The sequence below is a fragment of the Natrix helvetica genome, assembly GCF_964273705.1.
Source record: "Natrix helvetica genome assembly, chromosome: 1".
Lineage (NCBI taxonomy): Eukaryota > Metazoa > Chordata > Lepidosauria > Squamata > Natricidae > Natrix > Natrix helvetica.
In genome coordinates, this window is record NC_138548.1 from 231,791,884 (window position 1) to 232,080,241 (window position 288,358).

Consider the following 288,358-nt stretch of genomic DNA (forward strand, 5'->3'; position numbering starts at 1 on the left):
CATCCAAAATTAAATCAGAGTCCAAAGCATTGCTCAAAGTTCCAATTTATTAAGAGAGTCATGTTGGCACATCTGTGAAAACCCGAATCTGAAAGCATCCCTGTTTTCCCCACCCAGTTGAAAGTTCATAATCTTGCCCCCACACCCACAAGTCCATCACATGGTCCAATCTTCCACTGCCATGCTGGCAGTTCCACCCATCCATTTCCGGTCAGGTGTAGAGGTGCAAAGACAAAGGATGACCTTGAATCCTAGAAAGGAATTTTATTTTGACAACATCACATTCTACTCCTTACTGTTCCCCCTCCCAATTCCCCACTAATGAAACAGCAGAGTAAAATAAGAGAGTGTGCGGCAGGCCAAAGATCCAGAAAGGAATATGATTGCAGGCCTGACACCTATACCATTTCAAAGAAGTGACTGTCTTAATCTCTTCTTAAAAACCTCCAGTGATGAAGCACCCACAAAGTCTGAAGGCAAGCTGGTTAATTGTCCTCACTGTTAGGAAGTTTCTCCTTAATTCCAAGTTGCTTCTCTCCTTGATTAGTTTCCATCCATTGTTTCCTGCCCTGCCCTCTGGTCCTTTGGAGAATAAGTTGACCCCTTCTTTTTTGTGGCAGCCTCTCCAATACTGGAATACTGCTATCATGTCCCCCCCCTCATCCTTCTTTTCTCTAGACTAGCCATACCCAATTCCTGAAACCGTTCTTCATATGGTTTTAGTCTCCAGGCCTTTAATCATCGTTTGAGCCTACCAACCATCTTGCCTTCCTTCCACCCTCTCCCTTTTCATCCCCAACTGCTTGGGGGCGCAAACCACCCGCTCTCCCGCCGCCTTCCCACCCCCCTCTTTCGCCAGAGAGATCCCATCCGCCCGCCACTTTTCCTCCCTCTTAAGTTTTCCCTTCGCTCCCATCTCCGGGCGCACGCGAGGGAAGGGGGGGAGGGAGGGAGGAGGAAAGGGGCGGCGAAGGTGGGGGGAAGAGGGAGGGGGGAAAGAAGGGGAGGAAAAGAAGACACTTTTTTACCCACAATGCTTTGGGAGGACGTTGACAAGTGGATCCAAGATGGCGTAGAAAGTAATGACAGGTAAGTCAGGACTTCCCTATTCGCTGGCTGGGAAAAAAAATAACCACGAAGGGACGAAAGGGGGAAAATCTCCGCCGGGGCTGGGAACCGGGGGAGAAGCCTTCCGAAGCCGCCTGGGAAGCGCGGAAGATAGGGGGTGGGGGTGGGGGTCCCCCGGGATTAAGGGGGAAAGGCTTCTCCGTCCCCGGCGGAGCGAGACCGGGGCTGGCCGGAGAGGGCCCTGCGCCTGCGGAGGGGCCTGCAGAAGTCGCAGCCCGGGGAGGAGGCGGCGGGTGGCGGCTGGGCTGTTTACGCGGAGGCGCCGCCGGGGTCCTGGGCACGAAACTGTTTCGGGGTGTGTGTGTGTGTGTGTTTGTGTGTCTGTGTGTGTGTGTTTAGACGGGGTCGGTCGGTTGCGATGGAAGGCGGATATTCGGGTCCTTCACTACTAAAAGCAGGCGAGCGATACCTTCAAGGCTTTGGAGGCAAGAGGCGCAAAAACCCACCCTTGGAAGGCTGGTGTGTGTGTGTGTATTTTTGATTCCCCCCCCCCTCCCTTTCTCTCTCTCTCTTTGAAGCCAAGTCTGAGACTTGCCTCTTACGAGGCTGGCGAAGGAGGAAGCTTTTTACAGGGCGGGCGGTAGGAAAAGCGAAATTCCTCGAGAATCGTCTCTGGGCTTTTGTGAGGCTTAGCAACAAACCACTCTTTTAACCTTTATAAATGGAAAGATCCCCTCCCTTCTCGCCACCAAGAAGCGGTCACGTAGGTATTTATTACAACAACACCACCCCCAACCCATTCTGTGAAGCAGCAACTTCTTGGTTCTTGAAGTTGGAATTAAATTATGAGTAGGGAATTTTTTTAATTTATGTTTTTGGGGTGGGTGGGGGAATCGAACATTTTGGAGAGATTGCTTGAGTTGGGAAGGAAATGCTGGGATTGGTGACCACAGTTTTAGAATTTCTTTTTAGGGTCCTCAACAAGATAATCTGGAAAAGTTAATGTTTAAAAGCAGTTTCAAAAACAGCATTGGATTGTGGTTAATTGCAGAGGGAATCAGAAAAGAATGTATCCCTCCGTACGTTAAAGTTCCTGTGTTTATATTTCGTGTATATAATACCAAATCCATAACTTTTAATATACTTTTATATCTGTGTTTTGATTGAAATATCAATGTGCATATTTATACAGGTATGTGCTTTAATATCAATATATTAAATACGCTGACGAAAATACAAGTGCAAAGAAAATGTCTTAAAAATCAGTTTTCTTACTGGAATTTGTCTTTTTGACATGGTTTTAAAATCTTATATTTTCACAATATGTAGAGGGTTTTTTTTTTGTACAAGCTTAACTTTTTGTGCAAAGCAATTTATAACTAGTAATTAAGTTTCATTAAGATGATATTACAACTTGTAGAGCCAAAGCCTGAAAGAATAGGCATCCATATTAAATAAGAGGAAATGGCCTTAATATTTGAAACTCAACATCTTTAGTGATATGGTTGATATCGTTTAACTTTTCACAGCAAATATATTGTGTAAACTTTCATGGATCTTAACCTAAGTCATCAGATTCATGGATTGATTGAAACCTGCACTACAGAAACTAAGGACTTAAGCATTATCTTTTCAACTTGTTCAATTATGATTTAAATCAGAAGATTTTTGCAGATTTTTTTACAGCATAAATAAAATAAAAAATGCAGATTTATTGAGGCTGTTGTTCACACTTAACTGAAAATACATAACAATCAATTTAATATTTTGAGTAAAAGTTTTTAGTATGGTGTAATTATTGTTTTGGAAACAATAGCTTATTTAATTAAAAGGAAATGTAAAGACAGCAAAAAGTATATGTTACATTATTCCATAAGTACAACTTAAAATTATAAGAAATCTATGGGGAGTATTGTATGTGTGTGTGCACATAATTCTTAAAATAAGTATCTTGTATTAGAAGAGGCTTAAAACCTTGGTTATTTTGATTTTTTTCATAATAGGTATAGAATTTTAAGAAGATGTAGGCTTAAAAAAGTTTGCAAAAGTTCCAGATTTAAAACTGAGGAGACTAGTAGTGAGTTTATGTTGTGGTGGTAAATGATCTGTTTTCAGATCATTTAGTGCAATACAGCTTTTTTTCTTTGATATTTATAGCTGGTTACCAACCCAAATATCTTCCATAACCTAACATTTGATAATGATTGTACTACTGCTAATATATTTTATAAATCTAAAGCCTTTAACATTTCCAAATCTGGTTGTATAAACAAGATCTTATTTGACATTTTTCTAGACACAAATTTGTTAAATTTATGGAGAAAACATGCAATAATGCAACAAATTCATATACAGTGAAAGATCTGTCATATAGGTGTGGAACTCAAAAGTATCTGGAAGATTATCTGGAAGACGGTATCAGATTGTGGCTACATATATAATATTGATCTAATTCAGATGATTGGTGTAAGGATTTTGAGATAATATGTATCATCCATCCATCCATTCATTCATCCATTCATTTATGAGATTTTTGAACATACACAGAAGAACTTTGCAGGTGCTAAATATTTTATTACCTGTTCTTTTCTTCAGCATAAGGAAATGCAGCATAAGAAAATACAGGACCATTTTAAGAGATGCCACTTCTGCTATTTATTTAGAGATTTATATCCTGCTTTAGGACCTCGCTCTTCCTTCTCACTCACCCACCTCTGTCATTGCAATAAGAAGGTGAGGTAGATTCGGTGAGAGTAATCCAACTGCAGTTACTCAATAAACTTACCAGGAAGATCTCTTGTTTGCTTTGCGATAACAATAAGTTCTAAATACATCTCAGAAAAAAAGAAAATGAGGCCCAGACATTTTATAGTTCAAATATGTTTACTTTGAAAGAAATAAAAAAGTGCTAAATGCCCAGCTTCTTTTAACTTGTGAATTCCCACAGAGATAATGTGTTTTGTTTACTACAAAGAACAGTTTATAAAGAATAATATTTTTTAAGCTCTTTAGTTAGTAATTTCATGGGATTTCTGAGTAAACAAAAGCTATAGTTTTAAATTCACTTACTGCTATGCTCACATGGTTAGATTCATACATGCCTAAGTAATATATCACAATTGAGTAACCATAGTATCTAGGCCAAAATCAAGTCATAGCTGAGATCCTCATTGGTAAGAAATAAATCCCAGTATATATATAGCAAGGAATATTTCTATTTAAGTGTTTCTAGGAATTCTCTTTTTAAAGAAAGGAGTATCTAATGTGACTGGGGAAGATTTCCAATTAAAAACAGGCATATGATGGTCATCACTCAGCTTGAATAAAACTTGCCTACCAAATCCCTGTTTGAGATTTAGTAATTAATATGTAATATGAAAGATAAGCATTTCTAATGTATAAATTTTTTTAAAGTTCATATTTTTCTAGTTTTAGAAATGTTAAAATGGAATCTAAGTAGAGCTATTTTGTTTTCATCAGTCATGGGAATGATGAATCTATTTTTAAGATTACATATAATATTCCTTAATTCAAGTGATTGTGGTAGAATCACAGACACATCCGTCCATGGCAAATATTTTACCTGGAAATATTACTAGTGTACGAGTGTATGGTACTTAACTAATCAGGGTCAATTGGGTTATTACTTTTATGAGTTCAGTGAAAAATGCATTGAGCGGAGTGTTGTAAAACCCACATATTTTATATCATTTTTAGCATCTATGTTTCTTCAGTTCCTTTCTTACATAAAAATTTGCATGCTGTTGGTGTATGTACTCATTTTTTACTTATAGGTTTGCACATCCTATAGAATTTTTCAGCCAGTGTTTCATTACTGGACATTTTTAAGAATTGTAGTTACATACTTTTGCCATGTCTTGTTGTAAACCTATGGAGGAATCTGATTGTGTACCATAAATCAGGGTTCCCCAACCTTCGGTCTATTCCCCAGTGTTGGGCTGCAACCTGTTCGGAACCAGACTGTAGAATTGGTAGGTGAATGTGCGCAACCATCCCCTTTCCCCCCCTACTGGCTACCACCAATCCGCCAAGCCGGAAAGAAGACCACTGCCATAAAGTTCTTTTGCTTATATTGCCTTTAATTGGGTTGCTATGATATTCTTCCTAATATATCATTCTTAATCAGCATCCCAAAATAACAAATTCCTCTAATATTTTTGGTTGGAAAATATAGCTGTCTTATCATCAGTGTATTTCTTTTCTCCCATATCATTTCAGTGACCATAATAATAATAATAAGGGAATAAGAAGAGAAAATACAGTGTTTTTTTAAAAAAAATATTTACAGTTGCTCACTTTTGTATTTCCAGAGTAACACATAGAAAGTTTTGTTGTAAAATAAAGAGTCAGTAATTCACTTCACCTACATTTGATTAGTGAGTCATGGTATGTCTGCACTTGAAATAATCTTTTAAGAAAAGTCTCAGAAGTGGTATTCCAATTTTAATGTTTTCTTCTAGGATGTTATTACTTGCTGTTTTTTAAGGAAACGATATGTCTAATTGCTGTGCTTCAGTGTTGTTGCTTTAATCACAATTTAAAAGCGTGGATTGTTCAGTGGTTATTTTGCCCAGCTCATGGTCCAGATGTTGGTTCCAATAGCCTGGACTGATGGTTAATGTACCTTTAGGCAGCAGCTATTTTTTAGGAGTAAAAGCTAAGGATCAGAAGTGGCAGGGAAGAGGTGGTCATATATCATCATCATCACCATCATGTCTGCTCCTTTCTGGAGTTTTGTACTGAAAAGAAACAGCCATGGGAAAAGATTGTTCTCCGTTTTATATTGTGTGGATTTGACACTCTCAGCCATTTTTAAAAAGAAAATGCTGTTTGAAAATAATAATTCAGTTCAGTTCAATTTTATTGCAGCTATAAGTCCAGATACAAACAAAATATTGAATAAAAAAGGTACTGCATCCTTCTAGATACATGTATATGTGCTATAAAAGAAAAACTAAGTATAATGGAGTGTGAAATAGTTAAAAACATAATTACTAAAATAAATCCAAATAAAATACTATTATAGCAAGTAATGATACGGCATACAAATAGTCTTCAACTTACAACCACAATTGAGCCCAAAATTTCTGTTGCTATGCAAGAGAGTTGTTAAGTGAGTTTTGCCCTATTTTACGATCTTTCTTGTCACAGCTGTTAAGTGAACTCCCTGTTTACTTTGCTTGTCAGAAGGTCGCAAAAGGTGATCACTTGACCCTGGGACACTGGAACGGTCATAAATGCATGCCAGTTGCCAAGCATCCAAATTTTGGTCATGTAACCATGGGGGTACTAACAATGGTTGTGAGCATGAAAAATGGTCATAAGTCACTTTTTTCAGTGTTGTTACTTCAAACGGTCACTAAATCAATAGTTATAAATCAAGGACTATCTGTATCATACAAAAGATAAAATAGATCTGAGTGGCTTGAGAGATTATTTTCAAGTCCTTGTCTGAGAGTAGTGGCATTTCATAATAGTCATACTTTCTACCTGGACCTTTCTTCAAGATGCCTGACTCTACCTTGTCATTTTTAAAAACAAAACTCTTAAAAAAAAGTAATAATTCTAAAAATCCAAGAATTGTTCAGTTGCAGCAGTGGATTTCACATTTTGTTACCGCCGGTTTGCCTCGCATGCGCTTGGCCTTCCACGCATGTGCTTTTACTCTCTCGCGCGCCTTCCACGCATGCACCCAGCCTCAAAAACGTGTTTGTTTTATGTTTTGTTTTATAGGATTTATATGCCGCCCTTCTCCCAAAGGACTCAGGGCGGTGTACAGCATTAAAAAACACATATTACAAAACTTAAAAGAAAATTAGAAACAATCCAAGAAACAAACCAAATTAATATAACACTAAAAATGTGCCTAAATAGGATGGCATAGAGCCAGGGTGGGTTGCCCACCTGCGATTTCCGCTACCGGTTTGGGTGAACCAGTTTGAACTGGCTAAATACCACGTTTGCTCAGTCTTGATTTGCTGTTATATAAGACATGTTTGTTCATTTACTCCCTTAACTATAGTTAATGTGAAACCATATAAAAGAGATCTTAGAATGGTAGGAACATGAGCTTTACTAATCAAGGAATGACAGAGTATGTTCTGAGTTTCTTATACTGTATACCTAATAACTGTTTTTCTTTTTAAAAATGGGAAAAAATCCATCTTTTACTACTTAGGTAAATAGAAATCTATCAAATAAAATTTTCGGTTTCAAAACTAGCAATGCACTTTGTTTTAGAATAACATTATCACTTATATTTACTCCCACGATAAGCATTTACCTTTGACCAGGTCCTACTGACAGAAATTCTGGAGTTGTGGAGAGGTTTTTTGCCTAATGTTTAGACTAAAATTTAATGTCTTGTCTCTGTCCGATAATTGTTTGGTTATTCAAGGCTGAAGTTTCTTGTTGATCATGGAAGGACATGAATTGTAGTATTTTCTCTGAGAATTAATATCCGCAAAAAAACCCAGCAGGTTTTTAAGTACTATTGGAGAAGAAAAATATTTGTGAACAAATGGATGGCCTCATGGACAATATGACAAAAAGAATATCTAAGATACTTGTTGCTTTGTTCTGGAAAATCCTCCTGAATCAAGTCAAAAGCCATTTATGTCCTACAAATGACTTAACTATGATGAATTCCTCTTCCATTGTTTTCCAATAGTATTTAAGGTATGAGGCCTCTGATCAAAGAGGTATCAAGACTAGCTTCAATTATCACTGAGAAATACCAGTAAATATGCATGATCACAAATTGCAACTTTTCTGTTTGAAATGTCACGCTTCCACTTTGCAGGTAGTGCAGCTATACAGTTATTCTCTATCATACATTGTTGTTGAACAGAATTTTGTCCATATCTTTGTTTTAATTATCACTATGGGCATCGATTTTGGTGGGTACTACTACTTCTCCTGTTACCTTAAAGAAGTAACAGTAAAGGCAGAAGGAAAAAGAGAGCATTGCATTAAAAAAAAAAACATTGGTAAAATTAATATGATTCTGTTGGCCAAAGTAAGCAGATAATAGAGGATTCTACAGAATAAAAAGTTTCCCTGTCAGTTGTGTCTAACTCTAGGGCACATTGTTCATTCCTTTTCCTAGCCAAGGGAGCAAGCATTATCTGAAGATGCTTCTGTGGTCATATGACATGACTATATGCCGAACACTTATGAAATGCTGTTACCTTCCCACCAAAGTGATATCCATTAATCTACCATATTTTTCAGACTATAAGATGCACTGGAGTATAAGATGCACCAAGATTTCGAAGAGGAAAACAAGAAAAAAAAATAGTTTTGGGCCTCCACGTGTCTGATTTTTGCTCTCTCCAGCCCCCAGGAGCACTCTGCAAGCCTCCCAAGCCGCCTTTGTGCTCTGTTTTTTGAGAAAAATGGGTAAAAAGCAGGCCCATTTTTGGTCTCCCAAACCCCCTAGGAGTGCCATTTTTGCGCTCTCCAGCCCCCAGGAGCACTTTGCAGGTCTCCCAAACCCTCTACGTACCCTGGTTTTTTGTGAAAAATGGGTAAAAATGGCCCCTTTTTTGGCCTCCCAAACCCCCCAGGTGTGCTGTCAGTGCTGCCACTTGGGCTGTCAGTTCTCCAGCTGTCTTTAACCACTGAGCCATGGTGCCTCATTCTACAGAAGAAAGCCTACACACAAACCAATAATTACTTAAGTGGAATTTGTATGTGGATGCACTACAGTAGGTTTAAACCTATTGTTAGAAAAAGAAAAGCTATATATTTAGTAAATAAATACATTTACAGGTAACAAAAAAATTACAATTGAACACTTATGCTTTAATGGCATTTGGTTGATTAAAAAACAAAACACAAATGCATTATTTCATTTCACAAATAAGGGAGAGAGGCTTAGCTCAAAATTTCCCTAAGTAATACAAGTAAAAATAGTTATCACACTGTTTAAGTAATTGGTTCATATCACTCAAATCTGGTGTATCTTATGTCTGAGCTTTACTGTAAGTTACTACCCCCTGCAGTAGAGTTTTTCAGAATTCATGATGACTGTAATAGAATATTTATCCACAAGATTTGTAGATGTAGTTTTAACACTGAGAATGGACAGTATCTGAAATCACTATTGTGGGTTTGTACTCTTGTCCCTGGAAATTCTTTCCTTGGGTGAGAAAGAATGGAGATGCTCTCCTATTTTTGGAGTCCAGACCTTAAATTTTATGTGAAAAATAATCAAAGTAACAGACAACAAAAATCAATTTGGCAGCCAGTAACACGCAACAAAAACCATAGAAAACAGATATTACTTTCCACAATGGAATCTTTTTGCTTCTCTTGGAATTTCAGATTGCATTGTAACTTTATGAAGCATCTATATTCCTGAAGACCTGTTTAAACAGTTCTTAATATAATTAATTAAATGGGATGCAATTAAAATAATTAAATCAATGTGATGCAATCACTTAATAAAAATATTTTGATTTCAGAATTAATGAATGACACTTTATGTAAAACCTGGGCAGGCAACCATACTGATAAATCTTTGATGTTATCTACATAATTCCAGTTCTACACATTGGATGCTCCCTGAACATGTGGGTCCCCCCCCTTTTTTTTGCAGATGTTTCATTACCAAACTCAGTACTGATAATATTACCTAGTTTGGTAATGAAACATATGCAAAAAAAACCACCAAGCTGATAGACCATCAAGGACCTCACATCTCAACCCTGAGCTACAAATATCAATGAAATGGTATATATTGATTAATATTAAATGGAGGTAACTTTCTGGATTAATACTTGCTCTTTTATTAATATAAGAGTGCTTTCTGGTTGCGGAAGAGTCTTTGATTAAGCAGAGTCACCTTGAAGGTGACTCAAATTTTTCAGCACCACCTTTGCGCTGCTCAGAGGGCCTTCAGCCTTGCGAATAGATTTTCAGGGGATTACTAAGGGCTCACGTACTGCAGAGTGTTTGTTCTGTAAGTCTTATTAGCTCCAAGAGTACTCTTTTCTGTTTTAGTACAGAAGCCCCTTGATTAATCATCTAACAAATGTATCCTAAAGCGATCAAAATCAAACCCTGCTACATATGTTTCCAATGACGCTATCAGGAACACTTCTCCTATTAAAAATAAATTGAATTGGCTGTTACATAATGCTGATTTTAGGTGGTCTTGCCTGTTTATGTAGGTATAATGATTTCTAGCAGGTAAAGTTTAACTGAAAGGAATAATTACAGATGTTCCCATGTCCAAAGATGCTAAGCCAGAAATTTGCTCCAGATATATGAAAATAGGAGTTACTCAGTAATTGGTGTGCCTACCATATTTTGTATGCTGTTGAGATGAAATAGAATAATCCCAAGTCTTTTAGGTACTGGTGGTTTTATGATAAGATATTAGCTTGCAAGCTTCCCAGCTAAATGTATAATCATGGAATGAAAGGGGCTTATATGCTTCAACCTTCATATCCATTAATTCTTGGGTTTGTGGCTGATTACTGCTACTTTCTGTGATTTGATGATTCTTCTGCATTGTTTCTTGATGGAACATCCATATTTGGCCCTTTTTATATTGTGCCTTCCAATCATTTTGTTGCTGATTTTGCTTCCAAAGTAGTCAGAGGCTCTTCCACCTTAGTGGGATCTTGCGATTAAAACACCCCTCCCCCGTGGTACACTTATTAATTTTTAAAAAAATGGATAAAAATGAAATAGTATATAATAACTGATTAAATAAAAAAATTAAGAGGAGCTCAGTAGCAATAGCATTTAGACTTATATACCGCTCTACAGTGCTTTACAGCACACTCTAAGCAGTTTATAGAGCCAGCCTATTGCCCCCCCTCATTTTACCCAACTTGGAAGAAAGGTTGGCTGAGTCAACCTTGAGCCTGGTGAGATATGACCTGCCAAATTGCAGTCAGCTGGCAGTCAGCAGAAATAACCTGCAGTACTACACTCTAACCACTGTGCCACCTCTGCTCATAAACTGCTGCTTCTCCTTTGCAGTCTTGGTACCTCCCCTAAAATAGTGATGCATGAGTTTATATATGAAGGCTCATTAAACCTTATATGGGAAACTATAATTGTGGACGTTATGCACTCATTAGGACTGAATTTATGTGGAAATTATTGATTTCTTCAGTTGTATAAAAAATGGACAGCCCTTCCCCCATTCCATAGAAAGTTTTATTATGGAAGTAGAAGATTTCTATGATTACAGATCTCTACAGGAATACACTTTCAGATGTGTCGGGATCACAACAAAAATACTGGTGACATATGTTGGATTGCATTTTTATTTTGTTTGTACCATAACAGATTGAATTGCTTTTCTCGGAATAAAAGTCTTCCCAATGTTTTATTAGCTCAGACTGTGCTATACAAATTAAAGCTTGTAATTCTGTTATAGAGCATTCCATGACAAAATAATCTATTTGAAATTTTTCACCAGCCAGAGAAAATACCTCCCAGTTATGTCTACACAGAGGTGGGTTGCTCCCGGTTTGGCCTGTATTGGGCGAACCGATAGTAGCAGTGGTGGGAGGCTCCGCCCACCCGCCTGGATGCGTGAGGGTGAACTGGTATTAAAAAATTTGGAAACCTACCACTGCTGTACAGCATTATGAATAGTTATACTTTTGGCCAGCAATCCTGATGAATCAGGCGGATTATATAGGTTTAACATTATTTGTGTTCTGTTATGGCACTGTTTTAAAACCTGCTTTCGGGGCAAAGATAGCTTTCAGAGTCGGTAAAGCAATTAAACACTATCTCTTTTTGTGGTCCCAAGTATACACAAGAAGTTTGGCGGTATAGCTTTCCTGCAGGGTAAATTATGAAGTCACATACATCAAGAAATATATTCTGTCTAACAATATAGTGAAATCATGCTGTCTGTGTATGCTAGTCTCCAGGTTTCATTCTAGAGCTCTTCTTCTCGCCTTTTTGAATCAACTGCTGCGTAACTGCTACGTTTTGAGGGTTTCTGCCTTCTGTCCCTTGTTTACAATATGGCTGTTTCAAGCATGAGAATCAGAGATTCCTGCCTCACTGGCTTCAATTCTTACACTATCTCTCCTTTTCTCTTTATCCTTTTCTTGACTGAGCAATCATATAGTAGCAAGTTGCAACTAGTTTAATAATGGGATTGTAATTCAGACAATGAGCACGACAGTCAAAAACTCAGCTTAAACACTCAGGTCCAAACTGCAGGGAAGATGAGATCTTGTCTGGTAGCCAGGGTACTGTACCAGCCATGCCAATGCAGCTTAAAGCAGAGAGTCCAGGGGGAAAAAAATCCCCAGAGATTTACAGTCCAGAATTGTAGCCACAACAATCACGAGTTAAAAGATTGGCAGTTAATGGGAAGCAGGTGCCGATAAAAGGGGTGAGGTGGGGCAGAGAAACAAGACTGTTCTGTATCAGCCAAAGATTCAAACACAAAGGAATTCCACAAGCCAGTTTGAGTCATAAACCTTGACAAGAGAGTAAAGATTCAGGAATGTAGGTCTAATTTGGGGGACTTGTTAACAGTGGACACTGAGGTCCTGGTAACTACTGCTAAGTAGCTCCAGCTACAAAAATCTTCAAAAGTCAGCATTGCTGGAAGTTATTGAGCTGGGAGATCAGTCAGAAAATGTATGGAAGTGTTTCAAATAGGATTGCTGAAGGATCTCCCACATTTTTTTCATTTCTGAACAGCTCTTGCCAAAGAATCAGATGCTCCAGAAGGCTCTTTCTGTGTTGGTAATTCAAAATGAACCAGTTGATCCTTGAGAAAGTGTAAATTGTTCCATATAGTAGAAGACAATATGGCTGTCAATCATTTTTCCTGGCCTACTGATTACTGGTAATGATTTTCCCCAGCTCTTTAAGCCATGTTGGTATAGTGTAAGAATCTAAGATAATCCCATCAGAATGACTTGCTTTTACCGTGTATTAATTTTGCAGTGGAGAACATATTTGAGAATATTCTTCAATATTTAAAAGTTCCTCTGGAGGCAAGCTCATTGGAAAGGTTCCATGAAGGTAGAATTCATTTAAAAATGTTACATGTTCTTGTAATTTTAAAGTTGATTGAATACAGTAATTTCATAACACGATATAATTTGTTTAAGCATTTCTTTTGTATTATCTGGTTACTGAATGAAGTGGCACTGCCCATTTCACAGTTTTACAATTTAATATTTATATTACCGTATGTCCCTTCCCTTCAGAAGCAGACCTGGTTTTTTTTTTTTAAAAAAAAACACCCTGTAGGTGTTTCTTTTTTTACTTGAAATGCTTTTCTAAATTAATTTTTAGAGTTTGGGATTTTAAATCAAAGAATAAATTTGTTGAAAACAAATATTTTGGCTTTAGAATGTGCCTTTTAAATATTAATCCAATTTGAAAACATTTGTATCCAGCCTTATCTTGAAGAACTTCTTTTAGGCAGCTTGTAGGATAATAAAATCATTTGTCATAGGAATGTCATGACATAAATATACAAAGAGAAAATCTCTATCTCTGTAGGAGGAGGAGTGGCAGAACCTGAAGTGTAGTCAAAAGAGGGATCAGCCTAGAATCTCTATGTAGCCTTAAGCCAGGGGTGTCCAAACTTGGCAACTTTAAGACTTGAGGACTTCAACTCCCAGAATTCCCCAGCCAGCAGAGCTGGCTGGGGAATTCTGGAAGTTGAAGTCCACAAGTCTTAAAGTTGCCAAGTTTGGACTGCCCTGCCTTAAGCAAACTAAGTCCAACCTCCCTTGAATTAAATCGACGCTTATCTAACTCCAAGCTGATGCTAACGATTAGTTGAGAAGATTCCTGTGCATAGGCAGGATTAGCAATAAAACAATTTTAACTGGACCTTTATGTGCGGAGCTTGGCAATCCCCCCCCCCCCCCAAAAAAACCAGCAATTATAAGATTCAGAGAGTGATATACTTTCTTTTAAAATATGGTACTTTTCAGGATAATGAAGAGTAAAACTGGCCTTCTTTGAATGGGAGCTCTAGAAGAAATGACCTATTTGTCCTGCTCTCCCAGGCCAACCTGAATCATTTTGTAAAGCCGTGCCAAAATTATGTGTGTGCGTGCGTGCCACAGTTCAGTGCTCCCCATGCACCTGCGCATACAACACCTACCCTGTGCGTATGCGCACAACCCCCCACATGCAGGGGGAGGGAGTTTTCACCCTCCCCAGGCTCCGGAGGCTTTCCTGAAGTCTGGAGAGAGTGAAAAATGGGCCCATTGGGCCAACCGTAAGTTCAGAAATAAACTTCTGGTTGGCTCGTGGGCCCGTTTTCCCCCTCCCCAGGCTTCAGGAAAGCCTCTGGAGCCTGGGGAGGGTGAAAACGGCTTCTCCCGGAAGGCCGAAAATCATGCGTGTGCCGGAGCTGATGGCGTGCCATAGATTCGCCATCACAGTGCTAGGGAGACATATGAAAAGAATTGACATCAAACACTAGGCTGGTTGATACAGAAGGCTGCACTTGCTCAAATATCTTGATCTCAGAGGCATCTGCAGAAAGGAAAGAAACAGGACGTTGGAGGTCATCATAGGACCATCTAGGCCCCTCCCTTTTGGTATATGTATCAATAGCAACACATATACAAATGTCATCTTGACTGGGTTTTTTTATCTTTCCCTTCAGAGTGTTTACGCCTTTACATATTTTCAGCAGGACTTTCTTTGTGCCCAATAGCAAATTGGAAACTTATAATTGTTTCAAGAATAAAATGCTCTTAAAAACCAGTCTATCCAGTGCATCCTGTACTGTGTCCTGTATTCAATGTTCTGGAGGTCATCCATAATTAATCAAAGTTGTCTTGATCCTTTAATGCTGGTTTGAAATGAAAAAAAAATCAGAATAATAATAATAATAATAATAATAATAATAATAATAATAATAATAATAATAATAATAATAATAATAATAATAATAATAATAATTATTATTATTATTATTATTATTATTATTATTATTATTATTATTATTATTATTATTATTATTATTATTATTATTATTAATGCTTCTAGACCGCCCCCTCTCCCGAAAGCGACTCGGGGCGGTGTACAGTTCATACAAAATATAACAAGATACAATAAAATTAAATATGTACAGTTGACAATTGACATGGAGGAGGTTAAAATGTAGTTAAAAGAACTGTACAAAGCAGATATAGAATAAATTCAAACCCCTAAAAACAAATACAGTAAATTAAAAAACCCCTAAAATAACCAGATATAATACATTTGCCAGGAGGGACAGTTGAATTATGCCAACAATAACTTGTTAAAGAGCTTCAAAAAGTTTAGAGATTAGACAGAAATGCTATAGTGTGATGACAACTGTTTAATATTTTGATCAGAGTTCCCAATGTCTTTGGGGCAATGGAATTATTTGAAATTTTAAAAGAATTTTATGGAAATGCAAAACACTGACATTTTTGTATAATAAGCAAACACCTTCCATGTATTTTTTTAAGCTGTGTCAGAGGAACCGATGGAAATGCAAGCTATGCTTGAGGCTAATGCTTTGCAGCATGTTAGAATCCCATTCTGTGAATGGGATGGGTGGGTGTATTAAATGACTATAAAATCTTTTACAACTTTTTGCATCTGTGTTGTACCTTCTTTGAACAAAGCATATAGATCCTTCCACATGCTACCTTGTATGACATGTAGCTGGCTATTAGTAGTAGAATTGCTTCCATCACATACACTCCCCCCCCCCCCCGTTTTGCGAGAGAGTTGAAGGGATTTCTTAAAGCAAGCTATAGGAGGAGATGGCAAATGTAGTGGAGGAGAACTTCCATGACAGTATACCATTGGACAAGAAGTGTTGAATATACTAGCATGAGGTTTTTCATATCATGCTCTTTTTGTGCAAGAACCTTGATAATTTAAAAAAAAAGCAAACAATGTCTTTGCCAGCAAATATTGTGTCTTCATGGGAGAGATCATGCAATAGAGAGAAATGTATCTGTTCTTCTTTTATGTCAGTGATAACATACTTGTTTACCAGTTGAATACACTGTTGGAAGGTGGAAATCAGAAGACTTCCAGGACATTTCCCTTTTTATCTAAAGTTACAGAGTGCAGCAAAAACTGAAATGAAATTGTGAAAGCAAAGAAGGCAGGCTAATTTGTTCAATGGGTTTTGGGGTGATATTCGTAGAATCCAGTCGAAGCCTGGAGTGTATGGCTAAGTCAAGTTACATTACTCTGTTATCCAGAAAAGCATTATTAATGTTAGTTACACTAATGAAATCAAGTGCTCGAAGGCTGAGAGATAATAACTAACTTTACTTTTTTGTTTCCCTGGTGGTGCCTAAATAGCTGGTTTTTCTGCTCATTTCATTCATTCTTCCAGTACATTCTAATTTGTCTCTGATAAATGGAAATTTTCATTTTTATTATATGCTTAAACAGATTGGCTTAGGGAGTAATTAATTTGATAATTAGTACAGACCCACCTTTATTATTTTTATGAACAACTCAAATACGTATCTAATCCTGCTTCCTCCTCCTGTTTTCCTCATAACCACCCTGCGAGGTGAGTTGGGCTGACAGTGACCATCTGTAGCTCAAAGTCACCCAGCTGGCTTTCATGGCTAAAGTGGGATTAGAACTGGTTTCTAATCTGGTGCCTTAACCACTAAATCATATAACATATATGACAAATAAATACTGTGCAGGTTATATGACATTATGTATGCAGTGGCATGTGAAAAAGACCTTGAGAATCAGGACAAAAAATGCTGTCTAGGTCAGATAGAAGAGGACATTGCTCACAGCTGCAAAATGGGCAGTGGAAGAGACTCCGAATGGACCTTCCATAGCTCCTCAGGCTGTTATGGAGATCCTGGGAGACTTGTACTTTCAAACTTGTAAGATTCTGTTAATATACTGTAGCTTTACAATAAAGAAGAGTTAGCCCCTCTGGTCGTGCTTCCTGTCTGTTTTACCTGGGAAATATATGACAATATGTGTCTTATTTGGACAATATATGTCTAAATAAGATTACATTCTTATTCTTAATATTGTATTATCTTAAAACATTGTAGTACTTTATTAAGGTCCATACCAGTGTTTCCATTAAATCTCAAAGGTGTGTGTGACATAATAAGTATTTGAATTTCTAGTATTTTATTTCCCGCCCTCCCCCAGTTTTTACGATTATATATGAATTATGTGGGTAGTGCATTATGTTTCAAAACCATAAAGCCTTCAACCATGAAATACTGAGATTTGTAAAATAACTAACAAAATCACTGGGTTGTGCTCCTTCTAAGCATTTTTTGTAGGATAAATATTGTACTCTTGAAAGACATATTATTTTCTTAGACATTGCAGTAGAAAATTGCCCTTGCATTTTAAATAAAAGATAAATATATTGTAGAGATGGTGACAAAAGTATCAGGGACTCCCTTTTTTCCTATTCATTATTTTATTCATCAATTTTATTGCTTGAGTCTGCATAAACACTCTTAACTCCTAACTCCTTTCAAAGAAAGGGGTAAAAATGTTAATTAGATTTATCACACTTTGCATGTAATGTGCTGCTATCTGGCCCACAATTAAATTACAAATCTATTTTTATTTCTGTTCTGCATTGTATGCGTTCTAGTGAAATAATTTAGATGTTTAAGTATACTTTGAAACAGTCTCTGTCATTCCCCCCCCCCCCCTTTAGAATGTTTGTGCACTAAAACAAGGTGGGGTGAGGAATGTTAATAGACCATTGATATCAATTTTCCAGAAGTACCCTAATATAAATTCTGTAGTTTTCAGTTAATTAATTTGCATTAAAGAGACTAAAGAGGCAATTCTTGAATTATTTTTAAAATGCTCTTGATAGTATGCCTAAAATTGCCTAGAAGGAGCAAATAATTTTTCTGTAGAATAGCCAGAAACCATACCATATAAAACAAAATTGGTGCAATGTACCAAAGCCCTGTCTTTGCAGGGAACAATAGGTGTGCACGTAAAAATGCAAGTAGAAAAATAGGAACCACCTTGGTGGGAAAGTAACAGCGTTCTGTGTGCCTTTGGCGTTTAGTCATGCCAGACACATGACCACGGAGAATGTTTTCAGACAGCGCTGACTCTTCGGCTTTGAAAAGGAGATGAGTACCGTCCCCTAGAGTTTGGAACGACTAGCACATGTATGAGGGGAAGCTTTACCTTTACTTTTATAGGTGTGAGAGTAAGCAGTCCTGCTAGTGACTTTGGCTTAAGCTCAGTAAAACTTTGCATATCAAAGTAAGTATATTTCGGATTCAAAAAACTATAGCAACTGGTACAGTGGTGTCAGTACAAGATTGATACAGTACTTCCAAATGGTACCACTCGCTATCAATATCACTTAGACTTATATACGCTTCACAGTGCTTTACTGCCCTTTCTAAGCGGTTTACAGAGTTGGCCTGCTGCTGCTAAAATCTAGCTCCTCATTTTACTGACCTCGGAAGAATGGAAGGCTGAGTCAACCTTGAGCCAGTGAGAATCAAACTGCTGGCAGTCAGCAGAAGTAGCCTGCAATACCGCATTCTAACCACTGCGCCACCATGGCTCACCACACCACCTAGGCTGCCATATTGTGGGCTAGTTGCAGTTTTCAGTATGTCATTCACGACTGTCTCACAAGGAGCACCTTGCAAAAATTGAACCTTGAGATTATCAGTTCATCAATAACTAGTACCAGGTTCTTTGGGGATAGACACAGCTGGTTAGATGCTGAAGGTAGTTTTTTTTAAAAAAAACTCCCTGCAACAGATCTTATGAAGCTGTTTAGTCTTAATGCTAGTCCCAGGAGAACCCTCAGACTGCAAATCAGTTACTTAATGGAGAGTCTGGGCCCATTTTTTAGACTATAATTCTGACTTCAAAACAGAATTTGAGTTGCAAGAAAGTGTAGCTGAATATCATTAGCATTTGGGCAACTGGCTTCAAAACAATATGATCCTTCTCAGCAGCTTCGTGTTAGTATTAAGCAATACAAACTCGTGGGACCCGTATGGATCTTTTTGATTGGCAGATGCAAATCCAATAAAGAAATTAGCAAAACCCCAAGGGGCCAAGCAGGTATCTCCCAGTCAAGAAATTTAGGAATATTAACACAATTGCCTTCTTCCTCTCTGTCTTCCAATATAGACCATCCATCTAACTATACTTTCATGGCCATCTCTGTACCAAGTCTGGATCTAAACCCTAACTGCAAATGATGCATGTTGGTGCAATTTGAAAGGAAGCACATCATTTATTCTGTGATGGCCAAAGTTGTTCAAACTCCTACACACACACACACACACACACACACACACTTCATTGCTTGTGTCAAGACTCTGACCTAGAAAACAAGCTGAGTATACAAGTAGTCCTTAACAATTGAGCCAAATTTCCATCGCTCAGCAAGACAGTTGTTAAGTGAGTCATGTCCCATTTTACTACCCTTTTTGCCATGAGACAAAGTTTGATTGTGTGGCTGTGGGGAAGCCATAGTGGTCTTAAGATGAAAACTGGTCATAGGTCACTTTTTTTCAGTGTCATTGTAACTGAACGGTCATTAAATGGATGCTTGTAAGGCGAGGACTACCTGTATATATTTTCAAGTTATACGTTTGCGAGCGTGTTGTACATAAGTAAACGTAATTATGAGAAGACCAACAAAATTTCTTCAGTGATTAATTGCGTCATTATTAAAGAGAAAATATGTTTCCAATTAAACATTGCTTTAGAGAAATACAAAATAGGAAATACTAAGAGATGAAAATATGTCCTGATAAATCTTAATTAACCGCAGGGCATAGCAGGCGGCCAAACAGATTGCAGGGTACATAAATATTAAATGATATTTATTATTTCTGTAGCATGGTAGATTGCTCTGCACAGTTAACACTAGAATCTAAAATATCTACAAAAAGGTAAACTATTTTTGATGGTTTTATGACTTTTCTTTGCTTTTGCTCAATTTTAAATTTAGTTAAGCGTCTCAAGCTTGGGTATAAATTATAAAAACAATATTAGTTACTATTTAGACAGTATCATCATTCTAATATACACGTAGGGCAGAGACTGAAAACTCAAATAATGCCAAGCCTGTGGGCTGGCAGAGTTTTGAATACAAACCACTTGGATTTCTGGAAAGACTTTTATTTCTAACAGGGAGATGTAACAGAATCTTGAGGACCTGCCAAAGCAATTCTGCTCAACTTATACCTGCAGTAATTAGGGTGGAATTGTTCTGAATCTCTTTCTCATGTTCGCTCATTCTTCCCTTGTGCTGAGGCATTCTTTTGCAATGGTCCTATATCCTGATTTACTTTCTCAGGGTGTGTTTGACATTTCCATCATAAATTGTCACAAGTATTGTGTGAGTTCATTATAGCTCAAGAATTGCAGTATTGAATGTTTTAATGCATTAATGCAATGAAGAATACAATGCTATTCAGTTAAACGTAAATATTTAAGTAAACTATTGCAAAAGGGTTAATTTTCATGACATTGATTTGATTTGATTTTTATGGCTTTTTATTTAGTTTGAGACCAAGAGACTCTTAGTGTTGCTTGCAAATATTCCTCAGCAGGTCTTGACTTCAATATAGATTTGTTAACATTCATAAAAAAGAAAAACTATGTGTGCATGTATGTATGTATCTACAAAGAAATGTGCAAAAATATTAAACTCTAGCATTTATATTCTTCAGAATACTGAAGCTCAACTAACTCCTTTTGTATTTCCTTGGCAGCATTGTGAATTTCTATAGTAAAAAGGTACAAGAAAGTTGAATTTGTGGTTTAAGTGCTATAAAAGCATTAAACTGTGAACCAAACTGTGTTTTACTAATTTAAGAGTTATATCTGAAAACTCTTTTTTAAAGATTAGGATTTAGTTTTAATTAAGGAAGCCCAAGTCTCAAGGTCTTGTCAACAAAAAACAAGACTCACACAAAAACTTTAATTGGATTTTTTGAAAGGTAAAGTGCAATAACTTATAGAAATCTTGGTAATTAGATATTTCCATTTTAGTGCAATATTTGCTATGGCAGGGCCTTTCTAATTTCTTGTTTGCAAGTGTTTCATGGATGGGGAAGTGACTTACCTTTTTTCTGATAATGCAGGCCTTCTGAGAAGTAATGATTTGCAAATTGTTATCTATTTACTTTGGCTCTGAGAAAGACATAGCAGAGTTGGAAGATGGATCAAATTGCTGGCTATTTCTCAACCCCCCCCCCCCCCCATTTATTAACTCTTAATGTTTTGTTGTTAGTTGCGAAGTCATGTCCAACCCATTGCTACCCTATGGACAAGGTTCCTCCAGGCCTTCCTGTCCTTAATACATCTATGCAATTCACCTCTAAAATTCTAAGTTCAGTGCATTCAGATGATAAGATACATCTACTAGAAAAGCAAGTTTTCCCATAGAGGTAGTTATGGATGGTTGCCTAATCAGCCAGATGTTTAGAATGGATTTGGCTTTTTTGTCTACCTATCAAGTCCATTGTTGTTTAATTAAATATTACAGGTATTGTCACTGGATATAAGCTATTGAGAGTAAAGCTGCCTTTTGCAGTTGACTGATGGTGATTTTGTTAATGCTGATGGCTTTCAAGTGATGCTCCAGATACCTTTGCTTTCTTCCGCTATAGTCATTCTCTTTGCAGTCTTGTCATATATTTTATGATTTTCTTTATTTTTTCCTTTTCTTATTCTTTAACATAGAGACCCACTCCAGTAGATATCGACAAGTTTAGGAACCTCCTTGTTTTTCATTTTCATGAAGGAATTACTTTTCTTTCTAAGGCAAATAACTTCAGCGCTCATGCATCTATGAAATGAATACAGATAGTCATCGACTTACATCAGTTCACTTAGTGACCATTGGAAGTTATAATGGCACTGAAAAAAGTGACTTACGATCATTTTTCACACTTATGACCATCACAGCATCCCCATGGTCGGGTGATTTATATTTGAATGCTTGCCAAGTGGTTCCTATGTACAACGGTTGCAGTATCCCAGGGTCATGTTATCCCCTTTTGCAACCTTCTGCCAAGCAAAGTCAGTGGTGAAGCCAGATTCGCTTAACCGGCTTACTAATTTAACCACTGCAGTGACTGATTTACCAAATGTGGTAAGAAAAGTCATAAAATGGGGCAAAACTCACATAACAAATTTCTCACTTAGCAACATAACATTTGGGCTCAATTGTGGTTGTAAGTTGAGGACGACCTGTAGTTCAATAACTGTGTCTGGAATGTAAAAAGAGCAGGTGGCACTTCAGTGGCTATCCCCACTCTTCTTCCCAGACATAAAGAAGCTGGCCTGGAAACTTTATTTCTGGGTAGGGGAAGAAAGGCTGATGTAGAGAGACAGAAGGTGGGAAGGTGGTTGTTTTGCAGGCTTGTTTTCCCCAGTCAAACTGATTTTCCCTGCTCAGGACTCAAGAAAGAGAGAAGTAGTGAAGATTGCCATCAAAACACTTGATGGAACTGTGCAGTTGTGCTATCAGGATGTAAATACAGAGAGACAGGGCAATGGCCTTGAAGCAGATATTCAGAAAGCTTTTCATAAACAACAAGGACAGAAACATTCCTTCAGTCCAGAGAAGGAAAATATTATTACAAAGAGATTCAAGCTGAGTCCGCTCTGCTCACTGGGGAATAAGAGAGAAAGGCCACAAATAAAGGCACAATCAGATATGAAAGATTCTGTCATTTTAGCCTGACTTGATAAAGTACGGGTAATCCTTGACTTACAACCATTCATTTAGTGACTGTTTGAAGTCACTACGGCACTGAAAAAAGTGATTTATGACAACTTCATGCAGTTTGGACCATTGCAGCCTTCCCCTTGATCATATGATCGAAATTTGGCTGCTTGAGAACTGGCATATATTTACGTCTGTTGCAGTGGTCTACAGGTCATGTCAAGCTTTCCCAGCCAGCTTCCAACAAGCAAAGTTGGAAGCCAGATTTGCTTAATAATGATTTGCTTAAGCCTGATTCACTTAACAACGCAGTGATTCACTTGATAATCGTGACAAGAAAAGTCATAAAATTGACAACAACTACTTGCTTAGCAACAGAAACCCTGGTCTCAGTTGTGTTTGTAAGTTGAGGACTACCTCTATATTCTAGTCTTCCAGTGGAGATAGTTTCCTAATCATGTCTGCCTCCTAGGGCTGACAGTAAAAGATGAATCTGGTAAGGAGAAACCTGCTTTGCTCAGGCCAGGCAGAGCCATTATGTAAATGTGGTCAGGGGCATTTCACTCTCAAAGCTGGAGACAATATTTAAGGTTTAAGCATGCTGTGGAGGAAGAAAGTGGGAGCTAGATTGATTTCTGTATTCTACATCATATTTTCTGCGTGCATGTTCCTTTGTTCTTGTTTGCAATAAAGCATCTTATCTAATAATTGTATCAAGTATTGAACTGTCTTCTGTTATCCAGTCTCGAATGTGGGTTGGAATTTCTGGAAGAAGACAGATTTATACCCTGTTTCCCTGAAAATAAGACCTCCCCGGGTAATAAGCCCAAATGGGCTTTTGAGCGCATGCGCTAAAATAAGCACTCCCCTGAAAATAAGCACTCCCCTAAAATATTGCAACACAGCAGAAGCCATGAGATGAACCGGTAGTAAACCAGTTAGGGACCCACCACTGATCCCTATGGTCATGTGATTTACATTCGGATGCTTGACAACTGGTTCATATTTATGACGGTTGTGGGGCTCCGGGTCATGTGATCCCATTTTGCAACATTTTAACAAGCGAAGTCAATGGAGAAGCTAGGTTCTCTTAACACCCGTGTTCCTAATTTAATAACTGTAGTGATTTACTTAGCAAATGTGGCAAGAAAAACCATAAAATGAGGCAAACTCACAACAAATGTCTAACTCAGCAACATAAATTTTGGGCTCAGTTGTGGTTGTAAGTTGAGGACTACCTGTATATTTAATGGCCGCCCCTTCCCTGGATGGTGAAGGGGTGGCCATTCAAGTGGTGACTCTAATTCATTGGGGATGCTTTAATTTGGATTCTTCATTTAACAGGGGTTGGTTTGAAAGGTCTCTTCCAAACCTGTAGTTCAGTGAATTGGTAGGGCTTCTTGAAGCCAGACTAATTACACTTTCTCAAAAAATAAGAGTGAAATTACCGTATTTTTCAGAGTATAAGAAGCTCTGGGGTATAAGATACACCTTAGTTTTTGGGGAGGAAAATAAGAAAAAAAAATCTGTGTCTGCCGACCAGCATCCATGGTATTCAGATAGCTAGCTTCCTGTCAGTGTGTGAGAGTTCATGACTTGGAACACATAGTAACAAGGTCAGCCAATAAATAGGCAGGGTAAATTGGGGAAACAGGGTAGCAACTACCCTGTTTTCCCAATAATAAGACCTCCCCGGATAATAAGGCCAATTGGGCTTTTGAGTGCATGCGCTAAAATAAGTCCTCCCCCCAAAATAAGCCTACCCTAAAATATTTAAACCCATGTAAAGTCGGTCTTCGCCATTTCCTGGGGGGAGGAGAGAATATGCCCCACGCGCCCCAGATGCACTTGCCATCCATGCGGAATGGCCTTGGGGAGGCCGCTCCCGCATTCCCTAACTCCCACACCCCTTACCTTAGTGGCGGCTGCAAAAGAGCGGCAGGCCCACTACTAGGGCTGGCAAGAGTGTGCCAAGACAGAATTTCTGGCCCTCTCTGGATCAGCTGATCTGCGGACCAAGGTTAAGAAGCCTCCTGCACCTCAAAATAATAAGACCTCCCCGAAAATAAGGCCAAACACTTATTTTGGGGGTCCAAAGACCCTGCCTTATTTTTGGGGAAACACGATAAGTCAGCCAATGAGGGCTATTTGGACTCTGAAACAGTATTTGCTGTGTGAGCAACAAGGAGACAGGAAGGAGCCTGGCTTAGCTGAGAACTGAAAGTGAAACTGCTTGTGTTTTGCTTGTTTTTACTGCTACTTTGGAAAACCTGCTTTTGATATTGTATTGTATATTATTATTATTTTGAATCCTGCTGAATCAGTTGTGTGTGCTTTCTGAATGTGATTGCTGCTGCAAACTCTGACCAGCCAGGTCAGCTCAGCACTTATTGCAGCCTGATTCAGCACAGCTGATTGGCGGGTGGATCTGACTGCTGGAATACCCCCAATCAGTTGTTCCAGGCTGCAGGGATTGCCACAGACCATCGCTGCCTCCATGCCTCGCATTTTTGGCCTCTGGTGGGCGTAGGTGGGGCTACATTCAGTGTATAAGACGCACCCAAATTTTCACCCTCTTTTGGGGAGTGGAAGTGCATCTTATACTCCGAAAAATACAATATACTTTATTAAGTTGAACTAACTTTTTCTCTAAGTGTACCCCAAATGATGATTATCTTCAGAACTCCTGAACTGTACATCTATGGAGATTCTCCGTCATCCAGGTTATGGTTGTCCCAAAGGTGTTTTTTTTCCAAAAAGTAGTTACTAACTTCCCAATAAAATGCCTTCTCACGGTACACTCCATCTCAACTGTTGTGTCTCATCGTTATTTAAACATAGCTTAGTATTAGATAAACTTTATTATATTCAGTTTATTAAGTTTATTTATTAAGACCACAAAGGACAAAAAAATATAATCCCCCCCCCACCATACATTCCTTTCTTTTGAAATGTGAAATAGGAATATAAACATTGTGTATAATGCCAGCTTAAATCTGCTGAGTTTAATTTACAGTGGTTTTTTTTTAACATGACATATAGTTTGTACAAAGATTGCAGTGGACCTTGGGGATATTTTTATTCCTTATCTATCGTGGCAAATACACAACTTCAGTTGAAAGGCCATATCTGTTTTTATGTATGACATGTTGGCTGTGACACTTCCGATCTAAGTGTGGCCAAAGTCCATTTTGAGATAGGAGTTCCAGAGTTTTCAAAGATAAAAATCCACTGATAAAAAAGTCATTTTTTATTAGACCACCGTCTAAGAGAGCATACATTTTTAACTCCAAACATGTTAGGATGTTCTGGAACTACAAAAAAGCACTGCACATTTTTTTCTCATTGTGCTATATATCTGTTTGTAATTTTTACACATTCTTCTTCCTGTTCATATGAAACAGACAAGCAGAGTGAATAATGAGTTCATTAGGCAGTTGGACACCAAGATCTATGACTGAAGTTTCTATTTGTGAGAAAGTATTTCATGGAAATACTTGACAAAAAGGCTGCTACCATTAACAACACTTACTTGCCAAAAGAGAAATTGTGAGATTGCTCCCCACCTCCACTCTGTACCTCCATCATGCTCTGTACTCTTTAGCTGGCCATTGTTTTTTCTCAGCATAATTGAGCATACTTTTAAATAAAGCAGTTTTTATTTTCTAAGAGTACTATGAAGCCTCTATTTTAAAATGAAGATGATGTTAGAAGGTACTTCATTTTCAAGTATGCTTGTGTTTAATTTTGGAAGAAAAATAACCAATGGTTTATAGAGTCCAGCAGACACCAAAGATCTATCCCTTGGCACAATGGGCATCCAGTATCAGTTTGCAGAGTTCTGTCCCCTATTAGGAACAAATACATCAAAGAGTCAAGAGCTTTAGAGAAAGTGATCAAAGGAGAGGAAGAGTGTTTGAAACTACAAAATAATGAGCAGATGTGAATGCTTTTCTTTTAGTTCAAGTGGCTTAACATATGGCATTTAAATGGGAATCCTTCAGAACATTAATTGCCAATCTCATTGTGGTTCTTACAAAGACATCTCTAATTTACTGTGGAAACACTGGTATTGCTTTTAAGTACAGTATATAGTTAAAACTGTTCAGGGGCACTGTTTGAATGGACCAAACATTTCAGTGAAAGTCATGCTTTTTTCACCAGACCCTCTGTCATGAATTATGGATCAGTCAAAGAGGCAGTAAGTTGCCAGATATTATTGAATATGGAATAGGCAATCGTATGCAAGAAATAAGCCCAAAAAATTAAGAGTGTGAGATAAGAAAATAAAAATAGTTTATACAACACCTTTCATTATATCTGTCATTCCTTTTCTGTCCTTAACATTTGTCCTTGCTTCTATTACAGGGCTTAATATATTAACTTATGTTGCTTAAATTATATTATATTAAATCACAATATTTCAGTCTTTCCCTTTCTTTTGTTCCATCATATAATCTGTCTAGCATATGTTGCAGAGTATTTATTCTCAGAGAACAATACATCATTGGTATACAGAATTATGCATACATCCACGTCCCCAAACAACCCACCTCTGACATCACCACAAGAATTCTTTATAAATTTATCTATTAAAAACATTATAGGTACCATAAAACAAAACCTTAATTTCTGGTTGAATATTGAACAATTAACTAAACCTTCCAGTTATTCCCAAGCATGCTCCTTTTATCACATCCAGCAATCAAATTTTAACTCCTTATTAATTTAAAATATTCCATAATTCAAGCATGTCCATTTTATCATAAGCTTTATCTAACCTAGTAAATGTACAGTATACAATACTCCCTTTCTTACATCCATACATTTTTCAATGACTTGCTGAAGAACATTTTTGTTTGCATGCTTGGTGTCCAGCATAAATCCAAACTGCTCTTTCAAAATATGGTTGATTTTCACATTGTGTTCCATTTCAGTCAGCTCTGCTGCCATTCCCAGAAAAAACTTAATGTTAGTTTTTGCAGTTCTTCTTGGTACTTTTTTCTTTGTATAGGAGAACAGTAATGGCATTCATCCAATCAGACTCAGATACTGCTTTCTTATATATACTAAACAAGGTGCACATTTGTTCCATAAATAAGATCCAGTTTTAACATTAGTTTCATTACATCATGTATTTCTTCAGCATCCTCATAGCATTTATGATTTTTTTTTCTGCATAGTAAGATTTATAGTTTATTTCAGTTTTGCTCTTTGGTATATCACTGTCACACCCCCCCCCCCCCCCCGGATATACAGGTGAAACTTGAAAAATTAGAATATCGTGCAAAAGTTCATTTATTTCAGTAATGCAACTTAAAAGGTGAAACTAATATATGAGATAGACTTATTACATGGAAAGCAAGATAGTTCAAGCTGTGATTTGTCATAATTGTGATGATTATGACTTACAGCTCATGAAAACCCCAAATCCACAATCTCAGAAAATTAGAATATTGTGAAAAGGTGCAATATTCTAGGCTAAAAGTGCCCCACTCTAATCAGCTTATTAAGCCGTAACACCTGCAAATGGTTCCTGAGCCTTTAAATGGTCTCTCAGTCTGGTTCAGAAGGAATCACAATCATGGGAAAGACTGCTGACCTGACAGTTGTGCAGAAAACCATCATTGACACCCTCCATAAGGAGGGAAAGCCTCAAAAGGTAATTGCAAAAGAAGTTGGATGTTCCCCAAGTGCTGTATCAAAGCACATTAATAGAAAGCTATGTGGAAGGGAAAATTGTGGAAGAAAAAGATGCACAAGCAGCAAGGATGACCGCAGCCTGGAGAGGATTGTCAGGAAAAGGCCTTTCAAAAGTGTTGGGGACTTTCACAAGGAATTGACTGAGGCTGGAGTCAGTGCATCAAGAGTCACCACACACAGACGGATCCTGGACATGGGCTTCAAATGTTGTATTCTTCTTGTCAAGCTGCTCCTGAACAACAAACGTCAGAAGCGTCTTACCTGGGCTAAAGAAAAACAGACCTGATCTGTTGCTCAGTGGTCCAAAGTCTTCTTTTCTGATGAGAGCAACTTTTGCATCTCATTTGGAAACCAAGGATCCAGAGTATGGAGGAAGAATGGAGAGGTACACACTGCAAGATGCTTGAAATCCAGTGTGAAGTTTCCACAGTCTGTGTTGATTTGGGGAGCCATGTCATCTGCTGGTGTTGGTCCACTGTGCTTCATTAAATCCAGGGTCAACGCAGCCATCTACCAGGAGATTTTGGAGCACTTCATGCTTCCTTCCGCAGACAAGCTTTATGGGGATGCTGACTTCATTTTCCAGCAGGACTTGGCACCTGCCCACACTGTCAAAAGCACCAAAACCTGGTTCAATGACCGTGGGATTACTGTGCTTCATTGGCCAGCAAACTCGCCTGACCTGAACCCCATAGAGAATCTATGGGGCATTGCCAAGAGAAAGATGAGAGACATGAGACTGAACAATGCAGAAGAGCTGAAGGCCTCTATTGAAGCATCCTGGTCTTCCATAACACCTCAGCAGTGCCACAGGCTTATAGCTTCCATGCCACGCCACATTGAGGCAGTAATTGCTGCAAAAGGGGCCCAAACCAAGTACTGAGTACATATGCATGTTTATACTTTACAGAGGTCTGATATTGTTTTTTGTACAATCCTTGTTTTATTGATTGCATGTAATATTCTAATTTTCTGAGATGGTGGATTTGGGGTTTTCATGAGCTGTATGCCATAATCATCACAATTATGACAAATCACGGCTTGAATTATCTTGCTTTGCATGTCATGAGTCTTATCACATATATTAGTTTCACCTTTAAGTTGCATTACTGAAATAAATGAACTTTTGCACGATATTCTAATTTTTTGAGTTTTATCTGTAGGTTTGTAAGATACTTCTTCTAGCATTCCTTCAGTTTCATCCAAAATCATTTCATTACTAATAATATAATTCTGTCCACTCTGTTGAAAGATCCTTGTTTAACTCTATATTTCCATTATGCTTTAATTCCTTTAAATAAATCCTTTGCAATAATGCTTTATACATATTATAAAATATATTTCTTTGATTCTCGTGTTTACACCATTCTCTTACATGCATTCTTCTCATCCATAGTCCTTCTCACTTTTTCATTTCACCAAGCATCCTTTTTCATATTTTTGACAAGTACAAAGAATCAAGATCCCATGTTAACCTGATTTATTACTCATGCCTATGCACAAGAATCTAGTCAATTAACAATCAGTGCTAGATAAGAATCAACATAATTTAAGGGAGGACTGGACTTGGATCGCTTGTGGGAACGTAACAACTCCAGACTTATTTCTCTCTTGAGTCTGCCCCTAACTTTGCCTCTTCTCCTACACCTTTCAATTTATGATGTTTCACTTATTTCTGTGACACTCCATCATAATAAATATTTTTGTTCTGTTCCAGTTTCCTCTTTTCTTACATCCACTTTCCATTCATTCTGCTGAGTGTATCTATCTTGAATTTTTTTTTAACTAAAAAAATCATAGCATTTTTTCCTGAAGTTGTACCATTTTAAATCTAGTTTCTTTCATTGCTTTCTTCCAGGTCCATATTTAGATGAGGTTTTCTCTTCATATTGCCCAAAAGCTGTCTTTCCCACATTTGGAACTTTATACCTCCCTTATTTCTTTGAAGAATTCTTTCATATTTCTTCATAAACAGAGAAATCTATGCTACCCTACATTAATTCCCTATATGTGTGAATGGCTAGAGACTATAATGCTTAGAGCACCACTCTTTGATGTGAAAGGCTTGGATTTGAATCTGGGCTGGCACCTACCTTACCAGTAGGGGTCTTTGGGCTCCTAATACTTAATTAATGCTTCATGTGTCTAAAGAGTGACACCAACTGTGCCGTTTGGATGTCTCCCAGATTAACAAAGTCATGTGAGATAAGCATGGATAAGTAGGCTACTGGAAGAAACCATACATGTAAGACAAGATAACCTGAAATTAATTGAACATTACTACAATGGCTACTGGAAGAAACCATACATGTAAGACAAGATAACCTGAAATTAATTGAACATTATTACTAATGAGAGGGAATATATGAAAAGAATGAAAGAACTATGGATAGACAGAAGACCTCCCGCCCTGCTGAGAAAGCTAATGTAACATAGGGAAGAAGCTGTTTTCACAACTGGAGATAGACCAACTACACATTCATCCTAGACCCAAGATCTGAAGGAACAACTAGAAGTGCAGCCAATACCTGAAGCTGGAAGGTCACTGCCATCCCTTCCATTATAGAACGGGCAGCTGATATGAGGCATAAAACTGTAGATAAACTAGCTACAGTCAAGCCTTGAGACCAGTTACCAAAGTTTAATGGGAATATTATCAGATAGTGTGGTAGGAGATTCCAATTGAGCCCTCAGGACAATCCCTATTACCACAATAACTCAAACCAATGAATTAGTATACCCCGTAGTCTCTGTACTCCTGAAGATTCTTGGGCACACAATAAAAAAAAATCAGTACATACTACCCACTCACCCACCCCCACCTATGGAAAATGAAATTGAAGGCTAAGATCAAGATGATTCAGAAGGTAATCAGATGAAGCCCTTGAGAATGCTAAACAAAGACTTGGGACACTGGCTACTAGGCTAAGATGATACACTAGAGAAGTAGAGGTCAAGAAGATAAATGCCCTGTTCACTGAAGAACCCAGCTGCAATGCAACAACACAGTGACAGCAGAGCCACCAACAGCAGAACAATACTAGAAGAACATATGGGAGAAAAAGAAGACACATAACACCCAAAGTGGCTGCAGGAACTGAGAGCAGAGAGCTTCCTATTCTGAGGAGACAGCAGTCTCCCAGAATAGGAAGCAGTCACCATCACAGTAACGGATATCCAACAGCAAGTCAAGAACATGAAGATCTGGAAAGCACTTAGCCTGGACATGATCCACTCCTATTGACTAAAGAAATTAGCCGCAGTGAATGAACTCCTAGCAGAGCAGACGAATTAGCTTCTAGCAGCAGGCTCCCACCCAGACTGGCTAACAAAGAAAAACAGTGCTGATCATGAAAGATCCATATCAGGTAACAGCACCATCAAACTACAGGCCAGTAACCTGACTCCCAACAACATGGAAAGTCCTGCCAGGCATCATAGCTGCCAATCTACATAGCTATATGGGCTAGTACATGAGCAATTGTTCAGAAGGGCATTGGGAACAACATTAAAGGCTCAAAACACCAGTTGCTCATAGATAGAGCAGTTGCCTAAGAATCAAGGTCTGGACAGTGATGACAAACCTATAACATACGTGCCAAAGGTGACATTTTGGGTGACATGCCAGCATTCACTAACACCCAACAACTATTCTTGAAAGTACTCCCTGTTCTTACGCAAGTTTAATGGCTAGATTAATGTATTATTTTTCAAAAAATTATAATAATAATTCAAAACCAGCTTTTAAAGATGACTGAATGAAAAGCATACATGGTTTCTTTCTTGTGTGTCTATTTCAATTTCTGATGTGTTGCTAGAACGGAGGATGAAATATTTCTGATATTTATTGCACTACCTTTTCAGAATAGCCAAAAGGAGCTATATTCAGTGGATAAGCTTAACATTTATTTAATTAAATTGTTTAATAATCACATCAACAGAAGTATTTAACTTCACCAACAATGTATTTTGAAAGTATAAGATTTTGCTTGTTCAGAGAATGATAATATGTTTAAAAGATGTGAAACTCCCTGGCTTTATTGACATTGCTTACTAATATCAAGCAGTTTCTCAGATGTATTAATTCATTTCTGTGCCCCAGTTCTTTTTTGTTCAAGTCCAGATGACTTTCCCCCCACTTCTACTATCAGCTATCACTGCAGGGTGTCTGTTTCAAAATTCCCAGAAGCCCTAATTAGTAATGAAGATGTTAGTGACATGAATGCTCCTAGCAACAATTCTTCAGCTCTCCTTGGTGAGCAATATGTAGGATTTCACTGAATCAAAGCTGGCATATAACATATTAGGCCATTAAGGATATTTTTATTAGCACAACTTGTGGATTGTCTTTAACAGATTTCGCAATCTGATCATGGCAGAGTGGTGGATTACAGTGTGTGCCCAGTCACATTTCACAATGGTGTGAGGAGGGTGGAGAAAACAATTGCATAAAAGTGATCGTGATTTTCAATTTCTAATTGCCTGGGGATTCCAACAGCTTCTTCTGTTGTAGTAAAAGAAAAAGAAGAAGGTAATTCACTTTCCCTAAATCGAGTCTCCGTGCAGTGGATTGAGGAAATATTGGGAGACGATTTTGTTGAAGATGAAAGCAGAGAATTACTTAACATGCAAAACTGTAGGGCGAGATATGTGTGTATGCAGGAGTGTGGGTGTTAAAGCTATCCTGCATTTCATATTACGATTTCTGTGGCTGAGTCACGGCAGACAGAAGATCAGAGAAGTCATGTGACCAAGCATGTGAATCACCCAAACAGCAGGAATACAAAGTGACAGTGAAGCACTGTTCAGAAGCCCGGGTTTTCTCTCTGCCAATATCCTCTCACTCACTCCTTGGAAGCATGTCAGGCTGAAATCGACTGCATCAAAATTGAAAGTCTTCTCCGTGGAACTGCTTCTTCTTTACAAGTCGTGAGTGCGTTGCTTCCAACCGAATCAAGTAGGGTAGTTTGGTGTGGTTGTGCAAGCAGGAATTGAAATTAAAGCATCGCTTGACACTACACTCTTACTTAGGCTGCTTGCAGCAAACATTTCTTTGTGGATTCATGTGTTTGATCTGCTTGGCTGTATAACGGTGATGGTTGCCAGTCTTGTTTCCTATGTTTGTAGGTTTCCTAAGTGTTTGCTCCCATATATATTGCTTTCTTCCATATGAGATAAAATGTAACATGTGAACTTCTAAAGATAGAAAAATGACATTGACAGAGGAAGTTGGTCTGGGAGGAAATAAATGAACGATTCAGTCACTGTAGGGTAATTCTTTAAGGAGTGATGAAGATGAAACCAAACAGCAGGGGTACCCAGTGGAAGCCTTGGAAGTTGCTGGATTGGGGTAATAAATCTGATACACAGTGAATTTTTAAACGTGGCTTGCCCTGAATAGTTTTTTGAGATTTGATCTGCCATCAATGAGGTAATATGCTTCAGAAAAGCGTGGGAAGATTTTAAGAGTATGAAAGTTACTCAACAACTTTTAAACAAAATAACATTTAAATTATTATTTAAAATAAGAGACATTTTATAAATTAGCTTCTGACCAATATGAATGTAAAATAGCTTTCAAATACCAATTGTACAGGTTTTATTTGTCCCAGTGATTATCTGCCTGGTGTGGCTTCTGAGTAGAAAGACACAAACTACAAATCAAATAATGTGGATTTTTTATTTGTGATTTTTCACGCTACTTACTTTTATTGGTGGTACCTATAAGTATTTAAATTGAAAAGATGAAGAGAGTTTAGAAAAAATACATTCTTAGGAAAATGCATTTAAAATGTAACATTCATGGTGTACATTTTATGTATCAATTTTGATGCCAGATATCTGGCTACACCTAAATTTGGGCACTTCCATGCGATGCCTTTGTGTCACTCCTAGAACCTCTTTGCCTTTGAGTGTTTTCTTGTTGGTGTCCTCTTGGTAGCTGAATTGTCTTACTTTTGTCTATGGAGATTCTTAGTCATCCAGGTCATGGTTGTCCCTAAAGGTGCTTTTTCAAGAGGCAACTGGACTTTCTGGTTTTTCTTCGAAAATGTTTTGCTTCTTGTCCAAGAAGTTTCTTCAAATTACTGTTTTACTTTTGGTTCACCTGCAATTTCAACTGTCCTGCTCTGTCCTGCTCATCTTCAGCTGGAGATCTCAAGAATTAGAAAATATGCAATTTTTTCATTAAGGAGAACTCTTTGGTCTTATCCTTCCTCACTTTAATGTGTGAGTTAGAGTCATCCAAGGCTTATAAAGAAAATGCTGGCCTTTTCATATCTTCTTTTTGGCAACCAAGGCAAAATGAGGTGGCAGATTGACAAGATATAGTTAGTTTTTAACCTTCTCTTCACATCTGTAAAGAAAGAAGCTGCTTGGATTATTTTTCTCGCTTTGAGTGAATTTTGGTTGCTATAGGAGATGTCACAGCTTGGTTTCCTGATTATGTTTATAGATTGTGAAATTCTGAATAAATAAAAAATTCTGATGAAAATAATTTTAATTATTTAAAGAACACACATCTACTGGTTATACATTTATGGTTCACCCTTCTTTTTCCTTTTTTACAGAAAAACTATGGAAAGGCAGATGAAGACTGTAGGCATGGTATGCAAATTAAATTATTTCTTCAAATATCTAAACACTAAGAAATGATTTTTCATTTAATCTGCAAGTGAAATAGAACTGTCCAATTATGGGTCTTGTCTGAAATGCTTGCTTGGATTACAGTTCTGCCCCGGGCTCAGATTTCTTTTATCTGACCATTGTTTTCATAGTAGCTCTTCCTCCTGTTCCTCAAACTTATTCTTTCTACCAATTACAATAATTGACATTTGCACAGATGGAGGTAATCTGTTACAAATAATATTGTTAAGAGAATGAAATAGAAATGGATGTTAAATGCAAGACTAAGCCTGACTATTAAAGATCATTCTTGCTTTAATGTGCTATTTCCTATACATTTAAATATCATTAATTCCCCCCAAAATATTATTGTAAAATAATTAATGGGTGTTACTATGCAAGATTGTCCCTTTCTTCTGAGATTTATAAAAGGTGCAATTTAAATTATTTTTTTGTTATTTGCTACTAGAAAGGAAACAAATAGATATAATCTATTATTTGTATTCAAATCTCTGTTTTTAGACTGGGGAAATTAGTCTTCGTTTCTTACTTCATTTAATCCTAGGTGTAGTTGATATCTGTAGCACCTATAATTGCTTGTTCTTTACAAATTATGGATAGTTTTTCCAAGATAGAGATATACGGATGCACTTTGTTTAAACTGTATAGTTTTTTCTATACTAAAGGGATGCAATATTTCTGAATTTTTCTGGAAATAAGAATTGAGAAAGGTCAGATTGAATGACAGATGACCAAATTAGCTGTTTTTGAGAAGAATGTTGATGGATGATGGAAGGAAGTCTGTGGAGCCATTGGAGGCACAAGGCTCAGGAGAGAACCAGGCCATGGTTTTAGCTTAGATGTCTGTAGGCAGAAGAAAGAGTGCATATGCAGGTGATTTATGACCGCAATTGAGTCCAAATCTTCCATTCCTAAGCAAGATAGTTGAGTGAGTTTTGTCCCATTTTACGAATCTTTCTAGCCATAGTTGTTAAGTGAATCACTGTAGTTGCTAAATTAGTAACAAGGTTGTTAAGTGAATCTGGCTTCCCCATTGACTTTGTTTGTCAAAAGGTCACAAAAATGATCACATGACCCTGCGACACACAGCAATGATCATAAATACATGCCAGTTGCCAAATATCTGATGTTGCAATGATTGTAAGTGTCAAAAATGGTCGTAAGTCGCTTTTTCAGTGCCATTGTATCTTTGAACAGTCACTAAACAAATGATTGTAAGTTGAGGACTACCTGTACACATCTGTGGTTAATACATGCATTTCAGCACATTCTTTACATTCATTTAAAGGTTATTAACATTATTAATTATCTCCGTCTTATGCCATTACATGTAAAAGTGCCTCAATTAGACTAGGAAAAAAAATCTATTAGATTCAGTACAAGTTCCCTCTCCAAAACTTAATTGTAGTAGGAAAAAGAGCTCTAAGCCAGTCCTTTTCAAAAGCGACTCTGATAATATTCCCCTTCCAGCTTCAGATTTTTAAAGTCTTTATTCTAGTAAATGAACACTAGCAGTCAAGTCTCTGCATGTAGAGGCCACAGGCCATATTAAGTGCTGCATTGAATTTAAGCGCTTATATTTGTGGATATCACTTGTTCTAAAATGCATTCTAATGTAAGAGTATTCTCATTCTAAATTGGTTATCTTCTTTAATTTGAATGAATAATGGATAGTGAATTACGTGAATACAGCCAAAGTGTCATGGCCTCAAAAGGCCACCCAATTAATATAATCCAGGATCCATATTTCCAGACATTGTAAACATTGGGCTTTCGTGTTTAGTAACTCTTCAAACATATCATTAGCTTAGCTATGAAAAGGTGTGCGTGAATATTTGGATCATTTCTTATTTTTCCAAAATGTATCACTGGGAACAGCTCAATAGTCTCCATGCACTCAGTGGTCAATAGTGACCTCAGATGCACCATAGCATTTGTGGCCATCGAGATACTTATTTGGAGATAAGCAAATTCATAAGAGTCGGGTGAAGTCAACTGCCTCATATATTCTCAAAATATACAGAGAGCTGCCCATCAGGAAAATTAAATTTTACATTATTAAAAGTGCTATAGTTCACTTCATATTGTGACTTCTGTTGGCTGTTGTGGCAGAGGAGTGTCTCTCTTTAGTACATCAAATAATATAGTCTACCATATTATGTATTCTGTAATAGCTTTGTTTCCTATGCCATCTGGCTGGTAAATTCACAAGATTCATTTTTCTTGCCATGTACATGTATACATCCGGACTAGACTATGTTGTTTTTCTGTCTCATATATGTAGATATATGCACAATTATGTATGTATGTATGTATGTATGTATGTACCATATTTTTCGGAGTATAAGACGCACCTTTTTCCCTCAAAAAAGAGGCTTCCAGAGTGCTGCTGGGGGCTGAGGGGAGGCAAAAATGAGCGAAAAACAGGCCGTTTTTTTGCTTGTCCCCCCCCCCCCCCCAGTCCCCAGGAGCACTCTATAAGCCTCCTAAAAGCTATGCATGCCTTTTTTTAAAAACAAAAAACGGGCCTGATTTTGTGAAAAATTGGCATTTTTTGCTCCTTTTGGGGGGCGGGGGCAGCCCCCATGAGCACTCTACAAGCCTCCTAAAGGTTATGCATGCCCCCTTTTTTTGACAAAAAATGCAAAAAACAGGCCGTTTTTGGGAAGTCTGCAGAGTGCCAAAACTTTTTTTTTTTATTTGACTCTTCAAAATTTTGGTGTGTCTTATACTTCAGTGTGTCTTATACTCTGAAAAAATATGGTATGTTTATATAGTGTATATTGAAGGTGGTGACCCTTGAGAGCTGTATGTAATGAAATTTCATTTTAATATATGCCTATTGGTGTACATTCAAAGTGACAGTAAAGTTATTCTAAGTGTATGGTATCTGCTTTTGATTGCAGTATTGGGAGAAGGACTGGACAGGGAAGGGGATACTTTCCGTGCAGTGCTTGGCTGCGTGCATCTTAAAGGGAAGCTGCAGGCTGTTTCTAACGCTCTTTCTAACTCACTGATGGGTGAATCACTGGTAAGTGGCAATTGGTTCTCATTACAGTTTTCGAAATACTAGACTTTAGAGACATAGCAAGAAGACTTGAGTCAACCTTCTACTGCTTTGTATTAAAATATTAACATTTTTACACCTTTATAGATGAAGAAACAGGAACCTCAGTTTTGTCCATGAGTTTGTGCTAGCAGACTGGCAGTTGTTTCATGTGATACAGGCATGGACTTTAAATACTCTCAAGTAATTTTCTCCATATGCTAATTAGTGGAACAGAGACATATGCTTTTCCATTTTTATTGCTGTATTTTTGTCTTTTGAGGTGGAAATAGGTTGCAAGTTTTTTCTTGAGTTTATTTTCAGAAAGAAACAGATGATTGATGACAACTTGCTTTTATTGTGACCTCTATAGTAGGGCAGCCATAATTAGACTGATAAAGCTGACTGATTGCTAGATGCCCGCAAAGACATATAGTGTATGTAGACCTTTGCTGCCATCTCATGGTTGGCCAGAGTTTTGCAACCCAGACAAAGGAGATGTAGGTTTTAATATGATTAATTTATACCAGGGGTGTCAAACTGGCAGCCCGCAGGCCAGCTGCATCACACACAGGCCATGCCTACCCCGGCTCCACAAAGACAAAAAAATGATGTGATACGCCATGGGACGCGACCGAGTTTGACACACGTGATTTATAGCATCAATCCCTACCCTAACCCACCCTATCCCTACCTACCCTATCCTATAAAAACTTTGGAAGTCTGACTTGCTGCAATTTAATGTGCTAAAATTAAACATATTTTCAAAAATACTTCTTAACTCCTTGTAAATTTCAGAATCTTCTTATAAAACAAGACCGATCAGTAGTTGAAGCCACCACTTTGTTCTGAAGGAGGCCAGCAAAGTAGGGCAATGGTAGGGAATATTTTGGAGTTGGGGGAGGCAAAGAGAGGGCTGTTAACTCTTTCAGAGTTTTGAGTTTTTGAGTTTTATTAAATTTATATACCGCCCCCCTCTCCCCACAGGGACTCGGGGTGGTGTACAGACAGTACATATAAAACAACAAAGCAAGAACAACAAAACATTAGACAACCAACATAAACATACAGTCTATAAAATACCCGAACTCATTTCAAGTTAAAAACAGTCTAAAACCAAATTAAAACCCCAAAATTTACAATATTGAAAAGCCATCCAGGAAGGTCAGTAATAGATTGTGCTTATGATTACGATTAGGCTAGGCCGGCTAGCCGGAACAGGTGGGTCTTGAGTTTCTTACGGAAGGAGTGGAGATCAACAGTAGTTCTAATGTCAGGGGGGAGTTCGTTACAGAGGGTTGGGCCCATCACAGAGAAGGCCCTACTCCTGGGCACCGCCCGCCCGCATTGTCTAACGGAGGGTACCCGGAGGAGACCCTCCCTGTGTGAGCGGATTGGTCGTAGGGATGTATGGGGTAGAATGCGATCTCGCAAATAACTAGGTCCCGAGCCATGAAGCGCTTTGAAGATGACAATCAACACCTTGAAACGCACTCGAAAAGCCACAGGCAGCCAGTGCAGCTCGCGCAGAAGTGGTGTTACATGGGAGTACCTGGTACTCCCCAAGATTGTCCGCGCGGCTGCATTCTGAACCAACTGGAGCCTTCGGGTGCATCTCAAGGGGAGCCCCATGTAGAGAGCATTACAGTAATCAAGACGGGAAGTCACCAGGGCCTGAGTGACTGTGCGAAGGGTGTCCCGCTCAAGTAGGGGGCGCAATTGGCGCACCAGGCGCACCTGGTGGAACGCCCTCCCAGCCACGGCCGTCATATGATCATCCAGCGACAGCCGGGAGTCTAGGAGGACGCCCAAATTGCGTGCCCTATCCACCGGGGGTAGTTGTTCCCCCCCGATGGCCAGAGATGGAGCAAACTGGCTAAAGCGGGGCGCCGGTAGCCACAGCCACTCAGTCTTGGAAGGGTTGAGCTTGAGTCTGTTGTCCCCCATCCAGACCCGCACGGCTTCCAGACACCGGGACATCACCTCGACGGCTTCGTTGGGGTGGTTCGGGGTAGAGTGTAAGCTTCTATTCTTTTGATGTGTATGGTTTGTCTGAGTTCTCTTTTTTGGTTTGCTATTGGCTTTTCTCTCCATGTGTGTCTACTCCTGAAAAGCATTAGTTTACTTTGTGTGAAATTGCAAATATGGGCCTCATACATATTCTCGTGTGTAGTTTCTTGGCCACATTCCTTTTAATTTGCATCTCTGAAGGCAAGCAGAAATATACTTTCTCTTGTATAGTGTAGTTAATTTCTCTTAATTTGCTCCAAATTTCTTTTAATCCATTCTAAAGAGTTCTTCAATCTTCCAAAACAATTTTGTATGTGAAGGAGGTAAAATATCTTAAAATGGAAGAGAAAATATGAGATGACGAGATAAAGTGATGTACTACTTTACTCTCTCTAGATTCTAACTGCAATTCAGGATTCAAATAAAATTGTTTATGCATTTTATCTTATTCAATTGGGCCCATTTATGTAAAAAACTTAAGGAAGTATATCCAAAGGTGATATTAAGTATGTTTGAATTTCTTTTTATATAATCAGAATTTTAAATTTGAACAATTATATCTGTTTGTACATTAGGCTTAAGGAAAGAAAACATTTGCTAACAGAAAAAACCATGGTTAAAATGAATTTTATAAATAAGAATCACATTAATCTTACTATAATTGAACGTAGTTGTATAGATTGTATTAATATCAACAAATAATGCAGAATTGTGGTGCAATTACAAAGGTATTAGCCTGAGAGTGTGTTAAAATGCCAGCTGAATGGTTGTATGTTGGATTGATTGGAAAGTTTATCGCTTGTATTGATCTCACTGTTTTATTTTGTTGTTTTCCATTTAATAAATGGAATACTACCTGATTCTAGTCACTTTCAAAGATAGAAGAAACTTTGATTTTTTCTGAAAGAAATGAACCGGGCACTAGCAGACCATGTTTGTCACTTAGCTGTTTTGTAAAGCATTAGGACTATAAATCATCCAGTCTCCAAATCAAGTCAGTGATTTGATTCAACAAGTTGATTTCATTTGAATTGTTAATTCAGTAAGTAAAATGGATTTGATTTGGAAAAAATGTATATTCAGCAAATGGTGAATCTCCAGGGTGATTTAGACTTATGATTCAGTCATATTACTCTTTAATCAAATCCCCATGCATCTCTATTAATCATGTTACATTGGCTGGGCTGATTAAAATCGAAGGCCAAATTTGGCAAGTGATATTATTAGTATGGCTCGAGATCCATCTAATTTCAGCTGAACTGCTTTCGTTTTTAATAACAGATCATTATAGGTTTCATAGAAGAGCATCATCAATAAATTTATAATTGTGTGGTTTCTCCCCAAATGTCAATTATTTTCAGGGTTAGATAATGTTGGAAAGTTCATCAAGTGAACTTAACACATAAAGTGATAAAATATAAGACAAACAATGGGGATTTATTGATCTCTTAAGGAAAACCAGATAATTTCCCTTGCAAATTACTTGTCTTCAGTTATCTACTTAAAATAATCTATGGGCATTTTCTGGGAACTTACATTAAAGCCCTCCCCTTTGGTATTTATAGAGTGTAAATAAAATATATCCCAGTATCCCAGAGATTTTGTCTCTGAAACTAATAAGACACAAATAAACATATCCTTTAATGCTACAAATTTTTTGCTGATTCTCTGTTAAGGCTTATCCATCCTTTATTAACTAGCTTTCCAGGTGATACAGATGATTTTCTATGAATTGTTTGATAAGAACTAGAGAGCAACTCAATTGCAAAATTTTGCCTTTTTTGCATCTAGAACATTGTGTTCTTCAGTGTCTCTCAGAGAATCAGATTGCTAATTATATTACCTGGGATATAGGAACTGATATTTACTAAGCTTATTAATGGTACTGTGTTTTTGCTGTTTGTAACATAGTTGTGGTTTAAGGCTGTAATAAAATTACTTTGTATTGAATTAGCCATAGATAGTTGATCTTATTTATATCATGAGAGCATGCTTATTCTTGGTTTAATATATATAAATTCACGGACTCCCGATTTGTCAACTTTGCGTGTGTGGTTTTGGCCAGTTTTTGCAACAGATTCAGTAAAATCAGATTATGGGATAGTAATGAATTGATACAGACTATAATAACAGAATGTCGGAAGCTTGACATTATACAGCATCCCTTGCATACCCCAGAGGGTTGGGATGGAGCCAGTCTGAGTTGTACACGTTGCTGAAACTATCTCTGTGTAGCTAAGATCTTCTCCATTAGATATTGGAAGCAGATATAGAACAGAAAATGTATTCTGCCCCATATGAGATATCAAAGTCCTTAATCCCTAATATCTCTAATATACATTATAAATCAGTTCTCAAGCAAGAGATTTTTTTTAAAAAAGTGGATAGTGGCTCAATTTCAGTTAGTACCATCATGCACGGAATGGGAAATACCTGTTTAATTACCAATTTCTTAATTATGGAGTCAAATTTTCTATATGGGGGTAAAACTACTTTGGAGCAATGCACAGGTTGCTACAGCAGGATTCTACTATTGGGGGAGTAGTTTAGGTCAAAAGGGCTACCAGAAGAAGTAACCATACCTTTACCTGTTTTTTTTTTAAATAGTACAGAACCAAGGCCGAGACAGATTAATTTAATGGAAGCTTCTGGTTCAAATTTTAACAAAGGTTCTCTACCTTTACCCAAATTGTATTTGTGGTTCATATTTGTACGTGCACCACAGCTTTCTTCAGCAGTAAATATTTGGATTGATATTTATTTGTATTAGAAATTATGAAAAATTGCAGAAGGCTTAACCATGGTGCAAAGTGTATACGACATGGCAAATCACAGTTGGCAGTGATTTGTAAGCCTTTGCTTCCTTCCCAGTGGGCATTGAAGTGAAATCATTGCACAATAAGCAAAAACGGACTACAGAAAGCAAAGTTAACTTGCATAATTTATCCTTGCAATCTTATCCACTGAGATGGCCCATGCAGACTTCTGATTTGAAATATTCATGTGCCATAATGTTATTGGTAGTTTTTTTTTTAGGTTTGCGACTGCCATTTCATGTTTGAAAGGCGGATTTTATGAAACAAAGCGGAGAAGTACTTTCAGCATAGTAATAATAATAATAATAATAAATAAATTTGGATTTATTAGCCGCTCCCTTTCCAAGTAGGACTCGGGGCGGCGTACAATGGAGCATAAAACATAAAAAATATATAACAACACCAAATGTACATACATATACAACACACATACATACACACATACATACACGGAGGAGGAAACAAATTACATCAATAGACAGTTAAAAATCAGCTTTAAAATACCCCAATTGTAGAAACCCAAAAAATTAATATTTACAGACAGTTTAAAAACAGTTTGGAGGAATGGGAAGATTACGATTGCGATTGAGCCAGGCCGGATAATTGAAAGAGGTGGGTCTTCAGCTGTACACGGAAGGAGCGGAGGTCGGAAATAATCCTGATATCACGGGGGAGGTCATTCCACAGGGCTGGGCCCATCACAGAGAAGGCTCTGCTCCTGGGTGTCGCCCCCCGACACTGTTTGGCGGACGGCACCCGGAGAAGTCCCTCTCTGTGTGCGCGAATTGGTCGTAGGGATGTGTGGGGCAGGATGCGATCCTGCATATAACTAGGCCCTGTGCCATGGAGCGCTTTAAAGATCATAATCAAAACCTTGAAACGCACTCGGTAGATCACAGGCAGCCAGTGCAGCTCGCGCAGGAGAGGTGTTACAAAACTGCCCTCTTTAATTAAATTGATAGGTTATATTTCAAACTGGTCTGTAGTCATTCCAAAGCATTCAGCCAAAAAGAGCCATAGAAAAAACACTAAAAAATTGTCTGCATCTCCTAAAACTAAACTTCTTACATGTGACCATGAAAAAAATCTGATAGGAAAAATGTTTCAGTTTTATTTTTGTAATAGATAACAAATAAGCAGAATGTGATTATATTATTTCTTAGCAGAATGGGATGGTAACTAAAGATCTGACGAGGCTGAAAAACCTTCTTGTTCAAACAGAGGTAAGAATATCTCTCTTCCTGAAATAAAGGATTTTTTTTTGTATCAGACACAGTTTTTGTTTTCCCAATTTGAAGATGACTGCCATAAGAAGTATTTTTAATATCCTCTTTCATCTGTGGTTTTATAGCAGTTATTCATCTACCTTACATTTTATAGTGCAGTTATCTTGAGTAACGATGTTGTTGATTTGGGTTTACATTTTAAATGTTAACAAAACAAGCCTACATTGGCCTTAGTCTCATCTGCCCAATTCTTGTCTACCTTTATAGCAATAAGGATGTCAGAAACATGTGATATCTGCAACTAAGAGCTGCTTGTAATGTTTTAATGGAGAATTTAAAGTGTTAGAATTAAGCTGGCATCATAAAATATGATACAAACAATACTTGTTGGAAGTCACCATAGTTGAAATTAAAAGAAGGTTATAAGATAGTGGAGAATAATGCTTGCAATTTCTAAAGGCACATCTCCTACTAACGATTTTCTGTGGAGAATTTTATTCTGATATCTGCCTTCTGTGATTAAATAGGTAATAACTAAGACAATGTCATTATAAAACGCGAGGTGAGTTCTTCAGAGTAATCTAGTTTAGTGTTCCTTCATGGACGTCTAGTTCACCATAGAAGTCTGATATTTTACTTATTTTTATACACATGGTAAATAGAAGCATATTTGAAATTGATTTTGATCTTTATGATTGCAGGCAGCAGCTTGTAAAATACCCTCGGTACATCATGTGGAAGAGGTGGAAGAAGGTACACTTCAAAATATTTACTTAATATTAAGTAAACTTTGGAATTGCTAATTAGTTGGTAGAAAAAGCATGTTTGTCTTATATTCTATGTCAGACAAATTAAAAAAAGATTAATCGGGTTAAGTGAGAAATAGTCACAATCGAACACTTTCCTTACTTGTTGGTGTATTTATATTTACAGGTAGTCCTCAACATACAACCATTCATTTAGTGACCTTTCAAAGTTACGACGGCACTGACAAAAGTGACATATGATGGTTTTTCACTCTTAATGACCATTACAAGATCTCCATGGTCACATGATCAAAGTTTGAAAGCTTGGCAACTGGTTTATATTTATGATGGCTGCAGTATGCTGGAGTCATGTGATCACCCTTTGCAGTCTTCTGATAAGCAGTCACTGGGGAAGCCAGATTCAATTTACAATCATTTTAATAACTTAACAATTGCAGTGATTCACTTTTCAACCCTGGCAAGAAAGGTCATCACATGGGGCAAAACTCATTTAACAACTGTCTCGCTTAGCAATAGAAACCTGGGGCTCAATTGCTGTCACAAGTCGAGGACTACCCGTATTTAAAACTGCATGCTTCTCTTTTTTTCTATGAAATGAGTTCAAATATGTTTATTTTAAAACGAATCAAATGCATAATGTATCAATGTTTAATAGATATTCAGAATATATGAAGCAAAATAATTTTCTTCCCTGCTTCTGGAATTGGGTTCTGTATTCTGTAAAATGTGTGGAAATTGTACTCTCTTCTGAAGTGCAACTCACCTTTTGAATATATGCTTCAGGAAATGTAATGGCGATCAAACTAATTTGACAGGGTCTTTTTGGTGTAAGTGATTTCTGATTTATATAAGAAAATGATGGACAAATATTAATCGAAAAGAATAGCTCCTAATTTTGGAAACTCCCTCTGAATCACTTTCCTTTAGGTAACACTTGGTGGATATTATTTCTAGTGAGGATCAATGGTTTCCCTTTGCTTGGAATACAGTGATAAGTTGTCTGTAATTAATTATATGGTTTCAATCTGGATATACTATGTACCAGGAATTAAAAGAATAGTAGGAACCAAAAAAAAAAAAAATAACTTGCATTTTATCATCATGTGGCAGGATGTCATGATGGCTGGCAATTTCGCCCCCCACCCCGGGGAGTCACAAGTAGTGAAGAATACACATTATGCAAAAGGTAAAATGATGCATGTTTTCAATATTTCTCAGCTTGAAAGCATTAGTCATGGAGAGAGATGAAACTGAAATTGGTAAACAAAATTCTGTTTGATATTTGGGAATCTTTAAAATAAATCAGATATTATTTGATATTGTATTCATTTTCTCATGTAGGCATCATCTAGGAAGTAAGAAAGGTATTTGTGAATGAATTAAAAAAGAACAAAATCACAGAGGGATATTCCCATTCAAGGATAGGATGTAATTTTGGATGAACTTAATGTATTGTTAATATATCTTAAATCAAAAACAAAATGTCTGGTCTGCAGGCAAGGGAATAAGGAGTGATGGATACCACTTATGTCAGTTTCTCAACCTATTTCAAAGCAAATTGGGGTTCTTTGTGGAAAAGTGAAGGAGAACTGATCCTTTTGACTGCATCTGTACTGATTTTTTTGTGGATGGCAGTATATTCTCAAAATATTTCCTGGAAAAGGAGGGGAGAAAGAATGTATGATGATTCTTCTCCTTCTGCATCTGAAAAATCTATTCAGCAGAGTTTTGGGGAGTAAATGATGGTTATCAAAGTTCTGCCCCAATGCCCAAAGGCTGTGCGAATTTGGATGGAGAAGAACCATTTCGGACTCAATCCTAAAAAGACACTACTGTAAGATGTTACTATTTTGGGGCTATTTTGATCTTTGGTTTTTCCATCTTTACATTTGGATAGGGTAGCACTTTCCCATTCAAAGTTCATGAACAATGAAAAAGTTTTCCTGGTCTCACAGCTCCTGCTTGATAAGATGGTGGCAGCTGTGCCAGGAAATCCTTTGTACAGCTTCACCTCATGTGCCTGTTGTACCTTTTCCTACGTAGAGACCTTTCAGGCAGGCAGTTTTGCCCTAGTCATCTCACAGCTCGATTATTGCTACATACTTTACATGGGGCTGCCCTTGAAGGACACACAGAACATTGACTTATGCAGAGTACAGTGGCACAGACAATGATAGGCATTCTTCAGTATGCCCATATGCCAATCCTGTTTTATGAACTGCATTGGTTGCCAGTTTGCTTCTGGTGTGATTAAGATGTTGGTTATGACCAGAGGTGGGATTCACTTACCTTCCCTACCGGTTCACAAATGGGAGCGCACACTTGCACATGCTTCTCTTGCACGTGCCTCATCTGCGCATGCACAGTGCTCGAGCATTATGTCGGGGCAGGTGGGCGGAGCCTCCCACAGCTGCTGCTACCAGTTCACCCGAACTGGAGAGAACTGGCAAGAACCGGCTGAATACCACTGGCTGAATACCACCTCTATAAAAGCCTATATAACATAGGGCCTGGTTCCTTGATGGTAATACAGATGAGTGGTCCCAGAAATTGGACAATGCATGTGCGCACCACCCCTGTTTTGGTGCTAGGAGGCCTCCCTGCAGCCTCCTGCCCCCCACCCCCCATTTTTGGTCCCAGGATGTTTCAGGGAGGCCTACTAGCACCAAAATGGGGGTGGGACACACTTCACCCCACACCCCTCTGTTTTGGTCCCAGGAGGCTTCAGGGAGGCCTGCTGGCACCAAAATGGGGTGTGGGCCTCCTGGAACCAAAAATGGGCTGGGGGACGCATGTGATTCCCCCCCCCCACGCAGGCACACACAACCCCCCCCCTCGCACTTGCTCACCCTTCTCCCAGCAGAGACCCGAAAATCAGCTGGCTGGCAGGAGGCGCATGCACAGTGGACTTGACGTGGGCGATGGCTCGTGTGCCCGCAGAGATGGCTCTGTGTGCCACCTGTGGCACACATGCCATAGGTTTGCCATCACAGCTGTATAGCAAGTTGAGAGAATTGGTTTACATCTTAGAAAACCAGATCATGAACTAAAATGACTTGAATGTGGGGCAAAATCCAGTAGGATTATGTGAGGATCCCACAATCGGATAGGAAAATGAAATGTACTGTATAGGAAGGGGAGGCATGATTTGGCAGAAGAGCATTTGGGAAATATTTAGGTTCTATGAATCATCAGCTGCATAATGGGAGCATAATGTGGGATACCTTAACAGAAACATTGAGTTTCAGTAACAGGAGGAAATATTTCTGTTTACTCTGATGGGGGGACACTCTACATTAAGGCTTGGACCTGCATTTTAAAAATTCCATTGAAAAATTGGAGCAGGTTCAGAGGAGGCCCACCAGCTTGAGAGGTTTGAAAAGCAAGCCCTATAAAGGATGATTGAAAGAGCTGGGCGTATTTGCTGGACAGAAAAGGAGACTGATGGGAATTCTGATGGTCTGTAAATGTATTAAAAACTATTATGTCCAAGTGGGATGCACCTGACTCCTGTTAAATCTGAGAGCAGGACAATGATCAATAGGTTGAATTAAAAAAAAATCCTCTGAAAATTAGGAGGAATTTTTATATAATAAAAACTCTGAAGCACTAAAATAGTCTGCCTAGAACAGTGATCATTTCTCATTGAAGATTTTCAAAGACACTAAAAAGCCACGTGACAAGGTTAGGTTATTAGATTTCTTTATGGAAGAAAGTAGAGTAGATAAAGACCCATTTCTACTCATACATCTTAAGCATGTGTAAAATCTTACTCTTCTAGGGTTAAAACGTCCAAGATGAAATTTTTTTGATTACTCTGTTTTTCCGGTAGACTCCTGGGATATTCTCACAGCCTGATTGGTCCAGAAGACTGAGGGAAGTCTCTTTTAATCTCCTTCTTTCCCTGTGGTTCCCAGTTCCTCTCAGTCTTTGGTCCAAGCACTGTATGAGATCCCAGAGTGAGTAAAAATTGAAATTAATTAGATATATATTGGCTATTCTAAATTCCAAATTGTCTGAGCTGCCACCTGCAGGGACAGGGTCCTCCGTCTCGCAGCAAGCTGGGGGGAGAGCAAATTGGCTCCGCTTTCCTCCTGTGGTCTTCGGGAGCTCTGACCGATGCCTGGAACTGCGGGGTGTGTGTGTGTGTGTCAGGCTCTCCTTTTCGCAGCTCCACGGGAAGGGCTGCTGGTCAGAGGCTACGATCAGGCTGTGGGCTATTAATTCAGCTCTGCAAACCGCGCCTGGTTGCAACAAGCCGTGGCAAGTCTTTTTAAGCCGCGGCTGAAGAAAAAAAGCCATTTGCAGCGCACAGAGTCTTCCGATGGCCATTTTGGCTGCACGCACGTGGGGCGGCCATTTTGGAGGCACTCACGTGGAAGAGGCCATTTGTAAGCCCCGAAAATTACCACTTGCATCGCGGCCAGTGTCGGGCTGGCAAGCTTAGCCTCAGCAGCGCAATCCTTCCTCCCGCAAGGCCCTTGCACCGGCTGGTGACTTTGGGCAGCAGCACCCTCAGGGCACATGAGTGGCTCCAATGGCGGAAAGCAGGCAGACCACTTTGATGGCCCAGGGGGGTGCCCAGAACATGCCTGAGGAGAGGGAAGGGGCCAGAACCAGGGCAGCAGCAGTTTAACCTACAGCAGCCCAGCGGCCCTCCAGAGCAACCCAGAGGGATGAGACCAGGCGCCAAAAGGCTCTGGAAAAAGTAATTGCTAGGGCAGAACACCAGGCCCAAGCCAACAAGCCCTCTTCTCCTTCCAGATCTAGGTTTCCGTTAAGGCCGGTATCTGCTCATTCAGCTTCTTCCCCCACGGGATTCAGTCCTTCTTCCCCTTCTATCTCTCCCGTTGGGGCACGCAGGCAACCAGGCCTGGAAATTTCTCCCTCCCCTCCTGTCTCACATCATGGTTCAAGGGAGGTGGTTGAGGATCCATTGGAGAGTTCATCTAGGGGATTCCTTCCTCCCTGCACTCTAGCTCCACAGGGCCCCAATCCGGGACACCCTGAGGATGAGTTTGAGGATCTGGAATTGCTCCCTGAGAGCATTAAGAGGCTTATTTCCTCTGCCATTTCAAAAGGAGTTGCCTCTGCAGTTTTCTTGAGGGATCAGCAATCCTATAGAGAGCCTAGGCCCCAGGGGCCTCCTCAGGCCAGAAATTTATCTGATCTTAGACTTCAGTCTGCGAGGCCTCCTTCTCCCTCGGTAGTTAGTGAGGGTTCACTACTAGGGGAGGATCCGCGCCAGGACATGCGGTTCTCAGAGGATGTGGAGACTGTTCTCCCGGATCCTCTGGCCTTCCCCAATCTCTTTGCTCCCTCCATGTTTAAACCTTTATTGCACAAAGCAAAGAAGACCACAAAGGTCTGTACAGGGGATCCTGCCATTCCCCCTCCCAGAGACCCCAACTTGGTCATGTTCTCTAATATAGCGGCCAATAAAGAGGAGGTGCCTGCTCCTCTCCTTTTTCTAGAGGTGGTAAAGAATCAGTGGGCTCACCCCTCTACCTTTCCCAATCCCAGGAGCAATGACTGCCGCTGCTACAATATGGAAAAGGCCTTTTCTCAGGCTCTCCAGTTGCCTAACGTCGACCCTCCTATAGTCTCCTTTGCTAATGCTTCCTCAGTAGTGATGGGGGATGTGGCTGATAAGTTGAAACCGGAGGACAAGCGGGCGGAACTTACACTTCGTAAAAATTTCGACACCTCCTCATGGGCAATAAAGTCCGCTGCAGTTGCCTCCTATTTCAACCGATCAGCCGTCATATGGCTTTGTCAGTTACAGGATCGCATTCCGATCCAGGATGAGAGACTTCATCAGGATATTACAAAAATCATTGCTACCATGCAGTTCTCTGCGGATGCCACCCTAGACGCTGTAAAGTACTCATCCCGAGCCCTGGCCACCTCGGTGACTTCTAGGTGGCTATTATGGTTGTGCAATTGGCAGTTGAACAATGTCCAAGTGGGGCCTGGCGGCTGCGCCCTACTCTGGACCCAATCTTTTTGGTGAAAGTTTGGATCCCCTTCTCATAGAGAATAGGGACAAGAAGAAGGTCTTGCCAACCAATACCAAGAAGACGGCAATCGTCCATCCTCATACCGCAGGCAGTCTTTCAGGGCCCCTGAACCAGAGAATCAACATCAGAGGTATGCCCCTTATAGATCGAATAGGTTTTTCCAGAGACCCTATTACCAGGACAGAGGCAGGTTCCAGGGCCAGTCTAGACGGCCCTTTCGAGGGGGGGGGGGGCGGCCGCCCCTTCCGCAAAGGGAAATAACTCTAATCCGAGCATTCCCATAGGAGGCCGCCTGGAACTGTTTGCGGATCTGTGGGATCACGTGACTTCAGATGCCTGGGTTTGGTCCACTATCCAAAACAGACTCTGCCTGGAGTTCCTTTCCATACCCCCAACCTTGTTCAGAACCTTTCCGCCATCCTGGGATCCGGAACGCCGTTGTCAGATGTCCCTAGTCATCCAACATCTGCTGGACATCCGGGCAGTGGAACCGGTCCCAGAAAGGGAACATGGGCTGGGTCACTACTCCAACCTTTTTCTTGTTCCGAAGAGCTCGGGGGGCTGGAGAGCTATACTGGACCTCAAGCGCCTCAAACGTTTTCTGGTGTACAGGCACTTCAAGATGTCCTCCCTCAGCTCCATTCTGCAGGGCATCAGGCGGGGGGACATCCTAGCATCAGTGGACCTGACAGAAGCCTATCTCCACATACCTATCCTTCCCACTCATCGCAGGTTCCTTCGCTTCTCCCACAACGGGCTCCATTTCCAATACAGGGTCCTCCCCTTCAGGTTGTCCTGTGCTCGGTTCCGGTGAGACTACAATATTACCTTGACAACGTGCTTGTGCAAGCCTCCTCTTACGCTCGGGCCGTTCTAGACCTAAAGCTAACCATCTGAACCCTGCAGACCCTGGGGTTTTCCGTCAAGAAGATTTGCCAGAGGTTTGGCGATCCGTTGGTGGACTTGTTCGCGACCCTGTTGAATGCCCAGCTCCCGAGATTCTTCACCCATTTTCCAGCCCGGGCCGCAAAAGGGACGGACGGTCTCCGGAGCAGATGGCCTCCGGGCCTGTTGCATGACTTCCCCCCACTCCCTCTGATCCCGGGGATCCTGAAGAAGGTAGTGGTAGAGAGGGCAGACATCATTCTGATCGCCCCTTACTGGCCCAGGTGGCATTGGTTTGCAGACCTCGTCCAGCTCTCCATCTCTCCCCCGTGGAGGATTCCCCAGGAGGAGCTTTCCCTACGCCAGGGTTTTTTAATCCATCCAGAGCCCCAGTCGCTCCACTTGACCACCTGGCACTTGAGCAGGGCCTCCTGAGAAGTGCCAACTTGTCCTCCCGAGTTATAGCAACTATCGAGGCGTCAAGACGCCCCTCCACCACTCAGATATACAACTCCACATGGGCTGCGTTTGTTAAGTGGTGCGGCCCATTCAGCATTTGTCCGATGGAGGCCTCAGTCGCTTAAATTCTGGATTTCCTACAAAAAGGCCTGGATGGTGGGCTCTCCCATAACACCTGCCAGGGGAAGATCGTTCATCTTTGCCTCAACACCCCGTTCGAAGACATTTGCCAGGCGGCCACTTGGGCCTCCCCGACTCCGTTTATCCGCCACTACCGGCTGGATGTCTTTGCATTGGCGGAGGCGTCCTTCAGACGTAAGGTCCTACAGCAGGTAGCGGCAGCCCCTCCTCCTGAGTATTAATTTCCCTCCCAGGGGCTGAGCTTGGGTACATCCCAGGAGTCGCCCCTCCCTCGAGTCTACCGGAAAAAGAACGTTGGTCCTTACCTGAAAGTTTCTTTTAGGTAGACGAGAGGGAGGGGTGACATCCCGCCCCTATTAAGACATAGTTGGTAGTCAATCGGGGTGAGGAGCTGGGGGGAGGTTGTCCCCTGTCTGTTGTCTGTTTGACAGTATGCTTCTACTCATGCGCTTCGAGGAACTGGGAACCACAGGGAAAGAAGGAGGTTAAAAGAAATTTCCCTCAGTCTTCTGGACCAATCAGGCTGTGAGAATATCCCAGGAGTCGCCCCTCCCTCTCGTCTACTGAAAAGAAACGTTCAGGTAAGGACCAACGTTTTTCTCTTCTGACCCAGAATTCTGTGTTAGAATTCATCTCTGAAAGTTAGTGACTTGCTAGAATTGCAGGCACCGACCATCCATATATATTTTTACTTACTGTTCTTCATCCTTGAGAGAAAGTTTTAACTAGACATAGTGGGAGAATTGTTTAATGTTTTTCACTGACCTTGTGTTGGAGTCTCTTCACTATCTTTTGACATTTTGGCAAATGTTATGACTATGAACCAGCCATTGATTTCAACAATTAACGTGTAGATATGTTTTAAACTCTTCTTTTGAGATCACTGTGACATAAAAGACCTCTGGCTGGTCTCATGACACTGTTTATCACATCAGTTTTCTTTTTTAATGTTAAGGAGCTGCAAAGTCAAATATCTGCTGCCGCCAGAAGGATGAAAGGCAGCGAGGAATTAGTTGAAATAGCTCCCTTTTTTTGGGGGGGGGGGGTGGTTGTCTTCTAAGTGAAGTTTCTTTTAATCTGTGTTTGAGATAATAAAAGGATTTTCTTTTATCCTCTTAACTAGTAAGCTTGGAGGCATATTGGATGGTGATGGTATTTGGCCCTTCAATTAACGCCTAGTGGCTTTGTGTGTGGTAATACATGTTTTTTTTATGCTTGTACCATACTGATTTGGTTTCCCTGCAGATGGTATCTTTCTCCTAGAATAAGCTGCAACCATCAAAAAACCCTTTAGTGAAGAAAGTAGCTCAGAGGCATGCATGTGTGCAATTATGGACACCCTACATGATCTCTCACTCTGATTGCTAGCCTTTGAGGGTTGCTGGATTTCTTTTTAAAGACACTCCTGCACCTTTAATAGCAGCCCAGTATGCAGAAACTAAACAGGGGAATCATTTCCTTGCATGGTAATAAAATGCCAGGATAATCTCTTACTTAGTGTTTTTGTGTCATAGTTTGCATTCCCCAACAAGGAATTGAATGATGGTCCATCCCTCCTCCCCCCCCTCCTCCATCTCAAAGTGCTCCAGCTAGGCAAATGTGACAGTTTGCCCCTTTTCCTGTAATAAGTAATTCTAAAAGGCTTGGTTGTAACCTCATAAAGTTGTTAATGAAATGCTAAATATTGCTACCTGGTGTTAATTAAAGTATAACTATTGCTTCCCCATTTTTATATTCACAAGCTAATGTTTAAACTTGCTTCCAGTTTACTAATCATTTACGTCTTACAATTTGAGAGTTCTCAACTGTAATATCCACAATTAACCACACATCTCGATGAAGTATGAGCAGAGTATATATATTCATTTAACCATATATATTCATTTGCAGTATAACACAATCTGAATTCTTACCTGCAATTGCTTTGTTTGTAAGATCAATAGACTTTCATTTGTAACTATCCGATTGATAAGCCTGTTTGATAGATGATAGATTAGCATAAGTATCCTGAAGTTTTAAAATGTTATTGTGGCTTGAGTTTAGAAGTCTGTATGAAGATGTTTTGTGATGATGCTTTCTAGAGAAATTAAGTTGACTTGAAAGCAACACATATTTGAGCCTTTTTAAAATGTATATTAAAAATGTTATGTAGTCATCTTGAAAAAATCTGCATTTTCTCATTATTAACAATTTTATCTTGCCTTTCCACTTAGACTACCTAATTATATCATTTAGAATTATACTTAAAACATATACCGGTAAATACACAAAAGCAAAAAGTACAGCAATATTCTTATTAATAAATTAACCCAATTAAGTGAATCACTTTTACTCGGTGACAGGTGTATTATAACTCCCATATAAGGCATAAAGAAATGGCAATATAGCAGTGCCTGAAAACCTAGCAATTCACTCCTGGGTTCTTAGAATCACAGGGTTGGAAAGGACAAAGACCCCAACTCCTGTTCAGTGCAGAAATCCCAAGAACAGATGGACAGATGCCTGTGTAGGAGTGCATGCGCACGCCTTGGTGATTGGTTCCACTGTTGAACTGCTCTTCTTGCTGTCTGTGCCAAAACAAAACATATTGCAGACTGTAAATAGTTTATAAATTACACTTCCAGGTGGTAAGCTTTTATGAAGCACTTCCTATACTGGCAACAGAATTGGTGGGAAAATTAGTTTAATTACACAAATAAATCCAAATATAACCTTGGATGCATAAAGTAGTGGGGGGAAAATGCAGCCATTTGAATTATTTACTGACTCTGCCAATATGAATCTGAAATAAGCAGAAAAGGCCACAAGGTGTCACTAAGAATCTAGAAAACTGGGAAGATCATATACTGATTTCTTTCTCTGTTTTCCTCCCTCTCTCCTTCCCCCCCGCCCCCCACCATATCCATTTGAAAAACACCCCCCTTCTACTAGCCCTGTGACTTTAGGATGTATGCTTTTGATATGAAAATGTGCTTTTGGACAACTCTATATATTTTTATGATTAGGATAAAAGAAATGCACTTATTTCCTGAATAAACTAACATTTGAGGGTAGGGAGGTTTGTTCTCCCAGCTTGTGGGTTGGTTTCCGAATGTTTCATTACCAGGCTAGGAAAGAACTTCAGTGGAGTTAGGGGATATTTGCCACCATTGCAAACTAACATTTGTCAGTTTAGGCCTTTCCTTAAATATTCTGGGATAAATTATACTGTAGCCAGGCTCTAAATGTTTAGTTTGACCGGCATATCCAGATTATTTCTGCATATCCAGATTATTTCTGCAACCTCTTACTTTGCAACAGCTTTGCAACAGGTGCAATTGTAAGCGGATTGATTGAGCTGCACCTTTTGCAAATCGGGTTATGGTTAACAGTTTTAGTTAGGTGTGGTTGGGAAATTCAGAACTCAAGACTCAAAAAATTATGCCTTTGGAGGCTATTTCAAATGGGGAATTTAAGGAATGTTTTTCTTCCCTGTTTAATGCAGATTTTTAGAGCAAGGAATTTGCAGATACGGTGCACAGTGTACTTCAGCACATTCCCAGGACGAGCTGACCGAATGGCAGAAACGATACGCTTCCCGCTTGATAAAGTTAAAACAACAGAAAGAAAACAAGCAATGTTTGGGAAGTTACATGGAATCCTTAATTGAAAAATGGATGAATTCATTATCTCCTGAGAAAGTGGTAAGAATAAATGCATCCCTCAGTGCTCATACTTAAAATTAGCAGCTTGATTTTGACACTGTCTGCTAGATTATTAACACCCTCAAAATATTATTTATATTATGCAGTTGCCTATTTCTGTTAATAAAAAAAATGATAAATTGATTCTGATTCTTGCATATGAAATTGAAAACTTCACGTTTTTGTGAAATATTTGTAATATTTCACTCTTAGTTTTAGATGTTTTCAGATGGGTGTTTTTTTTTGAAAAAAAAAGTTGATATAGGGCTACAGAATAAGTCTATATGATGTTATCTTCCATTTGTAACCCATTCTTATTTTGACACTGCTGCTTCTGTATTTTCTATTTTTTCTTACCATCGAAAAATCCATTATGAATTTTGAGAGTGCTAGGAGCCTTACATCTGGAAACATAGATTCCTGTCAAGAGTGTAATGACTCAGTGTATTGTACAATATTAACCTGCTTTTACACTAGGTCAGGAATGTATCTAAAAAATGAGGAGAAAATGATGTATAATTTTTGCTACCAAGATTTTATTGATTTTCACCTTCAGAGGTGAATCCAGCCCCCAAATAAATATATGTATGAATCATGCAGAGACTTGCATTAATGGAAGTTTACATAAAATATTTCATCTTGATGTTTTCAAGATTTTTTTGCAAAATGTCCCATTCCAATTTTCTAAGTTATTTCAAGTGCAAAACACTTGAAGTTTTTCTAATTGAAAACACTTCCAAAAATGCTTCAAAATTTTTTTTTTTGCACTGAGCTTAGATTATAATATAGTATAACTATAATAAAATGTTAACTGATAAACTGACCATTCACTTATATTGGTCTTATTAACATGTAGGTCTTCAGTTAAACCCAGAATTATTTTTCTAGCATTGTTAATACCTGTAAAATTTCTAATACTGCTTTTCTCTAGCTCAGTGAATGTCTTGATGGAGTAAGAGTTGAACATAGCCCTGAACTCTCAATTACTGTCACCACCAAAAAATCACATCAGATGTGGACATTTGCTCTTACTTGTAAGGTAGGATTCTATCTTTTTTTTAAAAAAAAACAGCCAGTTCATTGCTGGAACATAAATATAGGTACTTAATCGTAAGATTTCAAACAACTTCTCTTTTGAAATTTTCTTGGACTATACTATGCCAAATTTAGTTTGTGAGATAAAAACTTGCAATGGAAAAAACTTAACCCATGCCATAAATTTACCTGAATATCTACATTTTCCAGTGGAAGAGAGGGAGGGGTCACGTGTGGGTATTCTCAAAGCCTGATTGGTCCAAAGACTGAGAGAAAACTTCTTAAATACTCCTTCCTTCTCCTTATCTCCCACTTTCCTCTCAGTCTTTTGGTCCAAGCACTGTTGAGATAGTAGGTAGGATTTGAATTATCGACTATTTATTAATTGGAAAATGTAATTTCGAACCTATTGGACACTCTAAAAAAAAAACTATAAATTTCCAAATTTACTGCTGTGGCCCAAGGGACATTAATTCTGCCCCGTGCGGTCGGGGAGAGCCCTGTGGGGCATTGCCACTCCCTCTCTGCGGGCCTGGAGCTCTTCTCCCTATCCCCGGGCCAGCTTGGGTGACGGGCTCCGAAGCACAGCTTCGGGAGCTTTTCTTTCGGACAGCGCTGTTTGCCGCCGCTTGCAGGAGCGCGCAAAGAGCCTGCCGCCGGTTTTTTTCCGCTCTGCGGAGCCGCAGAGATTTTTTTTTTTGATTTGGGCTTGCTTTACTTGACTTCACCTTTGCCTCCTGTTTATAAAGCTGAACCTTGCTAAATGGTTTCAGCTGAATGCTGAGATAGATTTCATTAGGCCATAGAGACATCAGCGGAACCAAGAATCATGAACTAATGTAGTATGCCACTGAAGACAGTGGTTTTGAAGGTGGTTTGGGGTAAACTTGGCTTCTCATGTTTCTGATGTGGGCCATTTTACAGATCAGTATAAAATTCCTTCATTTATGTAAAGCACGTTGAACTCTAACCTATTATTTGAATGCAAATTATTATTGAGAGAATTTTCTCACTTCCCCCTTTCCAAACCATTTATAATGTAACGGTTCATTTTTTTTTTGATTAAATAAGAAAACTTGCAGTTTTACAAATAAAGTGTTTTTGAAGTTGCAGGAAATGGTTGTATTCTGTGTAGAGATATAGAAACAATCACCACTGCATTGCAATATGTATTGGTAGCCTTCCGGAAGTCCTTCAAACGTGGCTATGTCAAAACGCTTAGGGAGCTAATGGAAATGGAGAATTATTGATATAATATATGGTCCATGGTCCATAACATCAGATATAATGTCTTTTAGTCTTTTAAATTTTATATAGATAGATATATAGATGGATATATAGATAGGCATATATGGTTCATTTATTTTTATTGTATGCTGAGTCACAGCTTGTCAGATGAGTGGCTGCATAAATGTGAAGAAGGGAGGGAGGGAGGAAGGAAGGAAGGAAGGAATATGAGGATGCAGGAAACATGTTCCACAATTATTTAGAAGCTTTTTCCTTCACAGCCTGCAAGAATGCTGTATCGAGTGGCACTCCTTTATGATGCGCATCGTCCTCATTTTAGTATCATGGCAATATCGGCTGGAGACAGCACCACCCAAATAAAACAAGAAGTCCCAGAGACCTGTCAGGAATGGGTTGGAGGAAAGATGACCCAGAATGGAACAGATCATTCAGTGTACAAAATCAGTGTAGCTTTTAGTACAGAAATCTTTGGGACCTTTCGTCAAACTGTGGTATTTGATTTTGGGGCTGAACCAGTTTTGATGCAACGAGTGATGATTGATGCTGCTTCAACAGAAGGTATGATTTGCAGTTTCATTAAAAAAAAATGTACGTTTGTGAATCTTTTTCAGCCCCAAATTTACTTATAAAATGTATCGCTTTGGGAAGTTTGCCTACAATACTAGTAAGTATCTGGGCAAGTTGCATATAAACAATTACTTGGAGTACTGGATGCAAAGTGCATTAGTCAGGGGAAGTAATATATATAATCTTAAATATAATTTGAATACTGGAAGGTTCTTTTAAACTTCACATTAAAAGTATTTTGAATCATTGTTAAATGGTGTATGTGAGGGTTTTTCTTTGTCAGAGGCATTTGAGTTACATATTAAACTATCAGGTACAAAACACCGGGTCCACAGGCGAAGGTCCAGTTAAACTGATTGATTGCTGAATAGCCTGTGCACAGGAATCTTCTCAACTCACGATCATCAGCAGCTGCTTGGAGTTAGATAAAGGTCCATTTAATTCAAGGAAGGCTGCACTTACTCTGCTTGTGGCTATGCAGGGATTCCAAACTGATCCCTCTTTTAACTCCGCCTCCAGGTTCTGGCACTTTTGTATTATTTATAAATAAGTATAATAATAAAGTATTGTGTCTTGTACAATGTCTGTAATAGCTCAGATATCCAGGTTAGTTATATAGTTAAGACAATAGGCTAGAGACCAGGAAACTATGAGTTCCAGTTCCACCTTAGCCATGAAAGCCAGTTGGGCCAATCACTTACTCTCAGCCCAACTCATATCATGGGATAAAATAGGAGAGGAAAGGAATATTAGATATATTTGCTGGCTTGCGATTTTTTAATAAAAGTAATAAAAACAGAATATAATACATACACATACACCAGTGGTGGATTGCTAACTGGTTTATTACTGGTTTGCTCATGTGTGCAATGCTTCTGCGCATGCACTGAAGCATCCAGACGGGTGGGCAGAGCCTCCCACCACCACCACTACCGGTTCGGCTAAACTGGGCCGAACTGGCAGCATCCCACCTCTGATATATACATACGTTCATACCAGATATCTAGGTTCATTGTAATCTGTCCCTCAAGCATAGGATAAATTTAGTACTTTCTAGATGTTTTGGGCCACGTCTCTGTAATTGACATCTGGCTGAATCTTTAGAGTAAAAAAGTTCAAAATTGTACTAACAGACTGTACCAACTTCTCTACCCCTCCTGTAGATAAAGCAAGTGATTTATATAGTCACATAATGCTTTACAAGTGGAAAGGGAATTGGATGGTGAGAAAGAGGAACTATAATTGGGCTGGCTTTAAAATAGATAAAGTTGCATTTTGCCACTGAATTTTCTTGGTTGAAAATGGATTTGAAACTGAGTTTGTCTTGTCTTAGTCTAACATAGTTAATCAAACTGATAAAGATGGGTATCGTTCCATGTCAGTGCCAGTGTTTTTGTTGAAAAAGAAGTTCCTGTACTGAGAAATTCGCAATCTTGACTTTTGATTGCTGCTTTGTGTGCCTAACTTGCTTCTAAATTATATATGAAGGATTAGCCTTATCTCCTTCAGCATTCAGGATGGAAGGGAGTGTATTACTGAAGGACTCTGAGATTCGTTTTATTTATTTTACTTATCAACCAATTTATATGGAGATTCTCATTAGCATTTTTGCAATTCTGCTCATGGCTTATCTAAAAGGGATTCCAAAATTTCATGAAAATACAGGTAGTCCTTGACATACAACCATTTGTTTAGTGATCTTTCAAAGTCACAACGCTATGGGAAAAAGTGACTTATGACCATTTTTCACAATTATGAGAGTTGCAGCATCCCTTGGTCACATGATCAAAATTTGGCTGTTTGGCAACTTTCCCATATTTACAACGGTTGCAGTGCCCTGAAGTCATGTGATCACCTTTTGCAACTTTCTGACAAGCAAAATCAAGGGGGAAGCCAGATTCAATTAACAACCTTGTTACTAACTTAACAACTGCAGTGATTCAAGAAACCATGGCAAGAAAGATAATAAAATGGGCAAAACTCACTTAACAACTGTCTCACTTAGCAACAGAAATTCTGAGCTCGATTGTGATAAGTCACGGGTTACCTGTATATACTGTATATGGCTACCCAGGACTGGTTGTTAATTGGAAACTAAAAACAATGTTAAGCATATGATGATTTGGTTTCTGATACGGCAGTGCCATGTTTGTGAATCTAGTAGAATAAAAACTACAGTATGAACACTGTAAGACATTCTAAGTATGTCTTTTGAGGTTAAAAATTCCTGTCAAACTGCCAATCCTTTCAGTTACCATTATCAAAGAAGTATGGATAGAGTTTACTGTAAGTTTTAAAGTGAGCAATTATAGGGTTGCAAAGATTCCAAGAATTAGAAATCATACTTCTGTTGTATTTATATGTTGCTTCCCCAGCATAATCTAAAAACAATTCAAGTATCATTATGCTAATATGTTTTTAGACACAGAAAAAGAGCATGCAAGCAATTAGTGTTCATAACTTTACTAGATTAAATCAGAGTGCAATAAAATAATAAGCATTAAAACCAACTGTTAGTAGCTTAATAACAAAAACTTTTGTTTCCATAGGCCTTCAGACACTATGAAATAATTTAATGCATACCAGTAATAAAATTGCTTTTTGATATCCAAAGTTCTATACTCGAATGTTTTAAAATTATTTTAATTTGATCGTTAATCCATCTATTGAGATGGTGTTAATTGTTGAGTTTTTTTTAAAACAAATCTATTATCATATGCAGGTTGATTATTTAAATATAACTTAGTAAGCATATCTGTTTATTTTCTTTATCTGCTGCAAATAGATCTTGAATACCGGATGAATGCACGGCAGCAACTGTTAACCACAGCCAAGCGTTGGGATTCCACTTCCAAGACAATTGTAGAATTTGAGCCAAACGAGACTACTGAATTGGATAAGAGCCTTCTGATCAGATATCAGATCCCTCTGTCTGCTGACCAGCTATTTACACAGTCTGTCTTGGATAAATCATTGACCAAGAGTAATTATCAGTCACGACTACACGATCTCCTTTATATTGAGGAAATAGCACAGTATAAAGAAGTCAGCAAGTAAGTGGTGGCTTTGCTTAATGTCTGTTTAGCCAATTGATGCATCTTTTGCAAATGAAATTAGCGTATCCTACCTTCTGTTTTCTCTGTGAACAAAATTCACTCCTCGGGAATTCTCCTGGAAAGCAAAATTTTAACAGCTTCCTTAAAAATGTATTTGAATCCACGTTTCCAAGCCTCTCTTGCTGTCACTCCTGACAAGCAAGGATTTTCAGCAACATCTTCCTGGTACAGAGTTTTTAGGTAATGATCAACACTTTTGAATTTGCACTCCAAATGGTAGTTAATGTTATTCTTGAGGTAGGTATGGTAGATAGCTCTCACACATTTTTAATGCATTTTGCACCAATTGCAGCCACCTGTAGAATATATGACAGTAGTCCAGTTCTGTGCTTACAAAGGATGAGCATGAGTATTGCTGCTTAATTGTTCTGTTCCAGTTTTTGAAATGATGCAAAGTTTACTTAACAAAGAACATTCAGTTTGGTTTTAGGAATGGGTGCATGAGCAGAAGTGACTTTTCACAGTTGGACTGCTCTGTCTCCTTCGCTGCAGTTTACAGATAATCCTTGATTTATGGTCACAGCTGAGCCCAAAAGATAATCATTAAGTGATTATTTTGCCCCATTTTATGACCTTTCTTGCCACTGTGGTCAAATGAATCACTGGAGTTGCTACGTTAGTAAAATGGTGGTTAAGTAAATCATTAAGCTTCCCCATTGACTTTGCTTGTCAGAAGGTCGCAAAAGGTGACCACATGACTCTGGGACACAACAGCTGTCATAAACATGAACTAGTTGCCAAGTGTCTGAAATGTGATCATGTGGCTACGGAGATGCTGCAACAGTCGTAAGTGTGAGAAATGATCATAAGTCACTTTTTCAGTGCCAATGTAACTTCAAAGGATCACTGAACGAATAGTTGTAAGTCAAGGACTACCAATAGTTCCTTGGTCTCCCTGAGCCCTTAAGTCAGTTCTGTTTAGGATAAATAATATATTATTTTATTTTTAAGAGTCCTGGTGATACAGTGGTTAGAATGCAGTATTGCAGGCTAACTCTGCCCACTGTCTGGAGTTCGATCCTAACGGGCTCAAGGTTGACTCAGCCTTCCCTCCATCCGAGGTTGGTAAAATGAAGAGCCAGATTATTGGGGACAATATGCTGACATTGTAAACCATCCAGAGAGTACTGTAAAGTACTTTGGAGTGGTACATAGGTCTAAGTGCTGTTGCTATTTCTATTTATCCTAGTATTACACCCTTTGCCATTCCAAAAGATGATTGGGGAAGACACAGTGAGAAAAAAGAATTGGAAAGCTTTATTCAATACGAGATAGTCCCTATTCTCCTTTTTGTTATTGGAGCTTGGATACATTGATTAATATTACTCTTTTGTCCCAATCAGCATTGCAAAGAATTACATGCACTTAAAATGTATCAGACTTTTTTGTTTTATTTTAATCCAATATACTTTTTGGCCATTGAGTATTTTAACATTTTTTCTGTTTGTGAAATCAGGCTTTATAGTTAGGATTTAGTAGTCTTACAGCTCCATCCTCTGTTTGGACTGTGTCCTGGTTCTGCTTCTACTTTTTTAATCTCTTGATTGACATTTTGCTTGAGGGATCCTTGGTGCTCTCTGAGCTTACTTGTTTTCTTGCAGATGTTTCATTACCCAAATTAGGTAACATCATCACTGCAAACTCAGAGACCACCAAGGACCCCTCAGGCCAACCCTGAGCTACAAATATTCTTCTTTATTAGTGACATTTTACTGCCAACACAATATAATCTACGGAAAGTTCCTTGATTTTTATCTGTGCCTTTGCCACCCTGAGCCATTATAGATCAGGAAATACAGAACACCTAGAAATTTCATTTACTCAGGAACAATGGCAGAAAAGAACCTTCACTTTTTGTTTGTGGGTTTCTGCAAGGCATGTAGTTGCTCATTTTTGAAAATAGGATGCAGACTAGATAGGCCTTTAGTCTTTTTTTTAAAAAATTGGATTTATATGCCGCCCTTCTCCCAAAGGACTCAAAGCAACACATACTTAAACAAACTGTGTTAAACATGTAAACTACTGAATCACTCCAATGTGATGTATCTAAACTCAACCTCCCATTTATTTCACAGAATTGCCTCTAGCCATTGATTTCACCACATATTATTTGTAATGGCTAGGAAAACAATTGTATTTCACTTTCTAAGTAAATTAAAAGCTTTAAATATATAAGGACTTCATCATATTCCTACCTCTGTTTAGCTATTGACATGGAAAATCTATGATACCTTAGAAGCTATTGAACTGTACTCACAACAGCCAAATGGATAACAATGAGTGATGGTATAGTTACATTTTATCACTATGTAAAGATCTATAGCTACTCAGCCCTTTCAGGAATAAAACTTCAGCTTCTAAATGTACATTGTCAAAATAAATTATAGCTTTTTATAATATGATTAGTGAGGCATGATAAAGATTCTGATTTGGACTCTGTCTGATTCTAAGTATTGGCAGCAGATCCCTAAATATTAGATTGAAACCAATTGTTCTCCTGTACGGTGAAATTATTCTAAATAACAGAGGGGTGCATATTTCAGAGTTCTAATTATACATTTTGAGGATCCTGTAGATTGGCACCTCCCATATTTTGAGTGATATTACAGTATCTGTCATTTAAAAGAGCTAGCTTCTAAAATCTACTTTTGCAGTAAGCATGATATTGAATTGAGATTTAGGAGAAGAAGGGGGGGAGATTGTGAATCTATTGATTTATGGCAATAGACTTACAACAAGATCTTAAGAAAGTAAGCTTCAATAACAGTTGTTTTTAGTATTAACATTTATTATTTAAATTGTAGCTGATGACAGAAATGAACAAGTTAATGGACATTAGTGGAACCTCATATTTTAAAATTATGCCTTTCAGTTGAATAGAGAGATTGTTATTAAATCTAAAATGAAAGGTTTTTTTATACCATTTTATTAAGACAATAGAATCTGTAGTACATAAAAACTGTTTTAAAAGTCTTGGCCTTAACTTTAAACAGTACATTTCCACAAGCTTTTGCATGAAACAAATAATAGAAGTGTGGTCTGTTATATCGAAATTCAGCTGCCCATATTTCTTCCAAGAAAATATTATTTACTTGACAAATTAGATTTCTTAAGTTTATTATTCTTTTAATTTTAGGTATGAATTATATTCATCATCTATAATTTTGAAGGGAAGGTGTAAACAGCATCAAAATACTGTATATGCTCAGTTTTTGTGTGATTAAACCCTAGAAAGTTGTAGTAGTCAGCAGTTTGCTCAGTTGACAGCAAGTGAATGGATTATAATAATTAATTAAGAACAAGTATAGCTGTTTAAGAAACACTAAATATACTTTGGAACTTAGACAATCGAAAGAGATTTGCATTAACAATTTATAAATCTAATCACATGTTGAAATAAAAAAAATCAATATCTTGTAACAGTTAAAGACTAACATATTTACAGTGTTAAGCTTTTGTGCACACTATGTGCTTCATTTAAAGCAGGGTATCAAACTCAATTTCATTGAGGGCTGCATCAGAGTTGTGTTTGACCTTGGAGGTGTGTCTGTGTGTGTGTGTGTGAGATGGTCAGATGGCGTGGCCGGGATGGGTGTGTAATATGGGAATGTCATGGTGGGCATTCATTACTTATTCTTCATGCTCCACTAATTTTTTTATTTCTAAATTTATACCTCATTCTTTAATAGTAAATTGATTTTTCCAGGCAGGAAAGCTATTTATACTATTGCATTTTTATTATTCAACTAATAATAAAACTACAATAACACAAATAACATGATAATACAAGATCTAACAGCAGAGGTAAATTTCCAGGATACTAAATAGAAATGACTGTCAATTATAGACAGGTGATTGTAGATGAAATGGACCTACAGTATGTAAAACATGGCATTAAACTGTACTATTAACATAGGATGTTGCTTGTTTTCTATCCAGATCAGGCACTTATTTGAGGCCACATAATTGTAATCCAGTCCAATCCAGTACTCCAGCAGCACTCTGCTGGCCAAAAACGGGCCGTGCAGAGTGTCAGGGGAAAAAAAACGCCTGATATCTGAGATCAATGGACCGTGGCTGATTCCCTTCCGCATATCTTTTGAGATATTGAGAAAAATAAAAGTCTTCAAAAGTATTCTAATTAATAAACAAACTTTAATAATAAAATAATAAAAGTAAATGAAACAGAAATAACTAATTGGTTACATTTTGATAAAGAAAGCTCCGTCAGCCAAAGTTGGCTGCCGAACAAAGAAGAGAGGAATTTTTGGAATGTGTAACGCGTGCGCAATAAATCACTTTCAGATAACATTTTGTTTTATGACCTGCGCAATAAAGCTTTCTTAGTTTAACTCTTGAATGTCAGTTTAGGCAGTTCAGGCTTAGCAAACTTTTTAACATCGTGACACCCCTTCTTTTGCTAGTCTGGGCTGACGTCATCAAATCATCAATTAAGGCACATCTTCTTTCGCAGATACTCGTGTTGATTTGCGGCGAGTGGTTAAGCATGTCTGCGATCTGATCATGTGTAGAAACATATTGCAATTTAACAAAACCTTGCTTAACTAATTGCTTTGTGTTTTGATAACGAATGTCAAGACTAGCAAAAGAAGGGGTGTCACGATGTTAAAAAGTTTGCTAAGCCTGAACTGCCTAAACTGACATTCAAGAGTTAAACTAAGAAAGCTTTATTGCGTTTAACTCTTGAATGTCAGTTTAGGCAGTTCAGGCCTAGCAAACTTTTTAACATCGTGACACAGAGGACCCATGAGGCCTCCATGCAGCCCTTTTTTGGCCAGCAGAGTGCTGCTAGAGGCCAGAAACGAGCTGCCGGAGGGGGGGCGCACATGCCCCCTGTGGCCCATTTTGGCCAGCAGAGGCACCGCACGCTGGTCCTTTGATATTTCTGGGCTGGCCCTGCAGGCACCCTCTATCTAAGCATTGAGCATTTTACTGATTTACCGACAGTGCATACTGTTTTCTTGTTATAACTAATAGATATAACACATAAATTATTACAGAGCATAATGTTTTCAATCTAACATATTGAGGGCACATTGCTTGGGCTCTGTGGAAATGTTTTTCAGTAATTGCTCCCATGGCCTTATTTTAGTTTATAATTCAATTAATTTTATAACTTAATGTTGTATTCCAAGATTGCAACACGAAGGCCAAAAGAAATAGCAAGCTATTTTCAGTAAATAATGTAATTAAATATCCTTAATAAAATCAATAAAACTGTCAGGCATGAACAATCAGATCCACGTGTGAAGATCTCAATTGGCTGTTTAATTGCTCAAGCCTATAACACAGGAATCGTTTTAGACTGATGGCTTGTGCCTGGGTCAGAATAGATAGGGTTTAACAGCTTTCAATTCACCCTCTTATTCCCCTGTGGGGATTCCAGACTAATTCCCCATTTGACTCCTCCCCCGGCTCAGTCAGTCTTTCTCCAATAAAAACTAATAAAATATAGAAACAAACTTCACTCATACAGTACATAAATAACCTGTAGAAGAAGAGCTGGCAGAGGTTGAGGGTGTAGTTAAATGCATCATCAGTTTAGAGTCTGTGGGTTGCCATAAAAGATCTAAGTTCAGCCGCCCCCTTGAAATCCGTTGGCTCTTACCCGGCACCAATTTAGTGCCGACCTTTAGTTGATCAGATTCTTGTGCATCGGCTTCAATAAATCATTTAAGCTGCACCCTTACAAATGGTCCTGATTCTTTGCACCTGACAATACCTGGTACAAGGGAGCTAACATGTAAATACAATAGTGTTGATGTTAGTTGCCTTTTAAGAGACACTATTATTAGAACCCTGCACAGAGAAAACTGTACCTTATGTCATGACTTCATAATCCTCCACTGAAGGTGGAATGAACCTCCTTTCCTGCTCCTAAGGATACAGACAGCATGGTACAAGGAAAGACTTTCCTTGATTGCATCTGGAAAGAAACAGTCAGCGGACTTATTTCAGTCTGGGTTACATGATTCCAGTCTGGGTTACATGCTTGTCCCTTCAAGGCTCTGAGGGTCATGTTTTGTACTGTTTGGCTTCTCTGGATCATTATGGGCATCCATATATAAAGCCTCTAAGAATAACCCAAACAAAAAGTAACCAGAACAAGAGCCACAAAAGTTGACCTGTCCCTGTCTAAAAGCAGTCATGCCTTTTGTATCTTTGGATTTGGGATTCCATATCTCGGGGATCTCCTGGGTCTACAGTAGCAGAGCTGGAATAACAATAGCAACAATACTTAGACTTATATACCGCTTCCCAGTGCTTTGCAGCCCTCTCTAAGCAGTTTACAGAGTCAGCCTATTGCCCCCAACAATCTGGGTCCTCATTTTACCCACCTCAGAAGGATGGAAGGCTGAGTTAACCTTGAGCCTGGTGAGATTTGAACTGCCAAATTGCAGGCAGCAGAAGTAGCCTGCAGTACTCCAATATCTGCGCCACCATGGTTCAATGGAGACAATACAAGTCTTACAAAATTTTTAAAAGAAAAAAATTATAACATATTAACATTTATATATTGTCTACAAAAAACATAATAGTCTTTATCTATATACATCTCCAATTTTATGGAAAAATAATTGTAACAAGTCATGTCAGTGGAGCAAATAGTGATTGGAAAAAAATACCCATCATACCTTTCCTATTTCCTAAGTCATCACAACAGCCCACAATTTATTCTGAAGTGATTGTTTAGACCACTAAAAAATAACAGGAGATGCCGAGCATACAGTTGAAAGAGATTCTGAATACAGATTTTTCAAAACTCTGTTTTGCCATTTTGTTTTTAATTTGTTTGTTACAAGGATCATTTTTTTTGGAATTAACTCTGTGCTTTCTGTTTTAGATTTAACATCAAAGTGCAGTTGCAGATTGTAGCCAGTTTCATGCTTACTGGTGTTTCTGGAGGTGCAAAATATGCCCAAAATGGACAACTTTTTGGACGGTTCAAACTCACTGAAACCCTTTCTGAAGATACTTTGGCAGGGCGACTGGTGATGACCAAAGTCAATGCTGTTTATTTATTACCAATCACTAAAGAGAAGTCAGGGCTGTCCCAAGGAACCAAAGAGAAAGTATATGAAGCAATTATTGAAGAAAAAACAAAGGAATATATCTTTCTGAGAATATCCAGGGACTGCTGTGAAGAGCTTAACCTTCGAGCAGATTGTGAAATGCAGGTATGTTGGGGTGAAATCTTTATATACTCTGTGTGTGTGTGTGTGTGCGTGCACGCGTGCGTGCGCGTGCGTGCTGGTCTTGTATTTGGGTCTTTTCCCATGTAAGATTGAGATTGTCTTGGCAACGTTTCGGTGAGGTCCCACTCACCATCTTCAGGCTGGTGTTTTCGGCTTCGTGCTTGTGCGAGTAAGGCGTGGTCAGAGCTGTCGTCTTTCTATAAATCTTGGTGGGGGTGTGTGGAGTGCTGGCTTTGTTGCTGTAAGTGGGTTGATTGGGTGTGTAGTTGCATCCTGATTGGTAGATGGAGTTGATGTTTGTAGATTGGTCGGCTGTTTTGTATCATCCTGTGTGGGTGAGGTGCTGGCTGTGTGTCCGTTGTTCTTTTGTGTTGTAACAACCTGGGTGGTGGGTGGGGTTCGTTTGTTGACTAGGGCTGGTTTCCAGATGTCTGGTAGGCGGGCCTGTTAGTTGTTGTAATCGGGAGTAAAAGCAGGGCAGAATGGCCAATGTGGGATTCAAGGAAAGCATCACATTTTTTTTAGATTTAAATAAAAGTGTCTAGTTTTGAGCATGCCTGCATGGTGTCATCTTCAATCTTCATTAATTTTTCTTATGGTCATGGGCCAGTACCAATATGGTTTTCTTATTTAGCATTTTTATTTAATGTATACTTATTATTAAGTGTAGCATGAGACATATTTTCCCCAGAACAACAGCCCTATGAAGAGGGGTCAACCTATTCTCCAAAGCACCTGAAGGCAGGACAAGAAGCAATGGATGGAAACCAATCAAGGAGTGAAGCAATCTAGAACTAAATAGACATTTTCTGACAGTTAGAACAATTAATCAGTGGAATGACTTGCCTCCAGAAGTTGTGTGTGCTCCAACACTGGAGGTTGTAAAGAAGAGATTGGACAACCATTTGTCTAAAATGAACAGGAAGTTGGATTTCCAATTCTGTTATTCTGAGGCTGTGGAAGCCCTGGCGCTCTCTGGGCTTGGTTGTCTGCTTGCAAAAGTTTCATTATTCAATAAGGTAAACTAAGCTCAGAGAATATCAAGGATTCCACAATGCAGCTTGAATACACATATTCTCTTCTATTGGAACCTATGATGTTGTGTTGCTCTGGGAGAAAATAACAGACCCAAAGTCCAAGTGAGCTTCCATGATTGAGGATGGACTAAAATCTCTCGACCCCTAGCCTGACATCTTAACTCTTCCACAAAATTTGTCTTATTAACTTGAATAAGCGAATATCATCAAAACTACAACATCTTTTTTAGTTTTTTTTCTAATTGGACTGTAAGAAATATATGGAGCTTTGAAATTATCTCATCATATTAGACATAAATAAGTATCTAGTTTAATTTTTATGTTTGTTTTTATAGGTAATAAAATTTAATGGTCCAAATTAATCATTGGCATTTAAAAATGAAAATATGCCTTTTATTTCTCTGCTAAAAATCTGTTCTGATACAGAAAATTCATAGGATTGACTCACGTGAATCTGTTATTCTCAAGGCTCAAAGTCAGCACCAGTGCAGATTATTGATTACAGGACCATTCATGATTTCACTTTTTGCCTGAAAATCCAAACTTTTGAAACTAATTCTGTCTATAACCATGCTGTTTGTTCCTTTATCTGTCACCTATGCTCCCCAACACCTTTTGCTCCACATACCTAGCATGCGTCATTGAAACTGCTTTAAGTGGTGTGTTTTATCAACCTCTTCATTGTACTTAAGAGTGAACAACTTCCACCACCCCTCTGAAAAGGTAGATATTATTGTGTATTATCAAAGCAAGAGTGTGACAAATTGCAATGCTCTCTAGACAGACCCTCTCAAGGTGTGCTTGTGTATGTGTGCTTTTAATGGCTCTATTGTTATGGCTTCAGATCTTTTACTCCACACGCTAAAGAATTGTAAAAGCTTATTTTTATTTTGGTGATCAAAAGTGAAATACTTTTACTTAGCATTTTCCATGCTTTCTTTCAACAAAAATTATTTGACACCTTTCTTAAATAAAATGAAATGAAACTGTAAACTATAAAAATAATAAGAAGAAAAAACTAAAATTGTTGGAAGAGCGTCAAAATAAAATTAGTGTGAGAATCAAAATAAAACTAGTATGAGAAAAGCAAAGAGCTTAAACTTGGAAATTTAGAAAAATTAAAATGTCTTCATCCATGGCATCATTCCTTCTGTGGGAAGATGATTCCCAATTGAAGTACAATCATAGAAGATGCTTTTTCTTTAATAAGATTTCCTTATGCAGGAGCACCAGGAGATGATTAATTAATTATGGCCCTCTGGTTCATTTGTGCTATATCACATATTTTGCTCTACAACATAACTTTTAAAGAATTGAAAATAGTATTAAAAATTCAAAAATGCAGACATCCTTCTGAAGGAGTTTTTGTATAAATGCCTAATTATAATATCTAAACTAATACATAATAATGGTTTCATTATTCAGTATAATAAAAGAAAAAAAAAACCCAGATAGACAATGTACTCAGTAACTGTCCATTTTGCTAAATGTGATAACACTAATTGCATTTCAGGGCAAGTGATGGAACACTATGGCAGAAATAGTTTTGCAGAAAACTGAAAATACTTCGGAAGAAATTTGTATAGACAATAATGGCAACTATGTCTTATTTCATTATCATGATTGAAGCAGCTCAGTTCTCTCTTCAGTTCTCAGTTCAATAAAAGCTGTTGCAACCTGTGATAATCAAATTAAACATTGGGCAACTCCAATTTGAATACAATTAAATGTAATGTAATTCTGATGGAGGAGATAGCTGCAGCCATCTTCATTTTACAGGGTACATTTCAACTTATTTCATTAGAGGAGGTAGCTTAGTGCCTAAAAGCAGTTGATCAATACAGTCCTGATTTGATCCTATATGAGATCAGTCCCATTCTTGATCTCAGACTCAATAACGCATTTGCCAGACCTTTATTAAAAATGAATCCATAGGTCTCCTAAAATAAATAATAAATTATTAAGATCAAGCCTAATAATTTCATAACTGATAAATGATGATGTTAATGATGTTTGGAAATATTTGAAAAGGTAATTTTTGAGTATTAAGAATCATAGGCCCATTTTTGATAGATGAGATGAATGAGAAAAATGTGACCTTGCTGATTCTTCATGATCTTTCAGTGCCATGAGTATTCATGAGTATTTATTCATAGAATAAAATAAAATAACAGAGTTGAAAAGGACCTTGGAGGTCTTCTAGTCCAACCCCCTGCTCAGTCAGAAAACCCTATACTAGGGGTGTCAAACTCGCGTTGTCATGGCGTCATCATGTGACGTTTTTCCCACTTTGCTAAACCAGGCATGGGCGTGGCCAGCATCTGAAACATCCAGCCTGCAGGCTGTGAATTTAACAGCCCTGCCCTATACCATTTCAGACAAATGGTTCTCCAATCTCTTCCTAAACTCTTCCTGTGTTGGAGCATTCACAACTTCTGGAGGCACTGATTAATTGTTCTAATTATCCGGAAATTTCTCCTTAGTTCTAGGTTGCTTCTCACCATGATTAGTTTCAATCCATTGCTTCTTTTCCTGCCCTCAGGTGCTTTGGAGAATAGCTTACTCCCTCTTCTTTGTGGCAACCCTGAGATATCAGAACACTGCTATTATGTCAACCCTAGTCCATGTTTAGGTTGGTAGTGAAACACATTACATAGAAGTGATTCTTCACTTATTCTGTTAGAAAATCGTATGTGCTGTATTTATTTTTGCCTTCCATGGACTATCTAGGGCCGGGATGGCGGACCTATGGCACTCGTGCCACAGGTGGCATGCAGAGCCATTTGTTAGGGCATGTGAGGCGTTGCCCTGTCAGCTGGCCAGTGCGCGCTGGCCAGCTGAGTTCAGCCCTTTTTAAAGCCATTTTTCGTCCTCCCCAGGCTCCAGAGGCCTGAGGAGGGCAAAAACAGCCTCCTTCCCCCCTTTTGTACATTTTACCAAAAACTATCACTCAGTTTGTTTGTTCTTTTATAAAAATTCCATCAACTGTTAAATTAGAAAGCCCATTTTTTGTATTATAAAAATAGCGTATTAAAATTATTTATTTAGACATTTCATATAAAATATAAAAAGCTATGAACTAATTCCAGGATATGGTAATACTGTGTTGATTTACATCATTAATAGTAGATATTTAACTGTCACCTGATTTTGGAGGATGTAATGGAAAACGTGTCATGTCATATTTTCTGAACAAAATTTACTTCCATTAAACACATTTAATATATTTTTCTATACACCATGAAATGATTTCTCTATCTCCTTCCTGTAGGCATGTATTGGTTGATTGGCTATCGAATAGAATAACTTTCAAATACAATTTTCATGTGCAGATTGTAATAAATGAATTTTCATTATGGAAACTGACAGTGTCACTTTCTAATTGATTGAAAAATTATGTGAGAATCTTAATGTATTCATTTAACCTGCATAATTAGTTGACATGCTGCTTACATCAGTGGTACTCAAGCTGTATATTTTCTAACAAACAATAATCAAAAGGCTAATTGGCTCTATCTGAAAATAGCACTTTAGTACAGAATGAAATGGTTAATTAGAGGTGGTGACTAGATTACTTTCAGAGGTTACTTGAAGTTGAACTTGTTAATGTCATTCCTACATTTCGCTAAACAGCATTGATGTGTTATGGAGCGCATTTAGCTTTACATAATAATAAAATATTATTATCCATCCACTCCATTAATAGGTTTCTATATTTTAGAGAGGGAGTGGGTAGTTTGTGACCTCACGTTCATGTGGCTCCCAAATCCCCTCAGATCATAACCAGGGAAAACCAAGACAGTTTGCTCTCATCTTGGGGTGGAAAACATATGGAAACTACGATATATCCTCAACATATTCTAGTTTAAAAACCAGTTAAATCCTCCAAATTCCTCTCTGATCTCATCCACATATGCATTATAGCTACACTATAGCTCACCACTTCCAAATGTTGTTTTTGCCCACCAAAATATTTTCTGTACCTGTTTTACTCAGTCTAAGGTATTATATTATTTATTTATTTCACATATTTATAAGCTCACACAACTCAAGCAATGTGACTCTGGAACATGTGACTCATGTTTAGTGACAAAGGCTCCCACTGAAATAATTTGGAAAATGAAGGGAATCACACTGTAGGATTGGCTGGAGAGTGCTTTGGTAAGAGGGAAGGTGGAAGACAAAGGTGTTTATCTAACCTTTCTGTAAGTCATGTGCATGCCTGCCAGGTTTCTGTAGTTGGCTGCCCAATCATTGCCCTTCTTGTTGACCAAATTGGCCTTGGGGGGGGGGGAGGAATTAATGAAACATTATGAGAGCCGTGTGAAACTGGTACTGTCAGATTTGCTTTTTTTCTCATGTTTCTACTAGTTTGCTACTTGGGTTTTGCCTAAGACTATTGCTTATATTTGCTTTAGTTTTTTAACTTTGTGGTTGTGCAAAGCATTTGGAAGAATGCCACAGGTAGGGCACCACAATTGAAACACCACTTCTGGAAGTATTAAAGCAGCCACATTTGTTGGATGGCTCATGGCTCTGTTTTGAAGAATGTCCTCAGCTAGGTGCATGTAGGTGTGCGTGTACCCATGTTACAAGCACTGCGGCTTTGTTTCACTAGTGGTCCCAGGTTGATTGTCTTTTGTTCTTTGTGTCCTAAAGCTGGAAACAAGTTTGACTTCAAAAGCTGGAATTTTCATAGGGTTTCTTTTTTCCAGCAAGCTTTAGATCAATGTAATCCTATTTCTTTACATGAGGGGATATAACTCACATGTCTGTAAGCTATTCCAGAACTCCATCTAAGTCTGTAAGCTTCAGTCTACCCTTCCCTTTTTGTCCAATGAAGAATTCTCAGAATTTCAAAAATGTGAATGCTAGTTTGAACATGTTAGGATATTGAGGTTCCCTCTCCCCATTTATAGTCAAAACAGGTCCTTTTTGTTGTTTCATACCCTGTTTCCCTGAAAATAAGACCTCCGTGGAAAATAAGCCCAATCGGGCTTTTGAGCGCATGCGCTAAAATAAGCCTTCCCTCGAAAATAAGCCCTCCCCGAAAATATTGCAACATAGCAGCAGCCATGAGGTGACCACACTCACTGCCTCCTGCAGCTCAAAAATAATAAGATCTCCCCAAAAATAGAACCAAGTGTTTATTTCAGGGGTCAAAAAAAAATAAGACCTTCTCTTATTTTCAGGGAAACACGCTACATAAATAGTATAAGAAATAACTTTTATGTTATTTAGGAAAATTGGTTTGACAACATAACATTTCAATATATTTTTAATGTAGTGCTCTGGCTGTATTTCTAGTGAAAATTGTGGTGGATAACAATCTGTTTGGCTCCTATTAAATTGTGTTGTTTTAAATTTTATATTTTGTCTTTTTGAATATGCATGTTTGTGTATGTACATATATATAAATAAACGTCCCAATATTGTAGAATTGTTTGAGCAGTCAAAATGATGGTAAATGAAGTCATATTGCCTTATAATGGCTGATTTTAAAACAGTCAAATAAATAGATTTTATTGATTTTAGAAATATTTCTAATTTTTTTAATGGGTTAATAAAATAAAGTTTTTAATGCCTTGCTCTTTCAAAATAATGTTTGTTTTTATCTTAATTAAAAATACGTGTTAGCATTATATCAGTTTACAATATTAACATGTGGTCAAGTAGGAATGTGTTAATTATTAATTATTCAAGTTTCAAAAAGTTTATTCACAAATTATGTAGTTTTATGTTGACAATATAGGGATTAATTATTTGTACTAGTGTAACTAATCTTTTTAATTTCCTGTTTTCTGGCATGTTATTCATTTATTCATTCCTTCATTCCTTCATTCATTTTGTATGCACTTAGGTCGAGCTTCAGTTTCAGTTAAACCGCTTACCCCTCTGTGAAATGCATTATGCCTTGGATAGGATCAAGGACAACGGTGTCCTGTTTCCAGATGTCAGCATGACCCCCACAATACCTTGGAGTCCCAACAGGTAGAAAAACTTTAATCCAGGGAACTAGTATATTAAAATTACAGAATTTGCATTCCTTGTATTTAGATGATTCATATAACCTTGTCCACTAGAATGTTTTAGGTAAAGTGATGAAAACAAATGACAAATTTTTCCTATGAATGTCAGGATTAGGCAATGGACTATTTTTATTCTTTATATCAAAGGCCAGTTTTAATCAATCACATCCTTTATGGAAGAAACTGCTTTAAAAACGAACTGTTCTTTCAAATGTGATGTACTTAATGCAGATTAAAGCTCAGTTGGAAGCATTTGTGTTGGTTTATATAAAAAGCTATGGAGAAAAGCTGGATCTGAATGGAGCAATCTAAAAGAATCGGGTATGAGAGGATTTTAATCTGCCTGATGATGTGATGTTGCATCTTTTGGCTAGGGGTGTGGTGAGAATCAATAACTTTTCTAACCTCTGGTTTGTAGTATTTGTAGAATATTAAGCTAGTTTGTTTTTTAATCTTACTATTATACATTACAGACAGCAAATTAATTAAATTGCTGTGTTTTTGTGACTTTTATATATTGCTCATGTATCTATTTCTTGTAGATCAATACATGCCAATGTTTCTGAGATATGAATCTACCGTAATATAAACAGTACATTCAGTGGTGGGTTCCGGCAGCCGCTACTACCAGTTTGCTCAGAGACGTGCCGCGTGCGCATGTGCAGTACAGTGAAAATTGCTCTGCACATGCTTAGAACCCAAAAACAAGATGGCGGCACCAGGAGAACCGATTCAGGGGTGTGGCAGGCCTGGGTCACTGCTGGCTCCAGCGACCCACATCTCCAAGCTACTACTGGTTCGGCCGAACTGGGCAAAACCAGTAGGAACCCACCACTGAGTACATTTTACAAAAAGGTAGCAAAAAAGTATAAAAGAATCAAAAGGTATTTTACCATTTGAGGAAACAATGCGGCATACAAAGCCTTTTGAGCTTGAATTGAAACTGATTTCATTGTTTGAAAGTAAGGTACGTTGTAATCTAGGCAAGGAGTAGACAATCTTTTTATCCCAACAGCTCTTCTTTTTATTTCTATTTCTTTGTGTGCAAGATAATGAGATCACTGGAGAAGACAGGATTATGTTTTTGAGCCTGATATTTCTCTCTCTAGGGTTTTTAAAAAAGGTTGTATAGGTTTTACCTTTATCTCCCAGTGGCAATACTAAGCCAGCATTACCAAGCCAGTCTTAACTTGGAAAAGTTAAGTGGGTTTTTAGATATGGGAAGAAGGCAGTAGCAAACTACTTCCATATTGTTGTTGTGGAAACCTGCAGTACTTGTAGTCAGTCCTCAGAAGCCAAATTCAGTTGAGGGAGTCTTAATATTTTATCACAAAAGACAAAGAGAAAGCAATTATTCTTGAATACAGGTAGTCCTTGCTTAATCTAATTGGAACTGGAATTCTCATTGCTAAGTGAGGCAGTTGTTAGGTGAAACGCCACAGGACCTCACTGCTTAGCAATAATAGTTCCATTAGTTAAGCCAGGATTGTGCTCTTGTTAAATAAATACTTCACGCTCCTCCTGTCCTGACACATTTGCCTCTGTTTCAGTCGTCGTCGTCCCCCCCATCTCTTTTGGCCTTTTGACCATTATGTATTCTGCCACCACCCATTGTCACCACCCCCGAAAATTGCTGGCCCTTTGCAAAGCTTTGGAAGAGGAATGCTCTGCTGAGAATGAGCAGAGGATCTGCAGGTTGTTTCTGTTGGTGCTGGAATCGCCTCCAGTCCACACAGAAGGCCACAAGCCATTTCTCTAGGAACACTTCCAGTGTGAACTACAGAGCCTATGCCGCAAACAATCCTGGAGAACCTGTCTGTGGGCTTCAACACATTGGAAGCTGCTGGTGCTTTGCAAAGTTTTGCCGGAGGAAGGCTGGACTGAGAGTAAGAGGTGCTGGTGCTGGACTCGCCTCCATACCTCATTGAAGCCTGAAGGCTGGGTCTCCCTAAGTGCTTCTGACACAAGCTGCAGAGAAGTGGAAGCCCTCATCCCCCTGCTGCCTCCAGTTCTGCCACTACCCTGGGCAACACCTGCCATACATTCTCCACCTTTACCTGGGAAGGCCCCGCCTCCTCTCCTGCCTCGCCCAGTAACAAAGAGCACTACACCATGCTGCCCAGTGGTGGGTTCCTGCCGGATCGCACCGGATCGCGCGCTCCCTTTCGGCGCTAAACCCGGAAGTACGGTGTTGCCCTGCCCCTGGCGACGCGACAACGCTTGCCTGCGCTCCACCAGCTCGGCTGGGAACGGAGATGTTTCCTCAGCGGAGCGGAGCGCCTGAAAGGGACGCAGGCTCAGCCTGCCAGGCTGCCACCGCTCCACTGAAGACATTGCTGAGCAGAGAAACGTCTCCGTTCCCAGCCGAGCTGGTGGAGCGCAGGCAAGCGTCGTCGCGTCGCCAGGGGCGGGGCAACACCGTACTTCCGGGTTTAGCGCCAAAAGGGAGCGCGCGATCCGGTGCGATCCGGCAGGAACCCACCACTGATGCTGCCACACTGTCTTCTCCCTGGCTGGACCCATCAAGCTTTGGCTGATGAGGTTCTGCTGCCCTGCGATGAGCACTTGGATTCTGGGCCAGCAGTATGAACAAGTCAGTCAGATGGTAGTGATGGGATAAAGGGGAGCAGGGCTCTGCGGTAGAATCCAGAGCAGCAAAAAGGACAGAAATAGGGGAAAAAATAGGCATGTGGGAGATGAAGCTTCCCTGCAGTCTTCTGCATGCCTACTTCTAAATCTCCCACTGCCCATGCTAAAGCTGCTGTTTAAAACAATCATTAATCTAATCTATAAGTGGTCTCAAGCATTTACTGCCCCAATTTCATTCTTTCCAATTCTATAGTGTTAGTGCTTCTCAGTGTCAGAGGTAGGATTTTATATTCTTTCCCCAATTATTTAAAAACATCCACCCAATTGATCACATTTTAAATTATATGGTTCATTTCTGTTTTGTTAATGCCACTTGTATTAATTAACCAAAAATAATCTGTGGTGTTAAATAAACTGAACAAGTATTATGGTGATGTAATCACAGTGGAAAGTTTATTAGATCTTTTAAAACTTAGCTTTGATTATGAAAGCAATGGGAAGAAGGGTCACAAGGCCTGTTTCAAACCAAGTTGGAGTGTTTTAGGCCTTTGGACAGAATGAAACAGGGCTATTTTGTTCCAAGCAGAAGAGGTGTGGGAGGAGCGGGCAAAATGCCAAGGATGTTATCTGCTGAGTTGGTAAGGCAGTGAAAAGAAGGCGTGTCAGATCCATGGCAAGTGAAGTGGTGGGAGATGCTGGGATGGGTGTCTGAAGGGATGGAAGGAGAAAAGATGCTGGGAAATCAGAGGTAGGCAGGATGGCCCACTGGCTAGTGAGACATGCTGCGCTGGGACATCAATGGCAATAACTGAGAGGAGGGGGAAGTTGCAGGGAAGATTGAGGGCAGATGGACCAATGGTATATCAGGCATTGATGAGAGATGAAAGAAGGAAGAGGAGGTGATAAGATTTGGAACAGGCAGGTTAGTGGAATATGTCCCACTGGGAATACTGAAAGAAAGAAGAGAGGGGACAAAGCGCAATAGCCTTGACCTACTCAGCCCATCCAGATTTCATTTCATATGAAACAAAGTGTTCTGGGTTTTGCTTCAGTCCGGTCTGAAAGATTCAACAGAACCTCTAGAGCAGGGGTGGGGAACTATGACCCTTTTATGACTTGTGGACTTCAACTCCCAGAATTCCTGAGCCAGCCATGTTCCTAGTTAATCAATCAGATGATATGACCAAATATTAAACAGTTTTAATTTTTTTTAAAGAAGTGGATATTTTTATCCTATTGGTTTGGAGATTATAAAAACAGTGTAAGAATTTATTAATACAAGCTTTGTTTCCGATGTGTCTTTGATTATATCCTGCTTTCTATTGTGCAGGCAGTGGGATGAGCAGTTGGATCCTAGGCTCAATGCAAAGCAGAAGGAGGCTGTTCTGGCCATCACAACGCCACTGTCAATTCAATTGCCTCCAGTCCTTATTATCGGTCCTTATGGGACGGGCAAAACCTTCACTTTGGCTCAGGCAGTCAAACAAATTCTCCAACAGCAGGACACTAGGTGAGATGGGATGATCTACAGATTTTTAATTAGGAGGCAAATACCTCTCTTTATTTAAAGGTTAGCAGAGTAGAGTTTTCATCTGGCTTTACCCCTCCCCCCCCTTCCCACCATCCCTCATTGTCTTATATAGATATTTAGCGGAGTATTTGTGAGTCTAATCTCTCCCTTTGAATTAAAAGTGGCGCCCTGTGAATAAAAGCACAGCATTTCATTTAGAAATCAGTGATTTGTATAGCATTGTGTTAGTGATCTTTGTTTATAAAACCTTATTACTTTTTATTTATTTATTTACCCACATTTGTACGCCACTAATTCATGTGATTCTAGGTGGCTTAAATATATATAAAACTAAAACATGGATCAAAATAGAATAAAAGCAATTAATCATAAATAAATAAATAAATAAAACTTAAATACGCTAAAGGACATGAAGATAGGGACACATAGAATCTTGGGGCCATACTGTTCCAGGCAGAGGGGGCTGCGCCATGGCCTAGCAAGAATGTCTTCTTGCTAGGCCATGATAAAGGCAGGCAGGCAGGCAGGCAGATTCTGTCTGGAGAAGATGGCCCTGAAGTAATGGAAAGCAATTGGAAAATTTTTATTGAAAGTGAGTACATTCTCACAGAAGTTAGGAACATCATACAAATCATAAAATTTTCAGATTAATTTCATTGAAAGAAGTATGTAGAAAAGATGATCACTATTTTTTTGTAATTTTACTGCTTTGAATGATTTTCTGTTTCTTCATTGCTTTTTTATTTGCACCATTTATTCCAGCAGGATTCTCATTTGCACCCATTCTAATAGTGCTGCTGATCTCTACATAAAGGATTATTTACATCCATATGTAGAAGCAGGCAATCCCCAGGCGAGACCTCTCAGGTATTTTTTAAGGTTTATTACGTATCTATACAATATCTTAAGAAAAGGTGTCTGTTCCAAACAGTTTTGTAAAAAACCATAGAGCTTTCACGTTTATTGGCATTTTAAAACGATGCTTTTGCATAACCTAGAGACTCTGACGTGCATAATGAAAGAATGTCATTTGTGAGCTCATTTCATGCATTAAAGATAAAGACATCCTTTTTTAAGTTGTTCTTATGTGTTTATTTGTGCTTTCCTAACTGAACAAATTTTGATATGGTCCTCTAAAAAGCTGCTAAAATATTTTAACAAAATATTGGTTGAATTTTGTTGGGGGGTAAATAATGCTTCTTTAATTCAGAGCCAATTTAGAGTGAACAATTGTTTAAAAAGCTACATATCTGGAAAATCATAAAAAATTAGTTCAGTATCAATCTCTTTGTGTATTTAAATGAACTTGCTTCATGTATTCTTTCTAGAGTTAGCAAAAGAAAATTAATTGGGAAATAAAATATACGTGGTTTTTGTGAGAAATGTGTATATACTTACCTATCTGCAATATGTAGTTTTTTCTTAAAATGGATATGTGTATAATTTAGAGTTCATTTAAGTCCTAAACCTGCTATGAAAACTTCATCACTGCATTCTATTGTCCTGATGTCAGGACAGCAGTGGAGCTTGGATAGAATATTTCAGCAAACAAATGTTTTATATTTAAAATGATACTAATGGGCATGTGAAGTGGCAGCTTTGCTGTAGTGTCACTTGTAACAAAGATTACACCATTCATAGCAACCTGCAGTCTATAAGATAGCTCCATTTTGAACTGTCTCAAATTAAAAACACTCCAAAAGTGAGATATTTTGAATTTAAAACGTTTTTCATATCACCATGAGCTGTCCTGATTTCTCCTAGAATATTTCCTTTCTTACTCTGAGATAGAATTAGAATTTCTATCTTCTACCCTTAAAAATAGAAAAGGATTGCATATATCAAAGATACTTTTCTGCAAGGAAAAATCCTAGAAGAGTGTTTGTTTTCAGAAGATTGGATAAATGGAATGGACTTTTAAGAGACTTCATGTTCAGAACAGGAAATGTTTGAGTATAAAAGAACATATCTCATTATTTTCACCTTCATTTGCAAACAAGATACTGGGTTGTATGAATAGGTATCACTAGGGGAATTGATTCTGTTCATTGCTGATCATATTTGGATATAATTGCATTTGGAAATAGGATTTATTACTTGTTAGTGTAATATAAGGGTTAAGCTATTTGGCTGCAATGGAGTGGATCCAAATACATCCCCTTTCACACAACCTCTGGGAGATTCTGGATCAGGTATCATGTTTTCCTGAAAATAAGACCCAACCAGAAAATAAGCCCTACCCAAAAATAAGCCCCAGTTAGGATTGTCAGACACATTTAGTATCATATTCCCCCTAAAATAAGACCTAACCAGAAAATACGTTCTAATGCGTCTTTTGGAGCAAAAATTAATATAAGACACAGTCTTATTTTCGAGGAAACACAAGTATTTTTCTTGACCAGTCCTGCTAACTCTGCCATGGTCATTAGTTGTGCGGATAAAGTCAGGAAGATTTCTATAGAAGTCTGAATCAACATAAAGATGGAAAATAAATGCAAAGACTGAAATGAAAAGAGATTAAGAAGAAGTCTTCCATAAAAACCACATATTCTTACAATCTTTTAATTCCTCTGCAACATCGGCTTGGCTCACTGAAATAAACTATTTGTTACTGTTTGATGAACATTTAGCCTTTGGTGGCAAGAACTCAATATTACAGCTTTGCATGCAGTGGGTCGTAAATTCAGTCTCTGACAATTCTATTTGAAAAGGAAATCACAAAGTGGACTGTAAAACTAAGTTTCTGCTAATACAGAAAGACAGTTCATCTAGATTAGGGGTATCCAACTTTGGCAACTTTAAGACCTGTGACTTCAACTCCCAGAATTCCCTAGCCAGCCCCTAACCATGTTGAAGAGTTGCCATTTAAAAAAAACATTTTTGATTTTGATAGAGATTTTATAGATTTTATTTCTGTAATGGATTCTATTCCTTGGAAAGGCAAGGAAGCAACACAAACGCCTTTGTGTAAGCCAAAATATCTGGTTCATATTGATTTCTTAGAACCGTGATGGCAATCCTATGGCACACATGCCCGAAGTGACACTCAGAGCCATGTCGCCTGGCATGCACAGTGTTGCCCGTTCCTATTCTGGGTTTCTGGTGTGCATGCGCGCATGACAATCAGCTGGCCTTCGTAAGTGCGGCAGTGCAGGAAATTGGAAGAGCTGGTCTTCTGGTTTCTGGCACGAGCGTGCACGGCGTCCCGCTGATAGTCGCCCGTGCATGCCCGCCAATAACCGGAAGACTAGCTGGTTGGTGTGTATGCACATGCCGGAAACCAGAAGTTAATTTCCTGGCACGTGCATGACCCTTGGGCAGCTCCTCTTCCGGGTTGCATCCCCAGCAAGTGTGCACGTGCTCACTTTTAGGCACTTGGTGCTGAAAAAGTTCACCATCACTGTCTTAGAACATGCTTACGATGAAAAAGCTCAACTGTTGCAAATGGGAAAGACTAAATTCATCATGAAGTTGAGAAATCATTTATAGAGTTTATTTGTAATTTAAGTGTGGAGAACTTACTGAGGAGTATATAACAATTTGGTAGAGTCCATTGAAACCCAAGCTTCCATTTAATAATTTCAGATATAACGCGGGTGATTGTTTAAAAGCCATGCAGTTAGGAATTCTCAGAGATTAAGTACTGAAAAATCTTCCATTTTAGTCTTTTGAAATTTAATTGATTTCAGAAACCTATTTAACACATTCAATAAGAAACTGTTTAGGCTTCCTGTTTAACAGAGAAATGGCCTCTGTTTGGAAAAGCAATAGCAAACGAGGTAGTATTTCTATTTTTAGAGATACTACGATTGCTTAAATATTAATTTTTACGCTTGCCATGGTCAAAGATTCACTGACATTCAGAAACGTTCAAGATTTTTGTTTTACTTTATATATTTCTACCTTATTATTTTGATTCCAAATAGAGAAACAAAATTTATGTTCCTCATTTGTTCCAGATAATTTGCCAAACAGAATTAGAATTAATAGTTTTAAGAATGAATCACAACAGAATTGTTTTCTTTTTTCATGTGCAAGAGAACAAGAAAGCTAATGATTTTCCAGGGCCCTGCTCTGGAGAGTCCAAGCAAGGGTTAAATACAGCCAATCTGCCCGGAACTGAATTGAAACTTTAAACCATGCCTCTGGTGCTGATTATCTTCATTTTTTTTCAATTCAGCTAGCCCAATGGACGCGCTTCGAGTTTCTCTTCAATTCTTGATAGATTGCTGGGACTCTCAATTATATTACTGAAAGGAAAAGATCGTGTTATTTACTTTGGAGCAGGCTTGGTGAGAGAAATTTACTTTAAATCCCAATTTGGCTTCTCTCTCACCCCTTGGTCCTCCCGGTGTCCCGATCTTGCACAGGCCCCGCAGCAGTGGTGGGTTTCAAAATTTTTTGGAACCTACTCTGTGGGTGTGGCCTCCTTTGTGGGAGTGGCTTGCCGGCCATGTGACCGAGTGGGGGTGGCTTGTCGGCCATGTGACCGGGCGGGAGTGGCTTGCTGGCCATGTGACTGGGTGGGAGTGGCTTGCCGGCCATGTGACCGGGTGGGAGTGGCCAAGATGATGTCACTGAATTCTTTGCCCCAATGGATGATCTACAAAAAGAAGATATAAAAAAGGAAATTTATTATTTTGTGCACTTACTACTTAAATAAGATTAAAATAAGTACACAAAACAATAAAAGAGCTACTTACAGAAGATAAGTAGCTTACTACTTACTACTTGTATTTCAAAGGGAATAAATACATATTTAATTTTACACATGTTAACAGCTGTTGGAATTGTGTTTGCACAACAGTGGAAAAAACAAATATATGAAAATGAATAAATATTAGAATATGCAGGAATGAATAAATTGACAATTAAAATCAAGAAGGCTTCGAATACTTTTTCACGTGGGATTTGTTTTATCAATTCCTAACTAACAGAAACATCAATTAGAAATCTAAAAGTATGAAAGAAAACACCAATTATGTAAGGAAAGGTCACTAAAATGTATAAGGAAATATTATTAGTACTTGATCATTATTAATGTGTAGATAACTGCGGGACATTACATGCCCACACACACAAACTATGACAGTGCTAGGAAAACACCAAAAAATAACAATTTCCCCCCAAAAGACTGCAGATGAAACCAGTTTTTTTCCCTAACCCTAAGAACAGGAAAGACAAAGCCACTGGAATAAAAACCATCAAGGCATTGTGGGAAATTATAAAGGACAGTGCCAGGAAGCTCACAGAACCAGCAACCACCTCACAATTACCTAAACAACCAGGTATCACACAGAAACACACAAAATCTGGCAAAGCTGCCTTGCACCAACCTGGCCTGCCAATAGAAAAGCAGCCACCTTGAGACACATAAACCATGCACCAACCTGTACACTTAAAAGCAACATATTGCATCACAAATAAAACATTTGCAAAAAGGAATAACATTTCTTGTAATAAACATTTTATAAACAATAAATAAATAAAAATTCCCTAAAAATAATTAAAAACCACCAAACTCAGGGAACACAAAGGACCCCGCTGTCATCTCCCCCCCCTCCTCTTCCTCCTCTCAATATATCCCACTCTTTCTAGCACTGATGATGATGATAATACCTGGTTTGGGTAATGAAACATCTGCAAGAAAACAAGCAAGCTCAAAGAGCACCAAGGACCACCACACAGTCATCGCCCTCCTCCTCCACCTCCTCCTCTCTGTATACCCCATTTTTTCTAACACTGATGATGACACCTGGCTGGGTAATGAGATGCCTGCAAGAAAACCACCAAGTTCAGAGAACACCAAAGGACCCCACAGTCCTCTCCCTCTTTATCTTTTTCCTTTTTGTCCTTCGACTTCTCTCCTCCACCTTTCTCCACAACCCCATTCCCTTCTAGCACTGATGATGTTTCCTAGTTTGGTAATGAAATGTCTGTAAGAAAACCACCAAGCTCAGAAAGCAGCAAGGATCCCACTATCCCCCACTTCCTCTTTCTTCCTCTCTTTCTCCTTTTTGTCCTTTCTCCTCCTCCCCCCCCCCCCCCCCACTCCCTTCTAGCACTGATGATGTTACCTACATTAGGGTTACTGGGCAACGTGTGTGTGTGTGAGGCTGGAGTTAAGCCCCAAGACCCAGATGATCTATCTGGAGACCTTTTTGAAGAACCTGTGTCGGCCCAGGAGATAGTCCCAGTTCCCAAACTATTCCTCAACATGGTTCAAAAGCAATGGGCTCAGCCTGCTACCATGGCTACCCCCAGCAACAATGATAAGAAGCTTTATACAGTAGATGTCAGCCTGGAGGATTTGCTTAAGCTACCTCCAATTGATCCTCCCATGGCGGCACTCACCTCTACGTCTGTTCTTCCCCCTGACTTATTAGAGGGTCTCAAAGCTGAGGACAAGAGGACCGAGACTGCTTGCCACAAAATGCACCAGGCGGCAGCATGGGCGATTAAGTTATCCGCCTCAGCCTCCTTCCTTTCCAGGGCAGCCCTGCTTTGGTTGAGGCAGTTGCTGATAAAAATTCCGGCCAAGGACACCAAGTTGAGGCAGGATATCAACAAGATCGTGGCAGCCACGGAGTATACCGCCGATGCCACCCTGAGCGCTGCCAAGTTTGCCTCTCGAGCACTAGCGTCTAATGTCACCACCAGATGCCTCTTGTGGCTGAAACACTGGAACGTGGATATGCGTTCCAAGTGGAAGCTTGTCACAGCCCCCTTGAAAGGGGACAAGCTCTTCGGGGAGGTCCTGGATCCTGTCCTAGTAGAAAACAAGGACAAGAAGAAGGTGATGCCATTGGTCACTAAGAAGTCCGAACGGAAGGGTCCCAACTCCTACAGGAGGCAGCCCTTTCGGAACACTGAGCCTTCCACTAGCTCCGCCCCATTTCATCAGGCGTATCCCCAGCAAACCGATCGGTCCCAGGACCGTCAGTCCTTTTGCGACAGAGGTCGCCAGCAACACTACAAACGCCCCTTTCGGGGGGGGGGTCTGGTTCAAGCCCCTTCAGGAGATACAAATGACCATCAAGGATTAGCTCCCATAGGAGGGCATCTCCAGTTATTTCACACCAAGTGGGAGCAGATCACGTCGGACCAGTGGGTCCTACAAACGATCCGCATGGGCCTTACCTTGGAGTTCCTCTCCCTCCCCCCTGCCACTTCATCAGGTGCCCCGTCCCTTCATGCCCAAACGGTCCCTCATGGAGCAGGAGATCAGGCATCTCAGGGATATCGGGGCCATAGAGGCTGTTCCGGCGGGTCAGGAGGGGACAGGATTTTACTCAATCCTGTTCCTGGGTCCCAAAAATTCCGGGGGGTGGAGGGGAATATTGGACCTAAAAAGATTAAACTATCGTGTCACCTATCGGAGGTTCAAAATGCAATCCCTCCAGTCGATCCTGGGATGCATCAGGCCGGGGGATATATTAACATCCATAGACCTCAAAGAGGCCTACCTCCACGTACCCATCCGCAAAGCCCACCGCCGATACCTGAGATTCACTTACGCAGGCCGCCACTACCAGTATCGAGCCTTGCCGTTCGGCCTATCATCGGCCCCCAGGACATTTACGAAGATCCTCGCGGCGGTGGCGGCCTTCCTCAGATCCCATCCAATAAGACTGCACTGCTACCTGGACGATGTCCTCATCCAGTCGTCATCCCACCAACAGGTAACCAGAGACCTGGAGTACACCATCCAGGTGCTTCAAGACCACGGGTTCTCCATAAACTTGGAGAAAAGTCATCTTCTTCCAACAACCAGACTACAACATCTAGGGGCCATCATCGACACCGTCTCCTGCTGGGTCTTCCTTTCTCCGGAGAGGGTGACCAGCCTCAGGGAGAGGTTCGCACAAGTGCAGCGGTCGCCCCTGGCCAAGGTGGTTCAGCTGTCTCAGCTTCTAGGAAAAATGATCTCGTGCCTGTCCATCGTGCCTTGGGCAAGACTCCACTCCCGTCCGCTCCAGTGGCTCCTGCTCCCTTACCAAAGGGCCAACGAAAGCAGCTCGATGAGGCTAATCCCGGTCTCCTTAGAGGTACGGCGTTCCCTCAGGTGGTGGTTGTCCCCTGCCCTGACAAAGGGGTCCCCCTTCAAAGAACCCATCCGTCTCACCATCACGACGGACGCCAGCCTTTATGGCTGGGGAGCTCATTGCCACAGTCAACTGGCACATGGCAGGTGATCTCCTTCCGAGGCTGCTCACAGCATCAACTGGCTGGAGCTGAGGGCAGTCAGGTTGGCCCTCCGCCAGTTCCAGACCAGCATACAAGGGCGCCACGTGCGGATACTGACGGACAATGTTGCGACAAAGGCGTACATCAACCGCCAAGGGGGCACTCGCTGCAGATCCTTGATGTCAGAGGCCGAAGTAATAGGATGGTGGGCGGAGAAACACCTCCTGTCCCTACAGGCGGAACACATCTCGGGCACGACCAACACCCAGGCGGACTGGCTGAGCAGGGCCACGGTTAACCACTCGGAGTGGCGCCTGCATCCGCACCTGTTCCAGCAATTGTCCCAGAGGTTCGCCCATCCACAGGTAGACCTGTTCGCCACCGCATCCAACATGCACCTCCCAAGGTTTTTCACGAGGTTCCATGACCCGCGTGCCGAGGGAGTCAGCGCCTTGCACTGCCCTTGGCCGCGGGGACTACTGTACGCCTTCCCTCCGTTACCTCTACTTCCCAGAGTCATCCGGAAGATCCTGTCGGAGGCGGCGGAGGTACTGCTGGTGGCACCGTTCTGGCCCAGGAGAACCTGGTTTGTGGACCTGGTGAGCCTATCTGTCGAACCGCCATGGCGGATCCCTCCGCAGGAGATCTCTCTCAGCCAGGGGGCTCTTCAACATCCGGAGCCCCAGTGGCTGCAACTAGCTGTCTGGCACTTGAGAGGGATCTCCTGAGCAGAGGCAGTTTCTCGGCCAAAGTGATCTGCACCATCCAAGCGTCCAGGCGACCGTCTACCACCTGGATCTATGACGCTACCTGGAGAGCCTTCACCAGCTGGTGCACTGCTCGTGGATCTTCAGCCTCCTCAGCCTCGGTCCCTGTCATCCTGGACTTCCTGCAAGATGGTTTGGACAAGGGCCTGGCGCCCAACACTACGGCATCAGGTGGCAGCAATTTCAACCATTCTGGCTCCCGATGGACATTCCTCGCTCGGCTGGCATCCTACCATTCGCAGTTTTCTCAGGGGCGCAACCCCCAGTGGTTCACAGACATCCATCCTGGGACCTCAATGTAGTTCTACGTGCCCTTATCGGCCCCCCGTTTGAACCACTCAGAACTGCAAGTCTCAAACATCTGATATTTAAGACAGCATTTTTGGTCGCCATCACCTCACCTCGACGTATTTCGGAGTTGGCTGCCCTGTTCGTCAGAGAGGACTTATGCTTGATTCAACAAGACAGGGTAATTCTCAGGCTGGACCCGTCGTTCATCCCCAAAATCAACTCCTGGTTCCACCGAGCCCAGGAGGTAGTTCTCCCGGACTTTTGTCCGCATCCTAGACATCCGAGGGAGAAACGCTGGCACTTGCTAGATGTGCGCAGGACGCTTCGCAGGTACATCAAGCGCACGGCAGGGTTTCAATGATCTGAATCACTCTTCATATCATTCCAGCCGGCTTCCCAGGGCAGGAAAGTGTCCTCCTCTACGATCGGAGGGTGGCTGAGGGCCTGCATCGCCCTTGCTCATGTTCTACAGTCCAAACCTGTGCATCACCACATTACAGCACATTCGACTAGGAGCGCCGCCACCACGGCAGCCTGGGCGACCCAGGCACCGATTGAGGAAATTTGCAAGTCAGCTACCTGGACTTCGCTGTCTCCATTTGTCCGAAATTATAAGTTGGACAGCTTTGCATCAGCGGAAGGGGCATTCGGGAGGCGTGTTCTTCAAGGCATTCACACCAGCGGAGAGACTCTGAATGCTGCTGCTTCCCGCCCTAGTGACAATTAGCTTGGGCATGTCCCTTGCTTGGACTCTCCAGATCAGCGCCCTGGAAAATGACCATTGTCTTACCTAAAGAGTCCACCCCACCCTGGGGTCTGGCTCCACTGGTGACAGTTCGAACGTTTACGGTTCCAGTTGGTTTGGTTTTCTTATTGTCTTGTTTACATTGTTGGACTTCTCAGCGCGCAACAGTTCCACGTCTTCATTGAAAAAATCTGAAGATAATCAGCACCAGAGGCGTGGTTTAAAGTTTCAATTCAGTTCTGGGCAGATTGGCTGTATTTAACCCTTGCTTGGACTCTCCTTCGCAGCGCCCTGAAAACGACCCTTCAGGTAAGACAATGGTCAATCTAATCCAGCTCCTTAGTTTTCATTTTTGCACTATTGACTAGACTATGCTTATCATGAAACATGCTTTAGGTGGAAACAGTACATATAGAGTACATATCACCCCAGGGACTTTTCCCATAATCTATAGGACACAGTTCATCTGCTGCTGCCTTCTCATGTTTGCTATCTTGTCAGATAACAGAAGCATCTTTTCATAGAGGGCTCTAGTGCTTGTGCTAGAAACTGGAAACTCATGGCGAGGCATTTATAAAATAAATGTAATATTTTTCATTAGTGAAATTCTCTATCTCAATTTTTTAGCATTTTTGCAGCAAATATATTTTAGGTTTTGGAAAGTTGATTGCTCAGGACTTTATAAAAGTCTAATCCAGTCTAGCTTGCTTTTTATTATTTTATCTTCCACAAGTAGCTAAACAAATTTAATCATGATTAAAGATTATTAAATAGGTTAAAACAAATGTAGATGAGTGAGACTTCAAGAACTCCTATTGATCTGGGATTAGCATAATTCTTCCCCCTATTTTTAAATAATTGCCTTGAATTACATACATAGATAGTTTTTATTTTTGATCTGTTTTTCACATGTATCTAGTTGTATGTGTATAAGGCATTTTACTTTAACTAGATCAAAGCCCCAGTTTCTTTGAAGTACATTTATTTCGAAGTTTTGAAATGTTTGCAAATGCTTTCAAAATAGCTGTGAGAAATAGCAAGGCAATACAGTGGGAAGTGTTGCATAACTGCCAGTTGCAAGACATTTGTTATGATAAACGTGAAGTATAAAATCACCTTGCTTAAATCACTGTTGTCTCCCAAAGGGTTTGATTTTTCTTCACCATAAACCCAATTCAACTAAATTAAAGACAAGCAGTTTGAAAAGTTTTCTTATTTTCTTAAAATTTAAATTATAATGGTCCTGTGATTGGTCATTATTTTAAAATAAAGTTTTACCTAAAACTACAGTCTGGAGAAAAAACAAATGTTATGGGAAGTTTGTGAATAAATCAAGGATATTACATGGCAGGGCACTTTCGCTGTGTTTGATATTAAATTATTGATTCAGTTCTGAGATGAGAAAATTCCTTTTACTTATCAAACATAAATAATAAACATACATACATATCTGTGAATCTGTACAGTTCTCCCCCCCCGCCTTCCTTCCGTTACTTTATGAAATTTGTTCTGGATCCCCATCCTGCATCAGTTTAGGAAAATCCCATTGCTGTATTAACAATGTCTGGTCTGCTGAAGTACAGATAATAATAGGTATTAAATATCCATAAAATGTAGTTGATAGTTTAATTTCTGAATAAGATTGCAACCATCCACAGTCAAATTACAATGCATTTAATAGGAATGTTTTGTAATACTTTTTTTGGAAATTGAGTCATACTGTGCATAGCTGTTAAATGCTTTGTGGACGTATTGATTGCTTACTTTCGTATATGAATGTGCTACTCTATGTTACTGGTGTTTCCTTGGAGTGGGGCAATCTGAGTATTACAGATGTCCTTGACTTACAATCATTCATTTAGTGACCATTCAAAGTTATAATGGGGCTAAAAAGTGACTAATGACTGTTTTCACACAACCTTTGCAGCATCCCCATAGTCACGTGATCAAAATTTGGATACTTGGCAACTGACTCATATTCATGACCGTTGCAATGTCCCAGATTCAAGTGATCCCCTTTTGCAACCTGACAAGCAAACGGGGAAGCCAGATGCATTTAACAACCGTGTTACTAACTTAACAACTGCAGTGATTCATTTCACAGCTGTGGCAAGAGTGGTGGTAAAATGAGGCAAAACTCACTTAACAGCTGCCTCACCGACCAACATAAATTTTGGACTCAGTTGTGATCGTAAGTTGAGAACTACCTGTACAGGAGCAAAGACACCCAAATTTAAAGACAGGTAGCAATGTACCTGTCACAAGCTAGCCTGTCTTAAGCTGCTGAAATAAAAGGAAGCAAATTTAAGGCGTGTGGTGGTTTTTTCTGCGTGTTTGTCTTTTGCTTTCCATTTTGTGTCTTGCACTTCGTGTATCTGTCATGCAACCCTGTTCCTTCCTTCTTGTTCTATATATCTGTGGACGACGAGACTTCTGCTCATTGTCCTGCAAGCTGTATGGGTCTCCTACATGGACTCTCTGCTTTGTTTTTTAATTATTGTCTCCCTTTTTTTTGAAGCACATTTTGCATGGCATGTACATATGTACTACTGATCCTTGAAATTATAGTTGTAGCCCGCAGCTTGATTTCACCCACATTGATTTATTTGTTTAGTTTGGGTTGAGTGTTCTCTGCTGTGGATTTATTTATTGCTTTGGGGACTATTCTCGCTCTGTATTCCTTACTCAGATGCATTTTCTTTCTATGAGTAAAAAATACAGAGTGAGAATAATCCCCCCAAAGCAATAAATAAGATTTTTTTCTTGAATGCTTCATTTATGTAAAATAGTTCTACATGTGTATGTGGTGTATTAGTGATTGTATACACCAGGGGCGTCAACTCAAGACCCACGGGCTGGATCCAGCCTGCAGGGTGCTTAGATCTTGCCCACAGAGCCACCCTGGAAACAGTAAAGGACTGGCCCATGGTGCCTCTGCCACAAAAACGGAACTGGGAAAGCCACATACTGTTTTGCTGGCAGAGGGTTGCAGGAAGCCGTACCAGCCGAAAATGGAGCTCGCAAGGCCACACGTGGTACCCTCGAGCTCTGTTTTCGTGGGCAGAGGGTTGCAGGAGACTGTCCCAGCCAAAAATGGAGCTCAGGAGCCCGTTTTCGCTGGCAGAGTGCTCAGGCCGCCACAGGCGCCCCCGACACGAGTGATGTCAAGCTGGCCACGTCCAGCCTGGCCACACACACCCCAGCCCCCCCCACCCCCGAGGTCAAACACAACCCTGATGAAATTGAGTTTGACACCCCTGGTATACACTGTGGTTGGTCTTCACTTGTAAGCTTCCTGCTCTATATGGATTACAGCAACAATCTGAATTACAATGAATTGACTTGTAGTTATCTCATATGAAGTGTGATATTACTCGGCAGCAAACAATGCAATTGTTACATGCAGCCCATCAGCCTTCTCCATTTGGGTGCTTTCATAGCTTGGAAGACACTTCTTAGTACATATCTGTGTGGCGGCCCGAGATTGCTCGTCCAGGTAGTAGATCAAAAGTTAACAAACCTTTGGTGTTTGGGTGCAGTTTCCAGTGTCAAAACAATAATACAAAACAGGCACATTGGGGCTTTCTGCTTTTTCATGGATCTGGGGAACAGATATTTATTTTGTTTTTTAAAGAAATTATATTTAGCTACAGGTTTTGTATATTCAAGTTTAAATATAATTGTCAGAAAATTGTGAGAGTAATTTTCAGTGGTTGAAATTGGAGGGGTTCCAGAGCCTATATACCAAAAGAATTTCAGGCTAGCCTGGGAATGTGAGCTGCCTAATCTTCTAGTAGATGAACAAAAAACCTTCTGGGGAGTCGTCACTTGATTATCCAAATATCTACCAAGTTCACATGCCATTTTGTGGGTACTTAGCGGTAAAATATGGGAGGTTAACATTGAGTAGCCGAACTGTTACTTGGTGATGCAACTGATTTATGTTAATGATTGAGTCCAGCTTGAGTAAAAGAAGAAACAGCAGCATATTGTGAAACTTAGTACATGCTTGTAATCATATAAAATTCCTTGTTTCTTCATTGGATGAGCAACTGAAAGTGGTTGTTAGGATTGGTTATGCAAATATAGGTAAGGCTCGGTTAACGACCACTCATTCAATGATCATTCCAAGTTACAGTGGTGCTGAAGAAGTGATCCTTAAGTCTCCTGTGCCTGGCAACAACCACCTCACAGTGCACATCTTGCCCCATATGACCATTTGTACACCTAACATGCCCTCCTTCTGGCAGGAACTATCCCACAGCTCTTGCGCTAGTGCCGCGCCACGCCAGGCCCTTGTACCCCCACTCCTGTCCTGCAGTAGCCACCCTGAGCCTTGATGTCCTTGTGCTGTGTGCTACACCGGATCCCCACATGCTGTCCTCTGTGTGTTCCTGGCCATCTGTACACGCCCCGTCCCACAAGACACCAGTCACTTGCGACTTCCTCCTGGCTGCCCCACTGCTTTGATTATTGGAAGCCAGAAGGAAGTTCTCGCTTAATGACCACAAACTTCACCTAATGATGGCAATAGGGATTGCTCTTGCTAAGCAATGCAGTCGCATCATATAGCATTTTACGACCACCTTGCTTAGTGATAGAAATCCCAGTCCAATTACCATCATTAACCTGTAAAATAAGATTTGCTTAGCTTGGCTGTCATCCTCTTAAATCCAGAAGCCTTATTTCTCACATAAAATGATAGAAATACTGGTTTTAATTCTATGTCTTGCACAGGAAGTAAATTACAAAGGTAAAGAGTGGGACCTGGCTGTTTAGAGCAGGGTTGGGTTTTCCCACTGATATAGGCAGATTAAGCAAAAGAGCAAAGTATAAATATTTTGCAAGTTTAAGGTAATTTGTAAAAAAAAAGGCATATAGATGACTAAGGCAATTGCAGTGAGTAAGAAGAGCTGAACCCCTAAAGAAAGGGTTTCATTAAAAACCACAGTGATTAGTAGCTATAAAAATAACAAAAAGCTTGCACTATTACTTGGTTCACAGGAATTCTGTTTTACCTGGAAATATAGCAGCTCAAGGAGCAGAATCCAGAGCAGTTCCTTGAAGACCTCAATGTCCAGATCTGCTCATGGACAATGATAGTAACACTGTGGAATTTTCCAGATAAAATTGAATGTAGTTTATAAGCTTTGGTCTTTTCAAAAATGATGATGATGATGATGATGAAGAAGAAGAACACAAATAATCATCAATTGCCTTTATCAGTTATTAGATCTTCAGATTCTATCTCTAAAAATTGCTTGAGAGTACTTTTTCTCAAAAAAGGCAGGGCTGCTTTATGTTTCAGATAGGTGCTGTGTTTCAGCTTCCGTGTGCTCTGAAGCCCTCGTTGGAGATGGAATCTGAGCCTTTGCACAATCCTAGCCATTACTTCCCCTACTAATAACTTGAGTCCAGTAACCTTCTGGTGGAAATAAAATGTATTGTAATTGAAGCCAATTAAGGCTAGGTAAATGATATGTTTGCATAAGTATAATCTGCTGGACTCTGATGACCTGTGACAGTTGTATCAGGGAGAGGGCTAATTAGTTTTACACTGCAAAATAATGCATACAATGTTAAGAAATTCCGTGTATAGTACATTACTTTATAGTTTACCTTGCTTAATAAATAGTGTTCAAAAATCAGGAGAAAAGTTAAGAATTCACTGCTGCAATATTTTGTCCAAAAATAAGATCTTTTCCTCTTTTCCAGGGTTTATTTCAGAAATCGCTGGGTAAAAACTGTCCACCCAGTTGTGCATCAATACTGTTTGATTTCAAGCACACATTCCACCTTTCAGATGCCCCAGAAAGAAGACATTCTTAAACAACGAGTAGTAGTGGTTACTTTGAATACTTCACAATATCTGTGTCAGCTAGATCTCGAGCCTGGTGAGATAATGTTTTATAAGAAATGATTATTGCTCCTTCTTTTTCAATACGAAGTTCTCGTGATCTTTTTCTACAAAAAGTGAAAGCTATAACAGCTTTATTTTGTTTGACATTCTGTGTGAATTGAAAGCAGTGAGAAAGCAAGAGATATATTAACTCATTTTTTATCTACATAAAGTTATATACATATACAAGCATTATGAAGAAAGTGGACAGATTTGCTGTGGATTTTCATCACTTCTCTATAGATTTTTATTAAATCTTTTAACCAGTTTTGTTTTTAATTAGTTTTTGTCTGAAGAGACCCAAATATTAACTAATTAGAATTATTCTGCATGTCAGCTTCTCAAACTTAGTTGTTTGAAGGAACATAAAAGCAGTTGTACTAAATAATAAAATAATGAATGTGTTCATGGGAAATAATCCATAGCTGTAAATATATTTATATAGGGGTTTATTTCTGTTCAATCTTTCTTTGCTGTAAAATCAACACGAATCTCTAATATATTCAATCTTACATATTTCTTGCCATATATTAAGAATTTAAAAATGGCTTTCATACGTTTATACATTCCCATTTGATCAAGAAAGAACTTCAGTGTTATCAGATTTGCTCTAATATTTTCATAGTTGCCCTACCTTCTTCACTTTTCCTTACATGAGTAATATTATTTTTCATTTTAAAAAATCATTCAGATCTAATTAGCTTTTCAAAAGGACCTTGTTCATAATAATCGTTGAAGTGCAAAAAGAGTTGAAAATTTAATTATAATATCTTTTAAGCTATTTTTCATTTGTTATGAATATCAGAGGCAGTCTCTTCCAAACTGAGATTATCCATTTTCTGAATGAATCTTTTGTATACTTTAGTTATATATTTTCTCTTTCTCATCAAAAATCTTCAAATTTTTAAATTTGAAAAGTTTTATTTTTCCCCCTAACTGGATTTTTATTATTTATCTTATATAAATGAATCTGAGCTTTTTCAAACTCATTTTTTGCATTCTGCTTTGGCCTAGATTATTTCTACCAAGTATTCTATTGATAAAAAAAATAACACACACACACACACACACACACACACACAAACACACACGAAAATAAAACTTGTCTGAAAAGTTAACAATTAAACATTAAAAAGGCAACATGCTATATATTTCATTTTAAACCAGATAGCATCAGATTACAAAATCTGGAAAGATATCTGCTTCACATCAGCAGGACTGAGAGATTAAGAGGCAACATTTCAAAATATTCCAGGGCATCCATCAGTAAATGCAAACACTTCAGCAGCCAAATAATCTGAAAGCCTAGAGCAGTGGTAGTCAACCTGGTCCCTACCGCCCACTAGTGGGCGTTCCAGCTTTCATGGTGGGCGTTAGGGGTTTGCTGTAACTCTGCTTTATAAATTTTATAAAGTAAAGTTACTTCCCTACTTTATAAATCACCATTACTGTGGAACCGTTGGGCGGTTAGAAAATTGTTCTACTAACAGAGATGCAAAAGTGGGCGGTAGGTATAAAAAGGTTGACTACCACTGGCCTAGAGTGAAATATGGAATCTCTATAGATCACTGTAACTCTTTATCCTCTACTTCCAATATTAACGCACACCAGGTTTTTAAAGGAGCATAGTTGGGATAGAGGACCATCTATTTATGGGAAGATATTCTTAAATATATATCTGTCTTTTTCCAAAGATGGTCTTTTAATTTCTAATGCTATACTCTCCCCTCTCCTGGGGCACTAAAAAGGACAGTCACTTCCTTCCCAGAATAACGTCAAGATCTCCAATTGAAAACATTAAAAAAGAAAGTGGATGATAAGAGAGTTCAGACAGAGATGACAGACATTTTTCCATATTCAATCAGCTTCTATCTCTCTAATACGTCAAGATCAGGGAAACCAGGAACCAGTTCTCGTATAAATAGTGTTTCGCACATCTTGCTTTACTTCTTTGAGGCTTGCATGTGGATGAGAAAAAGGAGTTGTGAGGGGATACATTTTGCTCATCTAAAGATTTTAAATTTTTAGCTTGTTATTGCCTCACCTTTCATAAAATAACAAGAAAGAGATATATTGATTTGAAATAATTTATCAAAATTAACGTATCAGAGACTTTGTGTTGATTAGAGCCAAGACTGAATCTCGATGACAGGACCGAACTGAAATGTTTTCATAAGATTGTCACAGCTTTCATTGCTTGCTATTTAATATTTTATCCGTCTGCTTTGTAGGGTTTTTTACACATATTCTGTTGGATGAAGCTGCACAGGCAATGGAGTGTGAGACTATTATGCCTTTAGCACTAGCAAATAAAAGTACAAGAATTGTCTTGGCTGGAGACCATATGCAGGTAATGATGTCTATTTCTGAATGTATCCCAATTTTTTTAAGAACATCTAGCTCTGTTTGCAAATTATAAAGTGTAGAAGAATGATTATTTCAAGAATTATTTTGGTGTAGGATTTAAGAGAATGAAACATAAATCAAGAAGCGCTTAGCTTAAAATCTGCCATAGGTTTTTAGTTCAAAACTCTATTAAAAGCAATTGATAGGAATATAGTGATTTGTTAGATTCACTAAAACCTGCATCTGTCTTCAGGTAAGGTAGGATAATTTGAAGACATTTCGCTTTTCATCCAAGAAGCTTTTTCAATTCTTCAGAAGCTTCTTATATGAAAAGTGAAATATCTTAAAGGAAAAAACAAAGTCCAGTTGTCTTTTGAAAAAAAAAAATCTTTGGGATTACTTACATGGCGGTGAATATCTTATCCAGATTCTAAGAGTTGCTGGATCCATTCTGGGTTGATCACTGGGGCCTGAGGTTTAGTCTTCTTAGTCTCCCATGGGCCCAGCACGAGTCCAAAAGCTTAGAAGACTAAATCTCTGGTCCCAGTGACCGATCCAGATTGGATCCTGCAATATTATACTGGGATACGTATATTTGCCTGAGAGACTGTAAGAATCTTTTTTTCATCCTAATCAATTCCATAGAAATAAATCTTTATAAAATAAAATATTTGTTGCTTAACATTAGTAATAAACGATGGAGATAGATGATAGATAGATAGATGATGGATGGATAGATAGATAGGTAGGTAGGTAGGTAGGTAGATAGATAGATAGATAGATAGATGTAAATATTAAAACATCCCTTAAAATTACCCTTAAAAAGGAACAAAAACTACTCTTTTACCACGACTAGTGTGTCAGTGGCTATTGGAGGAAGGTTGGCCCAATGAAGGAGATTATATAAAATAATAAAAAGGTTTTATTCAAAGCAAAAGGTATAAATGCAGGTGTGAATTCTGCATTTTATGTCCCCTTTGTTAATTAATAACTTAACAGTGGATTTGGAGGTAGGCAGTGGTCTGGTGGGAAATGGGCAGATTGCATTTTAAATACAGGCTTTTTCTGACTTTCCAATGATTTCCTTATAAACTATTTTCCTCCTTGACTCTCTTCACAATCTGAATAATACTTGTTTTGCCACTGCTTCTGTTACCCAACTTCTGCTATTGTGGCAAATGGCAATCAGTTCAGGTCTTTCAGAACCACATTACATAATCCCTTTTATTAGCATAGGTTAGTAATCCCACGAACATTTTGCATCAACTGCAAATTCCAGAAGCATTTCAAGGATGACCCCAGACACACCATGTTGCATTAGTCAACATGGCATGTAATTAACATGTGGATAATCACCCTGAGTCCAGTCATTCAGGAAGAGGCATAGCTGACACACTAGATATAATTGTGGAAAAGGCAGGCATTTTACCCATTTACCAACTGAATTAATGACAGTTGAGAATTAATAACCACTTCCTGACATCAAGCCTTCTCTAGCATGGTAAAATACATATCTCACGTAATATGCCATTGATCTATCTCCCAATGGAACAGTCCTACATGCACAATGTCATTAGCCCTGCTTACTACATGCTCAGCCTTCCTGGCTGATAAAATTAGTATCCTTGGGATATGCAAGTTGAAATTTTTATGGACCGTAATGTGAAAAATATCTCGGCCCATAGCAAAATATCTCCATTTAATGCAAGAGATAGCCTCCATTAACTGATTTGGTCTCAGAACCACATAGAAAAACTACTGTAAAACAGTTATAAGCGAACAAGTGATAATCAAAAGTGAAATCGCTATCTAAATTCGGTAAGATTCAGGAAGATTTAAATAGAAAAGAGGATTTGGTATCAAAGACTTGATCTGCAAAAAGTAGCAGAAGTGAAAATATGGATAATAATCTTTAAAAACAGGAAAAGCAATATATGTAAACAAGAGCAAAAGCTTAGAATCATTCCCTTTTTGTGATCTTGAATGGAGCAAGAAACAGTTTAGCTACCATGAAAAAAAAAGTGTCAGAGAAGAATAGATCATAATTATTTCGGTGAAAGTTAGGGAGAAAGTACTGGGGATAAGACCTTTATCACATTTAGAATGACAGTAATATAAAACACAATAGAAATTTTTTAAAAGAAAAGGCTTTTAGAGCTGTTAAAGCATTTATTTCAGACTGGGAAAAGTTCAGAGAAATAATTTGAGCTAAAAAGCATACAGATCAGTACTAGAGGAAAAGCAAAAGAGAAAAAGGCAGAAAGAAATTTTTAAGTGTCTGCATGGGGAAAAAATAATTCTAGGTTAAGAGGAGGCAATTATATCTCAAAAATGATATACTCTGATTTATTATTTATATATCCAATCAATGACATCTAAGTTGACTAGAAATTCTTTATTATATTCATTTGATTATCAGTTTGTGCATATATGAAGTTTGTACAATAATTAAGATGTTGGTCTCAGAGCCACCTTCAACCATGAAAGTTTATTTGATTAATTTCGACCATTACTTCCTGTCAGTCCAACCTACTTCAGTCCAACCTACTTACTTCCAACTACTCTCATGTTGTGGGAGGAGTAAAAACTATGTTTGCTACCTTGAGCACCTGAAAAAAGCTATCATGTCATTTTGATGAATAAATAAATAAATAAATACATACAAGCTTATAGAAGTTTATGACATCCTTCCCCCATAGGTACTATAGAATTCTTTGATTTGGCGTTTTTTGTTTTTTTTAGCAATGTCGGTTTCAGAAAAATATTGCTTGGTTTCAACAGAGCTTTCCCACACAATACTTAACAAACTATCCTATCCTATCCTATCCTATCCTATCCTATCCTATCCTATCCTATCCATCTACCTACCTACCTACCTACCTACCTACCTACCTACCTACCTACACACACACACACACACACACACACACTGTGTGTGTGTGTGTGTGTGTTATAGTGCCTATAGTGTATGTAGTTAAATATATATGAAAATAGAACTCTAGGGTGAATCTCATGTAAGTTGGTTTCCTTATGTATGCATATAGCAGTAAAGGCAATCCAGAAAGTTTAGATGTGCCCTTTCTCTCTTGAAACTCTCTTTAGGGTTCATCATGGAGTGTTCTCCTCCTTTTCACTTTCCTGAAATAGAAAAAAACCAGCCTACTTAAGAAACCTAGAATTTCAAAGGAATATCTCCATTTGTTTGTTGCCAATAAATTGAAGTGAAATTCAAACAACTGAATGGAGATTACTTAATATAATGTTATTCTTTTTCTTCCTCGCTGTACATAAATTTAATACCAATTCTTGCAGGTTGGTCATTAGTTTCTCTGTTGAGATAATGTTCTACACAAATACTCAGTTATAAAATAATTGCTTTCTTTTGATTTTTTTTTCTCGGTTACAGCTTAGTCCTTTTGTGTACAGTGAATTTGCCAGAGAGAGAAATCTTCATGTTTCATTACTTGATCGTCTTTATGAACATTGCCCTGCAGAATTTCCTTGCAGGATCTTGCTGTGTGAGAACTATCGCTCCCATGAAGCTATCATCAAGTAGGTGTGAACTTTTTCACTGTATCACACTCTGCTTGGCTGGTGCAAGTGTCTAACAGAAGCTTTTGCCATTACACTCCAAATTAGTTGAAAAGAGACGTGTAATAACCTACCACTATTATTAGCATAATAAGGCTACTGGGGTTTTTTTATATTGGAAATAAGTAAGAATACTGCATTATTTTGAGATTTAGTAGAATGGCCTACTTGGATTTTTTAATTATGGTTTATGCCACCTTAGCCTGTAATTTGTTGTAATACTAGAGCCAATCTTTCTCCAATATTACACAAGCAGACCTTTATTTTTACAGTGAAACTTGGCTATGTTGTCCTTACACAAAAAATATTGAATAGAGTTTGTGTGACATTGCATGGACCAAATGCAAGACAATAGTCTGCAGTATGTAAGCTGAAAATGCATAAAATTTGTACTTCCACTTATACTTCAAGTTCTTTTGCAATGTTAAAATTTTAATTTTGGGTAGAACGATTACAGTAGAACCACCTGATTACGTGTAACAGCAGAATAGCCAAAGTGGTTAGATAATTTTCGGGTTGAAGGCTGCTGTTGCATGCTGACCTCAGTACTTGTTCGGATTGATGTGGGGCAGTTGAGAAGCAGAATCTTTACTGTGCTCTTTGTATAGCCTGGTAAAACAAGGCAATGTGAAAGCTGTTTATCTAGCAAGTCCATTCTTGGGGTTTTGACTCTAAACTGACGTTTGAAATGATGCTCATGGTTTAGGAATAGAGACATTGACACAGGAAATAGGCAGATGAGAGAAAATAAAGATGGTGGTGAATATCTGTAGCTCAGATGTTGGATATGGGTGAAGGTTCATTCTCCGAGCTTGGGGGTTGGTTTCCGAACGTTTCGTTACCAGGCTAGGTAACATCTTCAGTGGAGTTTAATCTCTACCCACTCCATCATCAGTTCGATTGGAGCAAGACAAAAATTGGCCACGCTATCACCTGCCATGCTTGTGAGTTCAGCGAAACCTGGCACTCCACAAGCAATTCCATCAACAGACACATTGACCTACAACCAGCCTACAAACTCCTCAGAATCCAAATCAATCGCTCAGTCAACCAGAGACAGCACCGACCCTCAACCAACCCATTCAACCCCCCCCCCCAGCAGTTCACCTTATCTCCTTATCACAAGATCTACTGATGTCTCACAGCTGACCCATCACTAGATCCTCACTTGACACCCCCACACCTGAAGCCCTTATAAACAGAGGAACACTGACATCCCCTAAAGTCCGCTGAAGATGTTACTTAGCCTGGTAACAAAACGTTTGGAAATCAATCCACAAGCTCGGAGAGCGAACTTTCACTCTCAAAATACAGATGCTCAGACAAAATGGCAAAAATAATTGGTTAATTATCTGTGCAAAATTGGCAGAGAAATGCTACATAAATTGCATCAAAACATCATGGATGCATTTTAAAAATAGGATCTTTGTACCTATGCAGGTTCTCCACCTGTAACTTCCGAAAGTTGCTACTGCTGATGTTGCACCATCATTACTGTTAAATAACAGCATGTAAAATAAGAATTTTTATATCCTGATGGCTAAATTAGAGGAGGATTTCTCTTCCCATTCATAGGAAAGTAGAATTTCATATTTCATCTTGTACGTCTGTAAAAGATTTTTAGGAATATCTCTATTAACATAAAATTTCATAAATGGTCTGAGAAATATAACTAGGCATATTATAGTATACTATCCTGAATAAATAACAATCTTTTTTTCTTAAAATTGATTTTTAAAACAAATGCTTGGGTTTCAAAGATTTATTATTTGAGCAAGCACAGAGAATGTGAGAAACAAAAAAAATGCATATATATTATTTTCTATCAGATTTTGTTTTTTAACATATGCAAGTTATCATTTGCATTGTAACAAATACAGTAGTTGCTTATAAAATGTTACCCCTTCCTATTCTCATCTTGGTATTTTCCAGAAATGTTCGAGCTATACTCCTTAGCTATTGAGCATTGTGATGGGGAATTCTAGGAGCGGTGATCTCAACACCTCTGTAGAGTATCAGATTGAAGAAGATAGAATTAATCAAAACATAACTAAATATCAGAATGTTGCTAAAATCGGCATACGTGCTGAGGCATTCATTCACAGCTTCTGGGCATTGCTATATATAAAAATATACTGAAGTTGTAAAACTATGTCTGATTCACAGGTCAAAGCAATAACAAGCAGAATGTTTACATAATGGTTCTCTTTGGCCTGAATATTGCTGGTTCCTGCTTATACAGCTTCAGCCCTTATACAATATTTCTACCTTTTTTCTTTTTTCTTTTTGTTCTTCTCCATTGCAGTTATACTTCTGAGCTTTTCTATGAGGGCAAATTGATGGCCAGTGGAAAACAGCCTGCACACAAAGATTTTTATCCTCTGACATTCTTCACAGCACGAGGAGAAGATGTACAAGAAAAGAACAGCACTGCTTTTTACAACAATGCAGAGGTAGTTGATTTGACTTCTATTTAATGCTGTTGTGATTATATATATATATATTTTGGCCTCCACGTGTCGCGTTTTAGACCTGTTCCAGGCTGCCACAAACCATTGCCCCATCCATGACTTGCATTTTAGCCTATGTTTCTCATGTTTTCAGCCTCTGAATGCTCCATTTCAGACCCATTCAAGGCTGCAGGGATCGCCAGAAGACATTGCCATCGATAGCCGCCTCTGTGCATCACATTTTAGGCCTCCAGATGCCCCATTTTTTGCCTCTGTGCGTTGCATATTCGGGTGGCGATCAGCGATGTGATTTGGCAATCCCTACAGCCTTGAACGGGTCTCAAAGGGAGCGTTCGGAGGCTGAAAATGTGAGGCACAGAAGCCAAAATGGCAACCCGGAACAGCTGCTGCCTTGTCTGACCGGGTCCACACTTCACCCGCTGTACTCATTGAAACGCCTTGCAACAATCAGCTGTGTTTTTGAACCTGTGTATCAGCCCCAACATGAGAGCTCACAACCAGTGAACCTGTTGCTAAAGTTCACCTCTGGGAACAGCTTTGGGGGTATTCTGGGAGGCTGATCCACCTGCCAATCAGCTGCTCGTGCTGAATCAGGCTAATGTGCTGAAGCTGACCAGGCTGTTTGTTAAGAATGCTAGTCAGATGAATACCGATGGATGCTGGTAGGCAGAGGCAGAATTATTTTTTTTCTTATTTTCCTCCCCCCAAAATGCGTCTTATACTCCGAAAAATACATTCCTGACTCATCGCTTTCTGATTGCCTTCTCCAACTGAGTATTTGGCTGTTGTATGCTAATGTAGAAGTCAATGGCAATGACATGATCCCAAGATTGACCCATTTAAAGTATATATGTAAATAAGCCATATCTGCTTTTTGATATCAACTTTTTTTTAAAGCCAAGACACATAAATTATCCATGTCTTAAATGCAATTACCGTGTTTGGTTCCTCAAAGTATTTTGTGATAAAATACCTCTGCAAGTCTGAAGATTTCATTCACAATTGCTATTTGCTGTTCCTAGTTTATGGCAAAACTAAACCAAAAAAATATGTTTTTCTTTTTAAATGATTCCATTGTGCAACTAGAACAGTGTTGGCCATTTTTTTAAAAATGATTGTGCATTATAAAGTAAGGAAGATTATATTCCCTTGAAAGTAATATGTTAGAGTCAGAGATGATGTAATTTACCAAGCAGTAGATTCCCCTTTATTTATAGTCAGAAATACCTTGCAAAAAGTGTAAATACTTTGTTTTAGAAGGCTTTTGACATTAATCCAAAAATTGCATGAAATTAGTACAGGGACCATAGGTTACTGGCCTATGAGCTAGAATGGCTTTATCAAAAGACAAAAAGGTTATTTCTAGAATACCACACCCATTAATTCTTTCTTTCTCCATCTTTCATTTAATCTGAAACAGCCTCTCTTCTTTTTAAATACTTCTTAATTATACAATTTGAAATATGGGGAGCGTTAGGCTGTTTCAAGTAAAAATGAACGGGAGATTAATTCTCTCCCAAATGAGTTCTGGTTTTGGGAACAGCTTGCCTAATGCAGTGGTTCTCAACCTTAATATTTGCACCAATTTTCCTATTTATAGTCTCTTAACTGCTTTGCAAGCTGCCTCATGAGCTCTCTTACCATAAATATGCCTAAGAGCAATTCAGGAATTACAGAGAGAGAGAGAGAAGAAGAAGAAGAGATAAAAAAAGATGATTTCCTCGTAAGGTCATTTCAGCAGCTATATCAACCCACCCAATATGGGCATCTTCCAGATAGGTAGACAAAGTTCAGGAATTCAGCAGTGGTCCTTCTCACAGAAGTCTACATATTTGGAAAGTGTACAGGTTGTGAATCTGAGGAATAGTATGGAAAAGGGGACTCATTTGATCGATATTTAAATTTCCAGTATAACTGCAATGCTAGTAGCTATGTTTCAAAGTAGGCTTTTATGAAATGATTTGAGAATGTAATATTTAGTGTCCTGTCTTCCAGAAAAAGACAGGCGTTTCCTTCCCATAGATTTTGCAATATTGGCTATAAAATCTTTTTTCTATTACTATTCTAGGTATTCCAGAAAGACATAATGGAAAATTCATGATTAGATCTAAAGCATCTTAGCAAATGTTTAGGTTCTGGACATTCCATATCTAGTTCCTCTATTTGTAGATAGAACTGATTCACCAAGGCTCTTATATGGCTTTAAAAGATATATTCATCTATAATAAGACAGTCTGAAAGATATTTATATTCAATACTTCGGCTTCTTTATTATTATTTCTTGCTATAGTCCTAGAATATTTGTACCAGTGTCATACTAGCTTGTCCATAGAGTAAGCAAGCCTCATTTCCATTTAATTTAGTCAGTTTGTATTATTAGAATAAATCTTGGGGAAGTGTTTAGTGAGCTGCTATAACATCAGTACCATTACATCTTCTCTCATTCTTCATTAAAATTATTCCTTTTTTGAGTCTGAAAAAGAGATTACAAACCTCAGTCCACATGATCTTGGATTCAGTAGCCCTCAAGGTGTTCTTAGAAAAATGGCATAATGGGTTTCTCCATAAAACAAGAGAAACAAAACAGTTGATTTTCTATTCTCCTTTGTTTAACTCTTGATTATGTGCTGTGAACTAGACTATGAAGTTGGGAAAAGTCCTGGGAGAAATGAGGGATGAACCACTTACAGAGTGGTGTCAAGAAAACTGCATGATGCAGTCATCAGGAATTATATTTGCTTTGAGGATGTCTGCAACTTAGTTCTCCTTGTGCCTCTTCTTGTTCATTATCACATACTAGTCACAACAGATGATTATAGAAATGTGTGGTTATCACAGGTTAAATAGCTCTGCTCTGAACACTTCCTTCATTCAGAGCGGAGCTATTTAACTTGTGATAAAACAATCCAGTAATAAAATGATTTGCTCTGATTTAATGAACCTGATTTTTTTTTGGGGGGGGGGGAGGTTACACAAAAATTGGAATAAATTTTTTATGTATTTTGAAATTGGTTTTCATCAAAAGAGTAGGCTTCAACCAAAAGGCTGGCAATATCAGACAAAATCAACCCATTTTTCCATTATTATTGTTGTTGTTGTTATTGTTGTTGTGTAGCTTGTCACACAGCTAATCAGATGTTTAGATTGGATTTGGCATTTTTATCTAACTAAGACAGAGGTAGTCTTTGACTTACAATTCATTTGGTGACCGTTGAAAGTTACAAAAGCACTGAAAAAAATGACTTATGACTGTTTTTCACACTTATGATTGTTACCACCTGCAACCACTGTCGCAGCCCCCTAACATTAGTGTTGCACAAATTCTTAAAGTGGAAAGTAATTTATCTGCTTCTCTAAATATACATTTATTTCCCTGATGGAACAGTAAGCTCATTTTATCATGCATGCGATTTAATATTTCATATAATAATGTTGAATAAATAAAATTCTGTCATGAAATATATAAAGTGATTGTTATTGATGTTCATTAAGGTTTCCGCTCAGAGTTAGGTTTTTGTTCCTTATTGATTGTATGAGTTTTTTTGATTGCATATGTAAGGCAATTATGCATGCAGTGAAAATATGAATAAGTGAAGTGACATGCTTATAGATTATAAAAGTCATGCCAGTGTCATACAGAGGATGCTGCAGTTAAATAACTATTTTTGAAAAGACTTAGACAATACTGTATGCTGGTGCTAAAACTGGTTTCTGCTAAAACCTACATTGCTTTTCATCCAAGAATATAATGCAAAACATATACCAACAAAACTAGCAATTTCCTAAGCATGATTTTCCCCTTTTAAGGTCTTTGAAGTAGTTGAACGTGTTGAAGAATTAAGGAGGAAGTGGCCGGTAGCCTGGGGAAAGTTGGATGATGGCAGCATAGGTGTTGTAACACCATATGCTGATCAAGTGTTCCGAATTCGGGCAGAACTTCGGAAAAAAAGATTGTCGGATGTCAGTGTTGAAAGAGTGTTAAATGTTCAGGGTAAGTAATACATGATTTGATTTGATTTGTGTATATATGTAAAAATATGGCACTGCATGAATGTTTTTAATGCAAAAGAAATTAACAGCACTGAAGATTTTAATGATTAAGCATAATTAATATTAATATCAAAGCAAATATTCTAGAATATTTATTTTCTAATTATTGTAGCACAGATATTTTCAAGCGAACACTAATTATTCATTTGCCAGACATTGATGTAAAAAGTCAATACATGTAGTCATGTGGTAGTGTTGCTAGCCAAAAAAAAAAAAAAAGAACAGGCTAACAATATCCCATATTCTTCCTTCCTCAGGAAAGCAGTTTCGAGTGTTGTTTCTCAGCACAGTACGAACCCGACATACTTGCAAACATAAGCAAACAGCGATGAAACGGAAGGAACATTTATTGGAAGATTCAACAGAGGACTTAGATTATGGTTTTCTGTCCAATTACAAACTTCTCAACACAGCCATTACAAGAGCACAGTCCCTAGTAGCTGTGGTGGGCGACCCAATTGCTTTATGTTCCATTGGAAGATGCAGGTACAACCAATATGTGGTATGACCAAATAATAAATCATAATGATGAAAGGCTTACTGTGTTTTGAATAATTGATTCTCATTCCTGCTCTGCTTCACCTAGGTCAGTGATGGCGAACCTATGGCACGCGTGCCACAGGTGGCGCGCGGAGCCATTTGTCAGGGCACACGAGGCGCTGCCTTGTCAGCTGGCCAGCGTGCATGCGCGCGCTGGCCAGCTGAGTTCACCCTTTTTAAAGCCATTTTTCGCCCTCCCCAGGCTCCAGAGGCTTTATAGGAGCCTGGGGAGGGCGAAAAGAGCCTCCCCTGCCCCCTCCCCGGAGGCCGTCTGGAGGCTTCATGAGCTTCCGTGAACCCTCCGGAGCATAAAAAACCGGCCCTACGAGCAAACCGGAAGTTCGGGAACGGACTTCTGGTTTGCTCAAAGGGTCGTTTTGAGCACTCCGAAGGCTTCAGGGACCGTCCAGAGGCCTCCCAGACACCTTCGGAGTGCTCAAAACGACCCTCCGAGCAAACCGGAAGTCACTTCCAGTTTGCTCAGAGGGTCATTTTGACTGCTCCGAAGGCTTCAGCGAAGCCTCCCGAAGGTCCCTGAAACCTCTGGAGGGCGTCTGGGGGGGCCAGGGGGGGCTGTTTTCGCTCTCACCAGGCTCCTATAAAACCTCTGGAGCCTGGGGAGGGTGAAAAAAGCATGTAAAAATGGGGGGAGCGCCTGTAGTGCGCACATGCGCACTGGGGGGGGTCACACATTGTATTATGGGTGTGGCACGCCTGCAAACGACCCCCCTGCGCTCCCCCCACTTATGGCACGCGAGCCAAAAAAGGTTTGCCATCGCTGACCTAGGTGAACCTTTTAGATGGGGGGTGGGGTAGGGTCTCCAACTGTGGCAACTTTAAGACTCATGGACATCAATTCCTAGAATTCTGGGAGTTGAAGTCCACAAATTTTAAGGTTGCCACAGTTGGACATGCCTATTTTAGGCTTTTTCTCTTAATGTGAGATAGACGTGAGCTTTAAGGGGAAATACTATCCACGTCTCCCTACACACTATTTGTAACTCATGTCTTGTGTTTAATCTCGCCATCATTTATCATTTCATTTTGTTTAAATCTGCAGTGTATTATATTAACAGAATCTAAAGCTGATAGTAGATTATGAAGATTTTTTGTAATAGGCTCAAATTAGCAACGTTGTTGTTGGACGTTTGTTGATTATATTTCATTTGCAGTGTAAAGGGGGAAACAAGGCCGATCTATAAAGGATTCATATTGTCAAATTTTCTCTTAATGCCATAGGTAAAAATGGAAATGTTGTATTGTAATGCTCACTTACAAAGAGGTTATCATGCTCATAAACATAGTGCAAAGAATCATTTAATGCTTTCCAGGATACTAGTTTTATCTATTAATAGTGTAGTCCTTTAAATCCATATTTATGTCAGTTTTATTGTTTTTTGAAATTATATTTATAATAAATGGAGAAAGGAAGAAATCTTTAGAAATTTTGCTAGAGGAAAACAAAGTTTTACGGAAAACAGAATAAGCCAGGCTAGTTCTCGGATTAAAAATTGAAATAGATTAGGATTCACTGAAAGCAAGAACAGGGCTCAGTTAGATACAATCTGCTGTATTTTTGTCACTGGTGAAAGTATGTGCTGTTTATATTTATATACTTGTTATAATAGCAAAGGCAAAACCAGGTACTTGAATCTTTTCTACTTTCCTTGTTGATAATCTAAACTTGGAAGTTTGAAGTGGATAATTTTGTAACCTATTTTCAATCTATATTTTTTAATATTTTAAATATATGATAGTATGATTATTTGGTTTTTAGCAGAAATTTTATATTGTCACCTTGAAGAAGTTGCAGAGAGAATATGGTGTGTGTGTGTGTATATATATGTATGTGTATAGATAGATAGATAGATAGATAGATAGATAGATAGATAGATAGATAGATAGATGATAGATAGATAGATAGATAGATAGATAGATAGATAGATAGATAGATAGATAGATAGATAGATAGATGATAGATAGATAGAAAGAAAGAAAGAAAGAAAGAATTTAGCAATATTCAGCATGATAGCAATAGCAATAGCACTTAGACTTTTATACCGCTACATAATGCTTTACAGCCTTCTCTTAAGCAGTTTTACAGAGTCAGCATGTTACCCACAACAATCTGGGTCCTCATTTTAACAACCTCGGAAGGTTGGAAGGCTGAGTCAACCTTGAGCCGGTGAGGATCGAACCCCTGGCAGTCAGCAGAATTAGCCTCCAATCCTGCATTCTAACCACTCTGCTACCACAGCTCTTTGTTTGTACTAGATCTTGTAGAAGATAAAAACTTTGGGTTTATTTTAATTTCATAGCAACTGCATATGTACAGGTTAGATAAAAGAACTGGATTATATTTGTTATGTATGACAGCCTATGATCCATAGGCTGTCATACATAAGTGGAGTATTTTATTTGTATGTAAACATGGACATTTTTGCACAGCATATCTCATGGTTAACATGCTAGCGCTGAAAGTAAAATTATGTGGGAAGCTACTATGGAGAATCTTGCTGGTCCCATTTTATTTTAAATCCCCTTTGAATTCTGGGGATGTTATTTATTTTAATATTAAGGCTGTTCAGAAGAATTATATGCGCTGTGGTGATCTTGATCTGGATGTGACGACCATCTGCTTGAAATTTATTACAAGAACTTTGTTAATTTTGCTCTCACGTTATGCTTTTTTTAGCCATTGGAAAAGTACTTGTGGTATGTCCCTGAGCAAGCAGATGTGCAAGACATTCATAAATTGCTGCTGTAGAATGCAAGCACAGACTTTGCTAACAGTTTGGGGTGTGTTCTGTGAGTAATCTGGGTGTAGTTAAAGCTAAGCTCCAACCAGTAGTTGTAGAATTTAGAGATATGCTTCTTGTCCAGGTTTCATGTTAGGTAAAGCAATACATCTCTCTCTAGGAATTCAAATGCATAGGCATCAGTTCAGCAATAGGAAGATTGAAGGACAAGACTCAGAAAAACAAGTTGCTTTTATTGCAAATGTGAAAGAAAGGTCTTATGATGAAAATAATATAGAAAGTAGGGATTTAATAGTTGTATGGCAACTTCATGGTATAACCCCCACATTTCTTTCTGCCATCTATACACAATAGTGGCCTTTTTGTTGACTTGTTCTCATCCTTTGAGGTTGAGGGCATCTGCATAGTTTTTTTAAATATATATATAATGTTCTTGGCTGATCTTGAATACTTCATTTTCAACCTTGCCAACTTCATCCTTCCTACTTCTTGTCTAAGCAGAAATAATATCTGCCACAAAACACTCCAGCCTTAATTGTTGATGAGAAAAACAAACAAAAATTGCAATACCTGCGGACAGCAGAAGGGAAGAGAAGAGAAGAGAAAGAACTGGAAAAAATCACACAATACAAAGACCTTCTAATAGAAGTAGAATGATATAACAATGAAATCAATAAAAGATAAAGATAAAAGATAACATACTCAATGAAGCAAGAGGTCTCACTGCCTCTCCCCAGAGGCCTGCTGGTTAAAGATCCAAGTTTTCATGACTCTTCTAAACAACAGTTTGATTGTAAAACTCTTTGTTCTTCCAACATTTTGAGAACTCTTGGCATTGTCTGACTTTAAAACAGTTAATCAAGTCTACAGAAATATGCGACATTTTCATTGATAATGCAAAATTCTAAAATGTAAATATAATTTGAAGGTTGTTAAACTGAGTCAAGAATATATTGCAATAACTATCAAGACCTTTTGAAATATGACTACAATACATATTTGTAAAATCGTAGCTATATCAGACAGAGCGGTGGCAATTTTTTATTTTAAATTCAACAGCATGTTATGTATCAGAGCTGGCAGGACTTGATTCATTTTTCTTGCAGCCACATTGTAAATGTGCCCTGTGTGAACAATCCGCCTGAGTATTTTAAAAACAAAAAAGGCACTTTGCAGACGTTCTAACACTAAGACAGATGTTTGTATGTGAAGTAGAGAACTTGGCTAATAAATCTTGCTATTGCTCAAATGTTAACACTAAGTAGTTTTAGAAGGTTTCAAATGATGTTGCCTCATAATTAAATAATATTGGAAACAAAGGGATTGAGTTCAAGATTTACTTTATATATATATTTTTAATCAGGAAAAACAACCTTTTTTGTGTTGTTCTTGTATTGACTTTTAGGAAATTTTGGGAAAGATTTATTGCCCTATGTCATGATAATGAAAGTCTTCACGGTATCACATTTGATCAGATCAAGGCTCAATTGGAAGCTCTGGAATTAAAGAAAACCTATGTATTGAATCCGCTGGCTCCCGAGTTTATTCCACGGGCTCTGCGACAGCAGCATTCATCAAACACCAATAAACCACAGCAATCGCCACCAAAGGTAACTTCTGAGAAAATGATTAAAAGGTTGCAAGAATGTGCTAAGAAATATCAGAAAAGCATATTAGCTGTTGGGCTTCCTTCCTAAGAACATAGAATGGAAAAATACTAGGCTGAAAAGATAACACAGTTTTACAAATACTAAGATGGAGCTTTTCGTAAGCTATAATTTTTTGGTTCCAGGAAGACAATATGTGTTCAAAAGAGATCATGATATTCATGCCAGAAGCTCCTAGAATGTCTGGAAAAACACAATATCTATAAATTGTCTTTCTTTTTTCTCCCCTTAAAATTATACAGTCATATTAAGAGTGAGTGTAGGACAGGGGTGAGTTCCTGCCAGTTCTAACCTCTTCTACAGAAGAGGTTCCACAAATCTACAGTGCCGTTTAGAACTGGTTCCAGCTCCCTCCCCCCGCCCATCCGCACATCATCAAGATGAAGAGCGAGAGGAGGAATTCTGAGAGTTGAAGTCCACAAGTCTTAAAGCTGTCAATTTTGAACACCCCTGGGTTTTTTTCCCCTAAAGGGTTAGGGGTGCAAGGGTCTTGTAACTTGACAGCTTTAAGACTTGCGTGCTTCAAATGCTAGAGTTTCTGAGCCAACATTTTGGTTGCTAAGCAAGAGCATTGTCAAGTGAGTTTCAACACATTTTGCAAGTTGGCCACATGGCTGGCAAGCCACTCCCACCCGGTCATATGGCCAGCAAGCCACTCCCACAAAGCAGGCCACACCTACAGAAGAGGTTCTAAAAAAAATTGAAACCCACCACTGGTGTAGGAAGAGGCCAGCAGGTGAGATACGTAGGCAGGTAGGTGAGAACTGAAAGCTGGCACTACAGGGGGTGAATGAGCCTGCAGGGGTTGTGAATGAATGCTATGGAGCATGCGTAAGCCAGCATGGGCCGCAGTTGGGTGCTATCAAGCACAAAATCCCTGGGATCTCATACGCCAATGTGGGGATCTTTGGGAGCAAAACAGCAGGAGCAACTTATGATCATAACGGTTGACTTGTGATCTTCCCTGCCAGTTTCCCTATTAACTTTGCTAATGGGAAGCAGGCTGGGAAGGTTGCAATTGGAGATCGTATGACCATGGCTCACTGTGGTGTTCTAATTGTGAGCCAAGCACCTGAGCGCTCAAATTGCAGTCATGTCCCCACAGGGATGCTGTGACAACCACAACTTCACAGACTACAGTGGAACCTTGGGTCACGAATGCTTCTGACTACAACCAAATCGGGTGCCGACCAAAAAATCCGCTAAATGTTTCACTCTGTTCACAAACACCTCCTCAGGTGGTGATCAATCACAGCCACAGCAATTTTCCCTCCTGCAATGATTTCCACTTCCGCATCATTTTTTGTGTGCGCGCGCATGTACAGCCAGTCTTGCTTCCAGTCACAACCAAATCAGGTGCCGACTAAAGTCCTGGAATGGATTACGATCGTGACCCAAGGTTCCACTGTGTTCGGAAATTGCCCTTGTTCAGAGCCATCATAACAAGCAAATCTGAGGAATATCTGTAAAGTGATATTGTTATCGTGGTTGTTGGTTGTTTTTTTTACCAGTTGTATTTTATGGATTTTATTAGTTTATGATGTAAACTACCTCTTATGTTCATTTGGACGGAAAGCTGGGAATTTGTATATATAAAATTACTTAGTACTTACTAGCAAATTAAATGAGTGTCAAGCACTTGGTTTGGTGGGGTTGGAGATAAAAACAATAGCTATATAACTCCTTTAAAGTGCCATATTCTATTGGGGAGTGTGTACGTATGGGTGTGTGAATTATTGTAATCAATAGTGATAGCTCTTGTAGAAAGATTAAGAAAACATTTATCTAACCCTAAATGTGCGAAGAAGCTGAAATAACTCCCAGCATTTTAAAATACAATTTTTCTTTTGCAATGCAGAGACTCTTATCTTTATAGAGTAACTAGTGAACCAGTTTGTCATTCTTTTTCATCCGTGTTATTCATAGGTCAATATTTATTCAGGCTTTCTAAACAGACTGATTAATGTGTTCAGACTGCTGGAAAACGACGTAGACCTTTCCCCTGAGGAAGTAATGTTCTTAAGCATCAGTGAGTTTTAAAACTTGGTGCTCGACAGCATATTGAAAAAGAGGCATTGGGAAAAATCACCATCTTTTGGTTTTCTCTTGTCTTCCTATTAGAGCTGTATGGTAAACCTAGTAGATGGAGAATAAGAAACAGTGGATCTTTGGAGAAAGAATGCAAGATGTCCTAGGAGTATCTGTGGGCTCTAAGTAGGCAGGCCACAGTGATGCCTTCTACTGAACATTGGGAGAGAGAACTGTAACGGCTTCGGATGAAACTGTAACTGGCCAGAGTGAAATAGTGTTTTGACCTAAACAAGTTAGCCAGTTAGTTGTCCCCTGGGATCAGTGGTGGGCAACAATCTTCTTTACGGCCTGTGGACTTCAACTCCCAGAATTCCTGAACCCGCCAGGCTGGCTCAGGAATTCTTGGAGTTGAAGTCCAACTCTACGCTGTAAAGGGGACATAACTGCTCATCCCTGCCTTGGATCAATATATGTCTCACTATATTTTTCTGTTTCCTTTTTCCACTGTATATTTCCCCTCCACTATATTGCTGTATTGCACTTTGCTCCTCTGAAGGCCCTTCCATTCTAGATTGTATAGTTGGGAGCCTTGCCATCATGGCAAGGTTAACTTCATCTCGAAATTAGTACAAGTTATCTCCTGCATCTTGTGTTGGCCTACTCCAATGGTTTTGTGGTTAGCAGTATTGTCTGGGTTAAGAAGCCAGAGCTTTAGTTAGCTGCCTCTTAGTCAGATAAATAACCCTCAGAAGATAGTCTTTATCTTGTGGGACACATGCTTATATTTCTTGGGGCAGATTCTTTCTCCAATGTTATTTACAGTACTGATAGATTCATAGCAGTATCGCAGTTTAAAGGTACAGTAAACTGAGATACTGACTTCTACTGTGAATCTACCATTATTAGTTTCCATTTTTCCAAGTTCCATAGGACTTTTCCTTCTTTCTTGCAAAGTATTTATTCCTCTTACAAAAGGGGGAGGACAAGTTTGCTGATGGCAGTGCAACAGACACTGACTCTTTAAAACAGGATATTGACAGTGATATTCTAACAATTGTCCTTTAACGGTGGTTATAGTTATATATTTTCAACAGTAAAGTAGCTATGCTGTTAATTATGGTACTAGATAAGTATACATTTGCAAGTTTGCAATTTTATCTTGATTTTAAAATGACCTAGTATACGTGAGGGTATTATTCAGACTGCCTGCAGATTCTTCACCCCAAATATCGTATTTTTTTGAATCAACCTAAAAAGGAGTGGCATACTTGCAGCTTGCTGTTTCTAAAAATTAAAATAACAAATTTTGTGGATGCCTTTTGTTTTAATCTTGATTTGCTCAAGACAAGATGATTAGATAGACAGATAGACAGACAGACATAATCTTCTTTTTTCAGTTTTCTATATGGCAGATTGGTGTATTGGTTGAGGCGCTGGACCAAATACCAGGAGGAAACCTAATTTACAAGATGTATTATATGATCAAAGTTGATTTGCCATGTGTACATTTTCAGCTATAGAGTGTAAAACACTCAGAATTGTAAAAATAACCAATATAACAAGGATAGTATTTTCAGTGCAACTGTTCAATTATATAGTTTTTTCATTTATTATTACAAGGATTAGGTTAAGTTTGTTCCCTGCTGTCTCTGAAATTGATCATATGGTATTTTCTACTGCATGTCTAAAATTATTGTAAGAATTGGGGTTTTTTAATTTACTTTTTATTTATTCCCTTTTATTTATGCCACTTTGTTTCTGCATGGCGCTGTACAAGGTCCCCTCATTTCCATTTAATATTCCCAACAATCCCATTAATCAGAGGGCCAGTCTTACCTTACAAGTATTCGAACATAATATGCATTTATATTATACTGCAACATCTGATGTAATTAAACAAAAGCAGTATATGTGTAGCATTGCAATTAATAAGATGTAAACCTGACTGAGGCAGAGAAATCTTGGTTTGTGAAAGCTCACAAATTACTCTACATCTCACGCCACAGGAATATCTTTTGGTCATTTAAAATAATATTATTATCTTCTATAATTTTCTGGAAATGTATAGGCATTCTATAATATTGATAGTTCTGAAAACTTTCTTAACTTTCTTTGATGTTTATATCAGCTTTAAAGGTAGAATAATTTAACTCCTGGCCAATCTTTTTTTAATAGGTAAAAAGCCATCATCACAACCATGGTGACCATTTTCACACTGATGGAATTGGTAAGTATTTGGAAGAGGGTGAGTGTTTGTTTGTTTGTTTTGAGAAAATGCGAAATAAGCTTGTTTTTAGAATGAAACTAAATGTTTTCTAGGTAAAAATCATAGGCTATCAGAATCCATAGTCCTGTTTGGAGTCTGGACTTTCTTTCTCTAAAATTATTGAGGGAAGCATAAGGGAAAGAATCAAGAATGACCAAAAGAATGATCCTATACTATTGAAATTTAGGAGCTCCTCTGATTTAGGGAAATAAAGTATTTTAAAACATATAGGCATGATTTGATCCAAAGTTCAAGAGAATTCTGAATGTAGACAACAGACAAATATATCTATTGTAGCCTTTGATCAGTCTTCACAGTAGGAAAAAAAATAATTTAGTACAGCAATTCATTATTATTATGGGAAAAAAGCAACACAACTATAAAACCACAGATTAGTTAGACATTTTGTGAAATTGTATGACATGATGAACATATTTGGCTACCTGGCATGCGAATGCAAAGTAGCATCACTTAAAAAAATAATGAACATAAAAGTTATCAGAATAGAACACCCCCCAAAAATTTTTTTAGAGATAATTGGGGAGATAAAGTACGTCTTGTGGCATCATAAAGAGGACACTGTATGAGGAGAGGGGCAAGCGATTCTACCTCTCTGAAGCCACAAGGACAAAGTTTCTGTAAGTAAGGAGTTCCGTGAAATCTTCCCACCAGCTGTACTGAAGGGAGGGCATCAAAGCAGGCCCTTTTATATTTGCTTCGGCTTAGATTGTATAGATCAGTGGTCACCAGTAGTGGTCCGCGAGAAAATTTTGGTGGTCCACAGAAAAATTGTTTGCTTTTTTTATATTGCACTAAATACTATTTACCCTTTTTAAAAATTCATATTAGTGGTTCGCGGGATTTAAAATAATGAATGTAGTGGTCCCTGAGGTCCGAAAGGCTGGTGACCCCTGATATAGATAACCTGCAGTAGTGCTCATAGCTGTCTAACATTTGAGAATAGAATTCAAGAGCACTGGTGATAGCATTTTGGTGATCAATGTCCCAGTTCTTTCTTTTACGATTAATTTGCCCTTCTCAAGGGTTAATTGGCCTAAATATGAACCAGAGAATCCTAGACTGCAAAGTTCTATACAGGTTAGAGATTGCCAATGAGATTGGTAGCTGCCTGACAACAGCAGAGGCACCAGACCTGTAGGGTCTATCAAAGAAGACTGTGTGTAATTGAGGCACTCAATGAATCAGGCCAGGCTATCGTATGTTCCTGGCCACAGCTGCCTTGAAACAAATGTCCCTTGAAGGCTGAGGAAAAAGTGAATGCTCGTAAGTGAATGCTCGTAACTTTCACATTCATATTTTTTATGTAGTTCAGCCAACGGCTTCTGTCTTAATTGGAAATCCTGTCAGAGTGTATACCCCACCACCGCCACCCCCTCCACCTCCTCCTGGGCCTCATCCTAACCTGGGGAAGTCTCCCAGTCCTGTACAGCGGATAGATCCTCACACTGGGACAAGCATTCTTTATGTACCTGCTGTTTACGGAGGAAATATGGTCATGTCTGTGCCTTTACCTGTAAGTATCCATCGTTGCATTAACAAAGCACCCTCTCTCCATCCCCCACTTACTCAAAGAAAGTAGAAGGTACTATTTTGCTTTTATCAGAAGAGCTATTTGCTAATAAAAGAAAAAAGCCACTGAAATGAGTCTCCCAACTATTTAAATGTTTCAGCTGTATCAATCTAGATAATGCCCAATGAACTTTGTATGCTGAAATTCCAACCTGCAAAGCATGCCCTGTTTTCATTTGTGGCAAACTTACACAGAGAGGGTCCGCTCACACAGAGAGGGACTCCTCAGGGTGCCGTCCACTAGGCTGTGCCAGCGGGCGACGCCCAGGGGAAGGGCCTTCTCTGTGATGGGCCCGACCCTCTGGAATGACCTCCCCCCTGATATTAGAATAACCACGGACCTCCGCTCCTTCCGTAAAAAGCTTAAAACCCACCTGTTCAATTTAGCTGGCCTGGCCTAATCCCAGCTCTCCCACCTCAGTCGGTATTTTAAATTTTACGGGTTGGTTTTAGGCCGAGTTTTAATTTTTATAATTTGTACAGGGGTTAAGGTTTAATTTGATTTTAATGGTATTTATTCTTATGTTTATGGTTTTTTAATCTGGTGCCTGTACACAGCCCCGAGTCCCTTTGGGGAGAGGGGGCAGTCTAGAAATCAAATAAATTGAATTGAATTGAATTGAATCTGATATACCAGTAACTTTAAATATTTTAAAGTCATTTTAGAAGACTATACTGTCTTGAAATGTTTCAAAATGTGCACGGATGATAAAATGGAAGGGGGTAACGTTTTGTGATCAGGAAATACTTTTTTTTCCCCATTTCCTGAACTGGAAAGCCATATTATCTATAGCATTTCTTAAAGAAGAGCACAGGTGGTATTCAGCAGGTTCACCAGTTCTGGAGAACCAGTAGCGGAAATGTTGAGTAGTTCAGAGAACCGATAAATACCACCTCTGACTGGCCCCATCCCCAACTCTTCTCTGTCTCCTTCCCTTGGAGTGGGGTGGGAATGGAGATTTTATAGTATCCTTCCCCTGCTACACCCACCAAGCCACACCCCGCCCACCAAGCCCCGCCCAGAGAACCGGTAGTAAAAAAATTTGAATCCCACCACTGAAGAAGAGGAATTGGGATAATTTTTAATCAATTTTAAGCATCGTTAAGGAGTTGTGGCTGTTTGCCCATTTTGTAGGGATAGGGTTAAGCGTAATGGAAGACCTCAGAAGGGGACTAGCAGTAGTGTTTTGTAACTATTTCTTATAGCTTACAAAGAGGCTCTGCAATATTTCTTCCAGATTCTCCTCTCTCCTGTATTTGCAAGGAGAGTGTAGTGGAATATGACCTAGCTGATACCGTGCTTTGAATTCAAATATTCCACTCCATTTCTTTTGCATGAATTTCTCCTTTGTTCTCATGTGAAAGTTAACCATCGTTTGATCTTTGGCAGGCAGTTTTCTTTCCTTTTTTTAAAAAACTCATGCTTACAATTGGTTTCAAACACTAATTAGCATAGTGGTTCATTTTAATAAAAAGCGGTAACATTTTTGTGCAGTCTACACTAAATCTATATCCATTTGTTTTGGGCTTCTTCAGGATCCACTGTAGCTTTTTTTAAAAACAGGAAAATAATAGTTCAACAATTGTACTTTTTCTAGTCTTCAAAATGTGACTTGTTTCTCTGAAAGATAAATAGATTTCAGTCAAAAGGATTTGCAGTTACTAAAATGAAATCTTTATCACAGTCACATAAAGCAGGTGTAACGAAAGCACTGGCACCTTAAAAAAGATGACTCTGTTATCATCAGTAGAAATTCTCAAAGATTGAATGTCAAGGATCTTTTGGAGTCCGTAATGTTTGATTTATCCTCAGACTTTAGTTTTTAACTCAGGAAGTTGTCATAGAATTGAGTCATCAAAAGCTATGAAAACTTAACATTTTTATTGTTGACACTTTATATATTTTTTTCCCTTTTCCTTTTTATTCATTTCTTTTGTAAAAAAATACACCCTATGTCTATATTTGCATTTTTTTAAAAAAGCCCATCTATTCTGAATTTTTGTGTTGATATAAACAGTTCGTGTTCTTTTTCCAGACTAGGTTTTTCCTACTCTCCTATCACAATTTATCTGAGGGATTTTAGGTAGTGTCCCATATTTATATTCAATGTTATTTGTATATTTTTTTACCCTGTGTCATGCCCTTATTCTCACACCTTGATTCCCAAGAGATTTCTTCAATTTGAAACTTACAACTGTACTGGTTCTTACTCAGAAAACGGCATAAACATTCTAATTTCATTAGTACTCTAGACATCTTTTCACTGTTCAGATTAAAAAATGTAAATGATACTAGGTTTTACATCTTTGTTGCATAGGTACCATGGACAGGGTATCAGAGTAGATTTGCAGTTGATCCTCGAATCATTACTCATCAAACAGCCATGGCATATAATGTGAATCTTTTACAAGCACATGGACGTGGGTCCCCCATTCCCTATGGTCTTGGACATCATTCACCAGTTAGTATAGGACAACAGCAGCTTCATCATTCAGAGAAAGAACAACTTGAACTAAATCGAAACAGTGAGTTCAGTCTTTCTTTTTTCTTAAGAGAACAAAAGTGTGGTGTTTTGTTTTAAGTTAAAACCTAACGTTGATATGTCTGTTCTAAATAGTATTGAGAAATGTGTTTGTGAAAACTGGCTTCTTTTTATAAGGAATCAGTACATTTACCCGGTTTTTCCAAAAATAAGACCTCCTCGGATAATAAGCCCAATCGGGCTTTTGAGTGCATGTGCTAAAATAATCCCTCCCCAAAAATACTGTAACACAGCAGCAGCCATGAGGTGACCACGCTCGACGCCTCCTGCACCCAAAAGATAATAAGACCTCCCCCAAAATAAGGCCGAGTGCTTATTTCGGGAGTCAAAAGAAAATAAGACAGGGTCGAAGAAACATGGTCCTACCTAGTCAGTGGGATGTGGATAAGAGTTTATTGGTTGGTACAATAACCTCTAGAAGAAGAGTCATTAAATGGTAGGAGCATGCTTGGAGTAAAATTGGATTTTGGATGTTCTATTGGCATACTTTCTAAAACATGCCAAAATTGGCCTTGCTTGTAGGAGAGAGTGCTACATGTGGCACAAGTGCAACTCAGACTAAAAACAGCAGTAATAATTTATTAAAATTGTGGGCCACTCAACTCTCAATGATTCTGCCTTACAACAATCAGAGAAATTACAATAAAGTCAATAAAAGATAAATATAAAAGATGGCAAATGTAAAACAGATCAGATATTTCAAATCATATGTGATTTTTTTAGTTTGTAAATGTCTTATCTTTCTCTTTTTGGAGACACTCAACTCCATCTAATGTCTGATTCCCCAGACTTTCTCTTAGACTCTTCTCTGTTTATCAGTTCTTGGTAGACGGCCAAACTACCTCGGTGTTCTGGTTGAAGGTCACTTGTTTAAACAGTGATTCTCCTCTTTTGTTCCTTTGTTATGCTGCTTGGATTCTCCATTGTTATTTTCTTCATGGAAATGGAGTGCAGTGGTTATAATATGCTGCTATTCTTCTATTATTTAGTCAAGGAAATATTAAACTAGGTTTTTGGGAAGAAGGCATGCAATATAGTTTACCAGACAAAAGTCCTGGAATCTACAATACCGTATGGATATTTCAGAGTTCTCCAGACACAGCTGCCACCTTTTTCTTGTTGGAAAGCACATCAAGTGAGCAATAAGTGAACGCAGAATATTGCCTGGTATTTTAAGAGAGCAGAATGGATTTTGCTATTACAGACATCCTTTGGGGCACCAGAAGCTCCTATATATCCAGCGCTATCTCTATTATAGTACATAATGCATTGTTCTGAAAAATATATAAATTATCTTAAATAGAAATGAAAAATTGGACTCTATGCTTATGCTTGTAGCTTTATTACCTTTCAATCAGCAGGTTTCAGCTGAAATTGGAAAACAAATCCGACAGATCCATTAGGAAACAATAAGCATAGAATAAGCATAATCTCATTAGCATAAAATCTATTTCAGAGCAAGGCAGCTTTTTAATGCTGAAGGACTGACGACTGTATCAACACTGAAATTGCTCTGATTTCATTTGTGCTGTTTGAGTGACTTTCCTTAAAGCTGTGCTGTTCAAAATCTGCCTCATTAACTGCTTGAAAAGCAGAGTAATTACTGTGTACAGTATTGAGTGCCAAGATGAATTTCCCAATATTGTAGATGTATGAGCTGTCACCTTGCTATGCCAGACGATGATGTCCTTCAAAAGTTAATTGGATGCAAACTAGTTCATGGATATAGCCCCGAAAGAAACCTACTTATTATATTCATGAAGGTTTGGGTAATTCCAAAAACAAATATGGCATCCCATCCTTAATTTCTGCCAAAGCCCTGAAAGGTGGGAGAGCATGGAACATGCTAGAAATTCAATTTGTAGGATTTTTAATAATGTAACTGAAGGAGAACAAAGAAAATGCTGTGAAATTCACTTAACACAATGTTCTGTCTCTGAAGAAAAATAGGATGACTGGAGTTGCCTGTGAAAGGTGCTGATACTTTCAATTTATTATAAAATAACCTATTTTCACAAGAGCCAAATTCAATCATGTATTAACTTAATGTGTCATTAAGAAGGAAGACGAGCAATTAAACATTAAAGCTAGCTGTTCTTGTTGGTAGAAGATTACAGTGTGAAGTCATTATTGAATGAAAGATAATTGGTCACGGCAAAAAGGAAAAGAAAACCCTCAAAGAAAAGACTTTTGAGGAGCTTTTGTCTTTTAAACAGTCTCTGACTTTTATCCTGAGAAGTATATTGTGCTGCAACCTGCCTATCTTCAGTTGTTTAATAGCTGTGCTTGGTCTTTAACAGAAGGGATCCAAGATATATGGAGTTTTTGGCCTTCACCATGAGGAATTTAGAAGCGTTTTGCCATTTTTGGTAAAACTGGCTCATATTAGCTGAGCCAAGATGGACAGTTAATCTTAACTAAAAGCACAACATATGGCAAGCAGTTGCCTTGTTTCAAATAAGCTAAAGCTGAGGTTAACTCTAGCTGGTTGAGTTAATGAATAACATAAAGGAGAACCCCAAAATCTGGGTGGCCCCAGCAAGAGGGATAGACAGGTGGCAGCTATGATGATTCCGTCTACAATAAGCAATGTTTTATCATTTTACATAAAGGTAGTGGTTTTAGCTATTCCAAGGGATACCCAGGGCCAAGAAACTAACCCTTAGACAGATAGAATTCCTAAACACGCAAATTGATTCAACAATAGGGAAAAAACATATTGGACTTTTCTTTGCAGAAATTGGCTTGAAGAAATTGCCAATTGAGTTTTCTTTAAAAAAGTGATGTTCATCCAAGTTCTGTTTTCTGAATTAGCTTTTTCTCAGGCAATGCTAATTCTAGGCCTAAAGCCAAGCTATATAACAGAACTGCCCCAGACCTCCACATCAGTTACTACACTAATTATATTTCCTTTTGGTAGATGCAGCATTACCCAGTCATTTGACAAAAAATGGGCCATCGTTTGTATTGTGCAGGGCACCCAAATTTTAAGAGTCCTGCCCTAACCTAATCAAGGTTAAAAATCCTTTCAGAGTAAATCCTAATAAAAAACATGGAACAATGAAAATCGGCAAGTATGTCATAGGATTAAAAAAAACAACCCTGAAAGTTGGATGGTTTGATATTTGTGTTAGCTTTGTTCTGTTAGAAAACTATTGCATTTTAGGTCCTGTGCCTATTTTGAGAAGATGTAGGGCAGACTTCTAATTTACATCTCTACATCAGATAGTTAGGACTGCATTTCTAATGAGAGACTTTTTCAGATGATTACATGAGATTTGTCATTTGGAAAAGCAAGATGAGTGTTAGGCCTGGACTGAGTTTAGGAACAGAAGCGTTTAAAGTTTCCTATGAGAGGCATTCTGAAGTCTTTGGGCAACAGTTTGATATGAAGCTATTTAGCAATAGCAATAGCACTTATATATCACTTCATGGTGTTTTACAGCACTCTCTGAAGGGTTTACAGAGTCAGCATATTACCTTATTGCTAAGTTATTGGTCAGAAGATATGGGATATAATCATGTCAGAGTTGGTCTGCCGAAGTTTATTTGTGTTTGCATAATATATTTTCTTCGGTGTGGAGTAGTTATCTGATCAGCCACTCAACCGCAATCTCAGTATAGATGTTTTGTTAGAAAAGCACAGAATTTGCTTGCCATACATGTGGCTGTTGCAAGTATGCAATTGAAAATTAGTAGTCTTCTACTTACAAGGATTCATTTATTGACCGTTCAAAGTTATAATAACCCTGAAAAAAGTGACTGATGAGCATTTTTCATATTTATGACCATTGCAGCATTTCTGTGGTCATGTGGTCAAAATTCAGATGTTTGGCAGCGGACTCGTGTTTATGAGGGTTGCAGTGTCCCAGGATCATGTGACCACTTTCTGCAATTTTCTGACGAGCAAAATCAACAAGGAAGCCAGATTTACTTAACGACCATGTTACTAACTCAAATCAATCAATCAAACCTTTATTGTCAATGCACAACATGTGTACAATGAAATTGAATGAGCCTCCCTTGGTGCAGTCTACCCAAGAACACAGATACATCTCAATAAATCAATAAGTAAAAAGAAACCCCTAAACCCAATAAGTAATAAACTAACACACACACACATACACACACACACACACACACACACACACACACACACACACCGTATTTCTCCGAAAATAAGACAGGGTCTTATTTTCTTTTGACCCCCCTGAAATAAGCCCTTGGTCTTATTTTCTGGGAGGTCTTATTATTTTGAGGTGCAGGAGGCAGCAAGTGGGGTCACCTCATGGCTGCAAGTGTATCACATTAGCTTGATTGTGGTGTTATGTTGCATTTAAAAATCTGACAGTCCATGGATAAAAGATATTTTTCAGCCTATTTGTTCGGCTGGCTATGCTTCTACATCTCTTGACCAATGGTAGGAGAATAAAGAAATGCTGTCCATGGTGTGACTCATCCCTGAGGATTTCCTTCTCTCTGCTGAGACAGCGGAACCTGGCGATTTCATCCAATGGGGTTAGGGGGCAGCCCATGATTTTTTGTCACCCTCTGTAATGCCTTTCATCACCCTCTGTAATGCCTTTCTGTCTGCGGCTGTTAAATCAGCATACCATACTGTGACACATATGTGAGGGCGCTTTCTATCGTGGACCAGTAGAAGGAAGTCATCAGCCATTGTTCCACCTGATTTTTCCACAAGACCATGAGGACCCTACAACTTAGTAGCTGTAGTGAATCACTTAACTGGAAAGAAAGGTTGGAAAATGGGACAAATTTCATTTGCTTGGTAACTGGCAGGTTTTTATGATGGTTGCAATGTCCCTGGGTCATGTGATCACCTTTTGCAACCTTCTGACAAGCAACGTCAATGGGGGAAAACAGAATCACTTAATTTAACAAATGTCTCACTTAGCAACAAAAATGTGGGGCTCAATTGTGGTCATAAGTCAAGTAGCATAAAATACCTGTATAGCTTTTTATTCTTTTAAAAGAAAGGCTGAGAGAATTGTGCTATATAATTACCTTAAACCTGTGAGTTCTGTAAGTTTTAATACAGAGTTAGGTAAAGCAAAATATTTTCATATTCGTTCACTGCTGAACTTTTCCATGTTCTATAACATATTGCACAAATGCATTCATTTGTGAAGATAATTCTCTTAGCTTGACATTTTGAAGATGAACGAATTTATCATCATTCATTATCAATATCACATAATGTATGCTGACTGAAGAATAAGGGACAAATGTCATTTGTATGAAATTTTCATAGCTGCTTATTATTTCAGAGGTTAAGTTTTAAAATACCCTTTTATGGGTAAGCCATAAATTATACCTTCCTATTCTGGCAGCATTTTAAATTTATCTTTATCCGCTGGGGAATGTTTCTGGTTTTATCATTCCATAGTTTTCTTTGGAGATGACTAGAAAATGAATAAAGATATTTATCTTCAAGACGATGGTCAGAAAATATCTTGAGTAGTGAATCTGATGAAGTATCCAGTTCACTGGGTCTCTTTGCTTTATGGTAGATCTGGATCATTGATGATTTTCTAGTTATCTTCCTAAGTTCAAGATTTAAATCTGGAGCTATATTTCCCTCTTTTATTTTCCTATGTAGGTAACAGGACCCAAATGACTTTGCACTCTTTGGATTATCTAAGAGTAGAATATAAATGAGTAATTGGTAATTACCAAAAATTGCTTTGGTCATCTTCAGTCAAGTAATTCAGGAGCAGGAAGTAGATTAAACTTATTTGATCATCTCTTTCATAGTATGTTAAATGTTCTGTACTTGATCTAAGGAAAGAACATTGCATGCTTGAATCAGCAGTGGTATTTGATTGATCGAATTGCAGTGTAATAAATTGAGACATGAAATGCTTATTTTCTACTCCTTTCTTGTGATCGTATCACAATTGGCTATAATATTACAACTGAATGAACAACCGTGTTAATGACTTCCCAGGAAGCTATTGCATAGAAACCCATTTTAAATCATGGCTCCATTCTCTGGGTTTTGCCCATGGTTTCTTAGTTTATAAGTAACCAAAAGATCACATCTAATCTCCTATTGAGCAAAGATTGTTGTCCTTTAAAAAGCTCTTGTCTATTTTTAATTGTTGAGTACAAATTTGGTTATTTAGTCTGGATAAACTGTAAAAAGTGAATATTATTATTTATATGGACATGTCTGAGAATAACAATAAATTATTGCTTCTAATTTGTATGTTTCTTTTATTGTTGATTGCATCTGATAGATAGACAAATGTGTTTTTTAGATTCACATTTACTCTTTTAATTTTTTATTAACTTATTACCCTAATTTGGTTTCTTGCACTATTTTTTAACCTGTATACTATTTTATGCATAGGTATTCTTGTTTTATACAGTAATTTTGTCAATGTCAATGTGGAATTGTTTTTTAGAAGCTGAAAATATGATTAGTAAAATAATTATTTAAATTAAGTAAAAAATATTAGTAAAGTAATATCATAAAAATATTTTCTTTTCCTTAACCATCTAATATTTCTTTATATTTTAAACAATAATATTTTAAATAGGATCATCAAAGTAAGATTGAAAACACTGATATTTCACTCTTCTAGGTTTAATAACTTTCAACTGTGATTATGGCGGGGTATAATTTAAGCTGAATATTAAAAATGAATTTTATATGAGGTTTCTATATTATTTAGGCAAAAATGAGCCTGGTGCTGGACCTGAAATCAGTAAAATTCGGACACCTGAGAAAAACTCTTTAGAAGCCAAACAGGTACGCACATTATTATTTTTTTCTTCTGTGTGATGCCCATGGAACATGTATAATGTAGGTATTTAAAAATATGGATAACCCCCCAAAAATCAAGATGCACAATAACTAAGCGCACAGTGATAAATACCTAAATAAAAATAAGTAAAGATCACTCTGTCACTACATAATACAATTCAAATTGTAACACAAAAAAGAAAATGTATTTGTCAAGACACCATTCAGAGTATAACAAGCTCGCTTCAGTTGGATCCCAGAGCAGTAACAGCAATTCCTCCCATTTACCTTGGTGATACCTGATGGGTGTCGTCCTCGTCCCCCCCACATTTCATTTTCCTTCCAATAACCTTGAAGTCCCATTATATTATTATTTTGGAACGTTTTGGAGATCAGATATATTAGAGGGAAAATACAATTATTTGTGCAGACTCACCTAAACAATAGTATTAGGAGAAATAATATGGTGAGGTGATCAACATTTTGGGTTGTTTACAGTAGATAAAAGACTACGCCTAGTAACCAAAGAGAGTACAGGTAATTCTCAACTTGAAATCATTCATTTAGTGACCAAAGTTACAATGGCACTAAGAAAAGTGACTTATAATCATTTTTCACACTTATAACCATTGCAACATCCCCATGGTCACATGATTAAAATTCGGATGCTTGGCAACTGGCTCATATTTATGACGGTTGCAGTATCCCGAAGTCATGTGATCAGCTTTTGTGACCTTTTGACAAGCAAAGTCAATAGAGAAGCCAGATTCACTTAACAATTGCAGTCTTACTAACTTAAAAGCTGCAGTAATTTGTTTTAAGAACTGTGGCAAGAAACATCGTAAAATGGGGCGAAATTCAGTTAGCAAACATCTCACTTAGCAATGGAAATGTTAGGCTCAATCAAGGACAACCTATAATGTCAGTACTACAAGTAATCTATTTCAGGAAATTTTGATAATTTATTTCAGTAATATTGAATTCAGTAGGGTTTAATACTATTAATAAAAAAAGCTTGATAGACAATGCTTTAGCAAAAGCGCAATAGCACTTAGTATTCTTTTGAGATATATTTTTTTAAAAGGGAGTACGATCGTCAAAGCAAAATGTGGTTTACTGGAGAGTCTGGACTCATCAGCCTATCAGTGCTTATTCATTTAATGAATCTGATCTGTTGACTGGTGATCAAAGTCTATGCAAGTTTGGGCTTTTAGGATCATGGTATAGTACATTGTTGTGGCAAAGTATTTGCATGGTTTTGTGTTATTAAACTTGAAAACTATGAATCATGTGGGAGGTACACATGGGTGCATGCATATTAGATAATCAATTTCAACATTTTAATTTAATTTAATTTTAAAATCTGCATTTGGATGAAAATTTAAAATTAGCTCCTGGTCGTTGCTCCCTTCCCAGTGCTTTCACCCCTTTAAGGAGGAATATTAAGAGGAGTTAATAGGTCAACAAGTCATCAGTAAGAGGGTGATGGAGGCAAAGTGAAATAAGGAGTGGCATTTGCATTACATTGCTAGTTTTATTTAGAAGTGAAATTTTTTTAAAGTTTTGTATGGTTCTCTCCTTTTACTAAAATTACTATGGTAATTAGGAAGAAGTGAGTAATTAATTTCTTCTGTAATATTTTCTTAAATTGGAATTCAGGAATGAGATCTTAATATTCAGTTTAACAATAGAAATATAAGACCATGAAACTTAGTGCTTCTGTAGCTTGTAATAATAGCAATAGCACTTAGACTTATATACCGCTTCACAGTGCTTTTAAAGCCACTCTAAGTGGTTTTTGGGTCAGCATATTGCCCCCCACAATCTGGGTCCTCATAAAATAGTTTTAAATTTCTATTTTGTATAGAACATGTAAAAGTTAAAAATACAAATGACATATTTTATAGTAGATTTATATTCCTTGGTAAACTATGTTTTCGGTTAAGCTTATGTTAAAGGAGAATATGCATCTAAGCTTTACAATAGTTTTTCTTCATTCTGGATCTTGTTTTTCCCACCTTCTTTATAAATCACATGCTTGAGTTGGTGTTAAAATAATTTGCTGTGTGCTTTCATTGCTTAGGGAGGATTTCGTTGTGTTCTTAAATGACTTTTAACTCAAATAATTTGTGTAATTTCCTCCAGGTTGACTTAGAAGCAAATCCCCAAAATAGAAGCCCTGAATCGCGTTCCAGTTCTTCTTATCCTAATTCTAAATTTCACCGCAAAGATAATCTTAACCCTAGGCAGCTGAACATTCACCTCACTCCTCCCCAAGCCCAGTACGCTGTTCCTAGCCGCCCCTTCCAGCACCTAGCCCAAATTTCAAGGCATCCATATCCTGGGCCACCGCAACCGAACCTCTTAAGTCAACCACAGAATCATTTGCCTGAACAACATAACCAAATGCCTCCTCCGCAGAGCCAGATAGTCCAGCAACACAATCATTTAAATCAGCAGCCGCAACCACCGTCTTCACAGCTCTCTCCTGCCTTTCCAACTGGCCCCAACCAGTCTTTCTTTAAAAACCCTGTTCCGCATAGACCTCATTCCCCTGGTACAGACACTTCAGTTTTAGAACAGCTTCCCCCATCTGTGCTGCAAGATGTCAGCAGCCCCCTGAGACCCATTGCACAGCCTAACCTCATGATGCCATCCCATTTGAACCACTTCATTGAAGAGAGTCCTCCAGGAGTGTCTGTGGGAGAACCATTAGGTAGGTAACCATGGCTACAGCCTAGGGGTTTAAATTGGGGGCCATCTGCTTAGGTGAAAAGGAGGTGTGTAAGGCAAAGAATCATTTTTGGCATATTGTATGATTGGGTATTTTACAGCCATTGTATAATGTTGAAATCCTACCAGTTTAGGTTTTGCTGATTGAACAAAAATCACTGTTTATTTTTCATTATTCACAGAACTGAAGGTCATTTAGTCCACAGCCTTCAACCATGTAACTTCTGCAAGCATTCTTCCTTAATTATCCCATTCTCAGACTATGTGCTATTTCGGGTGTAATGATCTCGGTATCCTAAACTTCAATAAAAGTTAGGCATTGTGTTCATGTCCTACTCCTAACCCTGCTGTGCCTTCTTATGCAAGCTTTAGTGGCTTGATTTTGGCTACATTATTTCCTTATTATGTCTTAAAATGGAGCTGCAATCGAATATCAGCTTACTAACCAGGATCTTAAACAAAGATGAAATCATTGCAGCTCATCTTCCTTAGATGTAATAAGGAATAAAAATCAAGCAACCAAAGCTGATACATGACAGGAGGATTTGAGGAAGAGGATCTCTTCAAGACTAACATTCATATCAGGATTTTAAAAAAGAGGCAATAAAGGACGCGGCGGCTCAGTGGCTAAGACGCTGAGTTTGTTAATCAGAAAGGTCGGCAGTTCAGTGGTTTGAATCCCTAGCGCTGCATAACGGAGTGAGCTCCTGTTATTTGTCCCAGCTTCTGCCAACCTAGCAGTTCAAAAACACCTAAAATTGCAAGTAGAAAAAATAGGAACCACCTTTGGTGGGAAAGTAAGAGCGTTCTGTGGACCTTCAGCATTTAGTCATGATGACCACCGAGACCTCTTTGGACAGCACTGGGCCTTCGACTTTGAAATGGAGATGAGCACTGCCCTCTAGAGCGAGAAATGACTAACACATATGTGCAAGGGGAAACCTTTACCTTTACCTAAAGTATAATGGTGTGTTCATTTCAAGTTATTTATGAATCTGACATTAAATACAGTAAGTTTTCATTTAGATATATGGGTCCTAGCTGCTGAAACATTTTTTGGGAAGATAGCGCAATTTTAGCAAGGAACACTAATGTTTGATAGTCTCACTATGCATGTACAGATGTAAAAACAAAAAGAGTTTTTAAGCACAAAGCTGTTAAATATGGAAGCTGGGTAATTATTTTCCCCCTCCTCTTCTCCCCTCTCCCCCCATTTTACAGATCGTATTCATGGAAATTTAGCTTTGGAAACCTTAAGGCAACAGCAAGCAAGACTACAGCAATGGAATGAGCATAACGCCTATCTCAGTCAGGGGAATATTCCTTATTCTCACCATCCCCACCCTCACTTATCCCACCTTTCTCAGCAGTCCATGGGACTGCATCAGCAGCCAGTTAGGGCAAATTGGAAACTTGCCAACAATATTGAAGATGAAACGGAGGCAACATATTCAAGGTAATTATCATTTGGTAGAAATTACACAACTACAGTGATGGAATATTTTTACTCCCCTTAAAATGCTGGGTTTTGAGGGTTGGTTTTTTTTTTTTTGCCATCATGTGTATATCTCACATGTAAAGTGAAAACTTTGATCTAATGGAACCTCATTTATTGGATTCAGCAGATCAGACTTCTCCCTGGATTCCCCTTCCCAAATAAGTCTGGGTTAGGGAGTTAAATTTATGTTAATTTTAATTGTTCACATTCATTTATGTTATTGGCAAAATGCCATCATTACACAAATGATGTAAATAGCCTCAAATGACATTTTGTGATTGAATGGGCATTTAGGACTAATATCCCATTTGGATTGTTAAATCCAGGTTTCGCTATCTGTTGATTTGTTTTGTTTTCTTGATTACATTTCTGGTTGATCATTTAGTATATTTACAGGTGCTAATAATTTTTTTAATGAGTACAGACACACACATCCCTCTTTCTTGACATTTATCATTTAAAAACCCATTGATAATTTTACTCTGGCGCTATCTACCTTTGCTGAAGCTTCTGCACAGCCTGGATAACTGCACTTTAAAAGAATGTGTGTTGTCTTTCCTGCAATATTGCTCGTTAATTGGAGGGCATTTTATCTCACTTGAGCAATCATTATCTCATTAATCCAGATTCCAGGATTTGCTTCGAGAGCTCTCCCACCGTGATCAAACTGAAAACAGGGACCTCATTGAAATGCCGCCACCTCAATCAAGACTTTTGCAATATAGACAAGTGCAGCCCAGAAGTCCACCAGCACTCCTCTCTCCTACATGCAACTCAAACCATAGTGGCCACTTTCCTAATTTCTCTGAGAGTAGAGACCTTGAGATCTCTAACAATCCAGCATTTCAGCAGCATTTGCCTCAAATGTACAATCCCCCTTTCTCAGTGCCATCTGAACACCTGACCCCACCTCCCTTGAAATACCTGCAGCCAGATGGATCATGGACCTACGCTAATTTACACCAGAGTCATCTCATGGGGCAAGGCTTTCATTATGGTATACCTCCATTGCCTCATAGATCGCAACCGAACCCTTTTATACAAATACAAAATCATCAGCACGCAGTTGGTCAGGAACCATTTCACCCCCTCACTTCCCGAGCAGTATCTGCTTCTTCTCTGCATAGCTTGGAAGAGGTAGGTAGTCTGTGGGGTTTGCATACTTGTGTCTTTTGCCCTGGCACCCTGTTAAATTTAATTGTGTTGGGGGGAAAAGCTAAGTGGGGTTGGACCTGTTTGATACTTGGAAGGGCACCACCAGGACATTCCAAGGCTACAGCCTAGACTGGGAAGTTACAACGTTTCAAAAGAAGACGGCGGCAAATCATTTTTGTAGTGGTGCCCCCCCAAAAATTGCAAAGAAGTGTCCACATGAATTGAGCTTCATTTGGAAAAATCATTACATTTATTTTGGCCTATATAGGTAGTCCTTGACATTCATTTAGTGACTGTTCAAAGTTACAAGGGGACTGAAAAAAGTAACATCATCATTTTTCTCACTTAATGACAATTACAGCCCCCCCCCCAAATGGTCACACGATCAAAATTCAGACGCGTGGCAACTGGCATGTATTTTTGACGGTTGCCCTGGGGTCACGTGATCACCTTTTGCGACGTGACGGCGAGCAAAGTCAATAGGGAAGCCAAACTCACTTCACAACTTACGTTGCTAACTTAGCAGCTGCAGTGTTTCACTTAACAACTGTGGCAAGAAAGGTCGTAAAATGGGGCAAAATTCACTTAAAATTCACTTAAGTCTTGCTTAGCAATGAAAATTTTAGGCTCAGTTGTGGTCATAAGTTGAGGAATACCGGTAATGAGGAGTTTTGCTTAATGATAGCATATAAAAGCTGGGGGAAATGGAGCTGGTCATTCTGGTAGTGACTTTGGGCAACGTTCCATATGCCGTTGTTGTTGTTGTTACTGTTGCTTCACTGGAGCTGGTTGAGTATCAGGTGGTACTACTTTTTATGCCAGTTATTTTGAGATACTGAAAAATCCAACTTTAGCAACCTATTTTTTTTTAAAGTGGATTTTGGATATGCTTCTGAATGATAAATTGGGTGCCCAGTCTTTTCAAGGGAGCCAGTTTGATATTATAAGTTAAAGCAGTTGAAACTGGGAAATTGTAAGTTCTAGTCCCCCTGTCTTAGGCATTAAAACTAACGGCATGATTTAGGGCCAGTCACCCCTTTTCAGTCTTAGGAAGACACAACAATTCTGAAAATATGGCCAAGAAAACTGTGGGGACAAAACTTGTCCACATAGTCATCAGGAGTCAAAACTGAATTATAGTTGCTTATATATGAACCTTAGATCTCTGGTTTTTTCACCCCTCTGTGGGGTATCTAGCATTTGCCAAAAATGGGAAAGAAAAGTTGGTAGTAAACTGGTAGTAGTAAAAAAAGTTGGTAGTAAAAAGAGCAATGCAATACAATACAATACAATAGTAGAGTTGGAAGGGACCTTGAACCCCCTGCCTAGGCAGGAAACCCTATACCGTTTCAGACAGATGGCTATCCAGCAAAATAATTACTGTAAACCCTATTAATTTTATGTTTTTCAAAAACATAGTCAGGGACCAGGAATTATTATTTGACAGACATTGGAATGAGCATCCAGTAAAATCTTTGATTTATGTTTAGTGGGACTCTGAAAATAGTAATGGAAATGTTACATATCTTTTATAAAAAAGTTTTCATTTCTTCTAAAATATAAAATTCTTTGGGTTTGTTTTTTTAGAAGAATCAGTTGAAAGGTCACTTTTTAAAGGGAAAGACAAAGCTTTGTTGTTTTATTCATCTAGACCACAAAGATGAAAGGTTTTGAATAAATGTATTATTTAAATGGGTAATTGAGAAAAGAATAGGCTTAATTAGCTTTTACTCATATTCCACTCTAGAACTATAAATATTAGAAAATAGCATGGCTTAACTAATCTGAATATTTGTCCCAATACCTATTTTATAATACCTGCTAACCCTTAACACATTTGCTGTGCTAATTTGTTTCATTCAATAACAGTTATAACAATCCATCTTATATCAAGGAACCAGTCAGTTATTTCTCCTTCTCTACTTTTGGAAGCCATGTCTTTAGTGTAGGACAGACTTTGGCGGTAGAAGGCCATCTTAAAATGTAGATGACATTTTTCTTTTGTATTTTAAAATATGATATTAAAATGGAAGAACAAAAGGAAGGAGATAGGTAAGAAAAAGCAGATTGTTGGGAAAGAGCCAGCTAGGCTGGAAGGAGGGCTCAAGCGAGGGCCTAGTTTGGAGTCATTGCACAGCTGCAAACAGCATAGGTTTGACTCCTCCTTCCAGCTGGCAATTTCCCAACACAGATACACATAGATATCATTGGGAGCCTCTCGCTCCCAGTTTCTGAAGATACCATGATTGATGGAATAGAATAGAACAATGAAGTTGGAAAGGACCTTGGAGGACTTCTAATCCAACCCCCTGCTCAGGCAGGAAACCCTGTACCATTTCAGACAAATAGTTGTCCAATCTCTTCTTTAAAACTTCCAGTGTTCCAGTTCACAACTTCTGGAGGCAGGTTGTTCCACAGATTAATTGTTCTAATTAATTAGAATTGTAATTCTAATTAATTGGTGTTGAAGACAGCTGAAAGATCAAGAAAGGACCAAGAGAGTTGCATTCCTCCAGCTTGGCCCAGGATCATGTCACCTATAAGAATGATCACTGGCCTCAGTTCCAGGTTCCTGGCTCAAAGGTGATCTGAAAGGAATAATCTAAACAGATTTTGATGGGAGGGAAAGTGATCCAAACATATTTGCCTTCCATTCTGAAAACACCTATTCTGTTAAGAAAATTAGCAGCACTTGCAGGCAGGGCAAAAGACGATTTTTAAAATTCCAAGATTAGCAGACGCTTAGCACTGTTTACCTTGCTATGTCCTTACTGCTTTTCATTATTTTAATATAAGCTTTGAATGCATTTTTTTTGTTCACAGGTATGCTTTAATCATAGTGGGACTTCGCAAACAGAGGAGAGGAAGGTATAGCAACTGTAGCCGAGGGAGCATCTTGATGAGCTTTCGTAGTTGGGAGATCTATTAGCAGTAATTCAGAACAGGGCTTTATATAAAGATGCAAGATCTTTAGTGAGTTATAGGCAATTGATAAAAGCCTTGAGAAATGTACACAATTTCCAACAGGGTACATTTGTGATCAGGTTAAAGGACAATTTTATTTAAACATCATCTCAGAGAATCTCTTCAATAGCAGGAGAAACGCGTCCGGTAGGGATGCATTTGATTAATAGTGGGAAAACAGGGAATTCAAGAGTAGAGGAATAAAAGGGAGAAAAACATGAAGAAAGCTTTCTCTTTTCCCCCCTTAAATCCAAGAATACATTCAAGCAGTGCTTCTTTTTCAAATTACAATAGCATGAATAAAATCTAACATAATTTAACAGAGAAAGTTTATATTTCTGTATATAATATAATATTTTACCTATCATTTTCTTCTATTTGGGTAGTTCCTTCCCAAGGCTTTTAATAGTATTCACAAGGGAGATAGTTGCCATGAGCTGAAAGATAGAAAAGAATTACAAATAACACAACATTCTTTTTCTTGATGAAGAAGTTTGCCCTTCTATCAGCAAATCTCTTTGATTTTTCTGTTCAACCATGAACCTGGCAGATTCACTGCTGTTATTATCTCAAGGTTAGCTTCCTTGCTTTCTCATTTATCAACTCCTCATTGAAACTCTGGGCAAGCGTAGAAATAGACCCTTACCAGCCAAGATGGATGGGTTTTCTGTTCCTGAGTAACAGATATACAGGCTTCCTCTTTCAGGGTTGCTGGTATCAACCAGGCACAGCTAGGTTGCATTTTCACTGACTTGGGGGCATATGAGCCCCTTCTGAAGCTGACAGTAATTGGTAGATGGAGGGGGCATTTTTCATACAAGGGAAACCACGTGAAAACTAAGGCTAATCAGGAAGAGAAAGTTTTCTCGTCTTTATTTGGGAATATCTAAATATTCTCTCAACATGCCATTAGACCAATTACTGTTCTAAATTAGACAAGGCTTGGCATTTAAGTAGAAATATTTTTTTTTAGAAATTAGAATCTTGCGTTTGCTGTATATCTTTAAGTTGTCAGGTTGGGTGTTCTCTACTCCAGGAATCCTATGCAAGGGACTTGTAAAAAGGGGGACACGGAGACAAAGAAAGTAATTTTATAAATGGAAATCCGTTGGTTGGGAAACACTTTACTCTGGGAAGTCTTAACTCTGTCATGCTGAGATAAGCCAAATCCTCTAGAGAAAAATAGAGAGAGTAAGAGTTTTTTAAAACAGTTCCAACTGTGTTTAACATGGGAATTTGGTTTAAAATGGGAATTTAGTGAACTGGAACCCTTAGAGTGGTGTGAAATTAGAAAAGCAAGTCGTGTCAAAGTAGTTTCCTGAACTTCTGCCACAAACTTTACAATCCCAGGAAAGGAAGAACTGGACAGCCTAAATAGCAAGCAACTGCTATATTACGGGTGATTCAGTCAGGAGCCATTACCAATCAGATTGGCACAAAGAAAGAACCAATCAGAGATCAGACCCCACTAACCTGTACCAATCAGAAGACAAAATCCCTGGCTATAAAAGCACTCAGTCAGTCCCTGCTTAGGTGCCTGTCGTCTATGTAGCGGATCTCTTTGCCTCTGAGAAGGCCAGCCACAATTTCTCAAAAAATGTCAGAAAATCTGTTCACTAGATTTTGGCCACTCAACTCTGAAGCCCCAACAGTCTTGCTCTTTCAGTGCAACCTACCTTGGAGGGTTGTTTTTCTGGAGAAAATAGGAGGAGGAAGGATATATGAAGCATGTTTGCCACCTTGAGTTATTTGTTTTAAAAAAGGGAGGAGGAATATAAATAAATAAGATGCCTCCTTTCCAAATGGATCCAATGAAAATACTCACAATAGGCTTATTCTAATTTTAGTACCATCAGTGCTTGAATAGGCTGTAGATACTTGGTGCTTAACGAATAAGACAGAATGCTGAGAAACGCACTAGGAATAAGCTTTCTATATTAGAAGCAGGGCTACATATTAGAACTATTGGCTGTTTCCTAAAATACTGTAATATGTTTCCCTTGAATCTACTAATTTAAGTCTAGTACAAGAGTACTTTAAATTTTGGAATTCTAAACCCAGCAAGGGAGTGAAGTTCCATGCTCACACCACAATCTTGGATACACCACACTTCCTTCCTTTCAGTCATATAATTTGGTGATTATGATGGGGAATTGTTTTGTTTACTACTATTGTTAAATAATAGGAGAAATTCTAATTTGCTGTAAAGTACCAAAATACTTATTTATCCAGGTAAATCCCCTTTTTGTTGCTGGTTCCATCTATTTCAACACCATTCTGTTAATAGTATATTTTCCCTATGAGATATCCACCAGTGTTTTGAAAAAATGATTAGTGAAATGGAGAACCATATTGGTTTGTCTTTCTAAATAGTAATAAACATGTGTTCTCGCTTCTTACCTCATCCACAGAGGGGGAAAAATACCCAGCATCAATTGAGCTTCTTCTTTAACTAATAATATTGGTCTTTGTTTTTGTGTTATATTCCATTCAACATCTTTGCAGTTTTGATAGTCTTCTTAAAATAATGAATTATGAGTTGTTGCTCTTTTAAGTGAAACTTGCACAATGATGGCATTTCTTAGTTATACAATACAATAGCAGAGTTGGAAGGGACCTTGGAGGTCTTCTAGTCCAACCCCCTGCCTAGGCAGGAAACCCTATACCGTTTCAGACAAATGGCTATCCAACATCATCTTAAAGACTTCCAGTGTTGGGGCATTCACAACTTCTGGAGGCAAGCTGTTCCCTGATTAATTGTTCTAACTGTCAAGTTCCTGGTTGTATTCATTAATATTGACCTGTATAAACCGTTAAAATATTCAGGGTAACCCACAAGTACCTAAAGTTAAAAATAACATTTTGCATATTATGATATCCTGGTTCTAAACACATGCAGAGAGCTTTTTGTGATCCTAGATTACATCTGCAGTTTCTGAATCCAATATATTTTCCTCAGACTTGCTTCTCCTCCTTTCTTTATTTTGTTAGCTTTATGTCTGGTAGAACAGAGGAATGGTTCAAAATGAAAAAAAGAGAAAAAGCTTGTTGTAAACATAACTTGTATCGCAAAACAGGTTTATATAGACTGTGTATTATGGACAACCTAAACGTTATTTTCAGGGGATGAATTACACCAACATAATGATTCAGTGGTACCAGAGAAGGACAAATTACAACTGGCAAATATTTCATATAATTGCCCTGTAGAGGAAATTTTGTAGAAGACAAGCTTAGATGTAAACAAAATACAATAACTAAAAGTTCAAAGCAGGGGTGAAATTCAGCAAGTTCTGACAGGTTCTGGGGAATCAGTAGTGGAAATTTTGAGTAGTTCAGAGAACCGGCAAATACCACCTCTGGCTAGCCCCAGAGTGGGGTGGGAATGGGGATTTTGCAATAGCCTTCCCCTGGAGTGGGTTGGGAATGGGGATTTTGCAGTATCCTTCCCCTGCCACGCCCACCAAACCATGCCCACAGAACCAGTAGTAAAAAAAAACTGAATTTCACCACTGGTTCAAAGTGAAAAATAAGGAATCAAAAGGGACTTCTAAAGAGAAGAAGTCAGTAGTGCCATGTAATGCAATTAACTATTCTGAAAGAAGGCTGGATCTGAAATTACTTTAAAAAGTGATTTAATCCTATAAATAATAATATATATCTGTAATTATACAGATATATAAAAATGAGAGAGTTTTGAGTGTAATGTTTATCTCCCTATTCTCATAACAGGATGGTGAATGTGAAGAATAGGATGTATTTGTGTCAGTGAATAAAATCACACCAAGTAAAATATACATGTTTATTTTGAGGGCAGTTTCAGAATATGCGTATTGATACTCAAATGGGACATTTAATGCAGACATGTCTGCAAGTAACTGTCTTCTTTTATGCAGTATGAACCAAGAGGACCTGGCAGGCCATTGTACCAAAGAAGAATGTCATCTAGTTCAACCCAGGCTTGTTCTGAAGGTTTAAATACTCCTCCAGATAATGTTGGACAGTGTCAAGAGCTTCAGGACCAGAGTAACCCATCCTCTTTCAATTATTCACCCCCCGAATGGTGGGTCAATTCTTCTTCATCAGCCCCCTATCAGAACATTCCATGCAACGGATCCAACAGAGCAATCCCACCAAGAGAACAGTTAGGTGAGTGAGTGTTACTTTCTTTAAACCAGGGGTGGCCCCTTTAATCATGATGCTGACTCAGGAATTCTGGGAGTTGAAGTCACAAAATCTTGATGTGTACATGCTGTGTATCTTTGTTTGCTCGTCTACTTATTCTGATTGTGCATGGTTAGAGTACACCAATGATGAGTTTTTAATCCTGGCCTTAAAAGTGCAATATATTTTTTTTAACTATTTTGGCTATCTTTATGAAACCAAGAACAATTTTAATAGGCTTTGTAAAGATCGCCCCAATTCTTTCAAATTGAAATGTCTTACAGGACTGGAAGCATTTGACAAAATCCTGCGGACATTATTTAGCTTTTAAGTAATGCTCTTTGTATATCTTTGGGAAAGGAAACCTGGGAAGTAGCTTTCCAATCTGTGATCTTTATTAAGTTGAAATGGTGGTGGTGGTGATGATGATGATGATGATGATGTTGTTCTTTTCTTTCTAGTTCCTCCGAAGACTATCAAATCCCCCGAGGAACAGATGAAGGTTGAAAACATCCCGTTGCCCAGTTCTTTTAACTACAATGTACTCCAGCATCTGGGCCAGTTCCCACCCCTCATGCCCAACAAGCAGATTGTGGAATCCAACAGCAATAGCCAGCCCAGTGCTGGGTTGAACAAACCTGCCATGTCCTACGCAAGTGCTCTGAGGGCTCCTCCCAAGCCCAGACCCCCTCCTGAGCAGGCAAAAAAGAATAGCGACCCCTTGTCTCTGTTTCAGGAACTTAGCCTAGGTAGTTCATCAGGTAGCAATGGCTTCTACTCCTATTTTAAATAATCAGACTATTTTTGTAGAGACATTTTAATTTTTATTTCTGTGAGTAGATTTAAGATAGCTGGGGCTGCAGCTGCAGGCACCATCGTTTCTCTCTGTTTATATTAGTAAATATATTTTGGTTTAATGGCTTTGCCGCTAGACCTGAAGCTAATTCTTTTTAAATTATATTCCACTATTTTACTTTCTTTTTGATGTGGGTCAGAAGTTTGAGAAAAAAAAATCCCTAGGGAAAAAAAAAACTTTTAAAAATTATGTAACTTTATCTATGTGTTGCATTAAAGCTAGCAGCTGAAAAGTTAACTGTGCAACTTTAAAAATATATATATAAACATTTAAAAAAAAAGTTGTCTAAATTGTATTTAAAAATGTAAGTAGCATTTACATTTATTCAATAACATTTAGCATACTGTGCTGGGTTTCTGTACCAGAAATGGCCAGTTAATGTACAAAATGTATGTTATGTCTGCTTAAATTGTTTATTTTTTTTTTAAATAAAGATGCAGCATCTTATATTTACATTCAGTTTTATCAGATTTCTGTGAAGGGATGCTGCATTCTAAGACTTTTATAGTTTTAGAATCTGTAGGATGTGGTTATAGAAATTTCCTTTCTAGGATAAAGTGCAGGTCTTTGCTGCAAACCCAGATACTACTCTTTTGCAATTAAACAAAAATTAGTGGTCAACCTAAAGGTGAAAAATTCATGTGGTTGTTTTTTGGACAAGCTATTCATTCAGTTTGTTGGAGGGATTAATTTAATAGTTTTTTAAACAGAAATCATGAAATGACACAAAAAAAATGCTATATTGGGTGCTTGGTAGTTGAATAGCTATTTTTTAAAAAAATCCAATTGCGTGAACTTAGGAAAAATAATTGAATCCCCCTCCCAACTATGCACGTTAAATGTTTGTAATTTAGTTTCTTCCCCTCTGATTTCTCCAGTGGTATGAGAATTGTACCACTTTAAGGATTTTTCTTCTTTTTTCCCATCAAAAGATTTTGGTACATGATTTGATGTTTACCTTAAATGTGACATTATCCACAAATATTCAAATATTTTGCTAACTGTTTTCTTTGAGGAACTTCATTAAAGAAGATTTGTATGTTTGCCAAAGCTGTATCCAAATTAATCCCAGCCTTGGGGGAGAAGAGTTGTGGGGAAGGTTTGGGGAAGCAGTATGAATGACGTGGTTATTTATATTCTTGTATCTTCTGTCAAGGCCTTTTGCCACTATATATTGAAAGAAAAATCTATAAAAGACTGTACAGCAGGGGTGTCCAAACTTGGGAACTTTAAGACTTGTGGACTTCAACTCCCAGAATTCCCCAGCCAGCTGGCTGGGGAATTCTGGGAGTTGAAGTCCACAAGTCTTAAAGTTCCCAAGTTTGGACACCCCTGCTGTACAGCAATATGTTGCAAAATTTGGGGGAAGAATTAGAGTAATCTTTACCTTTACGATTTTGGTCTTGTACACTGTTCATACTTTTGAAAGAAATCTTTTTTAACTTCAACGGAGGTACGGCCTCCTTTACACTTGAAAAGATCTCTTTGATCAGGGACAATTAATTTTTATCAACTATTTATTTTAATTTCCCATTATAAGTGATATTTTCAAAAATATGATAGTTTTTAAAAGTTTCTTCCCACGACTGTTTAAAACTGGGCTTCATTTACAGGGATGTTTGTTTTTGCTTTGTCGAGCTACTGTATTTACTGCTGTATCAAATCTAATATTTGCTTTGGTTTCAGTCCCTTCATACCTGTTGGATTTTATACGTTGTGATGGTGACATCTCGGTTTGACTGAAATCTGTGTCACTTTTTTTCTTATTGATTTCAGATAACTAAGGAACTTTCTATAAAAAATATGCATACTAACTTAATGTGCTGCAATATTTTAATGGCTGCTGGGCTCAGAAATGGGTGAAGCTAAATAAAGCTGTTATAAAACCAAACAAAATGAAAGCAGAAGATTCTGCTCAATTTTATTTAGTACCCCAGGACACATTCAGAATGTAAGCATCAAGTTAGTCAGATAATTCTGTCCTCTGTTGACATAAACCAGGATTTAATTAGTCCTACTTAAATATCTGAAGTTATTTCTGTTGATTCCGTGCCCTGCCCTGCCTATCACTGATAAACGTTGAGGACAATTGACCTAGCGAAGACTAAATAGGAACACCTAGAAAGATACAATAGTTGGTTGCTTTAGCACAAATACACTTTCAATTTAGCACTCTGAAATCACAGAGTTCAAATTCACACACTTAATAGTCTTACTATTCCCTTCACCTGGACTGAATCTAAATAAATACTGCTTGGTCAATTATTTTCATCTGTGAGTTAGTGAAATTAGGAAGAAGGTGCAGTCTTCAGACTATTTAATCTATATCAGTGTTTCTCAAACTTGGCGACTTTAAGTCCTGTGGACTTCAACTCCCAGAATTCCCTAGCCAGCTATGCTGGCTGGGGGATTCTGGGAGTTGAAGTCCACAGGACTTAAAGTCGCCAAGTTTGAGAAACACTGATCTATATCATAACTTTTCTCAAGAGTTAATATGGAATTAATAAGCTGTGGAGTGCAACACGTTATGGCATCTCCGTGGATCTGCAGTAAGGTTCTTTCTGAGTTTTCACTCAGTATTTTTGTGTTAGCAGTTTCAAAAAAAAAATGTGCATGAAAGCTCCACATTTTTGCAATTTGGTCCCCATTTGTATTGGGTCATAGACATTTTTTCATAGTCTGTGTTCAGACTGCTAGTTTGCCATGCTAATATTGGAGACATTTTACTTTTAAGATCAGATCAGCACATTTTTTGATTTGAGCCATGATGGATCTTGATTTTTTCAGATTAGTGGATTATACCATTACCATAATAAAAGGCATACATGTAATCAATTATTGTAACATCTGATTATCCTGGTTATTAAGAACACATTGTTGGAGCTATTCTATATTTACGTCTCTGATTCTTATTATTCAAATTATATAATTTTTATAAAAACCCTTTTTTTCCTGCCTCAAAGAAGGTTTTCTTCATTATTTCATTTCACAATTACTTTATCATTGTGGGAACAAATTTACTTTAGGAGCATGTCATATATCACACAGAAGTTTATTCCATTAGCAAAAAAGTTTACATTTGAAAAATGTAACTCTTAAAGTCGATACTATCTAAAGAAAAGAGCTGATAGACTTTGACACATGAACAATGTTGAATCACATTACAACTGAACAGCTAGTTAGAATAATAAATGAATTTCTTTTACATGAAGGATTCATTTTGCAGGATGTATCCAGTCTTGTAAATTCAAAAATACAAAACTGAAAATTGCCTACTATGACTTGACACTTAAAAATTAGATGGTCCTTGAAGACAATTTGTCAACATATATTTGTAACTCTGAATTCTGTGTGTGTGTTTGTGTGCGTATAGATTCCATGTTCAGAAGTTACGTTATTAGCAGTTGATGTTATAAACCCTGACTGTATCTAAGGATGCATCTAAGATCCATTCCAGTCAATGTACTCTCAGTGTCTATTTTCTAACATAAAACAACACATACATTTTTCCCTATAAAATTTAAGTAAAGTAGAAAAAGTAGTGGTTCAAAAGTCCACTGACTGAGTGTCCCAGCAGATGGCAGTTCTCTATGGCTCCCCCACCCCCCGTGAAAGGACAGCCCCCCCCCCCAAATGCACAGCAGACTTGGGAGAATCCCTGCCTATTCTACAGAGGATCCCAACCTCAGCTCCTAAAATGCTTATGTGTCTATTCAGCCTGAAGTCTGGCGATCAGTACTTGTTGGAGGTGACAGTGCGGAAGTGTGCAAGGATTCCCAGGATAATCATTTTGCCATTTTAATTTTAGTTGTTTTGCTCTCCAGTGTCCTTTGAGGCTAAACAGTCTTTTCAGAACTTGTGAAAAGTGACCCTGAATTATAAAACTTCAAAATTCAAGGTAAAAGAGTATTTAGAACATCAAAGGGCAAAGAAGAATAAAAGGTTATAGGTTTGGGAATGTATTTATCACATATTCTCCATTTAGACGCCAAAATACACTCAAAGATTCAGTTCTGCTCATCCACAGATGGGCTTATCTGCAAGGATGCACGGTAACAAGGCTTTTTAAAGTGCCCCTATATCCCATATATGGTATACTTGAGGATAACTCCATCTGTGGTCCTCAAATTTTTCACCAATTGCCATGAAAAATTGATAATCTCTATATATTCAAATATATGAAATTTTCCAGGGTTGCTTGATCCACAGCTGGCATATTTTTAATGGTATTCTTTTTTTTTTTTAAAGGGTTGGCTTTTTTGCAGATGGGTTTATACACAAGTATATATGGTGTTTGGGGAATTCATTTGGGAACAATACTGATCCAAGCCAGCTTATGTTAAAAAGCAAAAACCTGATTTTTAAGGGCACAGCGATAGGCAACAGTTTTGTAAAATAGAATTGCCCTTGGTTTTGCCCAATGAGAACCATACATTTTAAAGTGGAAATGTCGCTGGAGGCAGTTTTATCATTTTCCTTTCCTGTTTTGGTGTGTGTGTGTGTGTGTGTGTGTGTGTTTCAAAGTACATTAAGTTTATTAATTCCTTACTACATTCTTTTTTATTTCCGGTGGAAATCATTCCATCATTTAGCTGCTGGGGGGGGGGGGGCAGGAAGCTACAAGGGAAGTGCCTAGGATTTGCACATCTGCAGATTGCCCACCTCTCTTCTAAGGAGATGATCAATGTCACTGCATCAGCCAAACTAAGTTTATTGCACCCTAAGCTTGCAGGAGCCAATGTGGCTTGACGCATTCGTCAGTACATGGAATTGCAATATTTGCATAAGAAATCTATTCTCTCTGTAGATTTGCAGCTCGAGCATTTGTACTGCACGATCCCGATCTTGAAGACCCCAGAAATATTTTAATTAAATAAAATGTGAATTGGTTACAATTTGTGTTAACTCTTTTAATCCTAATAGCAAATGCATAAGAAAGTGTGTCTGCATTAGAAACCTGGTGGGGGTGAGGAAAAGGTTATCTGACACAATGCTGCAGGTTTAGTAGAGTTACTCTACACATTGAACCAAGTGACAATGAATTAGGAAGGAAAAATGAGTATGAGCAGATACATAAAGACAATATTAGACTTGCCTCATATCCCATTCAATCCCAATGGAAGTACTCATCCTGTCCAAATAGACCTTTTGTTTATTACCCATGCAAGTCTGAGGTCTGTTTTTATTTTATTCAGCTTTGCTGCAGATACTTATTTATCCTCCTTTACATTATATTAAGTATATTATGTAGGCGATGCAGTGGCTAAGAGGCTGAGCTTGTCGATCAGAAAGGTCGTCAGTTTGGCGGTTCAAATCCCTAGCGCCGCGTAATGGAGTGAGCTCCTGTTACTTGTCCCAGCTTCTGCCAACCTAGCAGTTCGAAAGCATCTAAAAATGCCTGTAGAAAAATAGGGACCACTTTGGTGGGAAGGTAACAGTGTTCCATGCGCCTTCGGCATTTAGTCATACCAGCCACATGGGCACAGAGACCTCTTCGGACAGCGCTGGCTCTTCGGCTTTGAAATGGAGATGAGCACCATCCCCTAGAGTCGGGAACAACTAGCACATATGTGCGAGGGGAAGCTTTACTTTTTACACTATATTTACTATCCATATTTATGAAGAAAAGTGCTACTTCTAGTCCAAGATACAATCACATAATATTTGCTCCCATTGAGAGACACTGATGTAACACCACATGGTATAATAACAGACATCTATTTGCATGTTTTTAAAGCAACGTTTTTCCCCTTCCCAAAATCTCCCTGCTCTTTTCTCCCTTGCAGCCTGCCACTGCTGAGTGCCCAGAGACATTCTTATCTAAGGTTAAAGATAGGTGGGTGTTAATGAATCCCACAAAATGATCCCTTTGTATTCGAATACACAGTGTTTAAAGTGATATTTCTGTGAAAAATGTGGTAATTGATTCCAGCTTGACGAAAATAGGTAATGTGTATTAATGAAACACTATGGCAAAGGATAAAAAGCATATACTTACTATTTAAATTTATGGTTAACAGAATCCCAGATTAGTTTTAGAAAGCAAAATAGAAGCAAAAGAAAATAAAAATCTGCCATTCAAGAAATCCAACATCCTATTTTAGCCTTGCCAATGCCACATTCAAGTTGCTCAATTGTATCATTTTTTGCTGTAATGTAATACTAAGCCTCTTTTCAAAACTTGTGCTATTTTCACTTATGGAATCTTATTTTTCTCCATTTTGCACACATGAAGATTAGCAGAGTCTAAAACTGCAACTGTGCATGCCCTTGCTCATTTGCACATGTGCTAGCCTTGTATTAACTGAATTTTAGGGCACGTTAAATGCAATTTGGTATCATCATACAATTTTCACCAAATCTAATATTTCATTAGTCGAACTCACATTAATTGCAACTTTCAATAATAACAATAAACCCTTAGTCACATGTGCAGAATCTTCCGTTCTCCATAGTGGTGGAGGTAGCATCCAGACTGGGGTTGACCTCATCTGCTCACTGATTGGACTGAGTCTGATAAGACTGTTAAGCCACACCCCTGTCACTAGGCAGACCCAGCTTTCGACTCAGTCCTTCAATGAGGACAGATGTGTCATAGCAGTGCTCCACAGAGATATTTGATATATACGACATTCTCTTATTAAATTGGATTTGATCGAATTGTGAGTAGATTTGGGCTGACTAGCTGAATCCCCAGCCTGGGGTGGAGGTAGCCACACCTATAGTCTCTTGGGGGTGGCGACAAACTCAATTTGGCCTCACAGTCTATCTGTCACTCGGACAGGACTCCTACCATTTGGCCAGTATTCAATGATTCCGCTCCGCTATATTTGACTTCGCTGGTAATTATTGATACTTGTGCCCGGATCTCGGAGCATTCGTTCTTTAAGCATCAAAGCTTGTTGTGCCACCGGCAGTAATTAGCGCAGGAGCGCTCCGCCGCTCCTCTCAGAGTCGAGCAGCGACCGCAGCTGTCAAAATAGCCACGGAGCGCCTATGCTTCTTATTTAAACGTAAAGATGCTTGCTGGATCGGAGGCTGCGATCGGCAGAGCCTAAAATCACCCACGCCACTTCCAACACTGCAGTTAATCGACGCTGCAAGCCTGTTAAGGAGTGAATCTGTTGAGGAATTTTGGCGTGAAATGCCATTTTGTAGCATTTTACACAGACCAGATTTGCTCATTTCTCTTAAAGTACAAATATTGTGTTTGTTAAACATCCCATGGAAGTTTGGCTCTACATTTTGTGCTAAGCCATGATGGGTGGGCTCCCACTTCACAAAAAGTCAAGAGCAAGTAATGGTTAAACAGCATGAATAATAATAGTTATTTTGCCCAAGTCATCAATCACTATGAAGTTGCCACAAAAGAACTATCTGAAAATTAAAACTTTAAATCATTTAAAACCTGTGTATACATCTGGCAAAATTTAAGCAACCAATAAGCTTTAAAGTAATAATTTGGGCTTACGCAGGTTCCAAAAGATTTAAACTTTCATAATTATAAATCAAAAAGAGATCTTGTACCATATGAGGCTAACTCAAGACATTGTGGTTGAATCTATACAGAAACAATATTTTACATAAAACTTACAGATAAATAGGGAAAGAGCCAAGCACAGAAATTAGAATGGAACACCTTGGGAATATGAATCTCATCCTTGTACACCCAAGTCATTGGAGAAAAGCTGACACAAATTTTGTCATGTCTCGCAGTACCCATCCAGAGAGTATTGGTACTGCTCAATGTCTCAGTACAGAAGTGAAAGTAGAGAAATTGCCATAGGAGTGAGCTACCAACTAGCTCTGTAGGACAGGTGCTGGTTGGTTGGTTGGTTGTGCATTATATACTAAGTTGTAGGTTGGGATGTGCCATTCATGCAAATCTTTACAAGTTTCTGCTCAATTTCTAACCCTAACTCTTTGTCTAAACCACCCTTCCATAACTTTGGTGTCCTTCAATTTCCCATCCAGATTCCCCCTACTTTGGCCCAGATCTTTCTCCCTTTCCCTCTTAGACTAATCCACCGATCACAGCTAGGTAACCCAGATGATCCATTGGTGTGGTTGGCCCTAAATGTCTTTGCTCTTGCATGGATGGCCAAGTTGTTAGGTTTATGCAAATAGGCACCCAAGCCATTGTAATAAGACAAAAGTTTGCATAAGTGTGCACATTGGGGGAAAGGAAGAAATGGACTTTGAGCAAGACACAAATGTTGAATGATGAAAACAAAAACAAAAAAAACCCTTCCATGTGTACACATGCATTGCACACAGAGACAAAGAAACATCCTGAAGAACATAGCCAAAATCATTATGTTTCAAATAAGACCCACATATCTTTCTTTAAAATAGCAGATCAGAGCAAAGCAGAGCAGAACAGAGCAGAGCAGAGAATAGCATAGCATAGCATAGAATAGAATAGAATAGAATAGAATAGAATAGAATAGAATTCTTTATTGACCAAGTATGATTGGACACACAAGGAATTTGTCTTTGGTGCAGATGCTCTCAGTGTACATAAAAAGAGAAGATACATAGAATGATATAGGGTCTTCTATGCAATTAAGAAGAGAAGAAAAATACCCTTCTAGGAGTAGAGAAAAATCTCCAATTTTGTTGCTCAAAAAAAGTTATGCAAAGATCAAGAATCGTTTCTTTGCATTTCAATTGCATCTGCTGTCTCCTAGTGGTCACTGCTGCAAAACCCAAAAGGTGCTTTATGCTTCAACAACTTTTGTGATTGTAAACTGCATTGAGGACTGGGCCTCACAGAATCTACCTTCAAGTGTAATGATGGTCTCGGTGCGCTTTTCCTTTTCAAATGGTAGCACCAAAACGTTATCTTACCGCTACATTTAAAATGTATTCATAATTAAAATAGCTTTTTAATAAATCATATTGAAATCTCTCACTGCATCGTGTTTCCAGTTCAAATATCTCATGTCCATGGCGGTGAACTGATCTGGCTTGATTCAAAGCCTCCGTATTTTTAAAGAAATCATTTTTGTGCTTTCCTTTTGCTATAGGGAAGGCTAAGCTACGTCTTAGAGCAGTCAACTCGGTTATATTTAGTCATAATGACTTCCTGGGGCTCTTCAGGTGTGTTGGCCAATTGTAGCTGGCAGAACTAGGGCAGGAATTCCTGAAATGGCAGCTCTGTCATGCATACAGTGTGACCGATGGCAGAGAAAGCCCCATCCATAAACCACTTGCCACGGTTGGGTTGGTTTCTTGTAAAATATGAATACACACACCCGTTGTAAAATATGAAAACAACCCCACCCCCACCCCCAGTTTTCATGCCTGCCTTTTGATCTTCAAGGCATCAAACATACTTATCTTTCGTTCTCTGACTTTACTCTGTTAAGGAAACATTGTGTTAGAAATATTAAATCAGTAATCAGTAATCAGTATTAAAATACTGATTTCGAGGTCCCTGAAATATGTCATCATTTTTACTTAGTAGCGGATAACTTGGTGTTGCCCAGGTATTTATTTTTCCTAATCCTGTATTAGACAGGAAAAGGAATGAATGATATCTATAGCATCCTGTGAAGTTGGCTTAGGACAAGCAAAGTCAATGGGGGAAGCCAGATTAGCTTTAAAACATGGTCAAAATAAATAAAAAAAATAAGTCATGATTTTTTTCAGATTAACATATTAACAGGGAAGGGACCTTATAGGTCATCTAGTCCAAACCCCCACTCAAGCAGGAGACCCTACACCATTTCTGACAAATGGCAGTCCCATCTGTTCTTGAAAGTCTCCAGTGATGAAGCTCCCACAACTTCTGAAGGCAACTTCTGTTCCATGGGTTGATTGTTCTCACTGTCAGAAAGTTCCTCCTTATTTCTAGGTTGAATCTCTCCTTGGTCAGTTTCCATCCATTGTTCCTTATCTGGCCTTCAGGTGCTTTGGAGAAATAGCTTGACCCCCTCCTCTCTGTGGCAGCCCTTCAAATATTGGAACACTGTTATCATGTCTCCTCTGGTCCTTGTCTTCACTAGACTAGCCATGCCCAGTTCCTACAACCGTTCTTCCTATGTTTTAGTCTCCAGTCCCCTAATCGTCTTGGTTGCTCTCCTCTGCACTTCTTCTAGAGTTTCAACATCTTTTTTATAGTGCAGTTACCAATTGCTTAGCAGCAAAAATTTCAGTCCCAACTGTGGTCATAAATCAAGGACTAACCTGCATGGTATTTGTCAATAGTTAAATTCTTCTCTCAGCTTCTCTTCATGTTTTGACATGACCCAGCATCTCTAAAGGGAGATGGAATTCCATGGCAAAAGATCAAAAATGACTCCTTTAAAAAGCCAAACTGTTGTAGCATATGAGATGTGTATGTGTGAAATCCACTGCTAAAATTTTTGTTTCCCATGAAAATTTCCTCCATTATCAACAACGCTAAAGATCGGAATAGACCTCCTGAGGCTTGGGGAAAGGTTATCTGGCGAAATATGTGTATTTCTTGTCCCATTAAGGGCAACCAGATGTTATATTTACTGTCTAAAGGTAAAGTAAATCAGGATTAGCTCAATGCAGGGAGCAGGAAGGAGTGGTTATGTTAGGGAGATGAACTTGACAGTATAGAAAAAATTAGACCTCTTTAATAAATCATACCTGAAACACTTAGACAGATGTGTACATTCAGCTCAGTTTACCGATAGAACAGAATATTTGTAGCTCAGAATTAAAACCGGGGTGTCCTTAGTCCTTTCTCAGCTTGGTTACAGACGTTTCATTACCAAACTAGGTAACATCATCAGTGCTAGCTGTAAAGATGACATTACCTAGTAAAGATTATATTAGCTACTTTGGTAATGTAACATCTGCAAGAGAACAATCAAGCTCAGAGAGCACCAAGGACTCTACAGCTCAGTTGTGTTTCATTCAGTGGTGGGTTCCTGCTGGATCGCACCGGATCGCGCGCGCTCCCTTTCAGCGCTCCACCTGGCTTGCGCGCTCCCTTTCAGCGCTCCACCTGGCTTGCGCGCTCCCTTTCAGCGCTCCAGCTGGCTCTCACGCTCCCTTCCGGCGCTGAAACCGGAAGTACAGTCTTGCCCCGCCCCTGGCGAAGCAACGACGCCTGCCTGCGCTCCACCAGCTCGGCTGGGAACGGAGATGTTTCCTCAGTGGAGCGGAGCGCCTGCGTCGTTGCTTCGCCAGGGGCGGGCAAAACTGTACTTCCGGTTTCAGCGCCGGAAGGGAGCGCGAGAGCCAGCTGGAGCGCTGAAAGGGAGCGCGCAAGCCAGCTGGAGCGCTGAAAGGGAGCGCGCAAGCCAGGTGGAGCGCTGAAAGGGAGCGCGCAAGCCAGGTGGAGCGCTGAAAGGGAGCGCGCGCGATCCGGTGCGATCCGGAGGAACCCACCACTGGTTTCATTGTGTTCTATATTTTTGCCACACTGGATTTCCTTTGGTCTCATGTTTACGTTACCACATACATTCTCTTTAAAGGCCTTATATTTAAAGAAATATAATGAACTTTGTTCCACTCTCCTCAAATGTGCCTTTTTGTATGGTTTTCGCCTGCTGTATTGTTTTGACAAGAGAATTCTCTAAAAGCATTTTCTATGCTATTAGCAGTAATTGACACATTCACCCATTTTGGGGGGGGGGGGGAGAGTTTGAGCTGATGACATAATTGCAATAGGCAGAAAACTGTAAATATTGAAATATCTGCCTTCTGAGAGATGAATCAAGATAGGTTGCTAATATATAGTCCTTCTGAGTTATATTGGCAGAAATTTTGGAAGCTGTAATTGTGACTGGCAAAGATTGGGAGTCCCTAAGATGACCCCGGGGGTCAACCTGTCGGCTAATTTGTTCCTTGGTACACACCAAATTCACTCCATCTCAATTTTGTCTTAATTTTTTAAAAAGCCACAATAAAGAGCGAGAAAAGGTATCTCAAAGAATGTCAACAAACAGTGAAAACAGCAAAGGAAATTACGGGTTTTTAAAGCCACCAGAGAAATCACAGACAATGGTGGGACTACCCGAATACAGGTAGTCCTGAACTTACAACTGTTCACTTAGTGACCATCTAGGATTACAACGGCAGTGAAAAAAGGGACCTGACTGTTTTTCACACGTATGATGGTTGTGTGTGATCATACCTCGATGATCATGTGATCAAATTTCATTTGCTTGGTAACTGGCAGGTTTTTATGATGGTTGCAATGCCCCTGGGTCATGTGATCACCTTTTACAACCTTCTGACAAGCAACGTCAATGGGGGAAACCAGATTCACTTAATTTAACAAATGTCTCACTTAACAACATAAATTTGGGGCTCAATTGTGGTTGTAAGTCGAGGACTGCCTGAAGAAGTAGGGTTAACAGGAATTTGCCACAGGAGATGAAGAGGAGAGTGATCAGAGTGTGTTCCAAGTGTGAGATTAGGACGGAGGGACGAAAACAGTGGTGGGATTCAAATAATTTAACAACCGGTTCTCTGCCCTAATGACCAGCTGGGTAGGCGGGGCTCGGTGGTCATGTGACTGAGTGGGCGTGGCCAACTCAACATCACTCAGGTCGATGGGAGCTTCGCCTTAGCTGTTATAATGTAATAAGGGTTAACCAGAGAGGCAGTTTCTCTAAGCAGGGCAGTAGAAATTAGGTTAGAAACAACGCTAGGATGTTTCCTTCCTGCCTTCCTAACAGGATTAGCCCTGTAAAGCGAAAAAAACCAAAATGAGATTTCTTCCAGCAACCGGTTCTCCTGAATAGATGCGAACTGGCTGAATCCCACCACTGGATGAAAAGATCATCTCCTATAGGAGCTACCGATCGTCCATAGTGGGTGATCGAGGGACTGAATTTGCTTATTCTGCTGAATAAGCAAAGACCATGAGAATCATAAGGCAGCTTCATTCCTGGAACAAGCTCAGTGAATGAGTGAATAATGAAAAGAATTTGCTTTTAAGATTTCATGTGAACTGGGAGGAATCCCTAACAACGTTTTTGTTTCTGCGTCAGGCATTTATACATGGCTAATCTAAGATCCTGGGAAGGGAACAAGAAGAAATAAAAGCTTTTCAACAGATTACGCTCTAAGAGGCAAAAGTGAAAAAGGCAGTCTGCAATTGTGAGTTGCAATGCTTATGGGTATGGCCCTTTGCCAGAATAAACTGGCAGATTTTTTTTTTTGCAACAGATGCAAGCCTGTAGCAGTCTAAAGAAATGTCAAAGGATTGGAAGGATGAATGGCCACATGCCAAATGATGAGAAAAGGTGGGGCTTTATGAATTCAAAGAAAGAAGGAGCTACTTCCAGAGTAAGCTATTAGTAGAAGCTGCTCGCTGTAAGGAAAACAATTCTTAGCTTAATAACAAAAAACACACACCCACAACTATTGGATGGGGGATACTCGTGTTGTTAATGATGTCTGTGAAAAAGTTCGCAAAATAATAATTGATTTCAATGGGAATACGAGCCAGCCGTGTGATGTAGCTGCAATAATGCCAAATGCACTTTTAAGCTGCATCAACAGAAGTATAGTTTCCAAATCACAGGAAGTAATTGCTCATTTTGGTCAGATCCCTGCTGTGTCCAATTGACGCTTTTTATATACTGCTCTATACGTTGATATTAAAAATGCGGCGGAATATTATAATGACACTATCTGCTTTATTATACTTTGTTTAGTGATTTTTAAATTGCAGACTGAATCCGCATTACCCAGGCTGGCTGTTGAATTATTCAGTTCTAACTTGTTACAAAAGCAACCACCATATTATCTTTGAGACTAAGAAAGTTTATTTCCCTGCCCTTGCTTTCTAAGACAGGGGTCTATAATTTTAGTCCTTGTCTTCTTTGGGTTTGTGGACATCCAGGTGTTTTTGGAGTGAGGCATCTTGGGCAGGTATTCTTCTGTCACATGATCTGAAGCATTTAGCAATAGCAATAGCATTTAGACTTATATGCAGCTTCCCAGTCCCTTGCAGCCCTCTCTAAGCAGTTTACAGTCAGCATATTGCCCCCAACAATCCCCCTCAGAAGGATGGAAGGCTGAGTCAACCTTTATCGCTTCTTACCTCCTGCGCTCAATCAGTTTAATAAACTCTACAAATGCTAACTAGGCTGCAAATGCTATGAAATACTCAAATGTACATATGGTGACTTTTGTTTCTTTCCTCTGCTAAAATCATGTTAGCTGTTCGTGGAATGTGATTGCCACTGTTCTAGAACCGTTGAAGATGTCAAATAGTGTCCCCCAATTTGCCACCACTTGTAATTCATCACCAGCAAAGCCAGCTGGTGGGGTCAGCTGGGAATTGCTGTCAAAAACATCTGGACCTTGGCAGGTGCGGGAAGACTGTAGTTAAAAATATTAGCTGATGAGTGGAGCAGATCCCTTGCTGGCTTCCCTCTGTATAATTTGATTTGGTTTTCAAAATCATTATTATTATTCAATTTCCTTGTCTCTGTCATTCCCCAATCATACCAACTCAACAAATTACTAGCTGACATGTAAGAAGTATAATAAAAATCATCACTGTTGACTCTAAGCATATGCCTTAGAGATTCATCTGTCTTCATGTTATCCAACATCTTTTTTTAGAATCTATTTTTGTAGTGTGCTTAATAACATTACGAGTGCCTCCAAATTGGTGGTAAGATTATTTACAGATAGAGAAAAAAATTATACACTGACAAATTATGATTTTGGGTTGGTTTTTGTCATTCCTAGGGTTAATCAAATGGGGAAGGAGTCCCCCAGATGTTTTGGATTACATATCCCATAAGCCTCTGTTAACAGGGCCAATTATGAAGGATTAATTGAGCTATAACCCAAAAACATCAGGTGGGCATCAGGTTGCTTGTCCCTAAAAGAGTGACCAAACTCCTATTTAGAATTAAAAAAGCTCTCTTTCTTAAGTCTGAATTTCTATTCAGTGACATTTTATACCAACTTTTTCAGACTGTGTTAACAAACAGTGCGATCAAGCCAAGTCCTTGTACATCTTGTCAAAAGAGGTCATCTTCATCACTCCTTTTAGCTCAGGATTTTGCACTCAGCTCCTATCTGATTCTCTCAGTAGGCATGATCCAAAGATATTCCCACACCAACTCCTGGAGGTCATCTCTCTCTCTATAAATATATAGCTGACCATTGAGGGACAGGAGGGATATGATATGGATGAAGTGACAACATGAGCTGGCGACACTTAATGCTCTGGCTCGGCATCCATGCAAGTCTCCCATGGGTTCTGTGGCATGCGAGGCAAGGAGATGAGCAGAAGCGCCACTCCACAGAGGAACAGCAGGACGAAAGAGGCACAGGCACAGGCAAAGGACCAGGAGTAGTGGTACTCTATCCAGTCTGTGTCATCACTGGCAACCATCTTTTTGACCGATTGCCTCATAACTTCCACAGATATGATGATACACAGGCCTGGGGAGAGGGGAAAAGAAAGCAGTGAGCATGGAACAGAAGTCAAGGCCACTGACATGTTCTTTCTCAGTTTTACGCTGAACTGAATTCCAGGTTAAGTACTACATATTTCTAGACTTCCGGATTAGACTGGCCAAGCTCTTTGCACCATCATCACCTTCCTTTCAGTCATGTTGGTCTTCCACCAGCTCCCTTTTTCCCGTCCTACCTAACTGTGACCCATGCAGTAAAGTTGATGTCCCCATTTCTTCCTTCCCACCTGCAAAGGTGTAGAACATGGCAGCTGGCCTCAAGAGGTAATCCATCTTCTTCCGGAAGGATAAGAGGACAAAAATGGTTCCGATGATGGAAAATCCCATGCTGAAGATGGCAATGGCAGCTGCAGAAATGCTGTATTCTGAAGAGGCAAAGAAAAGGGAAAAGCACTGATGATGTTATCTAGCTTGGTAATGAAATGTTTGCAAGAAAACCACCAAGTTCAGAGAGCACCAAGCACCCCACATCAAAAGGAAATGGTCATCAACAAATCTAATCCCAGTGGGGAGCAACGCGAAAGCAAGAACCTACCACCAGGTTGTTCACAGAGGACAGTCTGAAAAGTCAAGATGGCGGTTACAACAATCAAAGCTCTGCCTTGTTTTTATCTGTGCCACACCGTTCCGGCTGCCATCTATATATGGGTGGACACCCTTGTCGACTTCTGACATAAGAACAATGTTTCCTTCTGGGCAATCAGAAGGGAAGGGCTTCAAAAATAGGAGAAAGGTAGCTAACTGTGCGATGCATGATGGGGCCAAGGCCAGGGGTGGGATTCTATTGGTTTGGATCAGCTTGGGCTAGCCGGTAGCTCTGACTATCAGCTAGGAGCAAACCCGGGTGGGATTCAACCAGTTTGCACCTATTCGGGAGAACTGGTTGTTAACTTTCTAACCAGTTCGGCGAACCGGTTGTTGGAAGAAATTTCATTTTGGTTTTTTCCACTTTACAGGGCTAATCCTGTAAGGAAGGCAGGGAGGAAACATTCTGGTGTTGTTTCTAGGCTAATCTTTGTTGCCCTGCTTACAGAAACTGCCTCCCCGGTTAACCCTTATTACATTGTAACAGCTAAGGCGAAGGACCCATTGACCTAAGTGACATTGAGTTGGCCACACCCACTCGGTCACATGACCACCGAGCCCCACCTACCCAGCTGGTCATTAGGGCAGAGAACTGGTTGTTAAATTATTTGAATCCCACCACTGGAGCAAACCAGTTCGCTCCGACTTATAGCTGGGCCCACCTGCCAGCCCCTGCACTATACCCACCTATATTCCCTTTTCTGAAGCCCAGCTAATAGGCACGGCAGAGTGGATTGCTGCACCCCAGCTGTTTTCCTCCCCAGCAGTATGTCAGGGTTCTGACGGATGCTACCACTGACACAGTAATGCGGAAGGGGATTTCTTTGTAAAGAACGCATGCGTGTGAAGCGCGTGCAAAGCGAACCGGTTGTTAAACCTGTAGGATCCCATCCCTGGCCAAGGTAAACAATTCAGCATTAAATATGTAGACGGTGAGATAGTGAATCTATGAATGGCATTGTAGTGTTCCTGGTTCAATAGATAACAGACCTCCCTTCTTCCTTCTCCGATTCTCTAGGAAAAATCATAATCGGCTCCAGAAGACACAATAATTTCTGCTCGGAGAAACTAATATGATATGACAGGGACAACTTTCTGGGTTCTGAAATAGAACACAACTTGCAAATTGACAAGGAAAAGAGAGGCAATAAAGCCCACCGTTTTCTTAATAGCAAAATGAGCAAAAATACAACAACCCACCCAATTGTCTAATGGTTGCCTTTTCACCTTTCTTTTTCGAAGTTTTTACTCAGTTGAACTTGGATATTAGGCATAATCAGAGTTGGGAGAAATGAATTTGGGGACAGCTGCAGGAGAACAGGAGAAAGATTTCTGAGCATCCTTTTTACAGTCCACATTTGCACTGATCCAGCAGTTTTATCTGTTTTGTAGGATTTAAACAGGAAGAAGGCACCTGGGGCTTATGACATATATTAAAAATATTTTAAATTTTATTTTTTAAAAATAAATGCTAATTTTAAAAAAATGATTTTGAGATGCTTTGTGCATTTTCTTCTTTCTTTCCTTTTATGCATTCACGGGATTTTCTTTGAAGTGAATAATAGCAGATCGTTATGATCAAATAGATCACTTGGACAGAGGTTGTCTGTGTCTTCTCTGGAAGATTCCCAGAGCAAATCCCTGATATTATTATTAACAATGTAAGATACAAAAATGAAAAAAAGAAAATAATAGAAAAGATAGGGGAGGGAAAAGGGGAGGGAAAAGTGTAGGAAAAATGGGAAAAAGAAAAAAAAAGCATTCACTTCTGACTCCCTTTGGTGCAGTAGAATAATAATATCAAACCTTAATGTTGAACTTTTAGATAATAGTATGAACTAGCCATTTCTATAACAACAAACCTATTTAATTGCTAAAGTTCAAAATCAGTTTCATTTTTCCCTTCACCTCGAGCACAAAGTCCAGAAGCGGTTTCCAAGTAGGAACAAAAGTGTTTTTGTCTTTGATCAAAGCAGTCACTTTAGCCATCTCTGCTAACTCCATCAACTTCTACAGCCATTCTTTCATTGTGGGGATCGAAGTGTCTTTCCATTTTTGTGTATAAAATAATCCTGCTGCCATCAACATATATAACGTCAAAGTTCCCAATTTTTCCCCAAGCTTTTTTCCATTAAATTCAAAAGAAAAGTTTCCACTAAATCCAAAAGAAAGGTTTTATCTTTATATTCACTTTGAGAACCTTCTGTATTAAGATGTGAATCCAATATTTCTTTCCTTTGTCACATGTCCACCATAAGTGATAAAAGGTTCCTTCTTTATTTTTGTATTTCCAATATTCATTTGAAATATCTTTATACATTCTTGACAATGTATCGGATGTTAAATACCAACGATACATCATCTTATAACAATTTTCTTTTAAATTATAATTTAGTGTAACTTTTAAAACCTCCGTCCACAGATTCTCCCAATGTTCAAGCATGAACATTATATCCAAAGTTCCTTGCCTACTGAATCATGCAGTGCTTTATATATTCATTTTCCAAATTCAAATTCAATAACAGTTTATAGACCTTGGCAATAATATATTCATCACTACCGCACAGTAGGATTTCCAATTCATTTTTCACAAAATGAAACCCATAACTCTTTTTGTCTGTTTTAAATCTTTCTTTCAATTGTAAATATGTAAACCAATGGCAGACACATCCTTCTGATTCACCTCTTTAGACTTAAGGATAGGATCACAAAAGTTAAAAGATACTGTTTGACCATAAGTTGGCCAGTCTGTGCCACCATTTCTTTTCTACTGTATCCCTGCAATTTTCTTGTCAAGGTTTTTGGGGAAGTGGTTTCCTCTTGCCTGCTTCCTGGGGCAGAGAGAGAATGATTGGCCCAAAATTACCCAAAGTGGCTTCATGCCTAACATGGGACTACAAGTCCCAATCTTCTGGTTTCTAGCCTCGTGTCTTAATTGCTGAGCCAAACTGGGTCTCATTTCAATAGAGATAGTCCTTGACTTATAACAGCTCATTTAGTGGCTGTTCAAAGTTACAATGGCACTTTAAAAAATGACTTATCACCATTTTCAGGGGTGGGCTTCAAATATTTTAGCAAGAGATTCTCTGCCCAGTTGCTTGGTGGGCATGGCCATGGTGGCCTCCTGCACCACGGCGGCGGGGGGGTGGTTGCCCTCCCTGGGCTCTAGAGGCTTTCCTCAAGCCTCCGGGAGGGCTAAAATGGCCTCCCTGGGTTCTGGAGGCTACCTGGAGGCCTGAAACAAGTCCATTTCTGGCCCGTTTTTACCTCCCGTGAGCCTCTGCAGGCGCCTTGCAGTTAGGGACATCCAAAAGGCATGTGGGGCATGTGGGGACTCCTGGGAGGGACGAGGTGAGGTGGACAGGGCCAGCCATGAGTTGGATCAGTAACGTGCGGTGAGCTTTACGGCTGGTGAGGCTGGTGACGTCATCAGCATGAGCCGCGGTCCCCTTCATGTTGACTCAGGAAGGAGGGGAATGGGACCACGTCAGCCTCCCTCCTGCGCATGTCCCATTCCCCGCCTTCCTAAGTCAACATGAAGGGGACTGCGGAGCGCGCTCCGCAATTCCTTTCATGTTGACTCAGGAGTCAGGAAGGAGGGGAATTCCCCTCCTTCCTGACTCCTGAGTCAACATGAAGGGGACCATGGAGCGCGTTACGTGGGACCGCGGCTCACGCTCCGCGATCCCTCCTCCGCGATCCTCCAGCCTCCCTCCTGCGCACGTCCCATTCCCCGCCTTCCTAAGTCAACATGAAGAGGACCGCGGAGCGCACTCCGCGGGACTGCAGCTCACGCTCCACGATTCCCTTCATGTTGACTCAGGAGTCAGGAAGGAGGGAAATTCCCCTCCTTCCTGACTCCTGAGTCAACATGAAGGGGGCCACAGAGCGTGCTCCGCGGGACCATGGCTCACGCTCCGCGATCCCTCCTCTGCGATCCCTCCAGCCTCCCTCCTGCGCATGTCCCATTCCCCACCTTCCTAAGTCAACATGAAGGGGACCACGTAGCGTGCTCCGCGGGACCGCGGCTCACGCTCCTCAGTCCCCTTCATGTTGACTTAGGAAGGCGGGGAATGGGACGTGCGCAGGAGGGAGGTTGAGGCTAGAGGAGCCTCCTGCACACATGGTCCCATTCCCCTCCTTCCTGACTCCTGAGTCAACATGAAGGGGACCACGGAGCGCTCCCATTCCCGACCACGTGTGCAGAAGGCTCCTCAGCGCCTTTTCCCTTTTCCCTTTTTGTTTTAATTTTCATGATGAGAGCGGTGCGGCTCTGCCTCCCCTGACCGCACGTCCCTGAGTTGGATTTGGGGGTTCTCCAAACTCCACAGAATCTTAGCTAGAGGTTCTCCTGAACCCCTGCGAAGCCCCATCAGCCCACCCCTGCGGCCTTTTTCACACTTATGAGCTTTGTAGTATCTCCATTATCATACGATCAAAATTCAGGTACTTGACAGCTGGCTCATACTTATGACCATTGCTGGCTCATACTTATGACCAAGGTCATGTGATCACTTTTTGCAACCTTCTGACGTTGACAAGCAAAGTCAATGGGGATGCCAGTTTCACTTAACAACCGTGTTACTAACTTATCAACTCTGGTGATTCCAGACATGGGTTCCTACTGGTTCGACCTAAGACGTCTCTGTGGTCATGTGGCCGGCATGACTAAACCCCAAAGGTGCACGGAGTTACCTTCCCACCAAAGGTGGTTCCTATTTTTCTACTTGCATTTTTACATGCTTTTGAACTGCTAGGTTGGCAGAAGCTGGAACAAGTAACATGAGCTCACTCTGTTAAAGCGGCGCTAGGGATTCGAACTGCTGAACTGCTGACCTTCTGATCGACAAGCTCAGCGTCTTAGTCACTGAGCCACCGCATCCCTTTTGAATACCAAATTAAATTGGATAATAGTTTGCTTTTTCCTCATGTAGAGGAATCGGATGTAAACGATCCTGTCATCGTCTGTTTCATTTCTAGAATCATCTCCTACACACACTAGTTAAAATAGGAAGGAGAAAAAGCTAGTAGAAATCCAGCCGACCTAATTTTTCTGCCTCCTTATTAGAGAGGTTTGTGGATCCAGCAGAAAGGTTTCAAAGACATTTAGAAAACACGCTACATCATTCTAGAATAAAATGTGCTTGCAAAGCTCTCTGTATCTCCCCTTCTGTCCCAGCAGGGTTTCAGTTCCAGATAAGGTTGGAACTGCCTCCTGCCCGTCACATTAATCAACACTCTGCTCTTTAATGTCAGCCAGGTACATGGGGACGCTGAGAGCAGGGCTTGGATACATCTTCTCAATTTCATCAATTCATGAGTCAGCCCTCCATTGCAAAATAACTGTCAAGAGCAGGAAATCAGAAGTCCAGGCAGCTCAAAATGACTATTAAAAAAAAAAAAGAATTATTGCAAGCTTAATTTCTCTACAAGAATCTGAACTAGTAATGGTCAAAACAAATTGATGGTAGATAAGAGTCAATGGAATTCAAGGTGGGCTGGATTTAAATCTTCAGGCGGTACGAAGGGGCTCGAGATTGATGACACGTTTGACCTCTCCCTCAGGCTCAGTCTGATCACCTCCTACATCAACACTTACAAGAAGCTGGTTTATTAATACAGGGATCTCCGGTCTTGGTAACTTTCACTTGTGGACTTCAACATCCAGAATTCCCCAGTCAACATAGGAATGCCGGGAGTTGATGTCCACAAGTCTTAAAGTTGCCAACTTTGGGGCTGCATTAATAAATTCCACCTAGACTGTTGCCATAGGAGTCATCTGTTAAATCATTCTTAAGATTAAGAAGAAGGGTGTGTGACATGCATACCTTTTTTCACAGACACAGCAAGTGAATCTGTTTAAAAATATCACTCCAGAAATAAATGATTAGCCCAGAGGGAGAGTTAAAGCACATTCACTGCACAATTGCGATAAAGCTATTTCAACTTCGCAATGCTGTAAGGAAGCATTGGATCGTCCGGAGGTACTGTTGAAAGAGATCACTTACAAATATGAGTCTAGGAAAAGTTTTCCTAATGAGAGAAACCTAAAGGCTCTTCTCCAATGCTGAAAGCAGCAAAGGCTGGCTGTCACTCATTTGTTCTGCAAAAAGAAGAAGAACTTGGGTGCATTGTTTAAGTGTCATCTTCTCTTAGAACAAACGGAAATGCTTCTCATTATATTTAGGAATTTCAGGTCTGATATTTTCACCCCCTAAAAAGCCTGTCAAGCAAGAAATTCTTATGTGGGTGTAACCCAAAGGTGCTTTTTTAAAAGCCGGTTGGGCTTTGTTTTTCCTTGAAGTTGTTTTGCTTCTCATCCAAGAAGCTTCTTCAGTTCTTCCCACCCAAGAAGCTTCTTGGATGAGAAGCAAAAACGTCTTCAAGGAAAAAAAAAACTCCAGTTGCCTTTTGAAAAAGCACCTTTAGAACATCCATGACCTGCATGACTGAGAATCTCCATAGACATATATGGGTGTAAGTTTTCCCTCTGCTCCCTCTGATATATTTAGGTTACCTCAATGGTGAAATTCAAATTTGTTTACTCTTGGTTCTGTGGGCGTGGCTTGGTGGGCTTGGCTTGGTTTGGGGGGGGTCGTGACAGGGGAAGGATACTGCAAAATCCCCATTTCCTCCCTACTCCTGGGGGAAGGATATTGCAAAATCTCCATTCCTGCCCCACTCTGGGGCCAGCCAGAGGTGGTATTTGCTGGTTCTTTGAACTACTGAAAATTTCTGCTGTCAGAACCTGCTGAATTTCACCCCTGGGTTGCCATTCTCAGAATTGAACGCTGAAAACAATCATTGGAACAGCTTGCCTCCAGATTTTGAGGGTGCTATATCACTGGAGGTTTTAAGAAGAGACTGCAGTGGGCAGCTATTTGTCCAGAATGCCCTAGGCCCGTGATGGAGAACCTATGGCACCATCTGTGGCACGAGGAGCCATATTTGCCGGCAAGCAAGCTGTCAGCTCTGGTGTGCATGTGTGTGCTGGCCAACTAATTTTTGGTCTTCTGGAGCCCTGGGGGAGGCCGTTTTCGCCCTCCCTAGGCTTCAGGAAAGCCTGGGGAGGGCAAAAAACAGGCCCAACAGGCCAACTGAAAGTTCATCCCCAAACTTCCAGTTGGCCCATTTGGCCCAATTTTCACCCCTCCAGGATTCAGGAAAGCCTCCGGAACCTGGGGAGGGCAAAAAACAGGCCCAACGGGCCAACCGGAAGTTTGGAAATGATCCGTTTCTGGCTCCCAGAGGGCCTCTGGGGGGCCCAGAAGAGGATATTTTTGCCCTTCCCAGGCTTCAGGAAAGCCCTCGGAGCCTCGAGAGGACAACCCCCCCCCATGCGCAGGGGTGTGTGTGTCCTGGCACATGGCATGTGGGCAGGGCACATTGAATTGTGCGTGCGGGCACACACAAATTTGGCACACCTTTACAAAAGGGTTCGCAACCAGTGGCTTAAGGTCTCCTGATTGAGCAGGGGATTGGACTAGAAGACCTCCAAGATCCCTTCCAACTTTGTTACTCTGTATTCTGTCCTGTATTCCATCAGAATTCTCAGTGTTGGTGCCAGCATAAGGAAGACTACTCAAAATATTCCTCCAAAGCTGATGGGGCTGACTTCACGTTCATCTTTCCGTAAGTGTGTAATATGACTCCTCATCTCTTTCATTTGTACCCTTAGACATCTTCCTCCATTGCCAATTTAACTAACCGATATGTCAGGCCTGGAAGCCATCTTTTGCATTGGGCCTTCAGACCTGCCACATTTAATGCTGTGGGAAATTGGGAGGGGGGATTATATAGAGTGGGATAAATATAGTCAAAATAACATTTGTTTCTCGGAGAGTCAAGGACGTCTTGCCCTGCACCTGGAGCGGTGTGACTGGGAGGCATCTCAATGGGATGGTGCCTGATTGGACCATGTGACAGACATGTGGATGCTGGGCAGGGACCTGATCTTTTGTTTGGGTGGGGGAAACCTGGAAACTTTCAGATTTGGGTTTTCCCAGATGTGCCAATATGACATCTCTAATAAAATGGAACTTCGAGGAACCTCAAGCCTCAGAGTCTTCTTTCATTGGGGGTGTTAGTTGGAAACCTGGTGCCATATTTATTCGGAGCTAGATCCCAATTTGATGAACTGGGTACATTTTGGCATAAGGTATATTACTGTTGCAATGCAGAGGTTGCCTGCTTAGCAATTCTTCTTACCTCGTTGTGTTGATACTTGAAAGATCTCAGTGCTTTCTCCCGAGACAAAGTGTGTGAAATAGGAACAGTTGTACTCTGAAAGGAAGGAGGGGAGAGGAAGAAAACAAAAAAAATAAAATTAATACTTTTTGTCCAAATCAATTCTTTTCATTTTTATTGAATCCCGAAACAGACGGGGAATACAGAAAATATACAGGGTAGCATCCCACATATTTTTGTTTAGAATTCAGTCCCATTGGGACTAATGATACACATGGCAGAAAATCACATATGGTAGTGCAATTTCAAAGAGATTTATCTTGTTTGCTGCTTTTATCTTAAATTCTGGTTTTTTTAAAATTAATGGAATATGTTTATTCCTTCAAATAAACACTGTGACAGGCAGCTACTCTGCACATCCCTTCTCAAATGTTCAAATATGTCAGTGAGGTGGGTGCAATCTGAGGCCTTACCAGTGGTGGGTTCCTATCGGTTTGGACCAGTTCGGCCGAACCGGTAGTGGTTTGGTGGACCCAGGCCTGCCATGCCCCTGAACTGGTACTCTGGGTGGCGCCATAGGCAGCACCATCTTGTTTTTTGCTACTGCGCATGCGCAGAACAATTTTTATTGCACTGCGCATGTGCGCATGGCGTGCCCACGAGCAAACCAACAGTAGTGACTGCTGGAACCCACCCTTGGGCCTTACGCATTCCACCTGTACATTCAGACCTAGAGCAGTGAAATCCTCCATTTCTTTAAATGTATCAAAAATCGATTTCTTTTATTTGGAACCTTTATTTTTGACGTAGATTTCTCACTTCTTCTGTCTTTCAGCCACGTCTACAAGATTGCAGCATGTAATCCATGGCTAGTACTAACCTATGCATTCTAGGCAATTACAGGTAGTCACTGAGTTACAACCATCCGTTTAGTGATGGTTCAAAGTTACGACGAGACTGAAAAAAAAGTGACTTATCATGATTTTTCACACTGGCAACAATGGCAGCATTCCTGTGGTCATGTGATCCAAGTTTGACGCTTGGCAACTGGCATGTATTTATGATCCCAGTTGCAGTGTCCCGGGATCATGCGATCACTTTTTGCGACCTCCTCACAAGCAAAATCAATGGGGAAGCCAGATTCATTTAACAACCATGTTACTAAACTAACTATAGCAACAATGGAGGCAAGAAAGGTTGTAAAATGGGGCAAAACTCACTTAACAACTGTCTTACCTAGCAACATATATTTTGTGTTTATCTTTGGGTTCATCTTTTAGTACCATGATGGCAAACCTATGGCGCACGGAGCCATTTCTGAGGGCATGCAATGTCACATGCGTGCCAGCTGATTTTTGGCCATTTTTCACCAAAAATCCCTGAAGCCTCCGGAGGGTGAAAAACAGCCCAACGTACAAACCTCCGGAGGGTGGCAGGGGAGGCCATTTTTGCCCTCCCCAGGCTCAAAAGAAAGCCATGTGCACATGCACGGGGCAGGGGGGAAATCACACGTGCATGTGCAGGGGGCATGGTACAGGGAGGCATTACATTATGGGAGTGGGCACGCGAGCACGCGCCATAGCACATGCGTGTATGCTTTTGGCACCCGAGGAGAAAAAGGTTCGCCATCACTGTTCTAGTATATGGAACAAATAAACATTTTGGAAAAGTGGGGTTTTTAACAGTGTCACTGAGTGAGACACTGTTGACCTCACGTACTCTCAAAGCTTCAGGCAATCTTAGAAAATCCCAACAAGCATAATGGGTTTTAACAGATCACATTTATTATTTGATCAGGCCCCTGTAACCGCATGATACCTGAATCTGCATAACCAACCTATTCCCCCGCTCCCCTCCCCACCTCAATCCAATTTAAAGCCTACATCAAATCAGTCAAGTCACCGCCCTGGGCATCTAATGCAATGAGTTGCAACTCATGAAAGCTTCTGCCTTTTAATTAAATGTGTTTTCACCAGAAATGGTGTTACCAGACTCCTCCTGATTTGTTTTGCCAGTGTGTTAATAAAACTACAAGAAAGTAGTTTACAACTGCAGGTCAGGAAGCGATTTCTGACTGCCAGCCAATGGAACAGGCGGTTACATATACTGTAAGTTGCCCAACGGCTGAAGATAATATCCAGAAAGTTGTTGGTCATCCATTACCAATGTCCTGGTGGAAGTTGGAAGAGAAAACCTCCAACCTTTTGAAGTGCTGTGGCTGAGCATAGAGGTGAACCTGGACTCCACATGTTGCCATTCCGACACCTTCCCATGACATCCCCCAGCTAACACATTGCCCTCAGGTTTTCATTTCGGCTAATTTCATTAGTTTGCCTGAATTGCCTTTATTGTGTAACACGAGCAGTATGATCGCTGATGAGCTTTTCTAGGGTAATCCCTTGGAGCACGGGTGTCAAAGTCACCATGTCATGTTGCCACCACATGACATTTCATGATGTTTTTCCCATTCGCGGAGCTGGGGTGGGTGTGGCTTACGTGTGACGCATCTGGTCCACGGGGCCGCCAGTTTGACATCCATGCTGGTGAAGTAGGAAAAGGGAAGGACACAGGCCAAGCACTTCAGTGTAGGAAACAGTTTATTATGCATAGGTTCAAACGTCACAAAATAGGACAATGTGTTTGAACCCCGAAAGGTTGACAAAAGCAGGGTTATATACCCCAAATTACGTGTACATTAACTGGGTGTTACATTTGACATATATGGTCCTAAGAGGAACTGGAAAATGCTTCATACAGATATTTGGTTACAGTTAATGATAGAAAAGAGAGTTACACACATCTCAAGAATTGTGCAGACCTTATCACATTCTAACTATTGCATTTGGGGAGGAAAGCAGAAGTGAACAACAGGATACATCCGTCTGGGTCTGCTCGGCTATAGATAAAAATACCATATGTCATCTCAGCAAACCCCTTCCCGGCAGAAGGAGGAACTATAGCCTTGACCAGGATTTCACCGGCCTTTAGTATTGCAGCTTGGCTTTTATGCCTGAACCAAAGTTATAGCCCATCTCACTGGAGTAAGTTAGCAATGAAGTTGTCTCGTATCTTTCTCTTGCCTGTGTCATCTCCATCTCCTTCCTTCCTTGTACCAGAACATTTATTTCTTGTTGAAATAGGGGTGTCCTCTTTCATCCGGGATAGACCTATTCCAACAACAGTGTACAGGGGATGAAAATTGGCAGATTCTCCTTGCACTATTGGTCTGTACCTGATGCCTATAGCAAGTCTATGATCTTGTTAAATAATGTATTTTTCTTTTGGCCACACAAGATTTGAAGTCACCTGGATGCCCTCAGCTTAATGCCCGGTCTTTGCAGGATATTTAGCAGCAATGCTGAGTGTCACAAGGGCACCACAAGGTCTTAAAAAGAAGATGCGCTGATTTAGGAAGCGGAAGTTAAAGACAAAGGCAGGTATAAAAAAAATGATGTTTTAATCCTATGAATTGAAACTTTCTTTAAAATGCCATTTATATTTCTAATATTCCCAAGTTCTTTTTACATGTTACATGTACATTACTTAGATTAATATCTGCTTTGGGCAGGAATTGGTCAGTTAGCTTCCTGTTCATCCAGCATGCCAAATCATGGTTTGATTATTTACAGATTACTGAATAAACTGTAATTAGCTGGAATCCACTTTTTCATCCTGGGAGATGTATTTCCTCCCTTTCCTCTGCTTGGGGACTAGGTTAATGCAGTTAATAATATCGCATAATGAATTATGACATGTATGCCCATGGAGATTCTCAAACATCCAGGTCACGGTTGTCCCAAAGATGCTTTTTCTAAAGAGCAAATGGATTTGCTTGTTTTTTTTCTTTGAAAACGTTTCACTTCACATCCAAAACCCAAATTGTTTCCCCCCCAAAAAAATTTTGCCTTTTGGAAAAAATGCATCTTTGGGAGACCTATGACATGGTCAACTAACTTTTTCAGAATCATGTTTCTAAATACTTTCAAAGCAGCTAAAGAGTAAAATTGGGGCTTAATGGTTTGCAGATATTTAAGACAACTAATTTGCCCTTAAAGCATCCAAGAGAGTCTGGCAGGAATAGGGGTCATGAAGGAACACTCTGCAAAGTTTTAAGTTTCTGTTTTGCCTTTCAACTTCCTCTCCAGAATAAAGTAGAAAACATATGCCCAAGATATTTTTGATTCTGTTGGCTCTGTTTTAAATTCTGTTGATTTGATCCTGTTGATTCTATTAATGTAACCTTGGAATAAACACAGAGCTAGTCCTTTCTCTTCTTGTCTAGTCCTATCTCAAAGGGTTAATATCCACTCCTGCAAGTCTGAAAGTATCTCTCACAGCCCTTGCTTTCACTCTTCCCAAATCTAGGAAGGGTTCTTTCTGAGGCTTCTCCACCTCATTTCTTTGGGCTCAGATGTCATTGATCAGATGTTTGTCTAGAGCCTGCAGCTGTTCCGTCTGTCTCCCAAGGCCATTCCACATACCAGTAGAGGAAGTCCTCACTTAGCAACTGCCTTGTACAGTGAGTGCAGTTGCAGTGGTGATGAAAAAAACAATTCGCATTTATGACCTTTGCAGATCTCTAAAACAAAGGAAAACCGTAGTAAGGTTCTAAGCACAGTTCCGGTTTCATTTAGCAACAACGTGACTTAACCACCGAGTTGATGGTCCCAACTATGGTCACTAAGCAAGGTCCATCCTTACACGCTCATGATGGAGGCAGCCCAGTTTTCCTGCCCAATGAGTTCAGGCAAAACTGTTGACGGAGAATTGAGCCCCATCTCAGATTGCAGACAAACAGCCACTCCTCAGTTTTACTCAGAGCGAAAGCTACAATGAGCAACCAAACATCTTCATAAACTTACATGACCTTCCCACCTCCCAGGCAGAGAGAGGGAGGTTGACCACCTCAGCTTTAGAGAAGTATCCACTAGTAGGGCAGATTGAGGTTTATCCTTGTTACTGTGCCTCTGCTTTCTTAGAAAGCTTCATGACCATGAAGTCCTCACTTCTGTCGTCCATTGTAAGAGAGCTCAGGGGTCTTGGCACTGGGCAGCAAAAGACTTAGTTCTTCAAACCCCCATAATCTGCTTAGAGCAGAAGTCAGAGCCTTTGGCTTCTGCCCACAGAGGACCCTATAGTTGTCAGGTATTAGGCAAGGGTGGGCTTCAAAAATTTCAGCAACGGGTTCACTGCCCCATTGCTGGGTGGGCATGGTCATGGTGGGTGTGGCTTACTCAGCCTCCTGCACCACAGGGAGAGGGCTTTTCACCCTCCCCAGGCTCTGGAGGTTTTCTTCGAGCCTCTGGGAGGGAGAATATTGCTTCCCCCGGGCTCTGGAGACTCTCCAGAGGCCCTCCAGAGACACCCCCCCCAAGAGGCCAGAAACAGCCCATTTCTTTCTACTTCCGGTAGGGCCATTTTTCCCCTAAGCTCCAGAGGCTTTTCTTGATTCTCTGGGAGGGCGGAAATTGCTTCCTCCAGGCTCCGGAGGCCCTCTGGAGGCTGGAAACAGGGCCGTTTCCAGACTTCCAGAACCTCTGGTAGGCATATTTCCCCCCCTCCCTGAGCCTCCTCGCGGGCCCTGGGAGGGGACAGGAGGGGTGGGGTGGGCAGGGCCAGCCAGGAGTGGGATTTGGGAGTTCGCCGAACAATGGAGACTCTTCACTAGAAGATCGCCCAAACCCATGCGAACCCCCAACAGCCCATCCCCGGTATTAGGCCATCAGGGATTTTTATGGAACTAGCTGGGCTAACAACTTCATTAAATCAGGAGGAACCATGGAAGAGGTAACACTGTCACCCCAGAAGACCGTATTAATGGCCCTGCTCTGTCCCCCCCCCCCTTATTTTGGTGCAAGGATGAGAAAACAGGGGAGGGGGAAAAAGGAAAATTAAGCTATTCATATTGTTCAGCTGAAGCATTTGGCAGCGGGGAAAACATTAAAACATGATCCATGTGGCTGCAGCTAGGAAAACAGCTTCCTGTTTAATATCAGAACAATTGGAACTGGGCAATCTCGTTTAAGAGACCTCGGCACTTTCCATCCCCTCGCCGGAAAATGTGTGACTGAGCCGAGAAATCAAAGGAGATTTGTGTCTACTGTTCTACCGCTCCCTGAAGCTCTTCTTTATGAAATTACATCGCAAAACAAAGGAGAGTGAGTTTGTACTGATATCATCTGTGGAAATTGGGCTCTTCAGTGTTGTTGTTTTTTCTCAGCACGCAGTAGTGATGATCATTTTATTTTGCTGTGGGCCAAAGGAAATGATCACCGATCATTGCAAATCTATCGGGGGAGGGGGCGAGTTAAACACTTAAGAGGGTGTGCTTGCGACCAACTGCACAGTTTGCAGGAATATTTGGGTGACTCTCCTAATGGGGAGATGAGCTGGCTTTGTGGAGGAAGTGAGATTACTTTTCATAAAATATCTCCTCTGGCAAAAGGACGAGAAGCAGTCGAGTGGCAGGTTGTCATCCACGATGCCTTTGCTGAAAATACAAACGCAACTGGCGTTTTATCTTATAAATTTTATTCCCATTCTCCCCATCAGGCTTTATTTCCCCCCCCCCCACAAAAATCAAAAGTGACCATATTCAAGTCTGTGATCATAAAGCACATTCGTTTCATTTATTGGATGAATTGCCCATCCTGCCATGATGCGATTACAGGACTGAACCAGTGGTGGGGTTCATTTTTTTTTACTACTGGTTCTGTGGGCGTGGCTTGGTGGGTGTGGCTTGATGGGTGTGGCAAAGGAAGGTTACTGCAAAATCCCCATTCCCTCCCATATAAGCTGGGACTCGGGAGGCAGAGAATAGATGGGGGCGGGGTCAGTCAGAGGTGGCGTTTGCCGGTTCTCCAAACTACTCAAAATTTCTGCTACCGGTTCTCCAGAACTGGTCAGAACCTGCTGAATACCACCTCTGGATTGGACTGATTCATAGAATCAAATGGCTGGAAGGGCCTTGGAGGTCCTCTAATCCAAAACCCTGCTCATGTCAGGAGATCTTATATTATCCCAGACAAATGGTTTTCCAACCCTTTCTTGAAAAACCTCTAGCGATGGAACACCCAAATTCTGGGAGGCAAGTGATTATCAATTAGTCCATTGATTAATTGCTCTCACTGTCAGGAAGTTTCTCCTTAGTTCCAAGTTTGACCTCCCTCTGATGAGCTTCCACCCATTGCTTCTTGTCCTGTTCTTGGGAATTATGAGGAATAAGTCAACCCCTTCATTTTTGTGATTACCGCTCAAGTATTGGAAGACAGCAATCATGTTACCCCTAATTATTCTCTTCATTAGGATAGACATACCTAGTTCCTTTAACTCAGGGCTCACAAACTTTAACTCAGGGGTGCTTAGATCTGGCCAGCGGGGTCACTCTGGATACGATGAAGGAACGGCCTGTGGTGTCTCTGCAAGCGAAAATGGAACTTGGGAGGGCTGCGTACAGCCCTCCCAAGCTCCGTTTTCAACTGTGATGGCCTCCTGCAACCCTCTGCCTGTGAAACCATAGCATGGGAGGGTCACATGTGGGCCGCCACAGGCACCCCCGACATGAGTGACATTGAGCTGGCCATGCCCATCCTGACCACGCCCCATCACACCCCCCTCCTAGGTCAAACACAACCCTGATGGGGCCCTCAATGAAATCTAAATTTGACACCCCTGCTTTAACTGTTCCTCACATAGTTTCTCCTGCAGCCCCCTTGTCATCTCAGTTGTTCTTTTCTGCCCTCTTTCTAGGATCTTAGCATCTTCTTTTTCATTGTGGTGACCAGAATTGGATGCAGTATTCCAAGTGTGGCCTCACCAGTACAGTATAAAGCGGTACTATCACTTCTCATGCTCTTGATGCTATTCTCTGTTGATGCAGCCTAGGTTTGCATTGACTTTTTTTTTTGGCAACTGCAGCACACTGCTGGCTCATACTTAAATGGTGGTTCACTAGGAAACCCAGATCCCTCCCACAGTTGCTACTGTTTAGCCAGGTACTGCCAATTCTATACCTTGCATTTGGTTTTTCCTGCCCAGGTGCAGAACCTTACCTTTCTAACCATTAAACTGCATCTGGTTAGCTAGGACCTAATGTTAAACTGACCAGATTTGAACCTAAAGAGCTGTGCAAACCTAGTTTTTTATTTACTACTGGCCAAGATTTCTTACTTGTAGGATTGTCAACTCTTGATAGGGTATGATTGGGCTATCAGAATTAGAGCATTTCTTAAGTAAACAATTATTGCTCTATAGACAATCAACAGAATAATGTATGCACAGAAGCTTATGCACAGATGCCAGGGGGAAAATACAATAAAATAGCACAACAACCATAATCATAATAAAAGAAGAACCACCCGTGATTTACACTACTGGTTCGGGTGAAGAGGTCCGAACCGACTGAATACCACCTCTGTTTTGTAGCATAGGGGTGAAATGAGGGGTCCTCAGTGTTCTCTTGCAGACGTTCCATTACCCAAATTAGGTAACCTAGATATCTAGTTTGTTTCATGAAAAGTCTGCAAGAAAACAACCAAGCTCAGAGAGCACCAAGGACCCCTCGCAAGGAGTTGTTTTGCCTTTCCCAATATACTAGATCAGTGGTTCTCAACCTTCCCAATGCCGCGACCCTTTAATACCGTTCTACATGTTGTGGTGACCCCCAACCATAAAATTGGTGTCTTGGTTCCTAAGACCATTGAAAATATGTGTTTGCCGATGGTCTTAGGCGACCCCTGTGAAAGGGTCATTCAATCCCCAGAGGGGTCCCGACCCACAGGTTGAGAACCACTGTACTAGATCCAAAGGAAATTGAATCTTGGCGAAATCAGGACAGATGGAAGGAATTTTTCCCCCTTACACTACACATACAGTATTTACATTTAGAATATTCTGCCATGAGATGTGGTGCTGGCTACCAGCTTCTCTGGTTTCAAAAAAGGGTTGGACCAATTCACAGATGACAAAGAGGATCAATTGCTATTTGCTTGGATGGCATTGCCTTTGAAGGGCATTTTCTGGGAGGCCAGAGGGGTTTCTTCTGTGGTTGGTTGGCCACCGAGAGAACAGATCACTGGACTATATGGGCCAATGGTATGATCTGCAGCACTCTGCTTATATTCAAACATAAAATTGCAAATATTTACACAATTAATATTAATGTATCTCTAATGGATGACTACCTCAATGAATCACTCCATAAATCACCAGGGGGATGGATATTCTCAGCTTCACTATTAATAAAAACCAGAACTTTGAATCCTATTAAAGCTATCCACCTTAAAAGTAAAGGTAAAGTTTCCCCTCGCACATAGTCATTCCCGACTCTAGGGGGCGGTGCTCATCTCCATTTCAAAGCCAAAGAGACAGCGCTGTCCTAAGATGTCTCTGTGGTCATGTGGCCTGCATGACTAAACGCTGAAGGTGCACAGAACGCTGTTACCTTCCCACCAAAGTTGACTCCTGTTTTTCTATTTGCATTTTTATATGCTTTTGAACTGCTAGGTTGGCAGAAGCTGGGACAAGTAATGAGAGCTGACGCTGTTACACGGCGCTAGGGATTCGAACTGCCGAGCTGCCGATCTTTCTGATCAACAAGCTCAGCGTCTTAGCCACTGAACCACCACATCCCTCCTTACCCCTGCCTTAATTATTTAAAAGTTGTGCCCCATCATACTAGTTAAGTCTTGCTCAGCCCAGCTTAGCCCAGTCCAGTCCAGTCTATTTCACATTGCCCATCGTTTTGATGGGGACAACAATGAAACTCTCTCATTTAGTTCTGATAGGTCTTTCAACAAACAGCTGTTGTATAGAATTAACACGTGATCCTCTATGACTGTATAAACCTGTTTATTCCAGACTGGCATCCTGCCAGGTTAGCATTCTACACAGGTGTTGATTAGGCAAATGCAACTGGAGTTTTAATTTGAAAGAAACACCATAAAGAAAAGCTGAAGCACCAACAGCTACCACCTCAAACCCAACACACAGGCACTGGGGATATCTTGCCTCCCAAATAGCCTGTCAAATGAATTTAATGGATGGAATACAAATTTATGCTCCTGAAGACAACTCCAGTTTGAAATTTGGAAAGATGCTGAAAAGCATTTTGCTAATGCAATATTAAGCAGAGTTATGATGGTTTAATCTCCAGGGGTTCAGCTGATCTATAAATGGCTGAAGAAGCACCCTGGTTTGCCAAACAGCCTGGGGATTTGAGTTTGTGAATATAAAGCATATTGTTCCACCTTAGGCAGCCGACTTCATCCACAGGAGGAGACGACACCAGGGAAGAGCCCTCCTGCGGTTCCCTCTGTCTGGCCCATCTGTTAGAGAAGATAGCACTCCTTGAACTTGCCTGCAACCTGAGGAGCTTTTTCTCCCCATTGTAGGGCTGATGTTTGATCCAGCTGTGGCTGCAGCTGTATTCAAATTGGGAAGAGGAGCAGTTTGGCATTTGCCACAGGAAGGCAACAGAAAGTCTTGGGAGGGCTCTCTTGGGTGGAAGCATGCCTGTGCTCTGCTATGAGGAAGAGGCAGCATCTGTGTCTTCCAAGTTTCATCGGATGACAAAGCTAATGATGATGTAATAGTGGAACATGGCTTATCAGGCATGTGGAGGGGGGTGGGTTAGAAGTGTTACAGATGGGATTCAAAGAATGTTACTTAGATCTGTGATGCTAGGGGCTGCCCAGAGAGGATGGATTAGATAGATACGAGATAATAAATGATTAGATAGATAGATAGATATAGATAGATAATAGATTATTATAAATAGATGATGATGATGATGATGATGATGATGATGATGATGATGATGATGATGATAGATTCGATAGATTAGATAGATAGATGTATAGATAGATAGATGATAGATAGATAGATAGATAGATAGATAGATAGATAGATAGATAGATAGATAGACAGATAATAGATTAGATAAATAGAAGATAGATGGTTATAAATAGGTGATGATGATGATGATAGATTAGATAGATAAATAGATAGATAGATAGATAGATAGATAGATAGATAGATGATAGATAGATAGATTAGACAGATAGATAGAAGATAGATGATTGTAAATTGGTGATGATTATGATGATGATAGATTAGATAGATGAGAGATAAATAGATAAAAGATAGATAGAAGATAGATATATTATGATAGTCAGAGATAGATGGATAGATAGATAGATAGATAGATAGATAGATAGATAGACAGACAGACAGACAGACATAAAGAGATGATAGATAATACATTAACATAGAATGTGTGCACACACAGAGGCTTGGATGGATGGATGGATGGATGGATGGATATAACACAGTGATTGATAAATAGGAAAGGAGACAGAATAGAAAGAGATAATTGTTATAGATAGATAGATAGATAGATAGATAGATAGATAGATAGATAGATAGATAGATAGATAGATAGATAGATAGAGGATATGTATATATATTCATATACATACATACATACATCATACATACATACATACATACATACATACATACATACATACATACATACATACATAAGATAGATATTGATAAACAGATTCAATCAGTAGTGTCCTGCATCTCCTAATAAGCTGCTTTTGAATTTGATTTGTGATATGGTAGGACAGTGTCAGTGGTAGGTTTGTGTATGTGGATGAGGCAGAGTAAACAGAGGCCTGGCCTTGTGTAAGCCTAAGGCTGCAGCATACTTTTTTCTTTGTAAGCTCCACTGAACACAGGGTGGTTTATTGCCAAGTGAGGGTAGACGTATCAAGGCTGGAAATAGCTATTTGGATTTCATCCCTTGCTTTCCTGCAGAAATCAAGGCAAATCAGAACATGACCTTATACTTTGCTTATCTTATTAAAAGAATATAATGATTGGCAAAGGAATGTCATCTCTACTTTATGCAAATATATACATAAGCTTAAGGGCAGGGAAATTCATTTAATGAATGTGTATCTGAAGCTATATTTTTTTGAAGAGCTGAGCTTCAGGAAAAATAATACATTCAGCTGGGAAAAATCATAACCGGCTACTCCAGGGGTGCCCAAACTTGGCTGGAGAATTCTGGGAGTTGAAGTTCACAAGTCTTAAAGTTGCCAAGTTTGGGCACCCCTGGGCTAGTCCATTTCCTTTGCCCAAGTCAGTACTCTGGCTCCAGTACAAACCTGAAACACAACCCCTCTTCTCATGAAATACCAGTTTATGTTCTAATTTTTAAATTAACATAATTTTTCTTGTAATGCTATAAGTTAAGCAATTCTGCTCTCTAAGGGAGAATGAAGGCCTGTGATCCTGGACAGTGTAAACATGTTCAAATCAATGAAATTTAATCCCTTTTTTGTTATGTGGATTTAGGGACAATGAAACTTTTTTTTCCAGGCTAAGATTTCTATTTGGAAAGCACCATCCCTCTTTCCTTATGTAGGGATAATATCTGTGTAAGTTCACAACAAAGAATGTCTCTGTGTCAAGGAGATTTTTTTTTTTTAATAAATATGGATTGATTGAAAAGGAAATAAAGTAGGGATATTTGTTATCTGGTTGACCTGGAAAAAGATAAGATAACACACTGCACAATAAGTATCCATTGCATTGCCCCTTAATGATTATTTAATAGTTACTGTAAGAACCTCGGTGGCATGGTGGTTAGAGGGCAGTACCGCAGGCTTCTTCTGCTTCCTGCAATTTGGCAGTTCGAATCTCACCAGACTCAAGGTTGACTCAGCCTTCCATCCTTCCGAGGTTGGTAAAATGAGGACCCAGATTGTTGGGGACAATAGGCTGACTCTGTAAACTGCTTAGAGAGGGCTGGAAACCACTGTAAAGCAGAATATAAGTCTAAGTGCTATTGCTATTTTTGAAAAGCTTATATTTTTCTTATAGGATAGTCTACTTCCTGTTCTAATGAATACAGGTAATCCTTGACTTGTGACCACAATTCAGCCCCAAAATTTCCATTGCCAAGTGAGACAGTTGTCAAGTGAGTTTTGCCCCATTCAACGACCTTTCTTGCCACAATTGTTAAGTAACTCGTTTACTGTTGTTAAATTAGTAACACGGTTGTTAAGTGAATCTGGCTTTCCCATTGACTTTGCTTGCCAAAAGCTTGCAAAAGGTGATCGTATACGGCACTGCAACCGCCATAAATATGAACCAGATGCCAAGCAGTTGGATTTTAACCACATGGCCATGGGACTACTGCAAGTGAGAAAAACGGCCATAAGTCCCTTTTTTCAGTGCCACTGTACTTTCAAACAGTCACTAAATGAATAGTTGCAAGTCAAGGACTACCTACATTGATGTGCTACTAAAACACGTATTATTGTATCTACCTGCCTTTGGCTTGGTCACTGGTTGCTATGTTATTGTACACTATACACTATAAAATACTTATATACATTAGAATATACATTAGCTGGAAGACGTGGCTGTCATTCTAAGTCCTGCAATCAGGCTTCTCACTCACTCATCTTCTGTCCTTTGCAGAGCACTGGGATTCCCCATTGGAGAGGATTAAGGTGGGAACAGGCATGGCCTCTTCCTGGTGTTCATAGATAGGGTGGATTAATTGTCTATCTATGTCAGGGGTGTCCAAACTTGGGAACTTTTAGACTTGTGGACTTCAAAGTCCACAAGTCTTAAAGTTCCCAAGTTTGGACACCCCTGAACAATGTAGAGCAGGGGTCCTCAAACTTTTTAAACAGGAGGCCAATTCATGGTCCCTCAGACTGTTGGGAGAGAAGACCGGCTAGGTGGGCATGGCTAAGAGGTCATGTGACTGGGTGGGCGTGGTCAATTTAACAGTCCATTAAACAATGCACACAAATTAAACTTTAATTTGTTTTGCTCCTGGGGGTGTTTTATTTGCTTTTGTTTGCATGCTGCTCTTTTGGTTGACTTTTCTTTTTACTAGATCGTTTTTTCAGTTGTTTAGGAGTCTAGCAGTTCACTTCAGCAAACTCAGTTTTGCAGCAATTCTTCTCAGTCCCAAGGAACTTACAATTGACAAGTCTCTCTCTGTCTCTCTCTTTCGGTCTTTCTCTGTCTCTGTCTCTCTCTGTCTCTTTGTCTCTCTCTCTCTCTACCTCTTTCTGTCTGTCTGTCTCTCTGTCTCTTTCTTTCTCTCTCTCTCTCTCTCTTTCTGTCTCTCTCTCTTTCTCTATCTATCTTCGCGAGGTGGGGGAGGCAAAAAGCGGGCCATCTCTGTGCCCCATTTTCACCTCCCCCACCTCCAGAATGTCTCTGCAGGCCAAAATTCTTTGCCTTACCTTTCCGTTCCAGCCCTCGGGGCTTGCAAAGGTAAGTCCAGTGCTCGGCCGAAGGGTGAGTAGGGGGGATGTGGGTGGGGCAGCCTCATGCGGCCCGTGGGCCATAGTTTGAGGGCCCATGGTGCAGAGGATGGCTGAGATGAAAGGAATGCTGTTAAGCAAATTGTTAAGAAAGACTAAAAGAGTCTAAATAACACCTCAGCCCTGAGAAAGGAGAAACTCTGAAAAAAGAGACTCCACATTGGCCCTGTATGATGTAAGAGGAGAGAGAGGGACACTCTGTCAAACTTTCAAAATTCTGTTATTATATCTGATACCAGTATGTATCTATCTCTCCCTCCCCCCCTCTCTCTGTCTCTCTCTGTCTCTCTCTGTCTCTCTATATGTCTGTCTGTCTGTCTGTCTGTCTGTCTGTCTGTCTGTCTGTCTGTCTTCCTAGATTTTCATGGGTGTAGGTATGCTGTTCTTGTTGTACTCAGGTCTTTTCCCGTGCAAGATTGAGATTGTCTTGGCAACGCTTCAGGATGGTGTTTTTGCTTAAAGTGTGGTCGGAGCTGCCATCTTTCTATAAATCTTGGTGGTGGTGGGAGTGCTGGCTTTGTTTCAGTAAGTGGATTGATTGGCTGTGTGGTTATATCATGATTGGTAGATTGGTGCTGATTGGTGCTGGCTGTGTGTCCGTTGTTGTTTTGTGTTGTAACGACCTGGATGGTGGGTGGGGCTCGTTTGTTGACTAGGGCAGGTTTCCAGATGCCTGGTAGGCGGGAGGTATCGTCACATTTATTCATGTTGTTGTGGTGTTTCTCTATTTTGATAGCTTCCATAATTATTCTCTTATTGAAGTGTTCAGTTTTGGAGATTAATTTGGTTCCTTCAAAATTAATTTCATGTCCCGTAGCTTTAAGGTGCTGGAAAAGGGAGGAAGTTTTTTTTTCTTACTGCAGTCTTGTGTTCTGCGATGCGTGCATTTATTCTCCTGTTCGTTTGTTTATATATATACATATACATACCGTATACACGTGTGTGTGTAATCTCTCTCTCTCTGTCCATCTATCTGTCTATCTATCCGTATCTATCCGTATCTATCCGTATCTATCTATCTATCTATCTATCTATCTATCTATCTATCTATCATCTATCTATCATCTCTCTGTCTCTGTCTCTGTCTCTCTGTCTCTCTGTCTCTCTCTCTCTATATGTGTGTGTGTGTGTGTGTGTCTGTCTGTCTGTCTATCTATCTATCTTGTATCTATCATTTATCTATATCTATCATCCATCTATTACCTGTCTATCTACCTTCTGATTAACCAATCTATTTATTTCATGCATCATCCATCCATCCATCCATCCATCCATCCATCCATCCATCCATCCATAAATCCATCCATCTTCTGTGTGTGCACACATTCCATGCTAAGCATCCTCACTGTGTGATCACATTAATCTACTTTAATGTTACAGGATGAATCTAAAGCTCATAAACTGCAGAGGTCTTAATAAAGCAGATTCCTAACAGTGCAGCTGGAGTGTATTTGGTGCCTCTGATGTATGTCAGCCATGTACCTGCACGGGGGAGGGTGGGAGAGTCAAGAAAAGCAATTCACAGCCCTCCGTTGCCTTTCAAATCTGCTCAGTAAACAAAGAGGCAATTATAGAGATGGTGAATTAACTATGAGCCGCGTGACTGGAATTGATGGCGCCTAACAAACATTGGTCTGCTGGGGAGGGAGGGGATTCTTAGAGACCGATTTGATGCGTTTTCCTGGAATTTTAGTACAAGGGATTGTAAATAACAACACTGCTTTTTTTGGATTTTCCTGTCATCCAAGACTCTTTGGAAACTCACATTTCTTCAGATTGGCAGATCCCGCCATTTGTTACTCGCCACAATTATCTTTTATTATTTTTATAGTGCTCTCAAGACACTTAGTGCTTTGCAAAATTAAATTAAAGGGCTGAAAGCTTTGCAATCATCTGCTTGCTTCCCTGCTAACAAATGGCAAGCATTCAATTTGTCTTTAGACTCGCTTTCTCTTGATAATCACAGGCGCTCGGGATGGGAAAAGGCAATGCTCTGGAAGATAAATAGGAACTCCTGTGGTTCTCTCCAAGCTGTGTTGGGAAACAATTAAAATGTTCCAGCCTCCGGCCATACAGGCTGTCACAGAATCCCAGGTACCCAGGTGTTTGTTGTGAAAACTCTTCAGCGGTTTTCTTTGTAGTTCTCGTTACAAGAGGATGGGGCCACTGTGAACGAGCCATATCCACCTTGATTTATAGAGTCATTCAGCTCCAGTCATTGCTGCTCAATTTATTTGCTCGGCTTTGACAAAACACCTTTTCTTGCAGCCACCTTTCCCTTTCTGTGCAATTAATAATTACCATATCGTGGCGAGCGCTTTCAACCGCTTGACATGTTATGTGTTTCAACTCCATGTTAATATTAAGAATCATAATAAATAACCAAAGCATCGTTCAGTGCGGTACAAATAATTCTTGACATGTGACGGAATGATTGATTCATAGACTGGTACCATGTTTCCCAGAAAATAAGACCGTGTCTTATTTTCTTTTGATCCTCCCAAAATAAGCACTTGACCTTACTTTTGGGAAGGTCTTATTACTTTCGAGGTGCAGGAGGCGGCGAGCGTGGTCACCTCATGGCTGCTGCTGAGTTGCAATATTTTCAGGGAGGGCTTATTTTTGGGGGAGGGAGTATTTTAGCGCATGCGCTCAAAAGCCCGATTGGGCTTATTATCCAGGGAGGTCTTATTTTCAGGGAAACAGGGTAGATTCTCAGGCAAGTGTGTAGATTGGAGAGTGGGGGCCACAAGCAACAGGTCCTAGATTTGCACTGATAGTTTCCGTTCTGAGCTATGAGAATATACAGTGATTTTCCTTGGGACTTCCTTGGTACCATTTCCCAGGCCCTGGGAAATAGTACCTTAGTTTAGCAGCCCACAATTTTTGAGGGCCAGGGACCAGTTCTGTGAAAAGCGGTTTTTCAGCAAACCAAGGGTATGTGGTTTCGTGTGCTGCCTGCATGCCATGCGTATGTGGATGGGGCTTCACTCACTTCCGTGGCCCAGTTTCTGGCTATTGTGGCTTGTTGGCTGCTGACCCCTCCAGGAGTCGAATCAGAGGTGTGGGAGTCAGGGTCAGCATCAAATCAATCTTCGAGCTCTGAGGGGGAAGAGGGAATGGAGCTGGCACAGAGAGAGAGAGACAGAGGCAGAGCCTGGGCCATCTGTCAGCCCTCAGTTGGAGAGTCAACAGCCCCCAGGTCTGGAGGTGGCTGATGAGGAAGAGGAGGAACAGCTGGTTCCAGTGCTTGACTTGCAAATATGCAGAAGGCAGAGGAGAGGAGAACAGTGGAAATCTGTGGGCTGATCCTTGAGAAGGAAGAGCCCCTGCTGTTAGCAAAGCCCCACCCTAGCTCTGGAGATAAAAGGCAGGAGGCAGAGATGAATAGATATGGCAGACAATTTGTTACCCTGAGCTGAGAGAGAAACTTTTTGCTGGGGCTTCTGGCACTCCTAATAAAGGGATCATTGATTTAACTTCAGAGGTCTTGTCGTATTTGGGGAGCTGGGTCAGAACACTGGCGGGCTGTGGACAGTGCCGGTCACTAACCATGGGGTCGGGGGATCCTTGCCTTAGTTACTTTCTTGGGTTCTTTCTCAGGGATGCTTGTTACTCCCTTAAGGTTTATAGAGGAGGGAGAAAGAAGTATGAGAGGATCTCTTCAGGTTGGACATTTGGCTACTGCTAGGAGCACTAGCAAAGCAGGACTCATCAGTTCAACTTCAAGCAAGGCTGGAGAAATCCCCCCACAGACCACTATTGTAGGGTCAGTACAGGTAATCCTCGACTTACAATAGTTCATTTAGCGACTGTTGAAAGTTACAGTGACACTGAAAAAAGTTATTTATGACTGTTTTTCACACTTACGATCATTGTAGCATCCCCATGGTCATGTGATCAAAATTGGAATGCTTGGCAATTGGCATTGGTTGCACTATTTGTAACCTTCCTAGAAGGCTTCTGACAAGCAAAGTCAATTGGGAAAGCCATATTTGCTTAATGACCACATTATTCACTTAACAACTACAGTGAGTCGCTTAACGACTATGACAAAAAAGATGGGAAAATGGGAGGGGGAATTCACTTAACAACTGCCTTCCTTAGCAACAGAAATTTTGGGTTCAATTGTGGTTGTAAATTGAGGACTACCTGTAAAGACAATAAGAGAGATGGACCAACTTTTGTTGGACTAAGACCATTTTCTCACTTGTCCCTCACTAAAAACCAGCTTATAACTCCTATTTTTTGCCATAAACTGATGATGATGACTTTCTCAATCTATGTTTATGACAGTTTAAATTATCCACAGCCGGTTTGGTCTAGTGGTTAAGGCACCAGATCAGAAACCAGGAGACGGTGAATTTTTCGTCCTGCCTTAAACAGTAATGCTATTCTATTTTCTTCGCTACCGGTTCGGTATAAGATTTTTTTTATTTTTGAATAAACACAGACAAACAAAACACAAAAAATACCACAAAACCATCTTCCATTACAGGTTGTAGAAAGTGTGCCAATTGGTTACAATTTTTTTTTCGTGTATTCCTTCCACAGTCATCACCTATAATTCATATCATGTTATATATTTTAAATCAAATATATTTATATATATTACTATCATCATACATCAATCTTCATTTGACTATAATTGTTTTAACGTCCTTTTATAGAAAATATTCCAAAATTTAAAGAAAAACCACATAATGGCAGTCCGTTAACTGTTTCCATTATCATCCGGTAACATTACATCTATATGACATGTTCTAAATAAAAAAATGATTATATTTAATAACAAAGTTTCTAGACCTCCTTTCTTAATCACTGTTTACAATTTATATCCAATTTCCTTTTATCAAACCAGTACACATATATACGTTATTTTAACTAACTTTGACTTTTTAATTATAAACTTTCACACTTAACAGAATTTCTAAACTTCTTTTAGTAGTCACCATTTGCAATTTATATCACATTTCCTCTTATCAAACCAATACATATGTATACATTGTTATCATTATCAATTATTTATCTAACTATATCAATTATTACTTCATTTTTTACATAATGCTCTAAATTTAACTAAATTTGACTATTTTTTTATTATAAGCTTTCATATATCAACCTGTGTCTTTCCAGTAATAGTGCAGTCTTATGTCTTTTGCCATTTGTGGGAATAGTCTTCTGGATGTTTCCTTAATAAGATTTGTATGGACTTCTCTTCGCAACTTGTTGCTTGTTGCATACCTTATATAATCTCGAAACCCTCCATTTGCTTCTTTAATCAGCTTATCTTTGGTTATCAATAATGCTTCTGACAAAATTTCTCTCCTTAGATCCATCAATTCTTCTCTTTCTTCTTCTTCTATACCTTGAAATCTGAGGTAGAGCTCCTGTCCATCTATCTCCCCTTTCCATGTTCCACTCTTTCCATTTCCAACCACGCTCAGTTCACTGTTGGTATCAACAATTATCTTGTCTCTTTGTTCATTTTTCCCTTCAATTTGTAGGACTCTAGCCTCCACTTTTTCCATTTGATGAACATCTTCAATTTTTCCATCAAATTTTAGTGTTTTACAATCTATGTTTTCCAATCTCTTCTCAATTCTCTCTGTTACTGCTAATAATTTTTGAATTTCAAACATAATCTTTTGCAATGTTAAGGTATCTTTTTGATACTGTGCCATTCTTCCAACTGGTAAACACTGCCACTCTAGCTTTCAAAACTTTTTATTAGATTTGACACAAGTTCATTTATAATCTTTCAAAACAAGGCTTTGTTTTCACTTCTCTCCAGCTGCCAATGAAGCTCCCAAAGTGTACCTTTATAAACAACCCATGCTTATCACTCTCTATAAATAAGCTGAAGAACCTTGAAGTGCAAAGTCAAAATGATCAAAGCAGAAAAAAAGGGCAATCTTTCCAGGACTCAAGGCTCCATCCTCCAAGTGGCAGTGTTACTTCCTTTCCCTCTGATATTATAACCCTCTTTGTATTCCTTTTATATCTTCTTTATATTCCAGACTTAAAAGAAACAAATTCTTAAGTGAAGCAAAATAGGGGAAAAAAACCAATCCAAACCAGTATTATAAAAATAAAGAAAAAGATTTTAAGCCATAGATAAAAAAAGAAGTAGTAGAAGAAAAACTAATCCGTTAACTTTAAAAAATAGGAAATATTTGCAAAAATTCCATCCATAAAAGAAAATTTAAAAAGGATAACACACTGTCCAATGTAGCTTAATTTCGTCGCTTATTTTCTTCTGTTTCTAAATTTAATTTAGCTTTAATTTTGTTTTTGGGCAGTCTCTTTTATAACAATAAGATTTCCTCAACAGATGGACACACTTTCTCTTTCTGCTTTCCTCCCATTCCGGAGCTGTCCCAACTTCAGCAGCTTTTGGCTGCGCTTTTGTCGCCAGCAAGAAGAGATTCTTTTGGATCAATCAGGGACTTTGCGATGTCCCTGAGATCAGCAAGACGTACTCTTCACTGTCACCATCTCTTCGGGACGGTTTAGGTCCAGAAGGACCACCCAGTGGCAAAAGTATCGACTGCGATCTCGGAGTTCCGAGATCGCACGTTGTGTCGTTTTGACGTCAGCTCCTGTCTAACGCGCAGACGTGCCTTGATGACATCTGGGTGGGTGGGTGGAGCCTCACACTGCTGCCACTACCGGTTTACTAGAACCGGTGCGAACCGGCAGTATACCACCTCTGGCCTTTGGTATGAAAACCGGCGGGGTGACTTTGAGCCAGTCGCTTTCTCAGCCCAGGCCACCTCCCAGTGTTGTTGTTGTGTAGGGAAAATAGGAGGAGGAAGGTCATCTTGGATATGTTTGGTACTTTGAGTTGTTTATCAAAATAATAAAAGCGAGATACAAATAAATAAAAACAACCCTGGCGTTTCCAATTCTTAAGCAGAATTTTGCCTCTTGCCTGCTTCACTGTCCAGTTGAAGTAGTCAGGGCTTGAGTTCTTCTTGGCAACTCTTAGCCCCCTTAGACTCCTTTGACTGCTGAGCATCACCCTCCAGGTCCAAAGAAACTGAACACCGACTTCTGCAAAGGCACCTGCACTTCAGGCTCCTTGTCAACATATATTTATAGTCTGGGCTTATTAAGAAAGTTACTCAAGGTTCTGCCAGTTTTGTTTATTACTAGGTCAAATTGGGATTGCAGCTGCTGTGAGTGTTCTAGTCAGGGGTGGGTTCCTGCCAGTGCTGATACCGGTTCGGTGCCTGAAAAATTTTGTGTGTGTGCGCTTGCTTTGCTCATATGCGCGCTGGATACATGCTCTGCTCGTGTACGCATTTGCACTTAAAAAGGTCTGTGCATGTGCACCCCATTAAAAAAGGGTGGAAATTACATTTTTTCAATGAAAATTGTTTGGCGCATGTGCAGAACAGAAAATAAAGATGGCAGTGGCCAGGTTAGAACCGGTACGGTCATGTGTCTGCCTGAGTTACTACCTATTCAGAAGAACCGGGCCAAACCAGCAGAAACTCACCTCTGGTTCTGGTCCTCCGGCCCTCCAGAAGCTTTGTACATACTACTTACTGTTTTTATTATGTTTATGTTCTGTGAGGCTTCCTAGAGGAGCGCTATAGCTATTGCCTTGCCTGGGCAAAGTGTGGACCAGACTTGTTTCCCCAGGCCAGTAATCGGCAAATCGTGGCTCGCAAGCCACATGCGGCTCTTTGGCCCCTCTCCTGCGGCTCCCTGCTGACCCAATCGCGCAATCTGCTCTTCCCCCCCCCCCCGAGAAGGCATGAGCCTCTCGCCTGCTTTTGTGATTCCGCATCCTTCACAGGCAACTCAGTGTCGGGAAGAGCTCCAACCCTTGTGCTGATTTCTTGCCCACGCATGCGCGCAAGCAAAATACCCTCCTGGGCCAGGATCAAGGCGGAGGGTACAACGACTCTCCTCCCGCTGTTGCCACTGCACAATTAGGTGAGTAACTGGGTATGCAGTGCAGGGGAGCCACGCTGCGCAGGAGACTCCTCAGCACCAGACTCAGGTCAGCACCAGCCGTGGTCCCGTTCGTGTTGGCTCAGGAAGGAGGGGAATGGGGAGCAGCAGCAGCAGCTGGTTGGGTGTAGGGAGGGAAGAGCTCCAGCTCTCCTGCACTGCACAGGGCTCTCCTTGCACAGGGCTCTGGAACTCTTCCCTCTCTGCATCCAGAGACGGTTGCTGCAGCTCCTTCCTGAGCCAACATGAAGGGGATCGTGGCTGGTGCTGACCTGAGTCTGGCGCTGAGGAGTCTTCTGCACAGCGTGGCTCTCCTGCGCAGCGTAGCCAGCTGCTCACTTCTCAGTGGCGGCAGTGGAAGAAGTTGCTGTCCCCCTCGCCGTGATCCCGGCCCAGGAGGGTATTTTGCTTGCACACGCAAGAAAGAGATGAAAGAGAAAAGGAGAGAATGAGAGAGAGAGAGAGAGAGAAAGAGAAATGAAAGAGAGCTGGAAGGAGAGAATGGGAGAGAGGGAAAAGAGAGGGAAACAAATCAGGGGAAGGAAAGGAAGAGGAAGAAGAAGAAAGAAAGAAAGAAAGAAAGAAAGAAAGAAAGAAAGAAAGAAAGAAAGAAAGAAAGACTAACTTTCTCAGACCTATGATGAAAGCAATGACAAGCTAGATCTCTTGCCAAGGAAACTGGAAGCAATTCTGATTTAAAAAAAAAAGAAAATAACAAAGATGGCAAAAAATGTATCTGAAAATAAGATTATTTATAATATTGGATAACGTATTATATTGTCAAACTCAAAAGAAATCAAAATATATATCCTATTGCTGTTAGTACAATCTTGCCAGCTTCTATCAACTTCACTATGAAAAGATTACAAATTACAGAGAAGCAATTTCCTACAATTAATAAATTTATTTTGGATTTGCTATCGTATTCAATAAGAAAGAAAGAAAAAGAAAGAGGGAAAGGGAAGGAAAGAAAGAAGGAAGGAAGAAGAGAAAGGGAGAGGAAAAATAGAGAAAAAGAGAAAAGAGAGGGAGGGGAGAGAAGAGAGAGAGACCCTATTCCCAAAGAAAACACTGAGCCATGAAACCTGGGTAAGCATGAATGGGGGGGGGATGTCATGTGACTGGGTGGGAATGATATTGAGTTGGCCACACCCACCCAGGTTTTGTGGCTCCCGGTGTTTTTTCTTTCTTTGGGAAACGGATCCAAATGGCTCTTTGAGTGTTTAAGATTGCCGACCCCTGCCCCAGGCGATCTGTGCAATGCAATGCAGTGGTCCAGACTTACTTAGCTGCCCCTTCATACAAAGCTGCCCCCTGAATGAAGGTTGCAGCATCTTGCAATCATATGAGTGTGATTTGTGACTTCTCCAGCTGGTTTCCAACAATAGCAAGAGCAAGAGCAGACTTATATACCGCTTCACAGTGCTTTACAGCCCTCTCCAAGCACTTTACAGAATCAGCATATTGCCCCAACAATCTAGGTCCTCATTTTACCAACCTTGGCAGGATGGGACGCTGAGTCAACCTTGAGCCGGGTGAGATTCGAACTGCCGAATTGCAAGCAGTTAGCAGTCAACAGAAGTAGCCTGCAGTACTGCACTCTAACCATTGCACCATCACACTTCTTCAAGGACAATTGGGAGATTGCTTAATGACTGTGTCTGGTCATAGGATAACTCACTTTATGGCCTTCCTGACTTAGGATGGAAATTCCAATCCCAATTCTGGTCATAAGAGGAGGACTCCCTGTAGATATTAGTGAGCTCCACCAACAGAGAGAGCGAGAAGGAAGAGGTTTTCATTGCAAAAGTATTAGTTGATGAGGGTGTGATACTGAAAAAACTTGAGTGTGGACCAGAGGTGGTATTCTACCAATTCGGACCGGTTCGCCTGAACTGGTAGCAGAAATCGCATGTGCCCCCCCTCCTTTGCGGCTCTATGGCATCCCATTTAGGCCCCCTTTTTAGCCAAAAGCGCATGCGAGGAATGTGAGCATGTGTGCTCGAATTTGCAAACCGGTAGGGAAGGTAAGTGAATACCACCTCTGATGTGGACCTAAATGTTTTGGCCAAGACAAAGATAAGCATGTTAAGAAAAGGCAATTTCCCTTGATGGAAAATTGGGCTATGCCATGGAGTGATACATAAAGCCATACATGAAGCGATCACTGAATGGTAGAATTCTAGTTTCAAAGGAAGAGAACATGACATATGAAGGTAGGTGAAGAAGTTGCACAATGCAAGAATTTTTTCTTGAAAATAATTAAGAATGCATAATATATGTAGTCCTTCAATTACAACCATTCACTTTACGACTGTTCGAAGTTTCAACGGCGGCACTTATGACTGTTTTTCACACTTATTGTAGCATCCCTATTGTAACATGATCAAAATTCATTTGCTTGGCAATTGGCATGTACTTATGACAGTTGCAGTGTCCTGGGGTGATGGGATCAGCTTTTGCAACTTTCTGACAAGCAAAGACAATGGGGGGGGGGGAAGGCAGATTCACTTAACAACTGTGTTACTCACTTAACAACTGTGGTGAATCCTTTAAAAACGGTGGCAAGAAAGATCGTAAAATGGGGCAACACTTGCTAACTTTTTCATTTAGCAACAGAAATTTTGGCTCTAGTTGTGGTTGTAAGTCAAGGATATTTGTTAAAATCTGCACCCACATTGAGTAGAATGTTGAATAAACCCAAATGCAAATAAATAAATAAACCCCACCCCAGTAATTTTTTACTTGAAGTAGTTTGACAGGGGCAGCAAATTGTAGTGAATGAAAATGCACTTGTTAACTATTATTTTAAACGTATTGGCTGCCCAATTCCAATGGACTCTGGGCTACGGAAAATATCAAAACAGCTAAAAAATTGAATCATGCAGAACGCCCAGATTTAAATAATTGATTGGACAACAAAAGCGACAAAACAAAACAAGTGCCAGGGCAGAAACAACATCAACCCACCAGGCCTAGGCCCAAAGTCATGTTTTTCGAGGCCTTCTGGCCCTCCAGGTGAGAGGGTGTCCTCTTTATCTCTAGGGGAACGCTGTTCCAGAGGGTGGGGGCTGCATCTCCTCAGTTGGCGCCAGGGGATAAGGTTCAATGGAAGGGACTTGGAGTACATTCACTCTGCTGGAACGTCCTGGGCAGGCTGCACCGGTTGGAGATAAGTGGTCTCTCAGCTATCAGGTTTTCTCCACAACCATTGAAAGAACCAGAAATAGCACGAGATGTCTAATGGCTTCTTCCCTCCCTCTCCCTTCCCTTCCCTTGGCAAAAATGTGAAAGCAATCTGGCAGTGATCTCACCCATCGCTATCTCCCTCCGAGATGTCTCCTCTCAAGATAGAACATGGCAGCAGGAGTGGCCTCCTGGGAGGCTGGAGCCTCTTAGTTTTGGGCCCCCTGGCAGAGGCTGCTCCTTGGGAAGTTCTTCCAAATTCATTCTACCTTCCTAGCAAGTTGCTGATCCTGCTGAAAGCTTTAGTGAGTCACCGGGACTCTTTCCCCCCCTCTCATGTTCGTGATAGCGAAAAATGAATGGTAGGAGTCCTCTGGCAGGGGCACAGATTGACAGAGGGCTGCAGCTGCCCTCAGCTATTGCAAGCAAAGCAAAAAAGCTGGCTGGAGGTAGGGGTTTCACCCTGCATAGTGGGAGGCTGAAAGGAATAGGAATTCCATTCCTTGTCATCAGATTCCACTTGTAAATAGCAATAGCACTTAGACTTATATACCGCTTCCTTGTGCTTTTACAGCCCTCTCTAAGCGGTTTACAGAGTCAGCAATTGCCCCCAACAATCTGGGTCCTCATTTTACCCACCTTGGAAGGATGGAAGGCTGAGTCAACCGTGAGCCTGGTAAGATTCGATCTGCCAAATTGCAGGCAGCCGGCAGTCAGCAGAAGTAGCCTGCAGTAATGCACTCTAACCACTGCACCATCATGGCTCATGCCCCCTTGCTGCCTCGTTGTTGTTTTTTAAAATGATTTTATTGCTTTTAACTTTGCAAGGTACCTGATGTTTAACGATGGTTCAAAGTTACGGCACTTCTGGGAAAAGCGACTTATGACCTGTACTTGCACTTACGAGAGTCAGAACGCGCTCCCCCCTCAGGGTCACATGATCAATGATTCAAGTGCTTGGCAACCAGCTCGCATTTATGACTGACTGATCGCAGCATCCTGTGGTCAGTTGATCGTGATTTCTGACCTAGTTTGCTGATTCTCAACAAAAACAAAAACAAAAAAACCCTGCGCTGATTCATAAAAATTGTCATAAAATCAGGTCCGATTGATTTTACGACGGCAATGACTTATAACCAAAAATAAAGAAATCCCTGTCTCAGCTGTGATTTTAATTCTAGCACTACCTGCATGGTGACTCCATCTAATTAGCCTACTGTATCATGTTCCCAATGCAGAATTCATACTCAAGTAGCCTTTATTTTCTCTGCCTTGAAACCACACTTCCAGTTTAGCAGAATGGAAAAGACCCCCCTCCTCCCAATCCCATTTCTTTCTGAAACCAAACCAGCAATACAAATACCCAAAGGAGTAGCTGGAGAGTGAGCTCTCTTCCTGGCATCCAAACCCTTGCAAATAATAATCAAAACCAAATCTATGTATCAGCCACGCACAATATGATTCAAATCCAATCCTGGAGCCTCTAGGCTTTGAAGTGTGCAGAATCTATTGAAATCTCGATCAATTACGTGAGAAACATGGAGGTAATTTTTCCAGAACTTTTCTTTTCAACTCACAATCACATCCTGAGGTGGAACGCCAATAATCTATTAGGTCTGGGACTGCCCATTCTCTCTGGGGGTTTTTTAAACGCATTTTCCCTCCTGGATAAAACCAGCAGGAAATAGCAGGGAAAAAATCATGCCTGTAGTAGGAAGTAGCCCTATAATTTATGCCAAGAGAGACAGAACCTCAAAGAAGGGAGAACCATCAGCTCAGGGGGTTAACCTGAAAGCAAAACTCATGTCCAAACCACACACCTGTCACGGGGCTGAGGGATCAGCGCAACCAACGTACCTCCTGGCAGGCTTATGGGCCCACAGCCGTGTTCCTTCTCCATCTTGTTTTCCTCAATGTAGATCCGTTTGATACAGAGCCTCCATAACCCAAAGTGAGCCGTCTCACAGGTAGTGTTGTATTCCTCCACCTTAGGATTCAGCACAGCCCAATAGTCGGTCACCACTGCCGTGAACATCAAGGCAACCCCTATCAGAATAATAGCAAAGGTCACCCGGACTTTGAGAGCCTTGCCTTCGGTCATGGCTGGAAAACGTAGGGTAGAAAGAGGGGCTAGGCGCTGCTTTTGCCCCTCTGGCAAGGAGCACCAAGAGTTGCCGGAGGCGTCTCCCAAAAGGCTTGGCGTAGCTAAGCATGTTCAAATGTCATTCCTGCTATCTCAGAGGGGAGGGGGTTGTGGGCTGGGGAAAGACGGGTAATCGGCTACTGGTACACCTGTTGGGATCCATCAGATGACGGGACTGGCTTGGACTGAGGAAGTGCTATTAATGTATAGAAGGGCTGTTCAAATTACAGGGTAGGTAGGGAATTCCAAAGTCAGATGTGAAGCACAACTGTGTGCAGAGAAATTATTCCCTTCACCATGCTCCTTCTGCCCCAGTTTGCATGAGGCTGTGGTTGTGTGCATACTCTTCAAGAATAGTTATGAATGCTATCTGCTTGTTACAGCAGAACTGGAAATGTCTCTCCTATTCTCCAGCTAAGTCAAATCAAGAAAAGCTGGGTTGTCTTTCTAGACTTAAATGTTGGCTTGTGTGTGTGGTCGCTTTCGGATATAAGCAGTCTGTTTTGGCTGCTCACACAGAGTGGTGAGAAGCTGGAATGAACATTAGGAATTCACCAGTTACTGCTTAGTTTTTTGTCTCGTCCCAGTACATTGTGTCCTCAAAAGAAGCTTTTGATTTTTCTTACTGAATAATAGTTTGCCAACGGGAACTGGGAAGGGATGAGAGAATGAATGGCTTTCACTCACTGGCTTTCATGCCCAAGCGAGGTCTAGAACTCCCAATCTCCTGTTTTCTAAGTCAGCACCTAGAATAGTTTTTTCTAAGACCACACATCTTTAAATGGCTAAGGTTGGAAACCACTGATCTAGAATGTTGTTATTGTTCCGGTACACAAAAGAAAATGCAGCAAGACTGCAGAAACTATTCTGCAGAATGTATAGATGCATTAAATGTGCCTGTGAAAATGTTTTTTAGAATTCTGGGGGGGAAAAGGGTACAAGATGAGCAACATTTGACCAGCACAGTGTGACTTCATGCTGAGTAGGAAGTATGTAGGCCAGTAAGTATGTTTTCTCTTCAGCAAATCACTGAGGAACAGATGAATGTGAGGAACGCTACGGCACGATTTTTGACCCAGTAAAATATATATATATATAAAGAAATGAATAGGCTTATTTATATGTTATCTTTATTGCTTTATTAGATAGATCCGTGATGGTGAACCTATGGCAAGTGTGCCACAGGTGGCACACAGAGCCATTTGTTAGGGCACGAGAGGCATTGCCCTGTCAGCTCCAGCACGCATGCACGCACTGGTCAGCTGACTTCGGCCTTCTTTTGAGGCCGCTTTTCGCCCTCTGGAGGTTTCCTTGAAGTCTCTGGAGCACTAAAAACCGGCCCTATGGGCAAACCGGACATTCGGGAACTGACTTCCAGTTTGCTCGTAGGGCCATTTTTCGCCCTCCAGAGCCTTCAGGAGGCATCCCTGAAGGCTCCGGAGGGCAAAAAATGACCCTACGAGCAAACTGGAATAATGATCTATGACTTATCATTTTGTTTTCTGTACACTGAGCGCTTATGCACTGGAGACAAATTCCTTGTGTGTTCAATCACACTTGGCCAATAAAGTCTTCTCTTCTCTTCCCTTCCCTTCCCTTCCCTTCCCTTCCCTTCTCTTCTCTTCTCTTCTCTTCTCTTCTCTTCTCTTCTCTTCTCTTCTCTTCTCTTCTCTTCTCGTCGTTCCACTCCACTCCATTTCATTCCATTGTACTTGACATTCAACCTTTACTCTAATCCTCAAGGTTTTAATGCATGGTGAATATGTTGAATTTTGGAACAGTTTGGCCTATACTGAAGGTTGCTGAATATAAGAGAAATTAATCCACGGCAGCTCTTGAAGAAGTTAATTGGGGAGAAAGAGATATTAATACAACTCATGAAAAGTTCACTCACCTCTGATTTGCCAATGACACTGAGATGATCAATCACAACATCAAAGAAGATGAAAACTGTTTAAACAAGCTCAATGAAGCGAGTAATGCAGTTAGCTTTAAGATCAATAGAAACAAAACTCAATACTTGCGCAACTGATTTTGCCAATATCCGAAAATGAAGCTTGGAAAAGAGCCAATAGAAGATGTGAATTCTTCCATCTAGCTTGGTCAGGAAATCAATATTTCATACACAATTGACCAAGAAGTATCACAAAGGAGAACAGTAGTTCAGCTCAGCTCCACTTTAATGACATAAAAACATTTCCCCGGCAGATGGGAAACCCCAAGACAAGAGCAAATCCTTTCCACACCTTGACCTTTGCAGCAAGAACCCATGGATGTGACATGCGGAACTGACAGAAATCAGATGTGGAAACGTTTGGAATCACATCGTGCACAACGGAAAGATAAATGCTAAAGATCTCTCTTGGAAATAGAACAGGAAATGAAGAAATTCAACAACCATTTCAAAGATGTCATAAAAAACAGCATTAAAAATGAGAATACTGTGTAAAAGGGCAAGGCACACTGTATATTTATCTGACAATAAGCGGACACCAAAAATGACAGGGTAGTGCATTGATCCTCAAACTATGGTCCCGGGCTGGATACGGCCCGCCAATGCAAAGTATCCGGCCTGCAGAGTGGTGGGATTCAGCCCCGCCCCTCGCCCTGCCCCTCACCATCGGCCTTATCTTCCAGCAAGTATCCACTCCAGCTGCACTTCTGGTTAGTTATTTCACCAGTTAAGCTGCACTTCTGACCACACCGCTGCTGCTGAAGGTAAGGCCAAAGGGTGCTGGGATGACCAACTGACTGAGGGGTGATCTCGCCAGTGCAGCCACGTGATCCAGGGCTGGTGGGTGAGTAGGGGAGGGGCTGCTGCTGGCTTGAAAAGCAGCTCTGCTGCCAGCTTGTAAAATGGTGCTTTAAAAGTCTTTAAAAATGCTTTAAAAACACTTTAAAAACAGCCTCTCAGGGTGTTTTTCAGAGCCATGTGATGCAGGGCCGGTGGGTGAGTAGGGGAGGGGCAAGTACAGCAAGGACAAAGGCAAAATGAACTGCTAAATTGGCCATGCCCACCCAGTCACATGCCCACCTAGCCACGCCCACTCAGTCACATGACCACCTAGCAACATCCACACAGCCAGTCTGGGTCCCTAACAGTTTGAGGGACCATGAATCACCCCACTGTTTAAAAAGTTTGAGGACCCATGGGATAGTGGATTTATAATTACACAGGCCTGTTTGGAAGACCTCATACAAGATGGAGAAATAGATGCTCCCCAAAAGATCTTCATTCCAGTTGGTCAACATAGTGAAAGACTGAATTAAATATAGGTGTTTGTTGAAGTTGTCAATGTGGAAGCAACTTTGTCCGGATCCATTGTCAAGTGATAGAAACGGAAAGTAAAATGCTGTGCATGGGTCTGAAAATCTAAACCTAATTTTATTTTTTTTGCAAGGAATGTTAGAGTGTCCGTATGATGCAACAAGGAGAATGGGCTATGGAGCTTACATTAATGCATCAACCAAAGCGGTTGTTTTTGACAGCAAAAATTGAGCAAACAATTACAAATTATTGCAAATTGGGCTAGGGGGAGTAGGCAAATTCTTGGCAGAATGTTTACTGAAGTTGAGAAAATGGCTGGAGAAATTTGAAGTTGTAGAATGCTGGTGGAAAGATAATGGATAATAGCTATTCCATCGAAAGAAGCCATAATTATTGTGTGCAGAAGTGTCCTTCTAACCAATTGGTTAAAAGGAAATAAATGTTGGTTATGTCTGGAGAAACATAGACATAAATTGGATGAACGTGGGAATCAAGTACTCCAGAAGTGTTTACGGTAAAGCAAGAAAAGATAATCAAAAATGAATGGATGATGAGCCCCCCCCCCCCCCCCCCAAGAGTCCCTATGGATTTTACTCCACTAGTTGTTGCTGACTATCGGGGCAGAGCTCATCTCCATTTCAAGGCCAGTGAACCAATGCTGTCTGAAGACATTTCCATCGTCATGTGGCCATCATGATGTTGCGAAGAATTCTTACCTTCCCACTGAAGTGGTACATGTTTATCTACTTGCATTTGCATGCTCTCAAACTGCTAGGTGGACAGGAGCTGAGGTGAGGATGGGAGGTCACCCCATCACGTGTCATTCAAGTCTGGAATGTGGGCTGCTGGATTTCCAGCTGACAAGCCCAGCATCTTAACTACTATGACCGATTCCAAAAACGTTTGTTGAATTGGTTGGGTCATATGGAGAGCCTGATGGAGGCTCAGAGTGCAAAATGAATGAAGGGGAAAAAAGGGTAAATGAGTCAAGAAGGAGAAGACTGAAAAAGTCGTAGTTGGGTGAAATTGATGAGATTCTGCAAAAGAGAGAGGCGAGATGTTCAGTACACAAAAGAGGAAGAGTGAAGAAGATGATGGACATGGTGGCTGTTTTTCAAAAATTGAAAGGGGTGGAGAGCAGAGGTGGTATTCAGCCAGTAGCAGAAATTTTGAGTAGTTCTGAGAACCGGCAAATAGGCTGCCCCTGCTGCCTCCCAGCTGATCTCCTTTTGTTGCCCTGAACAGGAGAAATGGAGCTGGAAAGCAGGTTAGTGGGGTGGGGAAGGAATGGGAATTTTGCAAAATTCTTCCCTGCCACACCCACAAAGCCACAGCCGCACCCACACCCACAAAGCCATGCCCACAGAACCGATAGTACAATTTTTTGAATCCCTCCACTGATGGAGAGGTTTAATGGATAAATAGCATAGCTTGCATTAGCAGAAGTGGGCAAAAGTTATTTAATGCCACATCATTCAGAAGTGGGGGCATTGCAATATTCCATGAGATTGGATTAAATATCAAAATGAAAACTCAAAGAAGGCAACAGCAGGATTTCGGATTGGGTAAAACTGAATTACGTATTTTTTGCCCTATAAGACACACCCAATTTTAAAGGAGGAAAATCTAGAAAAAAAAGATTCTGAACCAAATATTGTAGTAAAATATTTTATATCAACTGTATAAAGTTAACAGCAGTTTAAGAACAATTTTATGTCAACCATGTAACATATTAAGAACTATCTTTACTCTCATTAACAGTCAGTAAAGTCAGTAAACAGTGAAAGTAACAAAAATAAGGCTGTAATGTTTTTATTCGAACCCCAAGAATTCCTCTTCTTCGCTGCTATCAGAAATGAGGAAGGACAGATCCACGCAGTCATTGTCATCGCTTTCTTCCTCACTGGTGTTTGCCTGCCCCATTTTTAGATGACCCAGGTGGCTACATTTGGCGTATAAGACGCACCCAGATTTTCACCCTCTTTTTTGGAGTAAAAAAGTGAGTCTTATAGGGCAAAAAATACAGTAATTCTTCCTGTAAAAAGTGCCGGGTTTTAATTTTTATGTGAGAGAGCGCTTGAGCAGAATTTTTATTGTTGGTTTTGGAAATGAGATTAATTCTGTTGCATCAAATATCAATCCAATAAAGATGGCAAGAACTGTCAGGACTCACTGGCATGATGGTTGTTCAGTAACGGAGAATGCCCTGACAGCATTTGCAGCTAGAAAAAAAAACATTAGCTAATGTTTGAATAGCACATGACTCTATGCATTGAGTCTAAAAACCAGATTTGCTCCAACTCTATATTTTAAATGCCCAAATAGATGCTGTATCTGGAGCTATATAGACACATTAGCATCAGCACAACTGACTTGCAAGCCTCAAGCACTGTAAAAGTCGAATAGGGTTTGAAAATCTAGTTTACCAAACTGACTGATGTCTAAAAAGCATATTAACAGGTTGATTTGAACAATGCCATCATTAAATCAATTGTTGGGAGAAATGTCCTTCAGGGTTCAGTTCCCAGTGGGGGAAAAGACACTGGAAGCATGGAGGCTGCTTGGAAAGATGGTTTAATGGTGAACAGGATCACATGGCTTGAGTTCCTGAGCAGAAAAGGGGGATCACATGCTTCCAGATGTTTGGGTGAAGAAGAAAAAGGACAGAGATGCTGAAAGTTCCTGCTTTTAACTCACTGGCTTTTGAACTTGATCTTGTATTCTGATTGGTTGTCAGACTCATGTGGCCATGCAGGGGCAACTCTGTAGGCTGTCCTGACTCCAGGTTTGGTTGAGTATTGTTTCTTCCCAGATGCCCTGTGGTGAAACGGGTAAAGGGCTAATACTATCATGCTTTGACCCTGGAGCTGAAGGGGGAGATCTTTGTTATGTAGAATAGACTGGCTCAGATATTTTAAATGGCCCATTGACAAAGGTGGGGGCTATTAAGAGTGAGTCTGCTTCCTGCCTAAAAACATGTTTCTCCATTTCTGATCCAGGGAAATATAATATTCTGCCCTTTCAATATTTCCCAGGATATTTCATTTTTCTAAGAGATGTTTTTTTTTTAAACTTCCTACACTTTAATGAAGCCTTATTCTCTTCAGCCCCCCTCCATTCCCTTCTGGCCCCAGATTTCATGAAAACTCTTAACTGCAATTAAAACACACACACATACACGCATATACACGTGTGCATGAAGAGAGAGACACAGAGAGAAAAAACGGTCTAGTTGTTTAATATTCTTGGCACAACTTGTATTGTTTCCATATTTATGCTTCAAAAGGCAACCAGCTATTCCATCCATTGAAACGTTGCTGTCTCGTGAGGGTGGGCAAGAACAGCAGATGTTTTCATGGAGGGCCACCTAAACAATCATCCCAGCTGGCTATAACAAGATTTTCACCCCAGAGGATTCAAATTCATTCACCTCAAAATCCTTCAATTGTGATAGAAACTGCAGGAGAAGAAAGGGCATTGCTTAGGCCCAGCAAAATATCTCCTTTGCTGAATTACCAGACCAAGGACTTGTAGAAAGACAAACTCATTTGTCTGGCTACTCCTAAGGCCAAGGGATGTTAACAAAGCTGGGAGAAAATACTAGGAGCTGAGCAAAGGCTTTGCAGAACAAAGACGGGCATAAAATAAACCACAGAAATGACTTCCTAAGAAAGTAAGCGTGTTGATGAAACATTGCCTCCTAGTTCTCTCCATACACCATTGCTTTTAGTTCCGAAGTGGACTCTGAGATTTCGTGCCACATTTGACCTCACTAACCACATGCACCAATCACCTGTATGTTTAGCCCCCCCCCCCTCCCCACACACAGGTGTATAACTCTGTAAGGAGGAGTTGAATTCCCACCTCTTTTGCTGACTCCAGTGCCATAATAAACTCTTTGTGCTTCATTGGATGAGTGCCCCGGGTCTCTGATATGAGCTCTGATAGAACTCTTGGGGAAATCGAAGAAGTTTATCCGACAAATCAGTCTAACATCTTTTATCAAGATTCGGAAAAAGCCTGCAAGTATAAACCAGCTCTCAAAAACAGAACTGTAGTCTACATTTCCCAAAGCACACCTAGTCATCCGAATCCTTCCCTGGGAGGGGATAGAGCACAACTCTGTTAAATCCTGGGTTGTATGTGACGAGAGATGAGGCGTCAACAGGCAGCCCTGACCAGCAGGTTTATTCTTATGAAGCCAAGAAAATGTGGCACTGGGACAAGTGCTGCTGCGGCTGTAGAGACCAAAATTGCTTTTGATTCACAGCTGAGTCGAAAGTATCCTCTTCCTCCTACATAGCTGAACACATGGATGTCGATTTCATCAAGTCCCTAGGGCACGTAGTTAGCACTTGGCAGCAACTATCGAAGGGCAAAAATACAGAGAGAGGGAGGAAATGCAGGTAGTCCTCGAGTTACGACCACAGTAGAGCCCAAAATTGATGTTGCTAAGTGAAACATTTGTTCAGTGAGTTTTGCCCGATTTTACGACCTTTCTTGCCACAGTTGTTAAGTGAATCACTGCAGTTCTTATGTTAGTAACACGGTTGTTAAGCGAATTGGACTTCTCCATTGACTCCCCCAGGACACAGCAATTGTCATAAATAGGAACCGGTCGCCCAGTATTCTGAATTTTGACCCTGTGACCATGAGAATGCTGCAACGGTCGTAAGTGTGAAAAACGGTCATAAATCTTTTTTTCCCAGTGGCTGTGGTTAACTTTGAACGGTCACTAAATGAACAGTTGTAAGTCGAGGACTACCTGTACAACTTAGTGGTTTCGGGCACTCTAATGCTCACAAAAACCAATCCGCATTTTGTCAAAACTAGCTGAAAGTTAAAGCATGAAACAAGTATGCTAATGCAAGACTGAATGATTTTGCTGCCTGAAACTAGGAATCCAACGCCTGTTCAAAAGCTACTCAAGAGCGGAATCTTTCTTCAGCAGCGCCATTGAGGCAGGGTCTCCCTCCTTACCCCCACCTCAAAAGTCAGTACAAAGCTCACTGGCCAGCACATAACTCCCTCCTCCAGCACCTGTGAAGGGGGCAGGCTTGCAAAAAATTTTCCATAGAGGAAAATTCTCAAGAGTACTATGGTGCAACATGATCTCTGTATATTTCTGAATTGCCAAGGCGCCGTAGATAGTTTTCTGGGGCTGGGGGAGATATTTGCGAGGGTGGAGGAGGTATTTGTGGAGAAGGCAATTTCAAGCATGACACCAAATTTACAATTTAGGAGGAACTCAGGGGTTTTTTTTTTTTTTTTTTTTTTGCAGGAACGGTTGCCTTCTCTAGGGTGGAGAATACCAGGTACTCCCCCTGGAGTTTGAAAATGTACATTACAGTTGACAGACAGAGGTAGAATTCAGCCGGTTTGGTCCGGTTTGGATGAACCGGTAGTGGCGATGATCAATTGGCCACACCCATCCGCACCCGCCCTATCCTTTCCTCGCCCTATCCTGTCCTAGAGTTCATTCTTTCTGGCTCAGCTGATTCATGCGGCACAGCTGATTTCTGCAGCTCCGCTGTTCTACTTACCGAGGCTGCCTTAGAAGATGAGCAGCTGAGCTTCAAATTGCTGTATTTTGAACACTGCGCGCAAGCATGTTAAGCGGGCTCACGCAAAGCGCATGCTCATCAAACCGGTTGTTAAACCGGTTGCAGCCCACTACTGTTGACAGAAAGGGGCACTGGAGGGAGGGAACCAAGAAAATCAATGGGGGTGCTTGGGAGGAAAATCAGTCCATCTGGTTTGCAAATTACTAAGCAAAAAACTCCATTGAAAATGTACAGGTAGCCCTCGATTTTACAATCCTTCGTTTAAAGTTATGATGGCCTTGAAAAAAGGGATATGACTATTTTTTCCCACCCTTATGACGGTTGCAACAACATCCCCGTGATCAGAATTTGGAAGCTTGGCAACTGGCTCCTATTTATGACCGTTGCAGGATCCCAAAGCCATACTAACATAACAACCGAATTGATTCCTTGATGAGCGTGGCAAGAAAGGTCGTAAAGTGGGGGAGGGAATTTCACTCACCAACTGTCTCACTTAGCAACAGAAATTTGGGGCTCAGCTGTGGTTGTAAATTGAGGACTACCCATATTGTTTGCTCTTCCCCCTTCATGTTTCTCTGTCCTTGTGAGGGATCTATGTTTCCCAAGGACTGGACATAGCCCAACATAAAAGAGAATGGCGCTCAGTGGTGTGATTCAACCTGTCTAACAACTGGTTCGCTTCACTCGCACATGTGCCAAATACGTGCTTCGTGCATGCGCAGTGGGTTTAAACAAAGCTAAAACACTTACCTTCTACTACAGCCCCAGTGAGTAAAACAGCTGAGGCGCGGCAATCTGCCCTATCAGCTGGGCTAAAAAAAGGAAAATATAGGTCAGTATAGCGCAGGGGTGGTCTGGTCCCTGAAAGTCGGAGTGAACCGGTTCGCTCTCAGCTTATCTTCGGACTTACTGGTCTGAACTGGTAGACTCCCACCCTTGATGGCACACAATTCTTTATTGCAGCTACCAGTGCGAACCGGTCCGAACCAGTAGACTCCCACCCTTGATGGCACACAATGCTTTATTGCAGCTCTTCCTGTTGCCCTGGGTTAAACTCCACCCTCCTAGGCTTCGCAAGTTGATGTATCCAACCATCTCGATGGTAAGCCCACAGAACAAGTAGAAGTCTTAAAGTGGCACACAGCCTTTGATTCCCTCCAACCTTCTTACACTTGTTGGCCTTAGGTTATGCTTCAATGGGATTGCTCCTCTTCTGGTTGCTGCAATTTCCCAGGCTAAGTTTTAGGACCTGCTCTAAGCAGGAATCACACCACAACCATAACTTGTGGACCTGGCCGTGGACTGTTAGCCCTCTTGCTTGTGCATAAGAGTTGTGCGTTCCAGATGTTGCTTCCCATTGGCCATATCTGTTTGCCATTTTCTTAACTCAAAGGAGGGCTCCTACAAGCTGCCCCCCCCCTTTGTAAGCTAAGGGCCTGGGTGGGGTGAGGCTGCTTCTGGACATGGAAAGACTTGATGGTACTGGGATCCAGCAAGAACCCTCTTGATCTTGGAAGGGCAAATTTAGTTGCCACTTAAGAGAGATGTATGGCTGTTCTTTTATTTTTGCTATTCCTTCTTTAGTTTCCCTACCACAAGAAATAACAGAATGACAGAAGGGACCTTGGAGGTGATTAGAATGTAATTCACCAAAATAACAGCATACTCTGGAGCCACTCAGAACCACTGAGCTTAGTCAGACTTGCCCAAATAAGAGCACATATTTACAGAGGTTTCCACAGCAAGCCCAACATGCAGAAATTGTACACTAACCAGAAAGAGGATGGGCAGAGTCAGATTAACAGAGTTGGAAGGGACCTTGTAGGTCATCTAGTCCACCACCGCCCCATCCAAGCAGGAGATCCTACACCATTTCTGACAGATAGCATTCCAGTCTCTTCTTGAAAGCCTCCAGTGATGAAGCTCCCACAACTTCTGAAGGCAGCTTCTGTTCCATTGGTTGATTGTTCTCACTGTCAGAAAATTCCTCCGTATTTCTAGGTTGAATCTCTCCTTGGTCAGTTTCCATCCATTATTCATTGTCTGGCATTTGGGTGCTTTGGAAAACAGGTTGACCCCCTCCTCTCTGTGGCAGCCCCTCAAATATTGGAACACTGCTATCATGTCTCCCCTGGTCTTCTCTCTTCACTAGACTAACTAGTCCAACCCCCTGTTCAAGTGGGAAGCCCTATACCAGGGGGGTCAAACTCACGTCATCACGATGGTGTCATGTGGTGTATTGAGACTTCCCCCCTTCGCTAAACTGGGCGTGGGCGTGGCCAGTGCGTGATGCAGCTGGCCTGCGGGCCACAAGTTTGACAGCCCTGCCCTAAACCACTTCAGACAAATGACTATCCGAACTCTTCTAAAAAATCTCCAGTGTTGGAAAGCACCTACAATTTCTGGAGGTAACATGGCCCATTGATTACCGTATTTTTCAGAGTATAAGACGCACCTTTTTCCCTCAAAAAAGAGGGTGAAAATCTGGGTGCGTCTTATACACTGAATACAGCATTTTTGGCCTCCTGAAACCCCCATCCCTTTCACCAAAATGGCTGTGCATAGCTTTAGGAGGCTTCCAGAGTGCTCCTGGGAGTTGGGAAGGGCAAAAATGAGCGACAAATGGGCCGTTTTTTGCTCGTTTTTGCCCCCAGCCTCCAGGAGCACTCTATAAGCCTCCTAAAGGCTATGTATGGCCATTTTTTTTGACAAAAAAACTAGGCCATTTTGGGGAGGTCTACAGAGTACAAAAACCTTTTTTAAAAAATGTGCCTCTTCAAAATCTTGGTGTGTTTTATACTACGATGCGCCTTATACTCTGAAAAATACGGTGGTTATTCTAACTAAACAATTAAAGTAGATGAAAAGCTGGGTTGTTTTGCAAAGCTAGTCTTATCAAATTTAACAAGCAGACTTCACATAAGTGAACAGTCATGTCTGGAGCAGCATGCAAGTTGAATAACAGATATAGTTACGTGTGAATGGAAGAAGTCCCAAATATTTAATCTCTCAAAAAATTAGGACTGATGAAACATGGTCCATCTAAGCTTTGACAAAGGAAGCCCAGCCAGATTGTGAAAGAGTGACAGGCAGTAGATCTCTTGCAGACCCAGTATCCTTAGGGCTGTACTCCTGATTTCAAATGTGTGCCAACCCTCAGATAATCAACCGTAGAATCAATCATTTTAGCCAGACTAAATGTTTCTTTCCACTAGCATGTTGAAATTTGGTGTGCTCCCCGCATTTCATAAATGCAGAACATCAGGATGCTCTAGGCATACTTGCCAATCTTCACTGCCACTTACGGTCAATAAATTTCTATCTATCTAACTCATTCTGATAGTTTTCCGTTATCTTGAATATTGGAAATATGAATTCTCCATATCTTAGTTCCAGGTTACTTATTGAATCAAATATTTCCCAGCAATATATCGTGTATCTCAGGGTAGAAGGTAAAATCTGAGGATTGTTTCAGATAGCAGCCTAACATCATACATTCTGCCAGGGCCATCTTAACAGCATTATGGGCCCCGGGCAAAGCAGTGTACTGGGGCCCCTATGACAATTACTCACAGGAATAAAAATGTAAATGGTAATCGATAAAATTAAACATATATTTATTTTATCGGCACTTCCAACAAAATCGGTGTTCAAACCTTAAAAACATGCTGTGCAGCAACAACTAATCAACATGATAAACATTTGAACAATAGGCTCAAAAAACACAATAATACTCAGGAAGCCATACAGTTGCTGAATTCATATGATACAAGATGCATTGAAGGGTTAGCATACACAGATTAGTATGGGCCCCCTATGCTCGTGGGTCCCAAGGGCAAGTGCCCATCAGGCTCATGCGTTAAGAAGCCCTGCCTTCTGCACAAGCTGTGGTTTTCACCCCACTCTCAAAGGTAGAGAGTGAATTGCAAAATGATCTAGATGAGATGTTCCCAGAACATAAAGTACTATCACTGTCCAGGAAGTTACATAGTTGTAGTTATCCAAAGTCAGTCAAAATTATTTAGGGCACCAGACTTACTTTGTTCGGGTAACAAAGATGAATCATATTGGCTCCTTCAGTGTGGGTGAGCTACAGTTTTATTCAGAATAAATTTTACCTACTATTTGGAGCTGGGAGAGGCCAATCCTTGGCCTTTGAGGGAATCTGCTTCTATTCCTTGGGCTGAATCTTGGCAAGTAGTATACCACAGCACTGACAGCAGGGAGAAATAGGACTAAGCGTCATCTGTATATTGTAAATTGATGATTTCTGAAGGCTTTTGTAGTTTCAAATAGATATAAAGCAGAAAGGGGATGGAATGGGATTTGTATGCATTACAGCTGAGCCCTGAGCTAAAATGAATGGTAGCTAGTGTGTCTTAGAAGACCCTGATCTTGGTGGGCCCACATTTTGGGTCTTAACAATTTAATGGGGGTGGAAGTTAAGCCAATGATCCTATAGGATTTTTCTAACATTCCTCCATGATGTCTTCAGAACATCTAATTTCTAATATTATGAGCTGTAAAATTGGCGTTGTAGGACAGATATCTCGGTACTCAGATAGGTCTAGAAGATGATATCTGTTCAGCTCAAAAACTATTAAGAATTGCCAGTCATTGCTGACTTTTCCAGTGTATTCCAGAAGAAAAATTGTCATAATAATAATTTTTAAAAAATTTGTAATTTTCCTCACTGAACATTGAAACGTGAATAAGTAGAGTATTACTAATGTGATGAAGGAAAAAGATGATACACTGAAGACTTTAGTAGGGAGTGCCAAAAAGCAAAGCATTTACGGGACAGGGGGAAAGCTTAGCAGTATAAATATAACTAAATGACTCTTAACCAAGGAGTCAAGGGAGAAGATATTATAGGACAACCTAGGACGTGGTGAAATTCCTTTATAAAAATAATCTGTAGAGAAGAATCAGCCTTGCTAAAAAGAAAACAACATGTCCCCTTATGTGGTTCCTATCCCACACGCTAGACTTTTAAAAAAATGTCTAATATAGAGAGAAAAATAGAAATATACAGATCCAAATGTCCTAAGAAGGAAACAACTAGAGAGAAGGTGAGTTTTTCATTTTGTGCTCTAAGACATGTAGGAAGTGCCAACAATCTTTCATCACTGCTCTTTCTTAACTATGCACATAAAACTTAAGAAAACTCAAGAATGAGGGATTTTGTTATTTAGGTAGTTTTGTCCAGATTATTCTTTTAAAAGCATTTTTAATTATGATAAACCACTCAGTATCAGGGTTCCAAATAGCATCCAAAATTAAATCAGAGTCCGAGGCAACACATTTCTTAAAGTTCCAATTTATTAAGAGAGCCATGTTGGCATCTGGGAAAATCAGAATCTGAAAGCTTCCCGCTTTTCCCTACCCAGTTGAAAGTTCATGATCTTGCCCCCACACCCACAAGTCCATCACATGGTCCAATCTTCCACTGCCATGCTGGCAGTTTCGCCCATCCAGTTCCGGTCAGGTGCAGAGGTTCAAAGACAAAGGATGACCTTGGCTTTCTAAAAAGAATTTTGTTACGGCTACATATCATCTAATTCCGTACAATCCCCCCCTCCGATTTTCCCACAATAGAAAATGCATAGTAGAATAATAGAAAGTGTGGCAGGCCAAAGATCCAAAAGAAAACATGACTGCAGGCCTGTCACTCAGAGTCTTTCTGATTTCAAAATCTAATTGATAAATAAATAAGCAAGCCAGCTAGCAAAACGGGACAACTTGGCACTGCCAATTCGCCGTAGCCAACTCACCATGGCGAACTCACCGTGGGACAAATCAACAATTCAATTCAAGTACTTAAAATTATTTTAAAAATATTTTAATTTTTGGCATTCACATTCCATTTCATCCCTCCTTTTGGCTCCTTTCTTTAATTATTCTAGTCCACTGTTACTTCTATATTAGTGCAACTCTCGTCCTGTGTTGAGTTGTCCAATGGCAAATTGATTATGGCAAGTTATCCCGCAGTGAGTTGGCTACACTGAGTTGGCTACACCGAGTTGTCCTAGAACCAGCCAGCCAGCACACAAACGAGCAAATAAAACTCGCTGTGAGATCTGCAGTGATTCAAATCCTGCTTTTCTTTCCCTCTACTCTAATAGTTATCTGACTCACTTAGCATTCATGACCATCTTAGTGATTATTGGAGAAATCAGGCCTGTATTGCATCAGGAATAACCAGATGTCTCATTCAGAGACAGATTCAGCCTCATGGGAAACATGGAAGTGAAAATGGACTAAAATTGAACCTTGGCATTTATAATGGACCATCTCTTACAAACCTTATATCAGGGCTGTCCAAACTTGGGAACTTTAAGACTTGTGGACTTCAACTCCCAGAATTCCCCAGCTGGGTCCCCAGGTCCGCTGGCAGAACTACAGCGAGTCCTTGACTTATGGCCATAATTGAGCTCAATGTTTCCATTGCTAAGCACAACAGTTGTTAAGGGAGTTTTGTCCCATTTTACGACCAGTCTTGCCACAGGTATTAAGTAAACCATGGCAGGTGTTAAGTTAGTTAACATGGTTGTTAAGTGAATTTGACTTCCCCATTGACTTTGCTTGTCAGGTCGCAAAAGATGATCACATGGCCCTGGGACACTACAAGTGTCATAAATATGAGCCAGTTGTCAATTTTGATCATGTGACCATAGGGATGCTGAAATAGTCATCACTGTGAAAATCGGTCACAAGTCACTTTTCTCAGTGCCGTTGTAACTTGAACGAGTGACTAAATGAAAGGTTGTAAGTCAAGGACTTTTGGTGCTTTTGGCAGTGTGAGCAGCTGGAAAATGAAGTCAGCATCCCCATAAAGCTCGTCTGCGGAAGGAAGCATGAAGTGTTCCAAAATCTCCTGGTAGACGGCTGCGTTGACCCTGGTCTTAATGAAGGATTTAACCAAGATTTGCAGTGGTCCAAAGTCTTGTTGCTCAGTGGTCGAAATTCCTCTTTTCTGATGAGAGCAACTTTTGCCAAAAGCACTAAAACCTGGTTCAATGACCGTGGGATTACTGTGCTTGATTGGCCAGCAAACTCGCCTGACCTGAACCCCATAGAGAATCTATGGGGCATTGCCAAGAGAAAGATGAGAGACATGAGACTGAACAATGCAGAAGAGCTGAAGGCCGCTATTGAAGCATCCTGGTCTTCCATAACACCTCAGGCTGATAGCTTCCATGCCCTGCCGCATTGAGGCAGTAATTGCTGCAAAAGAGGCCCAAACCAAGTACTGAGTACATATGCATGCTTATACTTTTCAGAGGTCCGATATTGTTCTATGTACAATCCTGGTTTTATTGATTGCATGTAATATTCTAATTTTCTGAGATGGTGGATTTGGGGTTTTCATGAGCTGTATGCCATAATCATCACAATTATGACAAATCACGGCTTGAGCTATTTTGCTTTGCATGTCACGAGTCTTATCTCATATATTAGTTTCACCTTTTAAGTTGCATTACTGAAATAAATGAACTTTTGCACGATATTCTAATTTTTCAAGTTTCACCGGTATATGTTTGCTGAATGTGGTAACAGTAGTTTAGGAAGGAAAAAAAGCATGCGTCAAAATAACCGGAATGCTAACCAATGCTTCAGCCTTGAGCTAGGAGTAACGCAAAAGTGTGTGATGCCTCCTTTACTGTTTAATGATTTATGGAGAGATGTACAAGCTATACTTGTGGTGGTGACATTCGAGATGCCTCGATTGGCAATGTGAATGAAAGTATGTTGCTCACTGCGAACCCAATTAATTTGTAATAAATGTTGAATGTGCTGGGTGATATACAGTAATGAACAGTATGGAGCTGATCTCAATTTACCAAAAAAACCAAGATAGCTGTGTTTGAAAACGAAAATGGGGACAATGATTTCAAGTTAGTCACTGCAAAAATCTAATGCGAGTAGATGAAAATAGGCATCTTGCTTTGTTAAAGAAGGAAAGATGGTGGAGACATTTTAAAATGTAGTCTGTTGCAGGAACTAATGTTTGTTGAAAGAAAGGGAAAAGGCTGTATACATCTGCTCGTTTTGTTAAATGGATGTAGAAGTTGGGTAGCTCAGGAAAAACATCAAAGTTAAAATAATTAAGAAGGAGGGACCTAAATCTGTGGTAAAACCAGAAAGTAAATTAAGACTGTAAGACTGCAGAATGAATGAGGTAAGCACAGATCTCCACCTTCTGACTCATTATTGCCACCTAGTGGGGGACAGATCAATCAGTCAGTTGGCCAACAGGCTCATAATTAGTAAATAGAAATTATGAATTTAGCGGTCCCTGAGGTCCGAAAGGTTGGTGACCCCTGCTCTATATCATTTCACACAAATGGCTATCCAACATCTTCTTAAAAACTTCCAGTGTTGGATCATTCAACACTGATTAATTGTTCTAACTGTCAGGAAATTTCTCCTCAGTTCTAAGTTGCTTCTCTCCTTGATTACTTTTCAACCATTGGAGTTTCAGGGGTAGCCAGTTTGATGCCAGCCTAGAAACCAGCAGGCTGTGAATTCTAGTCCTGCCTTAGTCAGGAAAGCCAACTGGGTGACTTTGGATCGGAGGCTATCTCTCAACCCAACCCACTCACAGGGTAGTTGCCATGGGGAAAACAGGAGAAGGAAAGAGTATTGGCGATGTTTACTGCCTTGAGTTACTTATAAAGGTGGGATAAAAGTCTAATACATAAATAAAAAGAAATAAAAGAAATGCAATCTTCCCCTTCTGGGTGAGGATAGTCAAGTTGTGTCAATACAGAATTAACGAAGAACTAGGAAAATAAACTTCATCTTAATATTCTGGAGATGACATACTGGAATTAGATTTGTTCCGGACAGTCCTGCTGACTGGAACAGATCAGATAATGGTGAAGGTTATTATAGAGTAAAAATCAATTTCTTACAGGATCCTGTAAAAACCCGAAAGAGGGAAAACAATTAGCACTGCTGCTGGGGAAAAAAAAATCAGTATAGCATTGTTCAGATTTAAGGAATGCCATGTCTTTAGCATTGCTGATTAGATAAACATGCATCCAAACATACATTTTGAAATGTTTTTTATTTTAAAAATAAGTATAAAATCAGAACACATTCCGATTATAGGTAGAAAACGGAAGCACATTTAACACATAGAGACTTGGAGAAGAGAAGAATGAGCCCTTAGTCATAATACAGATACTGAAGTCCTCAACCTACAACCACAATTGAAGCTCGGACTGTTATCACAAGTCAATGCAGTTGAAAATCTAGAGGCCTCCCGACTGCTGCACCAAGTTACCCCAGAAATCCTGTCCCTCCCTGTTAGGTATGTTATTAGGGAGTGAAGCCGGGGACACAGGCTTCACTCAGATCCGCTTTCCAAGCGGGAAAACAGGAAGGTTTAAATTCATTGGTTGACACCGCAGGCGGGAAAATAGAGCGATGAGTGGTTGGGCTGCCTGACCGCTCCCTTTAAGAGAGGGAGCTGTCTGGCAGCCTGCATGCAGAATGTACCAAGCCTGCAATAAAGAGCTGTAGTCACTATACTGAATCCTTTCTCTTCATTCAACTCCCACATCTAACACATTGCAGGATTTAACCAAGATTTGCAGGACTTTCACAATTACTGAATGTACCCTGTTTCCCTGAAAATAAGACCTTCCCAGATACTAAGCCCAATTGGGCTTTTGAGTGCATGCGCTAAAAGAAGCCCTTCCCCAAAAATAAGCCTTCCCTGAAAATATTGTAACACAGCAGCAGCCATGAGGTGACCACGCTCTCCGCCTCCTGCACCTCAATTTATTACCTTAAAATAAAACAAATGATGTTTTCTTCCCATATCTCATCCCTTTTATAACCAAATCCTTAAAACCTTACTACTGTGTCCTGATCAGCAAAAGTTTATAGAAATACCATATCTATTTTAACCTTGATAAATTAAACCAACTTTATACTCTTTCCTTTTACTTTTAACAAGCTTGATCTTTAATCCCTTCAAATAGTGCCCTAGAATTTGGTTTGTTTCCTTTTTTTTCTTTGTCCTCACAAACTTCTTCAAAGCTTTTAACAAGCCTATAACATATTTATTTATTTATAAAATGTATTGGCTGACCATCTTACCAGAGGGGAATCCTTGAAAATAGGAAAATAATCTAGGTTATTCTTTTGGTTCATTATTTATATATTCCTTTTAGTTATTAAGATATCAGCCAGTTTCATTTGTTTTTCCATATAATATTATTTTAGTAGACTGTCATTTTTAAACCCACTTCCAGAGTATTGTCTGATAAAACTTGTTCTTTTTCCATAACATCCTTTAAAAACAATTTATCTCTAATGGCAGACATTCCTAATGTCTGGGTCAATTGTTCACAAATATCCCTCAATAAGTCCAGTGTTAAAATATTTTGCTGCATTCTGTATATTAGTAAGTCAAATTTAAGTCTTTTTCTCCTTTAATTGAAACCCTTAGTTTTTTTCTGGTTCCCTCTGGTGTTCAATCTTCAAAATCCCATCCTATCAAGTGTGTGTGTGTGTGTGTGTGTGTAAAGAATTGAAAGCAACAGCATTTTTTGTAGGAAAGATTCTTATAATTAATTTCAAAATCTTATTGAATTTGTAACTTTCCAAAATCAATGTTCTAATCACCATTTTTCATTTTATTTAAAACATTGTAAAGGTCTTTAAACTTGCACTTAAAACTTCTTTACCTAATGATTGAAGGAAACTCACCTGGTGTGAAATGTTGTCATTTCAAAGGTTCCTAATACCTGAAAAGCAGTTAACAGGTATTGACAGGGAAGAAATGGCCAACTGAAGGCAGCTTTGGGGGGCTTCTTTCTGGACAACGTGAGGGCTTGAGATTGCCCACAAGGGCTCCATACAATTGCTCATCATGAAGAGACAAGACGGTGCTTGTTTATAGCACAAGTTCAAAACTCTGGGAATTGAGAGAGTGTCATTCCTGTCTCTTTAACACTCTTGAAATCATATGGCTATATCATCTTTTCATGAAATAGATAGGAACCTTGGTCAACCTTTTAGTGGAGAGTTAAGGGGGGGGGAACCAGAGGTGTTATTCTACCGGTTTGGACTGGTTCGCCTGAACTGGTAGCAGAAATCGCGTATGGCTCAGCCTACCCGTGCCTGGCTCTATGGTATTGCATTTAGGTGCTTTTTTTTGCCAAAAGCGCAGGTGTGGAAGGCTTTGCGCATATACGGAGGTGGCGTGTGTTGTCACATTTGTGAACCAGTAGGGAAGGTAAGTCAATACCACCCCTGGAGGGAGATGGGGACATAGCCTCATTCTTATGAAATGGACTGAAACATTGCTCGCCCATTGAAGAGAAATTGTTATTACATGTAGTAGTTCTCAAATATTTTTCTTTCACTTTAAAGCTTATATGTGCACATAATAGAACTGAAACCATACATCTGAACATACTGGGAACTGCAGACCAAATTCCCTTTACAAGCTCTTAAAAGTATGGGGAAAGATTTGAATTTATTTTATTTTTCCCCACATTCCGTAATAGGAATGTGAAAAGGATATTGCAGTATACCTATACAGGTAGTCTTTAAAACCATTTGATTAATGACCGCCCAAAGTTACAATGGCACTGGAAAAAGTGATTTATGAGTATTTTTCACACAACTGTTGCAGCATCCCTGGAATCGGGTGATGAAAATTCGAACGCTTGGCAACTGGCATGTATTTATGACAGTTGCAGTGTCCTGGAGTCATCTGATCAACTTTTGCGACAAGAAAAAGCTAATGTGGAAGCCAGATTCACTTAACAACCATGTTACTAACTTAACAACTGCAGTGATTCACATAACAATTGTGGCAAGAAAGGTCATACAATGGGACAAAATTCACTTAACAACTGTCTTGCTCAGCGATGGAAATTTTGGGGTCCATTGTGGTTGTAAGGTGAAGACTACCTGGAATGGAATTCTTAAATTTTATTTACCAGGCAGCATTTTGTTTCTCTAAACATATCTGGTGGTTCCTTTTCCTTTATAAAAAAAATTATACAACATATAAAGTGAGGGAAAGGTAATCACTCTGAAAAGATTATCAGTCATACATGTAAGCTCAAGGAGATTTCACTGAAGAGAACCATTGCTAGCTTTCTGCATGTTTAAAGAGGAAAAATAGCTGTTTCACATATGCATAATATTATACAGGAAAAAAAATACTGCATGGTATTTTTTTCCAAAACCAAGTGCAACATCATTAATCTTCTTTCAAGTGCCACAATAATCTCAGTAGCGAAAACGTCTGGTGCTGTTGAAGAGTTACAATATTCAGTGGATGATCTGTCATCGAACCAAAGCCTTCAGGAGCAAACACCCTTATCCTTTGAGAATTAATTCCGGGCATGGGCAGCTTCCAAATAGTGCAAAATGCCAAAATATATTCCAAGGACTTACAATTTTCAGTTACATGATCACAATCAGAGTTTCCATCAAATAGACACATATAAATGATGCAACTGGGAATTCTGCAGTTAGGCTTCAGGGCGCATCTGCAGCCATGTCTATCCAAATTAGGGAAGCAATCGATCCACTTTAAACTAAGATTTCAATTTTCTTCTTTCACCCTTGCTTAATTGTTCCTGGCCTCACACGAAGAGAATACGAGAGTTCTTCAACAATGCACCATTTAAACTGTTTTGTACAAGGTAATCATGTACACCAATTTATCTTGTCAATTGAGGTTTGCCCTGTTTTACATGCTGTGACATTCCCTAGAAGGAAAAATTAATAAACAGGAAGCTTCTTTAGAACAGAAAAGGTCCAGGCTGCTTTCAGGCTGGTATAAGATAGAATAGAATAACAGAGTTGGAAGAGACCTTGGAGGTCTTCTAGTCCAACCCCCTGCTTAGGCAGGAAACCCTATACCGTTCCAGACAAATGGCTATCCAACATCTTCTTAAAGACTTCCAGTGTTGGGGCATTCACAACTTCTGGAGACAAGTTGTTCCACTGATTAATTGTTCTAACTGTCAGAAAATTTCTCCTCAGTTCTAAGTTGCTTCTCTCCTTGATTAGTTTTCACCCATTGCTTCTTGTTCTACCCTCAGGTATTTTGGAGAATCTTCTTTGTGGCAGTCCCTGAGATATCGGAACACTGCTATCATGTCACCCCTAGCCCTAGATCATCTGTTGAATGAGGACTTCAGCACGCTCACAAATTAAGTGGCAATCTCCTTCTCTTTTTGACTATTTTAGGACTTAATTGATAAGCAGAGATATTTTCCTCTTTAAAATTTTGATGAGCGATGTCTCTCACCTAATTTATGATATGTTCAAAGCTAAGAAGAAAAAGAAAATAAGAATCACTCCTTCTTTTCTGGAACAGACATTAAACCGAGTTTCTGCTTTCAAAGCCATTTCTCTTCATATGTATATGTTACTGTGAAAGTCCGAAATCTGGTGAATGTCGACATTCACCGGTGAATGTCGACATTCACCGGTGAATGTCGACATTCACATAGTCGCTTGGTGTATGTGCGAAATATTTGCTAAATACCCTTATCCTCTCGACACCCTTACCCTAATACCCTTACCCTAATACCTCGGCTCCTCGCTTCCTTTTAAGCGTCTTCTATTCGCGGACTTTTTTTTTTAAAACCTGCGATCCTGCGCAGTTAGAACGAGTAGTTTCCAGGACCACGAACTGAAAAGCAAAAGTAAAGCGTTACGCTGACTCGTTATATATATGTCACCGTGAAAGACCGAAATTGGTATGTGTCGACATTCACCGGTGAATGTCGACATTCACCAATTTCGGTCTTTCACGGTGACATATATATAGGCTTTTAACATAATTTTATGCAGATTTTTTTAAAAAACAAAAACTTATTCAGGTAGTCCTCAACTTATCACCATTCGTTCAGCGACCACGCAAAATTGCGATGGTGCTGAAAAGAAATAGACTTAAGACCTGTGCATGAAGTAATGACCAGAGGTGGTATTCAGCCAGTTCAGAGCGGTTCGGGTGAACCAGTATCACCTTTGGTTGGTCCTGCCCTCCCACCCCCACCGTTCCCTGTCCTATATTCTTATACTCCCTTGTTTTTTTAGCTCAGCTGATTTGCGCGGCAGAGCGGATGGCTGCGCCTCAGCTGAGCTAAACAACAGCTCAGCTCACTAGCGGTGACACTGAGGGCAGTCTTTGAGTGCCTGTGCATGCACATGAAGCGCGCTCTCATAGAACCGGTGGAAAGATTTGGAATCCCACCACTGGTAATGACTGCTGTAGTGCTCCCTCTATCGCGCAAATTTGGGCAAGCCCTTACGACCACCGGGATGCTGCAAACCTCCTCACCTGCCTATCTATCCCTTCTCAATCTATGCCCTTTTAACTGACCTGCACAGCAGCATTGAGCAATAGCACCTGGGCTGGGCTGAAGTAGGGGCCCAGGGCATTCAGTAGTCTCAACCAGCTGCCACTTCCTTCAGGCTTCTAATGCATCTCCGGGGTCACTTCGGTCACCGAGAAATGCCACCTCAACTCCCACCGTATACACCACGCTGGCACAATTCAGCATAGCCTCAATTGTCCCTGTCCCCTGGTCTCCACTGGATCTGCCAAGCTTCCAGTTAGTCTTGCTGTTTTCTCCAGCTGCTGACAGGCGTGCCCAGATTATGTGAAGCAGTTGCTTTCTTACTGAGGGTTATCTCACAATATTGCCCAAGCAGGCATCACATTCTCTTGATCCTTCCGAAGCTTCGTTTCACAAATGAAGGGGTATTTTTGCATCATTTCCATTTGCATCACACGGTTTGGAAAATGAAGCTTCCGGAGTTTTGTGAGAATGAAGCCTGCTGTTGTAGTGCTTCAGAAGCCTCATTCCCCAAATCACACTGTGCAGGGCCAACAAAAGGGCACACATAGAGGGAAGATAGGCTGAAATGGCAAAACTGACTACTTTGATTAAAGAAAAGAACATAAGAACTTTTGTTTCCACATGGAAATCGCTTCTGAACTTCATGCTTGATGTGGAAAAGAAAGTAACTCTGACTTTGAGTTTTACAGATTAGACTGATAGATCTTTATAGAAAAGACCTGTTCATACTATTATGGAAAAGCAAAAAGCTGTGAATTGATGTTAATGCCTTATTTTACCGTAACAGTGTCAGACGTCAACGCTTCTCCCCCCTCCGTCTTTCCTCATTTCATATCCTCCTTTCTCCTCCCCACTCACTGTTCTTCTCTTTACTTTTGTATTTTATAATACTCTATAACTTAATAAAAATTGTTTTTTTTTAAAAAGAAGGGAAAATAGGCGATGTGTGTGAGTGTTATAGCCCCTCTGCATTTTTAAGTGCTGCTGGGCTGGACTGAGTCTTCTAGAGGTGGCTGCAGCTTTGCATTGCATTGCACGCCCCCACGACTTCTGTGGTCTCCCTCAACCCCTGAAAGCACCCTTGTACTCCTGACCTGTGATGACATCTGCTTTACGACCTGCAGTTCTCACTAAACGACTGCAACCTGGGCTACTGGGATTGTGGTTGATGAGCAAACTGGTCATTTCAATTCCCTGCTTCGCTTAACAGCTGAGATTCCAACTGTGGTCATAATGTGAGGACTGCCTAAAACAGTGGAGAGAGTGGAATACAAACTATTACAATGCTATCTTATTGATAGTCAAATATTTTATATACCAAAATGTTGACATTGTGCAGGAGTTTCATAGTTTAACGGGTCATTCAGTTTATTGGAGAAAATCTCATGCTTCCTACAAGTTCCAACGTTTCCTTAGTAATTTGTCAAAATAGGGGGTTTACCTGTTGCCTCAATTCTTTTAAAATAACCTCACTTACTAATAGTTATTTGAAAGAAACTTCCATGTGTGGATATAAATATATCACTTTAAAAAATGTATCTAAAATCTACATAATTAAACACTTCAAAATCCCATTGTGTACATGGGAAAACCACGGTTAGAAAAGTGAATATTGCTTCATATATTTATTTAAAGGCACTCTTATGCTAATACCTTTAATTTGCTTTAAGCAGATTGATACAAATACATTTTCCATGGAAAAGATAATCCCTCGGGTTCTTTTTAGCTAAATCTCACCTGTCATATGACGATGGAATACAAAGGATCCATTCCAAAAACTAATAGGGTACAGTGAGAAAAATGTCACCCGCTCACACATCATGGAGGCATCCATTTTTAGCCATAGCTCTCTTGCAATGTTTCTCAACTTTGGCAACTTTTAAGATGTGTGGATGTCAATTCCCAGAATCCTCCAGCCATCATGCTTTACGTACTTCCCACATTAAAGGATACAAAGATAAACTTACCATAGGTGTTGGTGGCGGGAGGGGAGTGTAATTTTGGTCCATATTACTATGACAAGCTTACATCCCAATCTGAATTTATTAAATCATAGGCAAGTAAGGATAGATGAGCTTCTTGCAATCAGGTTATTAAGGCATTTGAGTTTTTTTCTTGAGGAATTTGGATTGGCTCTAGATATGAAATGTTACCTTTTATATCAGATGTTGGTCCATGTGCATTAACAGAAAGTAAAGTTCCATCAGTTTCGGAATTTATGTTGGATAAATTTGAATTAATCTTTAAAAACAAAGAAAGAGTATTCCTAAGACAGTATTGCTTATTTGCAAGAATTCTGAAGTAAAAAGTTGGTATGTCCCATATGAACAAATCAACAGCTAAGACTCTTAGAGATCATTATGTGTGCTTCTTACGTTCTTAACATGATTTAAAGAAAATATTGCCTCTTCCTCCTTCATTTACCGGGTAATTTAAAAATGCTCTCTTTTTAAATGGGGCTGGTTGTCAATCTCAGTATATTGGAAATATAAGGTTAAAGAGTTATGGCCATGTGTCACTCTATTGTTGTTTTAGTGTATAATGTGCATGTGTTTTATATGGAGTTACAAAAATCAATATAATCCAAAGGTGTGAATGTATTCTTGTATTATAGAACAAAAGCTTTGAACATCACATAAAATTATGGATTTATCAAACACCGGGAGCAAAATATAGCAAAAGAAATTATTCTTCCGTGTTAGAAAAATGTGAATCCAGATTTACCTAATAAATGTTTTATAAATAGGAAGTTTATTGGCTTTCTACCCCAGGAAAGAGCAATTAGTATTATTCCAGGTAATTAAGGTTTAATGGTTTATTTAAAAATTGGACTAAATCATATCCTATATAACAAAAAAAAGAAAGCAGAAAGGGCCATTAACTAACAAAGTAGAAAGTTCCATAAACCTCTCTTATAACACATGAAGGATTAACCTCAGTCCCTTATAAGTTATTCGTGGACAATTTTTCCATTTTTTAAAATGATAGTAATTCTTCCTTTCATTCTATAATAACCTTGATGGAGGGTTTTTAAATACAGCGTTTAAAAAAAAATCACTATTCCTGTTTGCATGCAACTTTCAATAATTCTTTCTTCTGGAAGATGATTGCACATTTTTGATTGGAAAGATTTTCTTCAGTAATAACATCTACCCCACTGTGAAGTCAGATAGAATGACCAACTTCATTTCCTGAGGAATTTATACAGTAGTCTTTCATATCCTTACCTGAGACAATTTTATACTAGTTATTTCTCTGATTTATGGCAACCCAATGAGCCTATTTTTTAAAGTAGATTGTTGACGGAACTGGTTTTTCCTCAATAACTTTTATTTTATGGATCAAATTACAATGGATGGCTAATATCTCTGAAAGCATTATTAAGACTGTTCATTTTCCTCCTGGGAAGATATGTTGCACATATTATAACTTAAAAGTCTTTGAATTTTTCAAAAGAATACCATATGGAAAAAATGTGTGTTCTTTGCCATCTCCTGGGGCTGTGATGATGAACCTATGGCACACGTCACAGGTGGCACACAGAGCCATATTTGCTGGCATGGCAGCTCTCAGCTCTGAGCATGAGCGCACCGACCAGCTGATTTTTGGGCGTTTTCGCCCTCCCCAGGCCTCAGGAAAGCCACCAGAGCCTAGAGAGGACAAAAAACAGGCCCAATGGGCCAACTGGAAGTTCATTCCTGAACTTCCGGTTGGTCTGTTTTTCGCCCTCCCCAGGGGCTTCAGGAAAGCCACCGGAGCCTGGGAAGGGTGAAAACGTCCCTCCCTGCATGGGGGGCATTGTGTGCGCATGGACAGGTGGGTGGGGCACGCACACGATAGCACACAAGCACAATTTTGGCACACCTTTACAAAAAGGTTAGCCATCACTGTTCTAGGGATTTTCCCTTCCCCCTCCTCTTTCCAGTTTTTGAACTAGGAAATTGTGCTTTGTAGTCAAAGATTAAGAACTAAGCACTTGAGCTCAAGCTTGTACATTTTTTCAGAATAATCAATGAACACTGCATTTTAATTAAGTTTGTCATACGTTATTTGAAGGCTTGCTTTTAGCTGACAGTCCAGGCCAAATATTACAGATTGGAAAAACGGTCATTTTACACTCAATTATCTAAGAGTAAGTCCAACTGAATGCAACATAGTGTAGTTCTGGACAAACACACAATAATTTGTATTGGAAGAGAAAAAATAGCATATATATATGTATGCTGGTCTTGTTGTATTCGGGTCTTTTCCCGTGTAAGATTGAGATTGTCTTGGCAACGTTTCGGCGAGGTCTCACTTGCCATCTTCAGGCTGGAGTTTTCGGCTTAAAGCGTGGTCGGAGCTGCCGTCTTTCTATAAATCTTGGTGTGTGTGTGTGTGTGTGTGTGTGTGTGTGTGTGTGTGTAGTGCTGGCGTTGTTTCAGTAAGTGGATTGATTGGCTGTGTGGCTGTGTGGGATGGCTGAACCCTTGCCGTTGTCAATCTTACACAGGAAAAGACCCGAATACAACAAGACCACCGTGTATTTATTTGTTTGTTTGTTTGTTTGTTTGTTTGTATGTATGTATGTATGTATGTATGTATGTATGACATTTGAGTAATTCTGGGGATTAAACTTTTTTTAAAAAATTAGCAATAAGATAAACAAACATTTGTTTAATGTATAATACAAAGTAGCACAGCGCCAGGCGATATCAGTGCACAAAACATGATACAAATATATTTACTTATATATATGCGTGTGTGGAATGGTGAAGAAGCTAGTCAACTATCAACAAAAACATAGTCACTGGAAGAATATGGTCGATTTTACAATGCAACAAATACCCAATATTAGACAGTGCCATCCCACAATCTTCAAAGGGGAATAATTTCATTGGATATGTTTGGATACTCTAATTAGAGCAAATACACATGAGAACTAAATTCTACCTGTTAGTTTATTAACACAATAGGAAAACATAATTCAGAGAAATCACACTTGAATATACAGCAATGAAAAGAGATATAAGCACTTAATAATGACATAGACACAAACTGCTTCTTTATGTACTCTTATCATAGCTTTATACTACCCCTATCAACACTTTATTTTAAGACATCTCAAAGAAATAACTTAGCATTTGTAAGAACATGAACAGGTATACAGACACAAATAACCTCTTTAGTGTTTTAAAGTAAATCTTGAAATAAATGTAACCTTCGTGCACTCTTTTGTCACATAAAGGGTTAACGGACATTAGCATCAATTTTACATAAAATGTAGTTGCATCCAGTTGTTCAGATGGTTTTGCAAAAGGCCTACAAAGGTAGAGTCATGTGTGGCCCTCCAGATGTTACTGAACTGCACTCCCCTCATGCCTTACACCATTACGTGTGTTGAAAAGGCCTGATGGAACCGCTTTGATGTTTGGTTGGCATTCATTGCTGATCCCTGAACTTGTTAGAATCATGGTGGATTCATCAATGGCCATTAACCATAAAATCAAAATGAAGCCTTAGTTGCTGTTAAAGTAAAAACCGGCAATTGGTCTGCTAGACTTTGGTCTTGCCAGTATTGGTTGAAGACTGAATGCTGGAAATAGTGGAGCTTGATCTGATTTAGAAAAAAAGGTGCTTTAGTCTTAAAATACGATATCCTCCAGCATTAATTTCAGTCCCTTTTTCCCTCTCTTTTAAAAAGATCTTTTTAAACTATCAAAGTAGCTTTTTCTTTTAAAAAAAAAGGGTTATCCCTACAAATATCTCTCAAATTGGTTCACATCAACTCAGCTTGTATTATGAAGTAGATAGAAACTGAATGCAATGCAAAAGGATTCTGCGGTGATGTTAAGAGAACTTAAGGCTTTGCAAGAGAACAGAAAAAATTGAATTGGCATTAATTATAAGCCTAGGAAATCTGAGGTGGGGAATCTCCAATCAGAGGGTGAGAGAGGTAGATCTTCCGCTTAATTCCATTCCTTCCCTCTATTGGCAATTCTGGGGAGTTCCTTTGCCCCTTAAAAAGGTAGCCATAGATATTTCCAGCAACCTCTTGCATGCCTTTCCAACAATGGGAGAGATTTTTCCCTAATAAAAGCAGCAAGGGTGCACATGCCCAATTCTACAGTTTCCCTCTCAGGCAAGAGCTATAGTAGTCTTCCTCTTACTCAACAAATGCCAAAGCAGTCTTTTTCTAGGCTTTAGATAATTATTTTTCAAAAGCTGCTCTTTATTTAAAAAAAAAACCAAATAAGAACTTGTATAATACAATTAATTTGTATTCAAACATGGAACTACATTAATAGTAGTTGCTCTTGTTTGGAATCAATAGCCCTTCATGGAAAAGAAATATATATATCTGTAATTTCTGCCATTAACACAGTCAAACTGCTACTTCCTAACTTTGTTCTAAGCCTCTGGTCAATATTTAAAACCTGTAAGAAGGGATGGAATTACACTTTTAGCATGCTAGAATAGGTGTCATGTGTATTTCATAGCAACTCAAAGTAAAGGATTACTTTCCAACAAAGTGCCTAGAAAATTATGGCTGCAAATGATTGGTTTAGTAAAGGCCCCTCTTCCCCAATCACCAACACAGGTCTATTTATGTTATGAGTTCCGGATTTATTCATTTATTTTATACAAACGTTTGAAATCTAGAATGTGGGGTTAGTTAAACTTACCTCTGACACACATTTGGGAAACTTGCTTTACAGATATATATAGCATCAGTTCATACTGTCTCATCCCCAAATTGTTGCTTTTGACTTTGCAATTCAAGTTTTTTCAATCCTTTAGGGGTGGCTATTCATTTATATACAGTAATAAAGGATGGGCAGTTTTGAAGGAACTGATATTCTTCATCTAATCACAGTCTTTACTTAAGGGTGCGCAGAATAAAAAATCAAAAGCCAAGGACTATTGGGCAATCCAGTAAACAAGGAAGAGAGGTCAATGGAGTCTACATCTACATTCTCAGCAATATTACAGTGTGTTTAAAGTCAGAAGCCAGATTTTTCTCCCCCCCCCCCCAAGGATGCTTAAGGCTCAGGAGCAGGACTCCAGTTTGAATGGTTTCCCCTCACTGGTCTTCAAAAGTTGGAACCAACCATATGCTTCTTCCCCACCCTCATTGTTTGACTTTTGCTCTAAAAGAGGGGTGTCCAACCTTGGCACCCTGTGGACGTCAACTCCCAGAATTCCCCAGCCCGCCATTCTCATTCATGCCTTTTTCTTCTGCTCTAAAGAAACATAAACATTAGGCAGCATTTATGATGAATTTCAGATTGTACCAAAGGGCCGGGTTGTAGAAAAAAGTCCACATTGAAAATTTAAAAATCTATTTCCACTAAAATATTTTCCAGGACACAAGTTACACAATACATACTACAAAAGTGCAGGGGTTGGAACGGCTGATTTTAATTATTTCTCAAATATTCTTTTCTTAATCAAATTTTGAAAGAGCTTATAAAAATCAGCTAAAAAGGTATTGTTCCATCTCTCCGGGTCATTGTGTTATGCTAATGTCTCTGTCTGCAACTTCATTCTGGGATTTTTTTTTATTCCCAAAGTATGCAAGAGCCTTTTCAAAAGACATGCTTTTCACCTACAGTATAAAGGATCTGGATTTCGCTTCCTTTGCTTTGTTTCAGGGAAAAAAAAACCCCAACAACCCAACAAATCCCTTCAAACAGGTGTTGTTCTCCTGTTGACCATGTTGATATGAAGTCCCTCTTTGAATTCCTTTTGAAGGAAATTGTGGACCTGAAGAAAGCCGGCATCCTGCTCTATGTTGTAGCTTGCTGCTGTGGTGACCTTCAGAGGCTCCCTGGAGAGGGTGTACATGGAGATTTCATTCATCGGAAGAGAACCTGCCATTTTCATCCCCACTGGAGAAATGTCCCTGGATGGAGAAGGTTCCGTGGATCGAGAACTGGATCTGGACCTCCTCCTTCTGTATCTGTAGCTTGGCATCCTCGCATAAGGGGAAGCAGAAGTCTTAAGGAACTGCTTCTTGGTCTTAAACCTCAGCTCTTTGTTTTTATCAATATAAATGTTCACAGCCAGCACACCGACTGTTTCTGCCACAATGAAAGACAAGGCTCCGAAATAAAAAGACCAGCCGTAACTGTATTGGTTCTTTTTGTCCTCATCCCGCTTGTCACTAGGATCGCCTGCATTGCTGGAGATGTAGACAATAATTCCTATTATGTTACTTAATCCTGGGGGTGGGGGGTGGGGTGGAAATAGCAGAGAGAAATCTGGTTAGGAGAAAAGCTCCAGGAGACAATTATCACAATAACTTTCTTGCCATAGCAACTTGCATCTTACTCTTATAATTAGTCCATGGGCTAATATATTTTCATGCAGTTCTGAACATGATTTTATTTGCTTTATATTGTTGGACCGGGATCTTAACTATATGTATAAAATGAATAGTTGCCTAGACTTGAAGTACAAAACACTTGGAGAACATCAAGAGCTTTAATTCTGCTTATCTTATTTATGCGGTTTAAGGCAATACTTTCCAACAAACTCTAGGAATGCTCAAGAATAAAATCAATAGTTTATAAAGATAATTTGTTGTTGATAAATAGTTTAATAAGGAAGTAATGAAAGATTGGTATATTTATGAAGTGAGAACAATATTTTTGTTTGAATGTATGGTGTACAAGGTCAATGAACATAAGCATACCTGATGGATGATCAATGGGACTATGCATAATTGAAAGTAGTAATGTATAAACATAAATAGTTGGTAAATTCTTTTATATTGTAAAAATAATCAGAATGAGATAAGTGATTACATAAAGGTATATTGTTATTAAATAGATAATTAAGAATGTAAGGGAGTTAGGTTTGCTGAAAGGAAAGAAATATTAACTCTAATTGATTATATGATGTAAAATGAAAGTGAGGAATCTAGTTGTATTAGATGGAAAATTTGTGACTATATATGTAACTGAAAGTATGGATGCACAAAAGCTTGTAACATCAAACAACATGCTGTATGTAATGGATGAGAATTTTTTATGTTGTTTTCTATGTTTAAAAGAAATTATATATCTATATCTATATCTATATCTATATCTATATCTATATCTATCTATCTATCTATCTATCTATCTATCTATCTATCTAATCTATCTATCTATCTATATCTATATCTATATCTATCTATCTATCTATCTATCTATCTATCTATCTATCTATCTATATCTATCTATCTATCTATCTATCTCTATCTATATCTATCTATCTATATCTATATCTATATCTATATATCTATATATATGAATAAAATCAATAGTATAAGTCACTGATAACAACAGTTACTAAGGTATGTTCAATATGGTTGAACGCTTGTCTTACTTAAGGTAGATAAAAGGTGAAGCCATTGGAAGTGCCTTGGGGTGGTGGTGGTTATGGGAAGTGCCTCATGTTATTTTAAATTGTTTTTAGATCCAGTAGATTATAGCTTACGCTGTATAAGATACAGTGGACCATCTGCTTAGTTTGGAAAGAACGCTGTGGCAAATCTCAGAGAAGAACAAACCCTGATATAGGGTACACCTACTTTATGATGATGAGTGATAGCATTCTTTTTTTTTTTAATGAGTCAATAACTGCTATGCAGGAGCTGGGTATCCTGTGAGCCCCGGGGAGGTTTCTCAAGACCCTGGCAACTGGAGGAAAGGATATACAGTGTGCGTGTGGTGCGCATGCACACACACAAAATCTATGCCTCAAAAAAAAAAATCAGTAATAAATTTGAGCCTGAGCAAAGTAAGATTTAATTTTCAGGCTTTCACTTGTTAAAACAAACACTTATTGCTCTGAGACTAGAATGTAAATCCCAGGACTCTTTGGGATTCGCATTATAATAACAGTAATAAGAAAGGTTGCCTTCACGTTTATTATTGGTCGGCTTCCTAGTTCTCTTCTCCATCCCTGTTGATTAAAAGCAACAACAACCCTGTAATATTTTTGCCTTTACTTCTGAGTGAGAGATGACTGAAAGCAGTCCGTGGAAGAGGCTGAGTTAACACTTGGAAGGGTTACAGGATTGGGGCAGTGGTGAAATTCAATTTTTGTTACTACCGGTTCTGTGGGCGTGGCTTGGTGGGCGTGGCAGGGGAAGGATATTGCAAAATCTCCATTCCCACCCCACTCTGGAGCCAGCCAGAGATGGTATTTGCTGGTTCTCTGAACTACTCAACATTTCTGCTACCGGTTCTCCAGAACCTGTCCGAACCTGCTGAATTTCACCCCTGGATTGGGGTTACCTAATCAGATCTCATTATCTTCTGAACAGGAGGCTAGTTAGAAAGATGAGCACAACCAATGACACCATAAGGGTATTATCTCTGTTCTGTTTACCTCCAGCCTTGCCAGATTTAGCTTCCACACAGAGTCAATATCACTCAGATACTTTTGGAACTGGGGGATTACTGCATTCTCAATCATTTTTCCTGAAGTGTTATATTTGTGACTGGTCTGTAATTATAAAAGTCTTCTGGAAGTAAGAATGATTCCTCAATAGAGGTTCTTAGTGCTGCCTTTTTGAACAGTGGGAAATAAATTCCTGCCACAAGATGGAATTGATAACTTGAATCAGGGGCTGCGTGTTCCCACCCTGGCCAATTTAATTAACTACGGGACCTCCTGAGATAGTAGCTCTCATTTCTCCACATGTACAGTCCATATTTTTGAGATCTTCAAACAGAAAAGATTTCTCTATGTGTAAGGTAATTGATGGCCAAACCTACATCCCTATGATGTACACTAGCATTTCTGGTCACAAAGAATAATGTAAGCTGCTCTCAGCAAATCTAGCGATTCTGTATTCTTTCCCTGCAAATCTTGGATTCAGAGTAAGGTACAACAGATTTGGTCTGTTCTGTGTGAATGTAATGAAAATAGATTCACCTGCTATATTTACATTTTTTTAAAAAAATGTAAATGCTCTGGGTTCCTTTAAAGCAGGGGTGTCAAACTCATGTCGTCATGTTGGCAACACATGACATATTGTGACTTTTCTGCCCTTCCCTGAACCGGGCATAGGTGTGGCCAGCATGTGACGCATCTGGCCCGCAGGCCGCAAGTTTGACAGCCCTGTTCTAGAGTTACCCTTTCAGTGAGGGCCTACCTGCTTTCCTTTAAAAATGGGAGTGCTCAAATAGTTGTTTTCTATATGGTGGAACACACCTTCCTTCTCTGACACCTTTAATATCCTGCTTCTCTACTCAGAAGACACTCAAAGTATCTCCCAGTGAAACCAAGAGCCTCAGAAGCCTCATTGTTAATCATTATTTGATTTCAATTTAATCTTAGTATTACTAATGCAGATCTAACTCTGCTACATTTAAATTGAACATTCCAAATGTCCAAGTGCAAACTGGATAGAATCAACAATTACATCCTAAGAGTGGATAAGAAGTGGAAAGATGAGGCATTTACTGTGTGGGGCATCAGAATTAAACTAAGGGAATATAACAACCACGCCAGGGGTTAGCAATCTGGTACCGAATGACTTCAGGAGCCAAAAGATATCAGACTATCTACCACTGAACCATGGATATTCTGCAAAACTTATCATTTGTTGGCTTATTTTTCAAAAAGGAAGGCTGTACTTTTAGAAGGTGTTGATAAAGAGAGAAAAAATAGCAGCAGAGAGAAGCACCTAACCATGATTAGTTCTTGAGTTTTTAGAGAAAGACCATAGTAGAAACATAGAGGATTTTATCTTGCTCCTCTGTAAACCTAAGACCTCCTCCCATTCCATTCAAAAATCTATGTGAAAATATGGAGGAGTGGTTTCCATCAAGGTGTTTAGAAAGTGAGCAGACACCTACTTTGGTTGCCTCCAGGCTGTTTGATAATTCTTTTTACATTTTATGTAAACACATTTTATGTAAAGTATCAATTATATCATTGCCTCTATTTTCAAGGATGATTCTTGATATCCTAATTTGCTCCATGAGCCAGATGGATGGTTTCGCCTAGGGCTGGTTTGGAAATATATCTACCTGCCTCTCAGGAAGAATAAAAGCAAGTAGGGGGTCCTAAAAATTATTTGGGGAATGGGGACTCAATATAGCAATAGGTGGTATTCTGTTAAATCCATGCACTGTAATTTATTCCATTACTCCAACCTTCCTTTTTACGGCCATGCTGGGGGAAAAAAAAGGTTTGCAAAGAATGAATTGTGCCTCCCAGCCTGAAATCTGCAGACTTTATATGGTGGCACTTGGAGCTGTGGAAGGGCTGAAGAAAATAACATTTTTATTCTCTTTCATTTCCAGCAGAATTGGCTCAGTGAAGGTCTGAACTCAACCAGTAAATCATAAGATCCCTTTGCTGATATTATTTGGAGGACATGACCTTTTCCATTCCCAATGCCCACTGAAAAATTAAAGAAGAAGCCTATAAAATAAAGATGAAGTTACCTGCTGCTACAAAAAGAATTCCAGCACTAAGGATAATGTTGTTTTTGCTGCTGTAAATCCTCCCAGCTCCAATGCAGAGCCCTCCCAGTAACAGCAAGATTGTACTTAGGATGGGGAACACGCTGGAGGCACGTACTATACCTGAGAAAGAAAAGGGATGAGAGAAAGAGGGGACCATAACAGAGGAAGATTGTTTTGCTATCGTTTTTTTAAAAGAAATATAGCAATTAAAAACCAAATTCATATACAATACAATACAACACAATAGTAGAGTTGGAAGGGACCTTGGAGGTCTTCTAGTCCAACCCCCTGCCTAGGCAGGAAACCCTATACCGTTTCAGACAAATAGCTATCCAACATCTTCTTAAAGACTTCCAGTGTTGGGGCATTCACAACTTCTGGAGGCAAGCTGTTCCACTGATTAATTGTTCTCACTGTCAGGAAATTTCTCCTCAGTTCTAAGTTGCTTCTCTCCTTGATTAGTTTCTACCCATTGCTTCCTGTTCTACCCTCAGGTGCCTTGGAGAATAGTTTGACTCCCTCTTCTTTGTGGCAACCTCTGAGATATTGGAACACTGCTATCATGTCTCCCCTAGTCCTTCTTTCTCTTAAGCTAAACATACCCAGTTCCTGCAACCGTTCTTCATATGTTTTAGTCTCCAGTCCCCTAATCATCTTTGTTGCTCTTCTCTGCACTCTTTCTAGAGTCTCCACATCTTTTTTATATTGTGGCGACCATATGATTAGTGACAGTTTATTAATCAAATCATATTTACACTCAGCACTTTGAGCATTATGTTACTGAAGCTGCTTCCAAATAACTACATTATTGTCATCAACATCATCAGGCATTCATAGCCGCTGTAAAATCAGCAATATAAAAGTGACACCAACAGAATATCAGAAAATTGCAGGAAATACTCTCAAAAAAGGTGAAAGAAATCCAAATGGTTATCAACGTCCTGGAACCTGGAGTCCACCAGGTAATTTATCCAGCTGTGCCAGAATCACCCCAGCCAATATAATGATAGGGAATGAAGGGAACAGTAATGCAATTGGAAAAGTTATCCAGATAGGGAATGCTTTGTATTTGGGCAAAATGTTTGCCTCTGGAATGGGAAGCCTCCCCCAAACAATGTACCTTCCATTTGCTTTATTTTTTCTTCTCCTGATGAGGTTTTTGCACTTCCTGCTGGAAAATTTACCATAATCAGCTTTCTAGAGTCACAATATGGGGAAACATCTTCTGACAAGTTACCAGCTAAAGGGGTTATAAAGAATAATCCAGAAATTAATGCACGGAAGAGAAATGAAAAATGGATGAGCAGATGATGGCATAACGCCAGAGAGGCAGTATTATGAACAGCCACTTGCAGGCATGTGGATTTGGATAATTAAGACTGACTATCCGGCCTTCTCTGGGGCTGAAGCCTTAAAGACCAAACACATAGAGTTTAAAGGGGTGCTTGCTTAGAGGAGGGCAGAAGGGGCATTGGGTGGTCACGTCCTTCTGAGTCTAAGCAATAATCAACCTTCTTTGTCACCCTTTCAAGGTCTGAGTTGATTGATCAATTTGCATGGTGTTGGCGTTTTTCTTCGGTTCCACAGAATTCTGTTCCTTTACTGCATGTTTGCTGTTTTACTTATTTATCACTTTGAAAATCAGCCTCTTTTCTGTCCTGGAAAATTCTCCAACAGCACTGGGTGAAAGGAGTACAAACCATAAAAGTGAAAAGAATCAGAGGCCAGGGAAGAAAAAAGGGAAGGGAAGAAGAGCAGCGCTGAGGAAGACTGACAGAGGGGCTGTGGAAGTAGAGGAAAAATTAGATTTCCAGCATCTTGGAAATTGGCTCCGTCAGGAATGATCAATACTTGAGCTTGTTTCACAATGTCTCTTTTGCAGATTTTACCATTAAGTAATGGGCATTTTTAATTCTACACTAAACGGTAAATTGCAATCACAGTGAGATGCTTACTGATTTGCAAGGGAATTACCTCAGGCAAGAGCTTCAGAACAGGCTCACAATTACCTAGAGACAGAGAAAGAAGAACAGTGGTACTCATAACTTGGTTTGGCATCCTAGGACAAAATGGATTGAGGACACAAGGCCCAGGTTTATTTAATATGATAGAATTTGACCTGGGCTTGTTTGTCAAAGGAACTATCTTATAGGGATCATATTAGTCATTTTGGTTACTTAAGCAATAGTGGGGCATGCTTTCCACCTTCTGTCTAAAAAGCTAAATTTGATAAGTAGGAAGAGTAAGGTCCATGATGGCAAACCTATGGCATGGGTGCCAGAGATGGCACGCAGAGCCCTTTCTATGGGCACGTGCGCCATGGCCAGCTGCTCTTTTGGTTTCTGGCAGCTGGTCTTCGTGGGTACTGGAGCACCGGAAAACGGCCAGAAAATGGCCCCAAATGGTTTGAAAAACGGCAAAAAACAGCCCAAAAACAGCCAAAACACAGGCCATTTTCCAGACTAGTTTCAGACTGGTTTTTTTTCACTGAAAACAGCCAAAAAATTACCTGAAAACAGCCTGAAAAATAGTTTGAGAATGTCCCCCCCCCCAAATGGCAATTTGGTCACTTGGTGCCAAAAGGTTCACCATCACTGCCCTTGGTAAACACTACTAGCCTCAAATGCAGAAGGACTCAGATTGAGTCTTTTGCTTCTCAGGTAGGATTGGAGAATTCTTTACGTGAAATTTGGAACTGATTTTTTTACCACCATGTTGATCAGGATGAGTAGTCAAATTTTTGCCAAAGCTGGCTGGGGGATTCTGGGAGTTGAAGTCCACAGGACTTAAAGTCGCCAAGTTTGAGAAACACTGCCCTAGAGGTTCGTTTAGGCCATAATCTAACAATGTCCAATCAATTCTCAAAGGTTACCAAATTTTGCTTGGACAACAAGGGGAAGGTAGCTTTGTTCTGAATCTGGATTGATACTGGCTGTGTGAACATGTGTAAATCTAGTATGGGCCATATGTGATCTTCCAAGTATTGGGAAACTCCAGTAACAATAAGCCTTAACCAATATGGCAACTTTGTGAGGGATATATGCAATATAACAAATTTGCAATCTAGTAATTTGTTGTAATTGCCAGGAGGATGAGTGTTTTGGATTAAATGTATTCAGGGGAACAAATCCTCTAGTATTAAAAAAGGAAGTCAGAAAGAAAATCCTAAAGACCTCCTGGTTGCCATATAAATGTGACTGATTATGCCCTAATTAACATCACACTGGAAATCTATGGAATGCTTGCTCTTTAAACCCAGCACCTTATTTTCTGATTTGTGATCCTCAGTACAACAATCCATAAATAGACTCATAGCATATTCCACTGTGTTTAATGGTCTCTACTCTTAAGATTCATAATTGTACTTTGATTTAATTCCTTTGCTGTTTCCTCAAACATCTTAAAACAACTTAAAACAGGAATAGGTGACATTTAACTCCCATCAGTTGTAGACCTCATGGCTAACTGCAAGGAATCAGGGAAGCTGCAGGCTAGTAGTAGCTAGAAGACAATATATTATTTATACTTGTTGCAATAGCAAACAATCCAGTGTTATTCTTCCACATTACATTAAATTGCTGACCAAACCTGACAAAAACCTACTTAAGTATATTCCTATGATTCTTGCCACTTACATAAATATTCTCAACAGTGGAGATTTCTGTCAATTGAAATAGGAATAAAGGAGATTTAAGTTCTGTCATCAACAGCATTGTTGTGAAAATCTTAATAATGTTCTGTTAGCCTCGGAGGCGAACAAATGACAGTTAGGCCTCTAGGATTACAAACTTGAACTCTCATCTGAGAGCCAGGAAATGTTTGTAGAAATATCTAATTCCTCCTGCTTCAATTAAAAAGTGTATAAATGAGGGAGGGAGAGAGGGAGATACTGGTACTGTTTTGGCTACATGGTTTACACATATTGATAAATCTGGCAATGTTTGTAAGAATTAAGGCACAACAATTGCAGCCACCATCTTCAAAAAGTAGAAGAGATGTCTCTGCCTACCAGCATCTCCAAGAGAAATTAAGGGATGGGTGAATGAAGAAAATTTAATAGTTCAGGTGTAGTCTGGTTTTACAAAGAGTTGGTCGACTATGAGTCTTTCCTGATACTCCAGCATCTTATTAAGAAATACCAAATGGTATAATCTCCTCATGGGGAGCCTTCACAGACTTGTAATCGGTTCTTGATTCTATTTCCAAAACAGAACATGGATGGTCCATTGGAAATTTCTTACATCGTATTGTTATGGTCTTTAGCCTAGATATAAGAACATCACCTCTGCCATAAAAAATACAATTTAAGTTACAACGAAGAATACTTCAATATATAGAAAGAGAAATTCCAAATAAAAAACCACTTTGATATTCAATTTATAACTCTATAGATTTATAACTGGAAATATGACAACATACAGCATTTATGGACTATGTCTTTGCAAAAACATAGTTCTAATTGATTGTGACTTCATCTTCTTGGCAATACTGAACCAGGACACACTAGGCTCTTCTAAAGCCTCTTGGGAGCTTGACAGCAACACTGCATTATCCCTATAAAGTAAGATGGAGATAAACCCATCTGCCAGTTTAGGAGATGAACATTTCGGTTGCCTAAAGGCCCACCATGGCATAGATATCATTATTATTATTAAACAAAAGTGGAGAAGCATCCAGCCTTGTTTAAACACCCTTATATGTTGGAACAGCATTTGACAAGTATCTGTAATGATCACCTTTCACCTTCAAAAAGGTGCTGTTATAAAGAGTCTAAAGAAGAAATAATGAATGGGGATCATTCTCGTAGACATTTTCTTCTTCATCATCATCTGATTAAGTCATTTCAGGAAATAGTGCTTCCTTTAATAACAAGGACTTGTTTTTTTCTTCCTTGCAAATGAATGTTAATTTTCTAGAATTGCAGACTCAATTCTGATTATCCTGAACAGAGACGGGTGAGAATGTAGCTTCCCCTTGAAAACTGTCACATAATATAGGTTGTGCTCTACATGCCTAGAAATGAAGCAATGTGAGCAGATCATGCTCCAATAAAAGTCCCCATAAAGCATTGCTATTCATTATGCAAGGGTGGTAGAATGTGGCAGCTGTTCATTCCGCTTGGTTTCCTTCCAGGCTCTAGGAAAAAGGGAAGATTAGCGACCAAGACTTGCTATCAACTCAGTCACGCAAGCTAAGACATTTTTTTGTGCCAACTATAGCCTCTTGATGCCTGAATATTTTCAGACAACATCATACGTGAATGAAGATTGGTTTCAGTGAAGTTGCACCTGCTGTAGTGAAAAGGATAAATTGGTCTCACTCTTCTGGATGTCCAGCATCTGCTCAACTTCTCAGGCAACCTCAGAAATCGCATTACAGTCAAATGAATATTTCAACATGACAACAAGTGGCTTTCATGTTAGCTGAAGCTCTGCGTAGACCAAGACATGGAGTACCTTATATTCTTACTGATGATGCTACACAGTTGGAAAGCATAATATGTTATATTTATGCTCCTATGCACATTTCTACTAGTTTCTTTCCTGAGGTCCAAGAAAGCTTTTAAAATCTGGTTTTCATCCTAGAGGTCTGGATATAATGTATTTTGGGAACATTTGTGATTTCTTGTTGCTGTTATTATTGTTTTAGACTGGGCTATCTGTCTGGTTTTATTTATTTATTTGTGATTATTTTTTACTTTTGGGGGTTCTTTATGGTGATCAGAGTCCATCTGAGTTGGATGGCTATAACAAAGAAAAAATCTGAAATCACAATCGCCAGTTCTTTAGCTGGCCTTCATGTGCATTGAATTTTTCCCAAGAACCTCGGGCAGGAGTTAGCAACCTGTGGCTCTGGAGCTGCATGTGGCTCTTTCATCCCTCTGCTGTGGCTCCCAGTCACCAGTCAGCTCCACAATTGATACGGCTTTCAGTTAGGACAGATAGAGGAAAAAGGATGCCATGCTAGGACGAGACTCTATGGTGGGGGAACCAGACTTCCGGTTGGCTCCAGAATTGAACGGGGGGAGTTTCCAGTTAGGACCTTTGCGGCTCTTTGAGTGTTTAAGGTTGCCGACCCCTGACCTAGAGTATTATAATGTATCAACATAGTATATTGTATGTCTGGATCTAAGAAGGGTGGTCATTTGTAATTGACAGACAGAACTTTTGTCAATGCACACATTTTCTAAATGTCATCCAAAGTTTTTTGGTATGGCACCTAATCTGCTAATGTCCATTGAGGCCGTTTTCAATTTCAATTTTCAGATCTTGATACTCAGTGATCTTCTCCAATTCTTCGTCTTGTATTCCACTATCTCCTAGTATTGCCACATCGATTATCCACACTTGATTATTATGAATCGTTGCAGAGTCAGCCAGATGTTCAGACTGGATTTGGCATTTTTATCTACCTACCGAGTCCTTTCCAAAGACCTGGGATATGTAAATATTGATGTTTGATAGTGCTAGAGATATTGTCGCAGGATGCAAGCTGTTCTGTATTTAGCTGCCTTTTGCAATTGACTGATGATGAATTTGTCAGTGCCAGTGTTGTTCAAATGGTGCTCTGGTTGTTTTGGGATTGCAGCCAAGGTGCTTATTACTATTGGTACTACTTTTGCTTTATTTTGCCACTAGTCATTCTATTTCCATTTGCAGGTCTTTGTAATTTGTGATTTTTCTCCAGTTCTTTCACTACTATTCTGCTGTCTTCAAGTACTATCAGATCCATTATCCAGAATTTTTTTTGTCTTTCTTATCTACAATTGTCAAATCTGGGGTGTTATATGGCAGGTACTTATCTGTCTGAATTCTAAAATCCCAGAGCACTTTAGCGTCTGGCAGCCGTGAACTCACATTGTTGTGTGTATCATAATATTAATACCTGACATTTTTTTCTTTTATAGAAACATCATTAAGTAAAAGAATGAGAGAGGAATAATGAACAAAAGGAAAGAAGGAACTAAAGTCTCCTTTTCAAAATAATTCTGGAGTGATTGGCACTAAGAACCAACTGTGTATGGGCATTATAAGAATTATAAGCTCCAATAATACCTATTGTTTAATGTTTAAGGAGAGGGCGGGGGGAAAGACTAAAGTAACTAAAGGCTTTATTACCATTGTTGTCTATTTCAGCCATTCAGGAGAGTCTTCTTAGGTTAAATGGAGTCATGTTTATCATAATTCCTTTGTATTATTCCCTAGAACAACATAATATCAACTAGGCAATCTCTGGATATTTCATTATTACATTTATATGCTGCCACAACTGGGACACTAATTTCCACAACTTTTACCCACCAGCCACGCTAACTGAAAGTTTTGTGAGTTTTGTAGCCATAACCCTGGATGGGAACTAAGCAGAGGAAGGTTGTTTGGTTAGTATTTTTGAACTTTCAGAGAATTAAAAAAAGTATTCACCAAAGAGACTAAGCTGACAATTTTTTAATCTTATGCAAGACTAATTAAATCTTGGAAATCAAGTCTTTGCATCTTAAAAAATGAAAAAACTAATCCACTCTGGTCTTTTCACGAAGAATAATACCAGAACATTTAATTATGTAAACTTTTCTTCTTTTTTACTGAGGAAACAAACTTCTAATTTGTCTAAGCTTAAAAATGAGAACCAATTATCCTATAATTGTCTAGCAGGTATGTTTTAGTGTGAGGATTCCTGCTAAATAATTTGACATAGGACATACCAAAAGAGCTAGTTGAACATAGCAAAACCATTTCTTATTCATGCTTTCTTTACTGGCTGGGTGGCATAGAGGTTAATTTAATTTGTCTGTGAGAAGGGATTCTGTTTCAATTTTGAATGACAATTCCCTCATTTTCCTTAAACCTAAATCCTGAAAACTGCTGGATAATTTGAAAATAAAGGCAGCATGTTGCTGTCAGCCCTTCTATAGTTACTGTATTAGATCAGTGGCCTACGGCTGAACTGACTACTGAACCGCGTGCTTTGTAGCTTTGCACCTTATTGTTCTAAATACTGTGACAGAATATATTATTTTCATGTCACTGCCTGTACATTTAAATTTTTGTCAAGTTGCTTTATTTTATTTATTTAAAATGGCTTTAATGCTACATCAGACTTTCTCACTACACAGCTAATGGCAAAAAAACCTAAAAATAAAATAAAATAAAAGACACCTCCCCAATAAATAACATGTACAAAAATAACATCCTTGGTACTATGACTTATGATATCCCTAATTTAAATTACAGCTATTCTGATACTGCTACTATGCATCTGAGGTAATCTGTTCCTTAATTCTACCACCCCGAAGGATCTTTGAGAAAGACAGCTTTTAATAACTTTCTAAGAATCACAAATAAGAATTCTAGCACTAGAGCAACTGAAAACCAGTTCCCTCCTGCTGAATGTGAGAAGACATAGGAAGACACAGCAACTATCTCCTGCAGATTTGCCTTGGGATGGGTGGGTAGATTCTGTTTGTGTCAACCTCTATGGTAGACAAAACTAAGAAACTTAATGCCCTATCAGCCAGGAATACTTTTTATTGTCACATCTGTAGTAACAGAATCTTGCCCTCCATCACTTATCTTTGCGTAAATTAGGGAAGGGCCTAGATCTCCCCAATTAATTTCTTGGAATGAGTTCAAGACCGCCTTATCTGATTGTTGCCTTTGTAGCAGCTCTTCCTTTTCTCCTTCTAGACCAGGCCTCTCAGACTGGTGGTCCACAGGCCAGATGTGTCCGCAAAGGCAAAAAAAATGTCGTGATACGTCATGTAGACATGATTGTGTTCTAGATGATTCCCAATGCCCTCTACAGATTGGAGAAAACCAAACTATAAGCCTTGTAACTCTTTCTAAACTATTACTAGCACTGTACTAAAAAATAGTTGGGAAGACAATGTAGCTCCCACAGTACCAATGTTATATGGCTATAGTTAGTAGATCCAGTCAGCATGTAAGCACCTACTTCTGCGCCAATGGCAGTTTCCAAATGGTCTTCAAGGGCAGGCCTATGTGGAATGCATTACAATCGAGGGGAAAAGCACATTACCAAAACCTCCTGCCCCAGGAATGCTAGCAGTTGGCATCCCAGCTATCGTTATTTGGAATCTTATTATTACAAGTGAGTGCTAAAAGACAAATCCTACACTTCTACCATTTATAGAGTAGAAGCTCTATATAAACTTGATTTCTAACAGTTTTATAATATACATGTTTTCAGCAGCATTAATGCAGCTTTTCAAGTAGCTGTAACTCTTCCAATATGAGAAAGCTAAAAAGATAGGTTTAGCTATCACCTGCAATTCCTATTTCTTCTTCCCAAGGCAGGAAAAAAATGGTGATTTTCTAATTTTTCTGACAGATTGGCTAGAAAAATCAACTGGCTAACAAGAGAGGCTTTTAAGCAGAGACTGAAAACATTCAGGAGAAGCAGTATACAGTACATCATGGATGAGAAACAGAGCTCACAGAGAAGAATAATTAGGTGTAACGTAGGAGAGGAAAACAGTAAATGGAAGCATGCAAATGCGGATAAATCGGGAAGGAGGCTCAGTGAGATAACATGAAATTGACGCTGTGTATATCTTTTTGAGGGATAATTAGAATATAAATGAAAATAAATGAAAAATAAATAAGTAGCAGAAGCAACAAATGATTATTACTTGGGGGGAGAAATGTGTACAAGCAGCAAAGATAAGAACAAACAGACTGATATTGGGGAATAAGTGGTGGTAGGATTTTGCAGATTTGCCCCAAACTGACCTGGATCAGTGAGAAATACTGTATGATTTAGATATATGTAGTCATGACTTGTTTGTTCAAAGCAGTTGATCAAATTCACTTATCACCCTCTCTACCTCTGTTGAGTAAGGTACATCCTCTCTTTAAATCAGCTTCCATGAGTTCTTAGCTTCATATCCTGTCTCTGAAAACTGAAGTTGGACCTACCTGGCACACAATGTTTGGGAATAATCTCTTTTGGATGCTTCCAAAACTTGCTTTCATACAAATTACTTGGATGGAAAAAAGTTGGAAAAAGGTTGTGGTAACTATTCTTTGGATCTTTGACAAGTGGGGCAATTCTTTAATGAGTGGGAAGTCAATTTAATAACAAGGGCTGTTAATTTACTCTCAGGATCTTGGAATATAAACATTTAGGAACTTAAAATGTATGGTAGAATCCAGCAGCAGAAACCTGATAGCAAACTCTGTAAAGTCTATTGCAAAATAAAGGCAGCAAATGGAAACCACAGTGGCGCTAAATAGCCATATTTATCCCCTCTCTCATTGCAGGCTGTTACACTGAGGCACCGCTGGTTACTTCTTTTATGGTACTTCATAGGAGATTCTGCCAAAACCAGAATAAATGGACCCAGCCACAGAAATTTGGCAGCCAAATAGGTAGAGACTCTGGGGCTGTACAAAAGTCTTCACAAGCTGCTTATATTTTATGGACTATTTGTCTTTGGTACAGATATACCAGTGGATTTTCTTTTTTTTCTCTCTTTTAAATTTTTTTTTATTGTTTTAATTAGACAGATAACACACACACAAAACGTTCTTCAATACGTCTTCCAGCTAGCATGTCAATTGGTTACATTTAAATTCCGTGCATTACTACAATCATTCTTTATACTTCATTCAAATTGAATTGTGCATTTTAAATCAAAGAGTGTATCAACATTCTTCTTTAACTGCATTTGTTTGAAAGTACTTTTATCCAGAATCATTCGTATTTATATTATCCAATAAATAAACATTTTAACACTGACAACAATCTGTAAGAGCTACCACATTCTACTTATTTATCTCCTAGGATTCTTATTTGTTTCCTCCATCCACCTATACCATTTATCCCATATCTGATAACATTCTGATTCTTCTTTTCCCTGGATTTCTTTAGTTAGCTTGTCCATTTCAGCACAGTCCATCACCTTTCTTATTATTTCGTCTTCACTTGGAATTAGCTTGTTTTTCCATTTCTGGGCATAGGCAATCCTTGCCGCCGTTATTATATGCAATATTAAGTACTGGGTTTCTTTTTTGTATTTTGTAGGCAGTAATCCTAATAAGAAGATTTCTGGTTTCCATTCTATTTTAACTCCCGTTATTGCCTCCAGCCAGTTTTTAATCTTTTTCCAAAACTTTTTAGCCTCCTTAGGTCCACCATAGGTGGTAGTACGTCCTGTGTATCGATTCGCATTTCCAACATTTTGGGGATGTATTTGACGATATTTTAGCTAACCTTGTCGATGCTAGGTGCCATCTATAAAACATTTTATACTGGTTTTCCTTATATGCAACTGAGAGTGTCATTTTTAAGTTTGTTCCCCAAAGTTTTTCCCATTTGTCTAATTCAATATTGTGTCCAAAGTTCTGTGCCCATTTTATCATTTGTTCTTTCACAATTTCCTCTTCCATTTTGTATTTCAGGAGAAATTTATATATTCTCCCTATCATTTTTTTATCTGGGCTTTGAATGATTTTATCCAATTCGTGTGATTCTGTTTCAGTGTCATATAATTTGGTATCATTATTGTATTTAGTTTTGATTTGCAAGTAGGCTATCCAGTCCACTTTCATGTTCTGTTCTGCCAATTCTTCAATTGTTTTTAAATTTCCCTGTCTATCAATTAAATCTCTATATCTTAGTATTTTGTTCCAATTTATAAAATTTGGGTGAGTCGTCCTTTCTGTTAGTGATAGCCAATTCGGGATTTTCACGTAATGGATTTTTTTTATTTTAAGCCAATTTTGCAGTAACGCTCTTCTAATTAAATGTCTTTGAAAGTATTTGTGCGTTTTATTTTTATCATCCCATAGGAAAGTGTGCCAGCCTGCTTGCAAATCATGGCCTTCCAGGGTCAAAATTCTTTTATTCTTTAGCTCTATCTAATCCTTTACCCATGTTATTGATACTGCCAATGCGTATAAATCCCAATTTGGTAATGCTAAACCTCCCCTCTCTTTGCTGTCTTGCAATGACTTTAGTTTGATCCTCGCTTTTCGTTCCTGCCAAATAAACCTAGTGGTTATGTTATTTAATTCTTGGAAGAATTTTTTACCTGGGTTAATAGGTGCGGCTTGCAACAGGAATAAGATTCTTGGTAAGATATTCATTTTGATTGTCGCTATGCGTCCCATGAGTGATAGCTGAATATTTTTCCAATTTTCTAAGTCTTTCTTTATTTGTATCACTAATTTGTTATAGTTATCCTCCTTAATTGTGGAACATTTTGCCGACACCCAGATCCCCAGGTATTTCACTTTCTTAGCTGTTTGCATATTGGTTATTATTTCGAGTTCCTCTTTTTGTTTACTGGTCATGTTTTTGGTTATCATTTTTGTTTTGCTTTTATTGATCTTTAATCCTGCCACTTCGCCATATTCTTCTAATTTTTGGATTAATTTCCGACTGGAATCTAATGGGTCCTCTAGTACAAATACTAAGTCATCAGCATAGGCTTGTGCCTTATATTCTTCATTTTTGAGTCTTAAACATTTTATTCCCTGGTCTTTCCGAATTTCATTTAGTAAGATTTCCAAAGTCAGTATGAACAGCAAAGGAGAGAGGGGGCATCCCTGTCTGACTCCCTTTTTTATTTCGATCTTCTCTGTTAGTTCTCCATTCATCAGAACTTTGGCTGTCTGGTTATTATAAAATCCTTCTATCATTTTTACAAATTTTTCACCGAATTTCATCTCATCCAATACTGTTATTATGAATTTCCAAACTACATTGTCAAATGCTTTTTGTGCATCAAGGAAAACCAGTACCATTTGTTTTTCTGGGTGCGCCTCATAGTACTCTATTGTCTAGATTCTCGTATTATTTCTAATGTGTCTGTGCGGTAGGAATCCATTTTGGTCTGGGTGTATTCGTTCATTTAACACCTGTTTGATTCTTCCTGCCATAATTGCTGCAAATATTTTATAGTCAGAATTTAATAATGAAATTGGTCTGTAATTTTGAATTTCTTGTTGGCTGGATTCTTCTTTTGGGATTAGCAATATTATTGCTTCTGTCCATGTTTCCGGTATCTTGGCTTTTCCTAAGATTTCATTAAACATGTCTACCCCTAATTCTTCCAGTATTATTTTATTATTTTTGTATAGCTCCACCGGTATTCCATCTGGTCCTGGTGTTTTATTACTTTTCTGGTTTTTCAAAGCTGATTCCACTTCGGCTAACATTATTGGCCTGTTTATCGCCTCCCTTTGCTCTTTTGAGATTGGGTTTATCTTTGCTTTGTTTAAGTAATGCTTTATTTTATTTTCCTCCATACTGTTTTGTGTGTATAATTTTGTGAAGTATTTATGTATAATTTTCTTCTTTTCTTCTGCTTTGTATTGAATCCTTCCGTTCTCATCTTTCAATTGGTATATCATCCTTTTTTCTCTTTCAACCAGTGGATTTTCAACAATGTAAAATTGAAATCTTGTTAATTAAAATGACAAAATGATTGATTCAAAATTTCTGGGAGTGTTAATACAATGGTAATCACATTCATGCATGAAAATCCAAGCATTATATTCAGATTGCTTTTCTAAAAAGAAACAAATCACACAGAAATCCTCTTCCAAGGACCAATACCTATTTAGATAGATTTTGGCTTTTTTTTTTAAAAAAAAAAAAAACTTACGGAGAAGATATTCAGAGCTATCGTGATCATAGTCATTGTCTTCGGGGAAATGGTTGATTCGAAAACAGTGTCCCTTGTATATTCCTGCAAAAGAAGAAAAAAATCCAAAGAAATCAATGAAGGAGGGCAATTTCCTGGAGATTTACTCAGTCAAAAGAACCAAGATTTTTGAACTATTTGAATTGTCCCTTGAATTCAACAAGTGATTTATAATAATATTTTGGGACACCTGTTAGGGAAACAGAAAGAATTCTGTTAATGCAAACACACCTCATCTTGTTGTCTTTGTCCAAAAGCAAGACTAGAACTCAGTGGTGGGTTGCTAACCGGTTTACTACTGGTTCGCTTGTGCTTGCGCGTGCAACACTTTTGTGCATGTGCAGAAACATCCGGGCTGGTGGGCAGAGCCTCCTACCACCGCCACTACCGGCTCAGCCGAACCGGCAGCAACCCACCTCTGCTAGAATTCATGGCCACAAGAGTTTCTACCTCTGTGCCTTTAATTGCTATACCAATATGGCGTTCAATTTCATTGTATAATGTTTGAAATGTTTGGATTTTACTGTATAGTTTTTGAATTGATGGTGTATCTGGACCATAAACTCTTCATATCCCTTCCAGTATGTGAATATTCAGGAGTCTTAAAAGTACAAATAAGAAAAATAAGAAAAGAAAATTATTTCCTGTCTCTTTTAATTGTTCTTTTTTAGTGTTCTCTATACAGTATCAAACTTCCTGGCTAGTGCCCTGGTCCAGGGCCCATGAGACTGACATACGTAAGGTTTTTCTTGAACAGAACAACACCCGCATGAAATCTTTTCATTCCTTTCCTAATAATGCAAGCTGGAATTGGTCTTTTTACAGCCACCTCACATCGAGTTGATTAAGTGGAAACAAGTGCCCTATCATATTGTGTTTCAATGACGTTCTGCCATCTAGGAACACCTACCTAGTGAAGAGCAATATAAATCCTCAAGCACAATTTATTGGCCCCAGTAACAAGAAATGTAGGGTTTTGTGCCTACATTTTTCACGAAAGAAGAGAGCCAACTTGCTTTTTCATTCTTTAAAACTAGTTGATAGGATCTCCACACATATCCACTTTAGATTAGAGCATATGCAGAATTGGTTTATATTAGCAAGCAATCCTGTATCTGCCTCTTCAGAAGAAAATCCCCCTTACGGTCAAGGTAAATTGCATAGGATTGAATTCTTGATGTACGCAACAGCTGTGCTGTAAACAATTAAATTGTGTGTTGTGTCAACTCTTAAGGCCACACAATGATTCACTTAACTAAAATGGGATTGGATAAAGTAAAATGTTTTGTCAAGAGCAGTATCTCATTATCTACCAGGGGATTAGTTCTCCATTGTCTTGAGAAAATGGACCTTCTCTAAGAACTTTGTGTCTCTCTAGTATCCCCTTGTTATTTCGTTCCTTTCTTTATGTGGCCACACATGGGGTGGGGAAAGGGTCAGAGATGCGTAAGAATAAACATTTTTTTTGGTTGTACTGGCCATCTTTATTGTACCATACAAGTATTAGGAGAAGAAATTCCTGGTCTCTTTAGCAATTGCCAAGCAACCTAAACAAAACAAGCAAGTCCATAATACAACCAGCCAATCTTTTGGAGCGAGTAACAATAATTTTAGCAATAATAATGATAAAACTCCTGGTTTGGGTGCCCAGTACATATTGTGCAGTGTCCAATTTTCTCAAATCCTTGTTTCCAATCTTTCTCAGGCAATCTGTTGTTATAATTTGCACATTTTCAGCTCATAAACAACGGGTCTCTTTTGATCTGAGCTTCTCCTTCTTGATTTCTGACAGAAGTAGACTATCCTTTTCCACCTCGTTCCTTCAAGGAGGCTTTAATTTAAATGTCTAGATGAAATGTCAGTTTTGTGAGATTCTGTAAGGAGGTGTTGAAGGTTGTCATACACATGTTATGCCCACCAAGGTAATCGACCAGATGTGCTTTGTGGAGATTTGATGCATTACAGATTTGCTTTATGGAGAAACGAGGGGAAAACAGTGGTTGGAGGAAGAGGAAATCTGGGGGAAAAAAACCTACCTGGAGGAGATTGCACATCTGGTTTTGAGACATTGAAAAGAGGAAGTTGCTCTGTGAGTTAGGAAATAATATTTCCAGGAGGAAAAATGCACAGAAGGAAAAAAGTTGCACCAACCAATTATTGCTTGACATTCTACAATGTTGGAATACTTATCCATATGCCTGACCACATGTTTTTGGTTGCATATGTTCTGTCTTTTAAGTCTTAGCCGTACCTGAGACAGGGTTTTTACTGGAAAGAGACTCTTAACTGCATCTGTGTGCAATGACAAATGTTGCTTTATGTTTTATGAAAAATCCTTGTGGGGAGCATGTGGTCTCTTACCCCCACCCCCACCCCTTCCTGCAAGGCGGAGGAGATAATCCTCCTTTCTTTTCTATTTTCAGTTAAATATAATACATCCGGATCCTAAAATGTCTATTGAAATAAACCAGCTTTGTAAGTCATTGAAATGGGCTTGCTTCTTGCCCTAAATTACACACTTTCCTATGAGCCCAATTCAGAGAGCTTAACGGCTGATCAATGCATTCTGCAAATGCTGGTAACATCATTATGAAAATTTGTTAGTAAGTAGATGTCAGGGAAGATAATTGCAAGCATTTGGAGTTATATCAATCAGCTTCGATTCTTGCTGTGTTAATAACTCGACTGCATTTCAAATAGGCTCTTTTCTTGTGGCTGCTTCTCCCAAGTGTGATGGTGTCATTGTGCTTATTAAAAAATGGAAAATCACATCCCAATCCTTTACCTTGTTATGAATCCCCTTTCCACAGATGAATGTGATGGAAAAGCTTAGTCTAATTACCAACATTCTCAGTTGGGGAATAGGAGAGACATCAACATTCAGAATCAGTTGCAAGTGACCTCTTATCTGATCAAAACAACGTGATGATCTTAAGAGGCACCATATACCTGACTCGGAAACAGAAAGGAGGCTGTTAAAACTAGAGCAATCACAAAAGAACTATAGGAAAAATAGAAAATGCTGTAGGCTGGAGTAAAGGAGAACAAAAAAAAATCCCAATCTTACATATTCCCCAGTTGATTGAAGGATGGTGCTCATCATAATTATTGAAGATTTTTTACTGTTTTCTGTAGTTACATAATATCCAGCATTCACCAAGGAAGGGGAAGATTATACATACTGTAAACAAACAAGGAAACATGTTTTGTTTAAGTTTAAATGGGTCTCTTTTATTATTTTCAACTGCCAACTTTCTGATATCTTATTTAAACCACTGGTGCTTATATTTACAGAGTCCTCCTGCCACAACCCCTTTCTATCTCTACTCTTATTTCTTCCTACAATCCTGTCTACTCCTTATGTTCATCTGAATAGAGCTTTATTTAGGTTTCTCACTCCAGGTTGCTGTTATACAGGATTTTAGCCTTTAGAATCTGGCCCTATTATTCTGGAAACCAGCACCTTAATGTAAGGCCCAAAGAACCAAGCAAAACACATGAAATTACTACTGAGTAGTTCCCTGTATTGTTGTTCACTTACAGGCAGAATCTTGCCAGACTAGCTGCATAACTATAGATATCCTCTGTGAATTGCAAGGGAAGGTCTGTCCTTGCCTTCTTCCTGCCTACCAGATATTCCAAGTTCTTGTGTCTCTTTGCCTTTCAAGAAAGAGTCTGGTACTCCAGACTACATTCTACCACATTTTTCTCTGTAGAAATGTGATGGTCTTTAAAAGGGATTGAAATACATTTTATTTCATTAATGTGTTAGTGGAAGGTCTGGTTGTTCCACACCCCTTTTTATTTATCTGATGTTCTTGGTAATAACTGTTTATACTAGAGATATATTCATTCAATTCTATCCCCAGGATGTTGTTTTAAATTTATTGTGATATTGGTTGCTTTATTTATCGGAATTGAAATTGTTTTTATGGATTGATTTGTTATCATTTAATAGCACACCTTGATAAATGAGGACCCAGATTGTTGGGGGCAATATGCTGACTCTCTAAACAGCTTAGAGAGGGCTGGAAAGCAATATGAAACAGTATATAAGTCTAAGTGCTATTGCTATTATTATGGTTAATCGCACAGTCAGCCAGATGTTTAGACTGGATTTGGTACTTTCATCCACCTATTGAGTCCTTCCCAACAATCTGGGATAGGCAAACATTGTTGTTTGATGATGTTAAAGGTATCATTGCAAGACATAAGCTGTTCCAAGTGCCTTTTGTAATTGACTGAAAGTGATTTTTGTCAATGCCGATGATATTTAAGTAATGTTCAAGTTGTTTTGGGATTACATCCAAGGTGCCATCACCGTTCATACTATCTTTCCTTTCCTTTTCATAATTGTTTTATTTTTACTTGCAGGTCCTTGTATTGTAATCCCCCCCCCCCCCCCAGTTCTTTATTTTCTATTCTGCTGTCTTCAGATTCGGCCATATTCACTCTCCAGACTTTTTTTTTTGACAATTGTTATGCCTGAGGTGTTATGCTGCAACTGCTTATCTATTATTATTATCATTAATACGTAGGCCTGATTTTTCTTATCTCCACCTGAGACTGAATTTCGATCTGAATAGGATTCTAGGTTCCACTGCCAATAATCAGTTAGTGATATTCTGACAACTTTGAGCTAGACTGAATCCAGTCTTCCTCAAGCTGGTGCCTTCCATTTGCACTTAGATTACTCTTCCCATTAAATTCAAGGTGTCATGGAAACAGCCAATACGACAAACATTTATTTTATTTGCTCCTTGATATTGCTCTCAAGCCTGGCATTATAATAAAACAAACAAACTGGCAACACTGTAAAGTAACCACTGTCCTGAGTATCAAAATCTTCTTTATACCATTTCCTCAAATCGGCACAATCTAAAATATTTGCATTTCGAATGCAATTTTGGTCAAATGCTATGATACTGCATATGATAGAAACGAAATACAATTCTTGCCCTGTACCAGGGGTTTATATAATAGCATTCTCTAAAAGCCATTATAAATCAATGTAACTCAATGACATATTCTTTTTGTTGGTTATAGCAGATGGAGCATTTTTAAAAATTCCTTTCATTAGTCTTTTATAAGCCAAGCATAAAAATCTTCAGTAAATATTCTACTACTGAGGAATGCCTTTTAGAAAATTGACAACTGAAATACAACCATGCCACGTTTCAGACAGACAGACAGACCTTTGTTCCATCACTTTCTTTACTGAGGCATGCATTTTTCTATCAAAATTGGCTTCTGCAGGAAACATCCATCTCCCAAAATCAAAGTCTTTGAAAAATAAAATATTATTTTTTCTCATGACAGAAAAATATCAGTGTCCCAAAATATTTAAACTCATCAACATTTCAAATGTTCTCCAAGTAGGACAACATCGCTGTTAGTAATATAATTACACTATAATTACACTATATTCTATTCTGTTCCTTCCCCTAGGTATTTTTCTTCTACTAGTAATGTGCTTCTACAAATTATGTTATTTATTTACTTATACAGAATGCAGTGTTGCAGGCTAACTGCCAGGAGTTTGATTCTCACCAGTCCAAGGTTGACTCAGCCTTCCATCCTTCCAAGGTTGGTAAAATGAGGACCCAGATTGTTGGGGGAAGCTGCTGACTCTGTAAACTGCTTAGAGACGGCTGTAAAGCACTATGAAGCTGTATATAAGTCTGCTACTGCTATATGTATCCCACCCCCTTTCACACATAATTCATTTGGCATAGGATAAGTAGAATTACACTCATCTAAGCCCATCCTAAAGTTCTAAAACAAAACAAGCTATTTCATTTGAAATAATCAAAGTTCCTGGCTAACTCTTGTCAATATGCAAATCAAGGTATTTTGGAAAGCTGTTTTATCTTGAGAAGAGTATCAACATGCAATGAAATTTATTCATGATGTTTGCTGCAAACACTTCATTCCATGCTGAACAATTTCAGTTTGCTGGATGCTTATCATCAAATTGTTGATCCTGTTCAGAAACTAGTTATAGTTCACTGTACATAAGGAGATTACTGGCTTTATTTAAAAGTAAGCATGTCTACATGTTTCCTTTTAACTTTTCCAATGATTTAAAAACTTTCCTTCGGTCCATTTTTTTTAATTAAAAAAGAAATTTGAGGCATGCATGGAAAAGGGTGGAAGAGAAGACAACATGAAGCCCATTGCAATATTGGCTTCTTAGTAATATTACCAAGAGATAATATCTCATATTTTGAAATCTTCTTTCATCCCTCTCTTTATTGAGTCAAATGGAAGTACATCCATTATGCTAAGTCCTAATTTATTTAAATATATGTTACCGAGTAGACTGCAACTGGTAGGGTTCGTGCAGCATACTTGGCCTTAAATCTTTGATTACATACCATAGTTTCACAAAACTTATTAAATCCAGTTCTTCATATTGTAATTTAATGTATTGGGAAAGCCTAGTCATTCATTCATTCACATTTACTTACAGCAACCTTGTAAGTACGCCTTTACTTACAGTAAGATACATAGAACCTTGCTTTTCACCCCAAGCCCAGCTAGATGGAATAAGGAGATTTTAATCCCATTGTAGCCTGGAATTCCTGTTGAAAATTAAGCAATAGGATAACTATAAGAATGAATTAGTCATAGTAACAATTATCTCATTTTTGTGTGTGTCTGATGTCTTATTCAAAGCCAAATTATGAACTCAACCAAATCTTGGGCAAGTTCAGAAGACCCGTACTAATCAGCCTAACCAGTGATGGCGAATCTTTTTGTAAAGGCATGCCAAAATTGTTTGTGCGCGTGCTATCACGCACGCTTATCTGCCCACATGCAAAATTTGATGTGCCCCGCCCACATATGCAGGTATATATGACACACCCCGCATTGGGGAAGGGAGTTTTCGCCCTCCCCAGGCTCCAGAGGCTTTCCTGAAGCCTGGGGAGGGTGAAAAACAGCCTTCCCTGGCCCCTCAAAGGCAGTCTGGAAATCGGAAATGGATCGTTTCCAAACTTCGGGTTGGTTGGTTGGGCCTGTTTTTCCGCCCTCCCCAGACTCTGGAGGCTTTGCTGAAGCCTTGGGAGGGCTAAAATGGCCTCCCCTGGTCCTCCGGAAGGCCAAAAATCAGTTGGCCGGCACACGCATGCGCACCAGAGATGATGGCTAGCGTGCCAGCAAATATGGCTCCGCGTGCCACCTATGGCACGTGTGTACCTATGTAACTTTCCATACTATTAACCCTGGGTTAAGAAGTGACCAGCAGTTCGATATTTCCATTTATTATCAAAGCTAGTGGTATTCTCAAATTGCTCATTTGATAAAGAATCCCAACATGCAGCTTTCTTGTATTTTCTAGTCTCCTGTATCTTACAGAATATATCCTTGCTTTTTAACTATGAGAATTGTGACCCCAAAATGCCTGAGTTGTCCTGCAGAACTACTTCTAATGCTGATCTATTTCCTTCCTTCTGCTGTTTCTTTGTAGTTTTTGCGAAAGGAGGTTGGAAAAAAAAGTCTTCCCTCATTGCTGGATTGAATTCTCCTGATGAACTTTTTCTGCTGCTGAGCCTGCTTGACAGAAGCTGTTTTATCTTCATTCCTGTTCTTTTCACTTCACATCTCTTCCCCCCCCCACCTTTTTTTTAAAACAATTCATAGACTTCAAACACTCTTTAGCATCTCACATTGACTTTGCCTGCGCCAGCTGGATTGCAGCAGGATGAAATAATACTTCAAGACTTTTCCTCCCTTGCATACAGGCCTCAACCACCTGTCATTTTTGCTTTTGGCTTCCAGTTTGTCTGACGGCCGATTCTGGCGGTGGCAATCTCTCTCTCTCTTTCAGTCTTTACTAGGGATTCTGTTACGTTTCCTTCCTGCAAACTTGATGTAGCCACACCAGATTCCAAAATATGTCCCCCAAGTAGTCCTGGGTAAAGGGAAGGAAGATATGTCTCAACAATATCCATTCATCAAGAAGCAATGGGTGGAAACTAATCAAGGAAGGATCCAATTTAGAACTCAGGAAAAATTTCCTGACAGAAACAATTATTCATTCGAACAACTTGCCTCCAGAGGTTGAGGATGCTCCAACACTGGAGGTTTTTAAGAAGAGATTGGAAAACTGTTTTGATTACTGAAGTTTTATTTCCTCAGGTAGCGTTGGCACTAAATCTGAGCGAAAGCTGACATCCCCAAGGAGACTGGTGGTAAGGGAAAGAAAATACTCCAAAAGCATTGCCCTGGAATAACTCCACTTTTTCCAATACCTGCATGATATGAAAGCTTTTTTCTGTAATGTTTAAGCCTACAGAGCCTGTTGTACTGAAGATGTTTGATTAGGAGCAGGACAATCAAATTTTAGTCCAGCCCCAGTCACATAAGCTTGCTTGTGACTTTTGAGGCAGGGCAAGACCATATTCTTTCCAGATTATTCTCCTTTATTCGAATTCAGAAAGATAAGTAAATTCAAAAAGCAAAGCAAAGCAAACCATTTGGACATTAACCAAGCCTTATTAAAGTAGACAAATGCTTTCACTTATAATCAGCCTCAACATTAATTGTTTGCATTATTTAGTACAGAGTTTTTTGCCTGCCAAATGATATTTTGAGAGTCTAAAAGTACCAAACAAGCATAAAACTGTTTGCTCTTAAAAGCATTCTAGGTAAGTTTATCCTCCTGTAATATGATGTGTATCTAATAGATGGTTGTTCCTAACATTTGTTCACCCCCCCCCCCCCCCAAGACCTAATTACCGTAATACTTCTGCTCCTATTTACCATTCTAGTTCTAAGAAAAAAAGTTTAATTAATTGCATGGTACAGTCTGCTTGCAGACTGTAGAGATGGTGATGCCTAGTTATTCTGATAGGTAAACCCTTGATCTTATTTTCTATCATCTTCAAGCCTGGCTGTAGGATCATAAAGCTCATATCCCCAAGACGGGATGTATGTAGTCTTGGACTCTTTAGCATCCTAGTCTCATCCAAGTTCTAATTCCTAATTAGAGTCACTAGTTCAATTCAGGTTTAGCTATACTAGCCTATGTTACTCTGAATAAAAACCAATTGACCAACAGCTAGTAGTATTGCTTAGTCCATTTCAGCCATGGTAGGACTCTGACTATCCACCAGCAAATCCATTACTCAACTGCTTCTTTCCAGAATCCTCTCTGATGGTAACATAACATCTTGGAAGTTTGTGAACCCTGTATCTTCCTCTCCTCCTCCTATGAAAATATAAAGAAAGTATCTGGTGCTGTTTCCTTCCTTCTGACAAAGCTGTAAAAAGTCTACAAAAAGTCACAGCACCAAAGTGTAGCTGATTGCTGGCTTCTAACACTTAGTTTTAGATGTATGTGCACACCAAGTTTTATTCCAGGTGTTTGCCTGTCTGTATGTGTGTCTCTCTGTGTGTGTATATATATGTGTGTGTGTGTGTTTATGTGTATGTGTGTATTTGTATGTGTGTGTGTGTATGTATGTATGTATGTATATGTATGTGTGTGTGTGCGCGCGCGCAGTTGGTTTTTGAACCACAGTACATTCTGATGCTGCAAGCTAAAAAGAAATAGTAAAACCCACTTCCCAACCTTTTTAAAAGAATAGTTCTAGTTAGGCTACTTATTATTCAGAGACGTTAGGAGTAGATGAAGCTGTGGCACTAACTGTCCAAGGTACAGTATGTAAATTCTATCATACATCAAACAGGGCTTGGAGAAGAGGCATTAAGAGAGAGAAATCTCTAACTAAGGAGGAAGAGAGGTTTAAACAAAGCCTTTCATCTTTGGTTTCCTTTTTACATGATATTTTTTGTGTGATGATCATGAGTATGGAAATGTGTGCAAAGATCTTTGGCCACTACTCTCTGCTTGATAATGTCTTGCTGCGTTCTCATGAATCACTAGATGCATGTGCTTTGTTCCTGCACATAGTAATTAACAGTCTACAATTCCAGCCTTCAGTTCCCTAAGCCTGACAGTGAAATCAAACCATTAAAGCTAACAAGGGAAACAACAGCTGACTGCATATTACCAACAAGTCCTGTTTTAAAGGACCCTATTTTACTGTAAACTTTGGCCTAAAATGTGCTTTTTTAATGCAAGCTTTGATGCTGAAAACATGAACAAATGGCAGCAAAGAGGCAGCATGTGCCCTTTTAGTTTTAATTATTCATCAGACAAGCTTCCTTTTTTTGTGCAAAGCTTCAGAGCAGAGCTTTTAAGCATGCTATTTGCTCATTGGTCTCCGCGTTAGAAGCAGCATAGAGTTATTTAATTTATTTGCAGAAACACTTCCGATTTTGGTTAATGCCTGTAAAATGACTTCATCCATATAATTGCCAGTAAGCAATACAAGAACAAACTAAGTTTAATGTGCTGTATCGTAGGTACAAAATGCTGCACTGATTTTTTTTTAAAAAAGTCTTCCCTCACCATACTAACTTACATGGTGCTGGAACTGTTTCAACTATCAAACTGAGGAGAGAAAAGTAAGTGGGCAATATATTATTGATGGATTTTTGAACTAAAATGGCAGCACAGGAGCTCTGATCTTTAACAGCTTCTTCACGCTTCAGATAAAGTACCTTATCTATCCAAACTTGGTAATCAAAAGAAATGAAGGAACAGCTCTGTAACTATTAATGAGCAGCGTCATAGTTTTCAACATTGTGATGCACTAGAAATTATACTAATTCAGCATTTAACAAAGCGTCTCTAAATCAGACTATTGATCTATCTTGATACTTTTCTTGGGTGTCCTGATTAACACTGGTCTTAAGAAATAATCTTTGGTGTTAATCTTGTGGTGTGATATTTCTCCTTCGTTTGCCATGATAGAAAGTGACCCTTTACACAGAACACTGGTTCCAATGCAATTATGTCTTTTAAAAGATAGGTTATCCATGATATTTTAAAATAATTTGGGGAAGAGGTTGATTTTTTAAAATATCCCGCCCTTTTCCCAAGGTGATCAAAGCAGCAGATACAGTTCTACCCCCTTTACCTTCTCAATAAATGATAGTCTCAGGTACATTATCTGCAAAGTGGCTGTCCTAAGACACCTAGAGAAGTTCATGGCTTCTCTAGGTGTCTGTCACTTTGTTTAATCAGAAATGAAAAAGGAAAACACACAAGAAGAAAATCTAGGAAAGCACATCCCAATAAAATAATATTACACAGAGTCCTCTGAAAATAGCTTGTCATTCAATATAGAATCCTATGTTTAAATCAATGAATACTGTTTTCTTCTCCATAACTTCCTCACCAGCATTTTCCCCAGATAATTGTTGCTGAATTGGAGCCTAGTTTGTCTATGGTTTGATTGATAGAGGGCAGTGGTGGGATTCAATTTTTTTTTACTACTTTGGGCATGGCTTTGTGGGCGTGGCAGGGGAAGGACACTGCAAAATCCCCATTCCCTCCCCAACCCACTAACCTGCGTTCCAGCTCCATTCTCCTGTTCAGGGCAACAAAAGGAGATCAGCTGGGAGGGGGAGGGGCCAGTCTATTTTCCGGTTCTCCGAAACAATTCAAAATTTCCGCTACTGGTTCTCCAGAACCTGTCAGAACTGGCTGAATACCACCTCTAATAGTGGGCAGATAAAAAAGAAGCTACATGGAGGATGTTGAGAGCATAATTCCTTCTTCAAGATATTCATCACATTTGCCTTTCTGCTACAAATACCAGAAATAAAATCTGTACATGCTGAAGCAGGAGTATAAATCAGCCATCAACGGATACATAGAGATACACAACATCTACATACCATTCAAAAGAGACAACCAAAAAGCTAAAAAGGAAACACAAAGACCAAAACACCTTCTTACCAACAATCAATACCGAGATAACCAGAGATTAACACTTAAGATTAATACTAGACCAACAACCAAGCTGTAAACAATATCCCAATCCAGGAATCACCAACTCAGACAAAAAAAGCTAATAATAAACAACAGTCTAATTCAGTAATCACCTAGACAACTTCCACAAATTGTGCCAGGGTAGCTACTAATATATAAAATGAGAGCAAACCTCACTGCCTTCTGATGATGTTTCCTAGTTTGATAATGAAATGTCTGCAACAAAACAACTAAGCTCAAAAAACACCAAGGACCCTACAGGAATACTCTCCAAGAGCTACCCTAATTGTTTTAACAGGCACTTTTACTGAGCAGAGTCTGGAGAATTTAGAATTCCAAACTCTGAATCAGTATTTTCAGCCTGTAAAGCGACTAGAACTTAATTGCTTACTGCTTGAACTCCTCGAAGGATTATTTGTAGACATCAGAATGATCAGAGACATCTCCTTGGCATTTGCCAACTCCTATCCAACATTATACTTTATCTGGGTTTATGGGTTACAATAAAGATTCACAGTTGCTCTTAGAAAATAAAAATGGTCAGCAGTCCAATCAATGCTTTTTTGGGGGAGGGGCAGACTACACCCACCTGCTTCTAAACATGACAGAGGTACATCAGCAAAGTATAGAGCATTTTGGTTGGTTACAGAGGATGGTGCAGAGTATCCTTAGCAACACATTTGCTTTTTTCATAACAGGTCAGTCCACCATGGCTCACATTTTTTTAATGTTGACCCTTCCCACCTGTTAGCCAAAGAGTATCCATGATACCTTCTCAAAATTCCAAGTGTACTCACCAGTTAAAATAAAGAGACTTCTGATGTACTGCCATTATTTTATTGGGACAATTACAACGTATCTGTAACTTTCAAAAAGAGGATGGAACTTTGAATGGATTTGCCTAGTTGCTAAAGCACATATAATACACAAGCCAAAACAGCCTTGCGTGGTCAAAACTAAGTTAATTGAGTCCAATGTTCTGTTTCTAATAACAGGCAGTAACCTTTAGAGAATTCAGAACACAGATCTGATGGATGTATGGCAACTTTCTCCAAGGTAATGCCTTCCAGTTATGTAAGGAATGCTGAAGTCCAACCTGAAAAAGATTGGAATATGATAGGAATAGGAAATCTGTATCTTTCCAATCACTACAGAATTACACTGTTTTTCTTCACCATTGGACATGCTGACGGGGGCTTTTGAGATTTCTATTTGTTTAGCAACTGAAAGATTTCTGAGTTCTATTCGAGTTTTTAATTAGCCAGGAAATCCATACATAGCTACTAGGAAAATGTGAAGGCAACATCTTCAGTAATTAGTTTGCTACATCTACAAGAGTTTGTCACAGCAACTACAGAGGCTGAGGATCTACAGTAGTTACTCAAAATGAAAACAGTCTAAATTTAAAAACATTCACCACCATCTCTTGAAATAAGATAAAATTAAACAGAAGCAGCCTTCATTTCTCTCCAATATTACAGTCTTGATAAATCTAAGATGATTCTCCAATTTTAAAGATCAATTACTTAGGGAAAAAGACTGGCTTTCTTTCCTAGTACATTCAGCTGTGTGTTTCATTGATTATTCTTTTTATAGAAGCCAAGAATCTACTGTTTCCATGGCCAAAGAGTAGTATGCTGTCTCATTGGTTATTTTGAAATTACAGCACAGAACAATATGAAAATAATTAAGAGAGGATAGCATCACAGAATGTATTTGCTTCTTTTAATAGTAATCATTTACTTAATAACCGTTCAAAGTTATGACAGACCTACCTTGAGACTATTTATGACCTGGATCCAAAGTTTTAACTGTTGTCACCCCTCCGTGGTCATGTGATCAAACTTTGGACACTTGGAAACATAGCTGCATTTGCAGCATCCCATGGTCATATAACATGATTGCACCAAAAACCAGCACTTCCTTCCAGTGTTTGGAAAAACTGAGCCCATAGTGAACCACTGGTTTGCTTAATGACCGGTGTTCACTAAGTGCCCACTTTGATTGGCTTAACAACTGTATTATTTGCTTAACAATTGCTGCAAAAAAAGGTCATAAAATTGGGTCCGTCACACACCCAACCTATTTTATGACCATCATGACTTATAACTATGATGGCCAAGTTCCATTAATGTTGTAAGTCGAAATCTACCTGTAATTAATAAATTTTTCAATTATTCAGAATGGCATTCATGGAAGAGATGCATATCTGTGAACATTCAGGAAATAGTGCCATACTGAATCATGCAATAATTTAGTAATTGTCACTACAACATCCAGATAATTTGTAGTGTTGACCTATTGTTTTCTCTATGAATTCATTCATGACATATAATCTTTTTATGCTGAATCTCCCATAAGAATGGAGATGAAAAGGTAGTATTTAGGAAACATGACATGGCAAATATGTCCTCTACATTTTAGGAACCTTTCCTGTTACACAGTGGACGTCTGTCCTTCTCTCTCTTTTTGTACTTTCTTTCTTCTCTTTGGGTAGGTGGTTATCAGATGATAGAACAAAGATTAGAGAATTCCATCTGAGTATGACATAGTTCTGGGAGAGATATTCAATTTGGTTTAAGTAAATTAGGGAAATGATAAGATAAAAAGAAATCAGAAAGCATGACCTCCATAACCATCCATGCAAACCAACTGGCGAAGAAGAAAACAAAGGTATCTCAACTTGAAAATAGATAACTCTTTCAAAAATAATGTAATGATGGATATTCAACATTCTTTTATTAAGTCATCTGCTTAATAGTTCAGAAAGGTGTTTTGATTTCACTTGTGTGGACAAGTGGCTAAGAGATTATGGCCATCTCTTTAAATTAGTAAAAGTAGAAACAATGTTAAGAACATAGTGGTGGACTTATGCAAATATCACCTATAGCAACATGCATTAATTTCTAGCACAGGAAGTAGTATATAACAGAAGATTTAATTTTTCATGCATATTGTATATTTGACCACCAGTGTTTAAAGTCCTTACTGATCATGCCTGGATACAATTCCTCTAGATATATGCTGGGAAACGGGATTGTTTGCTAGTGGGAGGGAGAAGCAATTTAGAAGAGTAAAACAAGAGTTGTGATCATTGCTAACATTTTGGACTTCAAGGTGTATTTCTTTGAGTATTGGTGTTGATGGGGAAGGAAAAGAATTCAGATCCACTGCTTTAGAGAAATACTTGTTGTTTTTGTCCAAATGTAGGACATTTTGTAGAAAAACATGAAGATTGCAGAAGTGCTTTATATTTCTCACCCATAGGGGGCCAAATGATTCATCTCTTGGGAACTGTCCACCAATGGGAAAGAGAAGGGACTTGCAAGAACACTTTGCTTTATTTAAACCTACTTAAAAATTCAGAATATAAATCAAGGGTGTAGGACTGCTTTATGGTATTCAGACTTTCCCTCTTGAAGAAGACCTCTGTGACGTATAACAAAGAAGATACAGTCCTCAATATTGACAGGCTGACTCCTCTGAATACATGCACTATAACTACGGAATTCTTGCTGGAAAACAGCTGCAATTTACTTTGGAACCTGATCGTTTTGTGAAACTGTTTGGGTGTAGAAAACACATTCATGAGTTCCATTACTACCTAGAAAATACAATCCCGCTCCCATCCGGAACATGGCAATTATGGATCCTAATTTAAAGACAGCAGATAAAAATATTCTGTAAATTATGGTAAACTAAGAATGTGCTTGAAGTGCAGAAAACCAGAGATAACAAGAAACCTAGTCCAATTGCCCAAGTGCATGTCCATCTTAATATTTCTCAACACTGTAACCAGGGAACAAAGCTGCATATTTGCTCACCAGTACAATTTGCAATCTATATTGCTCCTTATAGTCCTTATAGTATTATTGTAACCTGATCCACCTTACAGAAGGAAATGAAACTTTCTGTCGCAAACATTTTGCTGACAATGTGATGTGTCAGCAAGCCTTAATTCATTTTCCTATCCAGAAGACATCAGGGAAGATGTTCCCAGGGGCTTCGAACACCCTGGGTGCATCATTTCCCTTCCAAACCTCCTCCGCTGAGTCCTTTTCTCTAATCTTTTTCCAGCACACACATTTTCATCTCTTTCTCAAGCAGCTGTCTATCACATATCTTCTCTTTAAAATTTTTTTAAATTACTTTGAATGCAATGAGGAGGGAGGGAGAGGGAGAAGGAGGGAGGGAGGGAGAGAGAGATGGGGAGACTGATTCTCTGTGGGGTCTTGGAGCTACACCCAGAAATATGGTTCCAGCAGCATCTTTGAAAATGCTTTATCTTTCTCCCCTTTTCCTTCAGTACATTATTTTACCAGATTGCAATATTATGAGAGAATGGGGGAGGGGAGTACACAAATACAGATTCAAAGATCAGCAACAAGTTTTTAAAAATAATCCTACATTGGCTTTCAAAACACTGAGATATTTTTGTTCCCCCAAACTATAGTGCAGATTTTCTTTTTACAAATTGTGTTTCAGAGGCATCTGATATAAATTTGATGTTGCTGCCTTGTTTTATTTTTAAAAATGTAGTTGAATATTCACCAGTCATATGTTGTAATGAATATACCTCAAAGTTAACCAGAGAAATGAATACAGTATATCCTCCTCTCTCACAGGACTCTTATCTGGGGAACAAATCTATCCTGATGTCATATTTAGTCCTGTCAAAACATATAAATAACTGGAACTGTGTGGAATTCTGTTCATCCACACCTGGAGGAAACACTGCTCAGGTGCCAGGAAGTCATCACGAAAGAATGTAGTAGCTTCCCTTTGGGGAAAGGACCAAGTGCACCATAATTTTTGAGACTTGTGAGATCATATGGCTACAAAGGTTGACTTCAAAATCCAGCATCAATCTGTGAAAGATGGTGCCCTTAAACGTACAAGCTGCAAAGGTGTTGTTGATGTTTAGCTAGAATATCAAGTTAATGAGTCACTTAACCTGCCAGCTAAGGTTTACTTAATACATGTTTACTGAATTAATGGGTGTGGGAGATTGCATCAATCTTGACTCCAAAACTACAGAAGGCAATAGATTCTTTCCTGACACAATATAATAAAAACGATTTGAGAAGTTTAAAAGTTGGTTCAAGAATTCAAAGAAACACACCATGTCAGTCGGTGAGGTAAGTGAAAATGCCTTTTCAATTCCATTGTCCTTTTGCTTGCACAAATTGAGTTCTAAGAAAAGAAAATCTGATTTAAAAGGAGAGAGACGTCACAAGGCTTTGCAATACGGAATAAGGAAAATCGGAAACTTCTGAAATGATAAACGGATGACTGTATTCAAAGTCACTGTTTGTGCTTAGCGTTCACTTGTTGTTTTTCTTATGTTATACTGGTGACAAATCTTTGCAGCTAATTCTTTCCAGGTGCCTGTGAAAGGAAACAGACCTGTGTGCTACATCAATAAGGTACCCCAGTGTAGGATAGGATGACTTCTCAGAATCTCAGACAGGTAATTTGGATTTGCACCAGAAAAGAAAATTGGATTTTTTTCTCACAACCATACTCTATCCCCTTTTCAGTATTAAGCTAAGCAAAGCGCACCGGTAACATAATAAAACAACATGAAAAGATGGGTTGAGTATGCCAAAATATGTTGAATGCAATGAGAATGGGATATTTGAGAAGTGAAAAAAGGCACCAACGCAGAAATTAATGCCCAATGAATGTGGACTGAATACAAAAATGAGTGATCAATAGGAACGAAGTATGGAATCTGGTGTGGTCATTCTGGGATAATGAATTGGGATTGAATTGCAAAACCAGTATTAGTGAATGGGTGAATGGGTTAAGAAATAGACCATGGAAGGTGTGACTTAATCTATATATATAAAAGTGAAAACCACTCATGCCACATTACAAAATCTCCTGAACCGTAAAGCCTACAAACTTGAAATGTAGCACATACGTCCCTCTTGGCTTCTAGGTGCTTGCTTAGAAAGGATTTTTCGAACTGACCATCAGATCATTAGTATTTCTTATATTATTATTAACATGCTCTGATGCTAAGGAGTTAGACATTCTACTCTCCATCCCAATCTGAAAACCTGGATGTGGCCATGGCCAGCACTTGACTCATCCGGCCTGCTGGCTAGGAGTTTGGAGAGGAGCCTGAGGGAAAGTAGGGGATAAGATAGGAGAGGCTTCTATGGGGCAAGCCTGAGGGAGAGAAAGGGAAAGGATAGGGGAGGATTCTGTGGGGCATGCCTGAGAGAGAGAAGGGGGTTGGATAGGGAATGATTCTGTGGGGCAAGGCTGAGGGAGAGAAGGGGACAGAATAGGGGAGGATTCTGTGCGGCAAGCCTGAGGAAGAGAAGGGGATTGGATAGGGGAGGATTCTGTGGGGCATGCCTGAGGGAGAGAAGGGGATAGGATAGGGGAGGATTCTGTGTGGCAAGCTTGAGGGAGAGAAGGGGGTGGGATAGGAGAGGATTCTGTGGAGCAAGCCTGAGGCAGAGAATGCAATGGGATGGGGGAGGATTCTGTAGGGCAAGGCTGAGGAAGAGAAGGGAAAGGGCGTTGGTACTTACTTGATACGCCTCTTCTCATAGTGGGGGGAGGAGTATCCAGAATGGGTTGACCTTGTCCTCCAGCTGATTGGACTGAGTCAGATAAGCTTTTGGGACACGCCCCTGGCCCACCAGGCACTGCCCAGTTATCGGCGAAGAACTCTATCTGACTTGTTATGCCATCCACTCCAGACTTTAGTATGGTTTCAAACCTTTTATTGAAGAATAACTTAACATACCAGTGCAACACTCAACAAACACATGTTACATAACCATGTCAGGGGGGGTCTGGATACTCCTCCCCTCACTATGAGAAGAGGCGTATCAGGTAAGTACCAACGCCCTTTCTCCATAGTGAGGGGGGAGGAGTATCCAGGATGGGACGTACCAAAGCTCGCGCGTCCCTAGGGAGGGTCACATGTTGAGGGCACTGGCCAACTAAGTCTGGTGGGGGGTGTCCCCTGCCCTATGTACCGTCTGTAAGACCCTGCGCCCGAATGAAGCCTCTGCCAAGGCAAAGGTGTCTAACTTGTAGTTCCTCACGAAAGGTGAGGGGGAAGACCAAGTGGCCACCCTACATATCTCTGTCCATGATGCCTGGGTAGCCCAAGCCGCAGTGGTGGCCGCACTTCTTGTGGAGTGTGCTGTGATGGGGCTCGGTGGCCGCCTTCACTGCCCAGGCCGCTGCTTGATGCCCCTTTTGGAGAGTGAGATCCGCCTTCCTGTCCTCCAACTTCAGAGCCTCTTCCGGTTCCCCTGGGAGGTTAGTAGGGGTGTGCAGCGCCCATACCGGCCCATCGATGGAGGGCTGAGATAACGCCCCAGCCATGTCCTTATTCACATTGAAAAATATCTTATATGTGGATGTGGGCGTAGGCCCCGCTGTGGGGGCTGCCCACTGGCGCTTGACTGACTCCAGAAAGGCCTTGGGGGTTGGCACTGTGTCGGTCTCAATGGCCTTCTCATCAAAGATGGTTTCTGCCGAAAACCCCTGAAGCTGAGTTGGTGCTTCAGCCGTTCTTTTTCCGAGCTTGGCTGCTGCCTTGGCTTTGAACAGGAGCGACTTGTACAGTGAGGGCTGGAACAGCCCGGTGAAGGCTGGCTTAGGAGGGGGCATACCTTCGTCCTCAGAAAGCTTATCTTCTCTGACTTCCACCTCCTTGCCCTCCAGGTTGCTGTCCTCCTGCGATGAGATTGAGGAACTGGAGATGTCCTCCTCCTGGTCTACCAGGCCTTCTGGTGCCGTGGGGGGTAGTGCCACCTGGGGCTGCGCTTGTGGCTGCTGGAAGGCCGCTGTCATACATTGCTGGAAGGCCCGCATCATTAGGTCCTGAAAGTTAGGGACCCCAGGGGGGAGTTGTTGGCTGGGCGCCATGCGCACCTGTGCAGGAGGGGAACCCAGAGGTGGAATTCCCATGGACAGGGCTGAACCTAGTGAGGCTGTATGTGGGGGGGAATGCCACCCCTGAGCTAGACCCCAGAGACCTGATGTGGTAATTGGGATCCTTGCTTGCAATGAGGGTTCCTCCCCTGTGACTCTGCTGGAGGTAGGGGCTCCAGGGGGCTTCCCCTTCTGCTCCAGGCCTGGGGTGGACCTGTGCCCACTTGCCTTCTTGTAGAGCTGCTCCAGTCTCTTGTGCCTCCATGTTTCATACTTGGAAGCTTTGACAGGCTTGTGACCACCCTCTTCCAGCTCTGTCCTGGGGGAAAGGTGTCTTCTCTTTTCCTTAGCCTTTCCTCCCCCCCCCCGCCGGGCAGCCCTTGGGGTGGTCACTAACCCTGGCTGTTCCTCTGCGCTTCTGGTTGGGCTGCTGTCCATTGCTGCAGGTGCTGGACTCCTGCTGGTCTCTTCCTGGTTGCTGGGCACCGCCATCTTGGACCACGTGGACCCTGCCGGCTTCAAAATGGCGCCCGCGCCAGTAGAGGAAAAGGCGCATTTTAAAAAATTTTTTCTGTAGCGGCTTGTGCTCCACGGAGCTGCTGCGCGCCTCCCCCGCTGCTCTCTTCGCTCCCCTCTGCCTCTCTCTGGTGCTAGGGGATTCACTCTGCCCGTGGACTCCCTCCGATGAGGTGAGCCACGTGGGCGATGGCGCGGGCGCTCCGTGGCATTTGGGAAGCCGCGGTTTTCTGCTCAACCCGGTGGGGAGCAGCGGAGCGCTCTGGCGCCTAGCAGAGCTTCCAGCGGCGGGCTCACCTCCTGGGCGGGGATCCTGCGCTGTCTTCTTCTGACAATTGCACTCCCCGGCGTTTGGCGCTCTGTGGATCCCACGCGGCAGGGCTTGCCTATGGAAGGCTTGCGCCCTGTGTTCCTGCTTGCCCGGCTGAAATCCTTTTCTGAGTGATACTTGTCTCACTCAGATGCCTGGGCAGCTTGCCGCCCCCAAGGGGGCTTTTGGCAATCTTTTTCTCCTCCGCTCTAGGAGCTATTCAGCCCACTGGCGGTGATTCTTCTTTTCTTCTTCTCTTCAAATTTCTTCAATCTTCCTGGAGCTCCAGGATGGCAAACCATCCAGTTGAGGACTGAGTCAATAACTGGGCGGTGCCTGGTGGGCCAGGGGCATGTCCCAAGAGCTTATCTGACTCAGTCCAATCAGCTGGAGGATAAGGTCAACCCATCCTGGATACTCCTCCCCCCTCACTATGGAGAAGAGGAGAGGCCGATGGTAACTACTCATCAATTTTCAAGGTGTAAGTGTCTAGTGTTCATGTCTGTCTCAATCCTTCTGGATCTTGAGTCTATCTTTTAAAGTGTTGGCTACTCCTCGCCACACACACAGCTTATTGCCATCTAATTTGTGAGCTCCCCTTCTATCCCCTCATCTAAATCATTTATGAATATGTCGAAGAGCACTGGGCTTAAGACAGAACTTTAGGAGAAGGGGTATCTCACTGCATGGTTTTCTCCATGTGGATGTATTTCTACATCTACACGTCAGAGGTGGTATTCAGTAGGTTCCGACCAATTCTGGAGAACCAGTAGCATAAATTTTGTGTAGTTTGGAGAACCGGTAAATACCACCTCTGACTGGCTCTGCCCTCATCTATGCTCTGCCTCCCAAGTCCCAGCTGATCAGGAGGGAATGGGGATTTTGCAGTAACCTTCCCCTGGAGTGGGGACGGAATTGAGATTTTACAGTATCCTTCCCCTGCCACGCCCACCAAGCCATGCGCTGTCCACTAAGTCACGCCCACAGAACCGATAGTAAAAAAATTTGAATCCCACCACTGCTACATGTTGAGTGTGATTAGTCAGCCAATTGCAAATCCATCTTGTGGTAATGCTGCCTATCTCACATATTTTATCTTACCAAGTAGTAGGTTGTAGTGTACTTTGTCAAATGCCTTACTGAAGTGCAAGTCCACTAGTGTAGTCAATTTGTCAAAAATGCTGTTAGGTTTGATGGCATGATCTGTTTTTGACAAAGCCATGATGGCTTCTAGTACCTTGCTTGTTTCTAGGTATTCACAGATACGTTGTTATCTTTTCTACGATCTTCCCAGGCATTGAGGATGATAGGTCTATAAATTCCTGGGTCCTTTTTGTTTCCTTTTTTGACAATGGGAATCATTACAGTGGATGGTTGACCATTTTAAAGAATCTTTGGCAGTGTATCAAGTGGTGCATACTTATGTTGTAAGCTAAGATCATTTCCAGTTCTATGATTCTATGGCTTTCTAAGCTATTTAGAAGAAAAGCATATTCAAAAATATATTGCATCATGATGATGTCATCATATTAATTTTGAGGAATGAAAGCCCAGAAACACTACAAAAGACCAGCTGGAATTATCTCTGATAAAACATTATACACAGAATTTCTGTTCTGCTAAAATAGCATGTGCCACGTAACTGGAATGCCTTACTGTCTAAGGAAATTATGTTCTTCATTGCTTAGTCTGCTCTTAGCGTTGGAATTAATATTCCAAACAGGATAAAAGAGTCTAGGAAAACGGTTCCTGATTTCTAATACAACAGTATTGTAAATTGGAGAGATTACACTGTGGATTTTAATGGCATTTCTAATCTAAATGTCAATTTAAAAAAAAACTCAAAATAACTTGGAATGGAAAAAAATTGCCAGCTAATGTTTTTGAAACTTTAAAAATGTTTCAGAACAGAATGTAACCATCAAAGCTCTTTAGAAAAAAAGCATTTTACATTTTGGGGGTAGGGGGTGGTATTCTCTCCTATTTTTCTCTCCAGCAATCCTGTGAGTTAGATCGAACAAAGAGAGAGTGATTGGCTCAAAGTCATCCAATGAACATTTGCAGTTAAAGTTAACAGCGAAACTTTTTAGTTGGAAAGAGGGACCTCCAGATGTTCCTGAGTATCGATTCTTCATCAACTCCCGCACAATACTGAGAAATTTTTGGAGTTCAGAGTTCATTCAAAATCTGGAGGGCCAGAGACTTCTTATTCTATATCTCAGGTCTTCTCAGCAGGGCTTTCAACTGAAATAGTCCAGTTTTAAAACTGAACAATGGCGTGCCTCTTTAGGAACTGAAGCTGCTATGGAAAAAAGTCGGAAAGAAGTAATCTAGTCTTCAGCTGTGTGTTCAATGAATTTCATCTTTGAGGACACTATTCTGCAACTATATTATGTTTATTTCTTTTATGATTAGCTGCTTTGAACTTTGTATTTCTAATGCAAGGGTTAGGGTTGGGGTTAGTCCTGATATCTTGAATAGCATGTTTTCTTTTAGGACCATAACCTACCATAAATAGGACCATAGGAGCCTAGAAGCGACAGTAGATGATGTTATGGCTTCAGCAGAAAGGATTCTGTATTCGCTAGGCCTTTTTTTTAAACAGGACTTCTTGGGAAATTGGCAGCAGCAGAAACGCAGGAAGAGGCCAAATGTAGCATATGAATTAGGCCACTGGGCATTCAAATCTATAATCTTGTAGTGGTGGTACCATTTCTAGCAACTTATGGAGCCTAGTTTCATCTCCATCTCCAATATTATATAGTTTCTTTTCTAGGGACAAAAAAATAATTGCCAGTAAAATACTAGAACAAAACCTTTTCTCTTAACATTTCCACTTTTATGCAAAAGAATTATGCTTGCATGTATGAGGAAGGAAATGAAGGTGCATTCAAACAAACTCTCTACATCCTCTAGAAAAGGACAGTTTGGCTACAAGCATGTCTTTTAATCAAGAACTAGGCTTCAGTTCAACTCTGTCAAGAACTGCCAAGTGGTTGCTCTTTAGTTGCAAGATGGCATAGGAATTTACCAATAATTTCCCTTCTAGGAAGGAAATTGTAGTTCAAGAGAAGGAATAGATTTATATTCCAGAGAAAAAAGGTTGAAAAAAGAGCAGTGAGTGACACCTTGCACTTTTGTCAAGAGACACAACTCATGTTCTGTTTTCAGCTACAGGTTTCTGGCTAATAGCAGACAAGATTGGTCAACAACAACAACAAAAGACTGTGATCCTACTTACACAGATTTTCCTATAATCTCACTAGTACTAGTAAATTACAAGCGATGGCAAATTATGTGCCATTTCCTCATAAGTAGTCATTGCCCATCAAGCTGCTACCCTCAATGGTTCATTGTGGATGAAGAGAATTGTATCTGGGATGGACATTCAACATCTCTTCAGAGATTAAAGTCACTGCCTGTAATTGGGCAATAGAATCTCATTGGACCATAGATTTCTTTGCTATGTGTCACCCTCAATAGGTTTCTAATATCAGAAAATAATAGCTTTTTCCTTACAAAATGTGATTATATAGAATGTGCGAAAGGTACTAGTGAAATGGGAAAAGAATTCAGTGATTAAGCATTCACATTCTCTATTATAAACAATAACTGAGAAAATTCTGTATACTGGCTATCAGTAATGTGGATAACATGAGCCAAGATTAATATCTGAGATCCAGAGGAACTAATATTCAAACTGTTCCAAAATTCAATTGAAAAGTTGACTACAAACTATAATGGGATTAGGTTACATAACACCTTCCTTCCTTCCTTCCTTCCTTCCTTCCTTCCTTCCTTCCTTCCTTCCTTCCTTTTATTTCAAGAAAGAAAGAAAGAAAGAAAGAAAGAAAGAAAGAAAGAAAGAAAGAAAGAAAGAAAGTCTCTATAGTTTCAACTTTATAGTTACAAGATTTTCATGATAATTTGAAAACTTTTCCAGCATCTATTTAAAAGCAAAAAGAGCAGGGATGAAGAAAGGGTAGCACAGCAGTCTCCAAAGAAAAGTTTGTATAGAAAAGTTGCAAAAGGTGTACTAACCTAAAAATAAACTTTCAAAAACTGATTTAAAAGTATATTTTCATTAAAGATCAATGAACCCACCATTGTGTTTTCCTTTAAAGTAAGAAAGATAACCTGGTAATCTCAAAAACATGATACTGAATGCCAGAACTATATAATATGTTGGAACTATAACTCCCCTGCTGGCTGATTTCTGAATGATGTTAAACCACACATTTGGGGGCCACAATGCTAACCTAACCTCAGAAATGGTGAATGGGAATTATGAGTGGACTAAATACAATTATATAAAGAATGCCACCTTTTCTTACAGCAATTTCCTGCCCACTGAAGTTAAAACAAAAACTAAACAAAAATAAATTCAGAGAGATTTTGTGATGGCTCCCTGACTATGTTTAATATTATCCTTCTATGTCTTTTAAAGTTATTTTGAATTGTAACTCTTTTTATATGTATTTGTTCTTTAAATAAATGATGCATGCCACTAGAATCACTTCTTGTGAGATGGGCAGCTAATTAAATAAAACAGATGCTAAATAGATGAGAGCTTCTAGCACATTGATATTGCCATAAATTAGTGACTTCTAACATTGGAAGCATTACTTTCATTCAACCCTTGAAGGTGATATTATGAAAGGAGAATAACATCATTACAAAATATTTTAAACTCCCAATCTGTATCCGATAATATAAAACTATGCCTACAAAGTAGGGGCACAACTTTAAAAGCTTCTAAAAGTTAAAGTCAAAAGCATTGAACGTCATTCTCTTTGTCCATATCCTGCTGTACCCACAAAACCATCATACAACAAAAATGCTTCCTTTAAGAAATATGCATTTAATATATGCAAAAATGTTCAGTGTATATACCGTGTTTCCCTGAATGCCCTGTTTCCATTTTCTTTTGACCCCCTGAAATAAGTGCTTGGCCTTATTTTCAGGGAGGTCTTATTATTTTTGAGGTGCAGGAGGCGGCGAGCATGGTCACCTCATGACTGCTGCTGTATTGCAATATTTTTGGGGAGGGCTTATTTTTTGGGGGAGGGCTTATTTTAGCGCATGCGCTCAAAAGCCCAATTGGGCTTATTATCCGGGGAGGTCTTATTTTCAGGGAAACAGGGTACATGTAGGCGTACTGTAAAATAATCTCCAGAAAATGTGTAAAAAGAATTTGCAAAGGAATCATTGAAAAACCGCCAGGATTTTAGTACTATTTTAGGTTGAACTTTATGTGTTTAACATAGGAGGGATACTTCAAGAACAGTTCATTGGAAAGAGGCTGAAACAAGAAAAGCTTTCCTCATTTTCTGTTCTTAAAATCTATAATTCCTCACAGATGACTTTCTAGAGCTGTTCACAAATCTCCTTTCACACAGCTCTATAATTCATATTATTAATACAACACAGGGTTGCAGAAATCCTTTCCTGTTCAAATAATCTTCTGGCCAACTGAATGACACTAAAAACCAATCAATAATTGTCTTTAAAGCATTATTATATTGTAATCCTCCCAAGTACAAGGAAATGTCAATATATAGTGTATTTGTACTAAAGTATCTTTCTTCTTTATCCTAACCGGAGAAAGGAGTTTTGAACATTTTAAATGTAAATAATGCAGCAAAAATGTTTAATATATTTTTTAAAAGTTAAAATGGTCTCCATGTTTCCCCCTCCCTCCATATTTCAACACACTCAAAATATTCACATATAGAAAAAAATACCTGTTTTTTATAAACCTGAATATCATTCTAAGGAAATAAAAAGTCCTCTAGTGCTCTATTTCAGTAAATGATGGTGTTCTTTATTACAAGAATACTATAATTTTTTAGCTCTTTTCAAATCAGGACATCTACTAATGCTAAATAAACACTATTATTTTAATTTGATGTGAAGCAATACCCTCCATTTTTTAACTTTTTCCCCCAAGTTAAAATCTCCAAACACCAGTTTCTCTTTTAAATATCTACACCCAACACTTCCAAGAAAAGACAGACCATGTTAGTTAAGAGTACATGTTTTTAGGATGTCCTGAGATGGCACAGTAAGGGAAACTGGAAGTCCTTTAATCCTGTTTGTGTGCAAAAAGGCAGTGCGCTATTGAACAATTTCCTCCCTAGCAACAGCAGCAGCAGCATTTCACTAATTAGATGTCTACAAAGCCCCTGAGCATTATTTTGACCATCTTCATCATACGGAAAAGAATGCGTGTATAAATGACCATGTAGTGACGTTAAAAAAAATTTTTTTTGGCAACAAAAAAAGGTATGATTAGAAGCAATATGGTAACCTAATGTCAACCCTCATGCTGTCCAAATATTTAATAATCATCTTACACAATTCTAGCTGTCTTGCAGACTGAGTGTGGACATATAAAATAAGCACCTTGCTATTAAATTAGCATGCTTTTTAAGAGACCTTCTTTTTCAGGTTGTTTTTTTTTAAGGCAACACACTTGGTATCTTTACAAAAAGAGCTTCGCCCTGGTTTCTGTATAATTTCACCAGCAACAGTTGGGTTAAACCAAGGATGAATTTCGCCTTTTCAGTAAAGTGTAATTTTCTCCATGGCTAGTTATTAAATGAAATCAAGAGAGCTGGGCTGCTGCTTGGCATGTGCCGTAGAGGTCATTCTTTTCTCCTTTGCAAATAGAACATAAATGAAATCTAGCATCTTCATTGTGCTAGCCCATTCATCACACTGTGAACTAAAAATGAGAACACAAGTCACATTCCAGGTTTAAGAACGTTTCCTCACAGCCATGCTAATGTGGTTTCTTCTCAGCCATAAGTCAGGAGGACAGCATAACAAAAATTGTGCTGCCTCTTCAGCCCATCTTCAGCAATATTGCTGGGCAGCACTGCTCTCCCAACACAATTTAGTGTGGGGAAGTTTAAAAGTAGCAATTGGTGGATGCCTTGTTGCCCTTTCTCCTACTAGCAGGAAAAAGACATCATTGTTCTCATGAACATGTGGTGGGACACGGTTGGGAATTCAAGCCTTAAGTTGTTGCTGTTTATTTGTTTAGACTTAATTTATTTTCAGATTGCTTCTTTGGCAGGTTTACCGATTACTCAGGAAAGTGATATTCCTGGGCAACAATTTTACAAGTATTGTAAAAATGTTGTACAAGTACAAAATTCCTGCAGTAATAAGAGCTCAGAGTCGCCTGAACTATGAAATGGGGAGCAAATAAAATTTGACAAATAAATAAAATGGGTATAATTTTGAGGTGGCAGCATTTATGAAATCTATGATACCTACAGCATGCAAAACAACATCCACCCAATTCTTCCTGAGTGATCAGAAGAGGTAGTCTGAAATACAAAGCAAATATAGGTAGTCCTCGACGTACAACAGTTCATTTAGTGACCATTCAAAGTTACAACAGCACTGGAAAAAAGTGACTTACGACTGCTTTTCACACTTACGACCACTGCAGCATCCCCATGGCGATGTGATCAAATTTCAGAGACTTGGCCACTGACTCACATTTATGATGGTTGTAACGTCTCAGGGTCATGTGATCACCTTCTGACAAGCAAAGTCAATAGGGAAGGCAGATTCACTTAACAACCATGTTAATAACTGTGATTCACTTAACAACTGTGACAGGCAAGGTCATAAAGTGGGGCAAAATTCACTTAATGAATGTTTTACTTAGCAACAGAAATGTTGAGCTCAACTGGTCGTAAGTCGAGGACTACCTGTAAATCCAAATGAAAAGCTTTCAGTGCTATTGTGCCTTGGGATCCTTCTTTCCTTTCTCTCTCCTGAAGTCAATGTCCTCTACAAATAATTTTCAAGCAAAATTCCAACAACACACACACACACACACACACACACACACACACACACACACACTGTGCATGGATGCATGTCTGTCAGATTCTCTACCTACTTTATAATCTCACCAGCACACATTCCTAATGTAGACCCATATCAAACAGGAAGGTTCTTGATGACAGATCTATCCGTCTCCTGAGAGTTTCATATTCTAGTGCAGGGGTTCCCAACCAGGGGTGCAAGATGATATTCCAGGGGGTGCAAAAACGTGGGTTTCAAGATTATAGTGTATATGCATAATTATATGCATATAATTATTTACTTTTATAAGGGGTGCAAGAATATATCAGAAGCTTTCTAGGGGTTTTAGGGGTGCAGAGTATAGAAAAGGTTGGGAACCCCTAGAATCTAGGGCAATGAGAAAGACTAAATGTCCATTCTCTGTGAAAGCCAAAACCAAAATAGCAAGAGAGAAGCAGCACTCAAGGACTGAAAGAGAAGGTCTTTCCAGATCCGTCTGCAGCAGATCAGCAGATCTCTCTTTCAGAGGGCATCTCCCACTGGCTCATGTACATCAGAGGTCCCCAACCTCTGGTGCATGGACTGACACTGGTCTGTGGCATGCCAGAAACTGGTCTGCACAAACAATCAAACTGGTCCCATGGGAAAAGGGCCATCATTCACCACCCATGATCTAAGATATCCAAGAGGTAGTCATGCCAGTTTATAGAATGATGCATCATGATTGGTCAGCTCCAGTCAGGAATCTGACAACTGAACTCATTATCAGTTGCTTTTTTAGTAATCTACATAGTTTCCATTACTGTAACAGAGTGTAATTCATGTAATTAGAGTATGAATGATTATGACGTGTCATAATCCAGTGGTTTATTCAATGTATTTAGGAAAAGGCAACTGGGGGTTGAAGCCTTCCTTTAATGAAGCTATGGGCCTTGTTTGAGACTTGGAGACATTTCTGAAAATAAAAATTGTCCTGGAGGTTGAAAAGTTTGCTTTCTTACTAATCTTTTCTCCTTCCTTTTTTTAATTACAAGAGTTTTGTAAAGTTTTTTAAAGGACAGAGAATTTGAGGGATGCCAATGAAGCTGCTTGCCTTTTTTAGATGCTATCTTAGAGATCCTTGAATTAAGAGCTCTGTGCATTTTGGTTCAAAGGTTAAGGAAAAAAGAAAATGAGGTTTCAACCATGGATGAATATTCCTTTATAAAATTGTAGCAAGCAAGGACTTTTACAAACCACATCACTGTATTCCAACAGTAGTATTCTTCATTTTATAAGTCTCTGTTGCTTAACAATGCAATTTGGCAAGAAAACCTGGTTCTTAGGCTGTAAATGCAATTACTGATCTGTTCAATGTTTGGGGAGCTCATGCACCTGGACACACCAAATAAATATGCCTGTATACTAAAACAGAAATCATGTTTATGTTGGAGAGGAGGAACATTAACTAAAAATCAGAGAACTCTTTGTACTGAATGCCAAGCTGCTGAAGCAAAAAGAGAGAGAGAGAGAGAAAGACTTTGGTGAAAAGGCTCAAACGCAATCATGTTTCAATACACATCTCCAGGATGGCCAAAGCAGCAAAGTTGGGGGAGAGGAGAAAATCCACTCTGATCATGAATGTGAGCTTGTTATCGTTGCTTTTCAGGGGGAAGGGAAGCCGGAAGAAGGATCATGCTGGCTAATTGAAGCTTACAATGCAGTCACATTTAAGCACTACATTTTAATTATAAACTGGTGACAGCACAGTCTCACGTTGTGCTTGCCCATTTCAAGTATAAGTACATATATAGGAATCTTCCTCTTCATTATCCTGTGTTATGCTAGCAGGCAGGTGTTTAATGACATATTTAATGCTAAAAGCAAGTTTTGGGTTAAATTCTACAATAAATAGCAGTTAAAACTAGGGGACAACAGAAACCATTGCCATATACAGTGTATCCCTGTATTCTGGTCATATTTCTCATTAAGAAATTACACAGATAGTCCTTGAAGTATGACAATTGAGCTCAAAATTTCTGTTGCTAAGCAAAAGTTTTGCCCCATTTTATGACTCTTCTCTTCACAGTGGTTAAGCGAATCACTGCAGCTATTAAGTTAGTTACATAGTTGTTAAGTGAATCTGGCTTCCCCATTGACTTTGCTTGTCAGAAGGTCACTAAAGATGACAACGTGACTCTAGGACACTGCAACCATCATAAATACATGCTGGTTGCCTAGCATCCATGACCATGGGAATGCTGCAATGGTTGTAAATACAAAAAACAGCCATAAGTCATTTATTTAGTGCGGATGTAACTTTGAGCAATCACTAAATGAATGGTCGTACGTGAAGTCAATATAACAATAGAGAGATGAGCAAACATCTTAGGGGACTCTTAAAATTTCAGGGCATTTTGATAAGCTGACACAAAGAGTAGAAACCAAAATGATGAATTTCAACAGAATTACAAGCTTTGCTAGGGGACCATAAGTGGCAGCAATATAGTCTGAATATGACCCAGCAGTGTAAAGTGACTGCAAAAAGAACACACAACAGTCCTAGGATGCATCAACAGAGGTACACTGGAAGATCAAGAAAAGTCACTGTTCCTGAAATATTGCACTCAGTTCTGAGCACCACATTTTAGGAAAGAGACAGATAAACTGAAACATGTCCAGAGAAAAGCAACCAAGATGATAAGGAGCCTGAAAGGAAAAAGGTGCTGAGACATGACTCTAGTCTTCAAGCAACTAGAAGGTTGTGTGTTGCAGAAAATGGAGCAGACAGATTCAAATTGTTTTGGAAATAGTAAGAATGGACTTAATTGCAAGAATGCAGATTTTGGTTGGAAAAAAATAATGATGCCAAGAGATAACAATGGATTAAGAAGGGATCAAAAAAGATAGACATTCTTCACTAGAAATGTTTTAAGTACCCAATATAACATTTCCCAGCCTTGGCAACTTTAAGATACATGGACTTCAACTCCCAGAATTCCCCAACCAGCATACACTGACTTTATGGATTTCTACAGTGGGCAGGGGGTTAATAAGGTCCATTTTGTCTTTACATTTTATGATCCCATGATTCTTTCAAGATCAATCTAAAGTGATTAAATAATGCAGATGATAAAGCAGTGTGTTAACCATATTTTAATCTCCGTGAAATTTTAAAATGTACTTTTTCAATAACTTAATTTGAAAACGTATTTCATCTTGATGGGACCAAATCATAATTGAAATGCTTCCAGAATTTTACAAGCGAGCTGTGCCGTTTGTCCTTTGATTTTTATTGTGTAAAGTTGTGGGACATATTATCCTGATAAATTGCTTTTCTGCTACTTATTCCGGTCACTTAGTTGCTGGCCCCTTGAGCCAGAAAACATTTTATTCTGCTTTATAATAAAGGCACTCCCCCTTCTTCCAGAGAATCGTAAATTGCTAAGGCTACAAAATTGGAATTGTGGCCATTAATATTGAGCCGTTGCTTAGTAAGAAAGAGGAAACCATTGCAGGCATGATCTAGGCTGAAGCCTCTGCTGTGTGGGAGGGTTTATGGTGGCAGTTAATTTCCCAAGATGCAACTGGACTTTGATAGGTAGGTATAGGAGAGCCATAGATGAGAGTTGTATAATCAGCAGCATCTGCAGCAAACTGTGAGGATATCGACACAGACACAACGATTATGCATATGATGACATCATCATATAAATGTCACTATTATGTACTTTCATCTGATGCTAGGCACAGACCCTGTGGTTGTGAGAGAACTGGAGATGCTATAATGCTTTAAGTCCAATTTTTTTTTTTTTTGCAAATATGAAGAGGTCAAAACCATTATTTCTCTGATGCTAATTTGTTTTTCTAGTTTATTTTTTAAAGTTAGGGGTAGTGGTTAAGGTGTTGGTGTAGAAACCAGAAGATTGTGAGTTGTAGTCCTGCCTGAGCGTGCGAGCGCAAGCACGCACGCACACACACACACACACACACACACACACACACACACACACGAGACTTTGGGCCAGATATTCATTCTTAGTCCAAACTGACTTCACAAAGTTGTTTTTGGAAAAATATAGGAGGAAAGAAAATTAAGTTATATTCTCCACCTTTAGTTATTTATAAAAATAATGAAGGCAGAATACAAATAAATAAATAAATCCTTTGACTGACCAATCCCTTGAGTGAGCAGAGATAGGAACACTGCTTCCTTTCACTCTTTCTCTCTGCTGCTCTGCCATGTTTTTAGTCAATTTCAAGTCAATCTTATCACTAAGTCTAAACCATGATCAAATTTCTAACCAATTTTTGCATACAGTACTCACTGAAAACACTCTGATTCCTGCCTCTTCCTCAGACTTCTAGTTAAACTTCCAGAAATAAAATAGCACTGCAATTTTTACACACAGAAGCCATAATTGGCTTAATTGTTGTGGATGTGGCCGTGTGTGTGTGTGTGTGTGTGTGTTTGTGTGTGAAGGAGGGAAGAAGGAATCCAGTGGAGAAAAAAATTAAGAGTTTTGAAGGAAAATTGCATTCAAAGTATCAGTTGGAATGGGTGTGGTATGTTTCTGATGAGATATAAATTGCGTATGAAAACATATTTATAGGAACTATTCCAACAACACACTTAATTCCATCACTAACCCAATCAAATCTCCTTAATGCTTCTATCTGCATATATCTACCTTTTTTTAAAAAAAAGGTAGATATGTGGGTGATTTTGGGGGTGATTCTTGAACTGCCTTCTTCAATAACTAATGAGCTGCCCAACTAAGCTGCTTGCAGCATTCACCCCTTGGAAGGCAAGGGGAAGGAGGCCTACCGATGTTGTCGCTTTTCCCACACGACTTCTGTTTTGTGGAACTGTTTTCTGCCAGAAGTTTAATTAGCCCCACCACCCTCAGAGTTGTTTTCTGAGGGGGGAAAAAGACCAAGCTTTCCTAGAGGCATATTAATTGAAGTGTCTCTCTCTTTTTTTGTCTACTGATTAATTAGTTTGTTAATATACCATATTTCATCAATTTTAAGATTACTTTTCACCATGGATGTTTTTAATACATGTTAGTTTGGTACTAGTCTTTCTGAGATTTTTATTAGTTTTTTTATTTATTGTTGATCATATTTGTCTGCTGCCAGACTTGTTTGTGAAATAAAATAATCCCTGCACCCCCATGGGCAGTTATACATTGAATGGGGAGGAGTGTGTGATGCGGGAGCAAAGTGAAAAGCCATGAATTCTAATACCATCCTAAAGATATGATGTGTGGAGGATGATGTTAAAGTTCCGTCATCCCCTGCCTATCAACAAGAAGTGACAATAACAATTACACCATGGGCTTGCTTAGTCTCATAACATGACGCAGGAAAATTAGGAGCAAATTAAGTTACAGAAATGATGTTCAACTTCATTAACTTCAGTTAGTTTTATCCAATTGCAACCACAGCTGCCAAGAAAACAAGCCACACCCATATTCAACAGGAACAAAACACTTCTATTCGGATTCCCAAGGTCCAGTTTAGATCGGCAAGAGTCATTTAGTATAATTCAGAATGCCATTTTGAATGGAAACACAGATACTAAAAACCATCTGTTGGCTGTTTATTCTTTCATTGGGCAGAACAGGTGCATTCTGAGGAACAGGATAACGTAGGTATGAGAAATAAAGGAATTACATAAATCGCATTAGGCCAAATCAAAATAGGGATTAAATTAGTTAACCAAGTGTAGAAAGAAAAAGTGATCTGATGAAGTAGATAAACAGAGGTTAGATGAAGTGAGCTATAGCACAGGAAGTCTTTGTGTTACAACCATTCATCAGTGACCATTTGAAGTTACAATGGCACTGAAAAAAATTGACTTATGAGCATTTTTCATACTTATAGCTGTTGCAGCATTCCCATGGTCATGTGATCCACATTTGAATGCTTGGCAACTGACTCATATTTATGAGGGTTGCAGTGTCCTGGAGTCACGTGATCATCTTTTGCAACCTGACAAGCAAAGTAAATGAGGAAGCCAGATTTACTTAACAACCATGTTACTAACATAACCATTGCAGTGATTCACAAAACTGTGGCCAAGTTGTATAATAGAGCAAAATTTACTTAACAACTGTCTTGCTGAGCAACAGAAACTTTGGGCTCAATTGTGGTTTTAAGTCGAGAACTACTTGTACACGTGGATGAAAAAGACAATGATGCTAGCAGAATTTTTAAAATAAAACACACACAGAGAGAGGGAATGAGGGAGGGAGAGAAATGGGATAAAGGAAGAGATGGCTAGTGACAACATTGGCATCTAAAGAATTGGGTCCAGCTAACTCACTCACCAAGCATTCAAATTACTAACGACAAGAAATTAGTTGATCCTCCTCTCACATGGATAAGATCTCCTTTCCTTAGGGCAGGGCTGTCAAACTCCCAGCTGGTGTGCCAGATGCGTCATGTGGCCACGCCACCACCCAGTTTAGCGAAGGGGGGAAAAGCCCTGGTACGTCATGTGATGCTGCCATGACGACGTGAGTTTGACACCCCTGTCTTAGAGAATGTCATGGCCCAGAGTAACAATCCTTCTCAGTCAAGGAAGTTAACCAGAACATTGCATCCCAAAAGTCGGACCCTGTAATTCGAGGCTTCAACAATGATGCTGAGCCAGCAACTGACCCTACTTCCCATGCTTTGGATTTATCAGAACACTAAGATCATCTAAAGCACGTTCTCAACGTTCCCAATGCCGCGACCCTTTAATACAGTTCCTCATGTTGTGGTGACCCCCAACCATAGAAGAGCGGTGTCTCGGTTCCTAAGACCATCGAAAATATGTGTTTTCCGATGGTCTTAGGCGACCCCTGTGAAAGGGTCGTTCGACCCCCCAAGGGGCACCCCCAAAGATTGAGAACCGCTGATCTAAAGACAGATAGGTGTAGGATGCTTGGTTATACCAAAGAGATCTAAAACCAGCGGTGAAATTCAAAACATTTCCCTACTGGTTTGGTGGGTGTGGCTTGGTGGCCATGTGACCAGGTGGGCATGGCTTTGTGGTCATGTTACTGGGTGGGCGTGGTTGCACAACTGACTCACACACAATGTAAAAGCAGCTGGACTTCAGACAAAATGTCCCCTGCAACAAGCAGGAACCTCACAGAGTCACAGAGAGCTCAAAAACCAACTATCACACTTTACACAAAAATAACACAAAAGCTGCATGACCAACTCACACACAATGTAAAAGGAGCTGGACATCACACAAAATTGCCCCTGCAACAAGCAGGAACCTCACAATCAGGCACAGCTGACTATGGCACAGCTTATAGATAATAAAGAAATGCTTTTAAAAAGTAAAAAAAAGTCCCGAAGATTGCCCAGCACAGCTGATTGTCGCACAGCTGATCGTCTGAACTTTAAAAAAAAAACTTTTTAAAGCATTTTTTTACTTGAACGGTAGCATTTTTTACTACAGGTTCAGGCAAACTGGCCCGAACCGGTAGCATTTCACTCCTGGCTAAAACTTGAAGTGCTATTAAGAGAAAGCAGCTGAGGAAATCCAAGGCCATTCCTTGCTAATCAAGGCCATCCATTTAGGGAGCAACCTGCCATGACAAATGTGGACCTGCCTCGATTCCTTGCTACAAAAACATCCCTAGATTTGATGTTTGTTTACTTTCCCATTTATTTATCCCTTTGGACACTATTTCACAGTGAGCTTGCTTTTGTGTTCCGACATGAATTCATGAGTATGAGATTTAGTTTAACGGAATTAATGCGGCAATAGCTTAGATAATAAGCTCTCATTTCTGAGGATGGGATTCAGTGCAGCTAACTCACTAGAAAAAGTTGGAATCAGATAACAATCTCCTCTTGGGGGGAGGCCAAGGAAGGGCTGGGTTGCCCAATTTAGAATTGAAACAACCCAAAACAGGAGAATTTGGTGGTAAATCACCCATTAAATTTAAGCTTGTAGAAGAGAGATTTGCTGCATCATTTTGTACCCTCTCCATTAGGCTTGCTGTGCTAATGTCAACATTCAGCAGCCATTTGCTAGAGAAAGAATTTGTATCTCGGAGACCATGAGGATTTGAATGCTAATGCTTATCATTTGAGTCTTGCTGGGAAGAAGGATGTTATTAGCTGGAAGGAGTGGGGACTTTTCATCTTACCATGGATAGAACTTTCCTCTCCTTCTCAAAGAAGATCCTCAGGTTATCTAGTTCTTTGTAGGGTTGGCTTTAAAAAACAAGATCATGCCAGGACAAAACTATCACAGAGAATCAACTGGATTTTAATTAAATTGATAAACATTCTAATTCATTTCTTACTTTGTGTTGTTTTAGGATAGTATAGGATCTCTGTCAACTTCCACTACAATTAGAGAGACTGATACAGATGGTGAAAATCAGACTTTCTAAATAACTATATTAAGCTCCTCAACCTGATACAATCTTCAGATATGTTGGAATTTGTGTTTGATTGGAAATTCTGGAAGATTCAGTCCTGTACATCTGGCGCCAGTTTAGGGAAAGTCAGATTATGGTCAGTATTTATCACAAAAGAAAATACAGCAGAAATTATTTTCTTTTCAGTGTTAGATTTTTTCCCCCAAATTTGATTTACGGTCAAATAATTTAAAGACATCTCTTTCAAAGAGTCCTGAAAAATAGGCAACTATTTATTTGTTGCATTTAACTTCTACCAATTAATTTGTCCTATATACAAATAGAGTTTTCAGTTTGAGTGTGTGAAAAAAAGAAACAAGCAAGATCAGTAATACTGAAGAAATTATTCCCTAGATAACTTGTCCAGCATTACTGAATTGATTTTGTTGCAATACATAAATGCATCTTTTAGGGGGGTATGATTATCTGTGCTCGCCTCTTTCTTTTATTGATCATTTTTAAATGAAAAAAGGCAAAGAAGCAAAAGGGAAAAAAGAAAAAAATGGTACAGAAATATATCTTAAGTGGGCAAGAAATTACTAAGATTTACAGTTAGTGTACAGTATATATTTTATTAGAAATTGGATGGATGGATGGATGGAAGACATATACTCCAACTAATATACAATATTTATAGACATTTGAATTCCTTTTCTGTCTGATTTCAGTTCTTTACTTAGTTCTTTTTTTCTATTAAAAACCATATTCTAGATACTTATATTTACCTTGCTACATATTGTATTATGAAGGCATTTTTTGCTTAAATTTGATTAAATTTCTGTTGTGAATATATGCGGCCAATTTAGCCATTACAGAATATTCTCCAAGTGTAAGTTCCCTGTATTGATATCTTCAGAAACATATCTTTCTTCCAATGTTGTGCAGAATTTATCCATGGCATCGTAACATGTATCATAATAAATTATGCCATGTTTGTTAATATATTTTGGGGTTATAAGTAAAAAATATTTTAGGTTCATTTTAAACTTTATTTCTGAAATTTTCTGAATAGTGTTCTTTATTTCTTTCCAATACTTTTTGAGGGTTTGTTTTTCACATGCCTACTACTTATGGTAAAATGTTCCTTCTTGTGGCACTGCCGATATGTATTACTATGTGAATTATCTATCTTGACATTTACTGAAGATGTTGACAGTACATAAATGAAATTTGGATGCTGGACATATTTTAAGGCATACATCTTATGAAGAATAAGATCAAGGATGGATAATTCTAACCTGCTTTCTGGACCAATTTAGAATAACCCCAAATATATATTAATATTATTCTATACCCCAAATATATATTAATATTATTCTATACTAGATGCCAGAGAGATTGGAGGGGAGGGGGGAACAGACTGATGTATTACATTTAAAATGCATTGCATTGAAGTGTGACTTCAATTTTATCAGAGCAGCAAGACAAATAACATAATTATGGAGTTTACCAGGAAGACCTTATAAAACACCTGTAGCAACTCTGAAATACCAAAAAATCAATGGGAGAAGATAATAAGGGTCGTGTCCATGGAGGCCATGAACAGCTCCTGCAGATTGGGGAAGAGGTGCAAGTCATTCACCCTATGTTTTGCAGGTTAAATGTTTCACAATATGTATGTTAGAGCCTCATAGCTTTTAAAGAAAGTCTATGTGAGGCAGGAGGAAGAATGCCAAGTTGGACATTTTGCTATTGCTTTTACTTTATTCTCAATTCTTCTATTATTTAAGACAAGACCTAGATTAGGTCTAAAAAGAGTTCTATTTAAAACAGAATGGCCATTAACATTTGTCCTACTACTATATCCTAGATCAGTACAAATGGATCAATCAGCCTTAAGAATACCGAGGAGCATCTGCTATAACTATGTACTTCTAAGTGAATTACTGATTTTGTTCTTGTTCCAACAGAACTACAGCAAAATTACACTAGAAAGCAAATCCTCCCGCTGAGGCTCTCAAGACCTGTCACTATGACATCATGCATTTGGCTCCCTGCCCCCCCCCAAACCCCCAATATTTTCCCATTGGTTAAATGAAAGAATAGGGTGGCATAGTACACATCTAGTCTTCTTTGGTGTACCTGTTCCAATGTTTTTCTGGAACCATGTGTAAAAAACACTTTTGAGGGACAGAGCATTATTCTGCAGAAAATCACGATGTTTTGAAGTCAAGCACATTTTCTTGCTCCAAACAACTCAGCTACAACCTCGGATAAAGTAATGGCTATTTCAAATACATGCACATTGGAATTTTACCAACCTAGACTGGACTAGACTAGATTTATGCTACTTGGTATTCATTACTCAGGAAGATGAACAAACATGGTTAATTTTTACAATAATGAATGTAAGATCAAACTACTTTTGAAATCTATCACTCCTATCAGGTAATACAACATATTATTCTCAAACAAACTGGTGTAACATAATGGTTAGTTACTCTCTTATAATTTCCATGCCTAATGTGGAATGCAGATTGGGTGGCCTTGGATCAGTGGTGGGTTCCTACCGGTTCGCACCGGATCGCGCGAACCGGTTGGCGACCGAACCCGGAAGTAACCGGACCCAGAAGTAACTTCTGGGAACCGGCACCGGTCCTGTCGCTCAATCGGCCTTGCCGTCCCAATGCAGCTCGCTCGCTCCCCCGCCCATCCGCACTAAACTAGCTAGCCCAACCAGCCGCTCACTGATTGGCTGGAGTCCAGCCAATCAGTGAGCGGGCTGGAGGCGACCCGTTTAAAAGCGGGTCCTCCATTTCAAAACTCCCTTCTCTTCGTCTTCCGGGAGCTTGCTGCTTTCCTCAGGTAAGCAACTAAGCGCGAGGGGGGGCGGGAGGCTAGCTTTGGCGAGGAAAGGCCTCTGGGCCTTCCCTCGCTGAAGCGGCGGGCTGGCGTGGGCCGTGCAGGCGGCGGGCAGCTAGCTTCGCCAAGGAAAGGCCTCTGGGCCTTTCCGGGACGAAGCGCCGAGGTCGCGTGGAACGCGCAGCCGTCTGGAGGCTAGCTTCGCCCAGGAAAGGCCCCTGGGCCTTTCCGGGACGAAGCGCCGAGGTCGCGTGGAACGCGCGGCCGTCGGGAAGCTAGCTTCGCCCAGGAAAGGCCCCTGGGCCTTTCCGGGACAAAGCGCCGAGGTCGCGTGGAACGGGCGGCCGTCGGGAAGCTAGCTTCGCCCAGGAAAGGCCCCTGGGCCTTTCCGGGACGAAGCGGCGAGGTCGCGTGGAACGCGCGGCCGTCGGGAAGCTAGCTTCGCCGAGGAAAGGCCTCTGGGCCTTTCCGGGATGAAGCGCCAAGGTCGCGTGGAACGCGCGGCCGTCGGGAAGCTAGTTTCACCGAGGAAAGGCCCCTGGACCTTTCCTCGATGAAGCACCGGGCTGGCGTGGGCGGCAAGCCTCCGCGAGGCTAGGCCAAAAGCCCCCCCACCCTCCCCTCTCCAGCCTCGCCTGGCTGGCTAAGCCCTAAGCAGTCTTAAACAGTCTTACCTGTCCTCCTGCCTCTCTGCCTGTCTGCTGCCTGTTGCATCCATCCATCGCATCGGAGAGCTGCTGATTCTGCCTGCTGGTAAGTAACCTGGTTTTTTTTCTTTTATTTTTTTAATGTATTTTAAAATAATATTTTATTAATTGTGCATAGAATTTTTTAAAATAATTTTACTTAAAAGTATTGAGTATAGAATATTTTAAAATGGTTTACTTCAATTTATTGTGTATGGATTCTTTTTTAAAATTGTCTCAGACTATTTTAAAAAAGATTCTATCCAAAATAAATTAAAATAAACCATTTAAAAATATTCTATACTCAATACTTTAAAATGTATTGTGTATAGAATTGTTTTAAATTGTTTTATTGTAATTTATTGTGTATTGAATGTTTTTAATGGTTTCATTTTAAATTATTGTGTGTGGAGTAGTTTGAAATGGTTACAGTATAAATTATTGCTGGTGGAATAATGGTTACAGTTGGTACAATACCTTAAAATAGTTATAGTATAAATTATTGCTGGTGGAATACTTAACAATGGTTTTTAAGGATTTTTTTTTATTTATAGAATATCTTTTTTAAATTATTGTTTGGGAATTTTTATGTTTTAATTGTTTATAAAATATATTTACTACAAGAAATGTTATTCCTTTTTGCAAATGTTTTCTTTGTGGTGCAATATGTTGCTTAAAAGTGTTCAGACCAGGTTTATATATCTCAAAGTGGGTGCTTTTCTATGGGCAGGCCAGGTTGGTGCAAGGCAGCTTTGCCACATTTAATGTGTTTCACCCTGGTTGTTTAGGTAATTCTGAGGTGGTTGCTGGTTCTGTGAGCTTCCTGGCACTGTCCTTTATAATTTCCCACAATGCCTTGATGGTTTTTATTCCAGTAGCTTTGTCTTTCCTGTCCTTAGGGTTAGGGGGGAAAAACACTGGTTTCATTTGCAGTCTTTGGGGGGGGGGGGGACAAAAAGGAGAAAGAGGGAGGAGGTGGGGGAAAGTGGGATCCTTGCTGCTTTCTGAGCTTGGTGGGTTTTTTTACAGACATTTCACTACCAAACTAGGTAACATCATCAGTGCTAGATGGGGTTGTGGGGAAAGGAGGAGGAGAAGTCGAAGGACAAAAAGGAAAAAGATAAGGAGGGAGAGGACTGTGGGGTCCTTTGGTGTTCTCTGAACCTGGTGGTTTTTAATTATTTTTAGGGAATTTTTATTTATTTATTGTTTATAGAATGTTTATTACAAGAAATGTTATTCCTTTTTGCAAATGTTTTATTTGTGATGCAATATGTTGCTTTTAAGTGTACAGGTTGGTGTATGGTATGTGTCTCAAGGTGGCTTCTTTTCTATGGGCAGGCCAGGTTGGTGCAAGGCAGCTTTGCCAGATTTTGTGTGTTTCTGTGTGATACCTGGTTGTTTAGGTAATTGTGAGGTGGTTGCTGGTTCTGTGAGCTTCCTGGCACTGTCATTTATAATTTCCCACAATGCCTTGATGGTTTTTATTCCTGTGGCTTTGTCTTTCCTGTTCTTAGGGTTAGGGAAAAAAACTGGTTTCATCTGCAGTCTTTTGGGGGGAAATTGTTTGTGTGTGTGTGTGTGTGTGTGTGTGTGTGTGTGTTTTCCTGGCACTGTCATAGTTTGTGTTTGTGGGTATGTAATGTCCTGCAGTTATCTACACATTAATAATGATCAAGTACTAATAATATTTCCTTATACATTTTAATGACCTTTCCTTTCATAATTGGTGTTTTCTTTCATACTTTTAGATTTCTAATTGCTGTTTCTGTTAGTTAGCAATTGATAAAACAAATTCCACGTGAAAAAGTATTCAAAGCCTTCTTGGTTTTAATTGTCAGTTTATTCATTCTTGCACATTCTAATATTTATTCATTTTCATATCTTTGTTTTTTCCACTGTTGTGCAAACACAATTCCAACAGCTGTTAACATGTGTAAAATTAAATATGTATTTATTTCCTTTGAAATGCAAGTAGTAAGTAGTAAGCTACTTACCTTCTGTAAGTATCTCTTTTATTGTTTTGTGTACTTATTTTAATCTTATTTAAGTAGTAAGTGCACAAAATAATAAATTTCCTTTTTGATATCTTCTTTTTGTAGATAATTCATTGGGACAAAAAATTCAGTGACATTGTCTTGGCCACTCCCACCCGGTCACATGGCCGACAAGCCACTCCCACCCGGTCACATGGCTGGCAAGCCACTCCCACAAAAGAGGCCACACCCACAGAGTAGGTTCCAAAAATTTTTGAAACCCACCACTGCCTTGGATTAATAATTATTTATCAACTGAGCCTTTTTCAAGGGGCTTTTGTGAAAATTTAATGATGGAGGAGAAACTGTCTTTAAGATAAATATATCTTATTTATATATAGATAAATATATCTTTGGATTCTAAGGCAAAAAGGTGATTAGAATATACCTGTCTGTAACTCTGTAAACCAGCTATGCCTTTTCCCAGAGCACAGGTGTGCCATTGCAAGAAAGATGGGGCTGCTTTAAGCAGTTTTTGACAACTGTAACGTGCACATCCCTCCCACTCCAAAATACTTTTTTCTCCTTTGAATCCAATGCACTGCTTCCTGCTGCACAGAGAATCAACACAGAAAAATGAGAAGCAGAATAGGATTGGGTCACATTTAATCGGGACCAGGTCAGCAGACAAAACTTATTACTGATGCTTTGGCCATAATATCTACATCAAATTCATATTAGATAGCAAAAAGCTATCTAGACAAAGCTTTTCTTTATTGTTGCTGTTTTCCCTTTGCAGGGCTTTTTTAAAAAATGGAGCGAGCAATTTTCCAGGATTCATTTGGCTAAACAAATCTACAAACCTGCTTTGATTGCATCACCTTTGCTGCTAATTCCATTTTATTAGCTTGTCACAAACATTTGTTCAGGCAATTACATTTCGTTAACTAGAACATCTGTGAAAGCAGAATGTTGTGCCAATAGTACTTTGCTAACTCATAGTATAACCACTCATAAGCAGATAAGAACTGCCATGCCACATCAAAATGGGCACACAGCTGTGCCAGTTCAACACCTCAAACTGTGATGTTTATCAGCTCTCTATTTGAGGGACAGGCCAAGGTTTAGAGAGATTGTGGATTACCAGTAGACAACTTTAATGCATATCCTTCCTTGTGATTTAACACTTGGGAGATTATACCTCTCAGAATTCCTTGCTTGCAGTTGGTTGTCTATTTCATATCAAATTTGAGTGGGAGCAAGGAATATAGTATCTTTTTTATACAAATACACTATAGTACAATTATGTCCAACATAAATAAATGGTGAGGCATTTGGGATACATGTTTCAAATAGCTCTGTGTATCCAGTACGAGATTTATGAATGCTTTCCTTCTGTCCACTCCAAACATCCAGTCAAAGAATAGTAACAATGTTATTTTATTTAAGTACCCCTTCAAAGAGCTAATTTCAGCATTAAATTATTAAAAGCAAGTACTACAGATATTCATTGAAGGTGAGTTGCTAGTCTGAAATACATTTAGAAGTACTTCACAAATAATACAAATTCTACAAATTCTGTAGCTCATACGTAATTCCAAAAATATGTAGTCAGCAATAATGTAGGCTACTAGATGCTAGGAATGGCCAATAAGATATAGCAGCTTTCCTCAGTTGCTATGCATTGAGGATATTCCTCCAAATCTGCTGGATTACAACTCCTGTTGCATCTGAAGCACATAAGATTGGCAAAAATGGTGCTACTAAGCAAAACAATACAGTTATGTAGGAGATAACCAGTGGAGCCTCAGGGCAGGATTAAAGGCATTTATTGGTTTGGAGTTGTTATGTTCCCACAAGAGGCCTAAGACTTGAATTCCATTGACCCTTATTTAGCTCCAATTTGGCTTGATCTTTTAAATCAGATTCTTGTACATAACTAGCATGAAACAAACTTTTAGAGCTTCGAACTCTACTCCAGTTCTGGTTTCTTGCGCTTGACAAGTATGCCCTAACGATTCCCCCCCCCCCAACATATTTCAATATGCTACTTGAATAAAAATACAATAATGATATGTCCACATATGATAAAGAAGAAGAAACACATGGGATGTACTTACTTTTTCACATCATTATATAAAGTTGTAACTGAATAAAATAAATTACAAAAAACATTTATTCAAACATTTTTCTTCTGTGGAAGAAGAACACTCTTAGCTTTAATCCCCAATATTGCCCCCTTTGGTGGAAACCACCACAAGTAGGCATTTTCTGCAACTGTCTATCACTCTCTGACATTGGCTGGGAGGACTTTTTTCCCCTGAATTTTTTTTCGTTGTGTGATGTTTGAGGGGTTTGTTGCATGCACAGCCTGTTTCAAATCACTGATGGGATTTAAATCCAGGTTTTGACTTGGCCATTCCAGAACCATCCATTGATTCCCCCCCCCCCCCCCAGCTATTCCTTGGTGGATTTACT

General features: G+C 39.6%; 3 protein-coding genes across 8 annotated transcripts; 1 reads left to right on the plus strand and 2 right to left on the minus strand.

The window, feature by feature from the left end:
* The first annotated feature begins 991 nt into the window (after positions 1-991).
* HELZ (helicase with zinc finger) lies at positions 992-143,648 on the plus strand. 6 transcript variants are annotated; one of them, XM_081934400.1, is made up of 31 exons: positions 1,054-1,089; positions 13,030-13,107; positions 35,050-35,086; positions 38,032-38,156; positions 44,161-44,220; positions 44,925-44,976; positions 46,101-46,176; positions 55,980-56,178; positions 57,110-57,217; positions 58,722-59,019; positions 61,814-62,081; positions 69,010-69,343; positions 76,259-76,389; positions 80,347-80,526; positions 81,310-81,414; positions 96,253-96,431; positions 98,668-98,786; positions 102,189-102,334; positions 104,679-104,826; positions 108,652-108,835; positions 109,152-109,380; positions 113,599-113,803; positions 118,067-118,118; positions 119,486-119,691; positions 122,066-122,273; positions 128,989-129,065; positions 131,205-131,775; positions 133,014-133,248; positions 133,917-134,427; positions 141,306-141,558; positions 142,035-143,648. In XM_081934400.1, exons 2-31 carry the CDS (start codon positions 13,102-13,104, stop codon positions 142,364-142,366), a joined length of 5,634 nt encoding a protein of 1,877 aa, XP_081790526.1. In that variant the 5' UTR covers positions 1,054-1,089; positions 13,030-13,101; the 3' UTR covers positions 142,367-143,648. The 6 variants fall into 6 exon arrangements, with proteins under 6 accessions (XP_081790527.1, XP_081790526.1, XP_081790523.1 ...); XM_081934401.1 differs by lacking the exon at positions 13,030-13,107 and having other exon boundaries at positions 992-1,089; positions 142,035-143,647; XM_081934397.1 differs by lacking the exons at positions 1,054-1,089; positions 13,030-13,107 and adding an exon at positions 1,775-1,831.
* A 12,518-nt stretch (positions 143,649-156,166) lies between these two features.
* CACNG1 (calcium voltage-gated channel auxiliary subunit gamma 1) lies at positions 156,167-194,322 on the minus strand. Its single transcript, XM_081934409.1, has 4 exons — positions 194,001-194,322; positions 166,654-166,728; positions 158,088-158,225; positions 156,167-157,828 (listed from the first exon to the last, which is right to left on the minus strand). The coding sequence occupies exons 1-4, from the start codon at positions 194,242-194,244 to the stop codon at positions 157,602-157,604; spliced, it is 684 nt and encodes a 227-aa protein (XP_081790535.1). The 5' UTR covers positions 194,245-194,322; the 3' UTR covers positions 156,167-157,601.
* Positions 194,323-222,154: 27,832 nt separating this feature from the next.
* Positions 222,155-244,022, minus strand: CACNG4 (calcium voltage-gated channel auxiliary subunit gamma 4; the record flags this gene model as incomplete). Its single annotated transcript, XM_081961932.1, has 4 exons — positions 222,155-225,673; positions 229,901-230,041; positions 243,552-243,635; positions 244,007-244,022. 4 exons carry the CDS (start codon positions 244,020-244,022, stop codon positions 225,138-225,140), a joined length of 777 nt encoding a protein of 258 aa, XP_081818058.1. The 3' UTR covers positions 222,155-225,137.
* Between the last annotated feature and the right edge of the window lie 44,336 nt (positions 244,023-288,358).

Excerpts from the sequence above, each read along its gene's own strand:
- HELZ (XM_081934397.1), top strand. The coding sequence starts at position 1,790 with ATGGAAAGATCCCCTCCCTTCTCGCCACCAAGAAGCGGTCAC. Across the intron at positions 102,335-104,678 it reads TCCCATGAAGCTATCATCAA|TTATACTTCTGAGCTTTTCT; the intron begins GTAGGTGTGAAC and ends TCTCCATTGCAG. Across the intron at positions 104,827-108,651 it reads CTTTTTACAACAATGCAGAG|GTCTTTGAAGTAGTTGAACG; the intron begins GTAGTTGATTTG and ends TCCCCTTTTAAG.
- CACNG1 (XM_081934409.1), bottom strand. The coding sequence starts at position 194,244 with ATGACCGAAGGCAAGGCTCTCAAAGTCCGGGTGACCTTTGCTATTATT. Across the intron at positions 158,226-166,653 it reads TCAAGTATCAACACAACGAG|AATACAGCATTTCTGCAGCT; the intron begins GTAAGAAGAATT and ends TTGCCTCTTCAG. Across the intron at positions 157,829-158,087 it reads CATGTTCTACACCTTTGCAG|GCCTGTGTATCATCATATCT; the intron begins GTGGGAAGGAAG and ends CCCTCTCCCCAG.